Here is a 208,170-nt window from a genome sequence, read left to right on the forward strand (position 1 = left end):
TTGTACACTAACAAATTGAATAACCTAAATAAAGTAGACAAATTCCTAGAAACATTCAACCTACCTAGAGAGACTGAATCATGAAGAAACAGAAATACGAACAGATCTACATCTAATAAGGAAATTAGTCATCAAAAATGTCCCGTTAAAGAGAAGCCCAGGACCAGATTGCTTCATTGGTGAATACTATGAAACATTTAAAGAAGAATTAATGCCAATCTTTCTTAGACTCTTCCCAAAAAAATTGAAGAGAAATTTTTCACAGTGTTTTGAACATCAGTCTTAGCAATATCTTTCTGGATATGTCTCCTCAAGCAAGGGAAGCAAAAAAAAAAAAAAAAAAAAAAAGACTCTGGGACAACACAAAACTGAAAAGCTTCTGCACAGTAAAGGAAACCATCACCACAAAAAAGACAACCTATTGAATAGGAGAAAATATTTGTAAGTCATACATCTGATTAGGTGTGAAACCCTAGATATATAGAGAACGCATACAAGGAACAATAAAAAACAAACAACCCATTACAAATGAATAGAAGAGCTGAATAGACATTTTTCCAAAGAATACATACATATGGCCAAGAAGCACAAGAAAACAGTATTTTGTTACTAACGTTCATACTGTCTAAAGTGATTTATGGACTCTATGCAATCCTTATCAAAATCCAAATAGCATTTTTCACAAAAACAGAAAAAAGGAAAAATTAATATGGAGCCACAGTTCAGTTCAGTTCAGTCGCTTGGTCGTGTCCAACTCTTTGTGATCCCATGAATCGCAGCACGCCAGGCCTCCCTGTCCATCACCAACTCCCAGAGTTCACTCAGACTCACGTCCATCGAGTCAGTGATGCCATCCAGCCATCTCATCCTCTGTCATCCCCTTCTCCTCCTGCCCCCAATCCCTCCCAGCATCAGGGTCTTTTCCAATGAGTCAACTCTTCACATGAGGTGGCCAAAGTACTGGAGTTTCAGCTTTAGCATCATTCCTTCCAAAGAAATCCCAGGACTGATCTCCTTCAGAATGGACTGGTTGGATCTCCTTGCAGTCCAAGGGACTCTCAAGAGTCTTCTCCAACACCACAGTTCAAAAGTATCAATTTTTCGGCGCTCAGCTTTCTTCACAGTCCAACTCTCACATCCTTACATGACCACTGGAAAAACCATAGCCTTGACTAGACAGATATGGAACACCAAATAGCCTAAATAACCTTGAGGGGGTAAAAAACAAAGCTGGAAGCATCACACTTCCTGATTTCAAAATATGTTACAAATTTACAATAATTAAAGCAGTACTGTGCCATTATTGCTGTTATTGTTTAGTTACTAAGTCATATCCAATTCTATGGGACTCCATGGACCATAGCCTGACAGGCTCCTCTGTCCATGGAATTTCCCAGGCAAAATACTGGAGTGGGTTGCCATTGCCTTCTCCAGGGACCCTTCTAGACCCAGAGATTGAACTTGTGTCTCCTGCATTGCAGGAGAATTCTTTACCACTGAGCCACCTGGGAAATTTAAAATAACTTAAAGACTTAAATACAGAACATGACACCATACAGTTGCTAGAAGAGAGCACAGATGAAACATTCTCTGACATAAATTGTATCAATGTCTCTTTTTGTTGGCTTGTTTTCCTTTTTTGCCACACTTCAAGGCTTGTGATCTTAGTTCCCCAAACAGGGATCAAACCAGGGCCCTCAGCAGTGAAGCTGAAGCACGAATCCTAACCACTGGACAGCAAGGAATTCCCACCAATATTTTCTTAGGTCAGTCTCCCAAGACAATAGAAATAAAAGCAAAAATAAACAAATGGGACCCAACAAATTATAAGCTTTTGTACAGCAAAGAAAACTGTAAATAAATGAAAACTATAAACAAATGGGCTGAGAGAAAATATTTGCAAATGATGCAATCAACAAGGGATTGATTTCCAAAATATACAATCAACTCATACAATTCAACAGCAACAACAAAATAGAAAACAACACAATCAAAAAATGGGCAGGAGAGCTAAATAGTTAGTTCAGTTCAGTCACTCAGTTGTGTCCTACTCTGCAACCCCATGGACTACAGCACACAAGGCCTCCCTGTCCATCACCAACTCCCAGAGTTTACCCAAACTCATGTCCATCTAGTCGGTGATACCATCCAACCATCTCATCCTCTGTCATCCCCTTCTCCTCCTGCCCTCAATCTTTCCCAGCATCAGGGTCTTTTCCAATGAGTCAGCTCTTCACATGAGGTGGCCAAAGGATTGGAGTTTCAGCTTCAACATCAGTCCTTCCAATGAACACCCAGGACTGATCTCCTTTAGGATGCCCTGGTTGGATCTCCTTGCAGTCCAAGTGACTCTCAAGAGTCTTCTCCAACACCACAGTTCAAAAGCATCAATTCTTCAGTACTCAGCTCTTTATAGTCCAACTCTCACATCCATACATGATTACTAGAAAAACCATAGCCTTGACTAGACAGACATTTGTTGGCAAAGTAATGTTTCAGTTTTTTAATATGCTATCTAGGTTGGTCATAACTTTTCTTCCAAGGAGTAAGCATCTTTAAATTTCATGGCTGCAGTCACCATCTGCAGTGATTTTGCAGCCAAAAACATAAAGTCAGCCACTGTTTCTACTGTTTCCCTATCTATTTGCCATGAAGTGATGGGACCAGAAGCCATGATCTTAGTTTTCTGAATGTTGAGCCTTTGTATTATTAGAGAAATGCAAATTAAAACTACAATGAGGTATCACCTCACACCAGTCAGAATGGTCATTATTAAAAAGTCTACAAAGAATAAATGCTGGAGAGAGTATGGAGAAAGGCGAGCCCTCCCTCTTTGTTGGCGGAAATGTGAGTTGGTACAGCCACTGTGGAAAACAGTATGGAGGTTCCTCAGAAAACCAGAAATAGAGATACCATATGATCCACCAATCCCACTCTTTGACATATATCCAAACAAACCACAGTTCAAAAAAATACAAAATACACACACTCATATATTCACAGCAGCACTATTTACAATAGCCAAGACATGAATCAACTCAAATGTTCATCAATAGATGAATGGATAAGGAAGATGCAGCACATATACACAAAGTAATACTGTTTAGGCATAAAAAAGAATGAATTTATGCCATTTGCAGCAACATGGATGGACCTAGAGATTACCATACAAAGTAAAGTCAGAAGAAAAGGTAAATACCACATGATATCACTTACATGTGAAATCTAAACTATGACACAAATGAACGTATCTATGCAACAGAAACAGTCTCACAGATACCGAGGAGACTTGCAATTGTCAAGGGGGAGAGGGGTGAGGAGAGGTGAACTGGGAGTTTACAATTAGCAGATGCAAACTATTATACATAAAACGGATAAACATGGTCTTACTGAAGAGCACAGGGAACTATATTCAATATCCTATGATAAACCATAATGAAAAAGAATATAAAAAAGAATATACACATATATGTATAACTGAATCACTTTGCTGTACAGCAGAAACTAACCCAACCTTGTAAATCAACTATATATCGATAAAATGAATTAGGAAAGAGAGAGAGAGAGAGACTGTTGGCTACTTAGCTGGTTAATATAATCACCACTAAAATCACAGGGCTCTAACCGCGTTTACTACTACTACTACTACTACTACTACTACTACTAAGTCGCTTCAGTCATGTCCGACTCTGTGCGACCCCATAGACAGCAGCCCACCAGGCTCCCCCATCCCTGGGATTCTGCAGGCAAGAACACTGGAGTGGGTCGCCCTTTCCTTCTCCAATGCACGAAAGTGAAAAGTGGAAGTGAAGTCGCTCAGTCGTGTCCGACTCTTAGCGACCCCATGGACTGCAGCCCACCAGGCTTCTCCGCCCATGGGATTTTCCAGGCAAGAGTGCTGGAGTGGGGTGCCATTGCCTTCTCCTAACTGCGTTTAGGTACTGTTCTATAGTTGGTGACTCACTCAATCCTCTCAACAATCCTCTCTGAAGCAGATACGGTTATGACATCTACCTCACAGGTCAGTAAGCTACATCCCAGAGAGGCTGAGCTTTTTGTCTAAAGTCACACAGAGAACAAGAGGCAGAGCTAGGATCCCAGTTCAGCTCAGGGCTGTGCACTTAACTAACATATTCAGCTGCCTCTCTCTGTGAACAACAGTCACATTTCATGTTTGGGCTTCTACTTCATGTCGTGTGTTCACACACGGTTCCTAAGTCATGATGATGGGAACAGGGGGACCGAGTTTGAAGCCTGCTCCAGACTCAGCCTTTAACTCTGCAATGCTTCAATGCATCAGAAGCAGTTACTGTAGTCCATTTCTATTATTACAGTTATTGTTGTTGTTGTTCTCATTTTGCAGGTGAAAAAAACTGAGTCTCAGACTCGAAGGACATACCCACAGTTACATAGCTAAAAAATAGTAGTGCCCAGACTTGAACCAGATCTATTTGAGTCTTTCTTGCCCTTCCCAATCTAGACAGGCCCCCCAAACAAAATGTGAAATAATTTAACCTCTAGAGCCTTGTGTGTTTCACAATAGCATAGTTATCAAGTTTCAAATGTCTTCAGATTTGTTTTGCTAGCTTAGGTTCCAGTTTTGGCTGCTTTCCACAGTCTAAGGGAAAGGATAAAGACTGGCTATTAGAAAACCCCAAAACCAAATGTCTTGTTTTTTAACAAGCACTAATGTGCTCATGGCACCCCACTCTAGTCCTCTTGCCTGGAAAATCCCTTGGGCGGAGGAGCCTGGTAGGCTGCAGTCCATGGGGTCACTAAGAGTCGGACACGACTGAGCGACTTCACTTTCACTTTTCACTTTCATGCATTGGAGAAGGCATTGGCAACCCACTCCAGTGTTCTTGCCTGGAGAATCCTAGGGGGGATTCTGGGGAGCCTGGTGGGCTGCCGTCTTTGGGGTCACACAGAGTCGGACACGACTGAAGTGACTTAGCAGCAGCAGCAATGTGCCCATTCAGACTATTACCATCCATGTGCACAATCTCCTGGGAGGAAGCTGAAAATCTCTGATTCACACTATCTGTGTTATTTGTTATCAAGATTTATGACATCTTGGAACCATAGTCTCAAAACCAAAGGCTTAAAATATTATAATCGTTATACACTGAGTCAAAGTCTCTTTAAAATGTTGTTGTAATATGAACCTTTAAAAATTTCTCCTATTCCTTAAAAAACTAGGAATAAAATTGCCATATAACTCAGCAGTTCCACTACTGGGCATGCACTCCAAGGAAACCAGAACTGAAAAAGACACATGGACCCCAATGTTCATTGCAGCACTATTTACAATAGCTAGTACATGGAGGCACCCTAGATGTCCATCAGCAGATCAATGGATAAGGAAGTCGTGGTACATATACACAATGGAATATTACTCACCTATAAAAAGGAATGCATTTGAGTCAGCTTTAAGGAGGTGGGTAAACCTAGAGCCTATTATACAGAGTGAAGTCAGAAAGAGAAAGACAATTACCATATACCAGACCACCTGACCTGCCTCTTGAGAAATCTGTATGCAGGTCAGGAAGCAACAGTTAGAACTGGACATGGAACAACAGACTGGTTCCAAATAGGAAAAGGAGTACGTCAAGGTTGTATATTGTCACCCTGCTTATTTAACTTATATGCAGAGTAGTACATCATGAGAAACGCTGGGCTGGAAGAAACACAAGCTGGAATCAAGATTGCCAGGAGAAATATCAATAACCTCAGATATGCAGATGACACCACCCTTATGGAAGAAAGTGAAGAGGAACTAAGAAGCCTCTTGATGAAGGTGAAAGTGGAGAGTGAAAAAGTTGGCTTAAAGCTCAACATTCAGAAAACGAAGATCATGGCATCTGGTCCTGTCACTTCATGGGAAATAGATGGGGAAACAGTGCAAACAATGTCAGACTTTATTTTTCTGGGCTCCAAAATCACTACAGATGATGACTGCAGCCATGAAATTAAAAGACGCTTACTCCTTGGAAGGAAAGTGATGACCAACCTAGATAGCATATTCAAAAGCAGAGACATTACTTTGCCAACAAAGGTCTGTCTAGTCAAGGCTATGGTTTTTCCTGTGGTCATGTATGGATGTGAGAGTTGGACTGTGAAGAAAGCTGAGCGCTGAAGAATTGATGCTTTTGAACTGTGGTGTTGGAGAAGACTCTTGAGAGTCCCTTGGACTGCAAGGAGATCCAACCAGTCCATTCTGAAGGAGATCAGCCCTGGGATTTCTTTGGAGGGAATGATGCTGAAGCTGAAACTCCAGTACTTTGGCCACCTCCTGCGAAGAGTTGACTCATTGGAAAAGACTCTAATGCTGGGAGGGATTGGGGGCAAGAGGAGAAGGGGATTACAGAGGATGAGATGGCTGGATGGCATCACTGACTCAATGGACATGAGTCTGAGTGAACTCCAGGAGCTTGTGATGGACAGGGAGGCCTGGCGTGCTGTGATTCATGGGGTTGCAAAGAGTCGGACATGACTGAGCGACTGAACTGAACGGAATGCATATATATGGAATCTTGAAAGATGGTACCAACGATCCTACATACAGGCAGCAAAGGAGACACAGATGTAAAGAACAGACTTTTGTACTCAGTGGGAGAAGGAGAGGGTGGGATGATTTGAGAGAATAGCATTGAAATATACACATTACCATATGTAAAATAGATGACCAGTGTGAGTTTGATGTATGGAGAAGGGCACCCAAAGACGGTGCTCTGTGAGGACCTGGAGGGATAGGTTAGGGAGGGATGTGGGAGGAGGGTTCAGGATGGAGGGGACACATGTTTACCTATGGCTAATTCATACTGATGTATGGCAGAAACCATCACATTGTTGTAGCTATCCTCCAATTAAAATTAATAAATACAGTTTTTAAAAATTACAAAAAATTTTTTTCTCCTTAACCACTATGACCAGAGAGTCCAAAATGGTGAAAAAATGCAATCAACTATTCAGTACATCTGCCTGTTCTTATTTGCCAGAAATCTGGTATCCTCATCTTGAGAATCCTTCTGAGTAGCCTCTACCACAGTTGTCCAAACATTTAAGACTACAGATTTCGTGGAAGGAAGCAATCTTCACTCTCAGCCAGTATGAGAGGGGCTGTGACCTGGCATAGCCTCCAAACGTGATTTGACAGCATCAGCCAGAATTATAAAGAAATGTACTATATGACTCAGCAATTCCACATCTAATCATTTCTCCACAGATGTACTCAAACACCTGCAAAATGACCCGTGTGCAAGTCTGTTTGTTGTGCCATTGTTTAGCAGTGAAAGACTGGAAATGACCCAAGTGTTCATCATGAAATGACTGATAAATTGTGGTGGTTGTTGTTTTGCTGTTTAGTCGATAAGTCGTGTCCAGCTCTTTTGCAACTCCATGGACTGTATGTAGCCCACCAGGCTCCTCTGTCCAAGGGATTTTCCAGGCAAAAATACTGGAGTAGCTTGCCATTTCCTGCTCCAGGGGATCCTCCCCACCCAGAGATTGAACCCATATCTCCTGCATTACCAGGCGGATTCTTCACTGCTGAGCCACCAGGGAAGTCCCTCCAAAAAAACAAACAAACTGTGGTAGATCTATCCAATAGAATTCTGTGTCAGTCAGGATCCCAGCAGAAAAGTAAGTCACACACAAGTAAGATAATTGAGCATTTAATAATAGCACTATTTACAAAGTGAGGGGTATCCAATGAGGGATGGTGAAACACCTGTAAACTAGCCACAGAGAGGCTCCGTTACACCCTTATCCTTGAAGGGTCAAAGGGAGAGAGCAGTCCCCAGAACCCAGTGAAACCTATGGGTACAAAAGAAGGCCAACAGGAGTCACGGCCAAAACAAGTTGCACAACCAAACTCATCAGTGGGGAGGAGGGAAACAAAAGCCTTTCCTAAGGGAAGGACCAGTGGGAGGGAAGAAAATATTTTGAAAATAATACAATCTACCACAGACGAGACTTCCAGCAACTCTCCTACCACCATATGGATAATACCAGACAATAAAAGAGACAAAGAGAGCAGAGAGATTGAGAAAACCAGAGTCCCACTCCAGTGTTCTTGCCTGGAGAACCCCAAGGACAGAGGAACCTGGCAGGCTACTGTCCATGGGGTCGCAAGAGTCGGACACAACTTAGCAACTAAACTACTACTGCTGCTAAAGACATCATTACAATAAAAAAAGGCTAAGTGCTGAAGAATTGATACCTTCAAACTGTGATGCTGGAGAAGACTTGAGAGTTCTTTGAACAGCAAGGAGATCAAACCAGTCAATCCTAAAGGAAATCAACCCTGAATATTCATTGGAAGGACTAATGCTGAGGCTGAAGCTCCAATATTTTGGCCGCTTGATTCGAAGAACTGACTCACTGGAAAAGACCCTGATGCTGGGAAAGATTGAAGGCAGGAGGAGAAGGGGATGACAGAGGATAACATGGTTGGGTTGCATCACTGACTCAATGGACATGAGTTGAGCAAACTCTGGGAGATGATCAAGGAGAGGGAAGCCTGGCGTGCTGCAGTCCATGGGATCACAAAGAGTTGGACATGACTGAGCAGCTGAACAACAAAGATATCATTTAAAGCCTGAATCCAGTATGTCTGTCTGCTCTTGGCCTGCCCCAGAGATCCTAAAAATAGATTCCCATTTCTGCCTAAATGAATTTGAGTTAGATTTCCATTGCTTACAGCAGTAGAACTACATTTTTGGAGGGAAAGGCTTAGTCAAGCTCTGTTACACTCTCCGATCAGTCGTGAACACTGACTCAATTCCCATTGGTTGGAAATCTCAACCAATAAACTTTCCCAAAGGAATCAACTGTCTACGTTAAGAGACAGAGACCAATAGCATCATAGCTTCCTAATATTTTAACAGGACAACTTGAAAATATACAGAAAAATTGAATGATTTTGTACAGTAAGTCACTGCCTCGGTTCTGTAAGTGGTATTAGTAAATGTTAGTTGCTCAGTCATGTCCAACTCTTTGTGACCCCCATGGACTTTAGCCCACCAAGCTTCTCTGTCCATGGACTTCTCCAGGCAAGAATAGTGGAGTGGGTTGCCATTCCCTTCTCCAGGGTATCTTCCCAATCCAGGAATCGAACCTAGGTCTTCAACATTGCAGCCAGTCTTTTTTACCATCTGAGCCACCAGAGAAGCCCCAAACAAATCTGTCCATATATGTATCTTTTATCCACCCAATCTATCTGACTGGGTTTTTTTAATGCATTTCAAAATAAATGGCAGATATCATTCCTTAATTCATCCCTTAATTCACAAATAGCATCATTTTCTAATCCTTCAAAACAAGACATCCTGTGATACTTAGAAGCACCAGAATGAGAATCTGAGACTCTCAGACTCCCAAAACCTTAGGTTCAAGGACACTCAAAAATGCAGAACTGGGTGAGACTTCCCTGGCAGTCCAGGGGTTGAGACTCTGTGCTTCCAATGCAGGGGCCATTGATCCTGAGATTCTTCTGCATTCGTCTTTACAGATAACATCCACAGCTTCTCCATGATAGCAAAAATGTCCTGAGAAGGTGAGCTTTCTTTCCATCACTCATCCTAAATCCTTCCTAATCATAGCTTGTGAGGAAGAGGATGACTGAACAGCTTTTCTAACACAAAGTTCCCCCCCAAGGGAAATAAAAGATTGGAAATAACCCAAGGTTTGAGATTGGCTGAACCGACATACACATGAAAAAATGACAGAGATGAAATGTGGGTTAATTCCTATAATCCCAACACTAGGAAAGAACATGGGTGTAGTTGAAAACAGAACAAGAAGCAACAGGAGGAAATAGCTTTCATGCACCAGCTTCTCAGACCTTATCCAAACTGGAGCTGCTCAGCCCCACTCCAAACTTTACAATGGCCACTTCCCATTTAGCAACTAAGCTCAGCTCAGCTCTTAACTGAAATCCCACGCGTCTCTGGGGTTTAGGAGAAGGAAGGGCTATGGAAGGAAGGGGTGCAGTGTTCTGGCCCAGGCTTTGCCATGATTCCTTGTGTCATCTTGGGTATGATGATTGCCACTTCTCCCACCTTGAAAAGTCTGTGGTAAATGCTAAAGGTGTGACCAGATAGCCAAGAGCTCAGAAAAAGTCAAAGGTTGCAGTGATCATCAAGCAAGTGCTGAGTGCTCCCTATGTGTCAAGCACTGTTCAAAGCACTTTTCACTTTTCAATTGGTTGAATCCTTACAACAGCCCCAAGAGTTAGATGCTGTTATTATCCTCATTGTACAGAGGAGGTTAACTAAGGCACAGAGGAATTAAGTAACTCATCCAGTGCAGTCTGGTTCTGAGACAGGAGGTAGATGCCCCCCCTCCCAGGGTAGACACTCCAAGAAGAGACTAGCAGGACCATTGAGGAAAGAGGCTGAGCCCTACCCAGACAGAAGATAAGAGACCACATATTTCTCATTCTCGAAGTCAGGAGACCTCCCTGACTACCCATGTGCAGAAAGACTCCTTGGAGGTCAAAACAGGAGTGATGCTAAGTGTTGCTAACTACCCATAGGCCTCTTCGGTGGAATGCATCTTGGCTAAGAGATGGATGTGTACACATGGAAGGATCCCTAGATAAACTAAATGTGGACTGTGAACCAGGCAAATCAAAATAATTGGTCAAAGGAAAACCAGAAGAAATGCCCCATACAAGTAATTCAAACTGCCACGAGAGTGTTCCTCTCTCTCTCTCTGCATCTGCCCATGTGTCTATCCACATATACTGTACTCTTTTTTCCTCCTAATAAAACACTTTGTTTCACTGTTTTACATCTTTATGGGGATTCTGCCTTTCCCTTCTCCAGAGGATCTTCCCAACCCAGGGGTCAAACCCAGGTCTCCCGCATTGCAGGCAGATTCTTTATCAGCTGAGCCACAAGGGAAGCTCAAGAATACTGGAGTGGGTAGCCTATACCATCTCCAGAAGATCTTCCTGACCCAGGAATCAAACTGGGGTCTCCTGCATGGCAGGCAGATTCTTTACCAACTGAGCTACCAGGGAAGCCCCTAAGTCAACTATACTTTGATTTAAAAAATTAAATCTAAAAAAGTAACAATAATAAGTAAACATAGACCATACTTGGCAATTAATAAACTCCCCCAATGACCCACACTCAGAGATTGAATTAAAAAAAAAATCATACAAGACACAGTAAGGATGAAGATAGATGAATAGAAGGTATACTAGTCTAATATCTCCCGAAAAAAAAAGACAGTGTGGCTATAAATACTTTATGAAACAAGATTAACACTATGGAGAAAAAAAATTATTAAGACTAACAGGAACATGGTGAAAAAAGGACCTGTGCACCTGGAAAATGAAACAATCCCGACACATAACAAGATAGCCCTAAGTTACAAGATCTTAACTTACCCTTGTGAGTAACTGATAAATCAAACAGATTTTTAAAATACTAAGAGTATAGAATAGTTGAAAAAGATATTTAATTAAAGAGACCCATTTAACAGCTATAGGAAGGACCCTAGACACTTAGAGAATCCTCATTATTTTCAAACACCCATGGAAGTTTTACAAATATTAGCCCCATACCAGGCCAAGATACAAACCTTTAAAAATGCTAAAGGAATAATAGTATAGACAATACAACCTGTCCACAATGTAAAAAAAAAAAAAATAGAATTCAATAACAAAAAGAGAAAAACAGACACCAAAATGCTCAGAAATTTTAAAGCATACTTCTATACAATGGACACACTGGTTCCAAACTGGGAAAAGAGTACATCAAAGCTGTATATTGTCACCCTGCTTATTTACCTTATATGCAGAGTACATCATGAGAAATGCTGGACTGGATGAAGCACAAGCTGGAATCAAGATTGCCAGGAGAAATATCAATAACCTCAGATATGCAGATGACACCACTCTTATGGCAGAAAGCAAAGAAGAACTAAAGAGCCTCTCGATGAAAGTGAAAGAGGAGCATGAAAAAGTTGACTTAAAGCTCAACATTCAGAAAACTAAGAGCATGGCATGCGGTTCCATCACCTCATGGCAAATAGATGGGGGAACAATGGAAACAGTGAGAGACTTTATTTCCTTGAGCTCCAAAATCACTGCAGATGGTGACTGCAGCTATGAAATTAAAAGATGCTTTCTCCTTGGAAGAAAAGTTATGACCAACTTAGACAGCATATTAAAAAGCAGAGACGTCACTTTGCCAACAAAAATAGTCTTAGTTGGACTAGAAAGAAATCTGAGTGCTGAAGAATTGATGCCTTTGAACTGTGGTATTGGAGAAGACTCTTGAAAGTCCCTTGGACTGCAAGGAGATCCAACCAGGCCATCCTAAAGGAAATCAGTCCTGAATATTCATTGGAAGGACTGATGAAGCTGAAATTCCAATACTTTGGCCTGATGGGAAGAACTGACTAATTGGAAAAGACCCTGATGCAGGGAAAGATTGAAGACGGGAGGAGAAAGGGACAACAGAGGATGAGATGGTTGGATGGTATCACCAACTCAATGGACATGAGTTTGAGTAAGCTCCGGGAGTTGATGATGGACAGGGAAGCCTGGAGTGCTGCAATCCACAGGGCTGCGAAGAGTCGGACACGACTGAGCAACTGAACTGAACTGAACTGAACTGATACAATGGATGGACCAAGTAGAAATCATATTTGATATTTAAAATGTTTAGCGTGAATGATGAAATTATTGCATCTCATATCATTAAAGGATACAGACTTCAGAGAGGAGTGCTTATATGAAAACAAGAAAACTGAATGAGTTCAGCATCCAGTATAGGAAAAAAAAGTTTAAATAATAACTGAGCAAGACTTTTTAAAAGGTCAAAGAAATAACATACTAGCAGAAATGAATGAACAACAAACACAAACAACAACAAACACAGGAACACAAAAACAAAATAGTAGCAAGCTTCCAAGTTAGGGAACCAGAACACTTCAATGTGCCAACTTCCAAACTCCATGGACAGAAGTACCTACGTCAGGATTTCACTCAGTAATAACCTGGTAACCGGTAAACTAGTGTTGGAAAAAAAAAAAGTAGAATCAACAAGACCAGAAACCACGCCTTTAAGAAGGTAAAAAAAAAAAAAAGGTTTAACTTCTTACAATACTTGTGATACGCAGAATTCTTTAATCGATGCCCCATGACCCATACTTCCGTATAATCCCTTCTCTTAAGTGTAGGTGGCATGTGTGAATAGGATGGCATGCTCCCATGACTACGTTACCTTCCATGACAAAGGGGATTTTGAAGACTAATTAGAGCCCCAAATATGTTGATTTTTTTGAGTTAATCATAAATGTGATTATCCTGGGAGGGCCGGATCCAGTCAGACAAGGTTTTCAAAAGAATTGGCCCTTCCAACAAAAGATCAGTGGTCAGACTAAACTATAAACTAATAAGAAAAAACTAAAAGGTATTAAAAGGCAGTTCACAAAGGAGAAAATGGAACGACTCATACACACAGGAAATGCTCAACTCTGAGGTCATTTGGAGAAGAGTCAATTAAAATGAGGTATCATTTCACACCCATCAGATTAGCAAAATTTCATAACTGATAGAAACAAACATTGAAGGACACCAGGAATCTTTCTAATGCCATTGGTGGGAGTATATATTAGTTGAACTAACATTGCAAGAGAATTTGGTTATGGTTGGCCGAGTTCAAGTAGTACATACACTGAGACCTGAAGTAATTCCGCTGCTGGCAATCGACCCAGGAAAAATTCTCACAGCTGTACACAAGACACAGCCTGACAAGAGTGTCACCGTGGTGAGATTGGGGCTTTTTTTTTTTCTGTTTTATACTTTGCTGTTTCCCCAGTAGCTCAGTGGTAAAGAATCTGCCTTCAATGCAGGAGACACAGGAGACTTGAGTTTGATCCCTGGGTGAGGAAGATCCCCTGGAGAAGGGAATGGCAACCCACTCCAGGATTCTTGCCTGCAGAATCCCATGGACAGAGGAGCCTGGCGGGCTGCAGCCGCAGAGAGTTGGGCACAACTGAGTGACTAAGCACATAGTGCCAGCACCTAGACAGTTGACTCTGGAAAAATGCAGGCTCTGGAGGAGCTGCTTCCTGGCGATGGACAATCTGCCTGTAACTTGAAAGCCAGCCCTTCCTCCCCTCAGTTTCACATTGCAGATTCAACTAGATCATGCAGTACTGCAGTAGTACATATTTCCTGAAAAAAATATTTCAAGTCAGTGGACCCACAACACAGTCCAAACCCATGTTGTTCAAGGGTCAACTGTAGTTAGTTGGTCCTTAATTAATACTTGTTGACTTGATTAATGAATGAAATGGTCATACTGAGAAAGATTCCTCTGGTCCCACTAGGACCCAGTGGTTAAGGGTTCGCCTTTGAAATGTAGGGTGTGTGGGTTCAATCCCTCGTCAAGGAGCTAAGATCTCATGTGACTTAAGGTTAAAAAAAAATAATAAAGCAGATATTTGTGGGAGAGAGATAAATTAAGAATTTGAGATTAACATATACACACTACTATGGGATTTTGGGGGTTTTTTAATTGAAATATAGTTGATTTACAATGCTGCATTAGTTTCGGGTATACAACAAAGTGATTCAGTTATACATATACACACTTTTTCAGATTCTTTTCCCTTACAGACTATTATAAAATATTGAGTACAGTTCACTATATTTTCACTTTCATATATAAAATAGTAACCAACAAGGGCATACTATATAGCACAGGGAAATATGTTCAATATCTTATAACAGTCTAAAGGGAAAAGAACCTGAAAAAGTATATATATATGTATAATTGAACCACTTTGTTGTACACCTGAAATTAGCACAGAATTGTAAATCAACTGTATTTCAATTAAAAAAAAAAACATAACAGATATGCCAGCCTGGATGGAACGGTGTTTGGGGGCAGAATGGATACCTGTATATGTATGGTTGAGTTCCTTCCCTGTTCATTGAAGTGAAGTGAAAGTCGCTCACTCATGTCCAACTCTTTGTGACCCCATGGACTGTACAGTCCAGGGAATTCTCCAGGCCAGAATACTGGAGTGGATAGCCTTTCCCTTCTCCAGGGCATCTTCCCAACCAAGGGATTGAACTGAGGTCTCCCGAATTGCAGATAGATTCTTTACCAGCTAAGCCACAAGGGAAGCCCTCCCTGTTCATTGAAACTACCACAAAATTGTTAATCAGCTATACTCCAACACAAAATAAAAAGTTTAAAGTTTGAAATAATAGATAAAAAAATAAGCAATATTGTAGCAAATTCAATAAAGATTTTTTTAAATGGTCCATGTCAAAAAAAATCTTTAAAAAGCAGAGAGAAGGTATGCAGCGATTCAGTGGTCCTTGATGGTGGGAAGTGACAGGGTCCTTGATGGTTAAGACTGAGTCAGAGAAAGTGGGTCCCCTATTCATCCACTAATTCCCCAGTAAATATCTCCTTCATCCTCTGAGTATGGACAACATGAAAGTCTCTGATTTCACTCTCAGCCAGGAGATTCCTAAGTTGGCCTTTACCAGTCAACCAAGAATTAAACACTGTGGACAGTAAGACTTTCTCAGCATCTTTGTACAGGGACCTAGGAAACAAAGTCGGAGCTCCTCAGCCAGGCATTCAGAGCCCTTGAATACCCAAAGCCCACCCCACTCCCTACATTTAAATGCCCCCAGGGACCTCAGAAGTAATCAGCAAGTGATTCGGACCTCCTTCTCTGTCTGTCTTCCACCTCCAGGAGTGTCTGTCTTTGACTGTCCCCATGTGTGATAACTCCCTTCCCGATGTCTTCCTCTGTGTTTCTGATTTTTGGCCCTTCTTCCCCCTTATTCTCTGAAACGCCTACACTTATACATCTCTCAAGTGTATGCTATGTTCTCCTATACAAGCAGCTCTTCCTCACTGTCCTTCAATAATACTCGCCTGGGGTTTGGGATGGACATGTACACACTGCTCTATTTAAAATGGATAACCAGCAACGACCTGCTGTACAGCACAGGGAACTCTGCTCAACGTCATTTGACAGCCTGGGTGGGAGAGGAGTTTGGGGAAGAATGGATGCATGTATATGTAAGGCTGAGTCCCTTCACTGTTCACCTGAAACTACCACAACATTGTTAATCGCCTATACCCCAAAACAAAAGAAAAAGTTCAAAAGAAAAAAATAACACTCCCCAGACTGTCATCTGTCCCACCGAAACGGAACATCTACCATTGCTTGATCCTGTCTGTAACTTTCTTCCAACGTGTGCACCTCTCCATTTCTCTTTCATGTATTCTTATCCAATCCAGCCACCATTGCTACATAGAGAGGAACAGCTTAACAGGTAGTTAAGTTGCCCACAGCATGAGGGGGAAGTTCTTCTCCTTTAAGTGAAGTGAAGATTGTTCAGTTATGTCTGACTCTGTGACCCCATGGACTGTAGAGTCCATCGAGTTCTCCAGGCCAGAATGCTGGATTGGGTAGCCGTTCCCTTCTCCAGGGGATCTTCCCAACCCAGGCATTGAACCCAGGTCTCCCACACTGGAGGCGGATTCTTTACCAGCTGAGCCACCAGGGAAACCTTCCTCTCCTTTTTCTCCACTCAAATCCCCAGTTCCTTACGTCTGTCTTTGCTTCATTAATTCCCCCATCTCTCCTTTCAACCCCAGGTCAATTCTCCAAGTCTGTGACTGAATAAGGAAGCCACATCCCCACTACCCTTGATCCTTCAAATACCAAATGGAGGCTGAGGGGACAATGAGAGGGAGTGCCTCTGAGTCCCCAGGATTGTGATGAAGAACGCTCGGAGCTGGGGAGAGGATGTGAGTAGTCTTCTCTGCAGGGAGCTTCCTTATGCCCAGGAACGAAGGGAAAGGAAGATAGTACCACTGTGCATTCCAACAGGCAGATGGATCGGAAGTAGATTCAAGAAAGGATTTGGTGGACACGAGGGCAATTTATTCTCTCACACTTCTATAGCAATTGCATATTAGTGCTGGTGTGCCGGTGCAGTGGTAAAGAATCCATCTGCCAATGCGGGAGACTCAGGAGATACAGGTTCGATCCCTCAGTCAGGAAGATCTCCTGAAGGAGGAAATGGCAACCCACTCCAGGATTCTTGCCTGGAAAACTCCATGGACAGAGGAGTCTGGTGGGCTACAGTCCATGGGGTCACAGAGAATCAGACACGACTGAGCACACACGGCATGCATGGGTGTGTTTGGGATTCTCAAGTTCTGGAATTCAATGATTGAAACCCCGTCTAAAGCTTTCCAGGGGTGACAAGGCGGTCTCAGAGCTGGGCTGGCTGTTGGTAGGACTGGAGTTATCATTTCTCTCCACCATTTGCCCCACCCTCACCTGCCACTGACTTAGAAGAAAGAGTCAGGACTGAGTCACAACTCAAAGTCAAGGCTGTAAACTGACACCACAACAAACCTCCTCAGCCTCTTGTTTGGCATTCTACCTCTCTTTTCATCCATGCCTCACCTAGGGAGAGGATATCAGAGAACATTTACTTGGCCTTTGGGAGGCCCCAGGAAGGATTAAGAGCAGTTCTCAGGTACCAGCTGTTTACACTGGCAGGTGCTCTGCTAAGCCTGCTTGAGTTCATTGAGTTCATTGATTTCCCTCAATAACCCTTTGGTGCAAAGACCAACGTCCCCATTTATCAGACAGGGTCACTGAGGCTCAGGAGTTGCCACTTATCCAGGACACCCAGAAAGAATGAAGCAGAGCTGGGATTCATGTCAGGGTCTTCCTGATTCCAGAGTCCACGCCTTTATAACATCTACTGAGTCACTGAACATTCCCTCAAGGCCTGAGTCAAGCAGTATATGTGCATAGTAGCAGACAGACATAACAGGTCCTACTGTCTCCCAGCTGACTTTCTGGGAGGGCAGAGAGGCTGTGTGCTCAGTCCTGTCTGACTCTTTGTGACCCTATAGACTATAGCCCACCAGGCTCCTCTGTCCATGGGATTTCTCAGGCAAGAATACTGGAGAGGGTTGCCATTTCCTTCTCCAAGGGATTTCCCTACCCAGCGATCAAACCTGCGTCTCCTGCATTGGCAGGCAAACTCTTTACCACTGAGCCGCCTGGGAAACCCACAAATAAACATGTCTGTGCTAATGTCAGGGATTAGTGAGTGCCTCAGTCACTGGCCTCCTAAGCCAGGGATTGTGGGTTTGGGTCCCATCTGGGGTGATTAGACTTTGGGCTTCCAGGTGACGCTAGTGGTAAAGAATCTGCCTGCCAATGCAGGAGATGCAAGAGATGTGGGTTCAGCCCTGGCAACCCACTCCAGTATTCTTGCCTGTAAAATTTCATGGAAAAAGGAATCTGGTGGGCATGGGGTCGCAGAGAGTCGGACACGACTGAGCACTGCAGACACACACATTCTCATGTCAGAGAGTGGGGTGTGCCTCACAAGAATAACCGCAGGCAACAGCTGCAGAGAAATGGCGGTGGCCATTTCTGATAGTAGGATCAGAGAAGGTTTCTGTGCAGAGTAGACTTTGAGCATAGATCTGAAGTGAGGCAGTGAGCCACTTCAGAGGCAGGCAGATGAGTTGGGAGAACAGAGAAGATAATCTGTGGAGCTAAAACGCAGCAGGCAGTTTTTTTTTTTAGAACACAGGTTTAATTTTAAAATTTCTCTGCATTTATTTAATATATCCTATTAATACTTTGGGATTGGAATGAAAACTGACCTTTTCCAGTCCTGTGGCCACTGCTGAGTTTTCCAAATTTGCTGGCATATTGAATACAGCACTTTCACAGCATCATCTTTCACGATTTGGAATAGCTCAACTGGAATTCCATCACCTCCACTAGCTTTGTTCATAGTGATGCTTTCTAAGGCCCACTTGACTTCACATTCCAGGATGTCTGGCTCTAGGTCAGTGATCACACCATCGTGATTATCTGGGTCATGAAGATCGTTTTTGTACAGTTCTTCTGTGTATTCTTGCCATCTTGTCTTAATATCTTCTGCTTCTGTTAGGTCCATACCATTTCTGTCCTTTATCGAGCCCATCTTTGCATGAAATGTTCCTTTGGTATCTCTGATTTTCTTGAAGAGATCTCTAGTCTTTCCCATTCTGTTGTTTTCCTCTATTTCTTTGCATTGATCCCTGAAGAAGGCTTTCTTATCTCTTCTTGCTGTTCTTTGGAACTCTGCATTTAGATGCTTATATCTTTCCTTCTCCTTTGCTTTTCACTTCTCTTCTTTTCACAGCTATTTGTAAGGCCTCCCCAGACAGCCATTTTGCTTTTTTGCATTTCTTTTCCATGGGGATGGTCTTGATCCCTGTCTCCTGTACAATGTCACAAACCTCATTCCATAGTTCGTCAGGCACTCTATCTATCAGATCTAGGCCCTTAAATCTATTTCTCACTTCCACTGTATAATCATAAGGGATTTGATTTAGGTCATACCTGAATGGTCTAGTGGTTTTCCCTACTTTCTTCAATTTAAGTCTGAATTTGGCAATAAGGAGTTCCTGATCTGAGCCACAGTCAGCTCCCGGTCTTGTTTTTGCTGACTGTATAGAGCTTCTCCATCTTTGGCTGCAAAGAATATAATCAATCTGATTTCAGTGTTGACCATCTGGTGATGTCCACGTATAGAGTCTTCTCTTGTGTTGTTGGAAGAGGGTGTTTGTTATGACCGGTGCATTTTCTTGGCAAAACTCTATTAGTCTTTGCCCTGCTTCATTCCGTATTCCAAGGCCAAATTTGCCTGTTACTCCAGGTGTTTCTGGACTTCCTACTTTTGCATTCCAGTCCCCTATGATGAAAAGGACATCTTTTTTGGGTGTTAGTTCTAAAAGGTCTTGTAGGTCTTCATAGAACCATTCAACTTCAGCTTCTTCAGCATTACTAGTTGGGCCATAGACGTGGATTACTGTGATATTGAATGGTTTGCCTTGGAAACGAACAGAGATCATTCTGTCGTTTTTGAGATTGCATCCAAGTACTGCATTTCGGACTCTTTTGTTGACCATGATGGCCACTCCATTTCTTCTGAGGGATTCCTGCCCGCAGTAGATATAATGGTCATCTGAGTTAAATTCACCCATTCCAGTCCATTTCAGTTCGCTGATTCCTAGAATGTTGACATTCACTCTTGCTATCTCTTGTTTGACCACTTCCAATTTGCCTTGATTCATGGACCTGACATTCCAGGTTCCTATGCAATATTGCTCTTTATAGCATCAGACCTTGCTTCTATCACCAGTCACATCCACAGCTGGGTATTGTTTTTGCTTTGGCTCCATCCCTTCATTCTTTCTGGAGTTATTTCTCCACTGATCTCCAGTAGCATATTGGGCACCTACTGACCTGGGAAGTTCCTCTTTCAGTATCCTATCATTTTGCCTTTTCATACTGTTCACCAACCTAGATAGCATGTTCAAAAGCAGAGACATTACTTTGCCAACAAAGGTTCGTCTAGTCAAGGCTATGGTTTTTCCTGTGGTCATGTATGGATGTGAGAGCTGGACTGTGAAGAAGGCTGAGTGCCAAAGAATTGATGCTTTTGAACTGTGGTGTTGGAGAAGACTCTTGAGAGTCCCTTGGACTGCAAAGAGATCCAATCAGTCCATTCTGAAGGAGATCAGCCCTGGGATTTCTTTGGAAGGAATGATGCTAAAGCTGAAACTCCAGTACTTTGGCCACCTCATGCGAAGGGCTGACTCATTGGAAAAGACTTTGATGCTGGGAGGGATTGAGGGCAGGAGGAGAAGGGGACGACAGAGGATGAGATGGCTGGATGGCATCACTGACTTGATGGACGTGAGTCTCAGTGAACTCCAGGAGTTGGTGATGGACAAGGAGGCCTGGCGTGCTGCGATTCATGGGGTCGCAAAGAGTCGGACATGACTGAGTGACTGATCTGATCTGATCTGATTAATACTTTTGTACAAACTTTCAATATATAATTAATCTGCTTACATAAAATCATGTTCAGCTCCAATAAAACTGTAAAAAGATTACTTTTTAAAATGCAATAGATATTTAAAACATTTTGAAATGATAGATAATGAAAATCAACATGAATCTGGTGACATTTAAAATTATCATGTGGGCTTCCCTGGTGGTCCAGTGGTTAAGAATCCACCTACCAATGCAGGGGACACAGGTTCAATCCCTGGTCCAGGAAGATTCCCCACGCCACAGGACAACTGAGTCCATATACCATAAATACTGAGCCCAGACTCTAAAGCCTATGCCCCTCAACAAGAGAAGCCATCGCAATGAGAAGCCCGTGTACCGAAACTAGAGAAAGCCTTCAAGCAGCAGTGAAGGTCCAGCACAGTCAAAATTAAATAAAAAATAAAATTATCATTCTATTCTCACAAAAGAGATCAATACAAAATAGCTGATGTTTTCACTCACAATTTATGTCTTCATCTCTAATCTCAGGCAAATATTTTCTTTTAAGACTAATGCTTTACCTGTTCCTTGTAAAGACATCCTTGCTTTTGTATATTTAGTTAAATTATTTATGACTGTTCATAATTCTTATTTTTCTAAAATTTCAAGTAAGAATCATTACACTCATTAATGCAAAATACTCTTAATTTTTCAAATGTCATTATTTCTTTCAATGTTTTTAAGTAGTCAGCCAAAGTGAATGTTTTGTGGATTTAAAAAAAACAAATACCACTTCCACTTCATAAGTTGAGGAGGTCTATGCAGCTCACAATTGTACCAGGTATTAAAACAGTAAGGGTTAAGCATCACCATCTTTGAGAATTTCCACAAGTTGGGTCAACTGTCCACATCTGGAGTTTCTTGTGCCCAACTGCTCCAAGAAGGGCAATGACACTCAGAGAAACCAGACTCCACATTCATGTCTGTGTGTTTTTTTCAACATGTATACTAATTGATTGTCCAAGGCACAGGCAAAAGGGAAACAAATTTAACCCTAGCAGGGTTGCTAAGGTATTGACACCTATCCAATACCTTGTAAATGTTCTTTGGCAGTGGCCCACAAAGTTAACTTCTAGAGTATTCAGCCTGATACACCAAAATAATTAATGACAATTAGACCATATAACTTTTTCCTACTTTTGCAACTAAATGTATAAATTAAGACAACATCCATTTATATCACTTGCAAAATGTCTATATAGTCGGCCCTTCACATTTATGGCTTTTACAGCCATGGATTCAGTCAACCAGGGACAGAAAATATCGCCCCCCAAAATTCCAGAAAATTCCAAAAAGCAACCATTCACATAGCATCTACTCTGTATTTCAATTATTTCCACAGCATTTACACTCTATTAGGTAATAGACATAATCTAAAGATGATTTAAAGTAGAGGTAAGTTATATGCAAATACTAGGGATAATATTTTGCATTAGAGACTGGGCTATCTGACCGGCTCCTAGGGCTCTTGGAGCCAATGCCTGTGGCTGTATACCAACATTGCGACAGCCTGTAATATGCAAGTCATTTAGAAAACATAGCTGATCACACACTGTTCTTTACAGACATGTTCATACAAAGATGGAAGTCAACATCTGTGGTGTGGATAGGTTTGATTAGCAAAAACAGGTATAATAGAGTGTGCCCTTGACTCTAATAATAGATATGAGTAGGCTACATGGCGAAGTGCAAACCCCCATCCACCACCAGGACATGCCCTGTAATGTCCGGAAACTAAAAGAAACTCAACTGAAGTCTCATCCATGGAACAGACTCACTCCCTGGGACCCTCTTCCGAATTGAGGCTCCAGCTGTGCTGTGACAGGGGACTTCCCAACACCGTTAAAATCTGGATGTTGCTCAAAACCCAATTTGGTGATATATTCTCTGCTCTTTCTATTTCTCTTTTCTTTTCATGTTAGTATGTTGAAAGTAAGCTACATAATTCTCTAATAAATATCTGTATTATTTATTTGTAAAACAAGTGGCTTCTTTTGTTAACAAATCCTTTGAACCAGTGAAAATTTTAGGCAAAGCATTAATTGGTGCTGTGAGCAGGATTTGTAAGACAAAATGCCACTCTTTAAGAAAAGAGATTAAGTTTGATGAAGTTTTTATTCCCAGATGGGAAGATTCATCTTATTGAAAGTGGAGAGTGAAAAAGTTGGCTTAAAGCTCAAATTTCAGAAAACGAAGATCATGGCATCTGGTCCCATCACTTCATGGGAAATAGATGGGGAAACAGTAGAAACAGCATCAGACTTTATTTTTTTGGGCTCAAAATCACTGCAGGTGGTGACTGCAGCCATGAAATTAAAAGACGCTTACTCCTTGGAAGGAAAGTTATGACCAATCTAGATGGCATATTCAAAAGCAGAGACATTACTTTGTCAACAAAGATTCGTCTAGTCAAAGCTATGGTTTTTCCTGTGGTCATGTATGGATGTGAGAGTTAGACTGTGAAGAAAGCTGAGCGCTGAAGAATTGATGCTTTTGAACTGTGGTGTTGGAGAAGACTCTTGAGAGTCCCTTGGACTGCAAGGAGATCCAACCAGTCCATTCTGAAGGAGATCAGCCTTGGGATTTCTTAGGAAGGAATGATGCTAAAGCTGAAACTCCAGTACTTTGGCCACCTCATGTGAGGAGTAGACTCATTGGAAAAGACCCTGATGCTGGGAGGGATTGAGGGCAGGAGGAGAAGGGGACAACAGAGGATGAGATGGCTGGATGACATCACTGACTCGATGGATGTGAGTCTGAGTAAACTCCCGGAGTTGGTGATGGACAGGAAGGCCTGGCGTGCTGCAATTCATGGGGTCACAAAGAGTCGGACATGACTGAGCGACTGAACTGAATCTAACTGAACCATTAGAAACTATTGCATGTTTTCGGCTCACACAGATTGAAAATGGATAAGAATGTGACACATTGGGTGAGAGGCTGGATCCTCCTCTCTGCCTACTGTTAGGTACATGAAGCTAATTTAAAATTGTCTGAAGAGAAGTTACAATTGGAAAAAAAGAATTGTTCGATTTGTGAGTACAACCGTCCATGTTACAATGCCAAGATTGTATTTTAGTTGCTCGAATCTTCACCTCTTAAGTCCGCTTCTCCCTTGAGCCGGCACACAGCTCTAACAATGTCCCCCACTCCCCTTGTCTTCTTTTTTCTTTTTCCTGTTGTAGCTTTACACCACCCCCACTTCTGCCTCTATCTCCCTCTCCATCAGCTAATCCCCTTCTAACTTTCTCATCTCTCAGTGAGGGGAGGAGAAGCCCAACTTCTTCCACTCCGTCGCCCACTCTAGCTTTTTTTTTTTTTTCCTGCCTCTATTCTGAGTCAATTTGAGCACCAAAATGGTCTATATTTGGGGCTTCCCTGGTGGCTCAGCTAGTAAAGAATCTGCCTGCAACCCAGGGAGACCTGGGTTCGATCCCTGGGTTGGGAAGATACCCTAGAGAAGGGACCAGCTACCCACTCCAGTATTCTGGCTTGGAGAATTCCATGCACGGTATAGTCCATGGAGTCGCAAAGAGTCGGATATGACTAGCAACTTTCACTTTCCACTTTGGTCTATATTTTTAGCTATAAAACTATGACTACAGAAAGGAAAGGTGACTTTTTGGCACTGGATAGCCATGATATTCTTTAGACTTGTTGACTAAAAAAAGATGTACAACTTGAGAGTTGCAAGTCAAGTTTTCCATTTAGTTCAGTCGCTCAGCCGTGTCTGACTCTTTGCAACCCCCATGGATTGCAGCACGCTAGGCCTCCCTGTCCATCACCAACTCCCAGAGTTTACTCACACTCATGTCCATTGAGTCCATGATACCATCCAACCATCTCATCCTCTGTTGCACCCTTCTCCTCCTGCCTTCAATCTTTCCCAGCATCAAGGTAGTATTGGAATTTCAGCTGCAGCATCAGTCCTTCCAATGAATACTCAGGACTGATTTCCTTTAGGATGGACTGGTTGGATCTCCTCAGTCCAAGGGACTCTCAGGAGTCTTCTCCAAAACCACAGTTCAAAAGCACCAATTCTTTGGCCCTTAGCTTTCTCTATAGCCCAGCACCCATATCCATCCATATATGACTACTGGAAAAACCATAGCTTTGAGTAGATGGACCTTTGTTGGCAAAGTAATGTCTCTGCTTTTTAATATGCTGTCTAAGTTGGTGATAACTTTTCTTCCAAGGAGCAAGCATCTTTTAATTTCATGGCTGCAGTCACCATCTGCAGTGATTTTGGAGCCCAAGAAAATAAAGTCTGTCACTGTTTCCATTGTTTCCCCATCTATTTGCCATGAAGTAATTGGAGCAAAATGAGAACTGTAGCCCAGGAGGCAGCATTTCAGATAGCTCTGAGATACTGCTCCGAAGTGGCAATGGGAGAAGGTCAATATATAAAGTTTTGGTGAAGGGCAGAGTTCAATACCATTCAATACAAAAGGTTTTCTGTTAGTCAACAGGATCTGATGTCACCATGAAGGGATTTATTGCTTCTCTAGATATGAGGAGATGCAAGGATTGAGACCATAATATCTGTTCTTAAAAACGTGAAGTGAAGTCGCTCAGTCGTGTCCGACTCTTTGCGACCCCATGGACTGTAGCCTATCAGGCTCCTCCGTCCATGGGATTTTCCAGGCAAGAGTGCTGGAGTGGATTGCCATTTCCTCTAAAGACCTGTCCCAGCAGATTCCCTGCAGCACAGAGTGCCTCACTCCACCCTGAACTCCCTCGGGGTTGTTGAACATCAACAGCTATAGCAGCATAGGGTTCAATCTTCGTATAAAGTAAAGTCGCTCAGTCGTGTCCGACTCTTTCCCACCCCATGAACTGTAGCCCACCAGGCTTCTCCGTCCATGGATGGGCTTTTCCAGGCAAGAATACTGGAGTGGGTTGCCATTTCCTTCCAGGAGATCTTCCCATGCCAAAGATTGAACCCGGGTCTCCCGCATAGTAGGCAGACGCTTTTACTGTCTGAGCCACCAGGGAATTAGAGTAATCTCCATAGAGGCAGGTGGCAAATGCCTTTGTTGTTCAGTCTTTAACAAAGCTCTTGGTAAGTGCCAAATTGTAATTGACAGACTCCGGAGAACACTGGTTAAAATGAATTTTTTTTTCTTCCTTTGAAACTGCAAAACCAGTTCTTTTTGCATATGCAATTTAAAACAGCTAGATTTTTACAAAGGTCTGCCTAGAAAAAATGCTTGAAGTTAACCTTTGCCTAGGCTTTCCAGATGGCGTTAGTGGTAGAGACTCTGACAGTGCAGGATAAGAGATGCGGGTTCAATTCCTGGTTTGGGAAGATTCCCTTGGAGGCAGGCATAGCGGCCCACTCCAGTATTCTTGCCTAAAGTATCCCATGGACAGAGGAGCCTGGCAGTCCATTGACTCGCAAACAGCTGGACTCTGCTGAAGTGATTTAGTACAGCAAGCTGCTTGAAATACAGAGCCCAATTTGCCTGAGACCTTAACCTTGGGCAAATTAGAATTTCAAGTCAAGGGGGAAAAAAATAGAAAGAGAAAAGAACCAAAGAGACATTTTAAATCTCAAGCAGAAAACTATGAGATCTCTGTCTGTCTGTCTGTCTGAATTTACCTTGTCTCAGTGTGTATCTTTGTTAGTCAATTGGCTTAAAGAAAAGTAAGCACTTACGAATCAAACAACTACAACAGAAATTAACCTAAATGAACTTCAGGTTCATGTGAACTGGGAAATATTCAATATTAAATATCTAGTATTAATGTTTGTTTGCTAATCTAATTAAGACATGTCTTGAATCATTAGCATTGTGTAATACCTTTATTGTGCCTAGGTTTAATGTAAGTGAAATTTGCCAACAAAGAAAGTAATTCAAGTGAAGAAACTTTATATAATATATATATATATATATATATATATATATATATATGACAAGAGCTTTTAAATAAACTTGGTTAAGAATAATTATACTTTAGGAATGTCTGTCTAAAATAATTTCTGAAGATTGGGGTAAGTTGAATTTCTAGGGTTCTACTAAACTAAGTGATAAAAGTTTACTAAATAGCTAGGTCATTTCCAAATAAAATAAGATTTTGAAACATTATTTACTGAACACTAACTTCCTCTTACAGAGAAACTAAAGAGATTTTGGACTATTAATGAATATGTTTGGTGCCATCCTGCGATGTTCTGTATAAGAAAGCAAATATTTTTAATAATTAAACTGGTTCACCAATCTCAGTTCAGTCACTTAGTCATGTCTGACTCTTTGCAATCCCATGGACTGCAGCACGCCAGGCCTCCCTGTCCATCACCAACTCTCAGAGTTTACTCAAACTCATGCCCATTCAGTCTATGATGCCATCCAACCATCTCATCCTCTGGCTTCCCCTTCTCCTCCTGCCTTCAATCTTTCCCAGCATCAGGGTCTTTTCAAATGAGTCAGGTCTTTGCATCAGGTGGCCAAAGTATTACAGAATGCTAATATAAAGTACAGTTCATAGTTGCTTAAGGAAAATAAGATGTGTGTTTTAAGTAAAAAAAAAAAAAAGCTATGAGAAATGAAATTGCATCTTATTAAGAAAAAAGAAAGTAGATCTGACTTACAGGTGGCTGTTTCTAAATAAAGTGATTTTAAAAAAAGAGAAAGAGGTTTTATGGAAAGTGGACCCCAAGAAAAATTTTGTACATAATACAAGTTTTCTTGAGATGTTGAACTTCCTTCAGTAATGAATTTTAAGTTTCTTTACCTCTGAAGTGATCTGTTCTGTTTACCTTTGAAATCTTTTGTTAACTTTGGCTAAGCAAATGACTACTGTTTCACAATGATTGATATAAACCTGTTGGACTGAATGTTATAAACCCTGCTGATATTTTTGGCAAAACTTCCTAAAATTAAAATCTAATGAAGTTCTTTTGACCTCTAGCTGACTTTGGGATGCTTCAGAGGGCCTCTGAGACATCCCAAAGAGAGGTATTTAACTACATGGGTTCATTTGATATGTTAAATTACTTGGGAAGTATTGTTGAAGAAGTGATAAATCTCAGGTTATATGTATGGTTGATGTTACTAATATAGATATCCTAAAAATTATGTGGAATTCATAAAGATCCGATATGTCCCGATAAAATGTTGTCAGTTATAATTCTGGTTACCATATTAAAGTGTTACATGTCACAGCAAGGACCAGGTTGCTTTGTCAATTACAATATAGTTACATTTTAAACATGCTGTCTATGGTTTCACTCTCATGCACTTAGAAGAATATTGCTACTTCCTCAAGATTTATGGAAAAGACTTTATAAGATTAACTAGATAAACACAACTCAGCCATTAAAAAGAATACATTTGAATCAGTTCTAATGAGGTGGATGAAACTGGAGCCTATTATACAGAGTGAAGTAAGCCAGAAGGAAAAACACCGATACAGTATACTAACGCATATATATGGAATTTAGAAAGATGATAACAATAACCCTGTGTACGAGACAGCAAAAGTGACTTATTAAGTCACTGATGTATGGAACAGTCTTATGGACTCTGTGGGAGAGGGAGAGGGTGGGAAGATTTGGGAGAATGGCATTGAAACATGTAAAATATCATGTATGAAACGAGATGCCAGTCCAGGTTCAATGCACAATACTGGATGCTTGGGGCTAGTGCACTGGGACGACCCAGAGGGATGGTATGGGGAGGGAGGAGGGAGGAAGGTTCAGGATGGGGAGCACATGTATACCTGTGATGGATTCATTTTGATATTTGGCAAAACTAATACAATTATGTAAAGTTTAAAAATAAAAAAAAACAAAACTGGTACCAGACTGGAATTTGGTTTTCTCTCTCTGTTAAAAGAACAAAGTTTTCTTAGAACACAGCTTTTGATAACAGATTGTGAATTTCTTTGCCTTTAAGTAATTTATATTTGCTTGTAAAATCTTTTGTTACTTTGATAAAGTTTTGCAACCCCACGGACTGTAGTTCACCAGGCTCCTCTGTCCGTGAGATACTCCAGGCAAGAATACTGGATTGGGTTGCCATTTCCTTCTCCAGGAAAGTAAATAAGTATTATTTCACAATGATCTATGGTACATGTAGATAAAGCTCCTTCTGCTTCTACAAATTAACCCCTCACTTGACCTCCTGGTGGCTCAGACAGTAAAGCATCTGCTAGCAATGCAGGAGACCCGGGTTCGATCCCTGGGTTGGTAAGATCCCCTGGAGAAGGAAATGGCAACCCACTCCAGTACTCTTGCCTGGAAAACTCCATGGACAGAGGAGCCTGGTAGGCTACAGTCCATGGGGTCACAAAGAGTCGGATATGACTGAGCAACTTCACTTTCATTAAACTATTTCTATCTGATGTCCTTAAAACATGGCAATAGTCTACTCCTAAATTGGGAAATTAAAATGGGTAAGCTATAGCTGTAAATCTGTCTGGGTTATGGGAAATCCAAGATAGCCCCTTGGCTTTTCCTGACTCCCTGACAAACCTCGTTTTTATTTGATGGGATAAAGCCTTCCCTGGCTGCAGGGTTACTGCCCTCACAATGAAAAGTGTTTGTGTTTCACTGAACATTAAATTCTAGTTATATTACTCACTTTTGAGATAGTTCCTTGTTGTTATATTATTAAAATTTTAATCAAGTTTTTAAAAGGACACTCTAATTTTGTTTCTAAAGCTTATATCTGGACTGGAATGCAAAAGTAGGAAGTCAAGAGATACCTGGAGTAACAGGCAAATTTGACCTTACAGTACAAAATGAAACAGGTCAAAGGCTAACAGAATTTTGCCAACAGAACACACTGGTCATAGCAAACACCCTCTTCAAACAACACAAGAGAAAACTCTACACATGGACATCACCAGATGGTCAACACTGAAATCAGATTGATTATATTCTTTGCAGTCAAAGATGGAGAAGATCTATACAGTCAGCAAAAACAAGACCAGGAGCTGACTGTGGCTCAGATCATGAACTCCTTATTGCCAAATTCAGACTTAAATTGAAGAAAGTAGGGAAAACCACTAGACCATTCAGGTATGACCTAAATCAAATCCCTTATGCTTATACGTTGGAAGTCACAAATATATTCAAGAGATTAGATCAAATAGACAGTGCCTGAAGAACTATGGACAGAAGCTCGTGATATTGTACAGCAGGCAGTGATCAAGACCATCCCCAAGAAAAGGAAATGCAAAAAGGCAAAATGGTTGCCTGAGGAGGCTTTACAAATAGCTGAGAAAAGAAGAGAAGCTAAAGGCAAAGGAGAAAAGGAAAGATAATGCAGAGTTCTGAATGCAGAGTTCCAAAGAATAGGAAGGAGAGATAAGAAGCATTCCTCAGTGATCAATGCAAAAAAATAGAGGAAAACAATAGAATGGGAAAGACTAGAGATCTCTTCAAGAAAATTAGAGATACCAAGGGAACATTTCATGCAAAGATGGGCACAATAAAGGACAGAAATGGTATGAACCTAACAGAAGCAGAAGATATTAAGAAGAGGTGGTAAGACTACATAGAAGAACTGTACAAAAAAGATCTTCATGGCCCAGATAACCACAATGGTGTGATCACTCCCCTAGAGCCAGACATCCTGGAATGTGAAGTCAAGAGGGCCTTAGGAAAAAATTAATTAATTAATTAATTAATTTTTAAAAAAAAGAGGGCCTTAGGAAGCATCACTATGAACAAAGCAAGTGGAGGTGATGGAATTCCAGTTTAGCTATTTCAAATCCTAAAAGATGATGCTGTGAAAGTGCTGCACTCAACATGCCAGCAAATTTGAAAAACTCATCAATGGCCTCAGGACTGGAAAAGGTCAGTTTTCAATCCAGTCCTAAAGAAAGGCAATGCCAAAGAATGTTCAAACTACTGCACAACTGCACTCATCTCACACGCTAGTAAGTTCAGTTCAGTCGCTCAGTCGTGTCTGACTCTTTGTGACCCCAAGAATCGCAGCATGCCAGGCCTCCCTGTCCATCACCAACTCCTGGAGTTCACTCAGACTCACGTCCATCGAGTCAGTGGTACCATCCAGCCATCTCATCCTCTGTCGTCCCCTTCTCCTCCAGCCCCCAATCCCTCCCAGCATCAGGGTCTTTTCAAATGAGTCAATTCTTCGCATGAGGTGGCCAAAGTACTGGAGTTGCAGCTTCAGCATCATTCCTTCCTAAGAAATCCCAGGGCTGATCTCCTTCAGAATGGACTGGTTGGATCTCTTTGCAGTCCAAGGGACTCTCAAGAGTCTTCTCCAACACCACAGTTCAAAAGCATCAATTCTTCGGCGCTCAGCTTTCTTCACAGTCCAACTCTCACATCCATACATGACCACGGGAAAAACCATAGCCTTGACTAGACAGACCTTTGTTGGCAAAGTAATGTCTCTGCTTTTGAATATGCTATCTAGGTCGGTCATAACTTTCCTTCCAAGGAGTAAGTGTCTTTTAATTTCATGGCTGCAGTCACCTCTTCACTTTCTGCCATAAGGGTGGTGTCATCTGTATATATGAGGTTATTGATATTTCTCCCAGCAATCTTGATTCCAGCTTGTGCTTCTTCCAGCCCAGCATTTCTCATGATGTACTCTACATATAAGTTAAATAAGCAGGGTGACAATATACAGCCTTGATGTACTCCTTTTCCTATTTGGAATCAGTCTGTTGTTCCATTTCCAGTTCTAACTGTTGCTTCCTGATCTGCATACAAATTTCTCCAGAGGCAGATCAGGTGGTCTGGTATTCCCATCTCTTTCAGAATTTTCCACAGTTTATTGTGATCCACACAGTCAAAGGCTTTGGCATAGTCAATAAAGCAGAAATAGATGTTTTTCTGGAACTCTCTTGTTTTTTCGATGATCCAGCGGATATTGGCAATTTACACGCAAGTAAAGTAACCCTTATGGCAGAAAGTGAAGAGGAGCTAAAAAGCCTCTTGATGAAAGTGAAAGTGGAGAGTGAAAAAGTTGGCTTAAAGCTCAACATTCAGAAAACTAAGATCATGGCATCCGGTCCCACCACTTCATGGGAAATAGATGGGGAAACAGTGCAAACAATGTCAGACTTTATTTTGGGGGGCTCCAAAATCACTGCAGATGGTGACTGCAGCCATGAAATTAAAAGACACTTACTCCTTGGAAGGAAAGTTATGACCAACCTAGATAGCATATTCAAAAGCAGAGACATTACTTTGCCAACAAAGGTCCGTCTAGTCAAGGCTATGGTTTTTCCTGTGGTCATGTATGGATGTGAGAGTTGGACTGTGAAGAAGGCTGAGCGCTGAAGAATTGATGTTTTTGAACTGTGGTGTTGGAGAAGACTCTTGAGAGCCCCTTGGACTGCAAGGAGATCCAACCAGTCCATTCTGAAGATCAGCCCTGGGATTTCTTAGGAAGGAATGATGCTGAAGCTGCAACTCCAGTACTTTGGCCACCTCCTGCGAAGAGTTGACTCATTTGAAAAGACCCTGATGCTGGGAGGGATGCTGGAGGAGAAGGGGACGACAGAGGATGAGATGGCTGGATGGTACCACTGACTCGATGGACGTGAGTCTGAGTGAACTCTGGGAGTTGGTGATGGACAGGGAGGCCTGGCGTGCTGCAATTCATGGGGTCGCAAAGAGTCGGACACAACTGAGCAACTGAAATGAACTGAAAGTAATGCTCAAAATTCTTCAAGCCAGGCTTCAGCAATACGTGAACCATGAACTTCCAGATGTTCAAGCTGGATTTAGAAAAGGCAGAGGAACCAGAGATCAAATTGCCAATATCCACTGAATCATCGGAAAAGCAAGAGAGTTCCAGAAAAACATCTATTTCTGCTTTATTGACTATGCCAAAGCCTTTGACTGTATGGATCGCAACGAACTGTGGAAAATTCTTAAAGAGATTAGAATACCAGACCACCTTACTCGCCTCCTGAGAGATCTGTATGCAGGTCAACAAGCAACAGTTATAACTGGACATGGAACAATAGACTGGTTCCAAATTGGTAAAGGAGTACATCAAGGTTGTATATTCTCACCCTGCTTATTTAACTTATATACAGAGTGAAGTCGCTCAATTGTGTTTGTCTCTTTGCGACCCTGTGGACTGTAGCCCACCAGGCTCCTCTGTCCATGGGATTCTCCAGGCAAGAATACTGGAGTGGGTTGCCATTTCCTTCTCCAGAGTACATCATGAGAAATGCCAGGATGGATGAAGCTCAAGCTGGAATCAAGATTGCCGGAAGAAATATCAATAACCTCAGATACACAGATGACAACACCCTTATGGCAGAAAGCAAAGAAGAACTAAAGAGCCTCTTGATGAAAGTGAAAGAGGAGAGTGAAAAAGTTGGCTTAAAGCTCAACATTCAGAAAACTAAGATCATGACATCCCGGTCCCATCACTTCATGGCAAAAAGATGGGGAAACAGTGGCAACAGTGACAGACTTTATTTTGGGGGGCTATAAAATCACTGCAGATGGTGACTGCAGCCATGAAATTAAAAGATGCTTGCTTCTTGGAAGAAACATTATCACCAACCTAGACAGAATATTAAAAAGCAGAGACATTACTTTGCCAACAAAGGTCCATCTACTCAAAGCTATGGTTTTTCCACTAGTCATGTATGGATAGATGTGGGTGTTGGACTATAAAGAAAGCTGAGGGCCAAAGAATTGTTGCTTTTTAACTGTGGTGTTGGAGAAGACTCTTGAGAGTTCCTTGGACTGCAAGGAGATCCAACCAGTCCATTCTAAAGGAAGCAGTCCTGAGTATTCATTGGAAGGACTGATGCTGCAGCTGAAGTTCCAATACTTTGGCCACCTGATGGGAAGAACTGACTCATTGGAAAAGACCCTGATGCTGGGAAAGATCAAAGGCAGGAGGAGAAGGGTGTGACAGAGGATGAGATCGTTGGATGGTATCACAGACTCAATGGACATGAGTTTGAGTAAACTTTGGAAGTTGGCAATGGACAGGGAGGCCTGGCATGCTGCAGTCCATGGGGTTTCAAAGAGTCGGACATGACTGAGTGATTGAACTGAACTGGTCTTGTTAAGTTTGCTTCTTTGAGAATGCAGCAAATGGATCTCCAAATGGCAATACAAAAATATCACCTGGCCAACACCCAAGTGTTCACCTGTCCTACTGTTGGCCAACAGAAGCATAAAGTCATAGACTCTTGCAAAGGTGGTTAAATTATCTAAACTTTGATAACTGCACCCATTTACTGACAGAGGCAATGGAAGGACTGCTGTATGAACCAACTTCTCAAGTTTGAGAACTGCTTATTGGAACACTTGAAGCATCAATAACTGTGAATGGGACTGTTTTCACTAAAACCTACAATATGTCCTTCATTGTTACTTATAGAATTAGTAAGACTTCCTGTGTTATTTTGCCTTGTTCCTATGTTCTTCAGCCTAAACAATCCTGGGGCCAACTGTTAGGGACAGTACATGAATAATCTTGTTCAGGCTTCAAGGACAAAGCAGAGCAGACCTTTGACCTTGCTTCTAATCTGCCTGGACACTGCCCTAACTGTGAGTGACTGTGAGTGCAAAACTTGCAGCACCATAGATAAAATGGGGGAGACATCTTGAGATGGTTGAGCCCGTGGAAGGGGCCTGGCCTACCAAGCCCTTGGCCTAACTACATTCCAAGTTTTACACAACAAAACAAACAGCATTACTATGAAACCAGAGCTTCAATTTGGTCACAGACTGATGGTGATAATGATTTGCATCCATCCTGGGATTATAAATGGAACTCGGAACTGCCATCTTTGAATTCTCACCCAGGTGCTGCCTGGGACCCTTTCCCAGTTGGGACTCCAGATGTGCTGTGACATGAGACTTCCCAGCACTGTTTAAGTCTGGATGTTGCTCAAAATCCAATTTGGTGATGTATTCTCTACTCTATTTCTCTTTTCTTTTAATGTTAGTATGTTGAAAGTAAGCTAGATAATTCTTTAATAAATATCTGGATTATTTTTAAAATAAGTATATAAAGGAATCACAACTACCTGGGCCACATCAAGGGGGTCTCCAAACCTCCCAAGAGGAATGTTTTTCTTTAAATTTTTTCCTTTCAAGTCTTCTTGTCATATCCGCATCAACAAATCCTGGTGCAACTACATTCACCCTAATTTTCTTTCTTGCTACTTCTTTAGCAAGAGCATGTGAAAATCTGACTAATTCTCCTTTATTAGCACTGTGCATAAACTGGCCAGAGTTTCCTCTGAAACCAATAACACCTCCTACATTCGCAATGGACCTGCTCTGCTGTTTAATCATTGTCTTCATGGCAGCTCTACAGGTCAGAGTGGAGCCCAGGAGGTTAGTATGAAGCAGAGAGAGCATATTCTCAGAATTTTTCCTTACTAAGAGTTTATCCCTATTAATTCCAGCTGCATTTACCAAGAAATTAACTGGACCCAAATTCTTGCCTCTGTTCCTTCAAATGTGTTTTGAATGTCATGTTCTTAATGACCACCTCAAAGCTCAATGCCAAATAAACTCCACCCAGGTCTCCAGCTGCAGCCTCTGACCCTCAGAGATTCCAGGCAACAAAGGCCAGTCAGCAGTGGCTCTGTGCCATCAAGCAGTCCACCGCTCTGTTGGTGCCCTAGACCCTGTCCATCTAGGACAGAAAACCTCTGGCCCCAGGGCTAGATGGAGAGGCTACAAGGGCCCACCCTTCCCAACCACCTCCCAGGTCTTTTTTTTAATGTGTTTCACATGGTATTAACAGACTGCCCAGGTGACTCAGTGATAAAGAATCTGCTCGCAAATGCAGGAGACACAGAAGACACAGGTTCAGTCCCTGGGTCGGGAAGATCCTCTGGAGGAGGAAATAGCAACCCACTCCAGTATTCTTGCCTGGGGGATCCTACGGACAGAGGAGCCTGGCCAGCTGCAGTTCAGGGGGTCGCACGAGTCAACTAAGTGCTTGTTCCATCACCAAATCCTCCCAATTTTTTTTTAATTGAAGTATAGTTAATTTACAATGTTGTGTTCATTTCAGGTGTACAGCACAATGATTCAGTGGGAATAGAATCTAAAAAAGAATGGATATATGTGTATGTATAACTGATTCGCTCTACCATACAGCAGAAACTAACAGAACATTGCAAATAAACTATACTTCAATAAAAATTAATTTTAAAAAAGAATTCTTTGTATAAAGTTCTCTCAATCTAAATTTATGTCTCACTGGGTATGGGTTAGCAATTGTGAGACTATTTTATATACATACGAGGGTTGAACACATAAGTAAATATAGTGTAAAAATGAGAGACAAATTTTTGCTATCAAGGAAAGAATTTTCAAATATAGGAAGCTAGAATGGAACCTGTGTGTTAGTTGAAATCGGAGATATCAATATGAATTGCTTTTGAGAGAGAGAAATCAAGCTCCATCCGCTGAGAGGGCCAGTAAGCATATCTCACTAGCAATGAGCACAGCTAGTATCCAGATCTTGGTTTCTAAATACCACCTTCCAATAAAAGGAAGCAAGACTTCTTAGAGAAGTGGTTGATTCCAGGGCTGGGGAAGGGAAAATATAAGAATAATTTATGATGCCAGAAAAAAAGAAGTAGTTGAAAAAAGATCAGTTCAGTTCAGTTCAGTTCAGTCACTCAGTCGTGTCCGACTCTTTGTGAACCCATGAATCGCAGCATGCCAGGCCTCCCTGTCCATCACCAACTCCCAGAGTTCACTCAGACTCACGTCCATCAAGTCAGTGATGCTATCCAGCCATCTCATCCTCTGTCGTCCCCTTCTCCTCCTGCCCCAAATCCCTCCCAGCATCAGAGTCTTTTCCAATGAGTCAACTCTTCGCAGGAGGTGGCCGAAGTACTGGAGTTTCAGCTTTAGCATCATTCCTTCCAAAGAAATCCCAGGGCTGATCTCCTTCAGAATGGACTGGTTGGATCTCCTTGCAGTCCAAAGGACTCTCAAGAGTCTTCTCCAACACCACAGTTCAAAAGCATCAATTCTTCACTGCTCAGCCTTCTTCACAGTCCAACTCTCACATCCATACATGACCACAGGAAAAACCATAGCCTTGACTAGACGAACCTTTGTTGGCAAAGTAATGTCTCTGCTTTTGAATATGCTATCTAGGTTGGTCATAACTTTCCTTCCAAGGAGTAAGCGTCTTTTAATTTCATGGCTGCAGTCACCATCTGCAGTGATTTTGGAGCCCAAAAAATAAAGTCTGACACTGTTTCCACTGTTTCCCCATCTATTACCCATGAAGTGATGGGACCGGATGCCATGATCTTTGTTTTCTGAATGTTGAGCTTTAAGCCAACTTTTTCACTCTCCACTTTTATTTTCATCAAGAGGCTTTTTAGTTCCTCTTCACTTTCTGCCTTAAGGGTGGTGTCATCTGCATATCTAGGTTATTGATATTTCTCCCGGCAATCTTGATTCCAGCTTGTGCTTCTTCCATTCCAGCGTTTCTCATGATGTACTCTGCATATAAGTTAAATAAGCAGGGTGACAATATACAGCCTTGATGTACTCCTTTTCCTATTTGGAACCAGTCTGTTGTTCCATGTCCAGTTCTAACTGTTGCTTCCTGACCTGCATACAGATTTCTCAAGAGGCAGGTCAGGTGGTCTGCTACTCCCATCTCTTTCAGAATTTTCCACAGTTTATTGTGATGCACATAGTCAAAGGCTTTGGCATAGTCAATAAAGCAGAAATAGATGTGTTTCTGGAACTCTAGATGGGGCATGTCAAAAAGAAACAGGAGCCAATCTGCAGGAGCTCACAATGACAAAGCTGAAGCAGTTTGAACAACAAAATAAATAAAATATTGGATTATAATCCATGAAATAAAATAAATGGTCTCTTGGATAAGAGACCATAGTGATATAAAGTATTGGCTAAATAAAAAACTGGGAAGAAGAGACAGTTCTACCTTATGGGAGAATTCCAGTTAATGAATGTAGGAGGGGGGCTTCTCTGGTGGTCCAGTGGCCCCCAGTGCAGGGCGCCCAGGCTCAATCCCAGTCAGGGAACTGGATCCTACATTTCACAACTAAAAATTCTGCATGCAACGAAGACTTGTTGCGGCCAAATAAATAAATTTAAATATTAATAAATAAATGTAGAAGGAATGAGGGAAATAGAAAATCATTTTTAGAACAAACACCACAGTAATAATTGTGTGTGAGATCCACTGATGGATGCCAACATTCATGGGCAAAAGTTCGAAGAGAAACAGAATTCTGCATAGTCTTAAACATATTCCTTCAGATATTTATTAATTACAAAGAGAAATATAGTAACTTTACAGTAAAGAAACCTTAACCAAGTGATCAAAGTTGAGATTATCAGTAATAAGACATATCAGAGGGCAGCATCGTGTATCCCCTGGTAGGATGAACTAAGAAAGGCATGTCATTTCTATACTATTCTTGCCAAAAATGCACAATCCCAATATAATCATAAGAAAAACCAGAAAACAAATATCAGAAAAATCAGGAAAATATTTTTTAAAATATCAGACTGAGTCACAGTCTACAAGTAACTGGCAAGTACTTTTTTTTAAGTCTCAAGGTCATAAAAGACTGAGTAATTATTACAAAAGAGAGGAGATTTAGAAAACACAAAAAATAAATGCAATGTGAGATATTGGATGGCATCCTGGAATAGAATAGAAAAAGAACATAGTGGAAGAGCTGTGAAATATAAATAAATAATATCTGTGCTTTAGCCAAGGGTGTTGCACCAACACTATTTTAGTTCTGGTTTTTTTTGGTTTTTTTTTTTTTTCCTATTTTAGTTTTGAACATTGCACTGTGCTTACACAAGATGTTCTCATTAAGAGAATTCAGATGAAGGGTGAATAAAACTGTAACATTTGCAACTTTTCTGTGCCTCTGGAAATATTTCAAAATGTATAATTCCTTTTTGTTTTCATTAATTTATTTTTGGCGGTGCTAGGTCTTCGTTAGTGCACAGGCTGTTTTCTCTAGTTGGGGTGAGCAGGGGCTATTCTTCGTTGCAGTACACGGGTTTCTCATTGTGGTGGCTTCTCTTGTTGCAGAACACAGGCTCTACAGTGCAGGGTTAGTAGTTGTGGGCACACGGGCTCTGGGGCACTTGGGATCTTCCGAGACCAGGGATTGAACTCATGCCCCCTGTATTGGCAGGCAGATTCTTATCCACTGCACCACCAGGGAAATTCAAAATTTATAATTTCTTAAAAGACACTTCATAGACCTGCCATTTCTGATCTTCTTCTGTATCTTTCCACTGCATGAAGGATGAAAGCTTTTAACCAAGCAATAAAAAGGACTTCTAAAACTCTTTAACATCATCCCTTATTCATTACCCTAAGCCATGACTCTTTTGTGTCATATATATTGACCACCCTTTACTGTCTTCTCATTTTAAAACAGAGAAGGCAATGGCATCCCACTCCAGTACTCTTGCCTGAAAAATCCCATGGATGGAGGAGCCTGGTAGGCTGCAGTCCATGGGGTCGCTAAGAGTCAGACACGACTGAGCAACTTCCCTTTCACTTTTCACTGTCATGCATTAGAGAAGGAAATGGCAACCCACTCCAGTGTTCTTGCCTGGAGATCCCAGGGACGGGGGAGCCTGGTGGACTGCCGTCTATGGGATCACACAGAGTTGGACACGACTGAAGTGACTTAGCAGCATTTTAAAATTGTATTTATTTATTTTTGGCTGTGTTGAGTTTTCACTGCTGTTTGTGGGCTTTCTCTAATTGCGGTGAACAGGGGCTAGTCTCTGGTTGTGATGTGTGGGCTTCTCATTGAGGTGGCTTCTGTTGTTGCAGAACATGGGTTCCAGATGCTCGGGCTTCAATAATGATTACTGTGACTTTTATCACCTTAGATTCACATAGTCTGTTCTTGAACATCATGTAAATAGAATCAAACAGTGTGTTTTCTTTTTAATTTAGTCAACCAAATTTGAGATGCCTTCAAATTCCAGTCTTTTTTTTGTTTGTTTAAAACAGAAAGTTTATTTGCTCAGTACACCAAGTAGAACGCAAGCACTATCATGACAAATATACAGAAATATGCAGATCAACATAAAACAGTAATTTAGTTTTAAAGAAGGGAAATCTCTTTAAATGTTATGACAACGTACTCCCAAGAATCCTTTTTTCAGTTAATTATACATTTCAATAAAATAAATGGTAATGAATTAAGTGGAAGTTAGCTTGTGAATTTTTCTTAAAAATAAAAATCCAACCCTATTAATCCATGCCAGTTAAACACTCTTAACTAAAATTTCCCAGTAAGTGCAACAGATGGAGTTAGTTACCTTTTTTGCTTGAATAGTCCCAAGGAAAATGGTTACTACACATACAGCAGGCAAACTGTTAAGACCGACCGATCTAGAACTTAGTGTTGCACTAATTTCAGTCTCAAATTGTGCTGAACGCTCATCATTAGTATGGCACATTTTGGTCCATGATGTGGTTTAATGCCAAGACAGATCCCAATTTGTTACAGAAACACATAGATTACTGTTGCTTTTTTTTTTGTTTATATATATATATATATATATATAAAAGCCAGATATACTTCCACATACAAAGGCAGGTTTTCCCAAGAGGGATTTACAGGAAGTAGTCTGGGGTGCGCCGGGTCACATGAGGCTCTCCACGACGAGGTGCTGGGTCAAACTGAAGGAAGGAATATTTCAAAGTGTCATCTAATTCCATGATAGCAGCCTGGTTCCCACAACGATAACAGTAATTGGGTGCACTGAAAATGGTAACCACGTTCCGATCGTGACACCAATTGTATCCCTCCATTACAAGTTGGTGAGCACGAGAAACCAGTGTGAGACCATTAGCATGGTTAAACGTTTCAGAAATATCTTGTCCAAATGTGTAGCCAGCACCACGTGGAGAAATACCCCACCCACCACGATCATCTGGATCTGACCATAAGAGATCACACATAGGGCCCTCATGTGGAACTTCTTGTAAACGATCCAGGGCTCTTATATGATCCAGTGTATCTATGGATGGAGAGAGGCCACCATGGAGGCAGAATATCTGTTCATCTACTAAAGCTGTAAGTGGCAGATAATCAAAGAGATCTGTAAAATATTTCCAAACATTGGCATTTCCATACTTTCGCAGACATTCGTCATAAAAGCCATAAACTTGGGTAATTTGTCGGCTTTCGTGGTTTCCTCTCAGTATTGTAATGCGCTCTGGATAACGCACCTTTAATGCCACAAGAAGAGTTACCGTTTCCACAGAATAATAACCTCTGTCTACACAGTCGCCCATGAACAGATAGTTTGTGTCTGGTGACTTCCCACCGATTCTGAAGAGTTCCATAAGGTCGTGGAACTGGCCATGCACATCTCCACAGACGGTGACAGGACAACGGACCTCCTGTACATTCGATTCTTTTGTTAAAATTTCCTTAGCCTTTTCACACAGCGTCCGGACTTGGTTCTCGTTCAGCTGTTTACACTCATTCAGCTGCTCGACCCACTGGTCCAGGTCCTTAGTGAACGCCTTGTCGTCCGTGGCGGCCCCCGCCCCTCCGCCGCCGCCTCCTCCAGCCCCCCGCGCGCCCCCGCCCCGGGCGCTGCTCCCCTAGCCCCCCGCCGCCGCCGCCGCCGCCAGCTCCCGGCGGGGGAGGGAGGAGCCGGGCACTGCGGACCCCGCGCCCCGCCCAAGCCCCTCGGGCGGCTCCGAGCGCGCGGCCTCCGGGAGACCCCCGCCCGCCCCGGCCCGCCGGCTCGCGCGCCCGGAGAGTCGGTGAAGGACGCGGGGACGTGCGGGGCTTCCGCGCAGCTGCCGCCGGAGGATGGGCACCCGCCGCCTGCCGGCCGCCGGCCGCTCTCCTCCAGTCTTAAGACTCTAGACTTTTAAGCAGACCAGCCTCTGATCCCATTCAATTCAGTCATTCAGTCAATGATTCAACAAGTTTTTATTAATATTCTACTTGACTTCAGGCATTCTCCCAAGCACTGGGGACACGGTTTTGAATGAAACTGACCAAATCCTTCATTCTCACTGAGCTGATATGCTAGTGGGGAAAGCTGATTCTAGAAACACAAACAAATAACATAATATTTCAGAGAGTAATAATTACTACAAAGAAAAAAATTAAGCTGGATAAGCCAATGGAGTAAGAGGCTAGTAATTTAGACAAATTTGTCAAGAAAGGACTCTCTGGACTGGTGATATTTGAACTGAAGCCTAACTAATATGCGGACACATCCGAATGTGTCCCCTCACCCAATTTCATATGTTGCCAAAGGTGATGATATTGGCAGGTGGGATCTTTGGAGGTGATCTGGTCATGAGGGTGGACCCCTCATGGATGGGATTAGTGTACTGATAAAGGATATACCAAAGGAAATTTTCTGGTGGTCTAGGGGCTAAGACTCCATGCTCCTAATGCAGGGAACCCAGGTTCAATCTATGATCAGAGAACTAGATCCCACCTGCCCCAACTAAAGAGCCTGCATGCCTCAATGAAGACTGAAGAGCCCATGCTGCAGCTAATACTTGGTGCAGCCAGATAGATCAATATCTTAAAAGAGAGAGAGAGAGATCTCAGAACTCCCTAGCCCTTTTCACCACTTGAAGACACAAGAAGTCTCAGACCTGGACCAGGGCTGCCACCTGACCATGCTGGCACCCTGATCTCAGACTTCCAGGCTTCAGAACTGTGAGCAATTTTTTTTTTCTCTACTGTTTATAAGCTACACAGCCTGTGATGCTTTTGTGAAAGTAACCCAAACAGACTAAGACAGGGGCAAGCCACATCAATATAGGGAGACGGTGAAGAGGATGGGGAAACAGTAAGTGCGAAGAGAGGCTTTGATAAAGTGTAGCAAAATGTTATCAATTGGTGAATCAGAGGAAAATGTACATAAAAGTTCCCTGAGCTGACATAAACTTGAAACACTGAAAAAGAGCAAGAAATGAGAGCAGAGGAAGCAGAGAAAGGAAAGAGAAATGGCAGAAGTAGAACCTAAGAGTTTGAGAGGATCCAGATAATGGAAAACTGTATGTGTTTCCTTGTCTGAGGAGAAGCCTGGGGGAGAGCAGTTGTGGAGTGTGATATCAAGAGTTCTGTTTTGGATTTATTAAGTTCAATTACAGTCTGGAACTCAGGGGAGAGCTTGGAGTAGAGCGATAAATTTGGGAGTCGTCAGTATATGGTATTTACGGTCCTAAGGCTCAACTTTCCTGGTGGCATAGTGGATAAGAATCTGCCTGCCAATGCAGGGGTCACAGGTTGATCCCTGGTCTGGAAAGATCCCACATGCCCTGGAGGAACTAAGTCCATGCGCCATAACTACTGAGCCCGTGTGCTGCAGTTACTGAAGACTGGGCACCTAGAGCCCATGCTCCGCAATAAAAGAAGCCACCAAAATGAGTAGCCTGCACACCACAAGAAAGGGTAGCCCTCACTTGCCACAACTAGAGAAAGCCTGCTGGCAGAGACGAAGACTCAGGGCAGCCAAAAATAAATAAATAAAGTCGTAGGTCTGGAAGAGATCAACTAGGGAAAGAATACTAGAAAAAAGAGAATCGATTCAAGGACTGAGCTCCAACATTTGAAAGTCGGGGAGATGAGGACACAATAAGGAGCAGCCACTGAGGTTGGAGGAGAATTGGAGGTCAAGTTCTGTTGGAATCCGAAGTGAATTAAGTAGGAGGGAACCTGTGTTCATTACAAAGGGAAATAACTTCACAATGAAGAATTCCGGAAAACCTTCCCCTACTCTTAACCATATGTTCAAAGTTAACAACACCAATAATTGGTCAAATGATATCTGGTACTTCCTGAAATGAGACACTAAGAAGAACAAAACAACGCCTCTGTAATTTTCCTGCCAAAGGTTCATAATATGGATTTAATCATGAAAAAATAAAGATCAAAATTAAGGGCCAGTATTCAAAATGAGTGACTAGTACTTGTCAAATTTGCCAATGGTTTCAAAGACAAATAAAAGTTGAAGGAGAATTCCCTAGTGGTCCAGTGGTTAGGATTCTGTGCCTGCAATGACAGGGGTCTGTCAGAGCAGTTAAAAAAAAAAAATTAGATTAAAAAAAGTTAAGGTTGAGGAACAGTCTTCAGTTAAAAGAGATTCTTATTAGGTCTTCCAAACTGGAAAAAAAATTGTTATAACCAATATTCTTTGGACTAGTAAAATCAAAACATTATCAGAAAATTAAATAATATTGTATCAATATTAATTTTTTCTATTTTGATAATATTACTACTAATGTAATAAAAAGTGTCCTTGTTTTTTGCAAATACACACTGAACACTTTAGAGCTATAAGGGTAGCTGGGCTACAATTTACTCTCAAATAATTCATAGAGAAACAGAGAAAAAGAGAGGCTTTGATAAAGTGTAGCAAAATGTTATCAATTGGTGAATCAGAGGAAAATGTACATAAAAGTTCCTTGTACTATTCTTGAAGCTTTTCATTAAGTTTGGAATTACATATATCTTTTAATGTTCACAAAAGATTTCTGAGTAACTTAACTTCATCACAGAATAAAACTCAAGAATATTTACAGGAACATGAAAATATCCAGCACCCAACAAGGAAAAATTTGCGATAACTGACATCCAATCAAAACTTACCAGGCAGAAACTATAAAACACTTAGAGGAAAACAGAGGTAGAACATTGTATAACATAAATCACAGCAAGATTCTCTATGATCCACCTCCTAGAGTAATGGATGCAAAAATAATGAAATGAGACCTAATTAAAATTAAAAGCTTTTACACAGCAAAGGAAACTGTAAACAAGGAGAAAAGACAACCCTCAGAATGGTAAAAAATCATAGCAAATGAAACAACTGACAAAGGATTAATCTCCAACATTTACAAGCAGCTCATGCAATTCAATACCTGAAAAACAAACAACCCAACCAAAACGTGGGCAGAAGGCCTAAACACACATTTCTCCAAAGACACACAGATGGTTAATAAACACATGAGAAGATGCTCAACATCACTCATTATTAGAGAAATGTAAATCAAAACTACAATGAGCTATCGTCTCACACCAGTCAGAATGGCCATCATCAAAAAGTCTACAAACAATAAATGCTGGAGAGGTTGTGGGGAATCCTCTTGCACTGTTGGTGGGAATACAAATTGATACACCACTATGGAGAACAGTATAGAGAGTCCTTAAAAAACTAAGAATAGAACTACCATATGATCCAGCAATCCCACTACTGGGCATCTACCCTGAGGAAACCATAATTGAAAAAGACATATGGACCCCAATGTTCACTGCAGCACCATTTACAAGATCTAGGACATGGAAGCAACCTAGATGTCCATCAACAGATGAATGGATGAAGAAGTTGTGGTACTTATTCACAATGGAACATTACTCAGCTATAAAAAGGAATGAGATTCTAATCAGGTGGACAAACCTAGAGCCTATTATACGAGCCTATTATACAAAGTGAAGTATGTCAGAAAGAGAAAGACAAATATTGTATATTAATGCATAGGTATGGAATCTAAAAGATGGTACTGATAAACCTATCTGCAAGGCAGCAATGGAAATGCAGACATAGAGTACAGACTTGAGGACACAGAGGGGAAAGGAGAGGGTGGGACCAATGGAGAGAGCAGTGTGAGAACACAGACATCACCATGGGTACCATAGATAGCCAGTGGGAACTGGCTATATGACTCAGGGAGCAGGTTGTGTTCTGTGACAACCAGGAGGAGTGGGAGGCGGTGGGAGGTGGGAGGGAGGTTCAAGTGGGAGGGGACATATATATACCTATGGCTGATTCATGTTGATGTATGGCAGGAACCAACACAATATTGTAATTATCATCCAATTAAAAATAAATTTTAAAACAAATCACTTGGCATACATAGGTGTGTAGAAGATTTATCATGAAATGCAGGCAATGTACCAGGAACATTCCTAGTGTTATTCAGTCATTTGTTTAACAAATCTTGAGTTCTGGGTCAGGCACTTCATTATGGGTTGGAATGTAAAGTATTACCTCCATTCCACTCATAAAGAAAGTGAAGTACAAAGATATCCAGTATACAAAATGGATGGCTAGGGATTAGCCAAATCTGCCAGTGGCTTCAAAAACAAATCAAAGGTTGAAGAGGAATTCCTTGGTGGTCCATCTGTTAGGACTCCTCCCATGTACTGACAAGGTCCTGTCAGCACAGGAAAAAATAAAAGTTATATTTAAAAAAAAATTGAGGAACAGTCTTCAATTAAAGTAGACTCTCATCTGGTCTTCCAAACCAGAAAAAAAATTATTTTAATGAACATTATTTGGACAACTACCAAAATGGAAATATTACCAGAAGATTAAATAATATCAATCCTAAATTTTTCTATTTTGATAATATTACTCTCAAGGTAATAAAAAGTGTCCTTCTTTGGAAATACTCATTGAACATTTTACAGATATAAGGACACCGAGGCTACAATTAATTATCAAACAATTTATCTAACTCAGGGAAATAGAGAAAAAGAGAGACGCTGATAAAGGGTGGCAAAATGTTGTCAATTGATGAGTCAGAGGAAAATGTGCATAAAAGTTTCTTGTATTATACTTGCAACTTTTCATTAAGTTTGGAATTATATACTTTTCAAATGTTCACAAAAGATTGCCAAATAACTTAACTTCATGACAGAATAAGACTCAAGAATATTTACAGGAACACAAAAATATCCAGTACTGACAAGGTAAAATTTACAATGACTGACATCCAATCAAAAATTACCAGGCAGAAACCATAAAATTCTTAGATGAGAACATAGGCAGAACACTCTCAGACATAAAACTCCAAGATCCTCTATGACCCACCTCCTGGAGTAATGGGAAAAAACAAAAATAAACAAATGGGACCTTATTAAATGTAAAGGCTCTTTCACAGCAAAGGAAACTATGAACAAGGTGAAAGGACAACCCTCAGAACGCGAGAAAATCATAGCAAATGAAACAACCGACAAAGGATTAATCTCCAACATTTACAAGTAGCTCATGCAACTCAACACCCAAAAAACAAACAACCCAACCAAAACGTGGGCAGAAGTCCTAAACACACATTTCTCCAAAGACATACAGATGGTTAACAAATGCATGGGAAGATGACCAACATCACTCATTATTAGAGAAATGCAAATCAAAACTACAATGAGCTATCTATTTCACACTGGTCAGAATGGCCATCATCAAAAGTCTACAAACAACAAATGTTGGAGATAACATAGAGAAAAGGAAATCTTCTTGCACTGTTGATGGAAATGCAAATTGATACAGGCAGTATCAATTGAAGACAGTACGACAGTCCTTAGAAAATTAAGAATAAAGCCACCATATGACCCAGCAATCCCACTTACTGGGCATGCACCCTGAGAAAACCATAATTGAAAAGACATGAACCACAATGTTCATTGCGGCTCTATTTACAAGAGATAGGACATGGAAGCAACCTAGATGTCCATCAACAGACAAATGGATAAAGAAGTTGTGGTACATATTCACAATGGAATATTACTTGGCTATAAAAAAGGAATGCTTTTGAGTTGGTTCTAATGAGGTGGATGAACCTAGAGCCTATTATACGAAATCAGAAAGACAAATATCATATATTAACGTATATATATGGAATCTAGAAAGATGGTACCCATGCATCAACTTGCAGGGAGCAATGGAGATGCAGACATAGAGAATGGACTTGTGGACACAGTGGGGGAAGGGGCCGGCGGGACCGATGGAGAGAGAAGCACGGAAACGGACATCGCCATACGTAAAATAGATCACCAGTGGGAATGTGCTGTATGACTCAGGGAGCTCAACCCAGTGCTCTGTGACAACCTAGAGGGGCAGGATGGCGTGGGAGGTGGGAGGGTGGTTACAGAGGGACAGGACATGTGCATACCTATGGCTGATTCATGTTGATGTATGGCAGAAACCAACACAATATTGTAAAGCAATTATTCTCCAATTAAAAATAAATTAACGTTTTTTTAAAAATTACTTGGCATACATAGATGTGTAGAAGATTTATCATGAAATGCGGGCCATGTACCAGGAACATTCCTGATGTGATCCAGTCATTTGTTTAACAAATCTTGAGTTCTGGTCAGGCGCTTCATTATGGGCTGGAATGTAAGGTATTACCTCCATTCCACTCATAAAGAAAGTGAAGCACAGAGACATTCGGCATTAAAAAATGAGTGGCTAGGATTTGCCAAATTTGCCAATGGCTTCAAAAACAAATAAAGGTTGAAGGGGAATTCCCTGGTGGTTCAGAAGTTGGGACTTCTCCCCTGCACTGACAAAGGTCTGTCAGCACAGCAAAAATTAATTATTTTAAAAAAATAAAAGTTGAGGAACAGACTTTGATTAAAAGAGACTCTCATCTGGTCTTCCAAACCAGAAAAAAATTATTATAATGAACATCATTTGGACAACTAGTAAAATTGAAATATTACCAGAAGATTAAATAATATTGCAACAATACTAAATTTTCTATTTTGATACTACTACTATCAATGTAATAAAAAGTGTGCTTGTTCTTAAAAAATACACACTGAGCACTTTAGAGGTATAAGGGCACCTGGGCTACAATTTACTCTCAATTCATAGAGAAATAGAGAAAAAGAGAGATTTTGATAGAGTGAAAAAATGCTGACATTGACATTGACATTGAAGTCACTCAGTCGTGTCTGACTTTTTGCGACCCCATGGACTGTAGCCTAACCAGGCTCCTCCTTCCATGGAATTTTCCAGGCAAGAGTACTGGAGTGGGTTGCCATTTCCTCCTCCAGGAGATATTCCCAACCCAGAGATCGAACCCTGGTCTCCCACATTGTAGGCAGACGCTTTACCGTCTAAACCACCAGGGAAAAAATGTTAACAGTTGGTAAATCAGAGGAAATTGTACATAAAAGTTCCTTGTACTATTCTTGAAGCTTTTTGTTAAGTTTGAAATTACATTTTTGTTAATGTTCACAAAAGATATCTAGGTAACTTAACTTCATCACAGAATAAAATTCAAGAATATTTATAGGAACACAAAAATATCCATCACCCACAAGGTAAAATTTATGAAGACTGACATCCAATCAAAAATTACCAGGCATACATAAGTGTGTAGGAGATTTATCATTAAATGCAGGCCATGTACCAGGAACATTCCTGACACTTTTCAGTCATTTGTTTAACATATCTTGAGTCCTGGGTCAGGCACTTCATTATGGGCTGGAATGTAAAGCCCATTATGTAAAGCCCAGTATAAAGCCCATTATCTCCATTTCACTCCTAAAGAAAGTGAGGTACAGAGACATTCGGTAACTCATTCAATGTCACACAACTTTCAAGTTATAGAATCAGGATTTTAATCTGAATCTACTGACTGCAAAATCCATGCTCTTTCTATGTGTCATACTGAAGGGGAAGCAAAAGGCTATAACTGAGTAACATAAAGCCATATAGAGGACTTCACTGGTAGTCCAGTGGTTAAGAATTCATCTGCCAATGCAGAGGACCTGGGTTCAATCTCTGGTACAGGAAGAACCTTCATGCAGAGGGATAACTAGATCCATTTGCCACAACAAATGAAGCCTGTGCCCTAGAGCCGGTGCTCAGCAACAAGAGAAGCCATCAAAATGAGAAGCCCACACGCTGCAATGAACAGTAGCCCCGAACTTGCTGCAACTCGAGAAAGCCTGCTTGTAGCAATGAAGGCCCAGCCCAGCCAAAAATAAGTAAATTAATTCTTTGGAAATAAAATAATCTAGAGTTTAAGACCCTAATTTTTCCCATACAGAATCTTTCAGAATCAAATTGTACTGTTGTTTTAAAATATTTCTTTTTTTTAATAAATTGACTCTTTACAGATGAGCCACCAGGGAAGCCCTACACCAGCATATGCAGTCAAAACTTAGTAAATGTTCATGCAAGATTTGTGTGTTTTTTTTAATTGAACTATAGTTGATTTACAATGTTGTATTAGTTTTGTTTTGTTTTAATTTTGGCTTCACCGGGTCTTCAAGGAAGCACTCAGGCTTTTTCTAGTTACAGCGTGCAGGGTCTTCTCTAGTTGTAAAGCATAGGCTCTAGAGCTTGCCGGCTCAGTAGCTGTGGCACTCCAGCTTAGTTGCTCCACAGCATGTGGGATCTTAGTTCCCTAATCAGGGATTGAACCCACATCCCCTGCATTGGAATTCTTCACCACTGGACCACCAGGGAAGTCCGTTTGTTAGTTTCTGGTGTATAGCAAAGTGATTCAGATATATATATGTATGTATGTATCGGAGAAGGCAATGGCACCCCACTCCAGTACTCTTGCCTGGAAAATCCCATGGACGGAGGAGCCTGGTAGGCTGCAGTCCATGGGGCCACTAAAAGTCGGACACAACTGAGTGACTTCACTTTCACTTTTCACTTTCATGTGTTGGAGAAGGAAATGGCAACCCACTCCAGTGTTCTTGTCTGGAGAATCCCAGGGACAGGGGAGCCTGGTGAGGTGCCGTCTACGGGGTCGCACAGAGTTGGACACGACTGAAGCGACTTAGCAGCATGTATGTATTCTTTTGAACTGTGGTGTTGGAGAAGACTCTTGAGAGTCCCTTGGACTGCAAGGAGATCCAACCAGTCCATTCTGAAGGAGATCAGCCCTGGGATTTCTTTGGAAGGAATGATGCTAAAGCTGAAACTCCAGTACTTTGGCCACCTCATGAGAAGAGTTGACTCACTGGAAAAGATTCTGATGCTGGGAGGGATTCGGGGCAGGAGGAGAAGGGGATGACAGAGGATGAGATGGCTGGATGGCATCACTGACTCGATGGACGTGAGTCTGAGTAAACTCCGGGAGTTGGTGATGGACAGGGAGGCCCGGTGTGCTGCGATTCATAGGTTCGCAAAGAGTCGGACACGACTGAGCGACTGAACTGAACTGAACTGATGTATTCTTTTGTAAAATGTTGTTGTTGTTGTTGTTCAGTTGCTGAGTTGTGTCCTACTCTTTGCAACCTCATGGAAGGCAGCCCACCAGGCTTCCCCCTCCACTGTCTCCCGCAGTTTGCTCAAATTCATGTCCATTGAGTCGGTGATGCTATCTAACCATTTCATCCTCTGCTGTCCTCTTTTTCTTTTGCCTTCAATCTTCAGTTCTTTCTTTAAATAATTTCATTTATTTATTTGCTGTGCTGGGTCTTCATGCTCTGAGGGCTTGTCTCTACTTCTGGTGAACAGGGCTACTTTTCGTTGTGATGCATGGGCTTCTCTTGAGGAGCAGACTCTAGGCTCACGGGCTCAGTAGTGGTGATGCATGGGTTCAATAGTTGTGGTTCCTGGGCTCTAGAGCACGGTCTCAATATTTGTGGTGCACAAACTTAGTAGCTCCAAGGCATGTGGGATCTTTCTAGACCAGAGATCAAACTCGTGTCTCCTGCATTGGCAGGTGGATTCTTTACCACTGAGCCACCAGGGAAGCCCCTATATAAATATAAGTGTGTGTGTATATATATATTCTTTTCATATTCTTTTCCATTATAGGTTATTATAAGGTATTGAACATAGTTCCCTATGTTGTACAATAGGACCTTATTATTTATCTATTTTATATGTAGTAGTTTGTATCTATTAGTCCCAATTTGTATATTTCATTACATGTAAATTTTACCTTAAAGAATTGTAAACCAGGAAAAAAGTCCATCTGCCCACATCCACACAAAACACAATGCAATAAAGAGAAAGAAAGCCATCCAGCTAGTGACAGGGGTGGGATGCCCTGTCACCTTCAGGAAAAGCTGCACTTGGGAATTCCCTGGTGGTCCAGTGGTTAGGAATCTGCGCTTTCACTGCAGGGGCCACGGATTCCATCACTGGTCAGGGAATTAAGATCCCACACACACACACAAAAAAAAAAAAAGAAGAAGAAGGAAATGTTGCCTTTTCTCTGTCAGGAAAGCAAGGCTACATATGTGGCTCAGATTCTGGTAGGTGGGTGAGCATGCTGCTTTTTCTATGGGATAAGAGATGAGACCGTCAACAGAGGGACGAAAGGGTCTGGAGGTTTGAGAGGGCAGAGAATAATGTAAGTGTTGGGACTTCCCCAGTGGTTCAGTGGTTAAGAATCTGCCTGCCAATGCTGGGGATAAGAGTTCGATCCCTGCCCTGGGAAGATTCCATACGACACAGAGTAACTAAGCCCTATTCACCACAACTACTGAGCCCTGGTCGGGCCTACTCTCCAAAATAAGAGAAACCACGACAATGAAAAGCCTAGAACTGCAGCTAGAGAGTAACCCGATGCCATGCCAAGTTGCTTCAGTCATGTCCAGCTGTTTGCAACCTCATGGACTGTAGCCTGCCAGGTTCCTCTGTCCATGGGATTCTCCAGGCAAGAATACTGGAGTGGGTTGTCATTTCCTTCTCCAGGAGTTCTTTCCAACCGCAGGGATCGAACCCGAAGAGAGTAACCCCTGCTTGCCACAACTAGAGAAAAGCCAGGTGCAGAAACAAAGACCCAGAGCACCCAAAAACAAAATAAATTAATTTTTAAAAATTTAAATGTATGTGTTGGAAGTCAAGAAGAGGCCAGTTGGAGATCAGGAAAGTTCAGCTGCCCTTGGGTGTCTTTCAGTTTCTCCCATTACACCTTCACTTCCCAACTGGGTTGGCCTTTGCCCCCAAGTGGACATTAAATAATATCCGGGGTAATTTTTTATTTTTACACCTGGCAGGGGGGTTACTACTGACATCTAGGAGGTAGAAACCAGAGATACTGCTAAACATCCTGCCACTCACAGGACAGCTTCCACCCCAAGAGAATTACTAGCCCAAATGTCAACAGTGTTGAGGCTAAGGAAACTCACAATACATCCCTCCCTACCCTACATTCCTTCTGCAGCAGGGCAGCAAGTCAGACCATAAGAAGAACTCAAAGCCCCTTAAAACTCCCTTTCTCAGGAGTCCCAAGTTCCCCACTAAGGCAAGTCCCAAGAGGCCCCTCTCAACCCAGTTCTGGGGTCAGAGAAAAGTCACTTGTGGGGTTCCCATACGTCAAGTACTACTCCTCTCCCCCAGAAGTAGGGGTTCATGCCAAGGGAAACTAGAGATCCATAATCCCATAATCAAGCCTTTACCCCTCTTCCAGGACCTGCCCTAACCAGCCTTTCTGGGACTGAAACAGTAGCACAGGCCCCACCTCCACCCTAACAGGGGCCTGAGATCTGGGATATCAAATTCCCCAGTACCTCCAAGCACTTCCTCCCCCACCCTCCATGGGAAAAACAACCACCATGGTGTTTACCAATGGACCTGGTTGCCGGGGAGGTGGAGGGCGGAACAAAACCTCCACTTGGCCTTGCAGACTCTTAACCTCTGGGGCTCTCTCGCACACCTTACCCTCCAAGGAACTAGAGTCCTAGCCCCCTTCAGGTTTTTGCAACCTGCCCTTCTGACCTAGCTAGGAGTTGAGTGTGGTCAGTTTCTGGGGGTAAAGAGACAAGGATAGAATCAGAGCAGGTGGGGGGCTTAGGAGAGAGGCAGAAGTGGAGGTGGGCAGTAGCGGGGGTACCCTTCACATCTGAGGCCCTGTCTAGTGAGGTTCCTGCCTGCCCTGCCCTTCTCCCAAGTCTTCCTTGATCCTCAGTCTGGCTTCAGTCCTGTCCACTGCACTCCACCTCTTGGAGGCGTGAGAGACAGACAGACACTCAGTCAGGAGGAGAGAGTGACTGAGAAAGACTGTGGAGAGAGAGAAGCAGGGAGAAAAGAGAAAGGCCACAAAGAAAATGAGGGGGCAGAAGAGATGGTGAAAGATAGAGACACAGAGGAAGAGAGACGGGGAGCGACAGAGACATAAAAAAGAGACAAGAAGATGCAGCGGCCAAAGCGGAGACACGTACAGAATTTCAGAGACAAACCGCAAGAGACAGAGAAGGGTGAGAAGAGCTGTGAAAACGGGGCCCCAGAAAATGAGAATCCTTTCCCACCCCAGTACAGAGACCCTGACTTCATCCCTACCCCTTCATTTGGCCAAAGCCCTACAATTCTAAACCAGACCCAGAACTAGATCCAGGATCCCCAGTGGCAACAACAACAAAAAATAGAGAAGACTTCACCCCCAATCCAGGACAGATGGCCAGCACTGGCCACAGTGAGAAGAGGTAAGGTCAGCCCAGGGGAGGAGAAGGCAGGGCTCCCAAGGCACTCATTCGAGGCCTCATTCCAGCTGGCTGTGAGCCCCAGCCCAGGCAAGGAAGGCAGGAAAGTGGGAGGGATTAAGTCACTCACCAGATGAACTAGGAAAAAGAGTGGTAAGCAGGGATGGACGGAGATGATTTAAGGGCAGCTCCCACCCCTCAGTTCCGAGCTCCTGGGCACACATCTGGAGCAGCCGCTGCCAGCCGGATTGGTCCCTCCAGCACACCCCTCAGCAGCTCAGCAGGTAGAGGGCTGGTCACAGAAGAGGGGGTGACTCTCAAGAGAGAGGGTCACTGGCTCCATCTCCCTGTCCTGAGACTGGCCGGGGTCTGCCTTGTCAGCTCCTCTGAGGGGTCTCTGGGTCTATCTCTCAGGGGCTGTCTCTGGGACCCTGTTCTTGAATTTACCAAAGCATTTCAGAGTTCCGAGCCAGGGCTTGGCACTGGCACTCTTTGTGACGCACTTTACCCAGCCAGGTGGCATCTCTTTCTGCAATGTGACTCCTGGGTTCAGGACACCTTTCGGTCTGTTTCTGCTTATGCCCTCCCGCTGTCTCTGCCTGTCTCCGTCGAATGTCCCCTGCCCGTCTCTCTGTCTGTCCGTCTGAGTGTCTGTCTGTCTCCCTCCACGTCTCTCTGTGTCTGTCACTCTCTTCTCCACTGGCCTCTGGGCTTGCCTCTGCCTCCTCTCTCCATCTGCTTGTCACTCTCTTCCTCCTATCTGTCAGTGTCCATCTCTATGTCTCTCTGTCAGGGTATATCTCTGTCTCCCCCCATCTCTCGTCTCTTTCTCTAGCTCTGTGTCTTCTCTAGTTCGATCTCCCTTCTCTAGTCTCTCTCTGTCTGCCTCTCTTTCTGTGACTTCTCTCTGTCTGGCTATTTCTCTGTCTTGATTTGTCTGTCTCAGTTCCTGTGTGTCTCTATCTCTCTATATCCCTATGTGAAAGATGATAGATGAAAATTGATAGCTGGTAGGCAGATAGTTAAATAGATAGACATCGATAGATAACAGACTGAAGACAGACAACAGACAGACAGATAATAGATTGTAGTTGTTGTTCAGGCGTGTCTGACTCCTGAATAGATAAACAGATAACTAGATATATAGAAGGTAGACATGCACAGATATCCAGATAGCTCACTCTGTTTTTTGTTCCCCGGTGGCTCAGATGGTAAAGCGTCTGCCTGCAATGCAGGAGACCCAGGTTCGATCCCTGGGTGGGGAAGATCTCCTGGAGAAGGAAATGGCAACCCACTCCAGTACTCTTGCCTGGAGAATCCCATGGACCGAGGAGCCTGGTAGGCTACAGTCCATGGGGTCGCAAAGAGTCGGGCACACTGAGCGACTTCACTTTCACTTTCACTTATCTCTGCATGTAACTCTGTCTCTTTTAGTCTCTGTCTCTCTGTCTCTATCTCTCTTCTGTCCCCCTCCATCGGTCTTGATTTCTGTCTCTCTGTATTTTGATTACCTCATGCCCTTTTTTCTCTCTCTCCCTCCCTTCCCCTCTCCTTCCATCTCTTCTCCCATCCCCTGGCCTTTTCCAGTGTCTCCCTCTCTCTACTTCCTTTTTCCTCTCCATCTGCTCCCATTTCTGGGGGCTGGGGGAGGCAAGTCTCCAGAAGGAGATGAGGAGTGAAAGGCTCTCACTCCCTCCCCAGCGCTGCCTTCTCCCTGCCCAACTCCCAACCCAGGTGCCTGCAACTGCCTGCACCATGGACAGCATAAGTACAGCCATCTTGCTCCTGATCCTGGCTCTTGTCTGTCTACTCCTGACCACCAGCTCAAAGGGCAAGGGCCGGCTGCCCCCAGGCCCCAGGGCCCTCCCATTCCTGGGAAATTTGCTGCAGCTTCGCTCCCAAGATATGCTGACCTCCCTCACCAAGGTCAAAAGACTAGGCTTGGCTGAAGGGAGGGCTAAGGGAGAGGGGTCCCTGGCCCCAGAGCCCCCTGTGACCTCTGTCTTCTTACCCTCAGCTGAGCAAGGAATTCGGCGCAGTGTACACGGTGTACCTGGGGCCCAAACGGGTGGTGGTCCTCAGCGGGTACCAAGCCGTGAAGGAGGCTCTGGTGGACCAGGCGGAGGAGTTCAGTGGCCGCGGCGACTACCCTGTCTTCTTCAACTTCACCAAGGGCAACGGTGAGCCTGCTCCCGCCTCCTCCACTCCCCACCCATTCCACACGGAGGGAGGGAATAGGGCAGAAGAATGGCCTCCCAATTTTGGTGACACTCAGGACTTCTGATCTCACTGATGACCCCAGGTGGAGTGGAGCCAAGTAGGGTGAAGTCTGTCCCACCTTCACCACCCCCAAACCCCACCACCACCTTTTTTTCTTCTTCTTCTTCTTCTTCTTCCTCTGGCTGTGCCATGCGGCATGTGGGATCTCAGTTCCCTGACCAAGGATGGAACTCATACTCCCTGCATTTGAAGCAGAGTCTTAACCACTGGACTTCCAGGGAAATCCCTCCTTCAGCCATCTTGAATTGTACTTCTACACCCATTCCCATCTCCACCCAACTCCAACCCAATCCAACGCCGACTCTCATTGCAGTGCTTCTCTCTACCCTAACCACATCATCAAATTTCCATCTCAGTCAAGTGGCTTAATTATCTTGCCCCAGTCTGTATTGTCCACTTCTCCCCGATCCCCACCAACCCCGTTTCCATGTTCCCATTTCAATCTCAACTCCATCTCTCTCTCAACACTGACTATACCTCACTGCAGCCTCCATTCCCACTACAAACCTCTCCCAATCTCCATAGTAAAATCTAGTATTAACCCATCCTGATCCTTTAGTCAAACTCAATTCCATTATCATTTTCCTCCCCAGCCCCATTTTCTATCTCAGTCACCTACTGAAGTTTGCAGTCCCTAGGTCTCACTTTTGACCTATATCCCTCTACTGTCGCCAAAACCAATACTACCACATATCGACCCAACCCCCAAGCTCAATCTCAACCCCAATCCACCAATCACTCTCATTCTACCCAGTTCCATCCCCACACTAATCTCAGACCCAACTTCTCATCTACCCCGTTATCTCCCCTCATCCCCACTTTCGTCCCCAACCCAACTCACACCCAGCTTCATCCCCATCCACCCAGCAACTCACATCACTCACTCCAAACCTCTCCTAGTTCAGTATCTTGTCCTCTGTAGGTCTGGAAGTCACCTAGTCTTGTGGAATTTTTGTAACATAAGTCTCTTACTCAAAGGAAGCTGTGTGGCACGGCCCAATATATGAGAAGGAAAGAACAAAAAGAAAAGGAAGGAAAGAGGAAAAGAGGGAAGGGGAGGTAGGTGGGAAGGAAAGAAGAAAGTTGCTCTAAATGAAAAGGGGGTCCTGGAGACCTATCTCCTAGACTATTCGTCTCCCCCTAAAGAATCACTATGGCTCCCCCTTGCCCTTACACTAGATGGGTCCCAGCTGCCCCAGGATCTGAAGTTGGAAAGTTCTAATTTTTTTTAAAAGAAAAGAAAGAGAAAAAAAGAACACCTATTGGATACTGAGTACACTTGCTACCTTCCTGTCTCCTGGCGTGATCTTATGACCTCACCTGTCCAGATGCAAGGAGGTAGAGAAATGCCCGCTACTTTTACACAGAAAACATCTGGATATATATACATCATCTGTTACCAGAAATAGCCAGCATCTAATTATTCAGTACATAGGGTAACAGCAGGGTTCTTCCGCCTAGCCTCCACCTTTGGGCCCTCCCCTCTCCACCCTCAGTCTATTATCATGAGAAGGCTGCTACAAGAGGTCGATGAGATGATGCACACAATGAAGGCAAAACATGATACTTTCTTCCTCTTTAGCATCCAGTTCCCTGAGGACTGGAGGACTAGAGGACTCAGAGATGAACACATGTGAGACCGCATATCCTATTGCAGCTCCTATTGTGATCCTAGGAGTACAGTGATGGCCAAGACAGGCCCCCACCCCGCTTTCACAGTTCAATGAAGAGGGCAGGTTCCTTGTCAGACAGTGACAGCCCAGAGTCGTCAGGTCTGTGGTAGCAGAAACAGAGACAGGGTAAGCATGACTGTGGGGATTAAAGCCCAAGGCCCTATGGAAGCTCAAAGGAGGTACCTGACCCAGGCCAGAGGGTCTGAAAGGACTTACTGGCAGGGCTGGGGAGAGATTCCAAACTCGGGGTCTTTCTCTTATCAAACATCAGGAAAGGGGATTCAGTTGACAGCGATCTTGGGAATAGGTCATTGGTGGAGCTGGCCCCTTCCCTTCTACCCAGGCATTGCCTTCTCCAATGGAGACCGGTGGAAAGTCCTTAGAAAGTATTCTGTTCAAATTCTGCGCAACTTCGGCATGGGGAAGAGGACCATTGAGGAGCGGATCCTGGAAGAAGGACACTTCCTGCTGGAGGAGCTTCGGAAAACCCAAGGTCCGTTTCCCCACATGCAGCCCATACCCCTCATTCACCTCCAGCCTACTTAGGGAGTCAGGGCAGCCCCATACAATAGCATGGGTGTGAACTCAGAACTCCTAGAGGCTTCTCACTTGACCGGTGATAAGATAGGCGCCCCCTGGAGGTGGATCCGTTTGTGACACTGTGTTTCCTTGAGGTAGGGTGACAGTGGGCGTCCCAGGTGGCGCTAGCAGTAAAGAACCTGCCTACCAATGCAGAGATGCGGTTTCGATCCCTGGGGTGGGAAGATCCCCTGGAGAAGATCCCCTGGCCACCCACTCCAGTAGTCTTGCCTGGAGAATCCCATGGACAGCGGAGCCTGGCAGGTTATGGTCTATAGGGTCGCAGAATTGGACACAACTGAAGCAACTCAGCATGCATGCACAGGGTGGCAGAATATGTCCTGGCCCCTTTGTTGTGCTGTCTCTGTGTGTTATTTGGAGCGCTGCTCCTGTCATTGGAAATGGCAACCCACTCCAGTGTTCTTGCCTGGAGAATCCCAGGGACGGGGGAGCCTGGTGGGCTGCCATCTATCGGGTCGCACAGAGTCGGACACAACTGAAGCGATTTAGCAGCAGCAGCAGCCTGTCATCGTGGCGGGTAATATGCTGCTGCTGCTGCTCTTGAAAACTCACCATGTGTGGGGGCCTGTGCTAAGCACATTTTCAGGCACAAGCCCCTTAAGCCTTGGAACAATCCATCTTGCAGATGAGAAGACTGAGGCACAGAGAGATTGAGCAACCACCTTGAAATGATAAAGCTAGAAAGTAGAAGAGCCAAGATTTAAACCAAAGTCTTAGATACCAAAGTCCTCATGCCAGACATTAATACCCATTTATCCAGTGCTTACAGATTCCAGGCACTATGGTAAACTCTTTGCATGTGTTGACAAGTTGCACCCTCCCAGAAAACCTAGGGAGTTATTACAAGTGATGAAGCTGAGGCCTAGAAAGGTTAGTCATGTGCCTGAGAAGTGCCAGAGATGGGATATAAACCCAGGTCAAAGCTGTCAACCATGAAAAAAAGTTAATAATCAACATTTAAAGTGATGCCTACCATATGCCAGCACTGTTTCAAAACTCTGTATATCACCTTGAAAAATCACCCAGGGACATCCCTGGTGGTCCAGTGGTTCAGACTCCATACCTCCACTTCAGGGGGTGCAGTTTCCAGCCCTCGTTCAGGAACTAAGTCCTGGCATGCTGCACAGCATGGCCAAAGTAAATTTAAAATTTTTCAGTTCTCCTTTAGAAAAGAGAAATCACCCAAACCTCAAAATTAGTACTATCATGAACCCCATTTTACAGAAGAAATTGAGGCAGAGAAAGGTAAATGGCCCTCTACCCTGATCTCCAAATCTTGCTGACTCTGGGGGGAGAAGTGGCAGGTAATACCTCATGGATTAAATGACATGATGTAAGTAAAAGAATAATAACTGCCTGAATTATTTTCTTGTTGCTACTGCAACAAACTGCCACAAATTTAATGTCTTAAAACAATACAAAGTTATTCTCCTCCAGTTCTGGGGGTCCAAAGTTTAAACTGGGTCAGCAGAGCTGGCTTCTTCTGGAGGTTCTAAAGGACAATCCAATTCCTCACCTTTTTTTAGCCTCTCGGCTGCCTGCATTCTTCAGCTTGTAGCCCCTTCCTTCATCTTCAAATCCAGCAGCATAGCATCCGCCAATGTCTCTTCCTCTCTCTCCCCTCTTTCCATCACCACATCACTTTTGGGGGGTTTGTGAGTTGGCCACACTGTGCAGCTTGATCTTAGTTCCCAACCAGGAATTGAACCTGAGCCCTTGGCAGTAGAAGCACAAAGAACCAACCACTGGACCACCAGGGAATTCCCATCACATCACCTTTTCTACTCAGATCCTTTGCTTTCTTATAAGGACCTATGTGATTACATTAAACCCACCTAGATAATCCAGAATAATCTCCCATCCCAAGATCCTTAACTTAATCACATATGCACAGGCTTTTGGAATTGGGACATGGACATCTTGGTGGGGGGGGGGTGGGGGTGGGAGCATGGCGGGGGGCATTACTCAGTCTACCATACCACCTTTCTTTGGCTCATGATGGCATGATGGCCCTTAACTAAGCATTCCCAGTGAATGTGTATTCACTGACTCTTTATAAGAGCCCCATGAGAAGACTATCATCAAGCCCATTTTATAGGCGGGAAAACTGAGGCTCAGAGAAGGGAATTTGGTTCCCATAGGTCACATGTAGACTAAGAGGCCAAGCCAAAATCCAGACCATGTCTAGTTAACTCCAGATTCAGTTTTCTGGGCTGTGCTATTGTGTAATGGCCAATGTGGGAATGCCCTGTATTGGTATTGCTTTCTGTGATCCGTTGGGTCATCAGATCATTGGATGTCAGGGGTTGTGTTGTGTGTCATTGCTGAGTGAGGTTGTAGTGTTGTCAGGCACTGGGTGTAAAGTTGTATTGTGTATGCTGTGTATTGTGTCACCAAGAATACCCTGTGCAGCTGTTTAGTATTACTGTCGATGTGGTGTAGGGTAATGTGCGTTCTGTGCTGTCTGTTGTGTTGCCAGATATTTTGTGGGCGCTGTTGTGCTGTGTTAGGTGGCCTGGAGCAGGCATTCAGTGCTGTGAGTCACACTGATACGGTTGGGTTGGATGTAGTGCGGTTGCTGCCTGGGGCCTGGTTTGTCGTACACTGTGTCTCGAGCCACGCCCCTTGACCCATTTGCCCTTCACTTTCAGGCAAGCCCTTCGACCCCACGTTTGTGGTGAGCCGCTCCGTGTCCAACATTATCTGCTCTGTGATCTTCGGTTCCCGCTTCGACTACGACGACGACCGTCTGCTCACCATTATCCACCTCATCAATGAAAACTTCCAAATCATGAGTAGCCCCTGGGGAGAGGTCAGGAGACCGAATTCCATGGGCGAGAGGGTTGGGGGGTCCCGCCAGTTCAGGGCTATCCAGGAAGAAGTGGGTAGGGAAGGAATTGCTATTGGCCCCGCCCTCTCCGTCTGACCCCGCCCCCCGAGTATGCGGCGGCCCCGCCCACTCTGCAAGGGCTCTGCTGACACACAGGCCCCGCCCCACCCTAGACACACAGACACACACACACACACACACACACACACACACACACACACCCCTTCACCTTACCGTCTCTGCTGCCGCCTGCTCCTCCCAACCCCTCCAACTCTGCTCCATCCTTAGATGTACAATATCTTTCCGAACCTCCTGGACTGGGTGCCGGGGCCACACCGACGCCTTTTTAAGAACTACGGACGCATGAAGGACCTCATCGCCCGCAGCGTCCGTGAACACCAGGCTTCCCTTGACCCAAACTCTCCCCGAGACTTCATTGATTGCTTCCTTACCAAGATGGCACAGGTAAGTAAGCCCTACCTGGAAGTCCCATCTCTGATCTGACCTTCCATCCTGCTTCGAACCAACAAGGATCTCGAGATGAGCGTGTTTGGGTCTGAACTCCCCACATCCAGGAAGTGAAGGTGGATCACCTGGCTCTTCTGGGGCCACTCAGGGCCTCCGCCAATTAACAGGCTCATTAAGAAATCCTTCAGGGTTTGTTTATTTGATCGGCCGCTTGGCTGAGATTTTCCCTACCCTGCCCTCCGCGCTCCCCAGATCCCCCAAGGAAAGGAAATTGAACGGAGGAGGCGCTGAACTGGCACCCAGTAGCAGCTGTGCAGAGTCTCGGTGCCCAAAGATCTCCCTCCGCCTTGGCTCACATCCCCGGCCCTTAACCCCTGCAGGAAAAGCAGGACCCGCTGAGCCACTTCTTCATGGATACTCTGCTGATGACCACACACAATCTGCTCTTCGGCGGCACTGAGACCGTGGGTACCACGCTGCGCCACGCCTTCCGACTGCTCATGAAGTATCCAGAAGTGCAAGGTGCGAGCGCCGGGAGCCCCGCCCACAGACCTTGAGCACCTGCCCAGTGTGCCTGGTAGCGAGAGCCGCCACCTCACGCCTGGGTCCCACAGCCGAACCCGCAAGCCCACTGGAGGCTGACCCCACTCACGTGGCTCCCTCGATCCACATATTCTGCCCGGACGGAGACCCGTCCGCAAGGCCTTGCTTTGGGACTCATCTCTGACCCTGCACACAAAACTTGCACAGACGCCCAGAGCCCAGGCCTGCCCAAGAATCCCTCCCCTCCCACCTCACGGCCTGCGACCCCGCCTCCCCAAACCCTGCTTCTGGGTCTTCCCCTTAACCTTCCTGGCCGCCTGGACGCTGTGCGGAGACCGACTGGATCTTTGCCGCCCACCCCACCCCTGATTTCTCAGCTGTCCTGCACACCCTGCTCTCTCCATCCATCCTCCAGCAGCCCTAGTCCTCGAAGCCCCGCCGGCAATCCCATGTGGGACCTGGACTCCAAGCAGCCCTGTCACCCTGTCCGCACAACCTCACCCCTGGAAGCCCAGGCGGGACGAAACTTTCGCCCTCACTGCATCTCTGAACCCAGCCCCTCCCTCTGAACCTCCATCTAACCTTCGCATGCACCCCTGCAGCGTCCCCCGACCCCCGACCCCGACCTCGACTGGAAAGCAGTGAGCGGCTGGACTGCTTCCACACGCATGCACACACCTCTTCTCTGCACAGTCGAGTCTGCTGATCCCCTCAACAACCGCTCTCCCCTCCCCCCACCCCAGTTCGAGTCCAGGAGGAAATCGACCGCGTGGTGGGACGCGAGCGGCTGCCGTCGGTGGAGGACCGAGCGGCGATGCCTTACACAGACGCGGTGATCCACGAAGTGCAGCGCTTCGCAGACGTCATCCCCATGAGCTTGCCGCACCGTGTCACTCGGGACACGAACTTTCGAGGCTTCACGATACCCAGGGTGCAGTGGTCACCTGGCAAACCATACCTAAAACCTTAGGAAGAGGCATTCCACACTCTTGATATGGGCATCCAGGGTTCCAGCAAGGAAGACCCAGGCCCTAGCAACAGACATCTGAGGCCCTTAAATCCAGAACCTCAGCCCCTTCCCAAGACCTCATTCTATACCATACTGGACTAGACCCTGTCCTGAACACCAGGCCCCTTCCCTGTGACCCCTAGGACCCCTCTCTGAAATCCCCAAGGTCTGAGAATTCATACTGGGGACCCCCTGTACCTAAACACTGTTCTGGGAGACCTTACTCCCTCCCCAAGAACCCCAGATTTGTTTCTACAAGGAGGGTATCCGACATCCCTACCTTAGACCCCAACAGAATCATTTTCAGCACCCGTCACTGGGAACCCTAGACACCCATACCCATTTCCTGGACTCCTGATGTAGACCCAGGCTCTGTAGAGTGGAAATCCTCTACTGGGAACCTCCCAGCCCTTTTAACCGGCCACTGATTCTGCCTCCCCACCCACGCAGGGCACAGATGTCATCACCCTCCTTAATACAGTTCACTATGACCCCAGCCAATTTCTGAAGCCCAAGGAATTCAACCCTGAACATTTTCTGGATGCCAATATGTCCTTCAAGAAGAGCCCTGCCTTCATGCCTTTCTCAGCAGGTGAGAGTGGTGGAGGGCAACGGTCCGTCTTTCTGGCCCAATATTCCACCTACATTCCCCAAGCCTAATTCAACTCTCCAAACCCTTTCACTTCTTCATCCCACCCAATCCTCAGCTTTAGATGTGCAGATGTCCTTTCTCCTTCTCAACTCTTCCCTTACAGGCTGATAGCAAATGACAGCCTTGTGGAGGGAGGCAGGGAAACAGGATTGTCATCCAACTTGGACATGGTCATTATCAGGCTCTCCACTGGGTGGTGCAGTTGAAGCGGTTCTGGGTTTTCTTGCCTTTGGTCCTTAAACGGCTGAAAAAAACATCTTTTCCTGCTTAACTCAGTGTTCGAAAAGGTAGTAGGGTGCATAATAATAGGTAACCTACAACACTGCCTACTGTGCGCCAGTGCTACCTCTGAGAACTGTAAGAGTGGTGGCTAAAAGATGCACTTTGCTGCCAGACCCCAGCTTTGTTATATTCTAGTGGCTCGGCCTTGGATATGCTCCTTCCCTTCTCTGTGCTTCGGGTTTTGCATCTATGAAATGGCGATCATAAAAAAGCCCACCTCTGGGAGTTGTTATAAGGATGAAATTAATTGATAGTAGGGCTTAGAGCAGCGAGGGCCCACACATACTAAACTAACATAGCATTATATTCTCACTGTTTCACCTCCATTTACCTTTCACAACAACCTGAAAAAAAGTGAAAACGTTAGTTGCTCAGTGGTTTCCAAGCTCCTCTGTCCGTGGAATTCTCCAGGCAATAATACTGGGGTGGGTAGCCATTCCCTTCTCCAAAGGATCTTCCTGACCCCAGGAATCCAACCTGGATTGCAGGCAGATTCTTCACAGTCTGAGCCATCAGGAAAAGTCCCTCATAGCAACCTAATGAAGCACTATTATCCTCCCCATTTCAGATACCTACCCAGAAACTCTGGCTTGCCCAAGATCACATAACTAGTAATGGTAGTCAGGATTCGAATCCCTGCAAGGTTGCACTTGTAGGAGGTCCACAATATACTTTAAATTGTCTGTCCCGGACCTTTAGATAGAGGGGTCTGTGAGTCCCCAGTCATTATTCTCATGCTTTCCTCTGAAAGTGGAGGAGGCCCTTCACCCCGTTTTGTCTCATTGCTCCTCCGCGTCCTTTCTCCCTGCAGGACGCCGGCTGTGCCTGGGCGAGGCGCTGGCGCGCATGGAGCTCTTCCTCTACCTCACCGCCATCCTGCAGAGCTTCTCGCTGCAGCCGCTGGGGGCGCCCGAGGACATCGATCTGACCCCGCTCAGCTCGGGTCTCGGCAATTTGCCCCGGCCTTACCAGCTCTGCGTGCTCGCACGCTGACGCCGCATCCCTTCCAGATTCGTCTGTGAACGATGGGGCCTGTCTGGAGGGGTGCTTCGATCCATCGTCTCGTTCCCCTGCGCCCCATCCCTCTCGCTGTCACACTCGCTTCCTATCACCTTGCGCCAGCTGCATGCCCTTCCCCAACATTCCTCTTTACCTTCTGAGCCGCTGAAGCAGAAAAAGCCATGGGGAAGGGAAAGCACGTGCCTTGTTTAATCCACAGAATTCGTTCTACTGCACACCCTTTTGTAGAGAAGGCTTTTTTTTTTTTTAATATCACCTGGTTTATTGAGAAAAGTTCATAATAAAACTTCAACTGCTATTTTTACAACTTACAAAATAATTTGATATATAAAATGAATTGGTTTTCATTATGTAAGTACAAATAGTAAAAAAAATAATAATATTCCATGTGATATATCATATTTGCAAGTCAGAGAAATCCCACATTCCTGAATTCTCCTGTTAAATGTTTTACATCAGATATTCTTAATCTATTTACCAAAGGAAACCAGGTTTTTAACCATATTTAAGTTTTTGCTTACAGTTGCAATCTATCAGAAGTTGTGTCTACATGATTAGAGCCCGATCAAGCCAAAGATGAAAAATTCAAGCCATGTCTTCTCTTTAGGCTGTTTAATGTTACTTTTGTGATGGGAATGGCCCTCCTAATGCTTTACTGAACAACCTACTACTTAAAGGTCATAATGAATTACACCAGTCCATTTTTTCATCCAGTCTACTCTGGTCTAGAGCATATAGACACCAAAGAGCACAGAATTACTAGTAGCTTTCTACCACACCCCCACCCTATGAACCACTTTAAAAGAGAAAATTTCATCTCAAGATTTCACTGCTTAAGGAGGCCATACTACTGCAACAGGTTTTGGCCATGAAAGAATACTTTCCTAGATGTCATATTAAGTTAATGGAAAGCTTAGCCCCAAATCAATTATTCATGATATTCATTAGAAATTCTCACAAATGACATGCATTTAGGAACCAATTTTGCTTCTTTGAATAGCCAAAGGCTTGAAAAAATATTTTTGTGTGTTTCTTTTAGAATATTTAGTCACTGACAATTTTTACCAGTATCTTCTTCTTCTCCTCAGTCCTTAATAGACCCAACCCATTCCATCTGGGAAAAACAGAAACCTAACCAGATTTACTCAAATCTTTGAAACCTTCTCATTTTTACCTTATAAATTATGTGGTTACTTCCATACTCATATTCTTTTACAAATGCAATATCAATGGTATTGCTAGATATAAGGAAACATTGGCATATTAGTATTGAGTTGGCCAAAAAGTGAATTCAGGTTTTTCCATCAATCTTATGGACAAGCCTGAATGAAACTTTTAGCCAACTTAATAATCAGGTAATTAATTAAAAGAAGTAAGTCTTACTTAACACTACAAAACACATACAAAAGATGAATATGAAACTATAACACCACTTAAGAAACACTTTCCCCCGATTATTTTAGCATTTTGACCATAGTTTAATGATATGAACATTGTCCCCAAAACAGGTTCAAAGTATTCCGGGGGGAAACAGTTTCTTTCTCTGGAATCTATCTCAGCAGCAGTGATGTTCTTCTGCTCATTCCCCACCTTAGGCAGATGTGTAGAAGTACCTGGGCTTGGCATTGCCCAGCAGGTCATCTTCATAGTTGGGAAGGCAACAGAAGAAGAAGGCACAGCCAATCAGGATAATAGTGGCTGCCCACCCGAAGCCATAGGCCCAGTTATAGATGTAAGTGACAGCAGGGTTGAGGTGAAGGTTAAAGGTCTGAGTGTACTTCACAGGGTAAATTACCAGGGAGATGATCTGGAACACAGCAGCCAGGGCCAGAAGGCCTCTGATTACTCTCAGGAAGACAAGCATTTGGGGTCCACAGAGGGCAAAGAAGGAGAGGATGAAGCAGATCACCAGGATGATGAAACCGCAGAGCAGCATAGGGGCGGCTGCCCTTCCCCAAGCATATGTCATGAGGCTGTCGCAGACTTCTAGTAAATAATGCCACCACAGCGAGGACGTCTGGCTGTCATCGCTCGACTGCAGCCAGCCGCGGCCGGCCAGCGCGATGATGTCAAAGACGATGGCGCTAAGCAGTAGCAGCGGCAGGATCCACCTGCAGCGCTCGCAGGCCAGGCCGCAGCGCATCTCCTCGACGGCGGCGGCAGGGAGGAGAGCAGCGCGCGAGGCTCGGACACCGGCGGAGAGTGGCCCTCGAGCGCGGGCAGCGCGACAAAAGGGAAGAGGCCTCGAGGAGGCGGCTCTTGGAGGACGCGGCTCGGGGTTGGCATCGGGGTCGTGGCGCCCACCCCACCTAGATTCCGGTGACTCCGGAGAAGGCTTTTTGTATTAGTTTCTATTAAATTATCTTTAGAATAGATTCAAACCTACCTTGGCTGAATTAAAGGGAGGAGGACAGTCCTCTAGGATGGACAGAAGTAAGGTCTGGCTGCAGAGAAGGGAGACACCTGGCTTGGATGCGTTCAACCCTCACTCTTAGGGAAGTTTAAAAAAAAAAAAATGGGAGAAAGTGTTCCCTGGAGACAGACTTGGAGGTAAAGGCTGGGAGGGCCTGAGTGAAAACAGAAGTAAAGAAACCAAGGCCAAGAAAAAGACAGCAGCCCAGAAAGTTTCCATAGGTCTGCCAGAGATGCAGGGTGCTGTACAAAGATGGAGATGTAAACAGAGAAAGTGAGAGATATGGAGAAATAAACAGACACGGAGACTGGGAAATCACAAGTACTACCACTTACCTGCTGCTGTTAAGTCACTTCAGTCATGTCCGACTCTGTGCGACCCCATAGACGGCTGCCCACCAGGCTTCCCCGTCCCTGGGATTCTCCAGGGAAAAATACTGGAGTGGGTTGCCATTTCCTTCTCCAATGCATGAAAGTGAAAAGTGAAAGTGAAGTCGCTCAGTCGTGTCCGACTCTTAGTGACCCCATGGACTACAGCCCACCAGGCTCCTCCGCCATGGGATTTTCCAGGCAAGAATACTGGAGTGGGGTGCCATTGCTTTCTCCGACCTAGTGCATCCTATTCACACACTGGTCCAAATACCTCATTTAAATCTTCCTATGGGGCAAAGCCAGGTGGCGCTAGTGGTAAAGACCCTGCCTGCTAATGCAGGAGACAAGAGAGAGGTGGGTTCCATCCCTGAGTGGGGAAGATCCCTTGGAGGCAGGCATGGCAATCCACTCCAGTATTGTTGCCTGGAGAATCCCAAGGACAGAGGAGCCTGGCAGGCTATAGTCCATAGGGTTGCAAAGACTTGGACCCCACTGAAGCGACTTAGCACACATACACATGGTGCAAAGCAATTTTGTTATACATTGTTTTAAATAAGGTAGGCTTTTATTTAGTTTATTATTTTTGGCTGCACTGGGTCTTCGTTGCTGCACACAGGCTTTCTCTAGTTGCAGTGAACAGAGGGAGGGGCTAGTCTAGTTGCTGTGCACAGATTCCTCATTGCAGTTGCTTCTCTTGTTGTGGAGCATGGGCTCTAGGGTGTGCAGTCTTCGGCAGTTATGACACAGGGGCTTAGTTGCCCCTCAGTATGTGGGATCTTCTCAGACTAGGGATCAAACTCATGTTCTGCATTGGCAGGTGGATTCTTAACCACTGGACCACTGGGGAAGTGCTATTATATATTTTTACAGCAAAACTGAGGTTGCTCAGAGAGGTGAAGTGACTTGCCCAAGATCACAGTCAGAAATGAGCAGAGCCGGATGCAGAAAGCAGATCTTCTGGCTCCCACCCTGCTCTTTGAAATCTTATGAGTCAGAGACATAGAGGAAAGTAGAGAGAGAACAAGGACTGAGACCTGGGGAGGTAAAGAGAATAGAAGATAGAGACAAAGAAAGAAACAAAACAACGACCACAGAAAGACAGAGAGGAAGGGCAATTAATGGGGAAGTGAGGCACTGGAAGGCTGAAACTCTCCCTCATTTCTCGTCCCTCTCACTGAATTATCTCTTTGTCTTACAGTTCCTCCCTTTGGGGTGGATAGCAGTCCCAGGCATGGGGCCTCCCAACCTGGGACTGGATTTGACAAGCTGACAATCCTGCTGACAGTAGCTTTTCTCAAAAACCAGGCATCTCAAGCTTCACTGAGCTAGAGGCAGACAGAATGAGGCTGGCCCCCCAGCCAGGGGCAGAGGTGACATGGGAGGCCCTTCCCTGAGTGGAGTTTCCCAAGGTCATTCAGAAATGGGGACATGCTTTGCTAAGTCTGGGGCCAGCTAGAGGGAGGCTTATAGGCAGTCCCCACATGGGGTGGTGGCTCCCTAATCCCCATGCTGTTCCCACCCCAAGCCAAGTCTGCCCCAAGGCCCAGGCAGGGATGCAGAGGTGGAGGGGGAAAAGGAGATTCACAGGTCCTAAGAAAGAAAGATGGACAGACGGCAAAGAGAGACACATGGTGAAGAAAAAGAGACAGGAAGAGACAGAGAGATATATAGAGCAAGATCCTGAAAATCAAAGACTGGGAGTGAGAGAGACAGAGGAGGAGAAAGAGAGGAATTGAGAAATGGGGAGAGACAGATGTTCAAAGAGTGGGGTGCCATTGCCTTCTCCAGATGGAAGACAAAGAGATGCTAAAGCCAAGATGGAAATTAAGAGAGGCACAGAGCTGAAGAAAGACAGCGATCTGAGAGGACAAAAAGAGATCTGGAGAGAAACCTCAAGAGATGAAATAGAGACAAGGCAGGAAGAGAGACATTTACAAGGATTCAGCCAAAGACAGAGACTGAGAGAAACAGAGTCTGAATTAGAGAGAGAAAAAAAGACACAGAAACAGGGATGAAACAAAGCCATGCCTTCATTCAACAAACATTTACTGGGTGCCCACCGTGTGTTGGGCACTATTTTAGGTGCTGGGGATACAGAAGTGAACAAAACAAAACGCCTGCTCTTGAAAAGAGCTTGAAAGGAACTTTCCTGGTGGTCCAGCGGTTAAGACTTCACCTTCCAATGCAGAGGGTGTGGGTTCAATTCTTGGTCAGGGAGCTAAGATCCCACATATCTCGTGGCCAAAAAACCAAAACATGAAACAGAAGCGGACTTCCCTGGTGGGCCAGCAGTTAAGAATCCACCTGCCAGCACCGGGGACATGGGTTTGATCCCTGGTCCTCGAAGATCCCACGTGCTTCGGAGCAACTAAGCCCATGCATCACAATTACTGAGCCTGTGCTCTCGATTCTTCACACAGCAACTAAAGAAGCGACCGCAAGTAGACAGTAGCCTCTATTCGCCGTAACTAGAGAAAACCTGCGTGCAGTAATGAAGACCCAGTGCAGCACCCCCCGAAAAAAGTTAAATTAAAAAAAACACCCAGAAGCAATAGTGTAACAAATGCAGTAAAAACTTCTTAAAAATAACCTGAGAAAAAGGATCCATGTTGGAGGGTGGAGTCCAGGAGGGCACACTTGCTGCAACCCTGCTGTCTGAAGGGTCAGCACCTCTAAGCAGAGCCCTGTCCCTACACCTCTGCCATTCACCAGACAGAGAAAGGCTGACAGGTAGGGAGATGTGCTACACAAACATGCAGGGAGATGAGGAAGCAGAGACAGAGGGAGATTAAGGTAAAGACAAACTGAAAGAGGCTCAGGGAGAGAAAAAGATGGACACTGAAAAGAGCACACCAGAGAGAAAATTTGTTTTCAGACACAAACAGAGGCAGACCCTGAAAGTAAAACAGAGAGAAATGGGAAGACAGAGAAAGAGACGAATAGAGAGAGAACGAGATGAATAGAGAAGCAGAGGGATTGAGAGTGAGAGACACTTCCGAAGGCAAGCCCCGTTCTGGACTCTGCACAGTTCCCCCATCATCACCCTGGGTCTGGGCCCTGTGCCAGGCACCTGGCGGAAGCCTGGGTCCGGCAGGGCAGGGTGGGCAGGAGGGTGGGCCGCATTTCTGAACAGTCTGTTCCAAGTACAGACTCAGCCATATCCCCCACCCCTGGCCCACCCCGGCCTGGGTCTGCCCCACCCCACCGTACCCCAGCCCACACTCCCAGGGCCAGCCAGAGTGAGGGCAAGTTTATCTGCCATCATGGTCTGGCCTCAGGTGGAGGTGCCCACTGAGGGACCTGGGGAACTGGAGACCAGGGGTGTAGCAGCAAGAGTGTAGGACACTTGGGGCATCTGGGAGCCAGGACATTGGGAACAGAGATGGAGGAGTTCAGGACAGGGCCTAAGTATGGAGATTCAGGGGGATTGACTGTGGGAAGGTACCCAGGAGTCATAGGATAGGCATGGAAGTGCCAGGCTGAATGGCACTAGGGGAGTCCTAGTGAGCATCTAGAAGACAGGTACAGCATACAAGGCTCCAGGAGCAATGAGTGTGGAATTGACAAGGGCTCAGGTGTTGAGTCCCTAGGTAACACAGGCATGGAGCGCAGGTGCCGGAGTCCAGCTCCAGCAGCCAGGGAATCAGCCTAAAGCGGTGAGCCGTGTCGGCGGACAATGATGTAGCCTCTGATTTGAGGGATGGGACTACATGTTTAAGCTTCAGGTTTTCTTTTATACTTTGACAAAAGCATTAGGTCAGACATTTGACATTTTTAGTTTTCCCCACCCAGATTTATTGTCTCCAGAAATCACTGTTGCCCTACAAACAGAGTTCCTGCTTCAGCGGAGAATCGGCTTCACTATTATCTACTTCCTCTTATGTGTCTTATACTTAACTTGTGATTACATTGTAACTCATGTTACATTCCTCAGTTTATTTTTTATCTTTCTAAATCCTGTTTGCCCCTAGCAGCTTAAGATCACTATCTCCTAAAAAGGCTTCTAGGTATTCTTAATTACTCCTAAACCCTAAGCTCAGCAAACTTCTTTTGCCATAAATATTTCCCTCACAAACAGGTCTCAGATAACAACCCTTCTCATGGCCTCAAGCTGCAGCCTATGTGCTCATCCTGGAACATTCTTTGTAAAGATCCTTGAACAAATGTTAATGGTTACTTTATAGATTATTTTCTGGGCACAACTGTAGAAAGCTTTGTGGTTTCTCATGCTTCTCTCAAGAACAATAAGCACCTTAACATTTTTTCCAGCCAACCCAACCAAAGAAAGGAAAGAACAAGTCAGAATCACAAGGCCTAACTCCTTCACCCTGGGACTGTGCCTGCGGGATGAGGAGAGGGGGTTGGGGCCATGCCTCCATTTTGTCAGTAATGTCTAATGCGGCTCCCAACACACAGGAGTGCCAGGCTAATGCACACATCACTAGGGGTATTTTATGAAGTTTATTTAGGAATCAGGGTGTATTCAGGAATCAGAAGTACAAGGTACAGGACTTCCCTGGTAGTCCAGTGATTAAGAATCCGACTACCAATGCAGAGGACACAGGTTCAATCCCTGATACAGGAAGATCCCACATGCCACGGGGAAACTACCTTCAAGCTGCAACTACTAGAGCCTGGGCACCCTAGGGCCTGTGCTCTGCAGCAAGAGAAGCCACTGCAATGAGAAGCCCGCACACTGCAACTAGAGAGTAGCCTCTGCTTGCCACAACTAGAGAAGTCCACTAGTAGCAACAAAGACCCAGTGTGGCCAATTTTTTTTTTTTTAAGTATAAGGTCCAACATTCATGGGCCCAGAGGTGTCCAGGGGACTTAGGAATGCACAACTACAGGACAAGTAAGATGGACCCAAAGGTGCTATGGAGGGTGTACCTGTTGCCTTGGTGTGCTGACATGAAAATGCTAGTGCGTTAAGACTACTGAGGCATAAGACAGGCTGAGGCAGGCGCACACGTGCACACGTGCAAACACACACACACACACACACACGGCCAGGAAAAGCCAAGCACACCAATGACAGGGAAAGAACTGGGTTGACAAATTACAGAATGAGAGGCTGGCAGGTGCCCACTTCTCCCACACTCAGTTTCCACCCTTGCTCCACCCAAGAGCCCAGGAGAATAAAACAGAAGAAATGAGGAGGTGCGGGCATCGAGGGTCAGGGCATGATGATCTCTGGCATTATAGCGCTGTCATTGCTGGTCCTGCTACTGGCACTAGCCAGGTGGGTTTGGGGTGCACGCAGCACTCAGAGGCAGGGAGCCCTACCTCCTAGGGCCACTCCACTCCGGCTGCTGGGGAGCTTGCTGCAGTTAAGAGTCTGGAGGCCTGGACCCTGCACTCATGGAGGAAGCCCCAGGTGGGGGGGGGGGCGGGGGGGGCGGGGTCAGAATTCTGTATTTCTGGAAGTGGGGCTGGGGGCTGGAATTCTTAGCTCCCTGAATGAAGACAGAGCTGAGGGCTCAGACCCAGCGAGTCCAGAGAGAGGTTGAAGGGCCTAGAGTCCTGCTTCCTGGGGAAGGAAGCGACGGAGTGGGAAGTTAGATCTGGAGGGAAAATGGACAGTGGGCCTGAGCTCCGGGTTCAGGGCGGAGTCTCGCTGCCACACGCCAACCCTTACTCCCGGGTCCTGAGGGACGGGGAGCCTACGGCCGGCCGCAGCTGTTTGGTCCCAGGGGAAGAGGAGCAGAGAGGTCTGTTCTGGCTCAAAGCGGCAGGGGGAGGGGGGCGGGTCCTGAGGGCCCAGACACCTAGTGGTGAGGGGGCAGGGGGCTGGGGACCTGAACTTCTAGATTTTGAGGGAAGGCAGAGGGGCTGGACTCCTGGATCCGAAGGAGAAGGGAGCTGGGGGTCGGGCTCTGGGGTCTCGGCGGCGGAGGGGTCAGGAGCCCAGACTGGGGCCCGCTGACCACCGGCTCCGTGTAGCTCTCTGGCCGCTGCGGTCCGGTGTTCACGGTGTGGCTGGGCCAGTGCCCTGTAGTGGTGCTGTGCCGCTACGCAGCGCTGCGGGACGCACTGGTACTACAAGCGGATGCCTTCTCCGGCCGCGGGGCCATGGCAGTCTTCAAACGCTTCACACGCGGAAACAGTGAGGCCCGGGGGTGGGCGGCAGGGGTGGGGGAGGGCCGGGGAGCGGCGGAAGTGCGGCCCGGAATATCCAGTCGGCGAAAAAAAGCTGGATCGGAGAAATGGGGCGGGGCCTCCTAGAGTCAAGGCTAATGAGGAGAGGTTGGGGCGGAGCTACATTGCAGGGGTCGAATGGGAGTAGGGGGGACTGGTTCCTTGTGCAGCCCCTAGAAGAGCCTAAGAGTCAAAGCCAAACAGAGCAAGCACTGGTCAGGGGTCAGGACCAGCAGAGGCGGGGTCAATGTGTGGATAGGGCCGAGAAGACTGGGGTGGCATCCAAAAGATCTGGAAAAGAAGCAGAGCGAAGAGTTGCGAGAAAGTCGGCTCCATCGCGGGATGCTTCTGGGATGGGGCGTAGCCAACTTATCACCCAACCCCTTCTCTTCCCAATGCCCCCCACACCTCCCCCAAGGCATAGCGTTTTCTAAAGGGCCGCGCTGGCCGACGCTACGCAATTTTGCACTTGGAGCACTTAAGGAGTTTGGCTTGGGTACGCAGACCATCGAAGAGCGTGTCCTGGAAGAGGCGGCTTGTCTGCTTGGTGATTTTCAAGCCACTGGAGGTACGGCCTGGAAAAAGAGAGGGACCATTTGTGGGCGTGGACACTGGTCTAGAAAGGACCAAGTGAAGGCATTTGGTGGAACGAAGCCAATAACCCAAGAGCTGGGTGGGATCTGAACCACCCAGCGTATGACCTCATCATGTTCCCACCTCTAGGAGCCCCGTTCGACCCCCAGCGGCTACTGGATAATGCTGTATCTAATGTTATCTGCTCCGTGGTCCTTGGGAACCACTATGGCTATGAGGACATGGAGTTCCTGAGGTTCCTGGACCTTTTCAATGACAACTTTCGCATCATGAGCTCCAGGTGGGGCGAGGTGAGAGGGTCGTGTGCCCAGTCTATGCCAAACCCGAGTGCATGGATCATTAGAATGGAGCAGTCTTAGAATGTTGGAATTGAAGAGTTTCGCAACTTACAACATCGAAGTCCTGGTCCAGACCCCCCCACAGGGAATTAATGGTCTTGTTCAACGTCCGATTGATTTCCTGTCCCCCTAGATGTACATTTTCCCCTCCCTCCTGGACTGGCTCCCAGGCCTACACCACTGAATATTCCGAAACTTCGCTTCGGGTTTTCATCTCTCAGCAAATCCAGCTGCACCAGCAGACGCGGTAGTCTGGGAAGCCCCACGATTTCATCGATAGCTTCCTGGATCAAATAGATAAGGTGCAGGGCCCTGCCGCCCACCAGCAGGCGCCTGGCACGCAGCAGCACCTATCTTCTGTACCCACAGGAACAGAGAACCCTGAGAGCCATTTCCAGGCAGAGACGTTGGCGATGACGATGCATAATCTCTTCTTTGGTGGTAGAGACCACAAGCACCACCCTGCGCTATGGACTCATTCTGCTCAAATACTCATTCGTAGCACGTCTGCAAGCTGGAGAGCTATGGATGAGGGGGCTGGGGTTTGGGGTCGGCCGGAGGCTGCGGTATGCGTAGTTCACATCTCTGGTGGCCCCAGCCAAAGTGCAGGCTGAGCTGGATGACATGGTTGGCCGAATGTGTGCCCCAACCCTGGAGGACCGAGAGCACCTGCCCTACACCAACACTGTGCTGCACGAGATCCAGTGCTTCATCAGTGTGGTGCCCTTTGGGCTCCCGCGTGCTCTCACCTGCGACACTCACCTGCGTGGCTACTTCCTGCCCAAGGTGCCCACTGAGTCTGGGGATCCTGCACAGGGCCGGGGAGGGCCTATCAGCAGGTCTGAGCATTCACCGCTGATGCACAAAGGATTCCTTACATTGGCTTCTAACTGGGGCCTTTTTTGAGTAACCTTGGCACATCTCCCCAGGGCACCTTTGTCATTCCTCTGCTTGTGTCTACACACTGGGTCCCCACCCAATTCAAGAACCCAGAATGCTTCAACCCCACCAACTTCCTAACGACCAGGGCGAGTTCCAGAGCAACGCCTTCACGCCCTTTGCCCTAGGTCTGGGCTGGGCAGGGAGGGGACCAGTCAGGACATGCCCTGGCACGCATGGGTTTCTCACTCCATACCCATGTCCCCAGGAAAGGGGACGTGCCTGGGTGCAGGCCTGGCCCCAACCGACATCTTCCTCTTCCTCACCTCCATTCTGCTGCGGTTCTTCCTGCTCCCTGTGGGGAGCCACTCCGACACAAGACCTCACCCCGCAGTGCACTGGCCTGGGCAACGTGCCCCCAGCCTTCCAGCTCCGCCTCGTGGCCCGCTGAAGTCAGATTCAGCTCAGCTCACTGGCTCTCAGACCTCCTTACCCTCTTCGGTCAATAAAGGCCTGAACCGCAGATGGAGGACTCTTCTCAAAAAGAGGGAGTAAGAGAGTCAGATGTGTGCAGCTCTGAGGTAAACTTTTATTTCTTGGCTGATAGGACTTGCACACCCATGCTCCTCCCAGCACCTTTATCCTGCCCAAGCAGTGGCAGCCTAGTCCAAAAGGTGCCATGGTGAAAGGGGTTGGGGAGTCACTTCACATTCCAGGCTGGAGGAGTGGGAGACTTGGGGATATTCCCCCACAAACCTTTGCCAGCAAGAGGCTATGACTCACCCCAACCCCAGATCCTGCGTCCTGGCGGGAGGTGGCGATGCCTCCTTCCAGCTCTCCAAACCTGAGAGGGGCATGACCAGACAGGGCAGGACACAGGCCCCCAGCTCCAGTAACGGAAGGCCCCAACACTGGCTCCTGTCTGGGTCACAACCCCCGCCCCCATCCCAGGGCAGTAGAGGTCTCTCCTCCTCCTTGGTCTTCAGCAATGGACAGAGCCCTCCACACCAGGCAGGACGGAGGCAAAGTCAGAAGCAGTGGTGGTGGCGGGGAAGGAGCAGGCACCGAGACTGGCAGCACCGGGGCCCAGGGCTCTCCTGAAGCCAGGGCAGGCTGTCTGTCCATGCAGCTCTGGGACTGGCCACTAGGTGGGCGTAGTCGGCTGTGACACGGGCACTTGGACACCTTTCTGTCCTGATGCTGGAGAGGAAGAGGGACAGGGGATTGAGTCATCGGGGAACGAACAGAGGCCAAGGAAAACTGGGAAGATCGGGAGAGCATCAGAAGAGATGGGGCTCATGCTGGGGACACCAGGTGAGTCAACTGTCTAGGGAAAGTAGGCAAAGATGGGGAAAAATGAGCTGCAAGGTTCAGTGACTTGAGATTCATCAAGAGATGATGAGATTCATCAGAGATTGATGAGACAGCTTGAGGCCTAAAGAAGTACATGGAACAGAAGGACTTAAGAGGCGGGGTCACCATTTGGGAAGCAGGTACCTAGCTGATACTTGTCTTTGGCTGCTGCTCGCTCCTTGGCATCAAAATACCAGACAGTGATGGCGTACCTGGGGACCAGAGCAGCCCCAGAGGGCCATTAGAGATCACACTTAATTCCACCATCTCCAACCCCCCAGCCGCCCCCCTCTTGGCATTCCGTCACTTCCTAGTCACTCCAAGGGTCTGACAAGACTGCTAGCACAGGCAGAGTAGCTGGGCACATCCCCAGAAATATGGATCGTACCTGGTGGCATAGGCTGGTTTCACCTCATGGGGGTTCCGCCGATCAGACCAGAAAATGAGCAGCCGGTCGAAGAGGGGCTCAATGTTGGCTACCACGGGCCGGCCCTCAGGGAATATCTGCAGCAGGCCGCCATGCACCTGAGGGCGGGCCAGAGGATGAGGCAGGAGGCTGGCCAGCACTGCTTGGAGCCCCGCCTCCCCTTGCACAGCCAACCCACAAGGGCCCACCAGGGGGCATAGTAACTGCACAGCTCTCTCCCTCCCACCACTCAGACTCTGAAAATGAATGACAACCCAGGGTCTGCATCACCATGGAAACGGGCAGGAAGCGACTAAAGACGACAGGAAATGGGGCGGGGGAAGTGCGCCTTAGGCTGGGGGCTGGGCAGACTGCACCATTTCCCAACACCAGGAGTCACCACCACACAGTCGGCTGGAGAGGAGGTGCCATTTCCAGGAAGGGCCCCTAAAAGATTACACCGCCCCCCAGTGGGTTGAGAAGAGGACCGGGACCATACGAGCAGCTGAGCGGGGAGAGGAAAAGACTGTGGATGAATGCCACCCCACCCCACCATCCTACCTTGACATCCCAGTTCTGATTCAGGTAATAGATACAAGTGATGCAGCGCCCGTCGCCATGGGGATTGTCAACGTGTCTGACGTATCCCAGCCCATTTCCTGGGTAACATGCCACCATGGCCTGGCAGAGATGAGGGAGATAGGGTTTACTGAGGGTTTACTGAGGCTAGCAAGCAGGGACTTTTGAGCAAGCCAGCCATTACCTCCTCTTTCTCACCCCTTTCAGCCCCTCACCTCTCCTCAAGGGTCCTGGGGGCTCCAAGGGTTCCAGCACCCAGACGTTCCTTTTTAGCCAAGCCTCTATCCACAAGAAACCTCAGCTCCTGGCCCCAAGAGCCCACTTCCCACACACACGAGGCACACAAAGATTGAAGGCAAAAGGAGAAGGGGGCACAGAGTTTGAGATGGTTAGATAACATTACTGACTTGATGGACATGAATTTGAGCAAACTCAAGACACTGAAGAACAGAGAAGCCTGGCAAGCTGCAATCCATGGGGTCACAAAAGGTCGGACACAACTTGGCAACTGAACAGCATACACATGCGCCGAGTGTGGAACCAAGATGCAGCTCAGTGACTGAGGGTTTGGTTTTTTTAAGATAACCCAATCCCAACCTCAAATATTTCAGTAGAATAAAACCAATTTAAATGTTATTTAAACGTTTTCTGGTATACAGGGATGTGGCCTCAAAGCCCCACGTGAGTTCTCTCCCAGAGCTGTAGAGTTGGAATGACCTGGGACACTGATGCCCAGGCCCACCTCCGAGGTTCTGAGGTGCTTGGCCTCAGGTGCAGCCTCGAATTTTTAAAGGTTCCCAGGTAACTCTAATTTGCACAATGTTGAGCAGCACTGATCATAACGACAAAGAGTATCTGCTAGATACAGTCTCCTACATGTGTCAACAATTCCAAAACCTATAACATGACTAGAACCTGAGATCTAATCACATCTCCAAGGACACCCTGTCAAGTAGCCTTGGACAGTCTCATCACCTGAACGGGCCTCAAATGCCTCATCTGTCAAACGGGGATAACACCTCCTGTTCACAGCAGTAGCATGAACCCCTCAGAGAATATGACTTTGGAGGCTCCTGACCCCCACAGACGTAAGAGTTAGGCCTCATCCCAGGCCATGGTTTCTATATGAAGAGGTCTAGCCACAGGGTTCCCCCTTCTCTCCTTGACTGCTGCTGCTGCCCAAGCCAGGCCTAGCCACGCTGAGCTCTGGGCCTGACCACTCTGGGCCTGTATCCACAAAATGACAGGTGTGGTGTGAGTTAAAGGCCCAGTGTTCCCACAGAGCTAACCCCTGGGTTCAAGTCTCACTGTGGCCTCAAGAGCTGTAATGCTGGGCAGGGGACTGAACTCTGTTTCAGGCTCCTCATCCCTGAAATGGAGCGTAACAACTACTTCATAGCTTGCTGAATGAGACATAAATGTCTGGAAAGCACCCGGCACAGTGCCTGACACATGACAATTAAAGCACAGGCTGAAATTGGAAAGGTCCCTGTCCTGTCCTCTGCCCACAGCCACTGGGAAGGCTGGACAAGGTGAAGGAGGAAACACTGGCATGAAGCTCCCCATCTGGGGACCCTCTATGTTGACCCCTCGTCCCACACTGATGCCAGGACAGACTCTGCTGGCCCCTGCTCCCCATAATGCTCAGCTACACCTGGGGGCCATGGCCATCTGCCACAGCCCTGGGGTAAACATTCCCAATCGAAAAGATCGGCATCTGCTGCCAAAACCAGGAGGCTTGCCAGGCACTCCATGGCAGGCCAGGCTGACTCAACCCCTCCGGCCTCCTCCCAGCTTATTCCCCGGGGCTCACCCCAGCGCGGAGAGTAAACTGCTCTGTGTTAAACGTGTGCACCTGGTCCACCACAGCACCTGCCCCGGGCAAGAGGCCAGGACAACTGCCACCACCATGGCTACCCAGTGGGGTGCCTTTCTCTCTGGCAACATGAGGGCAAGGTCCTGGCCCCCACAACCCCAGGTTCCAAAGAACTTTCTTTGCACCGCTCACTCCCTGCAGACGGCTAAGTGCAGGGAGCAACTAGTTCACTGAGAGGAAAGGATCCCTGGCTGTGGCCAGAATGGGGGGTGGCCTGGAACCAGTGAATCACTGATTAGGGACAGGCAAGCCCTCCCCAGTCAGAATCCAAGCTAAGAGTTTGCCAATTTTGTTTGAGGATGGGGTGGGCAAAGGGTTCCAGGGCTGAAACCTCTTTCCCCACACAACTGCCAGAGACCCTTTACTCCCCCCTCACCACAGCTCAAATCCCTTCAAGTTCCTCACTGCATCCCCAGAGAACACAAATTCCTGACCACAGCCTCCTAACTACCTCCGGCCTCGCAGTCCTCCTGACTCTTCCTGACCAGGCTGAGCTCACCCCCAGGCTTCTGCACCTGCCGGGAACACTCTTCCACCGGCCCCCCTTGTTAGTCAGTCTCGGGACCAGGAGCACCTGGAGTCCTCTAACTGAAGGCCCCTGGGCTCACTTCCCCTGCCATCCCCCTCAAAGTGCAGTCGGCACAGGCGCTTGTTTACCCAGCACTGGCCCCCAGGGCCAGGCCAGGCTCCCCAGGGCTGAGAAGGGAGCTGCTGACTGAAAGCACTCTTCTTCTGGGCCTTGGGGCCTCCGTGTGTCCTGCCCATGCCCCTCACAGGACTTCCCACGCGCAGGCGGGGACACACACTGTAGTCTTTCATGAAGCAGGACTCCTGTGTCAGGCGAGACACAGAAACAAGCCCTTCAAGGCCCCACCCTTCCCCCCACGGATACTCACCTGGGAGTGGGGGGTGGGGTAAGCATCCTCTGGCCTAAGAAGCATCTACTTCCCACGCCCTCAAGGGAAAGGGACAACAAGCAGAGTAATATGGAAACATGTTCTTTACACTTCCATTTCCGGGAAGGGGCAGCTAGGATAAGGGACAGCTAGAACCAACATGCCAAGAGCCCCCACAAAGCACACACACACAGTACCCACCCACCCACCAAGTCAGAATCCCAGGACTGAGCCAACAGCAGGCCCCACCTCCAAACTGGTCTTAAAGGGGCCTCCCCGGGACCCCTATGGTAGTCCTTGAAGCCAGTGCAAATCAAATCCCTCCCACCTGCCAGTCAACTGAGCAGAGGAACCAGGGAGAGGAGGAAGGCAGAGGAACACAGGAGCCGAGTTCAGGAAGCACCGAGAGGTGGGCTGTGATTGGCCGCAGCCACACTGGTGACCTGAGCCCCCACCACCACTGCCGCCACCACATCTCAGCACCTCACCCATCTTACTCCAGAGCCTGGGGCAGAACCCAGATGCTGCCCTCTGAAGGTGAGGAAGCTGAAGCTGCTGTCTCACCGGGGCAGGGGAGAGTCAGAGAGGAACTCCAGTGATTGGGTTGGCTCCTCCCTTCCCTTCTCAGTCCAGCCAGGTTTGTTCTTACCTCCTAGCGCTAAAAAAGTCTCAACCCCCAGCCATCCACCCCCTCCAGGGCCCTGTTTCCAACCACATCCAAGGCACTGAAGGAGAGGAGATTCATGAGGAGATTCACGTATTCTCCTTTCCTTCCTAAAGTGGCCACAGACTAGCTAGGCAGTTAACCTGGTTTTCCTATCCTGTGATAAGCAAACTGAGGTTCAGAGAAGTATCCCACCTTGGGCTATTCAGTTCTTGTGGTCTCCCCCTAACCCCCCTCCTGTAAGGATGGATGACCCTGGGGAGAAGGTGCTGGGCACCCTGTGGCTAGGGAGATTCCCACTGACCTCCTGCCCCTGAAGGGCTGCCTCTGGCTCTCAACTACCAAGGTAACAGGAGGGACAGCAAAATGGGACAAATTCCAGCTGGGGTGGGGAGACCAGCATGGTTTCAGCCTGGGGGGAGCTCTGGTCCCTGAGCCAGTTCCTGCCTAAGAGGAAAGCTGCACAGAGGCAGAACCCAAGATGGGATCTGAGGGAAGAGGGCGGGGACGCCAGGAGCACAGCCTCATGCCTGGAGGGCAGAGCATGGCCTGTGCCATCATCCAGGCATCACTGGTGCAGGGCAGCGGGCACTCCCTACAGTGCCTTGTCCAACCACCACCAAACCATGAACTCCAGGCCAGGGCCCTCACACCCCTCCATGAAAGACAAGTAATGTGCTGGCAGGCTGAAAGGGCCTATGGACTATTGTCTTGTGCAGGGCTCCTGACCCCAGATTCCTGAATGGGCAGCTGGAAGCCCAGAAGGCCTGATGACTGCCCATAAACTCCAATCAAATGAGCATTTTTCTTAAGACAGGGTTTGGTTTTGAGCAGATTAAAAAAAAAACAAAAAAGATTAGTAACTACTACTCTAAAACAAAAACAGGGAGTCAAGAGAAGACCCAAAGACAGAAGACCAAGTAAACAGACCAGAGCCAGGCAGGAATGAAGTGAGGGACAGACAGAACAGAGAAGATGGAGGACACGGACTAGGATGGGGCGGGATGGGCGGGATGGGGTCGTGACCTCCACCTGAGCCAGCGCACAGCCACCCCTGGGAAGCCGGCGTGAGGCAGACATCACAGTACAGCATACAGGGTGCAGTGCGGCCCAGCACCAGGCATGCTGGGCATCTTCCCTCAGCCTGGCACGGACCTCACCACTGCCACCCACCCCTCCCGGTTCCTACCTGGGAGACAGACTAGACAAACAAGACATGCACAGTGGACAGGATGGCCTAGATACACTTGGATGGATGAAAAAATAAGGGAACAGGAAGAACACAAGACGGGCAGACAGAGACACAAACCTTGTCTGCTTGCTCTAAGGCCCATGAACAGACATCACGGGGCTGCTGACCCCACCAGGGCTCAGACACAGATGCAGGGCTATGAATGGCGGCACCTCTCTTCAGGGTCTTTGAGAGGATCCCCGGCAAGGTCAAGAATCGCGGTGACTGTGGGCCAAACCCACAGCTTGCAGGTGCACAAACTAAGGCCCACAGGGCACAAGAGCCCACAGCGAGCTCTGACACTCCCTGCACCAGGGCTGCCTAAACTCTTTTGTGACCCCAGAAGCCTGTCCCCAAACCCACTGATGCTCAGAACAGGCATCCAAGTGCCTGGGGGCCCCGTCCCACCACCCCTCACAGCAGGTCCCTGCGGCCTCACCTTGGTGCGCCCATTGATGACGTAGCTGCCCAGCCTCCCAGCACAATGGCGGATGACAGCATCCACATGGGCCATGAGGGCACCGATGCTTTGACAGCCTGGCTCATGGCCTTCCACCCAGGCAATCTGGTCCCCACGGATGCTGCGTGGCGGGATAGCCCGCTGGCTCACAAGCTGCCCATCTCGCAGGCGCCCGCCCCGCTTCAGGGCCTCTACCTCCGCCAGCACTTGGCCACCCAGGGCCGCCCCCAGAAAGCTGTCCTTGACGCAGATGCCATAGTACCGCATGCAGGGCACAATGTAGTCCAGGGCCAGGCGCTCGGGCGCCGCGGGCAGCACCTCCTCCCTCAGCCCGGCGCTGGCCTCGCCACTGCCACTGCTGCAGCCCTCCCCCTCCGCCTCCTGGTTCTCCTGCCTGGCCCAGGGCCGCTTGCTGGGTGCGGGGGCATCCCCACCATCCTCTGCCCACTTCCGTTTGGGGGCCTCGGGCCGAGCGCCCTGGGCTGCCAGCCGCTGGCACCCCTTGGTGACCAGTGCCGCAGCACCCTCACTCTGCAGCGGCCGCAGCTCGCCGCCATCCTGGGCACCGAAGCCCTCCCGCAGGGGGCTGCCTGTAGTGGAAGTAGCTGTGGCTCTGGGGGTCCCACTCCCCGCCGAGGCCTCAGTGGGCGCTCCTGGACGGTGGTAGGACAGCAGGGGACAGGGCAGGTAACTCTCCACCCCCATCCTGGCCCGGCTAGGCTCCAAGGGCTCTGACACCGAACCCGGCAACTGAGGGAGAGCCTGACTCAAGGGCTGGGGCTGGCACGGGCTGTCCATGGCAGCAGTGTCTTCATCCCCCGGGCATGGAGGGCACGGCCCAGGCCCATGGTGCCACCCTCCTCCACCTCCTCCTCCTCCACTTGATGCAGCCGGGGGCTGGGGCGGCTGGGCCTGGCGTGGGGCAGGATGAGGCAGGGCAGGTGGTAGAGGCTTTTCTCTCGCCCTGGGGGTGCTCGCTGGTCCCCAAGTCCTCTGCTGTCCCTAGGGGCTTGGGAAGGGACCTGTCACAGTGGCTGGAGAGAAAAAAAACGGAAGGTGAGAAGAGCTACACAGGCAAGTGCACTGGAGGGGAGCAGGGGCAGTGGTAGTGGCAGTAGAGAGCAAGACAGACTTAGCTACAAAGACCCCAAAACCTGAGGTCATGGCTGGAGGGGCAGTGGGGGCGGCGGAGACTCTGGGACTTGGGGGGAGTCACGAGACAAGGGGCAATAAACGGGACAGCTGGAGAAGTAAGGCTGGGTAGGTGACCCACAGCCAGAGGACTGCAGTGGGGACTACGGGTGAAATACATCCTCAGACACAGACCCACAAACAAAAAGTAAAGGAGGGGACTCTTAGTAGAAAAGGGTGGCGCAGTGGGGAACTAGAAGTTAGAAACAAACGGGGAGGACTGGGGGGGGCGGGCGGATCAGCCTGGAAAACACAGAAAGAAGGTGGGGATCTACGGACCGTGGAAACTGGAGGGGGTGGGGGGGGGGTCCCGAAACAGAAAAAATAACAGAGCGGAGGAGAGAGTGGGCCTGAGACAGCCGGGCAGAACCGGGTGGAGGGGTCGACCTGAGCCCAACAGGAGGAAAGCCCGTTAGGGGCTGACACACACCCAGACGGAAGGGAGGTCCTGAGACGGACAGACGGAAGGGAGTCGTGGGAGCAGGGTCCACGGCGACAGAAGGAAGGGTGGAGGAGGGTTCACGCACTTGGGGACAGGACGAGAGGGGAAAGAGCCCCCCTCCCAAGTCCCTTCGGTGCGGGCCCTGAGGCCCCTCGGGGCGCAGCAGGACACGAAGGCAAGGCCTAGGGACCGCTGGGACCCCGCGTCCCCTCCCCTTCCCCTCTCCGCCCGACGCGCGCCCCCGGCTCCCACCCCAACACCCCCAACGGCCGGCGCGCGACGTGCCCGGCGCGCGCTCCCTCCCCCACGCCCCACCCCCACCTCCCCTCCCCTCCCCGGGGTCGCAGCGCTCCGCCACGGTGCCGGGCGCGCGCCCCCCACACCGCGCCCGGCTCGCGCCGGCGCCCGACCTCCAACTCCTTTTCCGCCTCGTTCCCTTCCCTTCCCGGGCTCTCCTCACCGAGCTTTTTCCTCCGGCCCCGGCGCCGCCGTTTGTGCCAGCCGCCCTGCGCCGCACAGCGCGCCATACCCCGCCCCCACCACCCGCGACGCCCCGCCCCCGCCTCGCCCGGTGGACACGTGACCGCGTCCGGGCGGAGGAGACGGACAGGCGCAGGCGCGAGCCGCGCGGGGCGGGGCGACGGAGTTCCGAATACCCTCTCCCAGGAGAAAGGGGAAATAAATGGATCCGACGGTGACGCCGGGCTTCTGGGCGCCCTCCGCCCCGCCCCTTTTGTGCGAGAGGAGGAACGCAGTTAGCAAGGGCCGGATAGGGCCGGGGGGCCTGGCGTACGAAGCCAAGCGAGTGGGAGGGGCATGTAAATTAGCCTATTTACATAGGCAGGCAGGCCCGTCTCCTTGGAGCGGAGAACGCTGCGGGAGGATGAGTAGCGGGGGTCTGGGAGTGGCATGTAGATAGATCATGGATGTTATTAACATGGACAGCTCCTCCTTCTCACAGCCGAAGATTTAGGACTGAGAAGCGTCTGGGCAAATAGTTAGGAAATGTATGTAAATTTGCACAGCAAGTAATTTACATAGGGACATTTTATAAAGGAGAAGAAAAAAAAGCGGAACGTCCTTGAGAGAAGGGAGAGAGGACTAGAAGGGATGTGCAGATTCTGACCCGCTCTGCCCTGCCCCTTCGGGACAACTGTGTGGAGTCCGAATAAAACCAGCTAGGAAAGCCAGAGAAGACATTTGCATGACTGTCTCAAGAGTCTTTTGAACAGTCTGGACGACCAGACCTAGGGGGATAAAATGCAGATAAGGTCATTTAAAATGCCCCACCTCCTCCACCAGCCCCCAGGCTGAGCAGGGCCTCGGGCCTCCCTTGAGCATGGTTTAAGGCCAGTCTGGGGGAGGGAGAGCCATTGGGAGTGTCCTCAGTGGGTGGCACCAGTCCCTGGCAGAGCCCGTGCAGGTGTCAGCGGTCCACCTGGACACAGGAGGTAACACACTGATCTTAAGTATGCATGGGGGTTAGGGTAGTACAAAAAACCACAGAGTCTTCAAGGGCACACACAGGGTTCATGGTCACACACAGGTGTGTCAACAGAGCCAAATACACACCAAAACACACACAGATCTCAGGGGCACATATGCACAGTCAAGCACTAACTAGACACTGCCTCGGACTTTCAGGCATCAGAAATGCGTAAGTATCACCCACTGGGCAGACCCAGGGCTCACCCACAGGCCTGAATTCTCATTCCCTAGCCTCGGTGTCCCAAACACCACCACCCTTGTAGACACAATCACCAAGGGCACAGAGCACTCACAAGCAAAGTGTCACACACACACAAGCGGCACCCATTCCTACAGATCCCATCACACCCATCACAAACAGAGGAACCTTCGTATTACATATGTGGGCATTCCTCCACAACAGACACCTGAGCCATCAAGTCATGGTGGACCCCCACACCATGTCCAACCCTAAAACATGGACTCCAAACATAATCAGGGACCTCATCTGCCTCCCTTCCCTCCCCACCACCCCAAAATGACAGAGGCTATGACACAGGTGTAAACAATGCTTTATGGGGGGTGGGGGGGCATTGGAACAGGACAGGCCTCCAGGTAATAAATAACACGTACTCGCAATGGCAGGGCCAGGGATGCTGAGACCAAATGGCCGTGGTCTCAGGCTTTGTGAACTCTCTGAGTATGCTCAAAGAGGAGTTAGGGGTTCAGGGAAAACAGGGGTTAGCCAAGACAGAGGAAGCAGCAGCAGGCACGGAGAGAATCCCCCTTCCCCCATGGCTCAGTCTTGCCCCTCAGCCAGGCCCCACCAGGCCAGGGAAGGGAGACCGGTGGCAGGGCAGCTTCTCTGGGGCGAGGGCAGGTGAGGGGCTCGGCCTCCCAGGGCCTGTGTCTGGGCCCCAGACGGAAGGATAGGGCTGGTCCTGGAGAGCAGGTGAGCTGCAAGAAAAGTGTGCGGTGAACTGGGGGGATCCCAGGTCCGTCAGCTGCAGCTTTGTCTCCTTTCTGGGTATCTTCCTGCCTTCCTATCTGTGCCCTTCTGTCTATACTTTTTCTCCCTAACCTGCTAAATTTTCTGACTTTCTGTTTCTTGTCTGCAGGTAATGTGCAGCTCTCACTCTGAGGGCACCCGCATTCCCCCGTGTATTTGCCTCAGAGAGCTGTCTCCTTGAGTCTGTAGAGGGGTGTCTCGTTGTCTACATTCTGTGTCCCCACCTTTGTATCTCTGTGTTCCTCTGTGTTCCTGGACCACCCTGGCTCTAGGTCTCATTCCTCTATGTTCCTGAACCACCTCAACTCTAGGTCTCATTCCAGTGTTTCCCGAGTCAGAGATATATCTGGCAATCGGTTCTTGCTTTGTGGTTATCTGAAGACAGCATTACCTGCGAGCTTCTAGAAATACCCAGATCACTTCAGAATCTCTGGGGTAAGGCCCAGGCACCAGTAGCTTTTAAAACTCTCCAGGTGATTCCAGTGTGCACAACTGCATAAGTGGGGTAGGAAATCAGTTTGGTGTGCCTTGAGCAATTTTTCATTGAAATAGAATAAAATAAAAAATACCAGAGTGCTTCATAATAATGTTGGTCCATAGACACAGAAAGCAAGTGGGTGTAGGTCAGAAGCTGGAGGGGGAACAGAGAGTCAATGTTTAATGGGTATGGGGTTTCCTTTTAGAATGATGAAATTGCTTTGAAATGAGACAGAGGTGATGGTTTCATAACCTTGTGAGTGTACTAAATGCCACTGAATTGTACACTTTAAAATAGCTAAATTTATGTGAATTTCACCTCTGTTTTAAGAATAGTAGTATGAAGAAAATGTGTGTTTTAGTTTTCTGTGTGTGTGACTGCATTAGAACAACATACAAAGTGTATTTCCTCCTGTAGAGTGCAATCAACAGTTTGAAAATGCACTCTTATTAGATTTGATTCACTGAGAAAACCCTGAAACAGACTCAAATTATGTCCTAAGGTGAAGAGTACACACCCATCTGTTTCTACACAGCCCAGAGTCCTTAAATTGGATAAGAAAAAAAAATAATAAACAGTCTTTAGTTTATTGAGTCTTAGTTTACTGTCAGGCCTTGTTCTTAGCACTTTACATGACTTGACTTAATTAATCTTCTCAACACTCACTTGAGGTAGGTACTATTATTAGCCCCACTTACAGATGAGGAAACCAAGGCCCAGAGACGTTAAATAATTTGCCAACAGTCACGCAACTATGCAGTGAGAGTCGGAGTATAAATGCAGGCAGCCCAGCTCTGGAGTCTGTGATTTGTCACCTTCTCAGATGGGGGAGACAAACACCATAAATAATGATGGAGGGGACAGAGTTGAACACTTTAAAAAGGAGGGACAGGGGCTTCCCTGGTGGTCCAGTGGTTAGGACTCGGCGCTTTCACTACTGAGGGCGAGTTCCATCCTTGGTTGGAGGACTATGATCCCACAAGCCATTCAGCACAGCCAAAAACAGGAAATAATAATAATAAAAAGGAGGGGCAGTTGTGAGACTGCCCATCTAGAGAGAGTGACCCCTTTTGGGAAGAGACATTTTAGCAGAGACCTGATGATGAATGGGAGTTGGCCTGAGAAGGGAGGTAGGAGAGGCATGGCTGATGCAGAGGCCTGGAAGGAAAGGAGCCCCGCTCCAAGAGCTCACCCTTGACTCATCTCTCTCAAATCCATTCATCTGGAAATTATGTTGGCCCTGCTCTCAAAGTACCTGTGTCCAAGGTCTAACCACTTTGCTCCAAGGCCATCCTGGAGCTGCCAATGGTTGGAGGGCGGGGAGTGGCAAGTGGGTTTGAAGCAGAGAGACAAGAACTGTCAAGACGTAGTCACCCACAGAGAGGTGAGGATGGGACCAAGTCTGTCAAGCCTGCCAAGGACTTTGGACCAAGCATAGGAGAACAAGCAAGGCTTCCTGGAGGAGGCGGGGAGGTTACCAGAAGAACAGAGGGAAGAAGCAGATTCGTGCTTTAGGAAGTGATTACATCAAGAGGGGACACAGCTGGAGGCAAAGATGATCTAACCTAACTCACCTTTCCACCCCTCCTCTGCCCCCACCCTGGTCCTGTCCACCACAGTCTTGACTTTGCAGTAGCCTCTTCACTGGTCACTGGGCAACCACCCCTGCCCACACCCCCCCACCCCTCCACAGTCTGTTTGCAGCCAGAGGGGCCCTATGAACACCTGAATCAGATCCTGTCCCTTCTCTGCTTGTATAAGCCAGAGCCTTCCCCATGGCCCACGAGGCCTTCACTCATCTGCTTCCTCCACCCCAACCTCATCTGCTCACCTACCCTCCAACACACTCACATACACACACACATCCACTCACTCCACTGCAGCCACACTGGAGTGGCCTTGACTTCCTCCCCCAGGGGAGGGAGGACTCTACCTCAGGGCCTTTGCACTGGCTCTTCTTTCTGCTTATAACACTTCCCCAGGTCCCCACACAACCTTTGCTCAAATGTCTTTGCTCAAATGTCACCTTCGCAGTGAGCCCTCCCCTCATCATCCCATTTGACCGTCTACTCCTCCACCTCCCCACCCTCCTTGATTCTTCTCCATAGCCTTTATCTCTGGCTGTTATACAGTTTGCTCCTGGGTCTTGTTTATTGTCTGTCTCTTCCACGAAGGCAGGCATTCTTGTCTGTTTTCCCCATTGATGTTATCCCCCATGCTGTGAACAGGGTCTGGCACATAGTAGGTGCTCAACAGACATTTGAGGAATTATGAATGGGAGGGTCGGAGATGCAGGGCAGAGAGTTGGCAGTGGGATGGGAAGAATGGGTGGATCTCCTGTGTCTGAGAAGATGGCCCTTTTTCCTGGTTGTGTCTCCTGTTCTATGTTGCTGTCTTTGCTCTGTCCTCCCCATTGCTGGGAGACCAGCCCTGCAGCTCCCAGGTCCCCAGAATCCCACCTGACTCTGCAGGTCTCAGCAGCCACAGGGCTGAGGGGCCACAGCCTGGGCACTCCGAGGCTGCCGCAACTGGCGAAGGGAGGCATCACCGTACTGAATGCCGGAGCCCATCCTCTCGGGATCCAGTTCACCTGTGGGGAGGGAAGGGAGAGGTCAGGACCAGTCCCTGGAAACCTCTGGGCTCTCCTTCCACTCCCAGTCCGGTCAGTTGGGGGTCTCACCTGAGTCGATCTTGTTCAGAATGGTGCGGGCACATTTCAGGAATGCTTCCTCCACATTCTCACCGGTGAGAGCGCTTGTTTCCAGGAACATTAGCTCTGGAGGGGGCAGGGGGACAGACACTCAAGACAGTCAGGGCCTCAATCAGTCCCCAATCTCCACTCAGACTCTGACCTGCTACCTCTCATTCTGTCCCTCAAGCCTTCACTTCGAGCCTCCGTACATGTGTTTCCCTGCCATGAAAGGCCACTTCCCCAGGTACCCACTGAGCTCTTCTCAGAACTCAGCTCCTATCTCCTCCTCCAGGAAGTCCTCCTAACTTCCCAGGATGAATCAGGTGCCTCCCCTGGGCTCTCATTGACCCGTTCGCCTCCCCCTTCCCAGCCCTGACCTCTTTGGGCTGTCACTCTCTGGAAATGGTCCTCCTCCCTCCGCCCTGGGCTGTGAGACCATGAGAGCTGGGCCCAGGGCTGTTTTCACCACTGTGTCCCCAGCACCATCTAGCACAGGCCCCATTCATAGTCCACCCATTAGCCATGTGACAAGGCCTCACAGTAAGTCAGAGCCAGCATTCAAACCCACATCTTTCTGATAGCAAATCCTCTAAACCTAGAGGTTACAAAAAAGAAGGAACATGGACAGAGCCTAAGTCAGCAGATGTGGGCCAACATGACGTTTTCACATGAGTTTAGACCTGCATACCTCTTGTTGTAGTCACTAGTTTATTCTCTGGATTCCACATATAAGTGATACCAAACAATATTTTGTCTTTCTCTGACTTACTTCACTTAGTAATACCTTCCAAGTCCATCTACGTTGCTGCAAATGGTCTTACTTCATTCTTTTTTATGGCTGAATAGTATTCCACTGTATATATATACCACTTTAGCCATTCATCCATTGATAGACACTGAGGTTGCTTCCGTATCTTGGCAATTATAAGCAATACTGCTATGAGCATTGGGGTATCTTTTTGAATCCATTTTTTGTTTTTTTAAAGATACATACCTAAGAGTGGGATTGCTGTGTCACGTGGCAGTTCAATTTTAGTTTTCTTAGAAACTGCCATACTGTTTTCAAAAGTGCCTGCACCAGCCTACATTCCAAACAACAGCATACCAGCGGTTTATTTCCTCTAAATCCTCGCCAACATTTGCTATTTGTGTTTTTTTTAATGATAATGTACTTGCATACCTTTCAATGTGGCTATCAGTCTTGTCCATTCCCCTAATGTCAGTGCCTGCTAACCTGAGGGTCTCCCCTGCCCCTTCTCCCTTATTCACAAAATGTGCCTGTCCCCTATGGCCATCAGAGTTTGCAGTCCCCACATTACACCAATATTCTATGCTGCCTCCCCATGGTGGCTGAAACTTTCTTAGCAGCCAACATTCATGAAGCACCCATTCATCCAAGCCGTGCCAAGAATTCCCCTGGACCACCTCCCTTTAACCATCTGTGAAGCAGAGTGTGCGATAGTTAAGGGAGGTGGTCCAGGGGGGGACCCATTTTTCCAGATGGGGAAACAGAGTGGTCATATAGCCCGCACATGGCCAACAACCAGATTTGAACGCAGACCTCTAAAGTTGCACATTGCCCTGCTGGGCAGAGCCACAGAGAGCTAGGGGGCTCTCACAGGCTCCCCCTGAATGCCCCCCCATCCCTCTGCTGGTCCCCTGCCCCACTGATCCGCCACCTAGCCCTCACCATTCTCCTGGGCAAAGCGGGAGGCCTCCAGGAAAGTGACCTCACGCTCCGGATCCAGGTCCTTCTTGTTGCCACAGAGAATGACCACGATGTTGGGGCTGGCCAGTGTGCGCGCATCCGTCAGCCAGGCAGCCAGTGAGTTGTAGGTCTCCCGGCTATGGAAAAGGGAGCCAGGAGGGAGGCAGGTGCAGCGGCAGGGGGCAGCCCAGGCCCCACCCCGCCCGCTCCGTGCACCCACCTGGTGATGTCATATACCAGCAGGGCTCCAGCTGCCCCTCGGTAATAACTCCGTGTCACCGACCTGTGGGGCCAGGGGGACTCAGTCACCCCCAAGGCTGGGGTCTGCCCCAAGACTGCCCCCCTCTGCGGAAAGAGACTGGTGGTTTGGAGGCCCCCGTGTACTGCTGGCCCCTCCTCCTAAACCTGGCCATGGTCTGGGTCTCACTACAGTTTCTCCCACTGGTAGCCTACTTCCCTCAATCTTTATCTTGGCTGCCTGCCTCTGTCACAGTCTCTCCCTACTATTTGTTTGTCTTTGGCCACACCGTGTGGCTTGTAGGATCTTAGTTCCCTGACCAGGGATGGAACCTGGGGACCTCGACAGTGAAAGTGCCAATCCTAACCACTGGGCCACCAGGGAATTCCCTCTCCCTCCTTTTGACTTTCTCTGTGTCCCTGTCTTTCTGCATCTCTTCCTTGGTATGTACTGTTCTGTCTCTTGTATGTGTATGTATCTTTAACTCTGTTTCTCTCCATCTCTGTTGCTCTGGCTCTGTCATCCTTTCCCTTTCATTCATCCTTTCCCGTTCATTCAACATTTTCTGTCATTCCCCCTTTGCCCAGTCCTGGCCAAGCACTACGAAACTACATCCATTTGGCCCTCTCCTGCTGTTTGGGGCGGGGGGAGGGGCCCTTTCCCAGGGTGGTTAACTGTCTGCTCCTCACTGTGTCGCCAGGCTGGATCCCTCTGGAATTCGTGCAATCACAACACAACCATTTACAGAGCACTTACTGCCATCTTGGCGCAGTGGCACACCTCTCTCTCCTCCATCCTCTCTCTGTCTCTGGGCAGCTCACACAATGAACTCTCGCATGAATATTAACTCAGCAGCTACTCAGTGCTGACCAGGGACCACCCTTTCCCAGAAGCTGGATTCCTCGTTTCTCTCTGCTGGCTATTTCTCACTCAGGGTTTCCATGTGTCTATCACCTTTTCTACAGACATTTCCTGAAGACATACTGTGTGCTGAGCCCTCCACATTGCCCTGTCCCCCAAAACATCCATTTCTCCATCTCTCTGGCCACACCTGTCCCATTCTCCCTGTCTTTGTCTCTCACCTCTGAGCGTCCTAATCTTGCCTTCTCTCTCAGTCTGTCTCTTTTTCTGCCTTCCTGACTCTCAACTTTCCTTTTCTGTTTCAGTCATTTTCAGTTACTCTCTGCTCCTTGCCCCACCCCAAGCATCTCCTCCTCTCCAGGCCTTATTGCTCCCTGGGGACAAGTCTCCATCCTTCCAGCCACATGGGTCTATCCCACAGGGTCTCGCTAGGGTCGGTCATCCCTCCCTGGCCCTCTCACTCTTAATCATGCTTCCTTCTCAATCTCGTTTTGTCTGTCTGCCACCCTCTCTTCAAGACACCTTCTTTCTTTGACTACATGGACCTGCTCATCACAGTCTCTCTTGCCCTCTCTCTCTACCTTGCCCACCCCCAGTGGGTCCTTGCTCCCGTCATTATGTTTCCAGGTAACTCTGCATGCCTCTTTCCCTCCTGTCTCCTCCCATTTCCCCCACGCTTTCTCACTGGGAGCCCAGCCCACCTACCGAAACCGCTCCTGGCCAGCTGTGTCCCAAATCTGTAGCTTCACGGTCTTCCCACCCACGTTGACCACCCGAGATCCAAACTCCACGCCAATTGTGTGGTTGGAGTCCTGTTTGACTGGGAGAGGGAGGGAGAGAAGAGACAGGAGGGCGCTCAGAGGATTCCCTGTCCTCCGAGGCCTATGCAAACCCATTCTCATTGCTGGGTAGACTGAGGCTCAAGGTGGACCTCGCAAAGAGTGTATACCAAAGCAAGGACCTGGCAGCCAGCAATGAAGTTGTACCTAAGGCCAGCCCCACCCCTGCCCAACAGCTGCCTACTTGCCTCCACCATGGCCCTGTCCATGGTTTAGTGCACCCAGAACCACTCCCAGAAACTCACATTTATTCTCAATGAACTGATGAAGGAGACATGATTTGCCTGTTCCTGCACTGCCAATCACCAGGAATTTGAAGAGGAAGTCTGAGGGGATGGAGCCAAATTCAAGAAAAACCCATTCGGAGAGAAAGACATGGAAAGATGGAAAGCAGAACATCACAATTACAGGGAGAGAAACAGACACAACAGACACAAGCAGATACAGAACTGTGGGTAACAACCATTACAGATAATTCTTGCAGAGAGCTTACCACATACCCAGCAGAAGTAAAGGTCTTTACTTACATCAACAACTCACTTAATCCTCAAGAAAGCTCTGTGAAGGAGGTATACTAATAATTATCCCTATTTTTCAGATGAGAAAACGGAGGTCTTGAAAGGTTAACTGACTTGCCCAAGATCCCACTGCTAGGTACAGCTGGGATTCAAACCCAGACCAACTGGCTCCAGAGTCTCAAGTAACTATTACTTTGCTAAAGCCTCTTGAAAACCATTTTATCAAGGACTACAATTTTGTCCTTGCTCCTCCCCCCCGCCACCCCGCCCCACAACTTCGCTTCCTACCACTTTCTGATTCATTCACTGCACTCCAACCTCTGGCCTGCAATCTACTCCGTGAAGATGACAAGCTGTTTCCTACCTCAGCGTCTTTGCATTGTTCCCTCGGCTTTTCTCTATTCGTTGAATGAATGCAGCTCCCTCTGACTCCTAATCCATTGTTCTTTCTACTGCACCCTGTTCTCCCACTTTCTACCCATCCATACATCCGGATTTTCCAACTCTGTCTCTCCTTCTCTCCCGCAGTCCGAAGCACTACTGCTAGTCTCAAGCTTAAGCCCCACCCCTTGACGCTAGTCCCACCCCCTAGTTAAAGAACAACTCACCCGCAACCGCATTCCAGCCCTCTCCCAGGGTAATCCCAGGGTCCAGAGCATCCCTTCAGTATCCCCCAGCCCATCGAGCTCGATCCTTGCCATTCACAGTCAGCTCCGCCCCATCCACTCAGGCTCTGCCCAGACACAGTAAGGATCATCCTTTCCTTCAAGGTCTACCGTGACCCATCCTCACTGCATTCCTCAAATCCCGCCCCAGATTTCGCCCACACCCTAGACCCTCAGGCTCCGCCCAAATTAACTAAGCTCAGCCTCAGACCCACTAAACCCCTCCCAGCATGCTCTAGGCTCTGCCCCATAATACCAGGCCCCGCCCCCTGACATATAAGGCCCCGCCCCATACACAGGCCGCATCCTTCCTGGGCCCAGACCCCAGACCCAGTGTCCGCCCACCACCCTCACCGTAGGTCTCAGCCATGACTTGGTCGCGGCCGCTTAGGGCCGCAAAATGGCGACACGGCCGCGCCTGCTCCTCGGCTGGCAGCCGCTCTGCTCGGGGTGCAGCCCCGGCTCCTTCCTACTCCCGGGGCCGGCGCCGCCACTTCCGCCTCCACCCCCCTCCGGCGCGACCCGCTAACGCTGCGGGATACTAGGGAACGCTTCCCCAAGGCCGGGATTGGAGGAATCGGCAGGTAAGGGGCGGGACAAAGGCGTAGATTGGTGGTGAGAGGAGCAGGCGGGACCAAGATGAGCGATTGGTGGTGCCACAGATGCTTCGCCCAGCTCAGAAACGGATTTGGTCAGGAGCCCAGGGGCAGAGTCGATTCCAGATTGGGTAGGAGCGGACTTGGGGGCGGGGATACGGATGCAAAGAAGGGGATAAATGTAAGATTGACAGAGCCTGGAAGAGGAACTACCTTGAGTTGGGAGTACTGATCTCAAAGGCAGGAAGGATGAAAACTGGGATGGTACACACAAACTAACTTCCTACCTCCCTTTGAGGAAAGTCTTCTCAGAGAACCCAGAAAACCTCTGCTCTGTGATTTGTCTTCCTCATGGTCCCATTGGCTCATTCCCAATAGTTAAATAGTTCTCCTATTGGTCTAGAGAGGACACTATAATTCCCCAATTTGGCTGTTCAGTTATTCCATCTTCTCATTTATTTGTCTGTAATAGCTAAGCTTAGGAGCCCAACTCGACCGAGCTTGGAGCTTTCAGTCCATGAAACTCTGCCTAGCAACCACTTTTGTCACCACAGTTGGTGGGTTGATTGGCTAGATTCAGAAACCTGGGGGAAACATTTTTTTCTAGATCCCCACCACAAAGACCACAGACACCCAGTTTGCACTTGGCTGATGTATTTGCATAAAGTCGGGGAGAAACAACAGCAATGACAGCATAGACTGAGCTCACTGGCAGTAGAAATCCCATATCTGAAAAAGAGAAAGGGGAAACAGTGGGGAGAAAACCAGTGGTCACACCACAAAGGATCTAGTGGTTTTAGCAAATGCTGCAGCCTCAGGGACCAGGTCTGGCTGCACAAGTGCTATGCAAATTAGCCTGGAGCCCTCAACTCTGCAGCTCTCAAACTAGGATTTAGAAATCACTCATCTTTCAGATAAGAAAAGGCAGAGAGTCTGTTCCAGTGCACGCAGCTAGGCTGCCAGGGAGCCGAGGTTAGGAGCATCTTCGCCTGTCACTACAACCCAAAGATCCTCCCTCCAGATTCCTGCCAGCCCCCAAGATACTCACATCTGTCTTCACATCGGTTTTGGCAGGTTTCAGGGTCTGGTCTTCACGTACGATGCTACTGGGGAAATAGCCCAGACGAGCAGCTCCGTCTCCATAGTAATCTCCCTGAACCTGGGGAAGGAGTTAAAAGCCGGGGTCTGGGAACATGGCAAGCTCATTCCTGCTCAAGTCCTGTGCACACTTACTCCTCCCTGATCACTTAGCTGGCTCCATCCTTGTCAGTCCAATCTCAGCTTAAAGTCGCCTGCTGGAAAGTCCTCCCTGACCACCCCATGTGAATTATTCACCCAGTCACTTTATACTAATTCTTAAAGCAGCACATGAGTTGGTATTTTGATGGCTTGTCTCCTTCCATTAGAATAAAAGCATCATTCTTTATCATACCTTCGGTGTCTATAGCAATTTGGCACTACAGGACATGCCCGAATAATTGCTAAAGAAAGAAAAAGAGTGGATCACAGCAGCCACCCCCTGCTGACTCTATTTCAGTTCACTCCCTCAGATTTGCCCTGTAGGTAAAAAAGTAGGGTAAGCTCCCACCCCAGCTCTCTACCCTTTCCTCCTCTGTTCTCCCAAGACTCACACTGCCTCCCCAGAAGAGCCGCCCTCGGCCCTTGAGCTTGGAGAAGATATACACCACTTGGCCCTGGTGTATGGTCAAGAAACGGCAGTCAGGGGCCACGTAGTCCTGAAGGGCCACAGCCATGGAGATGGGGTCTGGAGAAGGAATATAGAAGGGAGTGAAGGCGCCCCCCACACAGGCTAGCAACCCAAGCCCTCCACACCCGCGCCCCCCCCCCCCCCGACCCCTAAGGCTCACGGCTGCATTCCTCATCAGCACACATCTTCCGGTCAGCCAGCTTGGGCATGGGGCGGCCCCCGGCACTAGGCCCTGGGAAGGCAGACAGCAAGACGACACCGAGAAACACCAAGGACCAAGCCATCATGGACTCTGAGCAAGACAGTGGCTAAGGCAGGAATGGGGTCTCCAGCTTCCTCCTGCCCTCCCTCGGCAGTAGCATAAGGAAACCTGTGTTCTGGGTCTGGTCCCCTCCTTAAACCAGTCCCAGGTTTCACCCACACCACCTAGAGGCTGCTACCCAGGCAGAACCATTTCAAGGACAGGGTGAGAGTTGCCAGCACAAGGAAATATCCAGAGAGGCCCAAGGCAGCCCAGGCCACTCCAAGTAACAAGTCACCCCCCTCAACAGAGGGGCCCAGACAGGCAGGTTAAAATATTCAATTCCATCTTTTCTGAGTTGGCTTGGACACCTAGGCCCCTCGGCTGTGTCCCCAGAGACAGAACAAGAGGAGCCAGTATGGAAAAACCACCTTGGAATTTCCTGTGCTGAGGAGCAGCAGAACAAGGCAGCCCTTTGATTGCCAGAAATAGCCCCAGCTCTCAAGTATGGAGTGAATATTATATGTTGGGCCTTAGGCTAGGCGATGTCCAACCACAATCACTGTTTCTTCTCAGAAACCACTTCCTGACTGTGCTAAACTACTCTCAGAGCCTCACCTTTCTCATCTGGGATACTAGTTATTTAGTAAAGAACTCACCATGCATATTTTTAATTAGCTCAAATGCATACCCTGCCTCAACTTGAAGGGGGACCATCATAATCCCATTTTAGGTAGAAATGGAAGCACAGAAACTTAAGGAACTTGTCCAAGGTTAGTGTAAGCGGAGAGGCTAGATGTGGCTGCAGGCCCATACCCATCACTACTGGGCTTGGAGCTGTCAGTTGCCCAAGGCCAGAATGAAACAGTGGCAGAGGATGTGAACTCAAGTCTCCTACCTAAAACCACACTTCAGAGATTCACTTGCCTGAAGACCCATCTCGTTCCTCAGGTATTCTCACCTCTAGCCAGCAAGTCCAAACTTCAGTTTTAGGGGAAGAAGATGGACACACACAGGCTTGAGGTGGGGAAGGATTCCTCCTGGTCAAAGACTAGGCCTAAGCTGTCTCCACACATGCAACACCCAGCACCAAGTACCATGCGAGCATCAAAGAGCTCTATCCACGTCGCCTCCCGGAGGCTTCCCTTGATCACCCGTTACTGTTCCCCAGCTCCACCACCCCATCATGTCAGTCGTATTCCTATCAGAACTCAGCATCTGCAATTAGCTTGTCTATTTCATTCACTACTGTGTATCCTATACCATAACAGTACTTGGTGTGTATTAGGTACTTGGCAAGTTATCTGTGGAATTTACTGAGTGCTTGCTAAGTCAGGTGGGGTGCACAGCTCAGGAAGAAAATAAAGCTCAGAGTGGGGACATCAGTTGTCTATCGTGGGAGTTGGGGGGGACTGTCCAGAGACCCCATGTTCCCATGTGCTGTCTGCAGTAACTTTATGTAGTGAAGATGACAATCACCCTCCCGCTTGCATCTTTCAGATCCTACAAGGAGGAAGTGTGCATGTGGTGCCATAAATCTTCAGCGTTTCCAACACTGTCGTTCCTCTTTAATGGAGAGCAGAGTAGGTGCAAGCTGGGGCTCAGAGCCTTGACACGGGAAAAGACATCCAGGGGAATTTAACACTGTTCCTCATTGTATTTATTTTTGTGGTAATTTTCTATTTCTGGCAAGGGATCTCATTTTCCTATCTATATGGTGTGAGAAAGGGTTTTAAGCTATATACATATATTTATACACACACACACATATTTAGTCAACTTAAAAATTGTCAAGTCAGATCTGTGACAGACTGCTAAGGAAGGTCCCCCATTCAATCTCCCCTTCTTATCCAGCTTCAAGCTGGGCACGTTAACTGTCCAGCCAGAAACCACATCTTCTAGGCTCCACTGCAGCTGCGGCACTGGAGGGAGACTGATTCAGCCACCTGCCCGAAGCTCCTGGCTGTGTCTCCCGTGTGTGACCAAGTCAGCAGGGCCCTCACCGCAGCAGCAGCAGCAGGGACCTCTTCCTGAACTCCAGCTCAATGGGGGGCTGCAAAGTTGAACTCAGCATCTCCCACCCAAACTGCCATTCCTACCATCCTTTCAATGACTCCATGAATATTCATTTTCCTTCCCTTTCTTCCTGAAGTACCTAGAGTGGTTTCTGTGAGACTCCTGCTATGAGAGAAGGCATTTTTGTCTAGAAAAAGGTAAAGAAAAACCTCTTTCTTAACACTCTATCAAGAAAAACCTCTTTCTTAACACTCTATCATGTCAGAAAATTATCACAATCAACTTGAGTCTATACAGTGAATGGTGTGCCATTAAAAGCATCATCCTTGTGCAGTATAGAACCTGCCCAACTGTACTTGGCAGCCTGGGTTTTAACTTCTCGCCATGAATTCTGATTTGAGACAAAACAGAAAGCTGCCAAAATAGTAAAAGTGACAAGTTTGGACAGTGTTCCTACACTATTCTGTATTTGCCCAAGGTTGCAATCCCCCAATGTGCTGAGCTGCTCAAACACTAAGAATATTCTGGTGTGCAGGGAAGGGAAACACGGAGGACAAGAAAATAAAAACAAATGGTTGTGAAAAAACAAACCACAAAAAAACACTTTAATTCCAGCCTAACAGCACCAGGTGCAATGTCTGGGGACAGACTCTGGGTACAATGCTGTGTGGCAACCACTCACTCACACACGGCTCCAAGAAGGCCCCCATGGGGGACTTACCTTCAGGGGGCTGAACCAAGGGGGGAGGGGGTGGCCCCAGAACAGGGGGCCGGGACAGGCATGGGGAAAGGGTGCTACTTCTTGGCAAAGGAGATCTTCATGGCGTTGTTCTGGGTGATCTTGAAGCCCTGCAGGGCGTCTCGAGCAGCCCCTGCCTGCACCTCATTGTCAAACTCCACGAAGGCGATGTCGTGCGCCCAGGGACCAGCCGGACCTCCTTGAACCCAGGGAACCTGAGAGAAAGGCAGAGACCTCAGGGATCCAGCCTCAGCACTCCGCTTGAACATTCAAGCATCCAGTGAGTAGGGGCCAGGAATACTGCTGAACACCCCATGATGCAGAAGATGGCCCCAATAACAAAGGATCATCCAGCCCGAAAAGCGGACAGTGCTAAGTTGAGGTGTTCAGTTGAGTCCGACTCTTTGAAACCCCATGGACTGTAGCCCACCAGGCTCCTCTGTCCATGGAGATTCTCTAGGCAAGAATTCTGAAGTGGATTGCCATGCCCTTCTCCAAGGCATGTTCCCAACCCGGGGATCAAACCTGCATCTTCTACACTGGCAGACAAGTTCAACAAGCCACCTGGGAAGCCCCAGAATAACCACTACCCTCTGCTTTTATAATCTGCTGTTTCATTTCCCTCTTCTCATTCCTTACTTCCTTCCCCATTAGGCAACAAATCCTCAGGGTTACCAGGTATCCTTTTTTCCATCAGTATTCTTAGAAACTGTGCATTGTTTTGTGGACATGGTATAAAATTGAGTAGTATGATTTTTGTTTCAGTTTCTCAAAATTTCCTCTCGACCCGGGTATAAAGGGTCCTGCTCCCTCTAACTGTGAGCACCTGCACTTGACTTCGCCCTTCTCCCAGGCTGCCTCCAGCTCCTGACCACACCATAAGGAATGCCCCACCCAGCCCCTTGGGCATGTTAGAATTTCATACAGTCAGGAGCAAAGTCATCAGTGTTGTTCTTTAGTCACTAAGTCACATCCAACTCTGTGACCCGAGGCTCCACTGTCCATGGGATTTCCTAGGCAAGAATGCTGGAGTGGGTTGTCATTTCCTTTTCCAAGGGATGGAACCTGCATCTCCTGGATTAGCAGTGGATTCTTTACTGTTGAGCCACCAGAGAAATCTAGGTGAGCACTTGACTAAATAGTGGACAGTTAGACCACACAATGGCCCGCATCCACCCACATCCCCGAGGGGTTGAGCATCCCCCAACCCCACACCTGCAGTCTAAACAGGCTGACTTCTTCCAGTCTAGCCAGCATTCAGTGGCATCTCACTGCTGCTGGACTTGCACCTCGCCTTTGTCTAAGTTAGAGACTGGAAAAATGAGATCCAGAGTCATCTCCATAAGGGCAGAGGACAGTCTGCCTATCCTGGCCACTGCTGACGTCCACGCCCGGCCGCTGCAGGGCCGGCCTCAGCCTCCTCCTTCTGGCCTCCAGGCGCTGTCCCCGCCTGCACAGACTTGGGCTCCACGAACAGAACTATGAGGCTTGTCCCTGTGGTGCCACCTCGCGGCCACCACCCTCTGGGCCCAGCCCAGCCACAGGCCCCACTTACTGGTTGAAAAGCATGGAAAGCATGAGCTCATTGGTCTCTTCCGGCAGGTTGGTAAGGAACAAGATGTGATTTGGTGGATTTTCTGAAAGCTGCAGGAGAGCAACGGGAGACCGTAAGTCTGGTCGGGGATCTATGGCCCTCCTGCCCTCCAGCCCCGCCCTGCCTGAATTCTTTCTAGTCTTTCACCTAACAGACCCGGTGCTGTTGCCTGTCCACCCTACTGTGTCCTAGACTGTAAGCCACAAGGGAGCACAGTTGCACCCATAAGTGGGTGCTCAGCAGAAGTTCAGAGTGAACCGAGGTGCAGCCCACCCCCGCTCCAGCCTCCCCTTGACCTGCTCCAGCAAACACACCAATTCCTCTGTCCCAGGGCCTGACGCCACTGCTAAATCTTCATCCTTCAACAGCACCTCCTCGGGGAGGCCTGCCCAGACCACCCAACCTAAAACAGCGCCCTGCCTGCCATTCCTGTCTCCTGACTATACCAGACCCCAGGAGGACCAGACACTTACAGGCTGGGCAGGTGGCATCTGCCCCGGCATAAGCTGTTGTGGCGGCATGGCCCCCGGTGGGAGCTGGCCAGGCGCCAGGCCTGGAGGCGGGATCATGCCCGGCGGCGGCATGTAGGGGGGCTGGCCCGGCATGTGGTGCATGATGCGGGGCGCCTGAGTCATCGGCGGCATGCCCTACGGGGAGAGGAGAGCAGGGCTGAGAGGGGCACCAGCAAGTGGGAGGAGGTGTGCTTTCAGTGTTGGGAGGAAGCAGAAAGGAGAAAAGGCTGTTACAGGAAACCCCAGGTGTGAGACACAGACAGAAAAGATCCAGACTTGGAAAAGGCAAGAAAAGCATCCAAAGAGGAATGGATGGAGCAGATCAGGCCCAAGGTCACAGGGGACATCAAATTAGAAAGACTTAAAAATAAATAGAAACTTTTTTAACATATAAAAATTGGTTAGAGGAATTCCCTAGCCGTCCAGTGGTTAGAACTTGGTGCTTCCACTGCAGGAGGAACAGGTTCAATCCCTGGTCAGGGAACTAAGATTCTACACATCACTCAGTGTGGCCCCCCCCAACCCCAAAAAAGGAAAGAACAATTAGAATGGCCTAATTTTGCTTTTAGACATATGAACAAAGTTGGGGGCCTACTGGTAAAAAAAAAAAAAGACTAGGAGAAAAATAAAAACATTATCAACTAAAAGGGATGGAAATAAACACACTATAAGCAGCATGCTTACTGCTTTAAAACTTTATGGGGACTTCCCTGGTCCAGTGGTTAAGAATCTGCCTTGCAATGCAGGGGACGCGGGTTTGATCTCTCGTCTGGGAACTAAGATCCCATGTGCTGCGGAGCAGCTAAGGCTGCACACCACAACTGGAAAGTCGGTGCGTCAAAACAGGAGGATCTCGCATGCCGCAACTAAGACCCAACACAGCCAAATAAATAAACAGACTATATGGAGAAAGAAACAGGCCCAGAGAACAGACAGTGAAAGGCAGAGGTGGATGGGGATGGTCAGGGCTGATGCAAAGACGCGGGAAGGGGTGACAGCAAGGGGAAGGGAGAGAGGCTGAAGGCAAAAAGCACATGCTCCCAGGGGAGACAGGAGCTGAACCCCATGTGAAGAGTCAAAGTTGGATGGAAAGCTGGGCACAGTAAGAGCGGAGAGGGTTAAGAGTGGGGTAGCTTAACCCAGACACAGACACTGACACAAGACAACCCATCAGAAGGTTCGGAGACCAGAGTGGGTACAATTCATTCATCTTTTCTTTAGTACTTTATGCTTCCTGTATCTTGTTTAGAAAACAGGATGTTTCTACTCTTATGGCCTCACCGAGGTCATAAAGACATTTTTCTGTTTTCTTCAAGAACTTTGATTACTGGAGCTGACACATTCAAGTCTACCATTTATCTCAAATTAACTTATATGTAGCCAAGTCAGGGCTTAATTTTCTCCTCTTACAAATATCCAATTGGTCCAGTACGATTTACTAGGGGAAAAAGTCCTTTCACCACTGGAGAGCAGCGATACCTCAGTCATATACAGAGCGACCACATACACACATGCATGTTTCTGGACTCTACTCTGTCCCACTGGTCCATCTTCCCATCCTCAGGCCAACACCATACCATTCCTGAACAACAGGCCCCAGCTTTGCCATCACAGACATTTGCAGACAGCCTGTCTGTCCCCACAAATCCCTCTCGGGATTCTGACTGGAACAGAGCTGACTCTTTAAACCAGTTTGGAGAGAAATGACATCTTAATAGTACTGCTGCTGCTGCTGCTGCTAAGTCGCTTCAGTCGTGTCCGACTCTGTGCGACCCCAGAGATGGCAGCCCACCAGGCTCCCCCGTCCCTGGGATTCTCCAGGCAAGAACACTGGAGTGGGTGGCCATTTCCTTCTCCAATGCATGAAAAGTGAAAAGTGAAAGTGAAGTCGCTCAGTCATGTCTGACTCTTCGTGACCCCATGGACTGCAGCCTACCAGGCTCCTCCGTCCATGGGATTTTCTAGGCAAGAGTACTAAGTCTCCAAATTTCTCTCAGCCATGTTCTATCACTTCAGTGGGCGGCCTTGCACACTTTCCTTGGAGGTGTTTTTCAATTTGAAGTATCCTTGTTTGTTGCTAATGTACAGAAATAAAACTGACTTTTCCATATTGATCTGGTGACCTTGTTAAATGAAATTCTTTTCAATCCTAATAGCTGGTTAGTGGTTTCCTCTGGATTTGCTACACAAACACTGACTATAGAAGACACAGCAAAATCAAGGTCAAGGAGAGAAAAAACAAAAAGACTGAGACACACAGAAAAAGATCCTGAAAAACTGGCAGAGCGGCATAGACATCAGACGTTTCCAAGTGGGGGCACCACACGCATATGCTCACCCCCTACAGACAGGCACACAAGCTCCACAAGAAAAATGGAAGTGCGGGGAATGCCTGGATCTCCAAGGGGATACCTCTCCCTACCGCACCCCCGCACCAGCCCACGAGGCTGAGGAAGACCTGGTGGGGAGGGGGCTGCGTCTGTGGGCCCTGGCTTACCGGGACAGGCCCTTGCACGGTGCCCACCACAGGGGCAGCCGCCCCTCCCTGCACGGCTTTTTTGGCAGCTGGAGTCTCCTGGCTCTTGGGCTTCCTCTTCTCCCGCTTGCGGTCCCGCTCCACGAAGGTGCCCTTCATCTTGGCAATGATATCCGAGTCGGTCTTGGCATATTGGATGCGCTGCCCAACAGAGAGTAGAGGGTGAAGGAGACTGGACTTAGGAGCCAAAATCAGACCTTGCCTGGAGCTTGGTGAGAAACATCATAGAAATCCCTTGGCCTCAATGTCCCCATCTGTCAAATGGGTACTGAGGTATTTCCCACTTCAAAGGACGACCAGGAGCTAAAACATGCTCTAGACAGTGCCTGGCGTGCAGCAAGCTCTCAGGAATGGATGCTGGGATTCTGATAGGAAGATGGGACAGCCCCAAGCATCGCTCAGGGTACAAGGAAACAAGGCCAGGACAGGAGCACTATATTGGAGAGTTTCCATCACACACGAGACCGAGTCTCCAAACTAAATCTCAGTCAGTGGTTTACAGAGCACCCAAATTTGCTCCGAGGACTCAGCAATGAGCCAATCACACAAAAGCCCCGCCCTCTTGGCATTAGTTCGCTGGGGAAGATATGACAGAGATCTAAAAGTGAACCAACAGGGGAAGGGGAGGTGAGGAGTTGAGAAGAACTGAAATTTTCAGAGTGCAGCCAGAAAGACCTCAGGGAGAGAATGCTGGCGTAAAGACAGGGAGGGAGGGAGGAATGCAGGCATCTAGGGAAAAAAGCGTTCTAGCAAAGGGAGAGCCAGAAGAGCTGGCGTATGGGGTGTGCTCAAGGAACAGCAGGGAGGCCTGCGCGGATGAGGGGGGAGGCGACATCACAGAGCCAACAGGGGGCCTTGGGACTTTGTCTTTTCCTGAGCAAGCTGGGAGTCAAAGAGTGGTATAAGCAGGGGGATGACGAGCTCTCACTTGTGACTCCCAAGGAGCGCTGTGACCATGGGATAGAGAGAGGCCTGGGAGGAACAGGAGGTCAAAACAGGGAGAAGGGTCGCGGCTGGGACTAGGCGGGTACCAGGGGAGGAGTGGGAAGAATCAGTGGAGGGTTTTTTGGAGTTTGTGTGTGTGTGTGTGTGTGTGTGTGTGTGTGTTGTTTTTTTTTTAATTTTATGTTTTCAGTGGAGGTTTTCCAGGTAGAGTTGACAGGATTCCCTGATAGAGCTCACAGTGGCTCAGCGCTTTCTACAGTTCAAGCAGTGATGTTAGAGAAAAGCAGGGGAGGAAGGTCCACATAAAATGATTTATGATTTTTAGTCCTCAAAAGGGAATTTCCAGCTACTCCAGAAAAGCAATGGAAGACGTGGCAACTGTGGGCTCACACACCCACAACAGGACACACCAGGCAGGAGTCAGAGAACAGCCCCCTCTGGAAGGAGGTGAGGGCACCAGGCCGCCCCTGTGCCCCTGGGGCCAATGTCTTCCACGTGAAGAGACCTGCCTGGGACCTGCGGGCACTGACACTTGCTGTCACCACCCTACTGGTTCAGGGAGGCATATTCCAATCAGGTGAAACTCGAAGAACTGACAGGGAAAGAGAACTGATTGATATGGCAGGAATTCTGGATCAGCGCAGGGACTCTGAACAACAGAACCCCTGTCTGTTCAAGGCCTACTGAACGTCTGTAACCCAGTTCCTCCCATCCCATGGCCCCATGTAACCACGATTCATACATCAGCACCTGGTACCCAGTGATAGCCATCACTGTAACCCCTGACCCTAGATGAACTCTCCCCTTATCCCAGACCTGGGACCCTGACCCAGCCTCACCATCACAACCGAACCCCATCTCCCACAACTGAATCCATCCTCCCCAACAGCCACAGGCATCTCCCTAATCCTTCCATGGTTTGCCGGCAACCTTGGAGTCAAGTCCACCTTCAGGATCAGCTCCTTAGCCTGACTTCTGACAACTCTCCAGGCCATGCCCACCCCACCATCTCCCACCCTTCACTTCTGCCGAATGAACTTGACTCACTTCCCCAGTTACACAGGTTCCTGGTTATCTCCCATTCTTAGTTTATTTGTCTTTCTCAGCTACTCTTCTCCAACTCTTATTCATCCAGAAAGGCTCCCCCGCAAACTCCCAGACTGGGTGAGAGTAGGCTCCCTGAGTTCTGTGCATTCACCTGTCCCAGCCCTGACCCCTCGGGTCGTCGCCACCTGGTGACAGGCGTCTCTCTCCAGCGGCACTGTGGGTCTACGAGGGCAGAGCTGGGACTTCCCGTGACTGCTGTGTCTCCACTGCCCCAGTACAGTGAACAGTGGATACGGAGGACCAACGGAGGAACTCCCATCCCTAAGGCTCTGGACTACAGGGGACAGTAGTCCAGACCCATCCAGCCTGCAACACGTGGCGCGGGCACACACCATAGCCTCCACACCCGGTGCTCACCATGGGCTTGTCGTAGAAGGGGAAGCCCTGCATGGAACGCAGCGCGTTGGTGGCACTGCTGACCTCCTTGAAGATGACAAAGGCCTGGCCCCTCATCTTCAGGCTTCGTGACACCAGGATATCCAGGATCTGGCCAAACTGGGAGAAGATGGCATACAGGGACTTCTTCAGCTCTGCAGTAGGGAGAGAAAAGACCCAGGGGTGACTGCAGGCCGGGGCATCACATCCTGGCACTGGAGCTCCGCTTTTCAGAGGAAATGCAGCCCAGAAGGGAAACCATCAGCCCACTGACAGAGTACTGAGCAATACCATCAGCAGTCTAGAACCACTCAGGTGGTCGTGTGCGTTGACTCTGTAGTAGGTCAACAGTCACAATACCTACCCCACAAGGTTGCTGCAGGGGAACACGAGTCACACATACAGAGGGCACATAGTAAATGCTCGATAAATGCAAGGACTTTCCCTCAATGTCTCCAGCACCTTGACACAAGCCCCTCTGATCTGGCTCTGGTGATTTCTCCCACCTCATCTCTCCCCATGCCCCATCTTCACTCCTATGGCTCTAGCCACACTGGCCTCCCAGCCCTTTCTCAGGCTCATCTCAGCAACCTTGCCTCAGGACCTTTCCACTGACTGATCCCTCTACTAGGAGCAACTTTCTCCTGATCTGTACATGGCTGCATCCTTCCAGTCACCCAGGACTCAGCAGAGATGTTACCTCCGAGGCCTTCCCTGACCACCCTGGTGGGATAAGAGCCCCCTCATGTCACTCCCCCAACGGTGAGAACCTGCTTTTCGTTCATGGCACTTCCTACTTCCTGACATCATGTTTGTTTCCTTTTTGCTTGGTTAAGTCTATCCTATTTGTTTATCACATATCCCCACAGGGAACTCCCTAGTGGTCCAGTGGTTAGAACTCTGTGCTCTTATTGACAAGGGTCCAGTTTCAATCCCTGGTCAGGGAACTAAAATCCCATAAACCCCTTGATGTGAGCCAAAAAAAAAACAACCCTAATGAACAGTACAGTTGCCAGCACACAAATCTCCAAATACATTTGCCTGAATAAACACAGCATTAAATGATTTCTGGGAATAACTTCACTGAATTTTTACCTCTACTCCATGAGTTAGCAATTATAACTGCCCCAATTTTATTAATGTGGACAGAGGCTCTCAGAGGATCTGTCACTGGCCCAGGACCCAAGTCCATCTGAACCCAGGACTACCAAACCTCCCTAGCAAATGGACAGCCAGGAAAGGGTACCAGTCTTATGCAAAGAAGGTACCTGAGCTTAAGATACCCGGTCGAAGAGACAGTAGGAAAGAAAAGGGGGATCAGGTAAAGAGGGAAGCAAATAGCCAAAAATTCTGATGGCATTTCTGAGATTTATCTCCACCTGCCATCCCCATGGCCTGAAGGCCAAGTGTGGGCCTGAGTCATTCCTCTGGGGGCTGGGCCTCTCCCCAGTCTCCTTTCTTGCCCACCAACTTCACCCTCCACAGCTGGAAAGATCTTTCACAATTAACTGCAACCCTTGCCTGGCTCCCCAAAGCCCTCAGGATGAAGTAAAACACCCCACCCAGCCCTCAAGGCATCAGGAGCCAGAGTGCACTGCTTGCCTGAAATGTTCTCCATGAATCACCAGCCTCTAAGTCTCAGGCACCCAAAACTGCAGTACATGTGGTTCCCAGAGTGCCCTGGGCTCTCTTTTGCCCCTGGACACTTGCACATGCTGGTCCAGGTTAGTCACTCGTCTCCCTCATTGTAACACAGATGCTGCTTCCTCTACCTGGTAGGGTTTCCCAAAATGTCTCCTGTTCTATGAACCTGAATACCTCTTTCCAAGTGCCCAATCCCAGCCTTGACTACTATGCCTCAACTTCCCCAATTATGGCCATGGCTACTCTGGGCTATCACTGTCTGGGAGCAGATCTGTCATCTCTACTAGACTGTGGTTCCATGAAGTCAGGACCAGGACTGTCTCAGTCACCACTCTGTCCGCAGCTCCACAGAGAACTGGCCCGGCACAATGCTCTAACAGTATATGAGGGATTTACATGGCTTGTTTATTGTCTTCAATAGCAACTTTATCGGTAACCTAAACTTAATGCCAGCAAGCTCCTTCAGTTCTCCTAACAGTTTTCTTGAGGAGCTAATAAGAGCTAACACTTATATCCAACCCTTACTAACAGCTAGGCAGCATTAAAAAAAAAAAAGCATGGAAGTTTAGCTCATATATTCCCCGTAACATCTGCGCACAGATTTTGCCCAGCTTTCCTATATACATAAAAACATGAAGTTCAATAAAAAGTGATAACTTGCTCAAGAAAAAAGAAAAGTATGTCATATCTAGAATCGAGTTCTTAATCAGAATTCCATATAGTGGTTTCAAGCACGTTTCCCTGCTGTATGCCTTGGGCAAATCACATCCCTCTGGAGTCTCAGTTTCTAATCTGAGAAATGGGAACAATAGGTCCTTCCTGCAGGGTTGCTGTGAAAGTTAAATGTAACCATTATTTATACATCAGCACCTGGTACCCAGTGTTACCCACCATCAGGGTTCATTTCACTTTATTTTGAAATGAAACGTTTTCACTGTGGGTTAATCACTTGAGGGCATGACAGTGACCAACAGTTGCAGTTCTTAGGCAGTTCTTACCCTCCTGGAGCTCAAAGGCCAGGAAAGAGAGAGTCCCCTGACAGCCAGATCAGGACTTGACTGGGGAGGTTTAGGGTTTTAGGAAGTCAGAGGCAGGCACGTGGGTGGAAAAGGGAAGGGGGAGGCATCCTGGAGGAGGGGGCTCCTGAAGCTGAAACCTTGAAAGACGAGCAAGGTACCAGGATAACGGGGAAAATGTAAGAGAAAATGAGGAAATATCAAAGGCACTGCCTGTGCAAAGACCGAACTTAAAAGAGTTTGGCTGGAGAAGGCTGAGGAAGAGACATGGATGCTGGGGACAGAAGAGGGGGCAGGCTCGTGCGGGATAGCCTGGTGTCCGGACTATCCCGAAAACTCACCATCCTTCTTGATCTTCTCATTGAGATTGTTGATATAAATAGTGTGGTTGGGGCGGGTCTCGGGAACTGCCATTGACAAAGTTGCTGAGGTAGGGCTGAAAGAATGAAAAAGTCCCACTCAGTCCTGGGTTTCTGAAAATCCTTTTGTCCTAACGCGGGCTGCTAAAGGATCTTCCTTCCAAGAGAAAGTCAAGTAAGGTAAAGACGAGGGAAGAGGGAAGCACGGCTCGGAAAACAAAGCAAACGCAGCACACAGCTTCTCCTCCCCGCGTGGTGAGGGAAATCTCGTGAGGTTTACTACGAGTCCCAGGATGCTCTACTCGACTTAGTAGGCGGAGCGGCCTAGGTAGCGATTCCCACTGGCCCACGCGCTCAAAGGCCGGCCCAAGAGAAATGGCCCGGATGTAAGAGCCAGTTAAGGCAAGCGGGACGACTTTGCCGAAACCTGGCCTCGCGCAGAAAAAAAATAGTTCCCACTACACGAAGCGCAGGAAAGCCCGGGCGTCACGCGCTCCGCCGCCAGGCGCCTACGGCCGCTTGTGTCCAAGAATACTCACCGAAACAGACTCAGCTCCCGCAAGCAGTGCCTGCTACGCTGCTGAGTGCCGACCACAAAACTTCCTCCTCTGGACCCGCCTTTGTCTATCTACAAGCCAACCCCTGCGCGGAAACTTGGTAGCTTGGCCAATCAGAGTAAGGCTAGCTCCCGGACCCAGATTTTGCCAATAAAAACGGCAATTGGGTTCCCGCCTCAGCAGAAAAACTCCGCCCAGCCCCTGCAAACCCTTTTGCGGCGCACGCGACTACGGACCAATCCGTGAAGGCCGCGCCCCCTCACGCGCCTCTTGCCAATCGGGACTCGGTTCTTGCGGCAGTCTCTTCCAAGGCCTTTCTTTCACAGCCCCGCTCTGTCACGTGATCGTTAAAGGGGCGGACTTGCGTTGCTAATCTTACCGCGGGATTTGGGAAAGGCTTTACGCTGCGGCAGCCATTTTGCGGGAAGGGTAGGCGAGTTTTATTGCCCGACCCTGTTACCCCAGCCGTATGGGGGCTCCCAACGACCTCCAATCTGTGATCCTTCTCCACCCCACAAGACTTCCTGTTGCGCCCCGATTTCAGGACTTTCTCCACAACTAGGCTATTTTCCCTGCCAAGTGTCCTTTTGACCTCTGGCTCAAAGGTCAGCTCTAAGGTTCCAAACTCGGGTCAGAGATGCGAGGGGGTGGGATCTATTCTAAATTCTCCCAGTTTTTAGCCCAGGGGTCCTAAATCCCACGCTTTAGGTGCCTTGCCCCAGGCCTGGGCTTTCGTGTCCCATAATTTCCCGTTTCTAAACTAGCCCAGGATAAGAAGTTAACTCCTGAGCCTCACACCTTGAGCTCTGCATCCCAACTCTGTACCACAGATCTGTTTGCACATTAAAGGACCCCTTAGCCCTCAGATTCCTTGTCATTTGCGTCAGCTTCAATCCCTGCTCCCAAGGTTCCAGATTTTAGCCCTGTTTTTTTTACAATCCCAACTTCAGCTCCCAGATCAGGAATTCAGCTCTAAGACCGCCAGACTCTCCATCCCTGTGACCACATTTTGGAGGATCTGTCCCCTCTCTCCCATTCTCGATCTTTCAGCCTAAGTCACAGACCCCAAAATGATTTCTCCATGTTCTCCTCCTTTAGAGCCACCAGTTCCTCCTCCCGAAACCCCCGCATCCCAGGCCCTTAGTATTCCACTTCCTCCCCTTCCCCTAAACCTCCCCGAATTAGCTTTTCCACCCTCGAGTTTCCAGGCCTCTGTTCCCCCACCACCCCCACTGCCGCCACCGCCCCGTACCACCGGGTTTGCTCCCCCTCATGTCTTCGGCCTAGAGAAGAGTCAGCTCCTGAAGGAGGCCTTGGAGAGGGCCGGCCCAGCCCCCGGGAGCAGAGAGGACGTGAAGAGGCTCCTGAAGCTGCACAAGGACCGGTAGGGTCCCATGGCCCATCCCTCCCACCCGTGGTCTCACCCAACCACCTCTCCCCACATCACTTCAGTCATCTCTTGGGGTTTCCCATTTTCTTAAGGGCAAACAGTCTGCTTCAGCTCCCTATTTGGACGCCTTCAGTGGCTGTGTGCCTTCAGCAATGTAGAAAGCTCCTGCTCCTTGAGAGCACCTCATCCAGTGGGAGAAACAGATGCTCCCTCCACCAGACAGTGACAGTCCAGAGAGGTCAGAGCCATCTGGAAGGAGTCTAGAGGGAGTTGGTGCCCCAGGAGTGGGGGGTCTCAGGGGCTTGTCTAGAGGAGGGAACCCCTGAGTGCTGTCGAGGAAGTTTCTTGATGAGAAGAGAAAATAGCTTGTGCCTGGGCCCAAAAGTGAAATGAAGAGGTGTTCTTTTCAGGGACCTGCAAATACTTGACAGAGAAGTGGCAAATGTGGCCACTCATTTCCCAGGTGGCCAGGAGCCCGACACAGGGCATGGCGGGGTGGGGGGGATGCGGGGGCCTGTGAAGGAAGGTGGACTGTCCTGAGGGCTCTGGGGAGCTGTGGAATGGCTTTGTGCCCTTCCAGGGAGGGAGGGAGGCTGCCTTCCAGGAGTGGAGATGGTAAGACTGGAGGCTAGGGGCCCAGAAGGAAGCTGGAGCACCCAGAGACCCAGGCAGGAAGGAAGGGGCCTAGACATGGGCTGGGGGTGAAGGGAAAAGGGAGAAGTGACCTGCCCCTGTCCGGAAGAAATTTCCAGTTCTCTAGACAAGTTTATAATCAGCCCTAAAGGCCCCAAGTATAGTAAGACAAATTGTTTTGTTTTTTGTTTCTGCTGCACTGTGTGGCATGTGGAATATTGGTTCCCCAACCAGGAATAGAACCCACATCACCAGCAATGGACCCACAGAGCCTAACCACTGGACTGCTGGGGAAGTCCCCCATAGTGAGGCAAATTTAATGCAAGTAACAACCACCCATTATCTACATATGCCAGGTGCTGTTCTAAGTGTTTTTTTACTTATTAATTTAACCTCAGCAATTCCATGAGGCAGGAACTATTTTTTTTTTTTAATTGAAGTATAGTTGATTTATGTGAAGTCGCTCAGTCGTGTCCGACTCTTTGCGATCCCATGGACTGTTGTCTACCAGGCTTCTCTGTCCGTGGGATTTTCCAGGCAAGAGTACTGGAGTGGGTTGCCATTTCCTTCTCCAAGTTGATTTATAATGTCATGTTATTTTCAGGTGTACGGCACAGTGATTCAGATACACATATACACACATACATATATGTATGTACGTATATGCACGCACGCATGCATGCTAAGTCACTTCAGTCATGTGCAACTCTTTGTGACCCCATGGACTGTAGCCCGCCAGGCTCCTCTGTCCATGGGGATTCTCCAGGCAGGAATACTGGAGTGGGTTGCCATGCCCTCCTCCAGATACAAAATAGCATATCTATGTTAAACTCAACCTTTTAATTTCTCTCTCCCCGCTCAGGGCAGGAACTATTGTTACCCCATTTTTCAGATGAGGAAGCTGAGATTCACATTGGTTAAGTCACTTGGCCACAGTGCTTAGAAGAGGAAGGGCATGGCAATGGGGCACCCTGCTTTTTGCGGGGGGGGGTGGTGGCACCCTGCTTTTAACCAATGTGCTGTGATATCTCCTCTCATCAGGAGGGTGCCTCCCAGCCTTCCCCTTTCATTGGCTTTGGGATAGAGATAGAAGCACACTGCCTGGCACCTCCTGAGCCCTGGTGGAGAGGGGGCAAGGATTGGAATCACCAAAATATTCTTGAGTGGCCTCCCCTAGGAAGGGGCTGGGCCTGACTCTTATCAGTGATCTCTTAGGCCTGGAGCTGTCACCTGGTTTTGCTCAAGGCTGAGTGAAGGGATTTCCATCCTAACTGCGTGAAAAACAGGCTTGAGAGGGAAAAACATGGAGAGTTTCGGCACTGATGAAATTAAATTCATGTTTTATGGCAAGACGGGAAAAATTTCTTTTTCTTGATGTGGATCATTTTTAAAGTCTTTATTGAATTTGTTACAGTATTGCTTCTGTTGTTTATGTTCTGGTTTTTTGATTGTTGAGGCTTGTGGGATCTTAGTTCCCCGACCAGGGATCAAACCTGCATCTCCTGCTTTGGAAGGCAAAGTCTTAACCACTGGACCAACAGGGAAGTCCCAGCAAGATAAAATAAATGTAAATTGTTTCTTTGCCCATTTGGGCCTCCTCCCTCCCATTTAGTGTGCATTTACCAGACCTCCTTACAGAGTAATATTCCTTCTTAATCTTGTTAAGGGGTCAAAATGACCCATGTCCCACAACTTGCTTTGTACTTGTAGATCTGGATTGAGTAAATGGTCAATAATATTTTGACAACCCTTTGTCTCAAAAACTTAACATATGACTGTGTTTTGACATCTGATGGGTAGAGAAGTCCTCAGAGCATTCTGAAAGACTATCTCCCAGGTTATAATCCTCAAGTTGGCTCCAATAAAATTTTCCCTTTCTTCCTTTCGTTAATTTTTTCATCCATGGTGTAGAGCATGCATGCATGCTCAGTCGCTAAGTCACGTCCAGTTCTTTGCAACTGTAGCCCACCAGGCTCCTCTCTCCATGGGATTCTCCAGGCAAGAATACTGGAGTGGATTCCCATTCCCTTTTCCAGGGGATCTTCTCAACTGAGGGATTAAACCTGAGTCTGCTGCATTGACAGGCTGGTTCTTTACCAGAGCCACTAGGGCTCAACATGATATAGAGACACCCCTTCTAATAAATTCCTCTGACTCCTAGTTGTATAGCTTTTGCACATCTGCTCTTTGCCCCTTCAGTGGCTGAGAAAAAGCAGAGAGTAGCAGGCAGAAGAATGATTCCCATTGAACAGACGAGAAAACAGAGGTGGGGAAGGGAAGTGTCTCATCAGGGATGAAGGCAGTCTGACCCAGCCAAGAGCAGCCCTTGAGGGTGAGACCCTAGGAACTGGTTCCCTCATGACCTGAATGCGCCTCTGATTCAGTTTCAGAAGTGACCTGCAGTGGATCCTTTTCTGTGCTGACCTGCCCTCCCTCATCCAAGAAGGCCCTCAGTACGTACCCTGATTCGGGACCCCAGCCCCTTGGCTGGCTGTGCCCTCAAGCCTTTGCCCTCACCAGCCTCTGTGAGGATTGACCGGGAAGTGTGGGAAGAGTGGGTTCATCCCAGGCAGCCTAGGGGGAAGGAGGAGGGGAAGGAGAAGGGGAACTTACCCAGGTCAGGGTCCTGGGAGCATGCGCAGTAAACAGTTGAAACAAACAAGCAAGTGAACAAATCTGGTCCATTATCTCTGACTCCCCCTTGGCACCTGCTCCTCCTGGAAGCCCAGATGACATGTCTGCCTAACCTCCCACCCACTCACCCCACCCCAGCCCTCCAGCCTTGGGTTCAGGCCTTGGCCATCCCCTCTCCTAGGAGGGGGAAGTCAGGTCTCTCCAGTCACCCTGGGAGACAAGGGAATTCCCCCAGGGCAGCAAACTGTTCCCTACACTCCAGCTTCCAGGGCAGAGGGGGCCAGGAAAGACTCGAATTAGAGGTTGGGGGGCTGGGCCTGTCTCTCCCCAGGTGTGGGCTGGTGGCCTTGTGGATGGCAGGCACCCTCCTGGCACCCCCCGGCGGCACCCCCTTGGAGAGACTTGTGCAGGTGGCCATGGAGAGAGGATACACAGCCCGGGGGGAGATGTTCTCAGGTAGGTTGGGTGTGGAAGGGTGTCACCCAGATGTCCTGCAGGAGAGGACTGGAGAGCTTGGCTGGGATACATCAGGCACATGGGGGACTTTGTTCCATTCTTCACACCCTTCTCCTTCCCCTGCCCCACCCCATCAAAGAGCAGAGTGTTATGAGGTGGACTCTGGAACCAGGCCACCTGGGTTCCCAGCCCAGCTCTGCCGCTTCCTGCTGCGTCATCATAGACAAGCAACGTATCCTCTGTGCCTCACTTTTTTTTTTTTTTAATTTTTTTTGCAGTAGAGTTGCTTCACAATGTTGTGTCAGTTTCTGCTGGACAGCAGGATCAGTCAGCCATACACATAGATGTATGTCCTCTCTTTAGGACTCCCTTGTCATTCAGGTCACCACAGTGCACTGAGTTCCCTGTTCTGTACAGTAGATTCTCATTAGTTGTCTATTTCATCCATAGTATCAATAGTACATAGGTGTCAGTTGCAGTCTCCCAGTTCCTCCCACCCTGCCCCCTTGGTATCCATACATTTATTCTCTGCGTCTGTGCGTCAGTGTCTCTGTTTTGCCAATAGGATCATGTGTACCAGTTTTTCTAAATTCCACACGCATGCATTAACACAGGATCTGTGTCTTTCTCTGTGGCTCATTTTCCACGTTTGCACGAAGAGATGATGGTCACGGTGAGGGTTACAGGCATTGATTCCTAAAAGCCTTTTTCCTGGTGCCTGGTGCACAGTGACTGCTCCTCGTGTGTCTGCTCTGTCCCTGCAGTGGCCGACATGGGCAGGCTGGCCCAGGAGGCACTGGGCTGCCAGGCAGAGGTGCTCTCTGCGGCGGCCTGGGCGGTCCCAACAGAGACCACGTCCTGCAGCACATTGTCGCCGGACACCCCCTCCTTATCCCGTATCCCAGGGTCAGGGAGGGAGCCGGGCTGGGATAGGGGAAGTTGGGGCAGGGGGTATGTGTGTGTGTCCTGGGGCCGTCCCACAGCATTGGCCTTGACTGCAGTGCAGCTACGACGAGGACTTCAACCACGAACCATGTCAGAGGAGGGGCCACAAGGCCCACTGGGCTGTGAGTGCAGGTGGGTTCCCCCTCCCCTGCCCTGGACCCTCACTGTGGGCCTCCCTGATCCCCAGTCTCCCCTCCTCACATGCTCACCCTCGTGCCAGCCCCTCCACACTACTCAAGGCAGGAGCCAGGGTTGGACCACCTTTGTCCCTACAGGGTAGTTAGCAGGGTCCTGTCCAGCAGCAGGTACTTCAGCATCTGTCAATCAGGGTTTTTCCCAAACAAGAAACTCAGAGCACAGAGGAGGATCAAACTGGGCTGCAAACCTGGTCCAGACACTCCCAGGCTCTGTGACTCTGGACCTCCAGGTCCGCATTTGGAAATCAGGATGAACAGTCCCAGAGCAGAGGGCTGTTTGAATGTTCAAACTCTTTAAATGGTGCCTGGTAGGTTCCATGTCTCAGTGTTAGCTATAGTCAGCACCTTCGTCTTTCCACCTGCCTGATAGAAAGCAGCGCGCTGGTGTGCACACCTCTGAGCACGGCTCTCCTAGACAGCTCGCAACAACTAGGTGATGATGTCTGCTCTGTTTGGTGCTGCCTTGGCCACCTCCCTGTGCTGACAGGCTGTCGGAGGCAGGACTTAAAATGCCTGCAGTTCTGGAGCCCAGCCCCATGGGTTCAAATCCAAGCCCAGCTGTGCCCACGCTGTGTACAGTGCAGGGATCATGGCAGCGCCCACCCTGGAGGGCAGTGGAGGGGGACTCTGGGAGCCCCAGCCCCTTGTCAGGGCTCAGCTCCTACTCACAGCCGCCCCCTCTTCCCCACAGGGGTCCTGCTGGGTGTGCAGCATGTGCCCAGCCTTGGCTACTCGGAGGATCCCGAGCTGCCAGGCCTGTTCCACCCAGTCCCCGGCACACCCCACCAGCCACCATCCCTGCCGGAAGAAGGCTCCCCAGGGGCTGTCTACCTCCTCGCCAAGCAGGGCAAGAGTTGGCACCACCAGCTGTGGGACTACGACCAAGTCCGGGACAGCAACCTGCAGCTGACGGACTTCTCACCCTCTCGGGCTGCGGATGGCCGGGAGTACGTGGTGCCTGCCGGCGGGGTGCGGGCCGGCCTCTGTGGCCAGGCCCTGCTCCTCCGACCACAGGACTCCAGCCACTAGGCTGCTGTGGCCCCAGCTCAGCTGTGTCACCAGCCACAGAGTGCCCTGGCTTCTCTCTCTGAGTGACAGCCTGAGGGGTTGGACTGGACCTCCAACCAGAGATCCTTCATGCAAGGTCCCCCCCACATCCATCCTGGGCATCACCCCAACTCCCCCAAGCCCACCTCCCAGAATTGAGCACCTACTCTGGGCTGGGGTTATAGCCAGAAGCCACACAGACCAGCTGCCTCTGCAGGGGAGAGACTGACAACCACTGAGACCCCAGGGCTTGTCCCCCCCGCCCCATCAGTGCTGCATCCACCCATTTCTGGCTGCCGACCACCCTCTCCTTGTACCCCTGACAGTGTCTTCATGTCAAGCCGGAGAAGCCTTTTAAAACACGAACCATGGACTTCCTGGCGATCCACTGGTCAAGACTCCGTGCAGGGGGCACGGGTTCTGATCCCTGGTTGGGAGCTAAGATCCTGTATGCCACATGGCGTGGCCAAAAACAAAACCCAAACACAAACCACATTTCACCACTGCCCTCCGGAGAAGCTTCCAGAACCTCCTGTATGCTCCTTGTGCAGCATCCTCCTGGCTCACCCCAGTCTCCCTCACCCCAGGTTCTTTCTCCTCATACTTTCTGCCACCAGTGGGGTCTCAGGTGCCTGGGGTGTCCTGTGCCTGCACCCGGCCCTCCATTAAAACTCCTGAATCCACAGTCCTGACTCTTATCACTTCCTCAGGGAAGAGGCCCTCAGGCTAAGCACCTCCCTCACCTGTCTTCTCTCCTGGTCTAAAAGGCAAAAGCTCCCACTGCTAATTATTTGTGCCAACCCCTTCACAACCCCCTTAACTCATCAAGTCCTCCAACCCTTTAAGGAGGGTACTAGATCCTCCCAGTTTGAGGGAGAACAGGCTGGAGAAGTACCGTCACTGGCCTGAGGTCACAGGGCTGGCCAGTGGCAGGGCCAGATTCAAGCCAGGCGCACAGCACCTAGACAGATGGGGTCGGGGGGGGCCAGGCACAAGAAGAGCAACTCAGTGAAGCCAATGAACCACCAGCTCTGAGCCCACTTCTACCCCAGACCTGTCGTCATCCCCTCACCTCATGCAGCGCTAATGCTCAAATTATGAGCTTTGAGCCCATAAGCTCCAGATGTAAAAAAAAAAGACTCCACAAAATGGACTACAGATGTGTTTATTGGGGTGTCGTCACAGGGGGAAGGCAGTGAAGCGATGTTGCCTCCTGATCCCCAGTGTGGCCCCATCAAACAACTACCTCTCTTGTATAAATAAGTATAAAGACAGTAGAAAAGGAGCAACCCTCAGCCTGGAAGACCACGCCAGAGCTTTGGCTAAGGGGGAGGGGGCGCCTCTCTTCCCCCAGCCCAGCCTGGTGGGCCAGGAACCCAAAGTTAGGAGCAGGACAGAGGGGCTCCACCCACGCCTCAGGGTGCTGGGGTCTTTTGGTTTGGACCAGGTTGCCATCCCCACCCACCCTGCACCTCAGGCCCAACCAAGCAGGGCATCTTCCCTGCAGAGGCCGGCCGGAGAAGGGGCGCTCCTGAGGAAAGTAGCTGGGTCCCGAGCCAGGCCCATGTCTGCCTGGCGTCTGAAAGCCCTTGCTGCGACCGCAGCCCTCTAGGAGGAAGGAGACAGAAGAGGGCAGGAGGAGGAAGTCCCCAGCTGAGGCTGGTGCCTGAGGGTTGAGATGGTGCTGTCACAGTGGCGGCACGGGATGTGGCTGTGGTTTCGGTCGCCAGGGGGTCAGCAGTTCTCCAGGGAGCAGGGAAGGAGCCCATGGGGCCAGGGGCGGGTAGGACGGGGTGAACCGAGCCCTGCCCAGCGGTGTCAGCCCTCAGGCCCAACCCACAGCGCCACACCCTCAGAGCCTCTGCCAGCCTAGGCGGCCCCCAGATGAAGAGTGGGGGCTGTAACTGCTGGGTGGGAGGAGAGCTGCTGCGTTTGTTCACTAATGAGGTCTGGCTCTCCCGCCCCGCCAACAGCCAGCCCGCAGAGGGAGGGGCCGTGGTTACCGTCACTCATGTGGTGACAGGCCTGAGGTCACGCCTGTACCGTGCAAGCATGTGCACTGCGTTCTTTCAGGGCGCGTGGTTTAGCTGCGGCCTCTGCATCCCCTCTTGGCTGGTCAGGGGCCCAGTCTGGTTCTGACTCAACTGCGGGCCCCAGCCAGGTCACACTGCCTCTCCGGTTCTTAACAACCTCCCATCTGGTCAAAGGGTGGGGCGGGCCCTCACCCGCATTTCCAAGGCCCTTCGGATCTTCCACGCTGGTCCTGCATGGTGTGCGATGCAACCTCTCCTATCCCTGGACTTTAGCTCCCCTGTGGCCAACCTCAGGCCCCCTCACATCTCGGGGCCCCTCCAGCCAGATGGGCGCCATCCAATAAATGAACCTGGTTGTGGACGAGCAGGTCAGCTCTGGGCCAGGCCCTGGAGCAGGCAGATCATGTTGTCCAGGCCCCAGAGGTAGCCGTCCTCGCGATTGCCTTCAACCCAGGGCAGCCTGTGGCTGAGCGTCTGGTGGTCAGGGAGGGCCACGGTCTTGCCGAAGTCAATCATCCAGACCTTGGCCAGGCCGGTGTGGTCGTGCACAAAGAGGAGGGAACTGCCTACCACCTGCAGAGGGAGAGGCAGGAGGTTAAAGGGAGGGGCAGGCACAGCCAAGGTCCCGGCCCCAGCAGACAGCTGAGAGGGTGGCTGATAGCATGGACTTTGGAGTTGGGCTGCCTGGGTTCAAGCCCCAGCTCTGTCACTTACAGGCTGCATGGCCCTGGGCAGGGGACTTTTAACTCTCCTTACCATTTACCTCGAAGACTGCTATGCATGTTATTTATAGGAAGTAATCCACATAAAACTCTTAAAAGACTTGCCTGTATAAACAAATACAAAACAGGGATTTCCCTGTGGTCCAGTGGTTAAGAATCCGCGTTGCAATGCAGCGGACAAGGACTCGAGCAACTAAGCCTGAGTGCTGCAACTCAAGCCTGCACACTGCAACTAGAAAGAAGCCAGTGACTAGAGAAGCCCGAGAGCTGTAACTAAGACCTGACAGCTGAAATAAAAAAGTTTTTAATGTAAAACAGTGTTAGCTGTTACCCCTTTTCAAACTGGGGTACAAAATCCAATGCCTGCAGGATCCTAAATGGGTCAAAGGAGCCTGGTGGGGACTGAGGGTGTGGATAATGCCTCCTCATGGTCAGGGGCAGCAGTTACTCAGCCCCAGGGAATTGCTACTGGTGACCCGAGGCAAGTGGCTTCCTTTTTTCCAGGCTCAGTTTCCTCATCTGTAGAATGGGGATGACCTCCCTCCTTGGGATCATTGCAGCATTCCATGCTCCACAGCTCACAACCTGCCTTGTGGAGCTGGGCACACCGCCCTACGGAGATACTGGGCTGTTTTTTTCTTTTTAAATTAGAAATACAGGGCTTCCCTGGTGACTAAGTGGTAAAGAATCTGCCTGCCAATGCAGGAAACATGGGTTCGATCCCAGGTCCAGGAAGATCTCACATGCTGCGGACCAACTAAGCCGGTGCGCCGCAACTATTGAGCCTGTGCCCTAGAGCCTGGGGACCACAACCCCTGAAACACGCGCCCTAGAGCCTGTGCTCTGCAACAAGAGAAGCCACCGCAATGAGAAGCCTGCACACCGCAACCAAGGGTAGCCCCCGCTTTCTGCAACTAGAGAAAGCTCGAGCAGCAGCAGTGAAGACCCGGCACAGCCAAAAGTAAATAAATAAAACTTTTTTTTTTTTTAATTAGCAACACAGTCCTTCCTCTTGTCTAACTACAGGTTTGCAAGCCCCTCCCTTTTGCTAGTTGGGTTTCAAACATCAGTTCTTCCAGGGAACACAGGTGACGGGGCAGCTGAGCAGGTGGCTGCCAGGAGAGGCACCGCCGCCCAGTTCTGGATGGCTGTTGGCACATGGGGAGGAGCCCAGGACTGCCACGTCTCCTGTGGTCCAAAGGAAACTAGAAATCCCAATTTTGGTGTGAAGTCTCAGGTTTTAAATCTTGGCAACTTGTTTTTTTTTCGGATTCAGTCACCAGGCAGGTGAAACCAAACACGAGGATAGAGGAGACAGAGTCCCCAAGCCTCCTCTTTGTGCCTCGCATTGTGAAGCTCGAAGGCAGTGATGGTGATGAGGGTGACAGTCAGTGATGACATGTGACAGTGAAAACTGGCACACACTGAGGGTTTCCTGTGGGCTGGGCTTCACCTAAGTTAATCCACTTAACCTTCACTACACCCAGGAGGCAGGTGCTCCTGGTGCCCTGTCCTACAGGTCAGGAGACAGGCCTGCAGAGCCACTGCCCAGGCAGCGGGGGTTCAAACACGGCCCGCCTGACTCCCAGATGTGGCTCTTTCGGCAGTCAGTGCTAACAGGAAAAAGGAGAGAGGGACTTGGAAGAGAGAGATGGGAGAGCGTGGAGATACACCTGGTGACGTCACCACAGACTTCCTGAGACAGCCCCAGAGAGGTGACGGCTTCCAAAGAGACAGACTGTGAAGGGCGGGAAAAGGTGAGGGGGGAGAGCTGCCAAAGGAGGAATGCAGGGAACAATAACTGTAAGTAGCTATGGAGAATTCCCTGGCGATGCAGTGGTTAAGAATCTGCATTCCAGATCCCACATGCAGTGAAGCAACTAAGCCCATGCGTGTGCAACAATGATTAAGCCTGTGCACTAGAGCCCAGGAACTGTAATGACTGAGCCCACACGCCCTAGAGCCCACACTCCGCAACGAGAGGCCACTGCAATGAGAAACCCTTGCACCACAACTAGAGAGTAGCCCCTGCTCTCCACAGCTAGAGTCCCAGTGCAGCCAAAGATAAAAAAAATAAATAAAATTATCTTCTTCAAAGAGAAAAGAATCTGCCTTCCAATGCAGGGAACTTAGGTTCAATTCATGGTCGGAGAACTAAGATTCCACATGCCACAGAGCAACTAAGCCTGAGCACCACAACAAAGATGTCTCATGCCACAGCTAAGGCCTGATACAGCCAAAAATAAAGAAAAATTATTTTAAATAATAATTATGGCTACAAAATCATCACAAGAGCTGGGAGCTCTTCTGCGCTCTGAACAGCACTCTATATTCGCTCAGGTCCACCTCAGCAGCTCCATAAGGAAGGTACTATTTTCCCTTCCTCTCCCACGAAGAAACCAAGGCCCAAGGGGGTAGGCCACATGTCCAGGGTCACATGGCAGGACCAGCCTTCACCCCAGGCTGTCTGCCTGCAGTCCGTGCTCCCAACTGTCCCCTCCCTGAAATTCCTGATGCTGCTTACCCTAAAGAAGCAAACTCCCAAACCTAGGGGAGGGGCCTCTTTTTTTTTTTTTGCCATGCCATAAGGCTTGTGGGATCTTAGTTCCCCGACTAGGGTTTGAACCCAGGCCCTAGTCAGTGAGAGTCCTCACCACTGGACCACCAGGGAATTCCCTCAGGGTCTCCTTTTATAGCTTTGGCAGGTGACTCTGTCAGCGGTTTCTCCTGAGGCCACCTGGACCCAGACACCCCCCGACACACACAGGGCCCTCTGTTTCCATGGCGGCTGGGGCTCACACCTCGTGGGTCCTGAAGAAAGGGGAGCTTTCCAGAGCTTCACGAAGTTCTTCTAGGCGTGCCACATACTTTCTCTGTGGGTGAGAGGGAAGATTTCTTGGTTAGTTCATGGACTTTGTGGGTCCTTACCCACCTTAAGATCTGACTCCATCTCATTCCCCCCAAAGGAGTGGGCAGACCCCAGCCAGGATCGGATAAGAGGAGCCATGGGGAAATGGGAGGCGGGCCAGGATTGGAGGCATCAGGGTGGCACAGATAAGAGTGTAGCTGGTAGATTACATGAATGCCCACAATTTCTAGCAGCTTTTCCTACCAAGAGGGGAGACTCTTTCCCTTATAATTTAGGCTTGATCGTATGAGTTGCTTTGGTCAATAGAACCTTGTAGGAATGAAGGTGGCCATTCTGAGCTCAGTCATTGAGAGACCTTGGTTTTCACTTGCTCTCTTGTTCTGCTGCTTCCACTGTGAGAACAAGCCCAGGCCAGCCTGCTGGGCGATCAAGCCAGGAGCTGAGACAGTGAGGCAGCCACCAGACATGACAGCAGGGCACTCCTGGACCTGCCAACCCTGACAAGGCAGTGAGCGATGCCAGCCCAGTGTCAGCTGAAGCAAACGATGGTTAACATGGGAGGAACAAGGATGTGGCGGTCCTACGCTTCTGAATCTGGGGGCATGGGTGTCCCGCTCACCAGGATTGTGTGGTTCCCGTCCACAAAATCCTCCAACACCTTTGTCACCTGCTCCAGCTTCTGTGTCTTCTTGAAGTTAGTGTTGCAGGTCCCATCGGCTTTCTGTAAGACGAGGGGTGTCATGGCTTTTCCTTCCCACACCCAACACCAAGCAGCCTCAGACACCTCTGGGGGGCAACTACCTGCCTCCAGGCTTACTTGCTGTTCAGGGGAAGCCAGCCACCTGGTCATACTCAGCCCCAGGTCATACTCCTGAGCAACCAGTCCTTCAGGTCTGACCTTGAACCTCCTGGATGAACCGGTCTAGCCAAGTGGGCTTTGGAGAGCTTTGGATCTGGCTTTGAATCATGGCTCTGATACTTCCTAACTCAGTGGCCTTGAGCAAGTCACTTCACCTGCCTCAACCTTGATTTCCTCATCTGGAAAATGGGATTGTGTTAATATCCACCTCCTAAAGCTGGTATAAGGATTAGGATCCATAGCACAGTGCTGGGTACCACTCAATAAAGTGCTCAGTCGCTCAGTCATGTCTGACTCTTTGCGACCCTGTGGACTGTAGCCCATCAGGCTCCTCTGTTCACGGAATTTTTCAGGCAAGAATACCGGAGATGCTTTCGAATTGTGGTGCTAGAAAAAACTCTTGAGAGTCCCTTGGACTTCAAGGAGCTCAAACTAGTCAATCCTAAAGGAAATCAACCCTGAATGTTGGTTAGGAAGGACCGATACTGAAGCTGAAGCTCCAATACTGTGGCCACCTGAAGTGAAGAGCCGACTCATTGGAAAAGCCCCTGATGCTGAGAAAGACTGAGGGCAGGAGAAGAAGGGGGCGACAGAGGATGACATGGTTGGATGGCATCACCAACTCAATGGACATGAGTTTGAGCAAGCTCTGGAAGATGGCGAAGGAGAGGGACGCCTAGAGTGCTGCAGTCACAGGGTTGCAAAGAGTCGGATGTGACTGAGCGACTCAACAACTCTAGGGGTTCTTCCCTACCCAGGGATCAAACCTGCGTCTCTTGCATCTCCTGCATTGCCAGGCAGATTCTTTACCACTGGGCCATCTGAGAAGCTCCCATACTACACTTGATCTTAGTCAAAAGGCAGAGAAGCAGTAAAATAAAGGAGACTAATGTTATTTGTTATGTCTGAGAGAGGTACAAAGGGCCCCCTGAGTCATCCTGCCAGGCTATGCCAGGTGCCCTGTGGGCAATGGTAACACAGAGGTAACAGCACAGGTGTAATCAGATGAGGGAGGCAGATACTGAATAAGATCATCATAAAGGGAGATAAGATACGGGAGTGTGGGAAGTTAGAAGGAGGTAAAGAGAAGCCCTGAACTAGTAGACAGAAATCAAGGTGGGCTTCCCAGAGGAAGTGAAATTTGGAAGGAGACTGGGAAGTAACTGAGAGTCAGTCAACCAGGGGAAGGGGGAAGAGCAGTCCTGGCACAGGAAACAGCAAGTGCAGAGGGCCTGTGGCCGGAGATAGGAGGACCCTTTCAAAGAAATGAGTACTTCACTGTGCCATCCACAGGGGCTTGTGGTACACCCACAGAGAGCTAATACAGAGCGAAAAGAAAGGAAGGAAGGAAGCAGAGGGGGAGGGAAATCTCTCTCTCTGCAATGATGAGGAAAACTCTCCAGGACCATGCCATCTTTTGTAAGAAAGAGAGGAAAATGTAGGCTGCATTTGTTTGTATATAGAGGAAGAAATGTAAGTAACTGATCAAGTGGTTCCCCATGAGGAGGTGTGGCGTTGCGGGGGGTGGGGGCACAGAACAGGAAGGAGAGCAACAGGGTTGGGAGAGAGATTTCCTTTACATTATTTTGACTTTCAAACTGTGGTGGATAGCTATCCACACAATTAGATTTAATTTACAAAAAAGAAAAGAAGAAGAAGAAAAAAGAGAAAACTTTTCTGCATAAGAAGGAAAAAGCCCATCCAGCTGCTGTGTCAGAAGATGGATCAGAGTGGGTGGGTCCAGCATCTGGGAGCCCAGGGCGGCTGGGGTAGGAGAAGATGGGGCTGGACTCAGGGCCTCGGGGAGGGGGAAAGAAGGTGGAATCAAGAGACTTTCAGGCAGGTGGATAAACAAAACTTGGTCTGTGGCAGACATGGCAGGAACAGGGAAGCGGACCTCTCCCAGCCTGTTTTTCCATCCTCTGCAGTCTCCTGCTCGCTTTCCAAATCTGGCATCTTTCCAGTTTTTTCTGACACCCTAGTTGGTTGGTTTTTCTGTCACTCTGTCTCAGACCTAGCTCTTAGCCCTCCAGAAACAGGCCAGCAGCTCCTGGGCCTCACCTTGATGCCCTCGATCCGGAAGCCCAGGGTGGAGGTTGAGCTCACGGTCTCCCTCCACTGCATGTAGCGGGGCTTGGTGACCGCACACTGGGCATGCTCCTCGGGGGTGGGGGCCCCGGGGTCCACAGCCACCATCTTCTCATACATGTCCTTCCGGGGCCGGGGCCGTTCTCGCGCCTTCACCAGCTCCTCCTCCAGGTAGGTCCTGGGACACAAAGGATGTAGCAAGGGAAACTATGAAGAACAAAGCTGGAGGACTTTTACTCCCTGATATCAAGGAGTGTTATAAAACTATAGTATGGCACAAGAATAGACAAACAGATCAGTGAACTGGGACAGAGTCCACAAACAGACACACAAGTACATTCACCTGATTTATGACAAGGAAGGCACTGCAGTTCAATGGGGAAGGAGCAGTCTTTTCAATCAATGATACTGGGTCAACAACATATCCATACGGAAAGGGAAAATGAACCTCGATCCCTGCCTCACACCATATATAAAAATTACATCTAGATGGATTGCAGATCTAAATGTGAAAGTTAAAACTAAGCTTGTAGGGGTTTCCCTGGTACCTCAGTGGTAAAGAATCTGTCTGCCAATGCAGGAGACACAGGTTTGATCCCTGGTCCAGGAAGATCCCACATGCCACAGAGCAACTAAGCCCATATGCCACAACTATTGAACCTGTGCTCTAGAGCCCAGGAACCATAACTGCTACTGAGCCTGCACACCCTAGAGTGCGTGCTCTGCAACAAAGAGAAGCCACTGCAATGGGAAGCCTGTGCACCACAACTAGAGAGTAGCCCCTACTCGCTGCACCTGGAGAAAAGCCCTCGTGGCAACAAAGACCCAGCACAGTCAAAAATAAGTAAATAATTAAAAAAAAAAAAAACCTGTAGAAGAAAACACAGGAGATCACTGTGATCTTAAAGTAGGCAGATTTCTTTAAAAGCTACTAACCATAATGAAATAAATTGATAAACTGTACTACATTAAAAGTACTTCTGTTTATCAAAAGACATGAAGAGAGTGAAATGGGAGACCTGGAGAGAGAGAGAATGGTGTGTGTGTGTGTGTGTGTGTGTGTGTGTGTTTGTATCTCCAGCAAAGGACATGTATCCAAAATACATAAAGAATTACAAATCTTTATAACAATAAGAGAGCCCAGTCAAAAAATGAGCAAAATGAAATAGTAAAATGGGCAGTTTTCAAAAGAGGATATCCAAATGGCTAATCAATGCTTAATTTCTTTGGTCATCAGAGAAATAGAAATTAAAACAATAAAGAGATACCCACCAAGATAGCTAAAAGTAGTAAAACAGGTAATACAAAGCATTGATGACAAGATAGAACAACTGGAACTCTCATACACTGCTGATGGAGAAGGATGCTAGTACAACCACTTTGAAGATTGGCTTAAGACTTCCCTGGTGGTCCAGTGAATAAGATTCTGTGCTCCCAGTGCTGGGGGCCCAGTTTGATCCCTGGTTAGGGAACTAAATCCCACATGCCACAACTAAAGATCCCACATGCCACAAGCTGGACCTGGTACAGCGAAATAAATAATTAAGTATTGTTTAAAAAGAAGAAGATAGGTTTGGTGCTATTTTCAAAAACGTCCACCCAACCCTTTGCCTCTGCCCCATGGCTGCCCCTGAACCTACCTGCTGCCCATCTTGCAGTCCATGATGGAGGGGTTCTCAAAGTCTGCCAGCAGATCTTCCATCTGGTTAAAGGTCTGGCCATCCCGCTGCACTACGCCATAGTAGGCTGGCACAAAAGGCCGCAGGGGGTCACGCATCAGCTGCTCCAGGCTGCGCTGCTCATACTGACAGAAACGCTTCAGAATCCAACCATCTTCTCCTGCCTGAAAGTTCCCTGTGAGCAGCCATCAACAAGAGGGTCAGAAACTGAATGAGCCACTTCCCCGTGTGTCTCAGATCCTGGCCACCATCATCTTGCCTGACCCATCTGCAATACTTTCTCTCCCTCCCTCCAGCTCTCAAAATCTTGGCCAGGGGAATGTATTTGAATCAGTTCTAATGAGGTGGATGAACCTAGAGCCTATTATATTGAAGTAAGTCAGAAAGAGAAGTATAAATATTGTATACTGATGCATATATATGGAATCTAAAAAGATGGATTTATTTTCAGGGAGGCAATGGAGAAACAGACATAGAGAATGGATCTATGGACATGGAGGGAGGGGAGAGGGTGAGATGTATCCAGAGAGTAACATGGAAACTTACAATACCATATGTAAATGTAAATAGCCAATTCCCATAGCCAATGGGAATTTGCTGTAGGATTCAGGGAACTCAAACAGGTGCTCTATGACAATCTAAAAGGGTGGAATGGGTAGGGAGATGGGAGTTTGGGGAGGGAGGGGACATGGGTGTACCTATGGCTGATTCTTGTTAATGTATGACAGAAAACCACAAAATACTGTAAAGCAATTATCCTTCAATTAAAAAAAAATCTTGGCCACAGTTGGTGAAGGAAGGGCCTAGTTCTGCATTTTTGTTTAAACAGAGTCAGATTCCCAGCAGACTATGTTCTCATTTGTTTTGTAATTTTGGATTATGAGCTCACGATCAGCAGTGAGAACTTTTGTGACAGCTGAGTCAAGAGCATGACTCTCCAGAGCTGATATGCATTTGCTTCAGCCTGGAGTCCCAGAGCGCTAACAAAACGGACCTTGTTAATTCACAAATCTGGCATTTCCTGGGCCATGCAGATAGTGTAGATTAGAATGACAGATAGTATTTTCAGATTATATTTTCCAAAATGTCTGTAACGGTAATCACGAACCCTTCTCCTGGGGCATTTGTTTTGTTTTCATCATATATATATGATGAGTAAAGAGTAGCTCATGTCCACACACTCTTCTAGAATTTTGCCACTCCAATCAAGAAGTGGAATCTAATTCTTTAATTCTTTTCCCCTTGATTCTGACAGAATCTTGCTTCTTATGGCAGAAGCAACACCATGACTTCAGAGTCTGAGACGCAGCCTCCACTTTGTTATCACAGACCCTTGCCTTTCAGTCCTGAGCTACCAAGTAAGAAATCTGACTGCTGAGGCACCATACTGTGAAGAAGCCCAAGCAGCCACACTGAGAAGTCACACATGGGCTTTCCAGCTGGCAGCCCCAACGGAGAACCAGCCAACAGCCAGCATCAACTGCCTGGTGTGTGAATGAGTGAATCTCCAAAGGTTTCCAGCCTGCAGCCTTCAACTGTCCTAGCTGAATTCCCAGGTATCATGACGCAGCAATAAGCCATCCTGGCTACGCTCTGTCTGAATTCCTGACCCAAAACTTATGAGTGTAATAATATGGTTGTTTTATTCCACTAAGTTGTTTGTTTGTTTTTTTAACTACTAAGTTTTGAATTTTCTGTTTTCCGTTTTTTTAACTCAGCAATAGTAACTAGGATACATACAGATGGCAGGCCTGTGTTGACAGTTTTGGTGGTGGGGGGCGGGGGGGACTTTGCCTTTCTCTGACTCAGATCTGAGGATGAACAGGAAGATAAGTTCCCTTCCCTTTGCTCATAGGAACAATTTGTCTAGTCTAGCCCACTGCCAGTTTTTGTAAAAAGAAGGAAAAAAAAAAAGCTTTATTGGAACACATTATCTATGTCTGCTTATATGTTGCAAAAACAGAGTTGAGTACTTTACATTTATTATCCAGTCCTTGACCAAGAATGCTAGATGCTTGGCCTCATGCTACTATGTGCTTAAGACACCATGCTAAGTCCTGGGGGGGGAAAAACATTAAAGCTGTTGTTTGTTGTTGTTTAGCCACTAAATTGAGTCCAACTCTTTTCGACCCCATGGACCGTAGCCCGCCAGGCTCCTCTGTCCATGGGATTTCCCAGGCAAGAATACTGAAATGGCTTGCTATTTCCTTCTCCAAAGGATCTTCCCTACCCAGGAATCGAATCCCCATCTTTTGCATCAGCAGGTGTGTTCCTTACCACTGAGCCAACAGGGAAGCCCCATAGCTGTTGTTTCCTGGGGGCCTACTCTGCTCCAGACACAGGATGGGGACAGGGACTTGGAGCTGCCATTTAGGAGGGGTAGGGCCCCAGTGAGGGAAAGTAACTTGCCCAGGGCCATCCACAAATAAAGAGCAGAACTCGGATTCAAGCTCAGGCCCCTCTGTCTCCGTGGTCAAGGTTTGCCCCCCACCACCCTGACACCATTCTAACAGGACACAGCCCTCCACCCTGAGGTGCGAATGGCCCGGCCCAGCCTAAGCACGTGCCGCAACGGCTCCAGGAGCTGGAGACTGCCACTTAGCCCATTTTACAGATGGGGACCTAAAGGACAAAGAGCGGTTCCTTCCCCGCCTCCAGGCGTCTCTGCCCAGATCGGGCTGCCCCCCAGCCACCCTTCTCCCCGCCCGCTCTCACCAGAGTGTCCAGACAGCTGGACCCAAGGGTAGTGTTTTCGGAAGGAGACCACAAAGGGCGAATACTTCAGAACTGTCTTCAGCTTCTTCCACGGCTTGTTCTGTGTGGGGCAGAGAGGGTGGGGTCAGGGTTGAGGCCAGGAAGGGAGGATGAGGCGAGTGCCCTGAGAGGGAACCAAGGGGCAAGCCTGGGGTCTTTCCAAGGGCCAGTGGGGCTTCCTGGGATCGCTGGGCTTAAGCTCATTGGGGTGAGCAAAGCTCACTTACTTTAGTAATCATGAGCACCCTCCAAAGCCTCAGCAAAGGTGAGAAGAGTCCCTTTCCATTTATCTCAGTGTCATCACTTCTTTTTTTGGCTGCACAGCATAAGGGATCTCCCCCAGTCAGGGATCGAACCCTATATCAGGAGCACAGAGTCTTAACCACTGGACCACCAGGGAAGTCCCTCAGTGTGATCACTTTGTATCTGTGTCTCTCTGTCCTTCTCAAAGAAGTAAAGATAGGCTAGGTTTTGTAGTCACCAGTAACACCCTACATCTTTCCATGACATACACACACCAAAAATGGGGAAGCCTGCTGTTCCTGAATGAAGTCAGATCTTCCAGGGAAAATGATAAAGGAGTTGATGGATAGAGGCGGAACAAGAGAGAGAGAGAAATAGAGACAGGGGGCAAAGTGATGACTGGGACAAAGATAGAGACTGTGGTGGCCCTAACAGCTGCTCACCAAAGACCTCAGGCTTGTCTCCCTGCCAGGAATACCCCTGCCCTCTCAAACTTAGCTTTGGCCAATGAAATGTAAGTGGAAGTGTCACTTTTAGATGGAGTCTTAAAGCCAGTGAGTGACTCCATGTTCGTTTTCCTATTAAAGAAGGGGGTGGGGCAGGGCACTGTGGCAAGAGAAACAGCAGCTGAGTGAAGACAGCATGGAGCAGGGGCCCCTCGCCTCACCCATCACTTCTGAGGGCCCATGTTCAATCCCTGGTCAGGGAACTAAGATCGCACAGGCAGCACAGCCTAAAGAGAAGAAAAATCCTTCCTTGCTTCAAGTCATTAAGTTTGGGCGCTGTTTGTTACTACAGCAATCCTGACCTCTTCCCACTGACACAGAGTTACCAGAAGAGAAAGAAACAGAGAAACAGAATGGGAGACAGGGTAATGACAGAGAAAGAAAATGAAACATAGATGCAGAGAAAAGGTGGCAGCAAATAAAACAGAGAAGCCAACAGAAAACAAGGATTCAGTTGTATCCTGTTGACTCAACCAAGAGCATCTGCACACACACACCCATGTGTGTACACACACACACATGCATGCACACATGCGTGCTAAGTCACTTCAGTCCTGTCCGACTCTGTGTGACCCTGTAGACTGTAGCCCACCAGGCTCCTCTGTCCATGAGATTTCCCAGGCAAGAATACTGGAGTGGGTTGCCATGCCCTCCAGGGGATCTTCCTGACCCAGGAACCAAACTCGAATCTCTTACGTCTCCTGCATTGGCAAGTGGGTTCTTTACACTAGTGTGCATGCACACACACACACAAATACCTTCTCTGCTCCAAGCACATACCAAACTCTTAGCAAGGATTGGGAAAATGAGTTGTGTCCAGAGAAAAAAACCTACATGGCTCATCTCCCTCCACTGAGGGTCAAAGTCATGTTGTCTCCTATACCCTGCAAACCCCGTTACCTAGCAGACATCTAATGGATGGTGGGAAGGTCAAACACAGACCAGAGAGTTGGACTGCAGGACTCAGGAAAGGTTCTCCCCTCCCCTCTCCAGCTGCCAGCCATGGAGAGGAGATGATGAATGAAGGTTCCTGTTTACTAAGCACCTGGAACAATCTAGGCACAATGACAAAGGCTCAGTGTGGCATAACCCACCTAATCCTAAAAACACCATCCCAGGAGGATTGTTGACTGTATTACAGGGGTGGAAAGACTCAGAGGGGTGAAGTCACCTGCCTAAATCACACAGTGTACTGTTGGGGTTCTATCTCTGGTCTGCCTCCACTGCCCTGGGGTTATCCACCACAGCCCTGCCAGATTACAAGCCTTGACTGAGAGCAGAACTGAGGTTGCCATGGTTACAAGCATGTCCCCAGTCATGGCCTGACACAGAATAAGTGCTCCAAAAATATAGTTTGGGTTGAAGGAAGTTGACTGAGAGTGTGTTTTTCTTTCTTTCTTTTAATCATAAGCAGATTCAGTATCTTCTTTATCTCTTTTTTCTTAGATCTGATGGTTAATCTGGGCTGTCTCAGATTTCATCATGCCCTTAGCTCACATGTCCCCCGCTCCCCACCGCCCCAGTCCAGGAAGCCCCTCTTTGATACCCTAGGTCTGGCCAGTCACCTTCTCTGGACTCCCACAACCCGGTGGGCTTCCCCCATCCCAGCCCTGACCCCTCCAAGCTGTCACTGCCTGTGATGGGTCTGTCTCCTCCCAGTGACCTGGGAGCTCCATGCAGGCAGGATGTGTTCCCGGCAAAGCCAACATGGAGCCAAACACATAGCAGGGACTTGGGGACTGTCTGTTGCCTGATTAGAAGGATGCATGTGAGAAGGAAGGAAGGGGGGAGGAAAGGAAGAAAGTAGCTGGGTCTTTAAGGTCAGATGGGATTTCAAAACGAAGGGGGCAGGAAGTGAGGGGTATTCTGGGCAGTGGGAATGGCTTGAGCAACAATCGGAGGCAGGATGGCAGCAGTGTGTTCGGGGAACAGCACGTACTTAGGCTCCGTTGCAACAGCAGAAGGGGTCAGGAGGGGAGAAGGGAAGCTGAACAGAGGAAGGAGCCTGGAGACAGGAAGCTCTGAACTCAGGACCAAACTCCTGGTCACTATCAGGAAAGCCCTGGGGAACCATGGAAGACTCTGGAGCTGGGCACCTTCAAATATTAGTCACAGCTGGGCCCTGGAGACAGATTCTAGAGGATGAGGAAACACTGAAGACAGAAAGGCTCAGAGGAAGGCAGATGAGGAGGGATGGATCCACACATTATAGGGGTGAAAATGCCTGGGTTTTCAACTCAGTCAGAACTGAGTTAGAATCTAGGCTCCGACTGGACAAGGCCAACTCTAAGCAAGTGATCTCACCTCTCCAGGCCTTAGTGTCCCCTCTGTAAAATGGAGATAATAATCCCAAACTTACAGTGCTGTTATAAAGATTCAACGAGTTAATAATACACAGCACTCAGAAAAAGTGCCTAGCGTTCAGTAAAAGTTGGAATCCGTGTCTTCCAAGGTCTGTGACTTTGGATGAGTCTCTGTGCTTCAGTCTCCTCATCTGTAAAATGGAGATAATAGAATCTTCCTCATAGGGCTGCTGTGAAGTTTAAATGTGTTGATACAAGCCAAGAGTTCAGCACAGGGACTTCCCTGGCGGACCAGTGGTTTGGACTCTGCACTCCCAATGCAAGGGGAGCAGGTTTGATCCCTGATTGAGGAGCTTAAATCCCTTGTGCAGCAAGCTGCAACCAAAAAATAAATAAATCAACAAAAGAGCTTGGCACAGGGCTTGGCATAAGTGAGTGAGAGCTGTTGCTTTCTTTTTTTTTTTTTTTTTTGAGAGTTTTTTTTTTTTTTTCCCTTCATTCACTCCAGCTCAGCTGCTCTGAGATGCCAAGGAGGTGAGGGAATAGGGAGAGGGAACAGCAACAGCAGAGCCTCAGAGGGTCAGTGCAGGCAGGCTGGGGCAGGTCTATCTGTTACACCTGCGGCCACATGTGTGAGCATGTTCAGAGAGCAAAGCATGTGGGGTGAGTGGGGCTCAGGGCAGACTCCAGCCAGGGGCCCCAGGACAATGGGAGGCTCCAGCAGACTGACCCATGGGAGGCTCTCATACCTGCACTGACCCTCCCTCCCTGAACCTGCCCTGCCAGCCCTCCTGATTCACCAGCAGAGAACCGCACCCAAGCTGAGGATAGAGGATGTAAACAAGAGATTGCAGGAGCACCCTGGGGATCTGGGGGTAATGCAGTGGGGAGATGGGAGAGTCCTTGGCTGGGGTCCCTTAGCGTTTGGGGTTCACACAGCCCTTTGAGAATGATAAAAAAAAAAATACTGGGTGCTTGCTCCCTACAGAAGTGAATGAGCTTAGGGTGTTGAAGACTGATGATCCCTTAAGGCAACTACGGGCCCCAGACTAAGCAGAGTGGGGTAGAAAGTGCACCCTTTCTGTCTCCCTAAACTAGTATGCTTTAAAGTCTGGGCGGGGTGGGGGGGGGGGTCACAGACTGTCCAGAGGATCCAACAGAAGTCACAGACCCTTGCTGCAAAAGCATGTGTATATACTCACAGGACTCACGCAACTTTTAGGGGTTCCTGGGTGCCATGAAGTTGACCAGCAGCCATCCATTTTAGACCCCAGGACTGGAGGCGGGGGAAAGGAGAGAATGAAGAGGAGGGCGCCTGGAGAGCTAGGAACCCTGCTGTCAGAGGGAAGAGGTTGGTGGATGGAAGAGGTGCCTGGAGATAAAACTGCTGGTGGAGTTCTAGAGAACTTCTCAAAGGAAAGGCGGGGGTGGGAGAGTTGGGGGGTGGGCTATGGGGTCTGTGGGGGTCTGGCTCAAGGGTGCAATGGGTCCCACTCACCCCAGACCTGTCCTCGGGGTCGCTGGCACCTCCGCCCCCAGCCACCACGTCATCCTCAGACTCGTCGAAAGAGGAGGCAGAGGAGAAGCCACCACTGCCCGCCTCAAGCTGGGAGGGGGGTCCCCCTGGTCGAGCCTCAGGCTCAGGGGTCTCCGGAGTGATAATGAGGCGGGGCACAGGGGTCAGGGTGCTACCCTCCAGGTGAGAGTACAGGTGAGTCACCAACTCCCTGTGTTCTGGTTCTTCTAATGAGTCATCTTGGTTGGGCTCCCCCAAAAGGCAGTCTGTCCTAGGCTCCGTCTGGGGTCCGTCAGTGCCGGGCTGTGACCACAATCCATCGGTATCTTGTGTTGGGAAACCACCGGGGTCAAGCTGCTTCCAGGCTGTTTCAGTGTCCTGTTGTATCTGGGAGCCATCAGTGTGCAGCTCCGTCCAGGAGTCTTCGGTACCTTTTTGCGTCCTGGAGCCCTCGGTAAACGGTTGTTTCCAAGAGCTGTCAGCACTGCGCTCTGTTGAGAGAGGGACCCCCTCTGGCTGGGTCCGGACGCTTGACCTGTTCTGGGTGCAGAGGTTATCAGCCCTGGGCTTGGCCCTCTCTGACTGGGTCTGTGACCCATATTTTTCTAGTTCTGTCCAGGGCCCGTCAACCCCTGGCTGTGCCCAGAGGTTAGCCCTCTGGGGCTGAGACTGGAGGTCAGTCCTGTGTGGATCAGCCCAAAAGCCATCTGTCCCAGTCTCTGTCCAGTCACCGGCTGTCTCCAGCTCTGACCAGTGGCTGCTCCCTCCTAGATGTGTCCGGAGAATGGACTTGCCTGGCTCCGTCGTTGGGTTGGGCCGCTCCGTCTCCGCTCCGAGGCCAGCTGCTTCAGGCTCAGCCCGTCCGTCGGCCCCCGACTCAAGCCCGAGGCTGGCCCTCTCGGGCTCGGTGTGGCGGTTGGACTCCTCGGTTCGGGCCCGGGGCCCGCCCCCTTCCGGCCGCCCCACCGGGCCCCCTGCTCCGGGCCCAGGTCGTTGCTGCCCTGGCTGCCGCCGCCGCCCCCCTCGCGGCGCCGCCAGTCCCATGCGGGCTGCCGCCGGCAGAGCCTGGGCCTCCGCCTCGCTCAGGCTTCCCCGGCACGGGCAGCGCCTCATGCCCGTTCGCAAGGTTCGGGCTTCAACCGGGCCCAGCCCCTCCTGTCCCTTTAAATCCCGCGAGGGGTGTGGCTGGGGAGCCCCAATTCGCGGGTTCCGGCCCTCGGAGCTCCAGCCCGCCCAGCCACGGAGGGGTTAACCGATACTCCCTCCTCCATCCAGGGGAAAGCCCCGAAGCCCCGCCTCACCGGACGTGACGTAAGGGACGGGCCTTATCTGGCTCCTCCCACCTTCTTTGACTGGGTGGACTGTGAATCCCTGACAGGTCGTGTTTGTGGGGCTGGTGTCCTGATCGCGGACGAGTAGACCCCTCTATACACCCTCGCAACTAGTCCAAACTCGCCACACCCTCGACTGGCTAGTTTAGTCTCCTGTAACCCCCTGCGACGAGTCCAGCAGCCCCCTCATTCTTCACGCAGCGCCGGAAAGGACTTTCAGAGACTTGGGAATTCTATTTGCGTCAGTTGAGACCCGCCTCTGCTAGTTCTTAGCCGCGTCCCCATGAGGGAGTGACTTCCACTCCCAACCCCTTGTCTGAGCCCCAGACTCAGTTTTCTCATCTGTAAAATGAGGATACGTTACTTTATTGTTTGGAAAAAGGTGTGTTCGGTGTCACAGGAGCCAATTACTTTTACCAACTGGGAAATTGTGGCCCAGAGCAGTGAAAGAAATTGAAGGCCAAATTCTGGTTCCAACACTAACTTCCAGGATGAACTCTCCCAACAGACTTGTCTCTTCTGAGCCTCAGTTTCCCCATCTGTAAAAAGGGTTGTTATGGGGATTTTTTTATTTTCTTAAAATAACACATTTGTGTACTTGTTTTGTCCCAGGAGCTGCACTTATCATTATATATAATGATATATATATATATCCCCAAATCTTAAAAGGTGGGATCATCGTCATCCCCGTTGCACCATCAAGGAAACAGAGGCACAGAAAGGCAAAGCACTGGACCACCAGGGAATTCTCATACATCTGAGAATTCGCTGGTGGTCCAGTGGCCAAGACTCTGCCTTCCCAATTTAGGGGACTCAGGCTTGATCCCTGGTCAGGGAACTAGATCCCACATGCCACAACTAATGAGTTCACGTGATGCAAAGAAGTTGGAAGATCCTGTGTGCTGCAGCTAAGATCCTGTGCAGCCAAAGAGGTAAAATAAATTTCAAAAGGATCATACATACAAATTGTATAGATTTGAACCTTCAGTTCAGTCACTCAGTCGTGTCCAACTCTTGAGTGACTCATGAGTGATTCCTTGTAGCACACCTGAGCTGGCTCTGTTTACCTCCAGACCTCATCTTATCCTTTTTGCCTCATTCACTCTGCCATTAACCTCTTTCCTATTTTCCTTCCATGGCAGGGACTTTGAACTGGTTGTTCCCTCTGCCTGAAACATTCTTCCCTCAGCTATTTCAATAGTTCCTTCTCTCACCTCCTTCAGATCTTTACTCAAACGAAGTCTGCTCAATGAGGCCTTTCCTGACTGTCCTATTTATTTATTTTTGGTCCACACAAAGTGGCATGTGGGATCTTAGATCGCAACCAGGGATCAAAAAACGAGCGCCCCCTGCAGTGGAAGTGAGGAGTCTTAACCATTGGACCGTCAGAGAAGTTCCCTGAACCACCCTATTTAAACGCACAGTCTTCCCTCCTCTCCCTGCCCTTCCCAGGTTTATTTTTCTCTTTAACAAGTGTCACCTAATCACATATACTCATCTATTTATTTATTACATATACTTATTTATTGTGTCCCCCTCACCAGAAGCCAGTACCAAGACGGCAAAGATTTTTGTCTGTATTGTTTCTTGCTATGTCCCCAGAGCCTAGAAAAGCATATGGTAAGCACTTCACAGAAATTTTGAAAAGAATGGTTTTTCTATAAGAAATTTCTCTCATGTATAGAGCTCTTGTTCTGTACTGGCTCTGTGCCAAGCTCTTTACAGACACGATTTCACTGCATTTCTCTCTCACTAACCCTGAGTAAGAGGGAATGCCATGAGCCCACTTTACAAATGGGGACACAGAGGTTCAGAGCTCTGCCAGACTGTAGCCTTTGCTTGTAGTCACCAGGCTAGCTGATATGATGTCATGTACGTGAGGTATGTAGTACCCAGCTTGGTACCATCAGTCACAGCTTTGTAGGATGAGTTATTGTCACAGGTTCTTTTTATGTATTTTGCCCCTTGGAGTGAGCTGCCACCTAGCTCCTGAGTCAGACCCTTGTGTCTGGTACAGTACAGGGGGTGGTTTCTGTCTTGAAACTGAGTCACCTGGAAAGGGGTGTTAGGCACAGACCCAGGGCTCTAAAATGAGTCATCTCTTTACAGACCAATGAGAAGTCATAGTAGGGTCCCCCTAGTGCATCATACAGGCTGGGAAGCTGAAATTCAGAAAAGTGTAAGGCTCTTCTGAGGTTGAATAGTACAGGGACAGAGATAGGGAGGTCTGATTCCTGACCAAGTGGGATAGACAGGGTTGAGGGGGAGGCTGTTCTGTGCAGTGTCATATCCCTTCTTCAAGTGGTAGGAGAGATGCCCCAGCCAGCTGCTTCTATTCCAGACTGTGAGAAGAGGGGTGAGTCAGCCTATTGTGGGGGGAGCATGCTTTAAGCCTGTCCTCCTTCCCCCATCAACAACACACACACCCAGATGGGCTGGGAGCTGGTTTTCTGGGATGCCAGGGCTCCTGAGTCAGCACAGGGAATCTTGGCTGAGTGTGTTCTGGGAAATGTCAGGCCTACAGGAAACAAAGGACTCCCACTCACACCATCCTGCAGGTGGGTGGGGAGCCGAGAGACCAGGGTGTATGGGCAACGGGGGCCCAGTGTGCAAAGGGCTGGTTGTGAGGGAGTTTTCACATGGGGCGGGGGGAGCGGGTAGCAGGATATGGCTATTTGAAACAGAGGGTGAACTTGCAAAGTGGAGGGGCTCCATGTGCAAGGGAAATGTTTGCTGGGGACATATGTGTTCAAAGGAGAGATGCGATGAACCTACTAGGAGTACAAATAAGAGGTTGACAAAATGTTCACGCAACGGAGCAGTGAGTTTCTACAGGAGAGGAAAGTTTGCAAAAAAAAGACGTGTAGGAAACTGAAAGGTCTGCTGCGTACAAGTTTCTCCGAGGTGAGTGGAAGGGCATAAAATGGCACGTGTGCGCTCCGGTAGTGCCCCTAACCACCCTTAGGCCCCGCCCCGTCACGCACAGCGGGGCGTATTTTGTGCCAGTCAGTGACCTGCTCCTCTGTCATTGGCTAGCTGACCGGACGGGGCGGGCGTGAGGAGACTCCCGGAAGCGCAAGAGGCCCCCGGCGCGTAGCTGACCCCGAGCCAGGGAGTGGGTGCTTAGCAACCAGGGGAGGTGCCCAGTAACGGGATGGGGGGAAGACTGAAGGAATTGTGGGTGCCTAGCAACAGAGAGGAAGGCGGTGCCTAGCTACGAGGGGGGTACTCAGAGCAGTGGAGAGGTAGCCCTGGAGGATCTGTGGGTGTCTAGCAACGGGGAGGACCCTAGCAACGGCGGAGATGGGACTGGGGAAAGTGGTTTGGAGAGGTGCGCGGGAAGAGCCATGGGTTCTTAGCAATGAGAGAGGGAACCAGGAGAAACTGGGGGGCCTATTAACAGGGAAGGAAGTCTTTGGCGGGTGGGAGCCTTAGGGTAGACAGGGAGGAACGTGAGGCAAAGAAGAGATCAGTCCCACAACTCCTACCCATACCCTCCTCTTCTCCCCCAGACAATGTGGCAGGAGGTGGGGGGCCTACTGCGTGCGACCTGTGGACAGCTGGGCCGGACTATTGGTCTGCCTTGTGGGGCCCTGGGGCCGGGGCCCCGCTGCTGGGTAAGAGGCTGGGGAGGGGTTTCCAAGGGGAAGAGGCTGAAGGAGACTTCAGGGGGCCAAAGAACAGGGAGGGGTCTAAAAGAGCCAGGCAGATACCATATCCTCCACTCCTTACCAGTGTTCACATCTCTTGCAGGGGCCATGTGGGGATTTTTGGGCCCAAAAACTTCATCACGATGGGCCTGGCAGAGGCCTGGGTGAGGAGGACATTCGCAAGGCCCGGGAGGCCCGGATCAGGAAGACGCCCCGGCCTCAGGTATCATTGCATACCACTCAGCAACACCCCCATGAAGGCAGCTGCCCTCCGGAGCTTGGGGAAGGGTGTGGTGGCAGGTTGGTCGGACTGCCTGGGTGCTCTGTCCATCTTTTCCCGCTCAGACCTTCTCCCCACTTCCCACTTCCCAGCTGAGTGACCGTTCTCGAGAACGCAAGGTACCCGCCTCCCGCATCAGCCGCTTGGCCAACTTTGGGGGTAGGTGTGACTATGGGAGACTGTGACCTAGATCAGAAGAGGTGACATTTACAGAATGAAGCAAGGGAGAGAGTGAATCAGAGAGAGAGGAGGGAGAGATGGAAAGAGAATGAAGGCAAAGGTCTGTAAAACCAAGAGAAATAGAGAAGAATGTTATGTTTATTGAGAACCTGGAATGTGCAGGGCCCCTTACACGTGATCTCTGCAGTGAATCAGTGAGTGTTTGTTTCCATTCTATAGAGGAAGTGGAGGCTAAGGGAGGTAAACAGGACTAAACCCTGGGTCCTGCACCAGGATTATTCAGACTTCAGGTCACAACCTGCATGAAATAATTTAGTAGGTTGCAACCAGCATTTAAAAGAAGAATGGAAAATATGAGTGCAGATGTAGAGTCAGGGAGAAGTCTCGTTTCATGAAACATTATGTATCACTGGTCTCTATCGGTTATAATGCAAATGTCTTCTTGACTGTGAATCATGGTTCAAGTTTTAAAGATACTGATTCACAGTGTAAAGTAGTCAAATGCACTGCTTAGAGCTTTGGCACCAGGCTGCCCGGGGTTCAAGGGGGTGATTCTTATGCATCCTCACTTTGTGAGTCTGGATAAGTTACTTCTCTGAGCCTCGATTTCCTTTTCTGTAGAATGGAAGTGTTTCTATAAAATTTCTCTCATGAGGGTGTGAGGACCAAATGAGTCAGTACATAAAAGGCACTGGGAATGGTTTTTGGCAATGGGAAAGTGCTCAGAAAATTCAAACTATGATTATTTATGGAAATGATGAGAATACAAGAGGCAGAGTGACTTAAGATGTCTTTAAGGACGAGGAGACAGAGAAGGCAGAGGAAATCAGAGCTGGAGAGATAACATCAAAAGGAGGAACTGAGAGGAGGCCTAGACAGACATACTGGGTGGAGGGAAGGGCAAAGATGGAGAAAAAGCTGACTTAGAAAAGGACAGGTGCGCATGAAGAAGAGAAACAGGAATCATAGGAAGACAGAGCGACCTGCGGGGAGAAGGGGATCGTTTCCAGGCCTTCTTACTCTTGGCTGTACACTGGAGTCATCTGGGATGGATGCCTAAAAGAAAAAGAATTCTGAGGGACTTCCCTAGCGATCCAGTGGTTAGCACCTTGCCTTCCAATGCAGAAAGTTTGGGTTCAGTCCCTGGTCGGTGAGCTAAGATCGCACATGCCTTGTGGCAAAAAATCCTGAAACATAAAACAGGAGCAATATTGTAACAAATTCAAGACTTTAAAACTGGTCCACATCAAAAAATCTAAAAAAAAAATAGGGCTAGTGACTTCCCTGGTGGTCCAGTGGTTAAGAATCCAACACAGGGGACTTGCGTTCGACCCCTGGTCGGGAAACTAAGATCCCACATGCCGAGGGCTCGTCTCAGGCCAGTATAACCAGAACCTCAGTGGTGGGGCCTGGGCATCGTATTTATAAAAGCTCCTCACGTGATTCTGGGTGCAGCCGGGGGTGAAAAACACTGACCTGGGAGACAGAGACAAGGAGAGAGGGTTGGAAACAGAGGTAGCTTCACCTCCATGGGAACCTCAAGCAGGGAGACAGTGAGTAAGAGACTGATGTAGAGACAGAGGGATGCAGAGAGTTGACTACAAAGAGATGGGAGACAGGGGTACATAGAGGGAGACAGGAAAGAGGGTCAGGGAGGTGATGAGGGGATGGGGAAGGAGATCACCCCAGGGCAAGTGAGCACTCAGGTCCCCCTCTCCCTTCCCCAGGACTGGCTGTGAGCTTGGGGCTGGGAGCACTGGCTGAGGTGGCCAAGAAGTCCCTGCCCGGAGGAGGTGTACAGTCAGGTAAGTGAGCCACGTGCCTGGGTCCACACCCTGGCCTTGCTGTGTGTCCTGGGACAAGTGGTTTCACCTCTCTGAGCCCGTTTCCTCATACAGAGAATGGAGCCAACAATGACATATCCACCTCTTTGGGTCATGGTGGAGTGCTCAGAGCAGGTGAAGCTGCTGTCAGGGTGGTGATGGGTAGAAGCAGGTCATGGGGGAAAAAATGTAAGCCATCCACAGTGCAGTTCCTAACTGTAAGCAGCAGAGGAAGTACAAAAATAGGAGAGCTGCTGAGGGTCTGTGGCCAATAGAGATGGACGGGCAGTGTAGAGATCAGCATTTGTGGGTACGATTCCCCAGCATGTCAGTGTCTTGAAACAAAAACAGGGGTGGATATTCTAAATGAAAAAGAGACTAGAGAGATAATAATCGACAAAGGGAATGTGTGAGCCATGATTGAATGTTTGAAAAAAAATGACTATAAAAGACTTTGGGGGACAAACGGGAAAGTCAGAATATGACTGGATGGTAGATAGTTGAGAATTAGTGTTAATTTTCTTTTTTTTTAATGTCAAATTTATTAACTCTGCTATTATTTTAATTTTGTATTTTTTGGCCACGTGGCATGTGGAACTTCCCTGACCAGGGATCGAACCCACGTCCCCTGCATTGGAAGCATGGAGTCTTAGCCACTGGACCATCAGGGCAGTCCCAGTGTTAATTTTCTTGGATGTGATTTTGGCATTGTGATTGTGTAGGGGATCATTCTTCTTCTTAGCACAGGTTGAGTGCTGCAGATCAGTCAGCAAAAATAATGGTCAGTGTCTGGGTACAGTTAAAGTGGGTGAAGGAGCATGTCAAAACTTTGAATCAGGTGTGTAGGTATTCACAGGATGAATGCATCCTTTCTGTCTGTTTGGATCTTTTTCAAAGCAAAAAGTTGGCAGTAGGTGGAGGAACGGTCTGGCTTTAAGGTAAGGCCAGACTGAATTTACAACCTTTTTTGCCACTTCTGTGCTGTGTGACCTAGAGCCAGGCAAGGCACCTTTCTGAATCTCTGGCTTCCTCACCTTGAAATTTAAGGCATTGGTTTTTCTTACTTCCTGGGGTGATTGTAGAGATTCAGCCAAAGAATCCATAGAAACACTTAAAATTCTGCCTAGCACAAGGTGAGCCCTCAATAAAGAGCTCAATAACTGTTATGAAATAAATAAAATCTTAATAAACACTTTATTGAATATAGAATTTGCATATAGAACCACACACATCTAATTGTACAGCATGGGTCGTTTTCACAAAGTGGACGCATCTGTGTACCCATATCAAAAAACCCTAAAACAAGCAGTTCTCAAACTTTTTAATCTTAAGATCCATTTATATCTTTAAAACTGAGGAATGGATAGACCAAATGTGTTATATCTATACAATGGGATTTTATTCAGCCATGAAAAGGAATGAAGGACTGATCCATGCTATTGTGTGGTTGAATCTTGAAATACTATCCTGAGTGAAAGAAGCCAGACACAAAAGGCCATATATTTTATGATTCCATTTATCTAAAATGTCCAGAGGAGGGAAATCTACAGAGATAGAAAGTAGATTAGTGGTTTCCAGGGGCTCAAGGGCAGGTGGGTGAGGGAAATGGGAGGGGGTAACTGCTCACAGGCTTCCCTGGTGGCCCAGTGGTAAAGAATCCACCTGCCAATGCAAGAGCCACGGGTTCGATCCCTGGGAAGACACCCTGGAGAAGGAAATGGCACCCCACTCCAGTATTCTTGCCTGGAAAATCCCATGGACAGAGGAGCCTGGCAGGCTACAGTCCATGGGATCATAAAAGAGTCAGACACAACTTAGTGGCTAAACAACTGCTAATAGGTATGGGTGCCCTTTTGGGGGTGAGGAAAATGTTCTGTAATTGATCGTGGCGATAGTTGCACAACTGAAAATGCTAGAAGTCCCTGAACTGCGTGCTTTAAATGGGTATATTATATCATGTGTGAATTACATCTCAATAAAACCATTAAAAAACAGAATGAGAACCCCAAGAACTTGTTTATATTTACTATATGTGCTGTATTGGAGATTAAAACTGAAAAATTTGGGACGATTCCCTGGTAGTCCAGTGGTTGAGACTCTCTGCTTTCACCACCGATGGCCTGGGTTCAATTCCTGGTTGGTGAACTAAGATCCCATTTTTTTTTTGGTGCAGTTTTGCCAAAAAAAAAAAAATTGAAATTTAAAAACTGAAAAATGTTGTAAACAAGAATATACACACTCACTCCATCTGTCATCAGAGCAATTACAGCATCACAAGTCACAGAACTTCTGGAAAACGCCACTGAACATTTATAGGCTAATAAGGGTAAAAAAGGGAAAATAATGTATTGATATAATTATGAAAGTTCTGTTCTCACAGACTCTCCTAGAGGGTCTCAGGGCCCCCAGACCACAGTTGGAGAATTGCTGCCCTGGTTCTCCAGAAGCTCTTCTGTACCCATTCTGGCATGTCCTCCCCACATCAGGGGTCCCCACTGTCTTGGCTTCTGACCCTCAAGATTAGTTGTGTCTGTTTTTGCTCCTTACACCCGTATCATCAGACAGTGTTTCATGGCATGTGTCTGGCTTGTTCCGCTCAGCATTCTGTTTAAGAGGTGTGTCTGTGTTACTGTAAGCTGTCATAGGTTGTTCAACGCTGTTCTCATCACCCCGTGGCTCTTCCACAGTCCCTTTGTTGGTTCTATTGATGGTCCTTTGGGTTGTTTCCATTTTGAGACTGTTGTAACAGTGTTGCCGTGAACCTTCTTGGGCATCTGTTGGTGGACACATTTATGCATTTCCCTTGGGGATATACCTCAGAGAGAAATCGGGTACAGTTGTATGCTTCAGTGGAAACTTCCCAACTGTTTCCCAAAGGGCCTGGGCCGTGGCACGGTCAGCAGCAGCGCTGGCGTTCCAGCGTTCCACATCTTTGCCAACACTTGGTATTGTCGTCTTTGTTTTAGCCATTCTGGTGTCTGTGCGGTGGTGTCATAATGATCTTTTTTGTGGTTGCCGTACTAACGATGATTCTCTCCACCCTAGAGGGAGGCTCCCAGCCAGGCTCCAGCCTTTTCCTGTCAGAGGCCAACGCTGAGAGGATCGTGCAGACCTTGTGTACAGTTCGGGGGGCTGCCCTCAAGGTTGGCCAAATGCTCAGCATCCAGGGTACAGCAGCATGATGACTCTTGACTCCTGACCCCTGACCTCAGCCTCACCCCACCCCACCTACCACCAAGCCCCGGCTTCAGATACTCCCACAGGGCCCCTCGTAGCCTCCCCTCTCACTGGCTTCTCGCTATCTCCCAAGACAACAGCTTCATCAGCCCCCAGCTGCAGCGCATCTTCGAGCGGGTCCGCCAGAGCGCCGACTTCATGCCACGCTGGCAGATGCTGGTGAGTGCTCCGAGCGGGAAAGGCTGGTGAAGGAGGCCTGCCCCACCTGCCTGGCCCTCCTGGCTTCATGGCTCGGCTCCCTGTCTGACTCAGTGTTCCCGTTCGTTAAACAGGAATCACTAAAGCCCACATCTCGGAGAATGGTGGTGATGAGTCAGTGAGAAAAAAGCACAGGGCTCTTCGTCCAGTTCCTGGCAGGCTCAGGGCTCTGTCTGGGCTGTGAAAGAGGCTGTGAAGCACTGTGGTCAGAGGCCAGACTTTGGGAGTTCAAACCCCAGCTCTGCCACTTGCTACCTGTGCGGTCAGACACATGGCCTGCCCTTTCTGCTTCAGTGACCTCATCTATGATTGGTGGTAGTTCTAACAACACCCACATCTTGGGGTTACAGAAACCAGTGTGTGCAGAGCACCTGAAAGGGCGCCTGACACACCACGAGTGACATGCAAATGTTAGCCGTTCTTATTACCGCTTTTTAATTAAAGGAGAGCGTGTCTGTAAATAGGTTGGCACAGTGCCTGACCCTGAGTAACTGCCCAGGACATGAGCTGTTCTAATCACTGGGGCAAGGGTGTGGAGCCCAGGATCCAGCCACCTGCCTTCTGAGTGTTGTTCTCTCTCTCTCCATATGACCCTGCCCGCCTCTGAGCCACTCTGCGCAGGGCCCAGCCCACAGGAAGAGCTCTGTAATTTTAGCTCTTTTTTATCATGTTAACTGTAGAGTTAATAATACAATATATGGATATATGGGTATAATGGAGGACAATTATCAATCTTGAAATGAAGAAGTGTTAGTTGCTCAGTTGTATCCGACTTGTGTGACCCCATAGATTGTAGCTGGCCAGGTTCCTCTGTCCATGGAATTCTCCAGGCAAGAATACTGGAGTGGGTTGCCATTCCCTTCTCCAGGGGATCTTCCTGACCCACTGATCAAACCTGGGTCTCCCACGTTGTAGGCAGATTAACTATACCTAATAGCATTCCCCACAGCAGCCTGCACAGCCTCAGGAGTATGGGCCTTCCAGTCTGTCAGCGCCTGGCTCATCACCTTGGGCCAGGAGGTCTCTCTCTGAGCCTCAGTTTCCCCATCTGTAAAGTGGGGTAGCAGCCAAGAGCTTGGCCCAAGGCCTTGCATGTGGCGAGTGGGGTTATTGACCTGTGAAGCGCTCAGCACAGGGCGTGGACCCAGCTGCCTGAAACGATGATGACAAGTGTCATGACCACTCTCTCCAGAGAGTTCTCGAAGAGGAGCTCGGCGGGGACTGGCAGGCCAAGGTGGCCTCTCTGGAGGAGGTGCCCTTTGCAGCTGCCTCCATTGGGCAGGTGCACCAGGGCGTGCTGAGGGACGGCACAGAGGTGGCCGTGAAGATCCAGGTGAGAGGGGAAGCAGGGTGGGAGTTGAGGGGGGGCACCTGGCCACCCCAGGGGTGGCCACCCCAGGGGGACTGCAATCCCCCCTCCCTCCTCCCCTCCCAGTACCCAGGCGTTGCCCAGAGCATCCAGAGCGATGTCCAGAACCTGCTGGCGGTGCTCAAGATGAGCGTGGCCCTGCCGGAGGGTGAGGCACGCAGTACCCCCCTCACCCCAACCCCAACTGTGGTGGGTGGCACCCTGAAGAGATAAAGTGGAGGGGGGGGGCTGGACGCAGCAGGGGGTGGCCAGCAGCTCATGGCAGGGTGTTTCACGTGTGTGAGCCCGAGTGAGCACCCAAGTCTGGGTGTTTGAAACAGAAGGGACACCAAGGTGGGGAGAACCCAGGGTATAGGCATGTGACAAAGTCAGGCTTAGACGTGCTGACAGAGATCCTGAGAGACAGAAGCCCAGACAGAAATCCAGAAACAGACACACGGGATGTGCAGAGCGGGACAGGAGGCCTGAGAACGAGCCACAGAAACAGGAGGGGGTGTTAGTGGGACCTCACGAGTGTGTTACAGTATGTGAGAGAGCACCTGAGGGAGATGGAGCAGAGTGTGTGTGTGTGTGTGTGTGTGTTTGTGAGAGAGAGAGAGAGAGAGGGTGGGGGGAGAGTGAGAATGAGAGTCAGGCCCAGAAGGAAGCTTCAGAGACACTGGAAGCAGCATAAGGGAGCAAGAAATAGGGACAGAGGGGGACTTCCCTGGCCGTCCAGTGGTTAAGACTGTGCGCTTCCACTGCAGGGGGCACAGGTTCAATCCCTGGTCAGGGAACTAAGATCCCACATGCCATGGTGTGTGCAGTGTGGCCAAAAAAGGGACAGAGAATAGGTGGCAGATGTGACTGTGAAAAGGGCCTAAGGACCAGTGTGCGTGCCCAAGAAAGAGACCCCAGCCAAGAGGCTTCCACAGAGCCTGCAGCTGTGTGAAGGGCTGAGGGGAGTGTGTGCCCAGAGCGTGTGGGTGAAAGACATGGAGCAGAAGGGATGAGGGCTGGGGAGACAGAGTGACAGACACGACTGGCAGCAGAAGATGTCCCTGAGTGGGAGCCTGAGGGGTCAGGCAGGGGGCAGGAGGCAGTCTGTGGCCTTCCCTGCCTGACATGGCTGCACCCTCCCCGTCCCCCGCCCCTACTTCCCACCCCCAGGCCTGTTTGCTGAGCAGAGCCTGCAGGCCTTGCAGCGGGAGCTGGCATGGGAGTGTGACTATCGTCGTGAGGCAGCCTGTGCCCAGAACTTCAGGTGAGCTGACGCCCCTGTAGGCCCCTGGGCAGGCTTTCCTGGTAGTTCAGGCAGTAAAGAATCTGCCTGCAATGCAGGAGACCCAGGTTCAATCCCTTGGTGTGGGGAAGATCCCCTGGAAAAGGGAATAGCTACCCACTCCAGTATTCTTGCCTGGGAAATCCCAAGGACAGAAGAGCCTGGCGGGCCACAGTCCATGGGGTCGGGAAGGGTTGGACACGACTGAGTGACTAACACATACACGCAGGCTCCTAGAGGCCGCCTTCTACCCTCCAGATTCCTTCACGGGCCGAGAGGGCAGCTGGAGCCCTGCGGTGGGGCTGGCAGACTGCTTCTCTCTTCATTCATTTGATCATCCATCCAGCCCTTCACTCATTACTTCATTCACACCCTGTGTCCTCTGTGAGCATTCTAAATTCCTCTCTCTAAATGTCTCTACTTTCTCATCGGTCAAATGGGACCCTGAACCCCTGCAGTCCGATGCAGGAGACAGACTTGTCAGCAGGCACTCAGTCACACCCACTGGACTAACAGAGATGAAGCTATCAAGAGTTGGGGGCTCCAGGGACTTCCCTGGTGATCCAGTCCCTAAGATTCTGCCCTTACAATGCAGGGGCACAGGTTCAATTCCCGGTCAGGGAACTAAGATCCCATGTGCCTCACATCGTGGCCAAAAAATAAACTTAAAAACAAAAGAGCTGGGGGCTCCAGGTCATCCCTTATACTCTGTGGGCAGGAGGAACAATGGATAGAAGCGTTTTGGAGAATGGTTTGGCATCATCAAGGCTTAGGATCCATATCTAACCCAAGAGTTGCCCTCCTGGCTAAATACTCTAGGGACATGTATGCCAGTACACACCATCAGACTTTTCCAGAATACTCCGAACACTCATAGCCCCAAATTGGAAACAACCCAAATCTATCAGACTTATCCAGCAGGGTGAATAAATTATGGTATATTCATCAACACAGTATCACGTAGCATTGAAAAGGAGTGAACTTCAGCTCCGTGGAACAGTGGTTGTATCTTAGAGCATCGTGATAAACTGCAATTAATTACATCTCAGTGAGACCCTCCACAGTGCGAAGCGTGGCCCACATGTTTACTGAGCCCAGCTCTGTAGATATGAAGGCAATAGAAGGCAGTGGTTAGGGGCCTGGGCTCAGATGTGGGATCCAGTCAGGATTCAGTCCTGGGTCAGCCCTTAATGGACTGGGTAGCTTTAATCTGCATGGTGACCTCAAGAGAGCATCCTCAGAGAAAGTGAGGATAAAGGGGAATTGTGCTGGGACTTCCCTGGTGGTCCAGTGGCCAAGACTCCCTGCTTCCAATGTAGGGGGCCTGGGGTTCGATCCCTGGTCAGGAAACTAGATCCCACAGACCACATCTAAGAGTTCACAGGCCACAGCTAAAAGGTTCTATGTGCTGGAACTAAGACCCAGCACAACCAAATAAGTATTTTTTTAAAAGAGGGAGTTATTGTGCTGACTAAATGCTCAGCAGAAGCCTGGCCCATGAGGAGCAGTTCAAACATCAGAGATTTAATCAACAAGCACAAAAATACCATCCCCCAAAGCAGAATGTCAATGCGGGAGACCTGGTTAGATTCCTGGGTTGGGAAGATCCTCTGGAGGAGGGCCTGGCAACCCACTCCAGTATACTTGCCTGGAGAATCCCCATGGACAGAGGAGCCTAGAGGGTTACAGTCCATGGGGTCACAAAGAGTCAGACATAACTGAGTGACTAAGCACAGCATAGCAAAGTAGGACCTGGAGATAGAGAGTGTCAAGTGGGCTGGGCCAGAGCACTCCTGTGTGGGGTCTGGGGAGACCACCCCCTCCCAGAATTTCCCAGTGCTCTTAGGATAAAACCCACATCATTTCCCCAGCTCCCTGTCCCCCCACCCCCATCCCCAATGCCTTCCTACAGGTCCCCAACCAGAGGCCTTGCTCATATTCTTTGCCTCCCATATCTCACAGTAACATGCTTATCTCAATCTACTGTTGGTCTGTTTGTTAGAATGTGGTCTTCTGTGACTGATGGCGGGGCAGCGGGGTATGCCTGGGGCTCCTGTTACTGCTCTGTCACCCAGCATCATCCAACACAGGGATGGACGCCAAGAGCGCCCTTTATTAGTCAGTGTTCAGAATAATGACTCCAAGGAGTGGCCAACGAGTATCACTGTGGACTCAGAGATTTGTATATCAGTGACTATTTTTCAGATAGATGAATTAATAAGTTGATGAGAAAGTAATGCTCATTGAGTTTAACACACTGAGCTCATCCTGGGGTGACCAGAAGTCAGAGAAGTGTTTCCAGTAGGGAAGTGGTCCCTGGGTCTCCAGCTGCACTTAGGAGCAGGCACAGAGATATTTGTTGAATGAATGCATGAGTCAATGAAGGAAGTGTCTGAATGGGTGTCAGTCCAGCCAGGTATTGGCCATCACTCAGGGCAGAGAGGAAAGAAGAGGGCAGGAGAGAAGATGAGACACAGACTTTCCCATGAAAGACTTCTCAGAGGAGGGGGAGGGCTCAAGCCAGGGCCACAGGGGCCTGAAGAGTGAGGTCCCCACCCCTACCCTCCCATCTGCCCCAGGCAGCTGTTGGCAGATGACCCCTTCTTTCGGGTGCCGGCGGTGATTCAGGAGCTGTGCACGACGCGGGTGTTGGGCATGGAGCTGGCTGGAGGGGTCCCCCTGGACCAATGCCAGGGCTTGAGCCAGGACATCCGGAACCAGGTACATGGACTCATGGGACAGTCAGAAGGGTGCTGCCCTGGGGCAGGGCTGGCTGGGCGGGGCAGGTCAGACCCATGGTCCCCCTCCAGGCTTCAGAGGGCTTTACAGGGGGCACATGACTCTGAGATTTCTGTTACTCCTTCTCCCCACCCCAGATCTGCTTCCAGCTCCTGAGGCTTTGTCTTCGGGAGCTGTTTGAGTTCCGATTCATGCAGACAGACCCCAACTGGGCCAACTTCCTGTATGATGCTTCCAGCCACCAGGTGGGTTCCTTGTGACGTGTCAGGGTGCGTCAGGTGCTGTAACAGATATTTCCCACTATGTCAGTAGCTCAGCACAATAGCTCCAATAGCTGTTGTAGCAGGCTGGAGCGGCCTCCTCCATGCAGTGATTCAGGGACCCAGGCTCCTTCCCTTTTGTGAGTGTGCCACCTCCCCCCTCCCCACACACACCCCAGGCCTTGAAAGGCTCTCCTTCCAGTGCAAGGGGAAAGAGAGGTTGAAAAGGTAACCTCCTGCCTAACTGCTTTGGCCAGAAATGACCCATCATTCTCTCCACCATTCCATTGATAGGAACTGGACACATGACTCATCTAGGTGCAAGGGATGCTGGGAAATCTCTGGCTAGGCAGTGGCAATGGAGAAGAGTCATTACCTCACCTGTCATTCATTTAGAACATCCCAAGTATTAACAACTACTGCCTCTTGACAGTGATGCCAAGACAACTCTGACCCTTGCCTTCCCAGAGTTCCTCACCCAACACATGCCCCATCACCAGACAATGTGACCTGCAGTTAGTACCTTGGTAGGGAAGCACAGGCCACAGAGGGGTCAAGTGATGGGGGAAGCTCAGGGGTTGGTGGGAAGCCAGGGAAAGTGGCTAACCCTGCCTGGGGTGAGTGGGGCCAAGGAAGCTGAAACCAGAAAGACAGGAGAGGCACAGCCATTTAAGGAGCAGGGAATAAAGAGCTTTCCCGGTAAAAGACACAGGTAATCCAAAGGCCTGGGAGTGACAGTTTGCACTGAAAGGCTCTCGGCATGCATGGTTGCTCAGTAGCTTTCCACCGTGGTCTGTGCCATTCCGTCCCCGGAGGAGTCCTTCTAAAGCACAAGTCCCTTCCACAGCTTCCAGCAGCCTCAGGGTCAAGTGAGCCATGTGCTGAGGGCAACAGGGCCCCACTGCATCCAGCCTCTGTCCCTTGCCACCTTCTTCCCCCAAGTGCACAGACGCCTGCATCCCTCCAAGGCTCCCACGGCAGGGAGGGCAGTTTTCCCAACTTGGGGGCCAGGGTGGGGGTGGAGGGCAGTGATCTGAGTCCTGACATCAATTCGCTGGGTCTCAGAAGCTGTTTTATTTTAAAGGCATAGACTATGTTGCCAGTGGGAGGGATCATATTGTTTCGGGACACTTGTGTTTGATGTTTATATTTATGTGTGCATTCGCACTGGAGCCCAGAATAATCTACTTTTTTTTTTTTTTTTTGGAGTATAGAGCTTCCCTGGTGGGTCAATAGTAAAGAGTCCACCTGCCAATGCAGGAGACGTGGGTTCCATCCCTGGGTTTCAGAAGATCCCCTGGAGGAGGAATTGGCAACCCACTGTAGTATTCTTGCCTGGAAAAATCCCATGGACAGAAGAGCCTGGCAGGCTCCAGTCCATGGGGTCGCAAGAGTCGGACACAACTTAGTGACTAAACAACAATAGTTGCTTTACGCTGATGTGTCCGTTTTGCTGTGGAGCACAATGGATCAGCCATGCGTATCCTTATATCCCCTCGTTTTTGAATCTGCATTTTCTTACTGTGGGTTGTGATCAATAGTTTGAACTCCACTGTTACAGAGAAACTTACACATGTGTTCATTCCCTAGCAAAACCCCAAAATAACCACAGTGCCCATCAAGCAGATAAATGTGATATATTCACCCAACAGGATCTTAACTGGGCAGAGAAAAAATGAATGAAAGAGCTAGAGCAGTGGGGATGAATTGCAAAACCACATTGAACACAAAGAATTTGCAGAATAACTATCCTAAATGCCATGTATGTGAAGTTTTAAAATACGCAAAACATGACTATGTATTGTTCATGGGTCCACATATATGTAGAACATGTAGCAGTGCACGCATGGGAATTTCAGGAAACAATAATATTTCAGGAAAGTAGTGACCCTGAAAGAGAGGGTAGGGACTGGGGGAGGTAGAATCAGGACCCACTTTGATTGGCAGTATATTTGTGAGTGTATTGGTAGTAGGATTTGTGAGTGTTGATTTCACTTTTCCATGTATTTTCTTATTCTCTGGATGTTTCTTTTTCTTCTGTGCCTAAAACATGTTATTATAAAAACAACTAGAACCCCCAAAATAAAAGCCAGGTCCCTTCAGCTTCATGGTGGGATGGATTGAAGTGTGGAGACCAGAAGCCAGGAGTCCCGGGAGGCAGCTGGTCAGGGACTCGGGCAGGAGGGGGTGTGTTGGGGGGGACAGAGGGATGGGCCCTGGCACCCCCACAGACAATGGGGAGCATTGGTGGACCCCCAGCGTCACTTTCACCATCCCTCAATCCCAGGTGACCTTGCTGGACTTCGGGGCAAGCCGGGAATTTGGGACCGAATTCACAGACCATTACATTGAGGTGAGTGTTCCCCAGCCCTGGGGTCTCTGAAGGGCCAAGCCTCAAGCCAGATACTAAGGCTTGCAGAGAAGGAGAAATACAATATCTGGCATTAAGAAATAAATAATAAGGCCCTGGATCTCTGAAGCCATGCTTTGCAGCTTGTTCAGAGCAGGGGAGGGACACAGAATTAGGAAACTCCTGAATAACAAGTGGTTTCTTAAACCCTAGGAGGCTGGGGTGGGGTGGGGGAGCTGGCAGAAGAGGTGTCAGAGACAGGCCTAGGGCTCTGGCTTGAGGAGCTGGGCCTTGGTGGGTGTGGGGGGGTCGCCTTTGCATGGGGACAGGAAAGAGTTGGTTACCCCACCCCGCAACACAGACACACAGGCTCCCTGGGGTTCTCTCTGCAGGCCACTCTGGAGGTGCAAAGCTGAGGCTTCTCTGGGTAGTTGGGACATCCCCTCCCCACCCCCACAGTCCTGTTTAGCATGGCCCTCCTGCCTCCTCCCCAGCCTTTTCCAGTTTAAAAAAGCCCTGTCACACGGGTCCCCTGAGGACCGCAGGCGTGACAGATGGCCAGACAGGCTGGGGCAGGGGGAGCCAGGACAGACCAGAACTGCCAGAGTTAATCTTGTATCCCCCTTCCTCCCAAGAAGGGGCAACCCGGTGGTGAAGGGTTCATCCCCCTTCCCCTCCTCGCCGGGCCATTCCCCACTCTGAGCCTGGTTCCTCTTCTGGGAAACAGGGACCCTCCTATGCACCTTTTAATACAGTAAGTCCCCGACACACAAACCTCTAGTTGCAAACTTTCAAAGATGCGAACCTGTGTTCACATGTCCGGTCACGTAAGTTAGTTCACGTCTCTGGCGTAACCGTCACCTCTGTTGTCACCTCGTGCATCCTCTACAGGGGCCTATGCTTTTGTATACTGTACAGTACGGAGTACAGTAGTACAACATCTTTCTCTCAAGCCCCAAATGTCCGGAAGCCAGCGTAAAAGCAGCAGTATATAACTGATCGTGTTAACGGGGTACCCAGGCTAACTTTGTTGGACTTAGGAGCAAAACTGAACTTAGGAATGGGCTCTCAGAAAGGAACTCATTCATATGTAGGGCACTTACTGTAGTAATAGGAATTCATGATATTTATGGTGTTTCCTTCGTGTGGGCAACTTCCCTGGTGGCTCAGTGGTAAAGAATCCACCTGCAATGCAGGAGACACGGGTAGATGTGGGTTCAATCCCTGGGTCAGGAAGATCCCTTGAAGGAGGAAATGGGAACCCACTCCAGTATTCTTGCCAGGAAAATCCCATGGCCATTGGAGCCTGGAGGGCTACAGTCCATAGAGCCACAAACAGTCGGACACAACCGAGCACACACACACCGTGTGAAGCATGCCACAGATACACCTTCATCCTCCCAGAGCCCCATGAGGAAGACAATTTCAGCATCCCCACTTCACAGATGAGAAAGCAGAGGCCCCCAAAGCAAAGTGACTTTCCCAGAGTCAGCCAGTGAGTGGCAGAGCTGGGATGGAGCCCAAGCAGGCTGGCTCCCAATTCTGTCTGTCTGTCCCTACGCCCTCAACTCCTGCCCACTACATGGCTGGAGAGCTGCTTAGCTCCAAACACTGATTTACTAAACAAGGGTTTTCACCAAGGGCCTCCTGAATGAGTGCCAGACCCTGTGCCACTTGGGACTATACCCAACTGGGATGCCTGCCCTCTTGGGGCTCCAAGTCCAGTATGGAAGCCAGACATCAACCAAGTGATCCCAGAGATGGCAACCCCAGAGGCAGTTCTGGGTCATGGTCACACCCTTTAGCAACTGAGTGTTTGGACCCGTGGGCATCACTTGGCATCTGCTTTGCTCTGTCCTGCTTCCAGGCAGCCTCTGCCTTCCCAGCCAAGTGGGCGGAACGCCTGACCACCCCAACCCCCAGGCTCAGAAACAGTCTTGAGAGAGGCACAGACAGGGGTAAGGTGGAGAGGGAGAGGCTTCCAGGTGAGAGGGCTTAGACAGAGGAGAACAGAAGTGGATCTGGGCAGGGCCAGGCTTCCAGCTCCCGTCTCCAAACCCACCCTTGAACCCCTCTGACTCTGTGCCCATATCCGCCTTTCCAGGTGGTGATGGCTGCAGCCAATGGAGATAAAGACCGGGTCCTGCAGAAATCGAGAGACCTCAAATTTCTCACAGGCTTTGAGACCAAGGTGGGGAGAGTTGGAGCTGGTGTCTCCTTGCGGAGAGTAAAAGCGCTTCTCTCTACTGGGGGGAACTGTGGATGAGTGGGGGACTCTAGGGGGACCGCTTCTCTGTACTGGGGCTCTGGGGAGGAGGAGTAAATGGGGGTACCACTCATCTATTCTAGAGAGGGAGTGGGGGGCTGGCTGCTTGTGGATTTGGTGGGGCAGGGGGTTGAGGAACAGAAGCTGCATCTCTGTCCTAGAGAGTGAAGGCTATGTGTCAACTGGAGGCCCTGAGAGGACAGGAAGGGTGCTTTCTTTGGGGAGTAGAGGGGGGCTTCTTGTCTCTTAGGGGTTCCGGAAGGAGTGGAGGCTGCCTGTTGTTCTCTGGGAAATTGAGGGCTTGTGTTTATACTTGAGACTCTGGGGGAGCAGAGGGCTATATGTCCACACTGGGTGCCTCTGGTCTCCCCAATCCCTAGGCATTCTCGGATGCCCACGTGGAGGCTGTGATGATCCTGGGGGAGCCCTTTGCCACTCAGGGCCCCTACGACTTTGGGGCGGGTGACACTGCCCGCCGCGTGCAGGGCCTCATCCCTGTGCTGCTGCGGCACCGGCTTCGCCCACCACCCGAGGAGACCTACGCCCTGCACCGAAAGCTGGCTGGGGCTTTCCTGGCCTGCGCCCGCCTCCGTGCCCAGATCGCCTGCCGGGACCTCTTCCAGGACACCTACCACAGCTACTGGGCTAGTCGCCAGGCATAGCCACGGCCCGTAGCCTCCTAACCAGAGGACCCATCAGAGAGACTCCATCTCAGGACTCCAGCCCCATAGCAGGCCATCCCCTGCTATGAGGCTTCTTTTCCCCCCCTGCTCTAGGCCTGGGGACCCCCCGTGGGCTTGGGACTAGGACACTCCCAGCTTCATACCCCCATGTCCTGCCCTCCCCACTCCAAAGGGAGCATCCAGGAATTCTACCCTGGTATTAATTTATTTCTGGAAACATTTGAGAGAGTCTTAGGCCCCTCTGCACTGCCATCACGGAGATGCAGAAGCAGCTAGAGGGGGAGCCCCTCACCTCTGCCTCAGGTTCCCCATAGATGTGGTCCGTGAAAGAGGAGGGGGGTGGTGGTTGGTGGAGGGAGCTCTTACCTTTGCCTTGCTCACCCCTGCACCAGCTGCCTTCTCCCTGGTGGCATCCTCTCTGTGTGTTTGGGGAGGGCATGGTGGGGGGGGTGAAACTTCAGACCTAATAAAAGTGACCCTCCCATTCCCCCAGTTCTTTTCTCTGCTCCAGGGGTGGGGGGAGGTCGCAGGCTGCCTCCAGGTGCAGATGGCCAGCCCCCTCCCACCCTCTTGTCTGAAAGGCCCAGTCCTGCCTGGGCCATCTGTTGCCAGGAACCTCCTTCTCTCCTTTCCCTACCGCCCCCCCACCCCGCCCCCCCGCACGTGCTGACCACCTGCTCTGAAGGCTGCAGCAGCTGAGAAGGCCTTCCTCCCCACCCCCCAGAACACTTTATACACACACACACTCACACACCACCTCCCAGCCTCCTGGCTCCCTCCGCTCGGCTCCCAGCAACCTCGCTTTTTTGCTAATGGGCCTTAATGCCCCTGCCAGCTGCTTTGCCAAACCCACAGGACTGGGCGGGAGCAGGGGCGCTTGGGCAGCCAGAAGCCGCTCCCCCGTCCCAGCCTGGTGCCCCCGCCCCCAAAGCTGAACCGACCGCGCACCAGGACGTCGGGGTCTGTTCACTCCCCCTCCCCTTCCCAGCAAAAAGTGCCTCGTCACCGCTTCTGCCCGCCCCCGCTGGGCCGGGAGATCTGTGGGGTTAGCTGAAAGATTTGGGGATGTGGGGCAGCGAGGCGCCTCCCGAGGCAAATTTTTCGGACGCAGAACTTAAGGGGATCTGAGGTCAGGGGTCACGGAGGGGAAGGGAGCCCACGCCTGGATGGACAGAGAAGAACCAGTGTCCGCGAGATTCACGTGCGTGCTCTGCCCAGGACGGGCCAATGGGCGTGGCGGGGCGGTGGCCACCCCGAAGAGGGCGGGGTCATATTTGCGTATAGGCGGGGCCTGCTGCTTAGGGGGCGGGGCCTCTCTGCATATCCAGCAGGCGGCGGGCCAATGGGCGGGGCTGGGGCGGGGAGCCGAAGCGGGAGGGGCGCTCCTCCGCCCCTGGAACGGAATCCTCCAGGGAGCGGAGCAGGCTAGCGAGCGTGCATCCCGCACCAACCCCCGGCCCCCATCCCCGGCCCGCGTCAGACGGAGCTGCCGCCGCCGCCGCTAGAGCAGCAGCAGCACTCGGGGATCCGGGCCCAGCCGGGGCCGCGGGAGGCGGGGGCGCCCGAGCCCTGGATGTCCCGCAGCGCGGCGGCCAGAGTGAGAAGGGCGGGAGAGGGGGGCTCGGGTGGGGGGCGGCGCCGCTGCTGATGTGGCGGAGGGTGGGAGGCGGCCGCGGCACCCGGATGGAGAGGGTGCCAAGGCTGGAGAGGGTGGTCCTGGGTGGGGGGTGTCCAGGAATACGCTCCGCTCCAAGCCGAATCTTGGGAGACAGAGGTCTGGGGCACAGGCCCTCTCTTGCCCAGGTTCTGAAGATAGGGATCCCAGAAAGAGATCTCCCCCTCCAAAAAATCAAGGACAGGGGGACAGCTTCTAGGTACAACTTCCTAGGCAAGATTTTGGGGATGGGGACTAAGACACAACCTCCTTAGGAAGCCAAAGCCTCTAGGAGGGGATTCCACACCAGAGACAATCCTTACCCCTCCCTGCCTGAGGGGGTCTCTGAACACAACACCCCTCTAGACAAGGTCTTGAGAATGGGGTCCCTGAGCACAGCTTCCCCACCAAGGCAAGGCCTGGGGGGATTCCAAGCACAGTCTGTCCCCAGGCCTCAGAGGCATCCCAGGCAGAGCATCGCCCCCACACTTGGGCGCTGTCCCAGGAACATCCCTTTCTCAAAACAAGGTCTCTGTGCCTGGGACCCCATCCCCCTCAAGTCTGAATAAAATAATGGGAATTTAAGGCAAACCCCACAAAAAAAAAACAGGCTTGGTCAAGGGTCCCAGGGCACAGGTCTGTTGGGCCACCCTCTTTGTCCCGGGGGCTGCCCAGCTGTCTGGGAGGGGCTCGACCCGCAGACAATCCACCGCTTCCCTCTTCAGTTCTGGCCCCCCAGGCTCCAGGATTCAGGCTGGGCCAGGGGGCGGCTCCCCAGGGACCTGGTACAGCCCTGTCTGTCTGCAGTGACTGCCGTGCTGGTGACGGCGGCTTTGTGTGTGGTACCTGGGGGGAAGGGGGGGAAGCCAGTGATGGGGAGGTGGCTAAGAGTGTGACCCTGTGTTTCTGTGACTGTGGCTGCCTGTGTGTGTCTGTGTGTGAGCTGCTGCTGGGGACTGTGAGGAATCGTGCGTGTGTGTGTTTCATGCTTGTGGTTGTGTCTGATAGTGCCTGTGATTGTATTTGTGTGTCACCCCAGCACTTGTGTGACTGTGCATGTATGTATGTATGACAGCTGCTTGCTCCATGTGCAGAACCCTGTACTTGTCATTCCGTCTCTGTTTGTGTGCGTAGTTGTGACTCTGGTTGTATCTTTGATTACATCTTTTGTGACCCTTACGTATGTCCCTTGGTAACTCTAACTGGGTATGTGACAGTGTATCCCTTGAGTCTGGGGTTGGGCATGTGTATGGCTGACTGAAGATGTGGGTGGAGTTGTGACTGTAAGTGGAGTTGTGTCTATGACTCTGTGTCCATGTGCGACTGTTCTAATGACTTCTAGTCTTTGTGGTTGTGTCTCTAGCTGATTTTATATGTGTGTCACACATGTGTTTGTGACAAACACGTGTGTGACACACAACTCTGCCTGCAATTTTGGGTGTATGACTGCCTTTGTATATGAAGTCACATTGTGCTTATGTGACAGGTTGTGTGCTGGCACTTTGACTTGTATGTTTCTGTTCATAACCACATCTATACATGTGATCAGGGTTGTATAAATGACTACATTTAGGTCTGTGTGTTGATACTGACTGATTCTGTGCATTTGTAGTTGATTTGGGTTATGTATTTGACTTAAGAGGCTGAAACTGACTATTAATAGTGAGTTACTTAATTGCATGTGACTCAACCTATAGGTGTGTCTATATGTGCTGGCCCCAGGTGATTGCGTGTGTTTGTGGGGGTGTGTGTATGAGACTGTGACTTCTATGTTCGTGTGTGACCTGCATGTCTGTGACCCTGGGTGACTCTGCATACCTGTGTCTGTGTCACGGTCCGTAAGATTGTGGTCTGCTACACATTGTGTAGCAATGTGGCTGTTTGGGGTGGGTGCGTGTGTGTCCCTGCAGGCATGCTAGGCTGCTTTGTTGAAGTTGCATGATTTGGTGACAGAGTGAATGTCTCCTGACAGCATACGTGTCTCAATCTGTAACCATGTCTTCTGTGTAAATGTAGCTGTAAGTATTCCATCTAGGTGTGTGAAATGGAAATTGTGTGCTGATGTTTCTGTGTGTGAGATATGGTGTGTCTGTCCACATGGGGCTGTGATTATACATGGTCCTATACTTGCCTGTGTGACTTATGTGTTTGCAGGAAAAGAGACTGTGTGTTTTTCTGGGATGATGTGACATAGTACAGCTGGGAGTTGGATGGTGGATAACTGCAATAGATGTACCATGACTGTGATACATGGCTGGGTAATGTGGACACTCCTGGGGCGGGACTTTGGATACATGACCATTTCTGAAATGTATATGACTGTGACTCTGAGCCACCAATTGTCTGGCTGTGTCTGAGTGGGGCTCAGGGAGATCTTTCTCTGGATGGCTGTATGCATGTCTTGAGTTTGTGTGCCTGTTTCTCTCTAACGCATGGGCCATGGCCATCAGGGTCCCTGTGTGTGGTTGCATATGGAGGACCATCCATAGAAGTATGGCTGATACTGTGACCACAGGTATGTCTCTGACTGGGACGTATGACTGTGTAACAGTGTGTGACCAAAAAGGTGTGTTGGTGTGACTGATACAGTTGGGGTTAGGTGGCCTTGTACAGCCGTGTGCTGGTCAATGACTAGACACATGTGTCTGCGGCTGGGTGTGACCAAATGTGTGTTAGTATGGCTACATGCGTCCCTGACCGGATGTCGACAGGCAGCAGGGGAGCTGTGTGTGAACACTGAGTGTGCCTCAGTGCTAATAGGTGACCTCCAGCAGGGTGTGATTCTTCATGGGTGGGTCTGTGACATGAGTATCTTGGATGGGTGCCTGAGGAAACAACTCTCGTTGGGTGTGGTTGTTCACAGGCTGCCCTGGTGGGTGTGCCTGGACCCGGCTCATTGTATGTGGCGGAGAAAAGAGAAGTGACCGAATATCAGTTGCTGATATGACCAAACATTTGTGGCGCTGCCTAGGCAGCCTGCCACTCTATGTGTGTGTGTGCTTTGTTGCTCAGTCATGTCTTACTCTTTGCGGCCCCATGGACTGTAGCCCCTCTCCCAGTCTCCTCTGTCCATGGGATTTTCCTGGCAAGAATACTGGAGTGGGTTGCTGTTTCCTTCTCCAAGAATACTGGAGTGGGTTGCCATTTCCTTTTCCAGGGGATCTTCCTGACCCAGGGATTGAACCCGCGTCTCCTGCATTGCAGGCGGATTCTTTACCTGCGGACAAATGGTCTGTAGCAGAGACTGTGTGTCTGTGAACATGGATATGTGGCCAGATATTTACAGTGGCTGTGACTGTTGATGTGTATCTGTGTGATCCCGTGTGTGTAGCTGTGGTTGTGTCTGTATGTAACTAATTGTGCAGAGCTATAACCAGGTGCTGGGGACAACTGGAGACCAGAGTTGCATGTATACCTGTGACTGTATGTGTGTGTGCAGCCCTGGACATGTGTCTAGAGGGCAAGGCCACTCCCTCTCCACACCAGCCCCTTGGGTACTGATGGCCTTCTGAGGCCAGGACATCCCCAACAGATGCTCCCAAAACACACCTACTCATTCCTAGGTCCTTGCAACCAGGTGGCTGATCGCCTTAGTAACAGTTGCTATAGTAACCAGGACTCTCATCAGGGATCCTGAGATGAAGGGGGGTTGGCTGATATCCAAAGAAGGGGTGAGGTAGGGGACTGAGCCCCATCCCAAGCCAGCTTCTCAACTTTCCCTCCCTCCCTCGGGCAGGGTGGACTGAGGAGGCCTGAGCAGCATCTGCCCCCTGCCCCCTGTGGGGCCCTGGGGCCCCCTGAAATCTCCAGGACGGAGCCAGGTGAGTGGCCAGCTGGGGACTGGTGAAGGCTGACTGAGGGGGTGGGTCTACCTAGCACGGCCAGAGGAAATGTCCCTGCAGTCACACGGGCTTAATCACACTTATGAGTGGACATCATCAAATGACTTCCATCGCACTCAAGTGACCTCTTTCACAGACTCACCTACCTAGACTGTGTCACACACACACACACACACACATTCAGACACACACCAGCATCTGTGCACGCACAGGTACAGGGTCACACAAACATGCAGACACAATCCTCAACAACATCCAGACTCCCTCCCAGGCGAGTGCTACCGACTTGGGGACTCTCAAGAAATGTCCTCTTGTACAATCTCTCCAACAACACATACAGACCCACACTTTACAGACCACAGCCACACTTTCACAAGCAGATCCAGCCTCACAGACAGCACCCATGTGCTCGTGCCTATATAAGAGCTACACATTGATAAACACAGTCTCACAAATAAGTCAGCACTGTCATAGACAGTAGCCACATTCTCACACAATCACACCTTCATAAATAACACAAACACAACGTCAAAGACAACAGCCTCATGTCCTCACATACCCTCACAGACCCATGGCTGCATACAGACACACTCCCAGAACAACACTCACAGACCCACACTGTCTGCAACAACAACACATGATCTGACCCAGACACACTGTCACAAACAACAGCCATGGAAACACAGCCTCACCACCAACAGCTTCACTCCTAGACAGACATGGTGTTTTGAGTATCTCTCACACACACACTGTCAAAGGCAACAGCCACATCCTCACACAGACATACAGCATCAAAGACAACAGTCATAGACATGGCCTTTCAAAGAAAACAGTTTCATGCTCAAACACAGACCCATCCTCACAGGCAGCATTCCCTGACACACACTCACCGCCACTCTCTTTAGCCATGAGCTTCAGGGACCTACACTCAGACAACCACCACAGTCTTGGCCACAGACATCCCCTCACAGACAGCATTCACACACACACTCTCAGACTCACAGACACAACCGTTCTCAGACCTGCATCCTTCCACACAACCTTCACCTGTACACACACTCACAGACAGTAGTTGTCCCAGCGGTTGTATCTGCATCAGAGACCAGCCCGTCCCCAACACTCTCTGGCATGGGCTCTGAATCTCAATCCCTGGACCTTCTGTGTCCCCCACCCCCCCATTTGGACCCATGCAACTCTCAACTCCTGGGCCCTCTGACCACCTCTGACCTTTACCCCTAAACCCCCTGACCTCATGGCCCCTGACTGCTATGCCCTCTACCTCCCAGGTCCCCACTGCCTTAACTTCCCATGACTTTGGATCATCATGCCTCTTGACCGTCACGTCTCCAAACTCCAGACCCCTAAAAGCTGTAACTCAGGACACCCCATCCCAGAACTCCACGCCCCTTAGCCCTATGCCTTTTTTTGGCCTCACCACAGGGCATCTGGGATCTTAGTTCCCCGACCAGGTGGAACCAGTGCCTCCTGTACCCTCTATGTTGGAAGCACCCATTCTTAACCACTCACCACTGGACAGCCAGGAAAGTCCCTAGCCCCATGTCTTTTGAATGCACGCTGCCAATTCTCTCACTCCCCTGCCTTCCAGGTGCCCCCTTGTCAGTGTCCCCTAGCTGCTGCTGGTCCATGTTCCCCGAATATCAGATCCTCTGACCCAGTGACCCCTAACCCTGTAACCCCACTGCCGTGTTATCTGACCCTGTGCTCCGTGGGCATTGTTTTCCCCCACCTTGAGCCCCATGACTCTGACCCTCGCCCTTGACCTGCACCCCTGTTTTGTGTCAGCAGACGGGGCGGGCACCATGAACAAGCTAAGGCAGAGCCTGCGGCGGAGGAAGCCAGCCTATGTGCCTGAAGCATCGCGCCCACACCAGTGGCAAGCGGATGAGGACGCGGTGCGCAAGGGCACGTGCAGCTTCCCGGTCAGGGTGAGTGGGCGGGGCTCGGCCGGGCGTGGCTGCAGCTGTAGTCCTGCGGTTTGATGTGCTCAGGCGTTCCAGTGCCCCGTGAGGTGAAGGAGACCTTGGCCTGTGTGGAAGAGACTTGACATCCGCAAAGAACTGTGGATCCTACAACATTAGCGCCCCCCCTCCCCCAGCCTGGGTCCCTCACAGTTGGGATTAAAACCCAAGACACATTCTCTCGTGCCAGGAAAATATTACCTGGAGTGTGTGTTGGGGGACTCGTCCCGCCTGGAGTCACGCTGTTCTGTGGGAGCTCACAGTCTCCAGGGGGGCACTAGAAGGTCGCAAAGATTCTGTAGCATTTGCAAAGCCCTCTACTGTTAAGTGGGCTTCCCTGATAGCTCAGTTGGTAAAGAATCCGCCTTCAATGCAGGAGCCCCCGGTTCGATTCCTGAGTTGGGAAGATCCACTGGAGAAGGGATAGGCTACCCACTCCAGTATTCCTGGGCTTCCCTTGTGGCTCAGCTGGTAAAGAATCCGCCTGCAATGCGGGAGACCTGGGTGCTACCCCTGGGTTGGGAAGATCCCCTGGAGAAGGGAAAGGCTACCCACTCCAGTATTGTGGCTTGGAGAATTAAATGGACGGTATAGTCTATGGGGGTAGCAAAGAGTCCTATACTACTGAGCGACTTTCACTTTCACTACTGTTAAGTGCTTTCTGGTTTAGACCACCACGACTCTTTACAGCACACACTAAAATTTATAAGGGAGATGGCAAGATTCAGGTTCAAATCTCCACTCAGTCTCTTCCTGGCTAGGAGACAACAGATGATGGTCACAGAAGGGGGGGTTCCCCACACACACACACACACACACTCTCCTCTCCTCCCTACCCTGCCTTATTTTCCCTTCCCCTAGAAGTGGATCTTGTGTGAGGGGCTGTTGAGAGGTGCAGGAAATGCTAGAGAGAATGAGGACTGGAAGATGGCCAATAAAGGGTGTTTTACTACACTACAGCTGTGAGCAACTGAACTTGATGCCACTGGAACTCTGGGAAATCGGACCATCCCACCTGCGGGGTGAGGGGGCTGGAGCATGTGTACCCCAGCTCCCATCAGTCATTGCATGAGGCCAGTCCTCAGGCGCAGACAGTGTCACTCAGATGGACACCGAGATGTGTTAAGAAATCCCAGGGATACAAGAAGAGAGCTGCAGACATAGGACTTGTGGACATAGCAGGGGAAGGAGAAGGAGGGCTGAATTTGGGAGAGTCATATTGACGTATGTATACTACCATGAACAAAATAGATAGCTATTGGGAATCTACTGTATAACCCAGGGAGACCAGCTTGGTGCTCTGTGATGACCTAGAGGGGTGGAATGGGGGGTAGGGGATGGGTGGGAGACTCAAGAGGGAGGGGATATATGTACACCTGATTTATGTTGTTGTACAGCAGAAACTAACACAACACTGTAAAGCAATTATATTCCACATACACAAAAAAAACCCAGGGACAGAGGCAGGGTGAGAATCACTAGTCCGAACTGTGCTTCAGTTTTCTCACTTGTATATCTGGGAGGAGAATGGAGTCCCCCACCTTGCAGGTCTGAGATGCAGAGTAACGAGTTAATACACACGATGTGCTTAGGACACTGCCTGATACAGCAGCCCGGTGAACACCAGGAATCACTGATGACTGTGCTTGTTTCATGTCCTCCTTCCCTTCCCCACCAAGTACTTGGGCCACGTGGAGGTGGAGGAGTCCCGGGGGATGCACGTGTGTGAAGATGCTGTGAAGAAGTTGAAGGCGGTGAGTGAAGGGCTGGAGCAAGGACGGAGCAAGGTCAGAGCAGAAGAGGCAGCCCTGACCACACCCTCTGTCTGCCTCCATTTCAGATGGGTCGGAAGTCCGTGAAGTCTGTCCTGTGGGTGTCAGCCGATGGGCTCCGGGTTGTGGATGACAAGACCAAGGTAGGAGACCTGTGGGCCTGGGAGTGGGCTGGGCCCCCCTCTCCTCAGCCTGCTTGAACGGGGCCTTCTCACCCACCTCTGGGATCTCCCTCCCTCAGGGACCTTCGAGATTCAGCTCTGTGCTCCTATAATATATTGGCACATCTCACAGTCATAATTCAGGATGAGTCCTGTGGCTATTTGTGAACCGGCATGGCGTGTGGGTGAGAGCACAGACTAGAGCAGTTGCCTCAGCTGGTCTTCCAGCCCACCCACTTTCCAGCTGGGTGACCCCAGGCATGAAGGGGGCAGGGTGAGATTTAACCTCTGTCATACCTCACTTGCCTCATCTGCAAAAATGAGGATAAAAGTGGAGCCTACCATTCAATGAGAATGTATGTGCAAATAGTTTAAAACCATGCCCAGTATAGCAGAAGTGTTCCGATCAATAAATGTTAGCTGTTATGCGCTTATTGTCCATCTACCCGGCCAGATGGAAGCACTGTGGACCAGGACCTGGGTCTCTGTCTGCTCACCATTGAATTCCCTCCCCCTAGCCCAGAGACTGCCCGGGAAGCCAGCCAGCACGTGATGACAATTAGGTTAATGACTGAAAAGGATTCACCCCCTCCAGGAAGCTTTGCCGGACTCCCATCCAGCTTGGGTCAGGCACCTCATCTTGCTCCCAAAAGCCCCTGCACCTCCCAGATCCAGCCCTGAGCCCTCCGCCCATCAAGAACAGCGTGGCTGGGACTCTGGCCTGTCTCCATTGGGTGATGAGTCTGACTCCCGCCCTAAACTCGGGAGCCCCATGTGAGCAGGGCCCACAGCTGTTTCAACAAATGCAGGCCCCCAAGCCATTTGGGACAGGACACAGTCCAGACACGAAGGGAATACTGAATGAATACATGAGAGACAGTTCACATTCCTTTCCTGGCCTCCCTCCCAGGATCTGCTGGTGGACCAGACCATCGAAAAGGTCTCCTTCTGTGCTCCTGACCGCAACCTGGACAAGGCTTTCTCCTACATCTGCCGTGATGGGACCACCCGTCGCTGGATCTGCCACTGTTTCCTGGCACTCAAGGATTCGGTGAGTACCACTGAAGCCCAAAGCCACCTGACTCTGTGTCTCCCATGCCCTGGTATTCTGAACCTCAGCCCGCTGGGCGGTATTGGGCAAGTCACTCAGCTTACCTCTCCTCTCTGTCCTCATCTGGAAAAGGGTGTGTGTTCAGAGTCCCTGAGTGCGTGCGTGCTATGTCACTCCAGTCGTGTCTGATTCTGTGCAACTCTATGGACTGTAAACCTGCCAGGCTCCTCTGTCCATGGGATTCTCCAGGCAAAATAGTGGAGTGGGTTGCTGTGCCCTCCTCCAAAGGATCTTCCCGACTCAGGGATCAAACCCGCAGCTCTTGTGTCTCCTGCATTGGCAGGCAGGTTCTTTACCAATAGCACCACCTGGGAAATCCATTCACAGCCCCTAACAGAGGATTATTGTGAGACTTGACGAGTTTGATACAGAGTATTTGGAATGATGCCTGGCATATAGGAAGCACTCAGAAAAACATTATTTATCATCCTCCTCCTCTTTGTCAATAATTCTTCATGTTTCTCTAGCTTTTCTCATTTGAGGAACATATACATACAGTAACATATACAGATGACCCAGGCACAGCTCCATGAATTTTTCCTTATTTTGAAATTTTACTTATTTATGTATTTTTGTCTGCATCATGGGGCATACGGGATCCTAGATTCCCAACCAGGGACGGAACCCGTGCCCACTGCAATGGGAGCTTGGAGTCTTAACCACTGGACCACCAGGGAAGTCCCAAAGTAATTAAGGTGTATGATTCAGTGACATATATATATATTCACAATGCTGTTACACAATTCCATCACCTCTATCTAGTTCCAGACATTTTATCACTCCTCGAAGACACCTCATACCCGTTAAGAAGTCACTGCCTGCTTACTGTCTCTATGGAGTTGTCTGTTGTAGACAATGTGTACAAACAGGATCATACAGTATATGATATTTTATGACTGGCTCTTTCACTTAGCACAATGTTTTTAAGATTCATGCTTGTTGTAACATGACTCAGTATTTCATTCCTTTTAATGAACCAATAATATTCCATTGTATGGACATACCACATTTTACTTTATTTATCCATTGATGAACATTTGGTTTGTTTCTACCTTTTGGCTATTAGGACTAGCACTTCTATGGACGTTGGTATGCAAGTATTTGTTTGAATGCCTGTTTTTAATTCTTCTGGGTTTGTACTTAGGAGTGGAATTGCTGGGGCATATAGTAAATTTAATTTTTTTTTTAATTGGGGTATAGTTGCTTTACAATGTTGTATTATATCCCCTCCCTCTTGGACCTGCCTTTCAACCTCTCATCCCATCTAGGTCATCACCAAGCACTGAGCTGGGCTCCCTATGCTATACAGTGGGTTCCCACTAGCTATCTATTTTACACATAGCAGTCCACATTTTTTGAGTAATTGCCAAATTGTTTTCCTTGGTGGCAGCACCATTTTCATTCCCACTCACGCTGTACGAGGGTTCCAATTTCTCCATATCCTTGTCAACACTTTTTGTATTATAGCCATCCTATAGATGTGAGTGGTATCTCACTGTTGTATTTCCCTGATGACTAATGATGTTGGGCATCATTTCATGTGCTTATTGGCCAACTGTACATCTTTTTCAGAGAAATACCTATTCAAATCCTTTACCCATTTTTAACTGGGTTGTTTGACTTTTTACTGTTGTGAGAGCTCTTTCTATATTCTGGATACTAGATACTTATCAGTTGTGTGATTTGCAGAGCTTTCCCCTCATTCTCTGGGGTGCCTTTTCCCTTTCTTGGTAGTGTCTTTTGATGTAAAAATGTACACATTTTGATGAAGTTCAATCTCTCAATTTTTTTCTTTTGTTATTTCTGTTTTGGGTGTCATATATCATATCTAAGAATTCACTGACAAATCCAAGGTCACAGAGATTTACCAAATGTCTTATTCTAAGAGTTTTATAGTCTTGTTCAGTTACTCGGTCATGTTCAACTCTGCAACCCATGGACTGCAGCACACCAGACTTCCCTGTCCTTCACCATCTCCTGGAGCTGGCTCAAACTCATGTCCATTAAGTCGGTGATGCCATCCAGCCATCCAGCCATGTATAGCCTTAGCTCTTATATTTAGGTTTTTGATCCATTTTGAGTTCGTTTTTATACATGATGTGAGGTAGGAGTCAACCTTCATTTATTTTTCATGTGAATCTCCAGTTGTTCCAGTATCTGAGCTCTCAGTTTTGTTGGTCTGTATGTCTGTCCTTACGCTAGCATCCCATTATTTTGCATTGACTGCTTTAGCTTTGGGTAAGTTTTTAAACTGGAAAGTGTGAGTTATTCTATTTTATTCTTTTTCCAAATTGTTTTGGCTGTCCTGAGTCCCTTGCAATTCCATAAGAATTTCAGGATCAGCTTTTCCGTCTGTGGAAGAGCCCATTGAGATTTTAAAAGGGATTGCATTCAATCTGCAGAATGCTTTGGAAAATATTGCCCTTTTAACAATATTAGTCTTCCAATCCACAAACACAGGATGTATTTCCATTTATTTAAGTCCTCTTAAATTTCTTTCAACAATGTTGTGTAGTTTTCAATGTTTACATCTTTTATTTCCTTGGTTAAATTTATTCTTAGCCATTTTATTATTCTAATGGTACTGTAAATGGAATTGTCTTAATTTCATTTTTGAATTGTTTACTGCCTGTGTGTATATCACTGATTTTTTCATGTGTTGATTTTGTATCCTACAACTGTGCTGAATTTATTTATTTGCACTAATTGTGGCTCCTTTATGATATTCTAAGTATATGATCATGCTTTCTGCAGCCAGAAGTAATTTTACTTCTCTCTTTCCAACTTGGGATGCCTTTTATTTCTTTTTCTTGTCTAGTTACTCTAGATAGAACTTCCAATACAGCGTTGAATAGAAATGATGAAAATGGCATCCTCATCTTGTTCCTGATCTAGGGGAAAGCTTTGTCTTTTACCACTGAGGATAATGTTAAGTGTGAGTTTTTCATAAATGTCGTATATAAGGTTGAGGAAATTCCCTTCTATTCCAACTTTGTTGAATGTTTTTATCATGAAAGGGTGCTGGATTTTGTCATATGCTTTTCCTGTGAGAATCAAGAGAGTCATGTGGGGTTTTTTTTTCTTTCATTCTATTAATGTGGTTGATTGATTTTCATACGTTAAACCAACCTTGCATTCCTGGAATAAATCTCACTTGATCATGGTGCATAACCTTTTTAATATGCTGTTGGATTCAGATTGCTGGCATTGGGTTGAGGATGTTTGTCCTCAAATTTAACTTTAAGAGGTGACTGAGCATCTTGTTTCTGGGAGAAGGAAGTGGCAACCCACACCAGTATTCTTGCCTGGAGAATCCCAGGGACAGAGGAGCCTGGTGGGCTGCCATCTATGGGGTTGTGCAGAGTCGGACATGACTGAAGCGACTTAGCATGCATGCATGCACTGGAGAAGGAAATGGCAACCCACTCCAGTGTTCTTGCCTGGAGAATCCCAGGGACAGAGGAGCCTGGTGGGCTGCCATCTATGGGGTCTCGCAGAGTCGGACATGACTGAAGCGACTTAGCAGCAGCAGCAGCAGCAGCAGAGCATCTTATTTAGGGAACAGAAGTCAGACATACCTCATGAGAATCCCAACTCTGCCATTCACTTGTTATAATGGGCAGGTTGACCGAACCTTAGTTTCTTCATCTGTACAATAGGTTCACAAGGTTGTCCACCTCCTGGCACTCTTGTGAGGATTCTGTAAAAGGGTGCAAACCAGGGCTCAACCCAGGGCTACACAAAATTTTTGCTGACACATATGTGGGTTTCCCTGTGCCTGGCTTTGTGCCACATGCCCTGCATAGATTCATTCACCTTTCTTGCAACGACCCGATGAAGTGGGTGCTATTACAGCCCTCATTTTACAGATGCGGAGCCTCGAATACTGGAAGGGATTTTCTTGAGGTCACACAGCTGAGAAATGGGAAGCCAGGATCAATCTCAGGCTCTCTGGCCTTTGTTGTTGTTCAGTTGCTCAGTCATGTCCAATTCTTTGTGACCCCATGAACTGCAGCACACCAGGCTTCCCTGTCCTTCACTGTCTCCTGGTGTTTGCTCAAACTCATGTCCATTTGAGTCAGTGATGCTGTCTCTGGCTTTGGAGCCTCTCAAGTAGGCAAACTTGAAAGATTTGTAAAGTCAGCAGTCACTTGTACACCCTTCTACCCAGATCTGGCGATTAACATTTGCCTGGACTTATATCACTTACCTACACATCTTATTTTTTGATGCATTTCAAAGTTGCAGACATCAGAATACTTCCCCCAAACACTTCAGCTTGCATACCAGTAAGCAGAATTCATATTTGTTTCCAGCTTTCTCTTTTGGCCTCAAGTTGCAGCCCATCGGATCTTAGTTCCCCAGCCAGGGTTTGAACCTATGCCCGCTGCAGTGAAAGCATGGAGTCCTAACCACTGGACCCTCCAGCTCTTCTTCTTTTGAAGTGAAATTCATGCTGCCAACAAACCTTAAGTATACATTTGTCGAGTTTTGACAACTGTGTACACTGTGTAACGAAACTGTGTGACATCAAGGTCTAGAGCATTGCCACCAACCCAGACTGGTCCCCTCGTGCTCAGTCAGTCCCCATCCCCACTCTGTAAGAAACAACCACTGTTCTGATGTTTTTCCATCAAAGACTAGTTTTGCCCATTCTGTAAGTTCACATAGAGTAATACAATTCAACAGAGCCCTACAGTTATTACGCTCTTGTCTGCGGCTTTTGTCCCTCGTCGTGCAGTTGTGCACGGAGGCCCAAGAGAGGTGAAGGGACTCGGGGTCACCCAGCTGCTGGAACCCGGGGCTGCCGGCGTCCGGTCTGCAGCACAGAGTCGCTAAGGCCAACTCCACCTCTTCCCACAGGGCGAGAGGCTGAGCCACGCGGTGGGCTGTGCTTTTGCGGCCTGCCTGGAGCGGAAACAGCGGCGGGAGAAGGAATGCGGGGTCACAGCTGCCTTCGACGCCAGCCGCACCAGCTTCGCCCGCGAGGGCTCCTTCCGCCTGTCTGGGGGCGGGCGGCCTGCGGAGCGAGAGGCCCAGGACAAAAAGAAAGGTGGGTGCTGCCCGGCGGGCGGGGCGGGGCATCGGATGGGCCGGGGGTGTGGCTAAGGGATCCGGTTTGAGTGAGGAGAGCAGAGGTACCGGGGCTCTACAGTTTACAAAGCAGAAAAGAAAACACACACAAAACAAAACCCAAAACAAGCCACCCCCAAAAAGAAAAAAAAAAGCAAGGCTCCGACCACGAAGTCTGGTTGCAGTTTCTACAGCGTACTTGGGTTTAAGGAGTCCTTTGGGCAATATTCTACCGGCCACAAACCCTGGCAAAGCTCACCGAGCGCTTTATTATCTGCTAACCCAAGGAGGTTCCCAGACTTTTCAAACTGTATCCACCCTGTTAATGGGTTGTCGAAGTCAAATTGCTGGGTTGTGGTTGGCATTTTAAGAAATAAAATAGAAAACGACAGGAAAATATCAGCATAAGGGAATGTAGTAAGGGTAAATGTAGTTATGTACTTTTATGTCAGTGGGTCTATGTGAGTGGTGGGGGAGGGGGACGGGTTACCAGGTAACATATTTCTTACTGTGGATTGCTGTCATGAAAGTTGGAAAAATACCTGGCAAGCTCTAACATTCTAGGTCAAGGCAAACAGTTTGTAAGTTCTCAAACTGTGTTTTTTAAATATTTGAGTGTATTATGTGTTGGATCAAAACATAATTTTTCTATTTATTTTTTACTGCGGCTTTTAGTTTTTAAATTTTTGGAAAACTGCTTAGAATTTACAAAGTATTTACCATTGGGATTCAGGATAAAGAAGACTGAAGAGATTTGACAGATATTATTAATAAAAAATGCAATGTTCGATCATGTATTAGATCCTGGATATTATATAAATATATGTATTCAATGTTCAATTCAATATATATATTTTGAATATATATGTTGAAATATGAATTAATATCCATAAAGAATATGAGTAGAAATTGGAATATGGACTGTAGATTACCTAATGTATCATATCCATGTTTAATTCCCCAAGTGAGAAATTATACTGTCATAAAATTCTTTACAAATTATCTGTTTTACATATAGTAATGTGTATCTGTTAGTCTCAAACTCCTAATTTATCCCCCCTCCCACCTCCCCTTTGGTAACCGTAGGCTTGTTTTCTATGTCTGTGAGTCTATTTCAATGTCTGCTTGTTTGGTTTTTTCCTAATTTTATTTATTTATTTATTTTTGGCCACGCTGTCTTCTTTGTTGCGTGGGCTTTTCTCTAGTTGCAGCAAGCGGGGGCTTCTCTTGTTGCAGAGTCCAGGCTCGAGAGCTTGAGGGCTTCCGAGGCTGCAGCAAGTGGGCTCAGTAGTTTCCGCTCCTGGACTCTAGAGCACAGGCTCAATAGTTGTGGCACGTGGACTTAGCTGCTCTGTGGCATGTGGGATCTTCCGTCAGGGATGCAAACTGTGTCTCCTGCATTGGCAGGCAGATTCACTGAGCCACAGAGGAAGTCCTGTTTCTGTTTTGTGAATAAGTTCATTTGTATCATTTTTTTTAGATCCCCCATGTAAGTGACATCTTTGATATTTGTCTTTCTCTGTCTGACTTGCCTCACTTAATATGATCATCTCTAAGGCCATTCATATTGCTGTAAATGGCATTATTTCATTCCTTTTTATGGCTGAGTAATATTCCATTGTGTATATATATACACACACCATATATTCTTTATCCATTCATCTGTCAATGGACATTTACATTGTTTCCATGTCTTGGCTGTTGCAACTTAAATGTTACAGAAAGACAATTATGGAAGCAGAGACAGCTCGAATATGTAACAAGTTAACACTAGGGAACATTGGTTTAGAGAACCTGTGTGCTCTGTGTTCCATTTTTACATCTTTTCTGTGAGCTTAAAACATTTCTAGCTAAAAGGTTAAGAAAACAAGTTTTTATCACTTGCTATAATGTTCAGGTTTACAATGTCTATTTTTCTTGGTAAATTATGGGACCACTTACAAACCTCTTGACAAATTTAAAGATTTCTGCACGGCTTACAAAATATTTTATGTTTACATCATCTATCAGAATTTGTAAAGAACTTTATCAGTGGCAAAACAGATTACAAAGTATGGTTAACAGAGGGCCTGAATATATGATATTTTATTGTTTGCAAAAGAACACACTGAGTGGGTAAGTTTACTACTTATATAGGATATTAGAATTTACCAAGAATGTCATGTGCTTTAGAGTTTGCAATGGATTTTGCTGTTTCCATCCAAAGGATAATATAACTTCCAGGTAGAAAGCATTTTAGAGTTTGCACCGCAAAAATGAGAGTTTACAAAGTGTGGTATATGATTTGCTGAGCACATCATGGTGTTTTGCCCGATGATGCACTGATTCACAGTCTGGAGGCACCGAACGTCTATAAAAGAGCTCTCTTCAGTTTAGGAGATAGGGAACAGTGCCCTTTCCACAAAGTTGTTTACCAAGCTTTTGTGGGATTCCAGAGCAGTTGAACATTCACTGTCTCAACTGAGGCTCTCAGGAGGCCTGGGAGGCAGCAGGGAGGTGTTTATTCCAGGTTCAGTTGGGGAACCTGCAGCCCAGAGATAGGAGGAGACTTTCTGAGGCCCCAGGTGGTGGGACAGAAGTGGTTTAGTGGTTCTAACCATCTCAGCCTGGTTCCACTGCCCCCAGCTTGACCTGGAGAAGGAAATGGCAACCCACTCCAGTATTCTTGCCTAGAGAATCCCGTGGACAGAGGAGCCTGGTGGGCTGCCGTCTATGGGGTCACACAGAGTTGGACACGACTGAAGTGACTTAGCAGGCATGCATGCATTGGAGAAGGAAATGGCAACCTACTCCAGTATTCTTGCCTGGAGAATCCCAGGGACAGAGAAGCCTGGTAGGCTGCCGTCTATGGGGTTGCACAGAGTCGGACCCGACTGACCTGGGGGAGAGCCTCATCGCCCCCTCGTGGACGATGGGAGAAGCGCTGGACAGCCTCCTTGTCTTCCTTGTGCTAAATCACTTCAGCTGTGTTTTACTCTTTGCGACCCCACGGACTGTGGCCCTGATGCTGGGGCTCCAGCACTGGAAAACGACAAGTTGATCTGCATGCAGAGGGCACTGATGTCAGGGCAGACATGCATAGGCTGTCGCTGTCACTGGCACCAGGCGGCTCCATCTCAGGCACTGGGAAGTCAGAGAACAGGCCCAGGCTCTGCCCTTGACCCCAGTTCTGTGGCCCTCACAAGGTGTGTGGGTCAGCGGATTCATTCTGCGGTAACTAAATGGCCATGGCCACAGAAATAACTGTGCATGTGTGTGTGTGTCACACCTGAGTGGTACAAGAGCCAAGCAGTATGTGACTTGGGCCTCTATGCACAACTGCACGATGAGGGATAAAACCCACAGACAAGGGCATAATACTGTATGGCTCTTTTGAACTGTATACTCTATGTGAACTTACAGATTGGGCAACAGTAGTCTGTGATGAAAAAATACCAGGACAGTGGTGGTTTCTTAGGGAGTGGGGACTGAATGAGCATGAGGGGATGGTCTGGGTTGGTGTCAATGTTCTAGATCTTGATGTTACACAGTTTCGTTACACAGTGTATACAGTTGTCAAAACTCACAAATGTAAACTTAAGGTTTGTAGCCAGCATGGGGCTCCTCTATCTGTGGGATTCTCCAGGCAAGAACACTGGAGTGGGTTGTCATGCCCTCTTCCAGGGGATCTTCCAACCCAGGGATCAAACCCATGACTCATATCTCCTGCATTGTCCCGCAGGTTTTTTACCACTAGTGCAGCCTGGGAAGCCCCTGAGTTTAACCTCACTAACACTCATCTTCCCTGGTGGCTCAAGACAGTAAAGAATCCGCCTACAATGCGGGAGACCTGGGTTCAATCCCTGGGTTGGGAAGATCCCCTGGAGGAGGGCATGGCAACCCACTCCAGTGTTCTTACCTGGAGAATCTCCATGGACAGAGGAGCCTGGTGGGCTACAGTCTATGGGGTCATGAAGAGTCGGACATAATTGAGTGACTAAGCACACACACACAACACTCAGGCTGTGGCTCAGGTGAGGTCACATGGAGGATGGCTGTGTGTTTGTGTGTAGGCAGGAGTGAGGAGAACCCTGCCATTTGGTGCTGAGTGGGGAGACCAGGTACCCACAGAGGACAAAGAGCAGCCCCAGAGGGGAGCGATCCCAAGCTGAGGGGTTGAAACAATCTGGAAAACTCCTCAGAGCAAGTGTGCCAAGCTGGGTCTAGAACAATGGGTAGCAACTGAAGGAATGGAGGAGGTACTTGAGGCGGGAAGAGTGGTGGGAGGCAGACAAAGAACAGAGCAGATGGAATGACAGAGGGTGACAGCATGACGTGGAGAGAGCAGGCCAGAGGAAGAGGCAGGTTAGCACAGTCGTTTGGAGCTCAGATTGTGGAATAAGCCTGCCCCTTCCTTCACAGTGTGGCTTAGACAAGTCACTTGCCATTGCTGGGCCTCAGTTACCACATCTGTAAAATGGGGATAAAGATAGTTTCAACTTCATTGGGTGGTGGTGAGGATTGAATGAGTTCATCCTTTCAAGGCACTTGGAACAATGCCTGATACATTGGTCATGCACCAAAGAAGTGTTTGTTAAGTTGATTAGAAAGGGAGACAGGAGATCTCAGAGGGAGAAATAGCAGAAGCAGCAGAGGAAGATGGATGGAGGACAGAAAGCTTGAGACACCCAGAGGGTCAGGTTGGGTGATGACTCCCCATGGGCCTCCTGGGGAAAGTGGTCTTGGCTTGAGAGGGGATGAGGGACATTTCAGGGCTCTGACCAGCTTGTCTTAAGGCCAGGGCACATGGGGTAAGGAAGGCAGCATTGGAAAACAATCAAGGGGACTGAGGAGAGGCCCCCATGCCAAGGTGGGGTATCTAACCATCTCTCTCTCCCCCATGTCTCTAGCAGAAGCAGCAGCTGCCCCAACTGCGGCTCCTGGCCCTGCCCAGCCTGGGCACGTGTCCCCAACACCGGCCACCACATCCCCTGGTGAGAAGGGTGAGGCAGGCACCCCAGTGCCTGCAGGCACCACTGCGGCTGCCATCCCCCGGCGCCATGCCCCCCTGGAGCAGCTGGTTCGTCAGGGTTCCTTCCGTGGGTTCCCAGCACTCAGCCAGAAGAACTCACCTTTCAAACGGCAGCTGAGCCTACGGCTGAATGAGCTGCCATCCACACTGCAGCGCCGCACTGACTTCCAGGTGAAGGGCACAGGTGAGCCCAGGACTCAGCAAGAAGGAACATTGGGATCAATGCCCCTGACTGTTCTGAGCAAGAGATAGGGAAGAGGTGGTACACATCACGATTGATTAGCACAGTCTGCCACAGCAAAGGAAAGGTGGAACGCATCATGATCAATTAGCAATGTGTGCCATCAGTCTGGGCGAGTGTAAGCTGTGATCCATTAGCAATGTCTGCTCCAGGTAAGGGATAGCACAAAGGTGGCTCAAGTCATGATCAGTTAGTACTGTCTGCTGTAGTTAGGGACAGGAGAGAGGTGGCATACATAATGATTGACGAGCAAAAGTTCGTGGGCAGGGGAGAGGAGAGCAGCTGAGCCTGGATGCCATGCTGTTGCTCAGGAGACTGAAGCACCATAGGCTAATGCTCCCTTCCCAGCTTTTGACCAGTAGAGCCATGAGATACAGGTGAAGGATACAGGTTCAGAGGAATGTCTGTTTAGGGCAGGGAGAGCTGAGTGATGGCAGACATTACGGTCTCCTTACAGTGTCTGGCATGAACAAGAAAAGAGAGTAAGGTGGCACACCACATGATTAATTACCAAAATTTGTTTTGGGCAAGCAAGAAGAGAGAGCAGGATTATTACATTTTGCTCAAGAAATGAATCCCAGAATTTGGCGTATGGAAGCAGGAGATGAAGGGCACGAGTAGCCTGGGGATCATGGAATCAGGGAGCACAGTGACAGATTCGTCATGTTGCTTGTGAATAAAGGACTGTGGGAGGCAGGACCCATTGTTATTGATTAGACATGCCTTCCTGGGAGAGTGACAAGGCCAAAGGTAGTATGTCATCATTGATTAGCAATGTCTGCCATGCTGGTGATAGGAGAGAGGCGGTACAAATGTCCTTTTATGTTGGAGGAAAGATGGAATTTCGAGTCCTTTCTTCCAGCATTTGGCCAGTAGAGCCACAAGGTCTTGCCAGGTGAGGGGTAAAGTGAGCAAAGACGGGAGAAAAGCATCGTGTTTGATTACTAATGTCTGCCATGGACCAGGAAAAGGAGAGACATATGTCATGATTTAAAAACAACGTCTGCCGTGAGGAAGAGAGGAGAGGTGGCATGGAACTATGTTTTGCCCGAGGGAGACAGGCTGGAGGGCTGCCTTTCCTCCCAGCTGTCAGTGAAGTCATGCGGTCTGGCTTGCTCTCCTGTTTCCATATGCCAGATCTGTGACACCTCCCCCTTACGGCCCCGGGGATTGGTGTGGGAGGTGTTGATCTGTATCCAGGAGGCTGGGCTAGTCCAAAAGGTGACTGCAGAGCAGGTGCCAACGCTTGTTGGGAATGACGCACGCTCACTCCATATCCTGCAGCTCACTCCCGTGTCCTGCACACACCCTCGCATTTGCTGTCCTCATTAAGCAGCCTGCCAATAAGCACACCCCCAGGGCTCTCACATCTGCTCTCTGAGGGGGCAGACACCCCAGACTTTATGTGGAAGCCTCGAGTGCCTGTAGCCAATTGCACACTTGCTTAGATGTGACTTGCTACCCAGAAATTTCATAGACTCACACAGATGGCCCACTCTGCTGTGGGTATCATGCTCGGAAGTCACATACTTAGAGAGAGGAGCAACTGAAAGTCACATACACACACAGAAGTTGCAGAACCAGGTGTGACCATTACACACACTTAGAAAACACATAATCAATACAAACTATTATATATAAAATAGATAACCAAGGCCCTGCTGTATAGCACAGGGAACTATTAATATATTCAATATCCAGTAATACACAATAATGGAAAAGAATATGAAAAAGAATACACACACACATATATACACGGAGGTATGTATAACTGAATCACTCTGCTGTCACATACTGCTTGGCTCTTGTACCACTCAGGTGTCACACACACACACACACACACACACTTATTTTTGTGGCCATGGCCACTTCGTTACTGCAGAGCGAATCCGCTGACACACACACCTTGTGAGGGCCAGCCACAGGGCTGAGGTCAAGAGCAGAGCCTGTTTGCTGACCTCCACCCTTTCCTGACTTCCCAGTGCCTGAGATGGAGCCGCCTGGTGCCAGTGACAGCGACAGCATCAGTGCCCTCTGCACGCAGATCAGCTCGTCGTTTGCCAGTGCTGGAGCCCCAGCATCAGGGCCCCCGCCGGCCTCAACAGGTAGACTCTGCCCTTCTCCTGATGCAGATTCCCTGCAGTGATGCTCCTGCCGCCCCCCCACCCCTGCTCCTTTCAGGACCACTGCAGAGACTCTGGGAATCTTGGAATCCCACAAGCTTGGAACCCTGGGTCATCTAAGAGCTATGAGATTACCATAGAAACCATAGATTACCATAGATTATATTACCATAGAATCCATAGATTACCATGGATCATTCAAGATCATCCTAAAATCATGGAATCAATCACTGTAGAACCATGGAATCATCTTAGAGCCATGGAATCATCTTAGGGCCATGGATCATTTAAGAGCTATGAATCATCGTAGAATCGTGGAATCTACCACTTGAGAACCATGCACCATCTTAGAACCACAAGGTCATCTCAGGGACATGGATTCATCCTGCTGCTGCTAAGTCGCTTCAGTCGTATCCGACTCTGTTCGACCCCATAGACGGCAGCCCACCAGGCTCCCTTCGTCCCTGAGATTCTCCAGGCAAGAACACTGGAGTGGGTTGCCATTTCCTCCTCCAATGCACGAAAGTGAAAGTGAAATTGCTCAGTCGTGTCCGACTCTTAGTGACCCCATGGACTGCAGCCTACCAGGCTCCTCCATCCATGGGATTTTCCAGGCAAGAGTACTGGAATGGGTTGCCATTGCCTTCTCCAGGATTCATCCTAGAACCATGAAATAACTTAAGAATTATGGGATTAGAACTTTAGAACCATGGGATCAATGTTTAAACCTTCCTGTCTTAGAACTGTAAAATCTAGACACCTACAGTCTTTGAATCACAAGATATCAGAGCCTAATAGATTTGGAGCCACAAAACCTTGGAATCTCACAGCCTCGAAAGCAGGCTCTCTGAGAAAATAATGCCAGGCAATTCCCCTCAAGCCACATGCTTATCCCAGAACTGGTGAAGCACCTTGGAATTCCAAACAATGTAAATTTAGAACTCTAGAATCTTCGAAAATGCAAATTTAAAACTACTGAAACTTACCCACCATGTTAGAATAGTACATTCTGAGAAAGAGCCATGCAATCTTAGAATCTTAGCCTTCTAAAACAATACTGTCAAAATATTAGAGCCAAGGGTAATATTGAAAAGTATTTAATAACAGGTTTGTTACTGACCAACCAGAAGGGAAGCCAGCCTGTGTGATTGTCACCCTTGCCTGTATTTTCCATCTCAGGACCTTAGAATTTCAGAACTGAATTTTCTGAGAGCTGTATGACCTTATGTGGTTCAGGAGGGGTCAAGTTATTTGTCCAAAGTCCGTGCAGTTAATGAGGAGCCAGGCTAGAAGCAAGGCGAGCAGCCTGGTGCAGAGTCTGGTCCCCAGCCTGGGGTTCTCTCTGCTGCAGCCCACACCCCTAACTGCCCCTCTTCTCTCTCCAGGGACTTCTGCCTGGGGTGAGCCCTCCGTGACCCCCGCAGCTGCCTTCCAGCCTGGGCACAAGCGGACTCCTTCGGAGGCCGAGAGGTGGTTGGAGGAAGTGTCCCAGGTGGCAAAGGCACAGCAGCAGCAGCAGGCGGCCCCTGTGCCCACTGTGCCCCCCGGCCTGCAGCCCTTCCCTGCCCCCGTGGGGCCCTTTGACGCCACACCGGCCCAGGTGGCTGTGTTCCTGCCGGCCCCGCACATGCAGCCCCCTTTTGTGCCCGCCTACCCGGGCTTGGGCTACCCACCCATGCCCCGTGTGCCCGTGGTGGGCATCACCCCCTCACAGATGGTGGCCAACGCCTTCTGCTCAGCCGCACAGCTCCAGCCCCAACCCGCCACCCTGCTCGGGAAAGCTGGGGCCTTCCCACCGCCTGCTGCCCCCAGCGCCCCTGGGGGCCAGGCCCGTCCACGCCCCAATGGGGCGCCCTGGCCCCCAGAGCCAGCACCAGCCCCGGCCCCTGAGTTGGACCCCTTCGAGGCCCAGTGGGCAGCATTAGAAGGCAAACCTGCTGTGGAGAAGCCTTCCAACCCCTTCTCGGGCGACCTGCAGAAGACCTTCGAGATTGAACTGTAGCCCGAGCCGCCCCGCCCACCTCATCATCTCCGGGTGCCCCACACCTGGGAGTGGAGGCCCAACCTCTCCCCTAGTCCTGCACCCTCCCATGGCCCCTCTAACCCCTTCTCTCGATCACCTCCCACAACCACTACGGAACTGACATTGTGACGCCCAGGTTGCAGCGGGATGGAATTCAGGGACGGACCCAGCCTGGCTAATGGACCCATTTCTCTGCCAGACATAGGGTGGCACAACCTCCTCTCCCCTCACTCCAGACACGGGGATGGCCACAGTCCCACTGAGCGCCTTGGTTCGAGCTACATTTCCCAGTTTCTGTTGTTGACCTTCTTTACCTTCCAGTGTTGGGTGGGATGGAGGTGGGATACCCACCTAGGGACCCTCCTGGGCCCCACCTGAGTGCCCACCCCCAAGTCCGATCATCCCACCCCCATACACAGCACAAGCAAAGGGCTTCCTTCTGCCCACCTGCTGCGTTCACTGCCAATGCTGTGCTCACCCCTCCCACCCCTCCCCTCCCCTCGGGGGCCTACCTCTTCCTTGGACCAAGGTCTCAAGAGGATAGGGGGCCAGGTTGGGAGGCCAGGAGGTGGGGTAGGGGGAAGGGGAAAGGGAAGAAGAAGAAGCTCAGTTACCTCACGTCGGTGCCCGCTGGGGAGGGGTTCCAGGAAGAAGGAAGGGGTGCCTGGCGGGTACTTTTCTATCTTTTCTTTCCAGATTTTTTTGTATCTAAACTTGCAGATTTGTATTATACAAGGACAACCAATAAAGGAAGAATGTAATGGTGCCCCTCGAGAAGCAGGGTGTGTGTCCAGGGGAGGCGGTGTGGAGACCAAGCCTTTCCTCCCGGTCATCTAAAACCAAAGGGAGGAAAAAGGGTCTCCCTGCGTATTAACCTCTGAGTCACAGCATGGTAGCAGGTAACGCTGACCTAGGACTCAAGAAGTGGATATTAGTGGGCACCCCAAATTAATCACCCCATTTCTGATTCTTACAGATTTTGAACCAAGGAATTATGTAAATATATGTGTGTGTGTGTGTATATATATAATCTACTGCTAATAAGTTTATATTAATATTTTAAATAGGTTTGGAATGGCGCGGCTCTGAGCTGGCTTCATGTTCCACCAATTGCATTTGCCGTAACAGGTCAAAGTGTCATTTGACATGGCAGCACATTTTTAAGTTTCTCTATTGTTTCCTGGGTTCCTTGATAACAATCTACAAAGTCATATATTTAAAAAATATATACTATATAGATGACACGTTTAATCCTTTATAGTTCTTTAAAATAAGGAGGCTGGTCTCAAGAAACCCAACCCCATATTTGATAAATCAGGAACTTGAGTCACTTACCCAGAGTCACACATCTGACTAGTCAGGGAGCTGGGATTCAAGTCCAGCTTCTGGTTGACCTCAAGGCCAGTCATTGAACCACCAGCTGTGAGGGGAGAAGCCTAGGATCTGCCTTCAAGGGTTTATATTACAGCCCATCAACCAGCTGGATCCTGGACTAGGGGACCTGTGACAGATGGTCTGCCTGGGCACCAAAGAGGGCTCCTAGGGAGCAAGCAAAGGACTCTTGCTTGGAAGGAGCTGTGCTTCAATCCAAGCCTCTGCAGATGCCGTTTCTTCTGCCTACAATACCCTTTCCGGACTTGCACCTTCTACAGGAAGAATGCTACTCATTACTTTTAAAAACTTTTTTGTGTTGGCAGTTTGCTTTATTTTGGGGCTCCCCTTGTGGTTCAGACAGTAAAGAATCTGCCTGTAATACAGGAAACCTGGGTTCAATCCTTGGGTCTGGAAGACTTCCTGGAGAAGGGAATGGCCACCCACTCCAGTATCCTTGTCTGGGAAATCCCACGGACAGAGGAGCCTGGCGGGCTACAGTCCATGAGGTCACAGAGAGTCGGACGCGACTGAGTGACTAACACTTGCTTTATTTTCTCCTAGTAATACAATGTCCTGGATATGCCATTTCATATAGGTGAGTCAGATAGAGATCCGTGTCAGCTCTCCGTTAACAGTTCACAGCACGCTTCTGGTTCTTCAGGCCTCAGTTCAAAGATCTCCTCTTTGTAGAGGTGGAGCCTCTTCAAGGCCCCGCCCCCATCCAATCCTTTCAAAATTCTGTCACCCTTCAGGCTAAGTCTGGAGCGCTCAGTCTCCAGTTGGGTCCTCCAGGGCCCTGAGCGTCCCCCATCCTGGCCCTAACTCCTGTTTCTCCCAGACCAGGCCCGACCCACTCTGCGCTGTCACTATCTGATCTCCCAGTGGACTATGGGTGAAGGATGGGTCTGGGGCTGTCTTGGTCATTTTGATGTCCGGGCACAAGGCCAGGCCCAGAAGAGGCCATTTCAGCAATTCACCTCTACAAACCATGGGCGAGTGAGAGGGGCAGAAAGAGCCTAGGACTCGGAGGTGATTCGAATTACTGGTATGATGGGGAAACAGGCCACGCAGCACACAGGAAATCAAGGACAGAGTCAAGACCGTCGTCTCCCATGCCAGAGGCTGATCTTTACACAAAACCTTCTTCGCTGTGCCCAAAGCAGTCTTTCTCAGACGCCCTCCGCCTGCACGCGCGTGCGCGTACACACACACACACACACACACACACACACACACACACGAAGCCCCCCTCCCCCCAATCCCCGTTGAAGCAGATGTGGAGTTCCGCGGACCCGTTATCTCCCAAAGACCTCCCACGGCCTCCTCCTCTTTGCCAGTTTCCCCATCTTCCCTCCCACGCCCAAAGAAGACTCTCAGAATAGACCCAGGGACGCGGAGTTAGCGCCACCGCCCTCCCCAGTGACCTCGTCCCACCTAACACCACGTGATGCATTCCCCCCCACCCTACGCCCGCATCGAGGTCATCTTTGGGGAGACGTTCAGCTCAGGCTGCTTGAGCGCCCCCTTCCCGCTACTCTTTGGAAAGGTCCGCCCCCCAAACCCAAACCCCCGCCCCCCGGGCGCCTCCTCTCCAGGAACAGTCGGCTGCGGCCAGGGCTATTTTGGGAAATTCCACACCAGAATGCGCTTAGCGCTCCGCCCCCTTCCCGGAGCGCCTCGGAAAGCCGCTCGCTTAGCCGCGGGCTCCCGCGCAGGACCGAGAGCGGCCCCCCGCTCCGCTGACGATCGGCGGCTCCCCGGGGCTGCTTCCGCCACCCTACGAAGGGGATGCGCCGCCCTTCGGAAACCTGTCCCCGGACGAACAATCCTCATCTCCCCGCTCCGCCCTGAATGCGCCGCTTCTATCTCCGGCTCCTGCAAGGCCAAGGCGATCCCAGAGCGCAGCAGAACAGCGCCCCCGTGTGGCCTTGTCCTGCGGAACTCGCGGAAGGGCCGGATTAGTGGAGAGACCCGCCCGACCCGTGCTAAGGTTTTAATAGGAAAAGTGTTTAAGGAAAACAACAAAAAAAAAAAAAAAAAAAACTAGTGTCACGGTCACGGACAACATGATCCTTTAGGGTCTGGCTCAGTCGTTCACTCCGCCAGGAAGTCCTTTCTGACTTCTCATCTGAACCTCCTGCAGCCACTTAGGCTTCCCCCATCCCTGCCCTGACCCCTGTGCCTGTGTCTCCCCGCTCCCGGCCCTGAGCTCTGGGTAGTCTTAGTCACCACGGTGTCCCCAGCATCGTCCAGGGCAGTACAGTGAAAGGCTCAGACGACCTGCGGGGCACCTCCTAGGGAGCATTCATTTGCTCCCTCACCCAGACGGTGCTTAGTTTTGGTGACATGTAATCTACAGATCATAAAATCCACCTGTTTTAAGTGATGTGATGTTACTGCGTGATGATTATTTCTACAGAGTTACACAGCCATCCCCACAATCCAATTTTAGAACATTTCTATCAGCCAAAGATCTCTCCTCTCGCGCCCTCTTTCAGTCCATTCCCATTCCGGTTCCCAGCCTCAGCCCCAGGCAACCACTGATTACTTCCCACCATTATGTATTCTTCTCTTTATTTTACAAGCATTTTCGGAATGCTTGCTTCTATTAGGTATTGAGTGTTGAGAATACTTAATGACACACACAGGCCCTGCCCTCAGGGACCTCAGAGTCCGGTTGGGTCCCATGGCTAATGGGAAAATAGGTCTGGTCCCTCATTCCTTCCTTCAAAAATATGTGTTGAACACCTGTGCCAGCTACTGTTCTAGACCCTGGGGATATAGCACTAGGGGTGGGGAGAGGAAAAAAACCTTGTTTTGCTGGAGCTGATATTCTAATGAGAGGATTTAAAAAATTAGTATATATGTGATATAATGGCTGGTGATGAAAAGTATTGTGAAGACAATAAACCAGGGGAGGAGGTAGCGATTTATTTATTTATTTTTTGATCCATCACAAAGCTTGTGGGATGGAACCTGGGTCCCATTTAGTGGAAGTGCAGAGTCCTAAACACTGGACTGATTGCCAGGGAATTTCCAGTGATTCAGTTTTACTTATTTATTGGCCCCTCTGCATGACACATGGGATCTAGCTCCCCCACCAGGGATTGAACCGGAACCCCCTGCATTGGAAGCATGGAGTCTTCACCGCTGGAGCACCAGAAAAGTCTCCCCATGCATTTAGTTTTAGAGTGGTCAGGGAGCACCTCTCTAAGAAGAACATTTGATCAGGGACCTGACTGAAATGAAGGAGTCAAGCCTGTATCTGAGGGAACAATGTATAAACACTCCAGCAACACTGTTTATATGCAAGAGACCCCCTCCAAGTCACAGGTAACTGGATGAAAGGGATAGCAATCCATCCAAAGGGGCGCTTTGGACATTTGGGGCTGAATTGTCCTGTACACTGCGGTCCATTTGGCATTCCTAACCATCCCAGGTTTATAAATGCCTTTAGAACAGGTCTCAAAGTTTGGTCCAGGGTACCCTGGGAATCCCTCAGACCTTTTGTCCACAAAGTTCACATTATTTTCGTAATAATACCAGGATGCTTTTTGGCCAGGCCACTCTCGTTTTCTCTGGAGTGTACAGTGGAGTTTTTCAGAAGCTTCGGGACATGTGATGATGTCATTGCTCTGCCAGCGGATGGGATATGTGCTTGTGGATTCCTGTATACTCAAAGTATCAGTTCTAAGTTCTAATACAGTGACTTGACATTCACAACAGTAAATACCAATAGTTATAACTTTTTTGGCAGAGCCGTGTGGCATGTGGGATCTTGGTTCACTGACCAGGGATCAAACTCTCGCCCCCTGCATTGGAAGCACAGAATGTTAACCACTGGACATCCTAGCCCATATAAATAAAAGCTCTTAGGGGTCCTCATCACTTTTAAGAGTGTAAAAGGGGCTTTGACATAAAAATTCCAGAACAGGGAAGGATGGGGGGAAGGAATAGTTAGGGAGTTTGGGATGGACATGTATACTCTGCTTTATTTAAGATGGATAACCAATAAAGATCTATTGTATAGCACATGGAACTCTGCTCAATGTTACATGGCTGCCTGGATGGGAGGGGAGTTCGGGGGAGAATGGATACATGTAAAAGTATGGCTGTGTCTCTTCTCTGTTCACCTGAAACTATCACAACATTATTAATCGGCTATAGCCCAATAAAAAATAAAAAGTTTAAAGTTTGAAAAAAGTTAAAAGATAGAAAGTGAAAAAACTAAAATGGATAACCAATAAGGACCTACTGGAAAGCACATGGAATTCTTCTCAATGTTACATGACAGCCTGGATGGGAGGGGATTGGGGGGAGAACAGACACATGTATATGTATGGCTGAGTCCCTTCTCTGTTCACCTGAAACTCACAACATTGTTAATTGGCTATGCATGCATGCATACTAAGTTGCTTCAGTTCAGTTCAGTTCAGTCGCTCAGTCGTGTCCGACTCTTTGCGACCCCATGAACTGCAGCACGCCAGGCTTCCCTGTCCATCTCCAACTCCTGGAGTTTACCCAAACTCATGTCCATTGAATCAGTGATGCCATCCAACCATCTCATCCTCTGTTGTCCCCTTCTCCTCCTGCCCCCAATCCCTCTCAGCATCAGGGTCTTTTCAAATGAGTCAGCTCTTCACATCAGGTAGCCAAAGTATTGGAGTTTCAGCTTCAACATCAGTCTTTTCAATGAACACCCAGGACTGATCTCCTTTAGGATGGACTGGCTGGATCTCCTTGCAGTCTAAGGGACTCTCAAGAGTCTTCTCAAACACCACAGTTCAAAAGCATCAATTCTTTGACACTCAGCTTTCTTTATAGTCTAACTCTCACATCCATATATGACTACTGGAAAAACCATAGCCTTGACTAGACGGACCTTTGTTGGCAAAGTAATGTCTCTGCTTTTTAATATGCTGTCTAGGTTTGTCATAACTTTCCTTCCAGGGAGTAAGCGTCCTTTAATGTCATGGCTGTAGTCACCATCTGCAGTGATTTTGGAACCCCCCAAAATAAAGTCAGTCACTGTTTCCACTGTTTCCCCATCTATTTGCCATGAAGTGATGGGGCCCGATGCCATGATCTTAGTTTTCTGAATGTTGAGCTTTAAGCCAACTTTTTCACTCTCCTCTTTCACTTTCATCAAGAGGCTCTTTAGTTTTTCTTCACTTTCATCCATAAGCGTGGTGTCATCTGCATATCTGAGGTTATTGATATTTCTCCCAGCAATCTTGATTCCAGCTTGTGCTTCTTCCAGCCCAGCATTTCTCATGATGCACTCTGCATATAAGTTAAATAAGCAGGGTGACAATATACAGCCTTGACGTACTCCTTTTCCTATTTGGAACCAGTCCTTTGGAATAAGTTACTTCAGTCATGTCCAACTCTTTGCAAGCCTATGGACTGTAGCCTGCCAGGCTCCTCTGCCCACAGGATTCTCCAGGCAAGAATACTGGAGTGGATTGCCATGCCCTCCTCCAGGGGATCTTCCCTACCCAGGGATCAAGCCCATGTCTCCAGTGGCCCCTGCAATGGAGGCAGATTCTTTACTACTGAGCCACCAGGGAAGCCCCTAATTGACCCAATACAAAATAAAAAGTTTTTTACAAAATCCAGAACAGCTGCCCTTAGCAACCCTTTCCCAAGTCATTGTGGCAATCATCAAATATCGCACATATTTTGAAAAGGCCCCTAGGTTAGAATACAGCCATCAGTTTTTTTTTTTTCTTTTTTTTACTAGCAAAGTAATGCTCAAAATTCTCCAAGCCAGGCTTCAACACTATGTGAACCATGAATTTCCAGATGTTCAAGCTGGATTTAGAAGAGACAGAGGAACTAGAGATCAAATTGCCAACATCCACTGGATCATAGAAAAAGCAAGAGAGTTCCAGAAAAAATCTACATCTGCTTTATTGACTACACCAAAGCCTTTGACTATGTGGATCATAACAAACTGTGGAAGATTCTGAAAGAGACAGGAATACCAGACCACCTTACCTGCCTCCTAAGAAGTCTCTATGCAGGTCAAGAAGCAAGTTAGAACTGGACAGGGAACAACAGGCTGGTTCCAAATAGGGAAAGGAGTACGTCAAAGCTGTATACTGTCACCTTGCTTATTTAACTTATATGCAGAGTACATCATGAGAAACGCTGGGCTGGATGATGCACAAGCTGAAATCACGATTTCTGGGAGAAATATCAATCACCTCAGATATGCAGATGACACCACCCTTATGGCAGAAAGTGAAGAACTAAAAAGGCTCTTGATTAAAGTGAAAGAGGAGAGTGAAAAAGTTGGCTTAAAGCTCAACATTCAGAAAACTAACATCACGGCATTTGGTCCCATCACTTCATGGCAAATAGATGGGGAAACAGTGGAAACAGTGACTGACTTTATTTTGGGGGGTTCCAAAATCACTGCAGATGGTGACTTCAGCCATGAAATTAAAAGACACTTACTCCTTGGAAGGAAAGTTATGACCAATCTAGATAGCATATTAAAAAGCAGAGACATTACTTTGCGTCCATCTAGTCAAGGCTATGGTTTTTCCAGAGGTCATGTATGGATACGAAAGTTGGACTGTGAAGAAAGCTGAGCGCCAAAGAATTGATGCTTTTGAACTGTGGTGTTGGAGGAGACTCTTGAGAGTCCCTTGGACTGCAAGGAGATCCTAAAGGAAATCAGTCCTGAATATTCATTGGAAGGACTGATGCTGAAGCTGAAACTCCAAAACTTTGGCCACCTGATGTGAAAAACTGACTCACTGGAAAAGAGCCTGATGCTGGGAAAGACTGAAGGCAGGAGAAGGGGACAACAGAGGATGAGATGGTTGGATGGCATCACTGACTCGATGGACAAGAAAAAGAGTTTGAGCAAGCTCCAGGAGTTGGTGACAGACAGGGAAGCCTGGTGTGCTGCAGTCCACGAGATCATTAAGAGTCGGACACAACTGAGTGACTGAACTGAACTGATCCTTGGCTCACTACAATATATTCTACTAATACAATGAAGTGAAAGTAATCTTTTTATGTCATGTTATTCCCCACCTAAAATCCTCTATCTCTATCCCAAATTAATTTCAACCACTCAGAGACAATGCAAAACTGTTCCCTAATGCTGACAAGAGCTAGGTTTTGCTTCTGGTATTACTTTCTACTTGTTTCTCTTTCTAAAGGAAATAAAACATACCAAAGAGGATATATCTCTTCTTGAGTCGGCTCTGAAGCTGCCCAGGCTGCCCAGGTTCAAATCCTGGACAGATGAGCAATCTTAGGGAAACTGCTAAAGCCTCTCTGCTCTCAGTTTCCTCCAGTTAAGATCACTTTTTACACTCACTCAGCCATCAGTTGTTGAAAGCCACCTCGAGTCTCTGTCTTTAGGCTTCTGTCGGAGGATGCTAAATTGAACTTTTCCCAGGACCTCCAGAATTGGTACTAGGTCCAAAGATGGGAAGAAAAGCAGCCAACTACCCCACTGCCTCAGTTCAAGATCACCACAATAGGAACCAGCCACCTACCCTGAAAACTCGACACAGGGCTAGCCTAACCTCTGTCATCTCCCCCAGAAAATGATGGAAAAAGGAAAAGAAGTGTCATCCTCTTTGGAGGGAAATGAAAGAGTAGAGTCCTCGGGAGAAGCTGGAACTTCCCTCACCGATGAAATTTTGAATCTGGTTTCAGCTGAAGTTTTCTTCCCCTCAAATACTTGTTAGGAAGAACAAAGTCTATGGAAGAGTTGAGAGAACAGTACAAGGAACTCCAGCATACCCTCTACCTTAGCAGGCATGCATCCTAAGTTGATTCAGTTAGTCTGACACTTGGTGACCTGATGGACTGTGGCCCGGCAGGCTCCTGTGTCCATAGGATTCTCTAGGCAAGAGTACTGGAGTGGGTTGCCATTTCCTTCTCCAGGGGATCTTCCCAACCCAGGGATGGAACTTCCGTCTCCTGCATCAGCAGGCAGGTTCTTTACCACTAGCGCCACCTGGGAAGCCCAAGAATAAGCAGTTGTTAACATTTCATACTGTTTCTCTTCTTACTCTGTATAGCCACACATACTCACACATATATGAACATTTGCTGAACCATACCGAGGCTTGGCTGCTAAATACTTCAGCATGTATCCTCTTAAGAATGAGGCCATTCTCTTACAGAGAGAAAGTAAAAGCTGATAGAACCATGATACTATTATCACACCTAAAAAATGGAAGCAATCATTTCATAAAATAATCTAGTGTTCAAGACTGTGTTTTAAAATGAATGAAAATGAGAGAAACAGGGACTTCCCTGGTGGTCCAGTGGTTAAGAATCTGCCTTCCAATGGAGATGACATGGACATAGGTTTGATCCCTGGTCGGTGAACTAAGATCCCACATGACCCAGGGTAACTTAACCCAGGGGCCACAATTAGAGAGTCTGAGCCCTGAAACTCCTGAAGCCCACACTCTAACATCAAGGGAAGCCCACACACCGAACTAGAGAAACCCTGCATGCTGCAATGAAGAAGCCACACGCCACAGCAAGGACCCAGCCCAGCCACAAACAGAAAATATGGGAAACATTAGACAATCTGGTAACACTGTCACTACGGTTCCCTATAACCTTTGTGTTAGTCACTAAGTCATGTCCGACTCTTTGTGACCCCATATTCTGTAGCCCACCAGGCCCCTCTGTCCATGGAATTCTCCCAGGCAAGAATACTGGAGTGGCTTGCCATTTTTCTTCTCCAGGAGATCTTCCCAATCCAAGGGCTGACCTAGGTCTCCTGTATTACAGGCAAATTACTTACCATCTGAGCCACCTATAGCCTTTATCTGGCAGGAAAAAGTAAACTAACATAGCAAAGGTGGAGGCAGTCACTAAAAAACAAAAGGAAATGCTAGTGTTTTTGATGCCGAGGAATTGAGATTTCTCAATAAAGTATTTCCATCTAGAATTGGGATTGGGAGAATGTGACCCACCTTGGGCACTGATTGTACCAAGGTGGGACTTAAGTTAGTACGAAAAGAAGCCAGACTGTAATTTCCAAAGAGGGCTGCAATGACGTTTCCCACCCCACAGATTTTTCTAGAACCTTGACACTCCTCCCATTGAGAAGTGGGGTTTGCCTGCCCTCTGAACCTGAGCAGGCTTGTGAGTTGCTTGTAACCAGTAGCACGTGCTGGAAGTGATGCCACTTGATCCCCAAGGCTAGATCAGAAGAGGTGAGGCTGTTTCGGCCTCCTGGGGGAGACACTGACGTTGAAGACCAGAGCTGCCATTCAGGAAGTCTGACTGCTGGAGGCCATGCATGATTTGAGAAAGCCCAAACCGGCCCACGGGGAGAGACCACTTGGAGAAGCCCTGAGACTACAATGAAAGAGAGAGCTGCCCACCCACCTCCAGCTTTGTCACTGTCCCAGCTTCAGCCACCAACTAATTACATCCATATGGGATCCCAAGGCAGAACTGCCCAGCTGGACCCTTCCCAAAAATCTGATCACAGACATGGTGAGAGATAAAAGGCTGATTGTTGCTTTAAGCCAACCATGTTTTGGAGGGACTTGTTACCCAGCAATAGTAACAAGAAAGAGGGTGGAGTACAAAAATAAAGTTGCAGAGAATGGCAGCCTGGCGCGCTGAAAATAATCACCTAATGACAGTAACAGCAGCTAGCATGTAAGCGCTTTCTGTCTATGAGCACCGTTCTAAGTGTTCAGCTTAATGAACTCATTTAATCCTCACAGCAATCCTAGGTGAGTGTCATTATTATCTCTGTTTTACCAGAAACTGGGTAGAGAGGACAGTGGGGAATCGGATAAAAATGGAATTTGAACCTCGGTTGTGGCTTCAAATAAAAGGTGTTACCATTGAGGAACAGGTGACTTGGCTCTGCCAATCTGGGCATTTGGGTCCACCCCAGGCCACAGTGATTGGCTCTTGCACAGCATGTGACCTCAGCTGGCCAATCACAGTCAGCCTTATTACTTTGGGGGAGGGAACCTGAGATAAAGGTGCTTCCCTTTAGCTGGGGGATATGAATGAGGGTTCCTGTGGCCCAAAGCCTGCTCATGGCTCTCTTGGGAGATGCCCCTGGAAAAGGTCGGGTAGAGAGGTGAAAAGACATAGGGTCCTTGGTGACATTGCTGAACAGATGTGTCAATTTTAGCTCAAGTCAAGTGTGGAATTTCCAGTTACAAATTTCCTGTACCCTTTAAGCCATCTGAGTCAGCTTTTCTGTTCTACTATCCAAGATTAATAAAAACATTTAACAACCAGTAATTTGGGCACTGAGCGATCAGGATGCTTCAATGTTGTGCCTCATAGTAAGGCTTTTTTTCCCCCCCCTGCATTGTGGGAGGTCTGGGAAGTGGGGGAAGTTGGGAGAGGTCATAGTAAGGGAAACATGCAGGTCTTGGGGCAGCACGATTTACCAACCAGTACAGAAATAATCTAGTATCTCAACAGTCAACATAGCAGGATAGCTCGTCCAAACTGTGAAAATTAATAAACAGGAGTCTCACTTAAAATGAAGTTGAAGGGCTTCCCTGGTGGTGAAATGGATGAGATCCACCTGCCAATGCAGGAGACAGGGTTCCATCCCTGGTCTGAGAAGCCTCCACGTGCTGCAGAGCAGCTAAGCCCTGTGAGCCACAACTACTGAAGCCTGAGAGACTATGTTTGGTAAGGAAGAGTAGCCCTCCACTTGCCGCAACTGCAGAAAGCCTGGGAAAAGCAACAAAGATCCCGTGCTGCCAAAAATAAAATTTATTTATTAATTAAAAATATGAAGTGGAGAGGCCGTAAGGGGGAGCTGTTATGCTCTGCCTCTCTGGGGCAATTATAGACTGAACAGGAAGAGATGTAACTTTGTATTTCCAACCAGAAGAAGGTTACTGCTTTACTACCCAGTAGGAGGAAGGAACGGAAAAAGCAATGGCACCCCACTCCAGTACTCTTGCCTGGAAAATCCCATGGACAGAGGAGCCTGGAGGGCTGCAGTCCATGGGGTCGCTGACGGTCGGACAGGACTGAGCGACTTCACTTTCACTTTTCACTTTCATGCATTGGAGAAGGAAATGGCAACCCACTCCAGCGTTCTTGCCTGGAGAATCCCAGGGACGGGGGAGCCTAGTGGGCTGCCGTCTATGGGGTCGCACAGAGTCGGAGACAACTGAAGTGACTTAGCAGCAGCAGGAGGAAGAGTTTCTTCTTGCCTGGCAACTCCATGGCCAATGAGAGAAAGTTACAGCTCAGCCAATGAAAAGCCACTAAACTTCAAGCTCCCAAGTTTCCTCCAATGGACTTCCTCCAAGAGCTCCGCCCAACCCTCCCCTCTATAAAAGAATGTTCTTCTGCTTTGTTCTCGCCACTTGCTTGTGCTTCTCTGTAGAGTGCGTATCCCAAATTATAATTTCCTGTTGTTCCCAAGTAAACCCAGTTTTGCTGGTAAAATACGTGGCTTATTGTTTCAGGCCAACAAAACAATATTGGCTTTACTTGCTGGCTGACACAACCCTCTTCTGACATGAGCTGGTGTGAATGAATTTCTGTTTCCTGCAACTGGGGGGAAAAATACATCCTCTTATGAACTCGAGTCATGAATCAAACCTTTAGGAAATAACAAATAGCAGTGAAATCTCACTTTAACCGTATGAGGTCATTTCAGCTTCGGGTCAGGCAGAAACACTATGGAGATTTTGCCAAGGGATCCGCACCCTTTGGCCCAGCAATTCCACCTCTGGGACGCACAAGGCTGTGCATCGAGGCATTATTTATAATGGGAGGAAATTGGAAACAGCTTCAATGTCTGGCAACACTGCCCCGTTGAGTAAACACCATACAAACATTAGAGATTGTGTTTACACAAAGATGTTTTAACAAGGGAACAGCTTACGTTTTAAGAAGGGAAAAAGCAGGACTGTATAAACAATTTGCTCACATAGTTATGTAAAACACACACACACACCACTTTTAAAGCCTGAGTAAAATAGAAAACGCTGAAAGGAAATACATCAAAATCTTAATTACAATAGTGATGTGGGATTGGGAAAGTACTGTCTTTTTCTAATTTTCTCTATTTTCCAAATTGTGCTTAACCAACAATGAACTCTTCTTTTTAATTTTATTTTCAAAAATTTTAATTTAGGTCGTGAACATTTCCAAACCGATACCAAAAGCAGAGAGACAATAAAGCCACATAGGCCCATCAACCAACTTCAAGAAATATCAACATTTTGCCATTTCATCTTCTTTCCCCTCTGTTTGGGACTATTAAAAAAAAATACAAGTGATGGACATGCTTATTCTTAAATACCACAATGAACCTCAAAATAAAGAAGGGGTGCATATTTTTATATAACTACAATGCCTTATCAGAGCTAACAATATTTAAAATATCACCTCTTGTGCGTGCTAAGTCACTTCAGCAGTGTCTGACTCTTTGTGACCCTATGGACCATAGCCCTCCAGGTTTCTCTGTCTATAGGATTCTCCAGTCAAGAATACTGGAATAAGTTGTCATGCCCTCCTCTAGGGGATCTTCCTGACCCAGGGATCAAACCTGCTTCTCCTGTGGCTTCTGCATCACAGGTGAATTCTTTACCACGGAGACAACGGAAAAGGGCCTGTCATCTCCCAATTATTTCTTATTCAAGTTTTCCCCCCATTGTTCCCAAAACATCGTTTTACAGTTGTTCTGTTTGAATTGGGATCTAGACACGGTACATTTACTTTTTTAAAATATTCTAGCTTACAAACAATACAAGTCATCAATGGCTGGATATCTGTGTGTATTCCGTTTTGACAAATGCATAGAATTGTATAACCACCACCGCAAGCAGGATTCATGGCAGTTCTGTCACTCCAAAAATTCCCTCAGGCTTTGTAATCAAACATATTTGCTTTTTATCTTTCTGTATTTTTTTTTCTAATGGAGAAACAGCAGCAATCGGCGGTGGTCAAAGCCCTGAAGTTATGATTTCAAAGCACAAGGTTAAGTAGGAGACCAGAGCGCCAGTCCTGCTCTAAGGCTTGGGGTCGTCCTCTTTTGGAGCCTCAGTTTTCCCATCTGTAAGATGGGTGCAGTGAGGACCCAGGTTGTAAGGAAGGGCTCCCTTCTTTACAATTATAAGGAAGCGCTCAATGATGGCAGCGGTTAGCCTGACTTGCCCTTCCTTCTTTATTCACAGCCCCACAGGTTGAGCCATCTCCTAATGTGGGGACCAGGTCTGCCCAGAGTGGCCACGCCCTCCTTTTACCCTCTCCTCCCTTGCAACCAACATGACATTGTGTTCTGTGGTTTTTACTTTCAATGGCACTGGAATTCACCACCTCTTCCAGCCCAGAGTCCCCAAGGCCTGTCACATCTGGGGTCCCTGCCTGACCTCCTGTCTTCCCTTAAGTCATCTGGGCCCCCTCAGCACCCCACCCCCAGCCCCCAGCTTCCTAAATGTCACCACACCCTCTGGCATGCCGCTTGGCTATCACAGAGACCGGCCAAGCACTTCCATTCGCTATACAAGATAATTTCCCATAATAATCGGGAAATGAAATGAATAATATTAATGGCCAGAAAAGAAATATGAAGGCTGAACTATTCTTGAACCTCATCTATATAAAATCCTGCCAGTAAAAAAGAATTTAAAAATAAATTTTACAGTACAAAAAAGAAAATAAAAAGCCCTGCTATTTATTCAAAGTTTATTGAAAGATTTAGAGTTGGAACGTGGTTCCATTGGTTACAGTCTGATGTAATAAAAGTTTATGTAAATAGTTGTGAGTTTTTTTCTTCTTGAGGAGAGAGAGATTGTGAAGGAGGAAGGGAGACAGGGAGGGAGACAGAGAAAAAGAGACACGGAAAGAGAGAGAGAGAGAGTGCAAGCAAGAAGGTTGTATTTCCAGTGACTACTTAGCAGGAAGGGTCAGTGCTGAGTCTCACCTCCCAGACACTGGCCCTGAGCACTTGGGGGGCTCCCTGCAAAGTGTCCCCCCATCAGTACTCAGGGAAAGGGCATCTCAGGAGCATTAACTTCCCGCTGCCTGGGTGGGAACCCAGAAATCCCATCCCTCTTCCCTTCCCCCACCCCCAAGACCTCCCCGATACACTGCCTCCCCGCTAGCTGCCAGAGTGGGAAGATGTGCTTAGTAAACTGGGGAAAGTAACTGGGGTGGAGGGGCTGGGTGTGTGGCTATAAAAGCATATTGTGTAGGGAGAGCAGGGCCCTGAGGGCTGGAAATGTCTTGTTTCTTAAGCTGAGTGGTGGGAATATGGAGGGTTCATTGCATTTTGCATTCTTTTGTTTTGTTTCTTGAAGTTGTTTATTGAAGTTGTCGCACTTGCAAAGCAGGACAGACCATCAGTGTTCAGTGGAGTGAATTTTCACCAACTGAACACACCTCTGTCACCAGCTCTCCAACCAAGGTGGGCTCCTTTCAGTCCATCTGCCCTCCCATCAGAGTCGCCCTCATTCTGACTTCGTGACATGGACTGGTTTTTCCTGTGTTGAAGTTGATGTAAATGGAATCAGAAAATGCATTATCTCAAATGTCTGCCTTTTTCCACTCAACACAATGTGGGACTCATTCTTGTAATCATGTGTAGTTATAGGTTATTCTGGTAGATCCTGCTGTGTGGCTGTACGCAGTTTATTTATCTGGTCTCTGTTGGTGAGGGAGTGAGCCAAGTGGAAAGAGTCCTCGGGGCAGAAGGAACAGCCAGTGCAAAGGTCCTGAGGCGAGAACACATCTGGTTTCTTAGAGACAGAAACAAGGAGATCCATGTGCCTGGAGAAGAATAAGCAGGGAGGGGAAGGAGGTGTGGAATGAAACCAGAAGCAGATGGTGCAGTGTCCCATGGGCTGCAGTGGGGGCCCCAGCTTTTACGAGTGAGATGGAGCAGGGGAGGGACTGGATCTGACTTGGGTGTTTAGAGTCCTTCTAGCTCAGCGGTTCCCAATCTTTCTGGCACCAGGGACCGGTTTCATGCAAGACGATTTTTTCCACGGATGGGGTGGGGATGGTTTCGGGATGATTCAAGTGCATTACGTTTATTGTGTACTTTATTTCTATTATTATTACATCAGCTCCATCTCAGATCATCAGGCATTAGATCCTAGAGGTTGGGGACCCCTGCTCTATCTGCTTGAGAAAGGGACTCAGGGACAGGGGTGGGAGCAGGAAGTCTGGGTAGGAGGGCGGTACACAGGTGGGAGCAGTGACGTTATCCAGAAGCATTTAGACCCAGAATACACTTTTTCTCTGTTATTAGTGTTGTATTTCATTCACTCCTACCATCTTACTTTGTGGTTTTTAAAAAATATTTATTTATTTAGCTGTGCCAGGTCACGTGGAGAAGGCAATGGCACCCCACTCCAGTACTCTTGCCTGGAAAATCTCATGGACGGAGGAGCCTGGAAGGCTGCAGTCCATGGGGTCACTGAGGGTCGGACACGACTGAGCGACTTCTCTTTCACTTTTCACTTTCATGCATTGGAGAAGGAAATGGCAACCCACTCCAGTGTTCTTGCCTGGAGAATCCCAGGGACGGGGGAGCCTGGTGGGCTGCCGTCTATGGGGTCGCACAGAGTCGGACACGACTGAAGTGACTTAGCAGCCAGGTCATGTGTGTGTGTGCGTGTGTGTGCTCAGTCGCTCAGTTGTGTCCAACCTCTTCACAACCCTTTGGGCTGTAGCCCACCACGCTCCTCTGTCCGTGGAATTTTCCAGGCAAGAATACTGGAGTGGGTTGCTATTTCCTACTCCAGGGGATCTTCCAGACCTAGGGACTGAAACAGCATCTTCTGAATCTCCTGCAATGGCAGGCAGATTCATTACCACTAGCACCACCTGGAAAGCCCGAGTCAGGTCTTAGTGGGATCTAGTCCCCTAAACAGGGATTAAACTGGAGCCCCTTGCATTGGGAGCTCAGAGTCTTAACCACCAGATCACCAGGGAAGTCCCATTACTTTGTGGTTTTACTGTCCTCATTTTTTTTTTTTTCCTATGCTTCCTGCCACCCTTGCTCTTATTAAGACTTCTTTGAAGTGATTGTGGTTTTTGTTTACTATGTCATATTTTCTTACTCTTCCTTTTCCCTGTACTAATTTGGAATCTAGGTACCACTTCTATTCTTTTAGCAGTAATCCTTGAAACTTTACTATACACACTGTAAAGAAAATCAGATCTGAAGTTTAATTAAAAGTTTAATCTTCAGACCAAATACTACCTGGAATGTAGAGCATTTTATCTTTATCTCCCCACTTATACTGATATTGTTGTCCAGAATTTTAGATCTCTCACTTCTCAAAACATGTTTTTAATTTTTTTTTTAGATAAATTCACATTTACCAAAAAAAGTTGCCAGACTAAGAACAGTATAAAGAACACTCATATACTTTTTACTCAGGTTCACCTCTTGATAATATTTTTACTCTCTTTTAAAAATACTTGTATTTATTTATTTTCCAGCTGCACTGGGATCTTCTTGCTGCATGGGCTTTTCTCTAGCTGTAGTGAGCAGAGGTTACTCTGTTGCATTGTGTGGCTTCTCTCGATGCAGAGCGCTGGGTCTAGGGCAGCAGGCTGCGTACTTGTGGCACATGGGCTCAGGAGTTTCAGTCTCCTTGCTCTAGAGCACAGGATCAGTAGCTGTGGTGCTCGGGCTTAGCTGCTCCAGGGAATATGCAATCTTCTCCAACCAGGGATCGTTGGCAGGCAGATTCTTTACCACTAAACCACCAGGGAAACCCCATTTTTACCCTCTTTAACATTTGCTCTGTTAGGTGGGTGGGGGGGAGTTGTATAATTTGAAGTTAAGATACACCATAGCCTTTCACTCCTAAATAATTCAGTGTGCATTTCCTAAGAATATCAATATTCTCTTACATAACCACAGTACAATGACTAACTTTCATAAATTTAACATTAATATGCAAAAGTTTCCTGCTCTACTATTTGTATTCCAATTTTGTCATTGACCCAATAATGTTCTAATTTATATCAAGAACCTAACTTTTCTTCCAGTACAGGACAGGAAGATATATTGTACGACACAGGGAATACAGTCAATATTTTATAATAACGATAAGTGAATTGTGAATCACTATTGTACACCTGTAACATATAATATTGTACATAACTACACTTCAATTAGGAGCTTCCCCAGTGGCTCAGCAGTAAAGAATCTGCCTGGAACGCAGGAAACGCAGGAGAAAGCGGTTCAATCCCTGGGTCGGGAAGATTCCCTGCAGAAGGACTTGGAAACCCACTCAGTGTTCTTGCCTGGGAAATCCCAGTGACAGAGGAACCTGAAGGGCTAGTCTATAGGGTCGCAAAGAGTCAGACACGACTGACGCGACTTAGCAAGCATGCACATACTTCAGTTAAAAAATACAGGACGGAAGATCTTTTAGGGGTAGACCTGACAGAATTTGCTTACAGATTTGATGTAGGATATGAAGGAAAATGTCCAATTCCTGAAATATTCTGGGGATTCACTGGACCCAGAGGCACATATGTCAGGAACAGTGTCTCTATTCATCTCCCAGCCTTGCTTTTGCCTGTGTTGGCTTCACTTTGAGACTAGGTTTTCCCTCAGGGAAGTCCCCAACGCTCCACGCTCGCGCCCTTCCCGCACAGCAAGTGTAGGAGGCCCCTCCCCGACAATCCCGCAATACTCCGAGGACTGACTCTCATTGGTCCGACTTCAGGGCCACCCCTATTCCTGAACCAATTGCAAAGGCTAAGGGGAGGGATTCACTCATTGGCCTGGCCTGGAGTCTTCCAGTGGGGTCAGCTTTATGGACTCAAAGTGAAAAAGGTAATTCTCCCAAAGAGAGAGAATGAGCAACAGGCATACAAAACAACACCCGGTAAGGACCTGCATTCCAGTGGTTCTCAGAGTCTGGTCCCCAGATCAGCAGCAGCCCCTGGGAACTTATTTGAAATCCAAATTCTAGGTCCCTTTTCCAGACTTACTGGGAGTGGAACCCAGGATTCTGCCTTTTAACAAGCCCTTTAGGTGATTCTGGTGTCCTAGTTTTAAGATCGAAGCTAAGTCGTTACAACAAAGAGACTTCAAAATTTGTTGTTGTTCAGTTGCTAAGTTGTATCCGACTCTTTGTGACCACATGAACTGCAGCATGCCAAGCTTCCCTGTCCTTCACTATCTCCCTGAGTTTGCTCAAACTCATGTCCATTGAGTCGGTTATGCCATCCAACCATCTCATCCTCTGTCGTCCCCTTCTCCACCTTCCCTCAATCTTCCCAGCATCAGGGTCTTTTCCAATAAGTCAGCTCTTTGCTTCAGGTGGCCAAAGTATTGGAGTTTCAGCTTCACCACCAGTCCTTCCAATGAATATTCAGGGTTGATTGCCTTTAGGATTGACTGGTTTCATCTTCTTGCAGTCCAAGAGTCTTCTTCAGCACCACAGTTCGAAAGCATCAATTCTTTGGCACTCAGCCTTCTTTATGGTCCAACTCTCACATTCGAAATGACTACTGGAAAAACCATAGCTAAGAAGTTTATTCTCATTGAATACCCACAGATTAAATAATCCAAGTTAGCAACATGGTGATTCCGGAACCCAGGTTCTTTCCACTCTGACACACAGCTGTTCTGTGGAATTAATTGGAAGCAATCCCCAACCATCCTATTACTTCAGGATTATTTTTGAACAGTTCAGAAAAATGGCCTCTGGAGACAAGCTGCCTAGGTTCAACCCAGACTCTGCCACTTAGTAGCTGTGTGATCTTGGACAAGTAGTTTCCTTACCTCTCTGTGCTTCAAATGAGGAAAATGGAGATGGTAACAGAACCCATTTCACAGGGCTGATGTGAGGATTAAATGAGGTGATATGTTTAAAGCAGCATAGTGCCAGGTACGTAGGATGCACTATCTATGTATTAGCTATGATGATGATGGTGATGGTGGTAATGAAGAAGGAAATGACATTGACGAAGGCGACGAGGATGACTCTAGCCAGCAGACCAAAGGTTGAAAAGGAGCAGTCGATGCTAGCTATTCAATTCAGTTCAGTTCAGTCGCTCAGTCGTGTCCAACTTTCTGCGACCCCATGAATTGCAGCACACCAGGCCTCCCTGTCCATCACCAACTCCCGGAGTTCACTCAGACTCACGTCCATCGAGTCAATGATTCCATCCAGCCGTCTCATCCTCTGTCGTCCCCTTCTCCTCACAGCCTTGTCTAACTCAATGAAACTAAGCCATGCCCGTGGGGCCACCTAAGATGGACGGGTCATGATGGAGAGGTCTGACAGAATGTGGTCCACTGGAGAAGGGAATGGCAAACCACCTCAGTATTCTTGCCTTGAGAACCCCATGAACAGTATGAAAAGGCAAAATGATAGGATACTGAAAGAGGAACTCCCCAGGTCAGTAGGTGCCCAATATGCTACTGGAGATCAGTGGAGAAATAACTCCAGAAAGAATGAAGAGATGGAGCCAAAGCAAAAACAATACCCAGCTGTGGATGTGACTGGTGATAGAAGCAAGGTCTGATGCTGTAAAGAGCAATATTGCATAGGAGCCTGGAATGTCAGGTCCATGAATCAAGGCAAATTGGAAGTGGTCAAACAAGAGATGGCAAGAGTGAATGTCGACATTCTACGAATCAGCGAACTGAAATGGACTGGAATGGGTGAATTTAACTCGGATGACCATTATATCTACTACTGTGGGCAGGAATCCCTCAGAAGAAATGGAGTGGCCATCATGGTCAACAAAAGAGTCTGAAATGCAGTACTTGGATGCAATCTGAAAAATGACAGAATGATCTCTGTTCATTTCCAAGGCAAACCATTCAATATTACAGTAATCCAAGTCTATGCCCAACCAGTAACGCTGAAGAAGCTGAAGTTGAACAGTTCTATGAAGACCTACAAGACCTTTTAGAACTAACACCCAAAAAAGATGTCCTTTTCATTATAGGGGACTGGAATGCAAAAGTGGGAAGTCAAGAAACACCTGGAGTAACAGGCAAATTTGGCCTTGGAATACGGAATGAAGCAGGGCAAAGACTAATAGAGTTTTGCCACGAAAATGCACTGGTCATAGCAAACACCCTCTTCCAACAACACAAGAGAAGACTCTATACATGGACATCACCAGATGATCAACACCGAAATCAGATTGATTATATTCTTTGCAGCCAAAGATGGAGAAGCTCTATACAGTCAACAAAAACAAGACCAGGAGCTGACTGTGGCTCAGATCATGAACTCCTTATTGCCAAATTCAGACTGAAATTGAAGATGCTAGCTGATGACTGTGTAAATTCTGAATAAGCATTGGCCACTAGGGGGCGAGGGTAGTTTGGGACGCGCTTGCTCGGTGACCGTCAGGGGGCGCTGCGGCGCTTGTCTGGCGAGAGGGGACATCCTAGGTTATATCCCTCTGGACATTCCGGAGGAGAACGCGCTGGTCTCTGCACGTGCCAAGGGCCCCCCAGCGCCAGAACTAAAGGTTAGTGTGAAGGATGTAGGCGGGAAAAGAAATAGATGTTCGGCACACCCTCTCGTCTCGGCGGTGGATGAGAGGGATATTTGGGTCTCTCAAAACCCCACCCCACACCCAGGATGCTGAAATTTCATCCCAAAGTTTTCCAGCACTGTTGGCCACCCCCGGCCCTGTTCTTGGGACATTTAGATAGCAAGGCGGTCGTGGCAGGGGTTGGGGGTCATCGGATAATTATGGGCTGCCTAGGCACAGGCGCTTGAAGGAATGATAGTATTTGGGAATTGCCCACAGCATTTGTGTGTTTTTTCTTCTGTAAATGTCCAGAGCGTTCAACAGATTCTCAAAGGGATCTTTGAACAGAGACTGTTCAGAACTCTATCTCTTCCTCCAGGAAGCCTTCCCTGATGTCCTCTCAGACTAGGTCAGGTGCCTCCTCCCCTGGGAACCTACAGCCTCTAATCTTCCTTATCCCAGCCCTGACCCCTCTCCTGTGACTCTCCCATCCCAGTACAAATGATCATGTCTGATGATGCATTGTCTTTGTCTCTGACAGGAGCTCAGTGAAGGCAGAGACCAGGGATTGCTTGGGCACTGAAAGTGTCACCAGCATTGTTCAAACCAGCACTGTCCAACACAAGGAGTGACGTACAAAAGAAAGGGGAGGGACTTCTCTGGTGATCCAGTGGTTAAGAATCTGCTTTGCAGTGCAGGGGACATTGGTTTGATCTCTGGTCCAGGAAGATCCCACAGGCCTCAGGGCAACTAAGCCCATGGGCCACAGCTACTGAAGCCCACGTGCCTAGAGCCTGTGCTCCGAAACAAGAGAAGCCACCACAGTGAGAAGCCCACTCTCGCTGCAACTAAAGAAGGCCTCTGAGCAGCAACGAAGACCCAACACAGCCAATAAATAAATAAATATTTTAAATAAATTTTTTTAAAAGAAAGGAGAGGACATTTAAAAGATATTGCCTTCCTGACCTGTAGCCTTTGCAGAAGCTGTTCGCTCCATCTGGAACACCCTCCTGCACTGCTTGGTCTGGCTCATTTCCCCATATTGTTCAGGTCTTAGCTCAGACGTCTTCTCCAAGGAACCTCCCTAGCTCCTACCTCCTCCTGCTGCTGCTGCTGCTAAGTCGCTTCAGTCGTGTCCGACTCTGTGCGACCCCATAGACAGCAGCCCACCAGGCTCCTCTGTCCCTGGGATTCTCCAGGCAAGAACACTGGAGTGGGTTGCCATTTCCTTCTCCAATGCATGAAAGGGAAAAGTGAAAGTGAAGTCGCTCAGTCCTGTCCGACCCTCAGCGACCCCATGGACTTCAGCCCTCCAGGCTCCTCCGTCCATGGGATTTTCCAGGCAAGAGTACTGGAGTGGGGTGCCATTGCCTTCTCCAGCTCATACCTCCTAGGGCTGGGCTAAAGTTTGTGTTCTCAACACTCGTTTTTACAAAGTAGGTATTATATAGAACATATTTGTTGAATGAATGAATGACAGGTCAATGTCTGGGCTAGGTTCCCTGTGTCAACTGACAGGTCAGTTCTTGACTCCCTCTGTGGAGTTTTCTTTTTAACTGCTTTATTGAACTGCATACCATGCAACTCACCCATTTAAAGGATACAATTCAGGGCTTCCCTGGGGGCTCAGTGGTAAAGAATCTGTGCGCCAATGCAGGAGACACAGGTTCAATCCCTGGTCTGGGAAGATCCCACATGCCTCAGAGCAACTAAGCCCACGCGCCACCACTACTGAGGCCCTGAAGCCCTCTTGCCTAGAGCCTGTGCTTGGTAACAAGAAAAGCTGCTGCAGTGAGAAGCCCGCACACTGCAAGGAAGAGTAGCCTCCACTCGCGGCCACTAGAGAAAAGCCCTCACAGTAGTGAAGACTCAGCACAGCCAAAAATAAATAAAATTATAAAAGAAATAAAGTGTACAGTTCAGTGGGTTTCAGTGCAAAATCGTGCAACCATCATTGGCTTTGTTGGAGCTTTGAGCCCCTCACAGTCTGACACCCCTCCCAGCTAAGGTCCCTGTGCTAGCTTTCTCACTGCCCCACGGGAGGGGGAGAGAGTCTGGCCTCAGGGAGGGAGACTGAGTGAAGAACGAGCTCTGGCCACCTGCCCTCGCCATCTGATCAGGGTTATGGTAACAATCACTGAGCACTTGCCAGGTGCAGGGTGCAGTTGTAAGCTCTTGACAGATGGCTCACACAACTGCCACCGGCACTCCTGCAGATCAGGCGCTATCTGTGTGACCCTCTACGTGGCACCAGGGAGAAAGCGACCCTTCCTGAAGCTCATGAGGGGTCAGGTCAAGAAAGGGCCCCTGTTCCCCATTTACACAACTTGAGCTGAACCTGAAAGATTGAAATCGGTCTCTCGCGGAGCAGATCCACAGAGTGGTTATAACCGATATTTTTGTCTAAAATAAGGAGGGAATTCCTTGATGGTCCAGTGGTCAGAACTCTGTGCTTTCACTACTGAGGGCCCAAATTCAATCCTTGGTCAGGAAACTAAGCTCTGGCAAGCTGCAGAGCGTGGCCAAAAAAAATTTTTTTTAATGGGGAGATTTCCCTCTCTGTTCCATCCAACCCTTAAGCAGAGTGTCCCTGGTTGTGTGTCCTTTCCCTTGTACTTTGACTTTATTATCCTGCACCAGCTTCCATGTCACCTGGTCCCTGAAGCATTTGTGTTCAAGACCCTCACACTAACAGGGGGGTGAAGAATGACTCAGGTTTGAATCTGTGTATTTATTTTGATTGTGCTGGGCCTCCATAGCTTCATGGGCTTTCTCGAGCTGTGGTGCATTTGTGCATGGGGTTCTCACTGGGGTGCTTCTCGGTGCAAAGCGTGGACTCTAGGATGTGCGGAGGCTCAGTAGTTGCAGCTCCCAGGCTCTAGAGCACGGGCTCAGTAGTTGTGGCACAGGGCTTCTGTTGCTCTGTGGCATGTAGGATCTTCCTGGACCAGGGACTGAACCTGTGTCTCCTGCACTGGCAGGGGAATTCTTATTCACTGGACCACCAGGGAAGTCCAGATACAATCTTTCGTATTTTTTTTTTCAGCGTTAAAGAGCTCCCCCACTCCCAACTGTCCCCAGTCCGCTGAGCTTACTCCCATTCAGACCATTTTTTGTTCTTTCAGAGAGAAGAACTGTGGATTCCTTACATGGCCAGGAAGCAGGCAGGGA

General features: G+C 48.6%; 9 protein-coding genes, 1 non-coding gene and 2 pseudogenes across 18 annotated transcripts; 4 read left to right on the plus strand and 8 right to left on the minus strand.

Moving 5' to 3' along the window:
- Nucleotides 1-34,860: 34,860 nt before the first annotated feature.
- On the minus strand, nucleotides 34,861-35,468 carry LOC102287205 (3-oxoacyl-[acyl-carrier-protein] reductase-like; annotated as a pseudogene).
- A 4,417-nt stretch (nucleotides 35,469-39,885) lies between these two features.
- On the minus strand, nucleotides 39,886-41,449 carry LOC138991769 (serine/threonine-protein phosphatase 2A catalytic subunit beta isoform pseudogene; annotated as a pseudogene).
- Nucleotides 41,450-54,182: 12,733 nt separating this feature from the next.
- CYP2F1 (cytochrome P450 family 2 subfamily F member 1) lies at nucleotides 54,183-65,733 on the plus strand. Its single transcript, XM_005890609.3, has 10 exons — nucleotides 54,183-54,341; nucleotides 55,792-55,983; nucleotides 56,075-56,237; nucleotides 58,354-58,503; nucleotides 61,262-61,422; nucleotides 61,729-61,905; nucleotides 62,289-62,430; nucleotides 63,195-63,382; nucleotides 63,911-64,052; nucleotides 65,206-65,733. The coding sequence occupies exons 2-10, from the start codon at nucleotides 55,813-55,815 to the stop codon at nucleotides 65,385-65,387; spliced, it is 1,476 nt and encodes a 491-aa protein (XP_005890671.1). The 5' UTR covers nucleotides 54,183-54,341; nucleotides 55,792-55,812; the 3' UTR covers nucleotides 65,388-65,733.
- Nucleotides 55,251-55,322, plus strand: TRNAC-GCA (transfer RNA cysteine (anticodon GCA)). The gene has a single exon. It is a non-coding gene; the product is annotated as a tRNA-Cys (tRNA).
- LOC102280932 (p53 apoptosis effector related to PMP-22) lies at nucleotides 65,650-68,212 on the minus strand. The gene has a single exon (XM_070387666.1). The coding sequence runs from the start codon at nucleotides 67,555-67,557 to the stop codon at nucleotides 67,006-67,008; it is 552 nt and encodes a 183-aa protein (XP_070243767.1). The 5' UTR covers nucleotides 67,558-68,212; the 3' UTR covers nucleotides 65,650-67,005.
- An 8,502-nt stretch (nucleotides 68,213-76,714) lies between these two features.
- Nucleotides 76,715-85,851, minus strand: EGLN2 (egl-9 family hypoxia inducible factor 2). Its single transcript, XM_070387667.1, has 6 exons — nucleotides 85,706-85,851; nucleotides 83,592-84,646; nucleotides 78,468-78,587; nucleotides 77,889-78,025; nucleotides 77,645-77,712; nucleotides 76,715-77,347 (listed from the first exon to the last, which is right to left on the minus strand). Exons 2-6 carry the CDS (start codon nucleotides 84,408-84,410, stop codon nucleotides 77,292-77,294), a joined length of 1,200 nt encoding a protein of 399 aa, XP_070243768.1. The 5' UTR covers nucleotides 84,411-84,646; nucleotides 85,706-85,851; the 3' UTR covers nucleotides 76,715-77,291.
- A 1,415-nt stretch (nucleotides 85,852-87,266) lies between these two features.
- RAB4B (RAB4B, member RAS oncogene family) lies at nucleotides 87,267-96,240 on the minus strand. Of its 2 annotated transcripts, XM_005890606.2 has the most exons (8): nucleotides 96,075-96,240; nucleotides 94,783-94,863; nucleotides 94,404-94,518; nucleotides 92,820-92,882; nucleotides 92,582-92,736; nucleotides 90,880-90,975; nucleotides 90,659-90,789; nucleotides 87,267-87,669 (listed from the first exon to the last, which is right to left on the minus strand). In XM_005890606.2, exons 1-7 carry the CDS (start codon nucleotides 96,088-96,090, stop codon nucleotides 90,674-90,676), a joined length of 642 nt encoding a protein of 213 aa, XP_005890668.1. In that variant the 5' UTR covers nucleotides 96,091-96,240; the 3' UTR covers nucleotides 87,267-87,669; nucleotides 90,659-90,673. The 2 variants fall into 2 exon arrangements, with proteins under 2 accessions (XP_005890668.1, XP_070243770.1); XM_070387669.1 differs by lacking the exon at nucleotides 94,783-94,863.
- Nucleotides 96,241-96,912: 672 nt separating this feature from the next.
- On the minus strand, nucleotides 96,913-100,710 carry MIA (MIA SH3 domain containing). Its single transcript, XM_070387670.1, has 4 exons — nucleotides 98,185-100,710; nucleotides 97,948-98,081; nucleotides 97,365-97,475; nucleotides 96,913-97,045 (listed from the first exon to the last, which is right to left on the minus strand). The coding sequence occupies exons 1-4, from the start codon at nucleotides 98,309-98,311 to the stop codon at nucleotides 97,022-97,024; spliced, it is 396 nt and encodes a 131-aa protein (XP_070243771.1). The 5' UTR covers nucleotides 98,312-100,710; the 3' UTR covers nucleotides 96,913-97,021.
- A 146-nt stretch (nucleotides 100,711-100,856) lies between these two features.
- SNRPA (small nuclear ribonucleoprotein polypeptide A) lies at nucleotides 100,857-111,378 on the minus strand. The gene is given in 7 exon segments (XM_005890603.3): nucleotides 100,857-101,198; nucleotides 101,201-101,235; nucleotides 102,576-102,664; nucleotides 103,088-103,261; nucleotides 105,624-105,803; nucleotides 108,072-108,244; nucleotides 111,091-111,378. Coding segments are annotated over 7 exon segments (846 nt in total). The 5' UTR covers nucleotides 111,164-111,378; the 3' UTR covers nucleotides 100,857-101,076.
- Nucleotides 111,379-112,054: 676 nt separating this feature from the next.
- ACTMAP (actin maturation protease) lies at nucleotides 112,055-120,051 on the plus strand. Its single transcript, XM_005890602.2, is given in 7 exon segments — nucleotides 112,055-113,049; nucleotides 116,073-116,141; nucleotides 116,654-116,778; nucleotides 117,543-117,601; nucleotides 117,604-117,674; nucleotides 117,785-117,855; nucleotides 118,612-120,051. Coding segments are annotated over 7 exon segments (1,047 nt in total). The 5' UTR covers nucleotides 112,055-112,735; the 3' UTR covers nucleotides 118,950-120,051.
- A 65-nt stretch (nucleotides 120,052-120,116) lies between these two features.
- Nucleotides 120,117-137,834, minus strand: ITPKC (inositol-trisphosphate 3-kinase C). The gene is made up of 7 exons (XM_005890601.3): nucleotides 136,522-137,834; nucleotides 131,933-132,032; nucleotides 129,179-129,392; nucleotides 127,512-127,716; nucleotides 125,211-125,312; nucleotides 124,524-124,595; nucleotides 120,117-121,573 (listed from the first exon to the last, which is right to left on the minus strand). The coding sequence occupies exons 1-7, from the start codon at nucleotides 137,650-137,652 to the stop codon at nucleotides 121,370-121,372; spliced, it is 2,028 nt and encodes a 675-aa protein (XP_005890663.3). The 5' UTR covers nucleotides 137,653-137,834; the 3' UTR covers nucleotides 120,117-121,369.
- A 2,759-nt stretch (nucleotides 137,835-140,593) lies between these two features.
- On the plus strand, nucleotides 140,594-183,922 carry NUMBL (NUMB like endocytic adaptor protein). 8 transcript variants are annotated; one of them, XM_070387672.1, is made up of 16 exons: nucleotides 140,594-140,774; nucleotides 141,383-141,487; nucleotides 141,624-141,743; nucleotides 141,893-141,959; nucleotides 143,708-143,785; nucleotides 146,849-146,971; nucleotides 147,114-147,199; nucleotides 148,431-148,571; nucleotides 148,674-148,755; nucleotides 149,757-149,850; nucleotides 152,448-152,589; nucleotides 152,745-152,852; nucleotides 155,155-155,220; nucleotides 157,322-157,408; nucleotides 157,864-159,367; nucleotides 163,557-163,617. In XM_070387672.1, exons 1-15 carry the CDS (start codon nucleotides 140,673-140,675, stop codon nucleotides 158,143-158,145), a joined length of 1,683 nt encoding a protein of 560 aa, XP_070243773.1. In that variant the 5' UTR covers nucleotides 140,594-140,672; the 3' UTR covers nucleotides 158,146-159,367; nucleotides 163,557-163,617. The 8 variants fall into 8 exon arrangements, with proteins under 8 accessions (XP_070243773.1, XP_070243775.1, XP_070243778.1 ...); XM_070387674.1 differs by lacking the exon at nucleotides 140,594-140,774 and adding an exon at nucleotides 140,919-140,985; XM_070387677.1 differs by lacking the exon at nucleotides 140,594-140,774 and adding an exon at nucleotides 140,968-141,009.
- Nucleotides 183,923-208,170: the final 24,248 nt, after the last annotated feature.

This window comes from Bos mutus, chromosome 18, assembly GCF_027580195.1.
Source record: "Bos mutus isolate GX-2022 chromosome 18, NWIPB_WYAK_1.1, whole genome shotgun sequence".
Classification (NCBI taxonomy): Eukaryota; Metazoa; Chordata; class Mammalia; order Artiodactyla; family Bovidae; genus Bos; species Bos mutus.

What these genes read in the sequence shown, in the direction of transcription:
- ITPKC (XM_005890601.3), bottom strand. Translation starts at nt 137,652, where the DNA reads ATGAGGCGCTGCCCGTGCCGGGGAAGCCTGAGCGAGGCGGAGGCCCAG. An exon ending in ACCCCGAGGACAGGTCTGGG is followed by an intron (nt 132,033 to 136,521) that starts GTGAGTGGGACC and finishes TGCCCCACACAG; the next exon opens with AACAAGCCGTGGAAGAAGCT. An exon ending in GACTGCAAGATGGGCAGCAG is followed by an intron (nt 127,717 to 129,178) that starts GTAGGTTCAGGG and finishes TTTGTGTCCCAG; the next exon opens with GACCTACCTGGAGGAGGAGC.
- MIA (XM_070387670.1), bottom strand. Translation starts at nt 98,311, where the DNA reads ATGATGGCTTGGTCCTTGGTGTTTCTCGGTGTCGTCTTGCTGTCTGCC. An exon ending in TGCTGATGAGGAATGCAGCC is followed by an intron (nt 98,082 to 98,184) that starts GTGAGCCTTAGG and finishes TTCCTTCTCCAG; the next exon opens with ACCCCATCTCCATGGCTGTG. An exon ending in GGCTCTTCTGGGGAGGCAGT is followed by an intron (nt 97,476 to 97,947) that starts GTGAGTCTTGGG and finishes CTCCTTCCCCAG; the next exon opens with GTTCAGGGAGATTACTATGG.
- EGLN2 (XM_070387667.1), bottom strand. Translation starts at nt 84,410, where the DNA reads ATGGACAGCCCGTGCCAGCCCCAGCCCTTGAGTCAGGCTCTCCCTCAG. An exon ending in TCATCAATGGGCGCACCAAG is followed by an intron (nt 78,588 to 83,591) that starts GTGAGGCCGCAG and finishes CATCTCTGCCAG; the next exon opens with GCCATGGTGGCATGTTACCC. An exon ending in AAACCAGCCTATGCCACCAG is followed by an intron (nt 77,713 to 77,888) that starts GTACGATCCATA and finishes TCTGGTCCCCAG; the next exon opens with GTACGCCATCACTGTCTGGT.
- RAB4B (XM_005890606.2), bottom strand. An exon ending in GCTGGCCAGGAGCGGTTTCG is followed by an intron (nt 92,883 to 94,403) that starts GTAGGTGGGCTG and finishes CTGGCCCCACAG; the next exon opens with GTCGGTGACACGGAGTTATT. An exon ending in CTGGTATATGACATCACCAG is followed by an intron (nt 92,737 to 92,819) that starts GTGGGTGCACGG and finishes CCTTTTCCATAG; the next exon opens with CCGGGAGACCTACAACTCAC.
- NUMBL (XM_005890598.3), top strand. Translation starts at nt 159,740, where the DNA reads ATGTCCCGCAGCGCGGCGGCCAGA. An exon ending in CTGTGAAGAAGTTGAAGGCG is followed by an intron (nt 167,396 to 167,481) that starts GTGAGTGAAGGG and finishes CCTCCATTTCAG; the next exon opens with ATGGGTCGGAAGTCCGTGAA. An exon ending in TCCTGGCACTCAAGGATTCG is followed by an intron (nt 168,626 to 173,548) that starts GTGAGTACCACT and finishes CTCTTCCCACAG; the next exon opens with GGCGAGAGGCTGAGCCACGC.
- CYP2F1 (XM_005890609.3), top strand. Translation starts at nt 55,813, where the DNA reads ATGGACAGCATAAGTACAGCCATCTTGCTCCTGATCCTGGCTCTTGTC. An exon ending in GGAGCTTCGGAAAACCCAAG is followed by an intron (nt 58,504 to 61,261) that starts GTCCGTTTCCCC and finishes CTTCACTTTCAG; the next exon opens with GCAAGCCCTTCGACCCCACG. An exon ending in TGAGTAGCCCCTGGGGAGAG is followed by an intron (nt 61,423 to 61,728) that starts GTCAGGAGACCG and finishes CTCCATCCTTAG; the next exon opens with ATGTACAATATCTTTCCGAA.
- LOC102280932 (XM_070387666.1), bottom strand. Translation starts at nt 67,557, where the DNA reads ATGCGCTGCGGCCTGGCCTGCGAGCGCTGCAGGTGGATCCTGCCGCTG.